Source organism: Carcharodon carcharias, chromosome 2 (assembly GCF_017639515.1).
Source record: "Carcharodon carcharias isolate sCarCar2 chromosome 2, sCarCar2.pri, whole genome shotgun sequence".
NCBI lineage: Eukaryota > Metazoa > Chordata > Chondrichthyes > Lamniformes > Lamnidae > Carcharodon > Carcharodon carcharias.
In genome coordinates, this window is record NC_054468.1 from 195,110,978 (window position 1) to 195,318,516 (window position 207,539).

Genomic DNA, 207,539 nt, shown 5'->3' on the forward strand with positions numbered 1-207,539 from the left:
CAGGTCTGGCAGCATCGACGGAGAAGAAAAGAGTTGACGTTTCGAGTCCTCATGACCCTTCAACAGAACTAGGTGAATTCAAGGAGAGGGGTGAAATATAAGCTGGTTTAAGGTGGGGGGGTTGGAGAGAGAGAGAGAGAGAGAGAGAGAGAGAGAGAGAAGTGGAGGGGGTGGTGTGGTTGTAGGGACAAGCAAGCAGTGATAGGAGCAGATCATCAAAAGATGTCACAGACAAAAGAACAAAAGAACACAGGTGTTGAAGTTGGTGATATTATCTAAACGAATGTGCTAATTAAGAATGGATGGTAGGGCACTCAAGGTATAGCTCTAGTGGGAGTGGGGGGGGCATAAATGATTTAAAAATAATGGAAATAGGTGGGAAAAGTAAAATCTATATAAATTATTGGAAAAAACAAAAGGGGGAAGAAACAGAAAGGGGGTGGGGATGGAGGAGGGAGTTCAAGACTTAAAGTTGTTGAATTCAATATTCAGTTCGGAAGGCTGTAAAGTGCCTAGTCGGAAGATGAGGTGTTGTTCCTCCAGTTTGCGTTGGGTTTCACTGGAACAATGCAGCAAGCCAAGGACAGACATGTGGGCAAAAGAGCAGGGTGGAGTGTTAAAATGGCAAGCGACAGGGAGGTTTGGGTCATTCTTGCGGACAGACCGCAGGTGTTCTGCAAAGCGGTCGCTCAGTTTACGTTTGGTCTCTCCAATGTAGAGGAGACCGCATTGGGAGCAACGAACTCCCAACAGCTACATACCTGCCTACCGACTCCCACAGCTACCTCGACTACAGCTCCTCACACCCCTCTTCCTGTAAGGACTCCATCTCATTCTCTCAGTTCCTTCGCCTCCGTCGCATCTGTTCTGATGACGCTACCTTCAAAAACATGTCCTCCTTCTTCCTTAACTGAGGTTTTCCACACATGGTCGTTGACAGGGCCCTCAACCGTGTCCGGCCCATCTCCCGCGCATCCGCCCTCATGCCTTCTCCTCACTTATCACCTCACCAGCCTCCGCATTCAAAGGATCATCCTCCGCCATTTCCGCCAACTCCAGCATGATGCCACCACCAAACACATCTTCCCTTCACCCCCCGTCGGCATTCCGTAGGGATCATTCACTCCGGGACACCCTGGTCCACTCCTCCATCACCCCTACTCCTCAACCCCCACCTATGGCACCTCCCCATGCCCATGCAAAAGATGTAACACCTGCCCCTTCACTTCCTCTCTCCTCACCGTCCAAGGGCCCAAACACTCCTTTCAAGTGAAGCAGCATTTCAATTGCATTTCCCCCAACTTAGTCTACTGTATTCGTTGCTCCCAATGCGGTCTTCTCTACATTGGAGAGACCAAACGTAAACTGGGCGACCTCTTTGCAGAACACCTGCGGTCTGTCCGCAAGAATGACCCAAACCTCCCTGTCGCTTGCCATTTTAACACTCCACCCTGCTCTCTTGCCCACATGTCTGTCCTTGGCTTGCTGCATTGTTCCAGTGAAGCCCAACGCAAACTGGAGGAACAGCACCTCATCTTCTGACTAGGCACTTTACAGCCTTCCGGACTAAATATTGAATTCAACAACTTTAAGTCTTGAACTCCCGCCTCCATCCCCACCCCCTTTCTGTTTCTTCCCCCTTCCTTTTGTTTTTTCCAATAATTTATATAGATTTTTCTTTTCCCACCTATTTCTATTATTTTTAAATCTTTTATGCCCCCCCCCCACTCCCACTAGAGCTATACCTTGAGTGCCCTACCATCCATTCTTAATTAGCACATTCATTTAGATAATATCACCAACTTCAACACCTCTGTGTTCTTTTGTTCTTTTGTCTGTGACATCTTTTGATGATCTGCTCCTATCACTGCCTGCTTGTCCCTACAACCACACCACCTCCTCCACTTCTCTCCCCCCTCCCAACCCCCCACCCCCACCTTAAACCAGCTTATATTTCACCCCTCTCCTTGGATTCACCTAGTTCTGAAGTGTCATGAGGACTCGAAACGTCAACTCTTTTCTTCTCCGCCGACGCTGCCAGACCTGCTGAGTTTTTCCAGGTAATTCTGTTTTTGTTATCCACAGAGACAAGCCTATTAAGTGAAGCAATCTCAGGTCAAATGCTTTGCAGTTCAAATATTCTTCACTTTAAATCTGGCATTCTCTAACTACTTTAGATAAGGTTGAGTTCTGCCTCATACAATGTAACATACACTGTATTTCAAAACAAAACTTCAGATACAACATTTAGGAGTCAACAGATGTGGAATGAGGAAAGCTTAAACAGGGGAGAAGGTTTTAATTTATCACTGCGTTACTTGTCATCATTTTGTTTCCATTAACTGGATACAATTTTTCATAGTAGAAACTCTGAATGTGTAAATTACAGTTATTTGGAGAAATAGTTTGTTATAGAGTTGATTTTCCAGGCAACTTTTCTTGGTGGAAACATTCAACTTTATTTAAAAGAAAGCAGCAGGAGCTACATGCGTACATCTAACTCAAAAACTGAAGAACTCTCACCTAGAGGGTCCCTGCTTTGCTAATTCATTGGTTTACACAGAGCATGTGATCTTACAACACAGGATTATTCTTAAAGCTACAGTCCTACGTTTATCAAAGCTATAATTCCTACAATCCTCCCCTTTTAACCTTTCTGTACATTTTGTATTTACAAGGATATTTATCTCATGACATTACAACATTTACACAGGTCATGAAATTACAAGTTCAGTCTTTCAGGTGGTTTCCTGATCTGCGTGGAACGTCATAGCTCCATGACTTCCGGTTCTTTGACAGAAACCACATTAGGCACAGGAAGCTCAGTGTCATCCACTGAGACAGAGACATTGGGCATGTCTGTCCTTGGTTGAGCAACTTCAACAGGAACCACAGATTCTACAATGGTTACAGGTGGAAAATCATTTTGTTGGGGTATCTTCCTTCTTCTTAAATGATCCACATGCTTACGGGTGATCTGGCCCTCCACTTCTACGTGGTACAACAATGGTCCGGTCAAAGAGCTTACTTTACCAGGTAACCGCTTCAGTCCTCTACCAAAATTCCTGACATATACTGCTTCTCCAACAGTAAATTGTCGCTCACGGCTATGTAAATCATGAGTCACTTTTTGGTTTCCTTGACTCTTCTCAACCTTCCCCCCCAAATTGGGAAGTATCAGACTTAATCTTGTTCAAAGATGGCACCTCATCAGCAGCTCTGCTTTCTCTTCCTTCTACCAGAGTTTAGCCTCGGCCTTCTTTTTGACTTCACTGTCGGCCAGACTTCTCTCAGGTGAAGTCTCAACTTGTCTTAGTTCAGTAGTTGAGCTATCCATGATTTCATTATCTACTCGCATCTTGGAAAGTTCTACAACTTTTGCTTTCAAGGTCTCTTTAGCTTCATTCAGCTGATTCTTCAGCTCTTCTGTCTCCTTCTTGTATCTGTTGGCTTCCTCCTGGAAGCTCGAACATTGCTGAGTCTTCTCTGCCAACTGGTTCTTCAGTTTGTTCAGAGTGATGTTAAATTCTTCCCGTTTCTCTTAGCGATTTTTCAGAGGCACAAACTTTGACCCAAGGGATCCTTGGGTGTGTGAAGGCCATTCAACAGGTTTTCCTTTTCTTTGCAAAGCTCACTCGCTTCATCTTGAATTCTGTAATTCAGCAGAGTCTCCTTGTGTTTCTTCTGCTGTTTTCCCACGCAGTTGTGTAAGACAGGCAATCTTCATTTCTTCAGGCTGCTGAATGCTTACACACTCCCTTTTCTTCCTGTTGAGGACCTTGGACTCTCCAGGCTCTTTCTGAAGTGTTTTGCCTTTCTTGCCTTGTTCCTTTTTCAGCTCAGGAACTCTTCAAGCTTCCTTTTGTAATCTCACTGGCCAATCAAGGTTAATTTCCTTCAACCAATTTCAACCTAGAAGACTTGATCATCACTGGTAGCTGGTGTTGGTATTTATAATGAACAGTTACTCTGGTGGTACCTTTTACCTTTGCCAGTGTACATTTTCAACTTGGCACATGTTTGTTCCAAATTTAATTGTTGACCACCTTTATTTAAATATCTGAAAGTGTATTCTCCTGTTGCAGTGGTAGAAGCACCCGTGTCGACTTCCATTTTTAAGGATTTACCATTCACTTGCAATGTGACAGTAACTGGCTCTGTCTTCCCAACTTTCATGTTGAATAAAGATTAAATGTCAGAATTGGTTGTTTCTGGCTCTTCCACACTATATACTTCACTGGACTTCGTTTGTTACCTCAAAGCCTGTTTTAATCTTGCTTTGTGATTTTTAGGAGTGTCATTGTTTCCATGTCGATAAAAAGTATTTTTCGAATTTGATATGGAGCTGTTTCCTCTAAATTTTTGATTAGTGGGGGCTGTTTCCCACTTTGCGGCGGAGTCCCAGCTTTTTGCACCACTTCCAGTCGACTGTTCCCACCCAACTAGGAAAATGGCACTATTTTGTGCACCTTGAATCACTTGTGAATCCCTTACGGTGCTTTTCATTGGAAGCGCTATTTCTAATACTTTCTTAAAATCAAGATCCACTTCGTTGAATAGTATCCTCTTGCATGCCACAGACCAAACGATTCCTTAGCATATCATTTGAGGGTTTCACCGAAATCACAATATTCCGTTAGTTGTTTTAATTTTGGCACGTAGGTAGCAATGGGCTCCCCAGGGCGCTATTCCGTGAATTGGTCCTGAACCTCTGCATTGTGACTGAGAGCTTGTGTTGAAATGTCCCTTAACCAGGTCTATTAATTCACTGAAGGTCTTTGAATCAGGGGCAATGGGGGCTGTCAAGCTTTGAGTTAAACTGTAGGTCTTGCTCCCAAAAATACTTAGGAGAATTACTCTCCTCTTCCACCACCACCACCCCGCTCCCTGTGATTTTGTTGGCTTGAAAGTGGAATGCAAGACATTCTATATATTGAGAGCAGTCATCTGTGTGGTTGGCTCAAAGGGATCGATTCTGCCAAACTGTGGAATATCAGATGAGTATATCTTCCTTTCTTTCTAATTATCTCAGATACTCAAAGTCGCTGGGCGAGGGACAGCACTGGATCTGATCTACCCTCGTCAGTAGTTTGTTATACAGTTGATCTTCCAGGCAACTTTGCTTGATGGAAACATTGAACATTATTTACAAGACAGCAGTAGCAGCTACATGGGTGCATCTAATCTATAACCAAAGAAGAGCTCTCTCCCATTGGTTCCCTGCACTGCTAACTCATTGGCTTACACAGATCATGTGATCTTACAACGCAGAATTATTCTTAAACTTACAGCCCTACCTTTATCAAAGCTATAATTACTATACAATTTAACCATTGCAATTGGGATTTCCCTGTTCATGTAATATATTATTTTTGTTCTTAAAAAAAAATACGATTTTGCAACATACCATCAGGTGAGCATTCGAAGAATGCACTATACGTGATAAGTAGCTAAACAATGTAAGTGAATGATCATGTGAAATGATCCAGTCTTATTCCATCAATTTATTGCACCCCAAAACTCAATTATTCAAGAGCTGCTGAAAGTTGAGCAGCATCACTAGTCGCACACTATACAATGCTAGACTTTATTTTTTTAAAGAGTTTGAGATGCAGCGAAAAAAAAGTTGTACTTTGCATGAGTTTGAACAGTTGAGCCTGTCCCACACCAGCAATCACCCCCCGTAAAACCCGATAGTAACTGATTTGGGATCTGCCGCAAACAGAAAACGAGCTCCCCGGAACATGCCTTCTCCCTCGCTGCAATAAATATTGGTGCATTTTATCTCCTTGCACTCCAAGACTGCAACGTGCATTGTCCTCTAATTCGACGTAAGTCGACGGAAAGTTAACACATTTTAAAATGACCCAGGCCTATTGCGAGCACACCGCCCTTTTAACGAAAGAATGTCATTCAAGTGGGACGGTGGCGTGTATACTTGATTAAACAGTTCCCCGGGTGCTGTTCGGTCTGAGCACAGACCCTGACGTCCCCTGGCTGTGCACAATGCAGAGACGGACAATACAGAGCATTCACAGCGCACGAGAAAGGAGCGTCCCCGCTGATCACGAATTCTGCTGCCAGCTTCTTTCTGGCAATGACATAACTCCGAGCACTCGCGTGCGCGCTGCAGGCCTGCACAGACCTACAGTATTCCAAAACACAAAACGTATGAAAGAAAAAAAAAATCACTTAGGCACTGCTGCCCACCCTTCTGCAGGATCCTTCCTCCAAGGGCGCCAAAGTAACCGACGTGACCCAAAAGCAAAATAATGCATGCACCAAAAACAAAACCACCCCCACAATCCAATCATTTAGTTTTAAAACAAAGTGCTGAACACTTCTTACCTTGCAGTTTTCACACACTGACGTCACTGGGAGAACATACGGTATGCAACTGCACCCATAATCCTGCAATGCTTTTGACACATTAAAGGCAGACTGCCCCGGAACGTCGAAATGTGTGATACTGAATCACGTAATTCACTGAACATGGTCACACAATACTTGCTCGTAGTTTCAGAACCGCTACCGCGGGGTCGAGAGCGGGTCCACGATTAAACTCTGTTAATTACTGTCCATGGAGAGAAATTACGACCACGTTTTGTCAATTAGGAACTCATGCACAAGATCATTATTAGCTGTGGGTACAAATGCAGGCGCTATTAATTATTTCTATTCCAATTTGTATCCTGTTGAAGTTTTAAAAAAATCAACTTCTAATTAATGTTTTGGAAGAGGATGAATTATGGCACAGTTTATAAATCTGCCTATATTTCCTTTTGAGCTATGCATAGACAATAAAGGTTCTGATTTGTGTGCAGATAACTCAATGTTACGGAGTGGAATTACAACTGGGGAGTACCAAATAAAAGTGGACAATGACAAAGATCAGGAACTGGGGATTGGAGTAGGCCATTCAAGCCCCTCGAGTCTTGAGTCGCCCATCAATAAGATCATGGTTGAACTACTTTGTTGCTCCATCCACCTGTCGAAGTTCCAGATCCTTCTACATCTTTGGTTAGTAAAACAAAATATCAAGCTCAGATTGAAAATTGTTAATTCGGCCACTATTTATTGCTTTTTGTTGGTGAGAATCCCACACTTACACCACCCTCGGTGTGAAGAAGTGTTTTCTAACTGAATGACCTGGTTTTGATTTTATGGTTGTCTCCTTGTCTTAGACTCTCAGCAGAAGAAAATGTTTCTCTCTATCTACACTGTCAATTCCTAAAAGCTTCAATCCAATCACCTTTAACCTTCTATAGTCCAGGGAATACAAGTCTAGATTATGTAAATTTTCTTCATAATCTAAACCTGAGAGCTGTGGTAACATTCTGGTGAATCTTCAATGCATTCTTTCCAAAGCCAATATTTTTTTTACATGGTATGATGCCCAGAAATTGTACAGCACTCCCAATGTGCTCAAGCAGGGCTTTGCATAGCAGTAGCAATACTCGCTTTACATTCCAGCCTTCTAGTTTTAAAGGCTAATATATTTTTAATTTTTTTTGTACCTGGCCACTACATTTTAGTGATCTGTGGAAATGGACCCTTAAATCTCTTTGGGTCTCCACTGTTCCAATATTTTCACAATTTAAATAATACTTAGATCTATCCATTTTTGGTTCAAAATATTTATTGGCATCCTTCTTGGGAGCTGATGGACTGTGCCCGGGGGCATGTCACTACTCTACTGAACATCATCTGTTATGGCTGTAGAGCCTGATTCATGAGTGGCACTCCCTTCCACATTTGGCACAGATGAATAGCGTTGGCCTGAGGCTGACAGATGTTTTTTCCTTTCAGTGGGCTCTCTTCTCCACCGTTGGTCATTTCTTTTATCTTCTGCTTTTTCCATGCCATTCCTGACTGCTTTTCTCCAGGTACTCCGATCAACAGCGATGACTATCCATATATTCAAAATAGATGACCATACATTTACCTGCATTGAAATTTATCTGCCAAAGTTTTGCCCCTCACTTAATCAATGTTTCTTTGTAATTTTTTGTTTCCCTCTACACTACTACCTATATCACCAATCTTTGTCTCTTTGTCAAACGTGTATGCATTGTTCTTTGTTGATTTTGCTGAGTAATTAATGAATATTGTGAGTATTTGAGGCACCAGTGCAGATCCTTGAGGGCTACCACTCGTCACTTCCTTCCAGTTCAGCCATTAATTTCTCCAGTCCTTTTCTTTTACTAATATTGATCATTTTAGGTTCCTCACTCTCATGAGACAATTTTTCACAATATTCATTATGGTCTTTGTGTTTTCTGGTGTGAAAACTAACATAAAATATACGTTTGGCATCTTTGACTTTTTTTAATGCCCATTATAATTTCTCCTGTCTCTGCCTATAAAGGACCCACTTAGATAATTGTAAAAACTCTTACAATCTATTTTTTATATTTCATGGCAGTTTACTCTTGTATTCTATTTCTCCCTCTTCATCATTTTCTTGGTCATCCTTTGTTGACTTTAAAACCTTCTCCATCCTGAGGTTCACAATCCTTTCTAGCAATTTTGGAAGCCTCTTCTTTTCATCTAATACTATCTTTAACTTCTCTAGTTAGCTATGGTTGTACAGCTTTTCCAGTGGAGCTTTTATTGCTCAAGGGAACACATATTCATTGGGAATATGAATTATTTCAACACCAACAACAACTTGTATTTATATAGCATCTTTAATGTAATAAACCATCCCAAAGCATGTCACAGGCGGGTTATAAAGCAAAATTTGACACCAAGAAACACAAGGAGGTATTAGGACAGATGTCCAAAAGCTTGGTCAAAGAGGTAAGTTTTACAAATAGCCTTAAGGAAGAAAGAGAGATTGAGAGGTAAAGAGCATTACCCTTTGTTACATGCTCCTCCAGTCTCTTGATTTATACTCTGTCTAACACTATGATTACAGTTAGGGTGATTAGAAACTACTCCTACCCATGTTTTCTCATTATTTCTTAGCTCCACCCATACATGCTGATTTTCCAAGATCCTTTTCCACTACAGTCTTTATCTTTTATTATTGCGGTTACTCCTCCTCCTGTCTCATTTTGCCTACTTTTTCCAAAAGCCACATGCCCTGGAATATTTAGTTCCCAACTTTGGTCACCCTGCAAATACATTTCCGTTGGTGTTATGAATGCCTTGTGAATTCAGATATAGCACCTTTAATTTTAACTTTTCACTATTTTTCCATGATGCAGCCTTAAGCTCTTATGCCCTATTGCCACTATTAAACTCTCTCTCTCTTCAGGATACAATCTAATTGATTTTATCCAAACTGCTACTCTGCTTTACAGCCATGACTTTGTTCTTCAAAGTGGAGTCCATCCCAAAGGGTTAGCTTCTTCTGATTCCAATACTTGTGCCAGTGCCCATGAATTGAAATACCTGCCTCCCACACCACTCATTCAGCTACATATTTAAATCTCTAATCTGTTTGTCCCTCTGCTAATTTGAGTGTGCCTCAGGCAGAGAGTTTATGGGTGCCTTAGAAGCGGGCTGCCAAAAAAAGACTCTTTCCTCCTCTCTGCCCCACCTTTGTGTTCAACTTTCCTCAGAAACATCTCATCAGGATAAATCATCTGTTTAATTTTGAGAGTTCACAAAGTTGTGTTAAGTAAGAGTTATCAAGGACAGTTTGACAAAAAATCCATTTGAAGTAACTTCCAGACCAATTGTGACCAGAACTCTATCGAGACAGCATCGAGATCTCTTTAAATTTTATCCTATTAAACAAAATGTTTCCATCCTCCAGCCTCTGCCGAGGACAGTATTTGTTTTGTCCTGTTTTGTTTCTGTGTGTGAGTGTATGTGGGTTTGAATATCTTTTTTTTTCCAAAGAAAGGGAAAATCGTTACACTTCTAAACTACAACCTGCATGTTAACCAATTTATTAACTTGTTTTAAAAGTAGTTTGTTTTATAATAAATTAATTTTTTTGTGTTTACTGAAAGAAGCCTGTTTAGAGTTTTTTAATGCTGGGAATTACAGTATCAAAGAGTAACAATTGGCCAGTTTTGTGAGTGAATTAAACATTTAAACTATTGTTCCAACCTGTGCAGAAGTGGGGCTAGAATTAACGGTGCATTCCTTCCATTACAGTCCGTAACATTATGTCATTGCTTCAGACTTGGAACACAACAACTGGATCCTTCATCAAGTTCTTCTCCAGCTGAGAAGAGATGTTGTTAACCCTGCCTGGGCAGGCCATAAGGCCTTTAGGACTCCCAGTTGCAGAGAACAGTATCTAACACTTGACTATACTATCCTCTTCCACCTCTGCATTTCTTTCCACTCTCCAACTTGTGTGTTATCTGTACCATGATGCCACAGTTCATTAGTCCATCCTCCCTACAGTCCTGGTTCTCATTGACATTGGTACCTTGTACCTGTTGAACATGACAAAGGCTAAGACTCCTCCAACACTGCTTCTGCTGTCCCCTTACCCGCCAGAGTCACAGTAACAGTAACATTCCGCTGTCTTTGACCACAAACCAAATTCCAAACACTGCCAGACATAAGAAATGTGACTGCATCCTGGATTAAAATGTCCAGCTAAAACGTCCTCTCCCTATCTCTGATGCATCGCAGTATCTGCACCTTGGACTCCAGTTCAAAAAGTTTGAGCAAATCCCCTTGAGTTGCAGAGACTCACTGCCAATGTGGTTGCCTGGGATCATGCTGCTCTCCACAAACTCCCACATGTGCAGATGTGGCACACCTCTTGAAAAACCACCATAATCTAACTTTGTTTGATATCTTTAATTAATTCAAGTTTTATGTTATTATTTCACTTGATCTACTTTTATTCCTTTAAAAAAGCAATTTAAACAGTATAAATACCAGCTCTAAATACTAACTGCTTCAAGCTGATAAAACCACTACTCATATTAAAAGGCACAAAAGAGCACCTCTTTCCCTCTCTGTACTGAATCCTTAATCTCAACAAATTCTCAACTTTCTACTTTGTTTATCATGCACTCCATTACAGTGGTAATCTGTTGTTAAAGTTGACACCCTTGCCACTTTTGAAACACAAGTAAGAGACTCCCCAGTTAAACACATCTTCATTCTGTTTCAAAAGCCCTTACCACCACAGGGAACAATCTCTTTATAATTTTACACACCCTCCATATGACCTTCAGCCATATTAGTTTGAGGTAAGTACCCAGTGCACACAAATGTACTACACCAGAAATAGCCTTTCCTGACACTTGATCTATCCCTGAACTTAAGTCCTTATAACACAGTTGTTGGGTGATGTCCAAACTCTATCAGCAAGAGTTTACAAAAACACCTGGACCATGAAGCATGAATCTTATTAACTAGAAATGCTTTTAGGGAGGATTTGGTCACTTAAATCCTCTTACTGTAACAGTTTCCTTTTTAGAAGCGACACATATTCTTTTAACCACACACAATCATCTCCAGAAACCTCTCTTAGGCACCCTCACCACCAGGGTTAAGAATACATAGGTGCAGCGGGCAAATTTACCCTCAAAAGCCCCCAAAAAGCCCTGGGAAATTCAAACACGGGGACGACTAATGAGAGAAAATTGAGGAAATGCTTCTCAAATCACAGGCTGTTTCTCTCCTGTTCTTGCTGCTGATAGCCTCAACTGCATCTGACTGGTGAGCCGATCAGCAACAAAAGCAGGAGGAAATAGCCTGTGATTGGAGGAGAAGCAGCAAAGTGAATGGCGGTGCAGGCAGGCTGAAAAACAGCAGCTCAGATCCTGACCACAGGGAACCTGGCCAGGGAGGCAGTAACCAGGAACTCTCACCCCCGGTACACCCACAGTGAACCCAGAGCCGCTGCTACCGGACAGACAGAGGGAGGGAAGACAGGCATCTATGATGCTGGGGACCACAGGAGGAGGCCGAGATGGGTCATCCACTTGGCACTGCTGGCTGAAAATTGTAGCAAATGCTTAAGTCTTATCTTTTGCACTGATGTGCTGGGCTCCCCCATCGTTGAGCATGGGGATATTTGTGAAACCTCCTCCTCCAGTGAGTTGTTTAATTGTCCACCACCATTCATACTGGATGTGGCAGGGCTGCATAGCTTAGATCTAATTTGTTGGTGGTGGGATCGCTTAGCTGTTGGGCATGCATGTAGTTCAATGTTGTAGCTTCGCCTCATTTTTAGGTATGCCTGGTTCTGCTCCTGGCATGACCTCCTGCACTCTTCATTGAACTGGGGTTGATGCCCTAGCTGGATGGTAATTTTAGAGTGGGGGATATACTGGGCCATGAGGTTACAGATTGTGTTTGAGTACAATTCTGCTGATGGCCCACAGCGCTTCATGGATGCCCAATCTTGAGTTGCTGGATCTGTTCAAATCTATCCGATTTAGCATGGCGGCAGTGCCACACAACACAAAGGAGGGTGTCCCCAATGTGAAGGCAGAACTTTGTCTACACAAGGACTGTGCAGTGGTCACTCTGACCAATATGTCATGGACAGTTGCATCTGCGATAGGTGATTGGTGAGGATGAGGTCAAGTAGGTTTTCCCCTCTTGTTGCTTTCCTCACCACCTGCCGCAGACCCAGTCTAGCAGGTGTGTCCTTTAGGTTGCTAGTGGTGTGACTGACCCAGTCTTGGTGATGAACATTGAAGTCTGCCATCCAGAGAATGCTGCAGAATGTACGTGAAGAGGCGGGCAGGGGCGGGGGCCAGTTGTCTGCCAGGTTCAATGTCGACCCAGCGGCCGGTTCAAAAACAGCGCAGGCAGCCCCAGGGAAGCTGCTGGCATTGGAGTTGCTGCAACAACATGGCTGCAAATGAAGATGTAGATACCTGGTGGGAGGTGAGGTCAGCTGGGCACTCAGCCCCCTGTTTTCCTGATGAGTGCCTCGCCACCCTCCTGGAGGAGGTGGCTGCCAGAAGGGACACCCTTGTCTCCAGAGATAGGAGGAGGGGGCCACCGCACCTCACAAAGAGGGCATGGGAGGAGGTGGCAGCCCAGGTGAGCAGCCACAACGTGGTGCGACACACCTGGGTGCAGTACCAGAAGAGGTTAAATGACCTGGTGCTCAGGAAGAGTGAATACCGTGTTGGTATGAGTCAGTGTGTTGAAGTGTTTTGGGCTGGCCATCTCCCCGTAGAGTTCAGGGGTGTTAGAGTCTGAATGCCAACTGACAATGATGCTGGAGCAGGAAAAGGGGATGAGCCCTGGCTGCTTTGACTGAGTGCCTTGAGCCTCGAGGGCCATGTCCCGCACGTGCCCTGCAAGATGCTCCTCAGATGGGGTTGGCCAGGCCGCAATGGCGCTGCAGGTAGAGAGTGGACTAATCAATGCTCCCCTGTCCTTTGAGGAGAAGATATCCCTTAACAATATTTAAAGGTTGTGGACTGATGGAGGACCCCTGCACCTCCTCATCATCTCCAGATACGAGCAGGAGGCCTCGGAGCTCGAGACGTGCTATGCACCTTGGTCAACTGGCCACAGTGGGTGTCTGATGAAGGTAAGAGTGCAGTGCACTGAGCTGAGAGTTTCAGATGGTGCAAACAATCTTGTGCAGTTCAGCATTGATGGCAACCTCCAGACTGGATTCCTCATTGATCATTGAAAGACAATGGCACCATGATGCAGATCTCCATTGTCTCACCAGGGTGCCTGGCATGCACAGTGACAGTGTGATGACTTAAGCTAATGACATGTCCTTCTTCTCCCTTGGATCTGCCACCAAGCAGCCAATATCAGGACCTCCAGGAGCTACTCCTGACACCGGAGGACCACCATGCTCCAGAAGCACCTGCGCCACACCCACTCTCTGAAGCAGGCACCAGCGCAGATACCAGCATCTCAGTGGGCATTAATTCGGTGGCTAATATCTCAGTGCACATTGGTGAGGGCACTTCACACTCGCTTGAGGTGCAGATGGAGGCAGAGAGTGTCCAGGGTGCCGACAGTTAGAGGACTGCTGGAGACCAGTATAATGCTCAGTTAAAGGCTGATGATGGGCCTCTGGAGTTGTCCATGAGGCAGCAGATGCTGGATGTTCAGCAGGATGTGCAGGAGGATCTGGCAGAGATACATGAGGGAATGCGTGCCTGTTGTGGAGGAGTCCCTGTGAAACATCAGCATTGCGTTAACTCTCATGGCCGACCGCACTGCCTCCTCCATGGAGAGAGTGGCAACTCTCATGGAGAGGCAACTCCAGGAACATGAGCTGGCGCATGAGCTGCTTGTCTCTGCGGGCTCCTCTCAGGGTGCTCTGGATGACGGCAGCAGCTCCTCCGCCCCTCTGCCAGTGACTATGGCATCTGATGAGGCTGCGGTGACTGGGGAGATATCAGCCGTGGCACTAGCCAGAGGATGACCGCCAAAGTTATCAAGGCCAACAAGACAGCAGAGTGAGTAGGCTGTCTCCAATGCTGGTGCTAGTGAGAGGGGAAGCACCTAGACGTAGCACTGTAAACACAAGTTTAAAGCACCTTAAGCACAAAAGGGACTGGTCACGGGTGATCTTTTGTTCACCCATTTTTTTTAATGCAGTGACCATCAACACCTGATATTGTTCTGTTCGTAATCTGTGAGTGCCAACATTATATTACATTTGCTTTAGTGTTATTGGCTTGAGTGTGCTTCATCTGTTTTGTAGGTGCAGGGTACACCAGTATGTAATGCTGGACATGGTTGGCTCGAAACTTTATTACACAGGCACTGAATGTATCTTGGGGGAAAAGGAAAGGGTCATTTCTGAGATCCAGGATATTTGCGGCAGCCCTGGCATTAGGTGGTCGCACTTATTTGGCAGCCTATCTGAAGGAGTGTTGGACCAAAATTTCCCTGCCTCCCTGGAGGTTACAGAAGTCTGCCTCCACATCCTCAGTTTTCTCCTCACCGTACTCCTCTTCTGACTAACTACTGGATTCATCATTTTTGGCCTGTGGAGCTGCGTCAAGATCTTCTTCCTCCAGTGGGCCCCTCCTTGCCAGTGCCAGATTGTGGAGAGCACAACATGCCACCACTCTCAGTAACACCGGTTCTGGGGGGTATTGCATTGCATCCCCTGGCTGGTCCAAACATCAGAAGCGCATCTTGGGAAGACCAATGGTTCTCTCTACCACCGTCCTTTTGGAGGCATGGCTCATGTTCTACTGCTGCTCTGCCTCTGTTCTTGGGTGGTGTAGAGGCATCATGAGCCACCTTTTCAATGGATAGCCCTTGTCATCCAACAGCCATCCATCCAGTTAGGCTGGAACACTGAAGAGCCTCGACACCTGGGAGTGTCTCAGGATGTACGCGCCATGGGTGCTGCCAAGGTACCTTGCACGGACTTGCAGACTCTGCATCCTGTGGTCACACACTATCTGCATGTTCATGGGGTGGAAGCCCTTCCTGTTGACGAAGGCACCCGGCTGACCCACTAGCACCTTGATGGCCATATGCAGTCAATGACACTTTAGATGTGGGGGAGCCCAGTAATCACTTCAAAGCTTCTGGCTTGCTCAGCCTGGCTGGCCTCGTCCATACGGAAATGAAGGAAAGTCAATACCTGCCAAAACAGATCTTCTGTCACCAGCTTGATGCAACTGTGGACAGCTGTCCGGAAGACTCCACACAGATTCCCCACTGAACCCTGGAAAGAGCCGGAGGCATAGAAGTTGAGGGCCACTGTGACCTTCAGAGCCACTGGCATGGGGTGTCCACCCACACAGTCGGAGCTGATCTCAGACCCGATCATCTGACAAATGGAGGTCACTGTCTCCATTCAGAGGCGGAGTCTCCTTCGGCATTGCACCTCAGATATATTGAGATAGCTGCATCGCCGCCTGTAAACCCTGGCAGCAGGATAGTATCGTCTTCTGTGGCCCCTTCTGCCTTGGGTCCTGCGCCTCTTGTGTCTGCGCCTCTCCTCCCACAGGTCTCTCCCCTGGAAGCTGCATTGGGACACCTGGCCTCCTCTCCCTTCTGCCCTTCTCTTCCTCCTCAGAGGAGGTGCCTCCAGCAGAGACCACATTCCCAATTACCAGGGTAAGGGAAAGCCATCTGATATCTGGAAGGTTCCACATTGTTCAAATCCTCAGGGGGCCTTGGAGACAGCCGTGAGTCCTGAAATGATGCTTGGAAATGGTAAGAATGAAGCTCTGAACAGAGATGAAGCTGTCAAGTACCGAGAAGCAACCAGCAGCAAACTATCTACCAAGCTCCTCACTACTTACACGGGCAATGCTGCTGACCCTTTTTATCCAGCCCGTGGATGAGGTTTTGCAAATTGTGGGCTGCCCGCCTGCGTGTTTTGCTCGTGCACAAGAGAAAAATCTCATGGGCAACGTTAAATCGGTGTCAGTTGAGTTGTCAAGGACTTTAACTAGCCTCTTAATTAATGGGGGGTGCAGTTCCAACTCCCATGTACGCCTGCCGACCGAAACATTGCGCGAGTGCGCAATGACGTCAGGATGCTCACCTGATGTCATCATGTGTCATTTTATGTTTGCTCAGGTCGGGCGTACACTCATCTGATGAGGGAAAAATTCTGCCCCAGGTCTTGCTATATTTGGACATGGACTGCTTCAGTATCTGAGGAGTCACGAATGGTGCTAAACATTGTGCAATCATCAGCGAACATCCCCACTTCTGACCTTATGATGGAAGGAAGGTCATTGATGAAGCAGTTGAAGATGGTTGGGCCGAGGACACTACTCTGAGGAACTCCTGCAATGATGTCCTGGAACTGAGATAATTGACCTCCAACGACCACAGCCATCTTCCTTTGTGCTAGGTATGGCTCCAATCAGCAGAGAGATTTCCCCCTGCTTCCCATTGACTCCAGTTTTGCTAGGACACCTTAATGCCACACTTGGTCAAATGCAGCCTTGATGTTTGGGCAATCACTCTCACCCCACCTCGGGAGGTCAGCTCTTTTGTCCATGTTTGAACCAAGGCTGTAATGAGGTCACATGCTGAGTGGCCCTGGCGGAACCCAAACTAAGCGTCAGTGAGCAGGTTATTGCTAAGCAAGTGCCGCTTGATGGCACTGTTGATGACCCCTACCATCACTTCACTGATGATTGAGAGTAGACACACACACACACACACACACACACACTCCAAGGTGGCAGGAGAAACTCCAAGAGAGTGAGAGAAACTGCAAAGCGTGGTAGCTTGTGTCTTCACTCTGCTCCTGATGAATCAATCTTTTAGGTTTTTGTCTCTTTTGAAAGCCGATGTTATGTTATATTGGCTCAGTGAATTGACATCCCCCTTATAACTTTTCAAAATGATTCCTAACCACTTCACTTAAGCTCGGTGATAATGGAATGCAAATCCTCAGCATGGTCATTGCCGGTTTGAACTCTGAGGTTGAGCACGTCACTGTAGAACAGTGCCCCACCTAGTGGTCTGATTCAGAATTGGGCTTTATGCCTGGAAATGTAACAATTTCATGTTTCGAGTCTGATATGACTTCATCAGAACTCTTCATCAGTTTCAACAGCACTTTCTGTTTTTATCTCATATTTCTGGCATTTGCAGTATTTTGCTTTTAATTTAACAAGTTACGTTTTGGACCGCAGGAACAGGAGTAAACGATTTAGCCTCCAGAGGCAACCTCCACCTATCACTGGCCCTCTATCCAGCTTTACCTGTCCCACCCCCTCTTAAACCAGCTTATATTTCACCTCTTTTTTCTATTTTTCCTTAGTTCTGTTGAAGAGTTATACGGACTCGAAAAGTTAACTGTGTTCCTCTCCGCAGATGCTGCCAGACCTGCTGAGTTTTTCCAGGTATTTTTGTTTTGTTTTCGATTTCCAGCATCTGCAGTTTTTTGCTTTTATCTTAGCCTTCAGAGTCTATTGTTCTATTCAGTGGGATCATGGTTGATCTGTGTCCTAACTCCATAAAGCTGTCTTTGCCCCATTTCACTTAATCTTTGGTTAACAGAAATCTATTAATCGCACATTTAAAATTAATCATCAATTGCCTTTTGCTAGAGTTCAAAACTTCCAATGCCCTTTGCATGAAAAAGTGTTTACGAACTCCTGAAAGGGCTGAGTCTGACCTTTAAGCTATGATCCCTAGTCCTAGATTCCCAAAGCATCAGAAATTGTTCCTCTCTATCAGTTCCCCTTTATATTTTGAAAACTGAAATCAAATCGCTCCTTAATCTTCGAATTTCCAAAAATCATAATCCTAGTTCATGTAACCCCTTTTCATAATTTAATGCTTGGAGTCTAGGTATTATTCCAGTAAATCTACAATGCACATTCTAATGAGGTCAATATATTTTTCCTAAGGTCTGGTCCTCAGTACTCAAGTGTGGTTTAACCAGGGTTTTGTACAGGTGTAGTGTGACTTCTAAAACTCCTTCCTGTATTCTGGTTCCTTAGATATTAAGGCCAGAATACTGTTAGCCTTTTTTTTTAACCTGTGCATGGCATTTTAATGATATTTTCTATTAGACCCCTAAGTCTTATACAAGCATACAAATTAGGAGCAGGAGTAGGCCAGATCTGATTTTTAAAAATTCATTCATGGGATGTAGGCATTGCTGGCTAGGCCAGCATTTATTGCCCATCCCTAATTGCCCTTGAGAAGGTGATGATGAGCTGCCTTCTTGAACTGTTGCAGTCCCTGTGGTGTAGGTACAGCCACAGTGCTGTCAGGAAGGGAGTTCCAGGATTTGAAGGGGAACTTCCAGGTGGCGATGTTCCCATGTGTCTCCTGCCCTTGTTCTTCTAGATGGTAACGCTCATGGGTTTGCAAGGTGCTGCCTAAGGAGACTTGGTGAGTTTCTGCAGTGCACCTTGTACACTATACGCACTGCTGCCACTGTTCATCGGGGTGGTGGAGGGAGTACATGTTTGTGGAACGGGCGCCAATCAAACAGGCTCCTTTGTCCTGAATGGGATGGTACTGAGCTTCTTGAGTGTTGTTGGAGTTGCTTTCACCCAGGCAATTGGGGAGTATTCCATCACACTCCTAACTTGTACTTGTAGATGGTAGACAGGCTTTGGAGAGTCAGGAGGTGAGTTACTCGCTGCAGAATTCCTAGCCTCTGACCTGCTCTAGTAACCACAGTATTTATATGGCTATCCCAGTTCAGTTTATGGTCAATGGTAACTCCCAGGATGTTGATAGTGCGGGATTCAGCGATGGTAAATCCATTGAATGTCAAGGGAAGATGGTTAGATTCTCTTCTGTTGGAGATAGTCATTGCCTAGCACTTATGTGGCGCGAATGTTCCTTGCCACTTGTCAGCTCAAGCCTGGATGTTGTCGAGGTCTTGCTGCATTTGGACACGGACTGCTTCAATATCTGAGGAGTCGTGAGTAGTGCTGAACATTGGGCAATCATCAGTGAACATTCCCACTTCTGACCTTATGATGGAAGGGAGGTCATTGATTGGTTGAAGATGGTTGGGCCGATTGTGGCCTCAACTCCACTTTTCTGCCAATCCCCTAAAAACTTTGACTCTCTTGTTAGTCAAGAATCTATCTAATTCTGCCTCAAAAATATTCATTGACCCTGCCTCCACCCTTCATTTGGGGCCTGCACTGCTTCGAGATCCAAAGTGGATTGCCTCACACTTGCCTATAGTGAAATCAATTTATTGTCCATTCACTTAATCTAGTCACATCTCTTTATTTTTTTCATGCTTCCATGTACACTGCTTAAAAGGCCACCGATCTTTGTGTTATTGGCAAACATGGATAAGTGGCCTTCTATCTTGTCATCTAAGTCATTAATAAATGCAGTGAATAGTTGAGGCCCCAAATAGTTGTCACTTGTCATACCCTGCCAATTAGAATATCTGTTAATTATCCCTAATCTCTGTTTGCTGCTGCTCAGCGTATCCCCTAACCAGGTCAATAGATTGGCCTAAATTCCATGAAGTTCAACTTTCCTAACAGTCTCTCATTAGGGTGTCATGCCTAGTAAAGGCATGGCATATTCATAACTCTGAAAATATGAACTTTACGCCATGTGGAATCTTTTGGAACTGCCTTTTCTTTTAAAATGGACAAAAGGTGCTGTAAAAAATGGCCAACGAGGGTCATCTGACCTGGTCTGTAAATTCAAAAACTGCCACACTGTCTCACAAGGACAAAGGGATATATTCCAGATTAAGAGGTGCCAACTACCCATCTTTTGAGACCATCCAAAAGACATTTCCTGATTTGAATGGGTTTTTCTGAAACAAAGACAATGATTGCCTCAACTCTACTACTCTAAATGTCTTCAAACAATAACCCTGATTGTAGCCAAGCAACCTAAGACCAAAACCATGTTTGGAAAAGGGAACTGTGAGAAGCCACATGGGAGGGCAGCCATGTTGGTCTTCCTTAGTCTTTAAGTGCTGTCTGCAGAAAGACACAACAGCAGCAGAAATGTCAGTAACATCTTTGCCTTAAGAACTGGAGACTGTAACACCGTAAGGTCTCCATAAACCTGTTCCTTTTTGAGTCCACCAATGCAGCAAATTGACCTCCTGGTAATGAGACCAGAAGTAACTAACTTTGTGTCCTTCAGAAGATATCTCTTCAAGAGAATCCTGAGACGACTTTGGAATATGACTTGGGCTATTGAATTCACCTAAACTGCACTTCAGGGACAAAGATGTCTTCTTCATCAGGCCTGCAACATGTGTTTTCCAGAATGAACCAATCATGTGAATTACGATCGATTCCTTTTGTTTGTAACTTGTAAAAGCGCACTATTCTTTAATCATATTCCTTGAGTGTATTTGTGTGTGAGACTGTGTGAATGAGTGCCATAGCGTTAGATTTTCAGGGTGAGTGCATGAATAAACAATTCTCTTTATTTAAACCCACAGAAATCTTTCTGCTGGTTATTCCAATTGTCCACACACTCAGAGCTTAAAAAAACACATCTTCTTCTCAAAAATTTACTGATTATGGACAGCAGGGAAGGGAATAGGGATTGCAGGAGTTCTCTCTCACATTTCCATAACAAGGAATTTTGCATTCTCGTTTGTATGCTTTTCCTTTCAGTTTCAAGTTGTCGTTTACCTCTTTATTCATGAACAGCTTACATACAAGTCAAACCATACAATTAGTGCTCTTGCCCCTAGGGGTATAAACCAGTTCTGTCCCACATTAAATTAATTTTTGAACACCTATCACAGATCATCTGCCCTTTTACTCATTAACTGATTTGCACAATTTATTGTAGACAGTCCAAGTTTCATCTCATTGAAGTCAACCTTACCTAAATCTAAATTCTTAGGACTGAATTTTCAAGGCTCTGCCAATGTGGGGAATGGAGACAGACATGGACTGCAGATTACGAGGCTGCTAGCCTGCTGGCTTCCTGACCCTATTCCCAATGTTAGCCATTTTGGCTGACATAAATTCAGTGAAGGCCACTCACGCTCATGTGGCAGACAGCCATTTAGGTTCATTGTTAAAGGTAGTTAATGGAGGCCAATTCGATTTTTGGCCTCCAGTTTTCCAATATGATAGGGGGATGTGGGGATGGGGAGGTGGGTGGGTGGGAGGGGCAGATCAACTGCCCGGAGACAGGCACTTAGCAGCAAGCTAGAGTGCCAACCCTCCTGGCAGGCCATCAGGCCTTCCATGCCTACCTGGGTAGGAATACAGCCATTGGCTGCCCTGTGGAAGGGATTTCCCTCAACAATGATGACCTGGCTGCTTGCTGCTTTCTGTATTTTTTAATTACAGTTTTTAAAAAGTGGCTAAGAAGGCACCTGCTTGTTCAAACACCCTCCCAGTTACTTAGCTTGTACCTCCCTGAAGCTGGAAGGCTCCTGATTGGCTTTACAACTTTGAGATCCGACCTGCTGTGCTTAATTGAACAAGGAACCTTTGTCCATGCCAATTAAGGGCTCTCCCACGTGAACGTTTTGACTTTAATCAGTTTCCCACAGGAGGCAGGTTCGGAACCTGAAAACAGTCCTGACTTATGTTTCCCACCCATGGGGAAAATTCAGTCCTTTGTAGCCATTTCACTTTTCTCCCTCTCGAACACAACGGCTGGAAATTTACGGCCCCTTTGTGGTGGGGATGGGGCCGTAAAATGTGCTGAGTCATTCTAAACTCCATTGACTTTGGCAGAAACGTGAAATCCCCCAGCCATAAAATTCTGCCCAACATTCAACTCAGTCGTTTTATGTTCAGTATGAGATACATGTTCAAACAATGTTAGGCTGCAAACTAAAACTGTCTCAATGCCCATTAATTATCTAATATTGTCTGCTCCCTTCTTGATTCTTGGACACATTGTTCAGAAAGCTATTCTGAACACACAAAAATTACTACTTTTCTGACATGGCTCATCTGCTTCTCCCAATGTATGTGGAAGTCAAAATCCCCCAGTAAAACTAGCTTGTCTAATTTCTTGCTTTAATACAATCCAACTTTGATCTTGGAAACTATGTACATAGGTACAGTAATTATTCCTTTTATTAATAACAAGAAGCTTGTTTCTAAGCTCAGTCTTGTTCAGTGGATTTCAGACTTAAATTATAAAATACAAGGTATCTTGGGCACCTCAGCAATTTCTATTCTGGCCCAGCCATGTTTCGATGCAGGTGAGGGCCTTATGACAGTGGTAAGTTTAGGAATGTAGATATTGCACGAGTTCCTCGTTGGCTCATTCCCCATTCCTCATTGATTATTTCTAAGTTTGATTGTTGCCAGCTTTATGAGTGTATCTTCTCTGACGAATAAATAAAATCACATTAGGTTGCTACCTTATTATCATTCCTTTCATGATAAAAATAATTACGGGAATTACTTGTATGAAACTATTTGCATCAAAACATTATGTCAAAAGAGGGCAGTACATTCATAGGGATCTAAGTTGCAACAGGCAGTATTTTTTTTTCATTCATTCACAGGATGTGGGCTTTGCTGACTGGGCCAGCATTTATTGCCCATCCCTAATTGCCCTTGAGAAGGTGGTGGTGAGCTGCCTTCTTGAACCGCTGCAGTACACCCACAGTGCTGTTTGGAAGGGAGTTCCAGGATTTTGACCCAGCGACAGTGAAGGAATGGCCCTCCTGCACTCTTCATTGAACCAGGGATGATCCCCCAGCTTAATGGTAATGGTAAAGTGGGGGATATGCCGGGCCATGGGGTTACAGATTGTGTTCGGGTACAGTTCTGCTGCTGTTAATGGACCACAGCACCTCAAGGATGCCCAGTCTTGGGGTGCTAGATCTGTTCAAAATCTATTCCATTTAGCATGGTGGTAGTGCTACACAACACGATGGAGGGTATCCTCAATGTGAAGGCAGGACTTCATCTTCACAATGACTGCAGTGGTCACTCCTACCGATACTGTTATGGACAGATGCATCCGCGGCAGGCAGGTTGGTGAGGATGAGGTCAAGTATGTTTTCCCTCTTGTTGGTTCCCTCACCACCTGCCACAGACCCAGTCTAGCAGCTATGTCATTTAGGACTTGGCCAGCTCGGTCAGTAGTGGTGCTACCGAGCCACTATTGGTGATGGACATTAAAGTCCCCCGCCCAGAGAACATTCTGCACCCTTCCCACCCTCAGTGCTTCTTCCATGTGATGTTCAACATGGAGGCACACTGATTCATCCACAGAGGGAGGGCGGTACGTGGTAATCAGCAGGAGGTTTCCTTTCCCATGTTTGACCTGATGCCATGAGCCCTCATGGTGTCCAGAGTCAATGTTGAGGACTCCCAGGGCAACTCCCTCCCGACTGTATACCACTGTACCACCACCTTTGTTGGGCTTGTCCTGCCGATGGGACAGGACATATCCAGGGATGGTGATGGTGGAGTCAGGTGTGATTCCGTGAGGATGATTATGTCAAGCTGTTGCTTGACTAGTCTGTGAGACAGCTCTCCCAATTTTGGCACTAGCTCCCAGATGTTAGTAAGGAGGACTTTGCAGAGTCAAGAGGGCTGCAATTGCCATTGTTGTTTCCGGTGCCTAGGTTGATGCCGGGTGGTGCATCCAGTTTCATTCCTTTCTTGTGTCTTTGTAGCGGTTTGTTACAACTGAGTGGCTTGCTAGGCCATTTCAGGGGGCATTTAAGAATCAACCACGTTGTGGGTCTGGAGTCACATGTAGGCCAGATCAGGTGAAGACGACAGATTTCCTTCCCTAAAGGACATTAGAGAACCAGGTGGGTTTTTACAACAATTGACAATGGTTTCATGGCATCATTGGACTTTTAATTCCAAATTATTTTTATTGAATTCAAATTCCACTATCTGCCATGTTGATGCGTTTGAACCTGGGTCCCCAGAGCATTACCCTGGGTCTCTGGAGTACTAGTCCAGTGGCAATATCATTACGCCATCACCTCCCCCAAAATAAGTTGCAAAAACTCCTGTTGGTAAATATTTCTCGCATCAGAACTGTGATGGAAGGTCATCATTATGAAATATTTGTTTGGTTTCTCTCTCCACAGATGTTTCCAAATCTGAGAACCAACATTTTCTGTTCTTGTTTCTGATTTCCAGCATCCACAGTATTTTGCTTTGGTTGCCCGTTTATAAGGTAGAAGAGGAAACTCAATTCCAGTTTGGCATCAACACCAATTTTGACTGGCCACCAAGATTTGTGCAGCAGCTGCCTGATTTTCATGTCTGTTCTCTGCTTGTATCTATATTTTTTCGCCCGTGACCCTGCAACACTTCTGCTGTACATTCCGGATAAGCTAATTGATCTGTTTCTTGAAAATTTGGAATGTGGAAGAAAGAGAGTTAGATTTAGTTTTCAGTGTTGATTGGTGTTGATGCCAGACTGGAATTGAGTTTCTTCTCCTACCTTATGATCAGGCAATCAAAGCAAAATACTGTGGATGCTGGAAATCAGAAACAAAAACAGAAAATGTTGGTACTCAGATTTGGAAACATCTATGGAGAGAGACACCAAACAAATATTTCACAATGATGACCTTCCATCACAGTTCTGATGTGAGAAATATTTACCAACTGGAGTTTTTGCAACTTATTTTAGGGGAGGTGATGGTGTAATGATATTGTTCAGAGGCAATAAGAAGCTGAGAGAGTATGAAATGATAATAGGTTATTTGGTCTATAAGCCTGATTCTATCACTGTTCTATCATGGACTCCACCATAATCATTTAACTCCTTGAGCAATGTTCTGAAGAAAGCAAGTGTTTTAAAAATTTCTCATATTGTGTCTTTCCTCCACTGAAGACCTTGGGTGAAAAATTTGTCCACTCCTGTTTTCGGGCTGATTTAGGATCATCCATGTCTGGTACTGTTGAGGCAGGAGGCATGCAAACTTGGATGCGTTGTTGGATAAAGTTGATCTGGAAAGGTTTTTGTTGTTGGCTTTTATTGCAGGTTTTGCTCACAAGGATGATGTGATGGAACAGAGCAGACAGATGGGAAGGTGGGGATTGTGGAGCAATGTTGGCGAAGGGCTGATGTCCTAAAGGAACCAGAATCTCAGTAGGTGCACACAGACAGCTCATCTGGAGCGAAGGTACCATGGATGCCTCCTCCTTGCCTCTTCCTCCTCCTCCCAAGGTAGCTTCTTTATGCCTGTGGCAGTGGCTGCACCATCTTAATAACAAGGTTGTGGAGGATGCAGAAGACCAATACAAGCTTGGAGAATATTTTAGGGCTCCTCTTGAGTGGTCCAGATAGCAGCGTAGTTGCTTGAGAACATCGAAGGTCTGCTTTATGATATTTATGGTGGCAGCATGTCTCTCATTATAGGCCCTTTGTCCTCATGTGGTCAGGTGGCAGAAGGAAGTCACTATTCATGTATATCACTTGTCTCCAGGCAGCCGACCTCTGGTTCTGTGTGGTGATCTGCTGACAATGGGAAAGGCAGATGGCCTCAGGATGAAAGGGTCAAGGCTGCTGCAGGTTAGTAGGCATTCACCAACATGACGGTTTGCCCATGTACATGTACCAACTGCATTTTAATGGAGTGTAACACCATGCGGTTCCTCTATCTCTACCCGTTTACACGTGTAGTTCACAGAGCTACTTATATGTAGCCGATGGCTCCCTGCACCATTGGGAATCCCACTACTCTGGCAAATCCCACATCTCTGCTCATCCTGGTTAGAGAGAAAATGATGAACTCTCCTCCCTCTGCATCTGGGGTCTCTATCACCTCTTGGATGCAGCAATGGACAGCAAATTGGGATATGTTTACAAATTTGCCTGCTTCTCCTTGGAAGGATCCAGTCACACAAAAGTTGGGCGCAACAATGACCTTGACAACCACTGACAGCACCACCCTCACCCCACTATGCAGTTGCAGTTTCTGTTGAAGGAGGGGATACAGTTCTGTGACCACCTGGTTGGTGAATCTCAGACCACCTCAGGCATTGTTCCTGGTTGAGGTAGAGGGAGGAGAAGTACTCCTTTAAAATGCTTGGTGAATAAGCTCTTCAGTGGAACATGCTCTTCCTCCTCCCAGCACAGACCTTCCCCTCCATTTCCCTGTCATGTTGTAGACTCAGGAGCATTGCGATGACAGCCCTGCTCTGTTTTTGCGAACAGCCAAGAAAACTCGTTTTGCCCTCCCTGTCAGGATGCAGCAACACTCCCTTCCTAATCCAGCAATTCACTGGAACACCTCCAAAAGCACACCGGGGTATTTTCATAAACATTGCAGTAGTAATAGTAAATCAGAAGCCCTTCACCCACAAGTTGGATCATTGAATCTTAAAAGAGCACTCGTGGTGAGTCCCTCTCAAAATGTTCATTGGACCTGTCATTATCCAAGTTTGCAAGTCAGCCTGAGAGGCTGTTTGGCATCACAATCTACCCACTGCAAAAATCTTCTAGCACAGATATGGCACACCTATGCGAACATCCTTTCCATTGTTGAAGGCAGCACAGATGACACTGGAAGTGTCCAGGGTCACTGCACCTGTGATTTTGAAGGCCTCCGGCTTGCGTAGCATGGCTTCAGTGGTGCCACAGAGCGGAACTCTGCACCACTGACTCTTCAGAAGCAGTGATAGCCTTGAGGTTTGCTTTGAGACCCCAGAATTTTACAACTAAATACTACCTGTTTAATCAAGTACGGATCTGCACACATATCATCAGGAAAAGGCATGTTAGCAATAAGTAATATAAAAATAGTTGTCTAAATGATTAGCAGTAGACATCATAGACCACATGTCAAAAGATTATAAAGTTCCTGAAACACCATTGTTACTTCAGTTTCTGAAACCTCTTAAACGAACATTTCATATTTTAGCTGTGCAAACTCTTCTATAAAATCTGAGTAATCAATTGGTGCTTACACTTTGTGAAAGCTGAGTTTCACCCTCTTCTCCCACCTCAGTCATGGCTGTGAGTGGGTTGGTGAGAAGACAAGCCCTTTGGGCACAGAACCCACCCCTCGGGCTTGCCAGATGCTTCCTTGGACTTGGTGGAACTTCCCCCCATCACCTTGGGCCTGCTGGACCACTCCCTCAGGACTGTCGGATCTCTGCCCAAAACCTGGACCTGCCAGAACCCCAGACTCCACCCCATCACCTCCCCACCACCCACTGACTAGGGCCGGCTGGAAGTCCGGAGATCCTGGAATCCAGACCCTGCGCCCCCCCGCAACCCCGCCCCCCCCCCCCGCAACACCTCACACTCGGGCCTGTCTACTGCTGGATGGCCTCAAACCCCAAGTAAGCCTTGGCCTGTGCTGTTATTCCCCTGAACGAGCCTTGGGCCTGAGCCCCTGATAGAGCCTCAGTTCTGATCCCGAAGCAAGCCTAGGGCTGTACCATTACTCCCGCCTACCCAGATTGGGGCTGCCGGGTCCAGTCCCCCCTTATCCTAGATACTCTTGCAAGTAAATATTCTGTGAGTCTACTCAGGCTGCACTCCAGTGCGCCTCCCCCATGGTCCTTGCTCCTTCTATGCTCCAGTCCAACTCCAAGCAGACATGGACTGACGCCACAGCAGCGCATGCACCGTAAGCACCGAAGATATAAGAAGTACACGAATACCAGAATTAGGGGACAATGGCATCCCAGAAGGAAACACTACAGGACGTGGGACAATTAGATAAAAACAAGAGATTCCATTTTTGCACTTTTTCCAATGCTTTATTGTCGCTTCTGTATGTTCCCAATGTAGTTTCTCAATGTGTTTGGTGCCTTCCCAAATGAACCTTCTCCATTTTAGTCAGTCACAAGCCAGGGACTCATAAGAGTTGGCAGGGATATTTGACATCTTCAGAGATAATTTAAGGACACCCTGATGGCATTTCTGCTGCCCTCCTGGGAATTTCCACCATAACAGAGTTCTGAAAAGAGCAGTTGCTCCGCGAGTCTGGTGTCAGGTATACAAATGACATGTTCTGCCCAGCGGAGCTGGTTTTGAGTAATTAATGCCTCAATGCTGGGCATGTTGGCTGAGGAGATGACACTTTTGTTACATCGTCTTTTTGTCACCAGATTTGGAGGATCTTGCAAAGGCGCCACTGGTGGTATTTCTCCAATGCTTTGAGGTGCCTGCAGTAGGTTGTCCAAGTCTCCGAAGCATATAGGAGCACAGGGTTCACTGCTGCCCAGTAAACTATGACCTTAGGCTTGTGGTTGTGATCCTGGTCCTCAAATATTATTTTTCCTCAGTTGGTTGAAGGCTGAGCTGACACATTTGAGGCAATGATGACCTTTGTCTGCCTTTGTCAAGGGGAGGCTCCCAAGATATGGAAAATGATCCACATTTTCCAGGATCTCGCCATTGATCTCAATCAATGAGTGGAGGTGTTGTGCTGTGGGAGTTGGTTGGAAGAGGACCTTAGTTTTCCGGTTGTTTAATGAAAGGCCATTTTCTCATATTATTTGGAGAAAGATTTGACAGTGACCTGGAGCTCAATTTCTGAGTGAGCTCACACGCAAGTGTCATCTGCGTACTGAAGGTCTATCACTGAAGTTGCAGTGATATTTGTTTTGGGTTTAAGGCAGTGTAGATTGAACAATTTCCTGTGTGTTCTGTAAATTATCTCCACACCTGTGGATAACTTGCTAGAGGTGAGATGCAATATTGCAGTGAGGAAGATGGGGAAGAGGGTTAGCATGATGACACTGCCCTGTTTGACCCCAGTCCTCACTGAGACAGGGTCTGTAATGGTTCTGTTAGTGAGGATCATGGCTGGCATGTCATCATGGAGTAGGTAGAGATGGTGACTCCTTCATGGTTGACAGAGTCAAAGTCTTTCGTGAGTTTGGAAAAGGCCATGATGGTGCTGTTCCTTGCATGCTCTTGGATTTGCTGACAGTGTAGATCATGTCTGTGGTTTCGCTTGATGGGCAAAAACCTTACTGTGACCTGGAAGGAGCTCTTTGGCCACTGGGTAGAGCAGATTGAGGAGGATTCTTGCAATGATTTTCCCTGTTGTAGACAGCAGGTAGACTCCTTTGCATTTACCACAATCAGATTTGTCTCCCTACTTGAATATATTCATGATCGCAGCATTCCTGAGATTTCCCTGGTATGCACTCCTTTTCCTGTTTGAAGGGTATGAGGTTGTGCAGCTGTGCCAGGACTGTATCCCTGTTGTGTTTCAGAATTTCAGCAGCATTTCCATCTGCTCCAGAGGCTTTGTTGTTTTCCGGGTGTCAAATCGCTTTTTCAACTTTTCTCTGGAGCAGAGTTGTGCCGAGTCTGAGCCAGACAGGGTATTGAGAAATGGAGTTGAGGGTGTTCTAGTTGAAGACAGAGGGCAGGATTTTTGGGATGGTAGGGTTTCCCTCCCAGAAGGAAAAAACAGTTCGGATCAGTAGTCTTATTTCCCAGTTTTTACTGTTTTTTCTGGCTTCCTACAGTCCGAGGAGTTAATACTGGCTGCCTCGCAGCCATTTAATGTTTCAATGAGCATTAATTGACCGAAAATGGGACTTTGCCTCTCATTTGGTAGGAAGTCCTGTCTCAGAGAGCAGCCGGACAATCTGATTGCCTGGCAGCTCTCTAGTCCCAGCAGTGCCAGAAGCTGCAGTGGACAGGACTGTCCCAGAGTCAAAGTCCCGGGAGCCCAGCACCAAACAAATGTGGGGGTTGGAGGGGAGGTGAGGCCTGGGGGGATTGGTCAGAGGGATGTGGGGTTGTTGGTTGGGAGGCCAGGTGAGGAGGAAGCACTGGCAGGGGCCAGATTTTTTGTGGGGGCATCTCCATCAACAGCCTCCTTTCAGCATTGAGAGCCCTCTACCTTCCTGTCCAAGGTGTGAGCGGAGTCGCTTTTCAGCCTTCCTCCCCTGCCCCTGAACACCTCCCACCAACCTGAAAACTGAGGCTGGGTAGGAAACAACCCTTAAGTGGTCATTAATTTATAACTTAAGGGCTTCAATTAGGGAAAAGTTCGGATGAGCTGTCTTAGGCCTTGCCCATTCCATTGTAAAATTGCAGAGAATTTGGGGTGGCTGGGAGGTCGGTGGGAAGGCCATGCAAAGAATGTTAGATATGCCCCCACCCGCAACCCCCTGCCCCCACCACCCCGCCCCCAGGCCTACAAAGCTGCTGGCAGGGGAAGGTAAAATTCTGCCCAGAATCTCAGCTGAGGAGTTCTTCAAAATATTCTCTCCAGAGAGCACTGACTGTCTCCCTTGATGAGCTTCCCTCCATGCTTGGTTCTCAATGGTTAAACCCTTGAGTGCTTGGACAACCAATTGTCTTGATAGTGCTGAAGAAACCATGCATACCGTTGATATCTGTGACATGCTGGATCTCTTGCACTCTTTCTACTCACCACTTGTTCTTTATGTCGCGGGTTTTGCCTTCAGACACTTGTAGGACTGTGCTTTTCTCTTGACTTGTGATGAGGTTTCAAGTCTGCGATAACTTTGCGCTATGCTCAATTAGGTATCGCTTAGTTATTTTTGTGAAACCTGTCATGATGTTTATGAGTAGAGAAGCTGAGGACATCTTTGCAGGTGTTTGTTGTGGTGGACTTTAGGGTTGAGCAGGCACTGTGGCCACACTGTGACGCCTGATGGCTGGAGGTTGAGAGCTTGGCAGTGAGTTGCTGACTGACAAGGGCTGCCTTGGTGGGATCTTTGAGGCCCTCGATGTTAATTTTCTTGTGGCATTGTTTCTGTTGTTTCCATTGTTTGGGATCCAGATTGATGGAGATGGCAGATCATAGAAGGCGGTGATCAGTCAATACTGATTGAGGTCGGCAATTAGCAACTACCAGGAATCAAGCAAGGGGCTTTGGGGATCATATGATCAAAGTGCTAATATTTAGTAAAGGTGCTGTCTTTATCCACCATGGGGGTAGATCTCCAAATAGAAATCAAATAAAACAGACTGTGGACCCTGGAACACCATGTGTAGTAGTGGGTGGGTGGAGTATCTACCATGTGGATTTTCTCACTGCAAGAACTTCCAGGAAGTGGATCTTCGCACTACAGGCAGTTGGCTGTATGAAGTTCTGTTGGGCGGTGATGGTCTGTGCTGGGTGGGGTGGAATTAGACGGGGAGGAGATGAATGAAGAGGTGGGGTGGGTATGGAGGCCGAGAGAGGGGTGGGGGAGGTTGGAGGTGGTAGGGGAATTGGAAAAATAATGTGGGGATCATGGAATGGGTGAGGTGGTTTATGGAGCAGGAGGGTGTGAAGAGATGTGGTGGGGTGTGGGCAGGGGGCAGTTGAAAGTGTGAACATGCATGGGGGGGTATGGAGCTGTGAACAGGCATCCCTTCTTTCATGGGACATGGGCATCACAGGCCAGCATTTGTCACCCATCCCTAATTGCCCTTGAATTGAGTAGCTTGCTAGGCCATTTCAGAGTCAACCACATTGTTCTGGATCTGGAGTCAGATAGGCCGGACCAGGTGAGGATAGTAGATGCCCTGAAGGGCATTAGTGAACCAGATGGGTTTTTACAACAATTGATGACAGTTATCATGGTCACCATTACTTAGACTAGTTTTATACTCCAGATTTATTAATTAAATTTAAATGAGATTTGAACCTATGTCCCCAGTGCATTAGCCCGGGCCTCCAGATTACTAGTCCAGTGATACTATCATTACGCCACCATCTCCCATGGGGGTTGTGTATGTGTGAACGGGCAAAGGGGCGTGTGCAGGTGTGAACAGGCATTGGTGGGGAGAGGGTAAGGGGTTCAGAGGGAGGAGGATGTGGTGTCAACTGATGAGTCCTGGGGAGCATACTGAGGAATTGTTGATATGAAGGGTGAAGGTTAAAGCGGGCAGTAGGGTGGGAGGGTGATGGAACTGAAAGGAACCCCAGCATATAGTACTCACAATTCTGGCATTTCAACCCATGAAGGGCAAAGGCTCAACGTGCATGGGAGGCTTATTTCACACTGCTCACAAGGACCCTGCAAAGATCTTTGCCTCCCTGCACATGCAATGAAGGGTGAAGGGATGCTGAGGGTTGTTGGAGTGGACGCAGAAGTAAAACTGGATTCTGGGGGTCAGCAAGATGAGAGGGAGCATGTCTATTGTTATGGAGGTGGGCTCCTGTGGAAGGTAGGGGATGTGACATTTACCTGCATGGGGCAGAGGGTTATGGGGGAGGGTTGTATGGTGATTGTGGGGAGATCTAAGGTCACACTAGGCGAGCCAATGGTTATTGGTTGGAGTGTGTGGGTCACAGGGAGAGGTTGGAAGGCATTGGACTCTACCTGAAAATTCACACGCATTATGACCACTTGCAACTATCCAGAGCCTCGAGTTAGAGATCTTGAGATGCTGCATGGGAGTTGGGTCATTGGGGGTGGGTGGAGCAGCAGGTCAGCTCAACTGGACAACTGAAAGGAACCTCAGCATATAGTACTGACAATGCTGGCATTTCAACACATGAAGGACAAAGGCTCAATGTGCGTGGGAGGCTTCTTTCACACGGCTCACAAGGACCCTGCAAAGATCTTTGCCTCCCTGCACATGCATGATTTTGGGGGCATAGACCCAGCCTAGGGTGTCCCACTGAAGATAGGGGATGAGGGGCCCATAGGTTTAATGACCACAAATCACAATTAAACCACATCAGACCTCATTAAGTGCAAATATAGTCTATTTAAAAAATGGTAAAAACATTAACAATTATACAGCACCTGCGCAACTACATGTGAAACCATAACTTCTTAATCTTTTGTTCCTTTCTACTTCTTCTAGGTGCTTCCTGATATCTGCAGCAGGGGTGCAGGCAGCCTGCTGACCAGTTTGCCCTTTTGGCTTGGATGACCTTGGCAGGTGTCCTCTGGGCACCCGAGGCCTCAAGGGCCCAAATTTATTTTGGCTGCCCTGTTGTGGGGCAGCTGCTCCCTCTGCAGTCACAGAGGATGAAGCTGAAGGGGTCACAGGCAAAGGGGATTCCGAAGGGCTGGACACCCTCAGAGAGTCCTGAGTGGAGGTCCCAGGGGTGTCCAATAGCTGCTCCTCCTCCCTTTGGGTGTCCGAGGGCCCCTTGAGAAAAGGGGCACCCGGAGGGAGGCTGAGGTGCCCTGTCCCCATCTCGGATAGCCACAGCAAGGTCTCACCTATGACTACAGCGATAGAGTGCAGGTCTGCGCACATCTCCGTCAGAAACTGGACAAGGTTCTCCATGGCATTTTCCATCCACCCCTTGGAGGCCTCCATGCCCATACAGGTCAGAACGACTTCATCAGAGAGCAGGCAGGTGGACTCCACCGCCTCATGTGCCACTTTGTTGAGGGCTTCCGCTACCTGTGCCTGATGCTCCCTGGCCTCTTGCTGCCTCTCCAGCATCTTGTGCAGGGCTGATCCCAGAGGCTCGTCATGCAACTCAGGTGTCATAGATGCCTCTTCCCCAGCAGAGTTCCGAGTGCCATTGAGCTTGGGTGACGCTGCTTCCTTCTGCTGCGGACATGTGTCAGTGCGGTGACCACCAGAATGTGAGACCCTGCCTAAACTAGATCTAGTACCCACCGAAGTGGGTACTCTGGGCTGGCGGATAGTGCAGATGACTGCTGTTACGGCTGTACAGGTGCACTTTGTTCCTCCTACCCAATGTCCTTGGTCCTCTGTGGGCTGGAGGTACTGCTGGATAGGGCTTCTTCTTCTGGCCTTCCCCTCTTCCTGCTGGCACTTGTAAGTGAGAGAGGAGAGAGTGAGCTGCCGCCAACATGGAGGAACACATGGCCCTTCAGTTTCTATGTGACTACATTATACACAGACCCTTACTGGATGGAGGCCACTCGTTGACCTTTTCATCTGTACAGGCTCAGTCCGGTTCCATCCCCTGCCAGCTAAGCTGCCCAATCCTTGAACTTTTTAAGGTTCCTGAGTTCAGCTGGGCTCCCTCCCATCTCTCTCCTTCTCTCTCCTGTTGTGCCGTAACTTCTCCGCAAAGAGAGAGGATGGGGTTGAGAGCAATTGGGTTTCAGGTATCTTTCTCAGTTTTCCAGTCTTACAAATAACCCACTGGTTTGTGTGGCGTGGGTTTGATGCACCGCAGGTTGTCCACAAGGATTCTGGGTCAGCACACTAAAGAGTGGTGAGCCCATGCAGATAGATGGATAAGGCTCACAGAGGCATATCATTAGCAATGCTTACTGGTGCCCTCAATGCCTAACCCCTTTCCCCCCCCCCTCACCCCCCAGACAGCATCTGTGGTCAGGGACCTGCAATGGTCTCTCCACCTGCAGACTAGATGGACTGCAGTTGGGTTATGTGGCATCACCTTATCACGTTGAGTAGCTCTTTTATGCATGGGCTGCACGGATGATGTCCTTGCCACTGAGGCCTACGTCCCCTCTATCATTCAGTGAGGTGAGTGTGAGCATTTGAGGGTTCGCTTTACCCTGGTGGCGAGAATGAGGTAATTCATCCATTTCCAGCACTGCAGGGCAGTCCTCTGGTGGAGGCCATGGGCACTGACCACCCTGGAGACTTCCTCCCGTGCAGGGTTGGTCACATGGCTCGTTCTCCTTCTTCCATGCTCGGGATATAGGACGCCCTCCTGGCCTTCACCGTATTGTGCAGGACATCAAGGGAAGCATTGCTGAATCTGGGGGCTGGGATCGCTGGGCCATCTCCTCCTTCCACAATGGGTTTGCGACAAAGAAGTTGATGTCCGGGCGCCTTTTAAATCTGGCCCCTGGATATGATGGCGGGGTGCCCGTGTCATCCAGCATGCCCCGCCACACAATATATCAGGAAACCCATGAATGCATAATTAATAGCCTAATATTGCGCGATTTGGCATGAATCCCCATAGTGCTCTGCAGTGGGAAACACTCCTGGTTCCTGCCCCCGCTATGGGACTTAGGCCTGGAATGGAAAATTGCAGCCACAGAGTCCAGTAACCTTTCTTCCCACCAATGCATCAAAATATTTTACAAGGCACTGAGTTTCATTCAGTATTTGAATTGTGCCCTCAGCAGTGACCTGTGTAAGGTTAGAACAGCTTGCTTCAAATTACAGTCAAATATCCTTATAATTGTAAATATACTTTCAGTGGCAATCACAAAAGGTTAAAATAACTTGTTTCGATTTACAATCAAATGGTCTTGAGATGCATCCTACTGTCCCATTGGCCATATTGACAATAGTTCCGGAATGATTAGAAATTTCATTGTACAAATGAAAAGGGGATTCATCGTTGAATTATACAACACAGAAGGAGGCCATTTGGCTCATCATGTTTGTTCCAGCTCTTTAAAAGAGCTATTCAATCAGTCCCACTGTCTTGTCATTTTATAGTCCTGAATTTTCTCCCTTCAAGGGTTTATCTAATTCTCTCATGCAAGTTACCACTGAACCTGCTTCCACCATCATTTCCGGCCATGCATTCCAGGTATAATAACTCGCAATATCTTTTTAAAAATCCCTCTGGCTTTTTTTTGGCAATTACCTTAAACTTGTCTCCTCTGCTTATTGATTCTACTGCCACTGAAAACAGTTTCTCCTTATTCATTCGATACAAACCATTTGTGATTTTGAACACCTCATCTTCTCCGCTCTAAGGAAAACAATCAGAACTTCTCTACTTTCTCCACATGACTGAAGCCCTTGATCCCTGGTACCATTACAGCAAATTTCTTCTGTACCCTCTCCAAGGCCTTGATGTTCTTCCTCAAGCGTGCTGCCCAGAATTAGACACACTACTCCAGCTGAGGTCTAACCAGTGGTTTATAACGGTTTAACATAATGTTGTTGCTGTTGCATTCTGTGCTTTTACTTTTTAAACCAAGGTGATATTTTAACAGCCTTATCAACTTGTCCTGTTACATTAAAAGATTTTTGTACATAAACCCCAGGTTTCTCTTTTCCTGTATGCACTATAAAATTCTACATTTAGTTTTTATGGCCTCTCCTCATTCTTCCGACCAAAACGTATGAGTTTACCATTCTTTATGTCAAACTTTTTTTGACAATGTGGCTGCCTATTTCACCAGACTCTCTGGCCTTGATTTTCAGCTGCCGGTGAGGGGGCAGGAATGGCTTGTCTATAAATAAGGGCTTGTTAAACTCTTTGAGGAGCTTGTTAGTGGGCCAAGGAGGGCAAGAAGGCAATTTTCAAATTATATATCGCCAAACCTGGACATACTTGTGCATGTTACATAAGGGGCAGGCGGGCGAGATTGGCAGGTCTGGGATTGGCCAGGGAATGGACCGCCAACCACGATCAGCCCCCGACTGTGATTTCATGCTGGCTGGCCAATTAATGGCCAGCCAGTGTGAAGCACACGCTGAGAAGCTCAGTGCTGCCAGGGTGGGGGCTGGAAGAGGGCGGGCACTAATGCCAGCGTGGGCAAGCGTTGACAGAAAGCTCCCTGAAGGAAGAGCGCTGCCTCAGGGAGCTGAAGACCTGAAAAGCATTAAATAAAGCTTTTAAAATCAGGAAAAAAATGTGCAAGCATCACAACCAGTCACCCGAACATATACATGATAAAAATGTTGTCCACAGATTTTTATTTTTATTTTATTTCACCATGGAAACCTCATTCCACCAGAATTGGACGAGGTTTCATGAAAAATGTAAAGGCTGCCTGGCTGATCTGCCCATCTGAGAACCGTAAGGCTGGACGGGCACGTAAAATTAAAGACAATTGCACTATTGATGACTTTAATAGGCCTCGGATATGTGCCCGTCAACTGAAATACCACGCAAGGGCGGGATGACGTCGGGACTCTTGCCTGATATCATCTCACACAATTTCGCATCCAATTGGGTCAGGTGTGTGCCTGCATGCCGAGTTAAAATTTCTGCCCGAGAACACAAGAAATAGACCACACGGCCTATCAAGCCTGCTCCGCCGTTCAATACTATTGTGGCTGATCTTGGGCTTCAACTCCACTTTCCTGCCCACTCCCCGATTCCCTTAATTCTTTGAGAGACCAAAGACCTGTCTATCCCAGTCTTAAATGTACTCAATGATGGAAAATCCACAACCCTCTGCGGTAGAGAATTCTAAAGATTCACAACCCTTTAAATGAAGTAATTTCTCCTCATCTCCGGCCTAAATGATCAGCCCCCTTTCCTGAGACTGTGGCCCCGTGTTTTACATTCCCCGACTAGTTGAAACAAGCTCTCAAAGCCCTTCAGAATTTTGTAGGTTTCAAGGAGATCACCTCTCATTCTTTTAAATTCCAGATAATATAAGACCAATTTACTCAGCCTCCCATCATAGTACAACCTCCTCATCCCAGGGACCAATTGAGTGAACCTTCACTGTACCGTCTCCGATGTAAGTATATCCGTTTTTAAATGTGGGACCAAAACTGCACACACTACTTCAGATGTGGTCTCACCAAAACCCTGTGCCCATCTGTCAGATTCAAAGTAGGCAGAAGTGAAAGGCATTGTTTTCAAGCTGAGAAATTTTGGGTTCTGGGGGATTTTGCGCTGAGTTGAGCACATTACCTCTCATGTTGGTCATTTGGCCACTTTTGTATGTGTTGAGGCTGCTGGCCCAGGTACCGGTGCCTTCTTCCTTCTGCAAGGCAACAGCATGCTCCATCATCTTCCATCCTGGCTGCCACCTGCCTTTTCCACATGATCTGCAGGAAGCTCCTGCATTCTGGTCATGCTCAGTGCCAGTACTTGGGTGTCAAGCTCACCTCTAGCCCAATTAGGCCTTTATGTTTCTGAATCTTGTCTGACAATGCAGGGGGAGAGGGTGGTATAGTGGTATTGTTGCTGGGCTAGTAATCCAGAGAAGCACGTAATGCTCTGGGGACTTGAGTTCAAAACCTGCCATGAATTTGAATTAAATAAAATTCTGGAATTAAAAGTCTAATGATGGCCATGAAACCATTCTTGTAAAAGATAGATTATTCTCTATCTGCCATCCTTACCTGGTCTGGCCTACATGAGTTTGGGAAGGAGGGGAATGAAGTTGTTGGGAAGGGGGATACAAGGAACCTAGATGTAGAGCAGGCTTGTGTTCACAATCTGGTGGTCACTGCACAAACACATGTCCACAGCAGGAGGGGGCAGGTTCAGCAGAGCTTCCTGGCACTCAGAAGACTACTGGGCAAGGGGTTTCTGTGATGTTTGAGTCAGATGATGAGCCTATGGATTCAGCCTCCCAACTCATCAAAGAGAGTCAGCAGAAGGTGACACACTGAACTGTTGGAAGTCCTCAACAGAGTGGCACATGAATCAGAGAAGTGCATCTGCCTGCACTTTGATGAAATGGTGTATGCATGGAGGTCTCCATGGGGTGGATGGTGGGCACCATTGGAGATTGCATTCCAGCAGAACACAGAGATGTGTGCAGAGCTGCACTCCATAGTGGTAGCAGCCATGGATGAATTCCTGCAGTGGCAACAGGAGAGGGAAATGGAGCACCTCAACATCCCTCCAGGTGCTCCTTCCCCTCAAGGAATCAGGCTGGCACCCAAAGGGAGGAGCAGCAGCTGGACGCCCCTGGGTCATCCACTCAGGAGTCTCAGAGGCTGTCCATTCCCTCTAAGTCCCCTTTGTCTGTGACCCCCTCAACCTCATCCTCTGTCATCGGAGAAGGAGCAGCTTGCCCATAGGAAGATAGCCAAAGCAAGCTGCGGCCCTCAAGGCCTGGCTCTCCAGAGGACATACACTGAAGTAGTCAGAGGCAACAGGGCCAACTGTTACATAGGCTGTCTCCACCCCTGCTGCGGCTGTCAGCAAAGCGCCTAGAAAAGTTAAGAAATTGTGATCACAAGTGAAGATATTTTGTCAATTTATAATTTGAAAATATATTCACTTTCATTGAATAATGTGTAATGATGTCTTCGGCTTCATTGACAGACTTCGCGAGTCCTCCCACTGCATCCCCTCTGCCTCTCCATCCAACTAGCAGTTCAGCTGCACGCAGCTGGACCATGAGTAATTCTGAAGGGAGAAGCGTGTGCAGCAGGGCCTGTCGGAACCTTGTGCAAGCAGTTTCTCACACCTGTGAAGCCTTCATTCATCACACTCCTCTTACTGCCCAGAGGATTTTCAGTGCTGCCTGCTGGAGTTCTCTTTCAGTTGTCCAACTGAGCTGACCTGCATCTCCAACCACCCGCTAACTGCACTCCCATGCAGCATCTGTGCCCGTCCAAAATAAGGCTCCACTCACTTTTGATTTCTGCAAAAGGGTAGTTGTCAAGCTTATCGTCAGCTCTCCAGTCTTTTCCCCTCCCCCAGTCACCCAGATATTTTCCCTCATCACTGTCTACCCCCTTGGCATTCCTTCCACCTCGCCACCATCACCTACCAATCCAAACCATTGTCTTTCCAGGATGTCCAGGTGAACATACAGCTGCCGACGCCTAGCTTCCTGAGGATCCCACCCCCAACCACATTGACCTCCCCAACCTCTCCGTCCCACCCTGGGTCCGTGTCTGCCTCCAAGTCCCCACCAACCACTCTCACAGTCCCTACCGCTACTAATGCACCCTCACCCTCACACCTTTCTGGCTTCCTGTGCTCCCTCTCATACTCAGCATTCCCTCCAACCACAACCACCTTCAGTTTGCTCCCCAGGAGGCAGTTGTTGACTCCATAGACCCCTCCCTTGCACGTTCACCTGGACATTCTCCACCCCCCCCCACCCGATTTACTCCCACCTCCACCTTACTCCTTCCTCCATCCTTACTCCTTCCTCTCCCCCCCCCCCCCCCCCCCCCCCCCCCCGGCCATCTTACCCACTCCGAACTCCCTTCTCCTCCTGGACACTTTCCACCCCCAGACACCTTCCCCCCTCCGAAGTGTCTCCTCCCTCCATTCACCTTCCTCCCCCCAGACACCTTTCTCCTTCGAACTCCCTCCCCCCCTGACCCCCGGACAACTCCCCTCTCCAAGTCCCTTCCCTAATACTTTCCTCCCCCCTTATATCTACCTCCCCACTTGCCGCATTTTTCCCATTACACCCTCCACCCCCATATTTCCTCCTCCCCCCTCCCAACATCACCCCCGACACCTTCATTCTCCCCTCCCAACCTCACTCCCCTGACAACTTCATTCTCCCCCCTCACCACCACACCCCACCCTCCCCACTGTCCTCTCCTGGTGAGACCCAGACATTCCTCTCTCACCAATGATTATTTATAAAATCTATATTATCGATGCCTTACTGAGGTGATATATCCAGGATTTTCAGGAGCCAATTCCTGTTCTTCAGGAACTACCTTGTATTAGGGATTGAGAACAATATATGCCACAGGATGTTGGTGTCCTTAAGCACACAAGTATGCCCATGCATGTTTATGAACTTCTTTTACTCTTTCAAGCAGATGAACCCTGCTTTTAATTTCCTAATCCCTTCATAAGAAAATAACTCCTTTGCTCTTATAACTCCTTATTATAGCTGGATTCCTTCACACATCCTCTTGACCAACATAAGTGCGAGCAGCAAGGTCAGGTGGTCTCAGCTTACTGATGTCCGGATGCAAGACATTCAACAAAGTGCCAATACCTATCACATGATGTCTTAACGGTATAATAAACAATTTCAATACCGCAAGATGTACAATAGTCTAAAATGCGCTAGCCCTGTGCTCCTCTAAATCACCCCAAGGATCAAAGAAATCTTTGAACAATGGTGGGTTGGATGAAATGTTGTCTGTCTGAAGCAGGCAGATGAATCAAGGTGATGTCTCAACATTTGATGAACTGACTGAAGCTTGACATGCTGAGTCCCTAACAGCACTGGGAGTGTACCTACACCACATGGACTGTAGCAGATCAAGAAGGCAGCTCACCACCACTTCCTCAAGGGCAATTAGGGATGGGCAATAAATGCTGGCCTAGCCAGCAATACCCACATCCCATGAATGAATGAAGAAAAAAGAGTCAATCATTGAATGCAGTCGATAAGGTGAAAGATTCAGATGAGGTACAGTGGAGGAAATTGAGTCTCGAGCGCTCATTGTTAGGTGTACAAAAGGCCTGTCAATGCTGTGATTAGGTGGCATTCTCAAATTCAAAGAAATCTATATTATCAAAAGAAAAAAAACTCTGCAAAAGGTAATGGCTCTGCATTTAATCACTGGAGGAAAATTATTACTTAATAATCAAAATGAAGATCACAATCCCAACCACAGCAAGTACAGGAATGAGTATGAGAAGACACCAAAAGTGCCTCCAAATGCTCCTGAGACAGTATTAGTGATTCATTCAATTGAAGGTTTATTAACAGAAGCTAACCCTGGCATTGCCTCAATATCACTTTGACCTTTATCCTGAAGCCAAGCTGGAGCCTGCCAAATATTATTTAATTCAATTTGCAACAGCAAGTGTTGGCCCTTCCCACAGTATCCTCAATGGAGTAATTGGTAAAGGTAAGAATCAGTTCCATGCCCTGTAACTTGATAAGAACTGTTCTAAGCTTGCTAAGTTTAATAGGGGTACATACAGTAAGAGGGGTATTGAAATTTCTGGACCTAGAGGATTTAATATATTGGATAGCTGTGCACAACAAGTGACATCTTTAGAAAGTGATATCATCCATGTACCTATGCCCAGGCCACAGTTGGAACATCTGAAAGCCGTAATGACCACATAGGATCCATTCCGCAAAGAGAAATGTCACCAGTAATCTAGTCTAGTTGGTGTAGAGGTGACAGAGTAGTTTGCCTTATCGGAGCCAGTTCCACACTGCTTCAATTTCTCTCATTTATAACAGATAAGGAATCATGATCAGTGCATTCCTCCGCTTGAAGAAAACTATATTTCATGGCAGTAGAACTGTAAGTGGAATTATGCTCCAAGCGTGGATAAGCCATCTAATCATATGGATGCCAGACTGCTACCAGGGCCCTGAATGACCCCAATGTCTTAATGAGACCTAAATTAAGGCTCTTCCATTACTTGTAATAGAGTTCTGTTTGTTTTATCAATGGGACTATAAGGAGAATATTCAGTCTCCATTTTATAGAATTAGCTAACCAAACAATATCTCTGAGTATGGTTCTCTCGGTAAGAAGGAAAATAATATTGTGAAGCATGGCATGAGATGTGAGTTTAACAAAACTTTTTCTCCTATGGTATTGAGTCCAAGATCATTGAGGAACGAATCTCTATACCATGACCAAGGAACCTGATTAGACTGGAGCTTTAAAAGGGACATGTGTATAGATGTCATAAGGCTATTGATTCTAATGCTGTGGAGAGGAGTTCTTTGTGGATTGTTCAAAGACCAGCGATAATAAACAATTTCAGAAGCTTAATAAAATCTCCAAGCTTTTTGAGGCTGTGATCTTGTTCTCTGTTCCATTGATCCAACATGAGTATCGATTCTGCAAGCAGCAGAGAAGACTGTTGGAGCAAGCGGGTGTTTATTAATGTAAAACATTTTTTGTGAAGTTGGGAAGAATCACACGATCTGAAGTCCATAAAAAATTGATTCAAAATATTGTTGAATTGTAAGGAAACCCACCATCACCAGGAAATAAAATCATTGGTTTATTATGGTGCCAAAGACAGAACGATGGCACTGAATCAGGTGCATATTACCAAATTGGGGAAGTGGATCCAAATATGTCTGATTCTTGGGATGATTCATAAGACCATTAGATGTAAGAGCAGAAGTAGGCCATTTGGCCCATCGAGTCTGCTCTGCCATTCAATGAGATCATGGCCGATCTGATAATCCTCAACTCCACTTCCTGCCTTTTCCCCATAACCCTTGATTTCCTTACTGATTAAAAATCTGTCTACCTCAGCCTTGAATATGCTTAAAGACCCAGCCTATAGAACCCTCTGTGGTAAACAATTCCACACATTGGCTAACCTCTGACAGAAGAAATTCCTCCTCATCTCTGTCTTAAATGGGCGACCCCTCACCCTAAGATTATGCCTTCTGGTCATAGGCTCATCCACAAGGGGCAACAACCTCTCAGCATCTACACTGTCAAGCCCCCTAAGAATCTTATATGTTTCAATAAGGTCACCTCTCATTTTTCTAAGCTCCAATGTGTACAGGCCCGAATTGCTCAACCTCTCCTCATAAGAAAATCCCTCCATTTCCAGAATCAACCTGTTCACAGTATTCTATATGTGGTCTAACTGGTGCCTTGTATAGTTTTAGCAAGACTTCCCTATTTTTAAGCTCCATTCCCTTTGAAATAAAGGCTAACATTCCATTTGCCTTCCTTATTAGCTGCTGAACTTGTATGCTAGCTTTTTGTGATTCATGCACGAGGACCCCCAAATCCCTCTGTGCTGCAGCTTTCTGCAGTCTTTCTCCATTTAAATAATATTCAGCTCCTCTATTCTTCCTGCCAAAGTGCATAACCTCAAGCTTTCTCACATTATATTCCATCTGCCAAGTTTTTGCCCACCTGTCTATATCCCTCTGTAGACTTTTTGTATCATCCTCACCACTTGCCTTCCCACCTATTTTTGTGTCATCTGCAAACTTGGCAATAATACATTTGCTTCCCTCATATAAGTCATTAATATATTTTGTAAATAATTGTGGCCCCAGCATTGATCCTTGTGGCACTCCAGTAGTTACAGGTTGCCATCCTGAAAATGCTCCCCTTATCCCAACTTTCTGTCTTCTATTAGCCAATCTTCTATCCATGCTAAAATACTACCCACAACACCGTGGGCTCTTATCTTATTAAGTAGCCTTATGTGCGGTGCCTTATCAAATGCCTTTTGGAAATCCAAATATATATCATCTACTGGTTCCCCTTTAACTGTCCTGCTTGATACCTCCTCAAAGAATTCTAATAAATTTGTCAGGCATGATTTCCCCTTCATGAAGCCATGCTGACTCTTCTTGATTATATTATGCATTTCTAAATGCTCTGCTATTACATCCTTTGTAACAGCCTCTAACATTTTCCCAATGACAGCTGTTAAGCTAACTGGCCTATATTTACCTGTTTCCACATCGTGTCCTTATACGAATATATCCGTGTTGGTGAAGGTGTGGTGGTGGGAAGGTCAGTGGTTGGGAATGCAGATTGGGGATGTTTTCCAATCCCATCAGTGTGAGGGTAATTTTTCTGCTTACCCAAATCAATAAAGTCGCAGTGCCCCATGTGCTCAATGCATTGCTCATGATGTTCTGTCTTTTCATCAGGATCCCCAGCTGATCTCTGGAAAGCTGGGTTTACTTTTTGATTGTCACTCATATTTGCAGTAAATCTTGCAATTAGTTCATTTTCCTTTTGACCTGATTTAATTTTAAGACTCTTGGCTAAGACTGTGATGTCAAACTCAACTTGTGTAGGCTGATAAGTAGAGCCCTGTGATAACACAAGTGGTTGAGGCTGAGGTACTGAAATGATACCAAAATGTTGTGGTACCTTAGTAAGGAAAGGTGTATCGTTATGAGTTGTTGGAGAACACTTTCTAGGAAAAATTTCTAATCTATGGTAGAATTTGAATGGCTGTAATTGGAAGTCTGGAAACACATCACAGTGGATGGAAACCTCAGTTAGGTAAAAAGGAAGACATGTCAGAAGTGCTGCTTTGGAAAGTGGCTTCATTGGAACAGATGCAAAAGAACTGAGAGAATGGGATGGAAGCAGGGTGTGAGGAGCTGTAGTTGAGGTAGCTTATCTTATCATTTGAAGGTGTTGCCTTAGATGTGTGGCCTTTCAGCCTTGATGGCAGGTTTCCAACTTGTCAAGATTGTTTAGAATCCAATTGTTCATTTATAAAAACAAAAAACTGTGGATGCTGGAAATCCAAAACAAAACCAGAGTTGAGTTTGGATATAAGCACCATATTTAAAAATAGTCCACAGGATAGTAATCAATGTAACAAGTAGAAGGATAATTAAGGCTGAAGTAAAACAGTAGCATCTTATTTCTTTCTTTGTTTGTCAGCTCATCCCATCATCAAGAGACTTTGATGCTCATCTTTTTTTGTAGTATTACCTTCCTTCATTGTTGTGACTCATTTGTCACTGGTTGTATCAATTGTGGTTTCTTGTGACACCATTGTTTGAGGCGTTGCAAATACTGCGTGGTGGAGGAGGAGTTGGTGATCCTGTCGTCAGGAGCTCAATTACCTCCACTTCCAATTTTGTGTTCCAGGCTGGGTCTCAGAAGACAGTGTACGACTGCACCTTGTACAGTTCCTCCATTCTTGTATCCTTCAGGATACCTCTTCAGATTGTCTATGGAGACAAGTTTAAGAGTTTGCTCGCCATTCGGCTGATTATTTGGCTGAATATGTTTCCACTTGGATCTTAAACCAATTTTGCATTGAAACCTCCCTTCTTGAACCCATTCCCCTGCTAAGAGTTGCCATGCTTTGCTGGATAGCTACTTTTGCCCAATCGCCTTCCTTATCAAGAAGCGACAGGAAGGACTGGGTCATACTGTGGACAGACGGAAGGTATTCAGGAAAGCGGTCACACAGCCTGCGTTTGGTCTCCCTGATGTACAGGAGACCGCATTGGGAGCAGCGAACGCAGTAGGCCAAATTGAAAGAGCTGCAAGTGAAGCACTGCTTCACCTGAAAGGAGTGTTTGGGCCCTTGGATGGTGAGGAGGGAGGGAAGGAGAAGATAAAGGGGCAGGTGTTGCAACTTCTGCAACTGCATGGGAAGGTGCTGTGGGAAGGGGATGAGGCATTGGGAGTGATGGAGGAGTGGACCAGGGTATCCTGGAGGTAACAGTCCCTATGGAATGCTGATGGCGGAGGGGGTGGGGTGGGGATGAGGGGAAGATGTGTTGGTGGTGGCATCATGCTGGAGTTGGCGGAAATCAGAGTATGATCCTTTGAATGCAGAGGCTGGTGGGGTGAAAAGTGAGGACAAGGGAGATCCTATCATGATTCTGGGAGGGAGGGGAAGGTGTGAGGGCAGAGGCACGGTTGAGGGCCCTGTCAACCACAGTGGATGGAAACCTCGGTTACGTAAAAAGGAAGACATGTCAGAAGTGCCGCTTTGGAAAGTGGCTTCATTGGAACAGATGCAAAAGAACTGAGAGAATGGGATGGAGTCCTTACAGGAAGCAGGGTGTGAACAGCTGTAGTCGAGGTAGCTTATCTTATCATTTGAAGGAGTTGCCTTGGATGTGTGGCCTTTCAGCCTTGATGGCAGGTTTCCAACTTATTAAGATTGTTTAGAATCCAATTGTTCTTTTATAAAAACAAAAAAACTGCGGATGCTGGAAATCCAAAACAAAACCAGAAACAGAAATACCTGGAAAAACTCAGCAGGTCTGGCAGCAACGGCGGAGAAGAGCACAGTTGACGTTTTGAGTCCTCATGACCCTTCAACAGAGCTAAGTAAAAATAGGAAAGGGGTGAAATATAGCTGGTTTAAGGTGGGGGGAGCAGTGGAGTGGAGGGGGGGGGGTCCGGTTGTTAGGACAAGCAGCCAGTGATAGGAGGAGATAACTAAAAAATGTCACAGACAAAAGAACAAAGAGGTGTTGAAGGTGGTGATATTATCTAAAGGAATGTGCTAATTAAGAGTGGAGAGCAGGACAAGCAAGGTACAGAAAGCTCTAGTGGGGGTGGGGTGAAATAAGACTAAAAGGGCATAAAAGGTATAGATAAACTCAGGCCAATTCTGACAGGATTTGCCATTTTGTCAGGACCTAATCTAAGTTAGGATTTAAACTGAACTTCATAAGAAATTTCTAAACCTCAATGCTAAACTGAGGAAGTTCTAATCTAAATTCTACAAGGCTGGATCAGGGACTTAGTCTGGTGAATATTAGTGCACAGCTGTTAGGTTCAAAGAATGCAGAAGTGAAAGATTTTTTTTTAAGCTGAGAAAATATGGGGTCTGGGGAGATCTTGCACTGAACTGAGCATATTAACTCTCATGTTGGCTGTTTGGCCACTTTTGTATGCATTGAGGATGCTTTTCTGCAAGGCAGCACCAGGCCCCATGATCCCTCATCCTGGCTGATGTCAGCCTTTTCCACATGCTCTTCAGGCAGCTCCCACCTCCTGGTAATGCTCAATGAGGGTAGTTGGGTGCCGAGCTCGCCTCTTGCCCAATTAGACATTTACATTTCAGAATCTTGTTGTCTGGCAACGTAGATGTGGCCACGACATATCTAGGTCAGGACCAGGAAATTATCCCCAGGCGTCAGTGTAGTGGATTATAAATCTAGCCCCTTTTTGGGACTATTTTAGATCAGATGATCACTATCACTTAAAGTTGAGAAAGATAGACCTCATAGACATTTGAATAAGTCTAAGGATCTGATGGTAAATCTCCCTGAAGGAAAAGGACCAGCAGAGAATGTTACTGTCCTCCAGATAGCTTTATTAAGAAGTTTTAGCCAAATTGTAACAACCTGGATATTATAAGGGTCTAAGCATCTCTACTCAATAACATACTTCCCCACAGAAGAGTGTAAAGATGGGTTCTCTAGTTTGGATGCAGAAGACTATATGAGACAATATATTTGCTAAATTATATAAAGGTTTATTAAAGGACCAAACATGCAACTCACATTTGATGGGAAAGTCAATCGCAACATTAGTAGTTTGAGGAAAAGAAATATAATCTTGTTTCTAATAGAGAATCCAATTTTTAAGTCTAAATATTTGATTTAATAAAATATTTATGATATTCATCAACATTTAAAACAGCATTTACCTTAAATCCCCGAGCAGAAAGCGACAGTTTAGTGAAATACCTCTATCCCAATTAAGGGAAGAATTATCATTGCTGCACTACACTAGCAGTGCCTTTACCCTGAGGAATGCTGAACTGAATCCAGCGAATCTAAAAATCCACTGTATGGTTCCAAAATTTATACTAAGCTGCATAATTTTTTATGTATGGGGGTGTTACTTCTTGACAAGTAGGTTTGTTCCCTTCTATTTCCCAAATAAGACTGTCCATTTCCAGTTTAAAATCCAAATTATTTAATTCATAAGGAAAGGCTGACCCAGCAAGCAACTGCAAACACACGTGCTTGTCAACGAAGCTATCAGGATGTTGAGAGGTGCAAATGCTGGTAACTTCCTAGCCACACAATTGTGTTTTAAGATTAGAACTCTGTTTCCCAGATTCAGTTGACAAGTGATTCAGGAGCATATGTAGAAAACAAAATTATCTATTGTTAGATTGTGGTAACTTACAATGATTATTTACAAAATCTGTATTATTAATGCCTTACTGAGGTCATGTATCCAGGATTTTCAGGAGCCAATTCCTGTTTTTCAGAAACTGCCTTGTGTTCGGGGATGAGATCAATGTGCCGCAGGATGTTGGTGTCCTTGTGCACCCAAGTATACCCAGTCATGCTTAAGAATTTCTTTTACTCTATCAGGCAGATAAACCCTGCTTTTAATTATTTAATCCCTACTTCATAGGTAAATAACTCTTTTAATCTTATAACTCCTTATTATAGCTGGATTCTCCCACATTGGGTTCCTGATCCTGAATTGAAAATCAGGCCCTCTGTGTTCCCTTGCAGCCTGTTACTATCTCCTCACTGTCTTTAAGCTTACTGTAATGGGTGTTCTTCTGTGAAATCTTTCTTTTAAAATGTGACCTGACAGTTCTCAGTGTTAGACAACTTTAGATGGAAAGGCAGTAGGGACACTATGATTAATTCCAGTGTTCTTGGACTTGGGGGAAGAAAAAATGCCAGAGTTCCACTGATGATTCTTACCTTATGAGCCCTGCTGGAAAGAGATGAGAGAAGTGATGCTCCCTTGTGAAATAGCCTGTTAACAATCGTTGTCTTGGCATTTATGTGAAGAAGAAACTGCAGAATTTTGTTTATGTAATATTATGGTTAATAAAGAGCATTTTTCTTTCATTTTATCTTGCCATTTTTTCCCTTTCCGTGCCCACCTCTGTCCATTGCTTCAAGATCATCCTGGAGGGCAAGGACAACCCCAATAAATTCCTTCCATAGCAGACCAATTATAACCTTCAGCTTTGCTCAATTTTTTTTATTGCATTGAATGTGGGCATCACTTGCAAGGTCAGCCTTTATTGTCCATCCCTAATTGCCCTTGAGATGTTGGTGGTGAGCTACCTTTTTGAATACAAGTGAATGCCTTGCTAGGTAAGTTAAGTTAATGAGATGGCTGTGGGTCTGGAGTCATGTACAGGCCAGACCAGGTAAGGATGGTAAATTTCCTTCCCCTGAAGGACATGAGTGAACCAGGTGGATTTTTATTCAAGGCTAAGTTGGTTAGATTTTTGGGAGACAAGGGAGTCCAGGGTTATGGGGTGCAGACATAAAAGTGGAGTTGAGCTCACGGTCAGATCAGGCGTGGTCTTATTGAACGGCAGAGCAGACTTGATGGGTCAAATGGCCTAATCTGCTCCTAAGTCCTCGGTTCCCATATTTTATGACAATCTAGCAGTTTCACGGTCATTCCTGATACAAGGTTTTATTCGAAATCTGAGAAACAACTTCAGCTTTGGAAGTTTGGATAAAGCAGTGTCTCATATGTTTCACTTGATGTATCGCATCTGGTTTGTAGCTTATACAACAACAGGTATCGCAACTGAAGTTGGCTCTACCTACCCGACTCACACACAGCACTTGCAGCAGGGATTGTTGGGTAACCATCAGGAAGAGGCAAAATGGCCATCTTTTTGCTTTACCAACCCAAGAGCACTGAGGTTAAAATCAGCTAACACAGCATAAATTGAGGATTTGGTTTATGTTTTGATATTTCAGAATAGTCCCCACAAGAACGTGCAAATCTTATGCAGGAACAAATGAACATTAAGAAAGGTGTGATCTATTAGAAAAACAAGTCTGATCAAGACAAGCAGAACATGCTGAAATTACTCAGCCGTCAGCATCTGTGGAGATAAAAACAAAAACAAAAAACTGCGGATGCTGGAAATCCAAAACAAAAACAGAATTACCTGGAAAAACTCAGCAGGCCTGGCAGCATCGGCGGAGAAGAAAAGAGTTGACGTTTCGAGTCCTCATGACCCTTCAGCAGAACTCTTTTATTCTCCGCCGATGCTGCCAGGCCTGCTGAGTTTTTCCAGGTAATTCTGTTTTTGTGTAGCATCTGTGGAGAGATGTTCAGGTCGCTGCGAGCATTTTCTGCTTTTATATCAGATTTCCAGCATATTGCAGTATTTTGCTTTTGTGTTCTGATCAAGATAATGATTTTTTTGGGGGGGAGGGCGGTCTAAATTTAATAAGAAATAAATTGGTCAACAAGTGAATTCTTTTGGCAGTTGAAAAGTTGGCAAAAACACTGGAATAACAATGGTCTTGTCTTAACTTCGTACCCTGGTTATTGGTCTGACAATGGAAGAGTATGATTGGCTGAGAGCCGTGCCCCAGTCGAGCGGATGTTTGGCCTTGGTGACGATCATTTCCGCTTTCGGACCTGCTCCCGTTTCTTAGGCCCAGAAATCCAAGATGGCGGCTACTGAGTCGGAAGAGGTTCCGTCCATCCCGAAGTTTTTAATGGACTGTTCGGCGAAAGACATCGCCTTGGTACGAAATATAATAGACCTTGTGTTCATTTTCCTCTCGCTAATACGGTGGAGAACCGGTGTTCACTTTGATTTCTCCCCCCCCCCCCTCCTCCCCGTATAAAGCAGCAGTTGTGTTTCTCAGACAGAGAGAAGGTTGCTATGTAAAGATCTCTCTCTCTCTAGGCCTGCGGCGCTGTCCTCGGATTTGCTGAGACATGGTGTCCGCTGGTCAGGTGAAAGGCTGGTCAAAGGACCAGCAGCGCTTCAAGCTCTTATTGGGATCCCCAAGAGACTCGGGGATGATTGTTTTTTTTTGCATGACTTGTTTTAACATCTGAAGATCCATTCGTGTTGTTAACTTACCGGACTCAGTACTTGCTGCTGTTGACGTGAAGCGACAACCTCATCAGAAACAAATTATTTGACATCCACTCGAATGATATGTAACTAGTATTTAAATATCCCGAATCCGGAACGCGAGGAGCAGGTTGACTGAAGAAAACGAGCTTCAGGAGTTAAAATATGAAAAAATACCAGCTGTTATTATCTGTTAATTGGCCACGCTCCAAATGTCTTAGTTACAGAAATTTGGTGGTGAACAAGTTGAATCTATTACCACCTCATAAATATGCACTTGAGTTTTGAAGTAGAGTTGATTTTTGAGGTAAAATTTATTAGCCTTTGAAACCTTGGCAAGCGTGCCAAGAAATTAGATCTGCATATTGAATAAAAGATGGTTCACGGGGTGTCATTTTCCCAAAAAGAAACAAGGAAAATGAAGTGTTTCATAAATGGAGACCTTTAAGTGCTTGATAGTTATCTTGGTGTCCAGTCGTTGTAAGATAAGCAAAAATAGCAAATTTGGTGGGGTTGACTGCAGGATAAATGTTGGCTAGGAATTGGGATTAATACCCCATATGTGAAATATGCCATCTGAAAGAGAGAAGTTTGCTTTTTTATGTGTCAGGATGTCAAAGCACATGGCAGCCATTTAAGTACTGTCACTGTTGTAATGTAGGAAAATGTGGCTGTCAGTTTGCGCACAGCAGAGAAACCTGTAACTAGATGTACTGTTTTAATGTTGATGTTGAGCCATTAATATTAGCCAGTAGTTAGGGAGAACTCCACTGCTTTCTGAATCGTGCCTTTGGATCTTTTACAGCACCTGAGGGGTCATACAAGACCTAGTTTAAACTTGTTTAAAGTCTCATCTGAAAGACAGCATCTCCGACATTACAGTAAAGCCCTGCCTTTCACGACTTCCTTGTTCGCGTTTTCACTTAGCCGTGCTTTGTACACCGCATCGCCCATCGCATGAGCGATATTCGCTTATCCGCATTTTCTTCTCGCTCTCTCTTTTCCTGGGGAGATGACAGCCATGACGGAGCAGAGACTGGAATGGTTGCAGCTGAAGTGCGGCCCGAATGGAGGGATTAACCTGAAAATGTCTGAAAATCTCGGTCTAGAGCTGCAATAATGGCTCTATTCAATTTTGAAATCTTCACTGATGCATTGCTTAGAGGCTCCCCTGTTTGTCATATACAGATACTGTACTGCAATTTGCTGTAGAGTAACTGCCCAAACCAGTGCTGCCCTTGCTTTGTTGGAACCTGTCCAATTGAGTCCCATTGAAAAGCATTTTCCTCATTCACCATTTCATTGCGAGGTTTATGTAATCCCTGCGAGTGCCCTAATTTTCATGTACATTACCCCCTCAGTACTGAAATGCTCAACTCTCTGGAGTGGGACTTGAACTTGCAACCTTTTGACTTCTAGGCAAGAATGCCACCACCGAACCAAAGTGGAAGACTTAAGTTTAACTTCTCGAAATGATAGCATCTCTGACAATCAGTCGTGTTCCCTCAGTACAACACAGAAATATCAGCCTAGATCAAGTGTGCCTATGTATCATCCACGTAAGAGTTTAATTTCGCCTGTTATATGCTGGGCTTTAGGTTGCCAAGATTGATGGAATAGGAAGTGAATCTCCATGGCACTGCTCCTAGTCTGTGACTCCTTTCCTGGAAAATGGGAGATTGGAGCACCGAGGGGTGGGAGGGAGGTGTGCTGTTGAGATTTGATTCAGATGCAGGGAATAATCCACTAACAGTTTGGTATTCCCAAGACAGGAAGGGTCGATCAGGAGCTTGGGACTTGAGGGTGGCAGTGGTTCTGGAGAGTGCAACTCCCTGGATAGGACGGGATTCATTTGGAAGATTAGAACTTCTGGGGAATGGTGGGAGGTGGATACAGGGAATTTTAGGAGGTTGCGGCTCCAAGAATTGGGGTATCATAGATTTTTTTTATTCTTTCACAGGATATGGGCATCGCTGGCTAGGTAAGCATTTACTGCCCATCCCCAATTACCCTTGAGAAGGTGGTGGTGAGTTGCCACCTTGAACTGCTGTGGCCCATCTGGGGCAGGTACACTCGAAGTGCTGTTAGGGAGGGAATCCATCTGGTTTCTTTCATTCGTAGTGGTTTGATACAGCCAAGTGGCTTGCTTGGTCATTTCAAAGGGCATTTTAAGAGTCAACCGTATTGTTGTGGGCCTGGAGTCAGACCAGGAAAGGACGGCAGATTTCCTTCCCTAAAGGATATGAGTAAATGACAAATTTTACTACAATCAAGAATGGTTTCATGATCATTATTACCAAGTCTAGCTTTTAATTCCAGATTTATTAATTGAATTCATTGAGTTTAAATTCTACTAGTCATTGATTTGGGATTTTGAACCCTGGGTTGTTAGCCTGGCGACATAACCATTATGCCACCGCCTCCCCTTGTCTTAGGCAGTGAGAAGGGATGGGGAGATGGGCTGAAGCAGCAGTAACCACGTAGTGGAATCGATGCTGAGAGTGATGGGTAAGTCCAACCCTGGAGGCTTTTATTTTTATTTATTTGTTCAAGTGATATAGGCATTGCTGGCTAGGCCAGCATTTATTGCCTGTCCCTAATTACCCTTGAGAAGGTGATGGTGAGCTGGCTTCTTAACCGCTGCAATCCATGTGGTGCAGGTATTCCCACAGTGCCATTAGGAAGGAAGTTCCAGGATTTTGACCCAGTGACAGTGAAGAAACGGCATTATAGTTCCAAGTCAGGATGGTGAGTGGCTTGTAGTGGAACTTGCAGGTGGTGGTGTTTTCATGCAGCGTCTGTCTTTGTCCTTCTAAATGATATTGGTCGTGGGTTTGAAATATGCTGTTGAAAGAGCTTTGGTGAGTTACTACAGTGGATCTTGTAGATGATGTACACTGCTGCTACCATGCGTCAGCAATGGAAGAAGTGAACCTCTAAGGTGCTGCATGGGATGCCAATCAAGCAGGCTGCTTTGTCCTGGATGGCATCATACTTCTTGACTGTTGTTGGAGTAGCACTTATTCAGGCAAGTTGAGAGTATTCCACCACACTCTTGACTTGTGCCTTGTGGACAGGTTTTGGGGAGTCAGGAGGTGAGTTACTTGCTGCAGAATTCTCAGCCTTTGACCTGTTCTTGTAGTCACAGTATTTATATGTTTGGCTTAGTTCAGTTTCTGGTCAATGGTAACTCTCAAGATGTTTAGAGTGGGAGATTCGGCAATGGTAATGCATTGAATGTCAAGGGGAGATAGTTGGATTCTCTTTTGTTGGAGATGGGTCATTGTCCGGCATTTGTATGGTGCGAATGTTACTCTGGGCAAAGAGTGAAAGATTGTTTCCAGGAATGGATGAATGGGGAACAAAGGGATAAACTCTTGGGATTCTTGCTGCATATTGCAAGCTGCAACTGCCACCAGTCATGGTGAGTTTGAAGAGGAAGGAAAGAGGAGGGATGCCCTCTGTTTCTTGGCTCCTTTCTTGACAGCAAACCCTGAATCTGACTTTCCCCATCTTGCGTGTTAGTTCTTTGTGTGAGATTTCACAGAGTACGTATCTGAATCTGACTTCAAGCAGCAGCAAGGAGAACAGCTGAACAATGAGATTTGAAACTGGCTGTCCTGGCTGTGAGGATTATTTTTTGAAATTATTTTTGAATGGCATATTTATAATCATAGTTCGAAGAGCTTCTTGATCATCCATGTATTCTTTTGATTTTAGCAATTTGGAACGTTAGCAAGGGTGGACTGATTGTCTTTTTTGAAAAAAGACAATGTGAGTGGATTTGTTTTTGTTTTAATCTCCTGCGAATGTTAATTCTGCATAACCTACTTGGAAAGCGAAATTAGCTTTGGTTCTGTGTAGTGTGGTGGAGTAGTGACACACTGCACTCATAGGCACTAACCTATGTTAGTTTTTGTTTGATGTGGAAGATGAATACGTTAAGGAAAAGGTGAGTTTTAAATTAAACTGATCCAGAAAAGACTGGAGCTAAAGTAACTTGGATCTAGAGGCTTTTAAGCCTGCTCCTTGATACAGAATCCAGAGTGAGGGACGGAAGCAGAAACTCAACAGATACACAAAATGCTGAAGTTGCACTCTGTCGCTTGAAAGAAAAATGCTAGTTTATTCACGATTTTGCTTAGACTATGCAATGTTATGATTTCATAAGTGTGGCTTAGTGCCTGACAAAAGGGTATAGTTGAAAAATGGGGTTGAACTGGGCGATTGTTCTGTTGGCTAGGATTTTCATGTCTCAAGTCCATAAATCTTAGAGAGGCAGATGTGTCTATGCCTAAACCTATGATTTGTTTTTATTTCCATCTATTACTTTATGAATGGTGATGACAAATCTGGTAATTCAATGTTTTAATTTAAAAATGGAAGTGCAGCAGATTCATTGAGGAAAAACAACAGCCAGCTCTGGTGCATTTCACACAAAAGAAAATCCAACCTTTCAAAAAATCAGAAATAAGTGTGGTTTAAGTTCTGACAATTGTCTTTACTATAATTTTTGTACTCCTCCTCTTAAACTGTGCAAACAGTAACTCAGAGTGCAGTTGGTGCCATTTAGGTAAATTAGGTGAATTATGAAATGAATCTCATATCTTCGTGGATGTGAATGGAAAGCCATTATGCTTGATTTCGTCATAGTGTTAAAATAGAATATTCTCAAATACTGAAGCAAACCATATTTTGAAAAATGCGAAGTGCATAGGAAAGTTAGATAAATTTTATGATTTAGCACCCTCATTTAAAAGCAGCAATATCTGCTAATATTTGCTATGTTTGCTGTTAACATGCAGGTGTGATTACCCATGAAATAGGTATCTCATTAAAACCATTTTGCGGGAGAACTTTTGAAGAACTGCATGTTAAAATCTGTTTAAAAAAAAATATAGTCGGGTGGAAATTCAAATGCATGTCAGAAGTTGGTGCCTGAGGCACATCTGCAATTCATGCCTCGGGCCTCATTTTAATAAGATATCGTTCCTCCAGAGGCACCTTGCCCTATTTTGGGGATCAAATTCGGGCCCACTTTAGTCCTGTAACTTATAAAACACAAGAGTTCTAAGGGCAGGATGGCAATGGCCCACAGTCATGGAAAAGCTTGAGTCAGAGCTTGCAGGGTTCAATTTTTGAAGAATTCTGCAGACAGGCTCTGAAACAGGTGTTAGACTCTTATTGACATTAAATTACTGATTTCGTGAGACCACCAGGAATGCTTCAAAACAATGAGGACCAATATGGCAATGGGTTCTCAGGGCCCTGAAGCTACTATATGTTCCAGTTTTATACTCAAAAAGTGGATGAAATGCATACTAAAGTCTGCCCCAGTGTGTTGAATATGGCCCATGCTAAGTGCCAGATGTCTCATCAGGCCCACTGTATAAAATATGCATGTCATTCTCAGCCTAAATTATGTTCTCAAATTGTGGAGAAGAGCTCGGAATTGTAATTTTCTTGAATCAGATGAGTGCTACCTATGAGCCAAGTGATATTTATGCTGCAAATGTTGCCTCACTTTGCACTGATATTTATAAGTTCTAATGTCAATCTTGAGTCAGAGCCTGGCTTGACTTCAGAAAAAGTTGAGAGTCAAGGGAGTATTTCTGAACGTTGTTATGCCTGTTATCAGAAGTCTCTTGAGATCATTGAAGGATTTATGTCACCCACTGTCATGCTAATCTTTCTCCTATTTGAATTCCTCCAGTCCAGCTTTTATCAGCCCACAGCACTGAATCAACTCAACAACATTGTTTTATGTTACCATGATGTTTTCTTTCCTTTTGCCCTTATTGACCTGTCCAAGACATTGACACAGTTGGCCATATGGTCCTCCATGACCTTTATGATGCAGCTTACATAAACAGAATTCTTTTTAATTAGTTTGACTCCCTCATTTTAAGCGATGGCTTCTATTCCTGATGCTGTACAGCTGCCTCAGCACTGGTGTACTTCAGTGTTCAATGTTCTTTTATTTTCCTCATTTGTTTGGGACTCCTTAGTAACATTATCTATTGCAAGGGACCAGGTTTCCACCTGCAGGCTAAAGATATGTGGATTTACCTCTTAACCATCTCCATGTTGCCAGATTGCTTTTCTGGAATCAGATTAAAATCAAAAGCTAGAAATTTGTCAAATTGAACTTCAGGCTGACAAAAGCTGTCAATTTGGATATGCCAAAGGGCTCCTAAATTGATTTCTTTCCCTGGTTTCTTGCTCAGATTAAACCAGAAATTTTGGATATTTCTATTCAGCCCTGAGCTGATCTGCAAACTGCACATATTGTTCATGACTAAAATTGCCTACTTTCATCTCTTTGAGATCACATGTTGGCACCTTTCACCTCACTCCGTCACCTCTGATAAAAATAACCACACTCCTGCCTCAAGACTGCATTTCTACAACATCTGCCACTATCTTTCTGAGCTCCATGCTACAGCAACTTCAGCTTATCACCTGAATACCTGTCCTGCATGTTTATTATTTCTGCCCTTACTGACTTCTTTGGCTTCCTGTTGTTAAAATCATCAATTGACCTCAAATTTCAATTAAGCAGCATAAATGGCACAGCAAAAAGGCATGTACTGGTTAAAACAAAATGAAAAGATAACTTATTTATACAAAATGCATTAATCTACTTGGCATTGTGCCTGACTTTGGAAGGATAACGGTGCAGAAAGGGTAGAAGAAGATATGGGTAGAGATAAGTGGAAAAGACAGGGAAGAAGGGATAGGGGAGAGGAGGGGGAAAAAAAAGGATGGAAATTGGCAGTGAAGATGGGAGAGCGAGTAATGGTGATGATTGGCAGTTGCCTTGCATTCTCCTGACTGCCGAGCAATCTAATTGGTAATGGTAGGGTGGTGAGATAGATGAGGAGGAGTGGTGGTGACCTGGCATTCTTCTGGGTGTTGAAGCAATCAATCTCAGCAAGAGCTGGAGCAGGGGTGGGGGTGCTGGGATGGGACTCTGGAGATCATTGATTATAAATGATAGGATAACTGCCATTACCAAGGCAGTAACAAATGTCATCACTTGGTCTAATTTCTTTTCCGTTCTTGTGGCTGGGGGGTGTAAGTGATGTGTTCGATATTCTTGAAGTAGGGAAAACTATCCCAGGATGGATCAGTTTGCTTCAAAGACATAAAACCTGGAAGGGTATCTGCTCATGCCCGTAAGCATCATATCAGAGTGAGGTGAACCAAGTTTGGCTTGTTTTAAACGTGGAGCAAATGTTGACTTGTCTTCAAGGTGTAGCATGGCAGATGCATCAGGGCATCACTTTTTTTTGTTCTTTGCTCATAAAGGGTTGAAGGTGATTGACAAAAAGCCAGATTTTTGCAGGGCTAGATTGGCTTTTTAAAGTTTTTGAAAAGTACTGGGCTGTTCTTTTTGCATAGGTCAAAATCCTGGAACTCCATTCCTAACATCACTGTGTTTATACTGACACCACATGGACTGGAGCAGTTTAAGAAGTGGCTCACCACCACCACCTTAAGGCCAATTAGGGGTGGGCAATAAATGCTGGACTAGCCAGGGATGCCCACACCCTACGAAACAACAAACATAAAAAAAAACATCCAATTGCTTGGAACTACTCTGTCCTTATTATTGAGGAACCAAAAACTGAATGTTATTCACAGGGTTGGTAAGATTGTAGATTTGAAATTTGTAAGGAAGAATCAATGCCCACAAACTCAGCAAGTAAGTGATCCTTACTGGAAAGTGTGTATCTGCGAAGGAAACTGATTTAGATGTGATGGCAACGTTGCCAGATTGACAACCAACACTCCATATCCAAGCTTATATGGAAGTGGTTCTAGAGGGTTTTTATTGCCATTATAAATTCTGTGAGGGGGTGAATGAAGAAAATGTAAAATAAATATTGGAACAGAGGGGACATGGGATTTTAGGTTGCAGGGGTTGAAGTATAGATCAAGGTGAACAGATATTATAGAACACTTTGTAGTTGGAGTATTATTGGAATGGAATAATGGGCATGTTGTGTGTGGACTAGTGGTTCTCAAACTGGGGTCTGAGGAGAATTTCTGGGTGGGGGAATCCATGAAATAATCTGAAAGTGCTTGTAAAGCAGAGCCCACCTTATGGGTGAACAATGGCTCAGGTTATTGTGGTCAGGGCTGAGATCTCAACTTGTTGCAACACAGCTACTCAGTACTGCCAGCTGCTGTGTAAGATGCTCAACTTCATGGTTAAAAGCCCCATGCAGTGTGATGAGATAAATAAAGTTTGCAGCCTCTTGCCTTGGTACATTGTCATTCTAGTAGATGCAGAAAGCTGTCATACTGGTCTCAGACCATCCTTTGCAGGGTCACTGATTTACCAGACAGTAAAATAGATTTTGTATTTTTTAATTTTATGTGATTTTTTTTGCAAGTGTTTTGTGGGGCTGCATTCTGAAATTCCAACCACTTTTCCCTGAAAATCAAGAAACATTGTTTTTTATATAGAATGATTTTTAAGTGCTGTTGTCAAACATCACACCAAGGATAGAGATTCAATGAAAAGCAGACACACCCATTTAAATTATGTCTGTAAGTAAATACTTGATTTCTTAAAAGCATTATTGAAGCACTCTTTACATGTAGCAGTTTCATAATATGAGTATTATATAACACAATGTAGCTCAATTTAGGTGGGGTGGTGATTTGTGATTTACCAATCCATTTGAAAAGTCTTCAACTATAAAAGTGTGAGACCCACTGGGGTAGAAGACAAATGGAGATAATTAAATTCCCTTTACTGTACTGTTGGATAATTTCTTTGTTCTTCACTTAAGTTTGATCAGGAAACACTATTAATGAAAAAACAAAAACAGAATTACCTGGAAAAACTCAGCAGGTCTGGCAGCATCGGCGGAGAAGAAAAGAGTTGACGTTTCGAGTCCTCATGACCCTTCGACAGAACTTGATGAAGGTATATAGGCATTGGCGCCAGAAAAAACTCCTTGCACTTGTTTGAATTTTTTATGGGACCTTTTACATCCACCTGAACTAGCGGACAGGATGTGAGCTTAATGCCTCAGAGAAAAACAAAAATGGTTTGTTTTTCTCTGAGGCATTAAGCTCACATGCTGTCCGCTAGTTCAGGTGGATGTAAAAGGTCCCATAAAAAATTCAAACAAGTGCAAGGAGTTTTTTCTGGCGCCAATGCCTATATACCTTCATCAGCACTCCCAGAAGAGATTAAATGAACATTTATATATTTAAATTTTTTCATTCTTTCATAGGACATGGTCATTGCTGGCAAGGCCAACACTTATTGCTTATCTGTGCATTCAGCCATTTCTTGATATCACATGGAATGAATCGAATTAGTTGAAGATTTGCATTTGTGATGCTGGGGGCCTTATGGGATCTTGCTGTGTGTAAATTGGTTGCTATATTTGCCTACAAAATAACAACATCTTTATGGTGCATCCCCACAAGTACCTCTTTGGCTCTTAGAAGGCTCAAGAACATAAAGACCAATGTAATCCTTATTTTTTTACCCTCTCTGTCACCCTGTAAATGTTTGCATTTCCATTGAGTGGCATTTTGGATGAAGGGTGCTCTTGCCCACATTTCTTGTGCTGCAATTTAGGAATTTCTGCATTTCCCTATTCATGACCCTTAATTATTGTATTAGAATTTATTGCAAATCTTTTTCAGAACACTTGCAAAATCACTTTCTAGTCATTTCTGTTATACATTTAGACTCATCATAATGCTATTTTGTTGTTCAGATGAAGCGCAAACAAACAGCAGCCATAATGATAGACATTAGCAGTGTATTATCTTCAGAGCATGTTTATCTTTTCAATATTACAGTACTGAGGTTTGTATGATTGAGAATCATTCTTGTTTATCATCTAACTCTTCAAATATGTTATTGTTTGTAATTCAGTCTCATTATTCAATTTTCTGCAGTCATTTTCATTCATCTGTACTACTTATTCTAAATCTGTCATTTTCACCCCATCATTGTGTGTGCAGCAAAAAAAAAATCATGCAAATGACCACTATTTTTTGACTTAATGCATTTATTCAATGGGATATTTGAGTCTATCAGTAACCTAAATGGGTATAGAACAATCCAAGAAGAGCACTAGAATTCCATGTAAGCTGGACTGGCTAGAGCTGGCAGTTTTCTTTCTGCAAAGGACGTAAGTGAGCCCATTGGCTTTTTCCTGGTTATTTTTCTGACACCCGTCAAATAAATGAACACATTTATTAAATTTATTATCAGCAGCAACTGCATTTGGAGCTAATTAACCCTTTTCTGTTATATGCAGGTTTATATGTTGGACAAGGGAGTGAGATCCACTGAAATGCTGATACATGGTGTTTGTGCCTCTGTTTGTTTGGTTTAATTGTTCATTGGTTGTGTTTTTGCTGAATCTCTTTTGTATTCTCTCCCTGAACCTTAGTCTTGTGTTGTTTCACCAGCTCGAGCTCTTGAAGTTGTCCTAACAAAGTGCATTAAATATCTTTAATTAAAAAAAGTGAATAAACTGCAGCAACACAAAAGCAACGTACTACGGGCGCTGGAAACCTTTGATTAAGGGTATGATGAGCACCACAGCAAGAGCAGGAAGCAGTAAGAGCTCATTTTTTAAGATTCCTTTAGGATCATGCTATTCTTTAACCGGAACTGATCTTTTGACCAAATTAATGAATTTTTAAAAAAACTGCTCAGCAACACAGCATAATTTTTTAAAAAGGTAACTTATCTAATTGTCAATTACCAAGACCTGTGGCTTATTCAGTTTTTAAAAATAAAAGTATGTATATTGCACTTTGTTACTGATCAAGTTGAAGAGCTTGAGATTGTTGATAAATTAAACTTGTCAGTTGAGATTTTGAAAGAATGATAAGTAATAATTAGGACTGTAGTTCTCCAGAGTTTTAGGATATCATATTTGATGAGTTTCAGGCAGCTTCCAGGTTAGAGTAAATTAAAATGTGCTGGTACTGACCATGTAGTCACAAAATGTTGACGTTCTTGAATATTGTGGATTGGGAAACTTTATAAGAACTGCTCTTAGGGTTGCTGTCCTATTGGATAACCAACTTGCTCTCTCAGGCCCGCACTAAACCTACAAGAATAAAGGGTCACAAATTGCTTTGATTAGAAAATTGATCTGCAAACTCAGTGGCTTTTGTCTTGGAGGAAAATTTCTGGTCTTCTGGTCTTCAAGCCCAGCATTTTGAGTATTTTTGAAGTATGGTCACTCTGGTAACAGAGGCAACACAGTAGCTAATTGTGATGCTTTATCTTAAGTGATAGTTAAAGCTTAAGTGATGGTAATAGTTGCTAGCAAAAAATTGTTGCGATATCTCCTTTTATAACATGAACTATGGATTAAAATCGTAGATTTTTTTTACAGCAGTTTTATTGTACTTTTACCATTTGCCGGGGGTGATGTCGAGAAAAAGCCAGTTAGCCTATTAAGCCTGCTTCTTCCGCATACAATCTGTTTATTTATGGATTCTATCTGTATGAATTACCACCCAAGTGAAAATTTGGCAACATTTCTCTGGTTATGGAAAATGAACATTTTACTATGTGCCTTGATTATTTTAAGTTGGCCAGCTTTTTTTTAAACAGGTCTTGACATTGAAGTATATAAAACCTTGGGTGTGATGTCATTTTCCTCTGTGTGCCTTATAACCATTCTTCCTACTCTGAATTTTTTGGTACCTTTTATTTTTGAAGGAGTTAATTGATGACAGTACAAACTACTTTTGCCAGTAATTTGATGCAGTTTGAACTGTTACAGTATGAGTGTGCAAATTTGACTAGAAGAATGCTTTTTTAATTCTTTCATGGGGTGTGGGCATTGCTGGCTCAGCCAGCACTATTGCCCATCCCTAATTGTCCTTAAGAAGGTGGTGATGAGCTGCTGCCTTCAACAGCTGCAATTTATGTGGTGTAGGTACACCCAGTGCTGTTAGAGAGGGAGTTCCAGGATTTTGATTCAGTGACAGTGAAAGAATGGCAATATAGTTCCAAGTCAGGATGGTGAGTAGCTTGGAGGGGAGCTTGCAAGTGGTAGTATTCCCAAGTATCTGCTTCCCTTGTCCTTCTTGGCGGTAGACGTCGTGGGTTTGGAAGGTGTTGTCTAAGGAGCACTCTAAGTGAGTTGTTGCAGTGAATTTTGATGCTCGACACTGCTGCCACTGTGTGTTGGTGGTGGAGACAGTGAATGTTCATGGTGGTGGGTGGGGTGCTAATCAAGCAGGCTGCTTTGTCCTGGATGGTGTTGGGCTTCTTGAGTGTTGTTGGGGCTGCCCTCATTCAGACAAGTGGAGAGTATTCCATCACACTCCAGACATGTAGATAGTGTGCAGGATTGGTGGAGTCAGGAGGTGAATTACTCTCTGCAGAATTCCCAGCTTCTGTCCTGCCCTTGTAGCCACAGTATTTATATGGCTGGTCCAGTTCAGTTTCTGGCCAGTGGTAGCCCACAAGATGTTGATGATGGGGGTTTCCGAGTTGGTAATGCAATTGAATGTCAGGGGTAGATGGTTGGATTCTCTCTTGTGGCACGAGTGTTTGAGAATAATTTTACTTTCATGCTGTAATAGATATGTAATTTTTGCCAGTTACCCCTTCATCTTTTCTGAATTCTGACTTGTGCTGGAATGTGCAATGGGGCCATTGACTTTCTTTGTGCAAAGCTCAAAAATGCTGTGGTGTTGGTATGTCTTGAGATATGATTATAATATGCCGCACAAAAAAGTCAAAATCTGTAAACATTTTTAGAATAATTGAAAGCAAATTCTATTTACTAATTAGAATAATAGGATTATGGTAGAAAAGACTTTCCAGACTCTGGCAGATAACAAATTAATAACTCTCAGCTGTTCCCTGCCTCAAATATTTATCTAATTCTCATGTAACTTTTTCTATACAGTTCGTCTCTTGCATCTCTCTGGGTAGCCCATTCTACGCATTCACCATTTTCTGTTTAAATCAGTTAACTCTCAACTCTTTGTAGCTTTCCTCTTCTAAGCTTGAGTGTTTCACAAACTCGAATGCCTGGACACCTTTTCTACAATACAGCAGATGAACCTGTGTGTGTGTATTATATATATATATATATATATCTATGTTTTTCTGCTATAATGCAGTCCGCTATAACATGCTACTCTTTATAATTGTGTAAATTTATCATTTCAGTGTGTATTTCAGAACATTGTTCATGTGTAAATGCCCCACGGATGATTTAGAGCCTTGTGACTAGTTAAGGTACCTGTTTTCTCTGTATAAATACTGCTCAAATTTGCAATGATATCCATACACCAATCATCCCTGAAGCACGGAAGAGAAAATGAAAATCATCACCTAGATCAAGGAAAGCGATGGGCAGGCATCCATTTCGCAAAGAATAAGTCTCACTGAATCATCACTTCATGTGTGGGTAAAAAAAATGAAGAGAAGTTGAGAAGGGTGTCGATGGAGATAGATGAAAATGACCAAACAAGAAAAAGAGCCCAAAAGTGCCAACAACACACCTCTTGACAAGAATGTATACGTGCGGTTCACTCAGCAGAGAGCTGAGGGTGAATCTGTATCTACCCATGGAATTCAAGTAATCTGGCCCTGTTATTCAAGTTCAGGTTTACAAGTTTTGCCACCAAATGAATGGAAACACTAAAGTCCCTGCAGAATTTGGAGCCAGCAAAGGATGGTTCGCAAGATTGAAGAACTGGCACGGCATTTAGCAAATTACTATAAGAGGAGAACAGTGCATGGACGAGCCAGCTACAACATAATTTTCTGCTGAATCGATGATTTTGGGCGAAGGAGATACACAGAAGAACAAGTCCATAACTGCAATGAGATGACTCTGTATTACAAAATGTTAGCAGAAAAGGCACTAGCAACAAGAAATGGCACCAACAAAACACCTGGATTTAAATAGAAAAAGTGAAGGTTGACAGTCGTTCGCTAAAGCTTCTAAAATGCTATGCCAGTTCTTCAATCTTGCTATCCATCCTTTTGTTTGGCAAATATGGAGCCATCAATGCTTCCATTGTCTAAACCTAAGCTACCATGCCAATACTGAAGGTGGCACCCAAATCCTTGATGACTTCATCAATGTTCACAGATTGGTTGCACTCATGAATTTGTGCCAAATGTCGGAAAACATCTCAGACAGAACAAGCTACTGAAAAAGGCCATCTTGTTGCTTGATAAGAACCTTGCATGACCAACCCCAGAGAACCTTATAAAGTGAGATGGGATGAGCAAATATGTCTGTCTAATGAAAAAAAAGTGTTCAAAAATTCAGCCCCTTGATCAAAGTATCATATTGACCTTCAAACAGCAAATACATGGAAGGCAAATGCAAATTATTACAAGGGGATGGGCTATATAAGTAAGGAAGTGTTACAACATCTGGACCACACCTGGAGTGTTGTGTACACTTTTGGTTTCCTTATTTAAGGAAGGATATACTTGTATTGGAGGCAGTTCAGAGAAGATTCATTAGGCTGATTCCTGGGATAAAGTGGTTGTCCTATGAGGAAACGTTGAGCAGGTTGGGCCCCTTCTCTTCGGAGTTTAGAAGAATGAGAGGTAATGATCATGAAACATAAGATTCTGAGGGGCTTGACAATGTAGGTGCTGAGAAGATGTTTCCCCTCGTGGGGAACCTAGAACTAGGGTCAGAGTTTAAAGATAAGTGGTCTCCCATTTTAGATAGCCATGAGGAGGAATTTATTTTCTGAGGGTTGTTAATCTTTTTTGAATTCTCTTCAGAGAGCACTGGTGGCTGGGTCATTGAATACATTCAAGGCCGAGTTGACTGGATTTTTGATCTACAGGGGAACGTGGGTTATGGGACCTGGCAAGAAAGTGGAGTTAAGGCTGTGATCGGGTCAGCCACGATCTTATTAATGGCAGAGCAAGATTAATGGGCTGAATGGCCCACTTTATTTCATATATTCTTACGATCTTAAATGTAACCACAGAAGGGAACTGATCAGGAGAATTGTCGACAGTAAGGAAAATGTGATGACTTCCCTGAAGAAATTCGAAACGAAAGAGGGCATCTACATACGTGGCTATGTCTGGCAAGAAGTGATAATCAACTGTATCCAAAACTCCTGGAGGTATGCCCTGGGTGCTGCATTCAAGACAGAATAGAACAGTGACAACATGGAGGATTTGAAGGCTTGACTGAAGAAATACTTGAAAGTGAAAAGAGTTGTAGGCTTCGATGCCTATGTTCTCAATGGTACTGGGTCCATACCAGGAGTTGAATTAGATACTGCAGACAATGCATGGCTGAACATTGGTGCCCAAAAGTGACCAGTGAGACAAGGAAATGATTAAATATGGCCAGTATAGCAGATCCTAACCGTCAAACTGAAGATGATGATGTTGACGCTTAAACTGAGCCACAGCCATCATCCCACAAAGTCATCCACTACTTAGAAGAATTGTTGAGATGGTTGGAAGCTAAAGACAAGTCAGGTGCCACAAGTGTAATGCAACTTCAGAACATTCTACATCTGGCAAAGGCAGAGACAAGGAGTAAGTGAACAGTTAAGAATTACTGATTTCTTCAACACATGTCCATCTGTTCACTAATGAATGAATGTACATGTCTATTCAAACTTCTTTTACTAGAAGAATGAACATTTAATTTATTTTAATTGATTGTCTTCACTTTATTTTTATTATTCTGGTTACTAGCTTGGCGTTTTTGAAAGAATGTCATTACAATACAGTGTCGCCTACAAAGCAGTCTTAAGGTGGGGACCCTGTGGACTGCATTATAATGGTCCCAGTGTAAGACTCCAGGTAATTTCATAACCCTGCTTTGTATTGGCATGGGTCAGTGGTAGACTCTTGTGCCTCAATTAAAAATCATTGGTTCAAATCCTGTTCCTGGAACTTAAGCAGATAATCTGGACTGACACTAAGTATATCGCTGAGGAGGTGCTATATTGTTGGATTTGGCTTTCAGATGAAACATGGGACGTAAAATAACTCGTACTGCTATTTAAGTGTTTGTGGAGTTCATTGCGCATGCTGGCCAGTGTTTACCTTTTCATCATGATCAAAGCAGATGAATTGGTAGCTATTTCTGGGAATTTGCTTTTTGAAAATTGATACTTAGTAGTGACATACCTGGATGTTGTGAGAACAAGAAATACGGGATGTAAATATAAGTTTGTTCCTTGTCCATTTGTTATCAGTTTTGTGGACTGTATCCTCTGGATGTGCAAGACTAACAGCTTGTAGTAGGGCTTTTGAGTGGTCTCCGGTAGCTTGATTTGGGCATTGAAGAGATATACTAAAATGGTTCAAATAATGAGGGATGACTGTTAAATGGATAGACTGGAGAAGATTAGGGGTTATTCTCTTCGAGAGCAAAGAAGGCTAACAGTAGGTATGATAGGGGTGTTTAAAATTATGAAAGGTTTAGCTAGGTTAAGTAGAAAAAAAATGTTTCTTATGGCTGAAGGGCCATAACCAGAGGGGACAGATTTAAGATGATTGACAAAATAACTAGAGGTGATGTGAAAGCTTTTTATGCAGGCTGGTTTGGGTTTGGAATGTACTAGAAGATAAAATATTGAATACAAATTCAATACTTGCTTTCAGAAGATAAGATAAATGCTTGAAGAAAAAATTTGCAGTAACATGAGAAAAGAACAGCGGAAAGAGACAAATTCTATTCCTCTTCGAAAGAGTCAGGTTAGACTGGGGCCAAGTGACCGCCACCTGTGCTGTACGATTGTATGATTCACATTGTACCTTCAGTTTAGAAGCATGCCTTGAGGTGCTTTGCAGAGGTCTCATAAGGCAAATACATTCTAAGACCCAGTTACCTTTTAATATTTGGGGCGATGGAGGGATAGTGGTGAAGTCACTGAATTAGTCATGCTCTGGCTAATGGTCTGGGTACATGGGTTCAAACCCCATCAAAGTAGCTGGTGGAATTTGAGTTCAATTAATAAATCTGCAATTTCGAGCTCATCTCAGTAACGGTGACCATGACAACGATTATAGATTGTTGTAAAGACCTATCTGGTTCATTCATGTTCTTTAGGGAACAAAACTGCCATTCTTACTTGGTCTGACTCAGACCCACAGAAATGTGATTGACTCTGAAACGGCTGAGCAAGCCACTCAGTTCAAGGGCAATTATGGATGGGTGACAGATGTTGGCCTTGAAAGCGATGCTCACATCCCATGAAAGAATAAAAAAATTATTGCAGCCCTGCACTTTGCTTTTGGTTTCCTTTAAGTATCCACCACAGCAGAACTCTCATCCATTGCACTTGAAAATTGGTTGGTTGGCTGTGAAAAGTACAGCTCATGTAAAATTTATAAGAATTATTTGTTCTTCACCCTGATACTGCTACTTTTATGCATTTTTAATAAAATTGTTGAGGTTAGGTTTGACAAATTAGCTTTATTTTGATTGTGAAGTGTATTTTAAATACCTCCTGTAAGAATCTTAACCATTATGTGTGGCACTATCTTTTTTTTAGAACTGGCTTCAAGCAGCAGATTTGACCAGGGATGTGTACCAGCACCTTGCCTATTATGTACCAAAGATTTACTGCAGAGGTTCTAATCCTAATCCACTTAATGAAGAAATGTTAGCACAGCACATTCTGTTGGGGCCAATGGAATGGTACCTGTGTGGAGAGGATCCTGCTGTAGGAACAACTAAACTTGAAAAGGCAAACAAGTCATCTCAGCTCTGTGGGCGTGTTTTCAAAATTGGAGAGCCTACCTACTCTTGCAGGTACAGAAATCTTAGCAAGTTACATACTGTTTTCATGTGTTTATATTTGCTATTGTGACAAGTTTGATAATGACCAAAGTTTTTGAATTATACCGCAAGTGTTGTTTAATTTTGGCTTGGTCAGAATATTGGTGGCAGCCAACCATTAAGGAAAGGCGCTAACTGTTGACAATGCTGACAGTTTCTCAGAGATTTTATAGGCTTTTGAACGGAGACTTCTGTCCATGGTTGTCTGCTCCAGTGCAGCATCCTCTACAGGGGATCTGTGGCGTGTGTGAGCAGGGCAATGAAATGGCAAGGCTCTTTAACCAATCGGATTGAAGAATGCTCACTGAAGCATGGAGATCTTGAATAAGGAACTATAAACCAGGAATTAGATTATAATTGAATTAGATACAAATCATGTACCAAAAGCAAAATGAAGATTGGGTGAGAAAGATGGTGTTAAGACAGTGAGAGAGCTATAAAAGAGACAGACAAGAAGACTCCAGCCCCACTGTTTAATAAGTTATTTTAATTTTTAAAAATCTCCAATACTCATTCAGTTATGAAGGAGTGAGATTACACACTTGTAAACTTAAATTTTCAGAGCCAGAGAGGTTGTTAGGCAGGGTGTATGACTCCTCCATCCCTACACCCTCTGAGGGATCTGTGCATTCCTCTAATTCTGGCTTCTTGAGAATTCTAGATTTTTAACTGCAACACCATTGGGCGGCTGTGCCTTTAGCTGCCAAGGCACCAAACTCTGGAACTCTCACTCTAAACTTCCCTTTCTTTAAAGCTCTCTACCTCTCTGCTTCTCTTACCCCCTTTAAAACACCTTGAAAGCTACTCCTTGACCAAGCTTTTGGTCACCTCTAATATCTCCTTGTGTGACTTGATGTTAAGTTTTCTTTGCTTATGTTCCTGTGAAATATCTTGGGTTGTTGCACTATGTTAAAGACATTATATTGATACAAAATGTTGTTAACATGATGAACAATGGAGTGATTTGAAAACAAGGTAGAGAATTCTAAAATCAGGAGTAAAGCTGGTGAATGTCATGGTCAAATGCTTAGATGAGATATATGCATCCAAAGACATGTAGTATATTTTAACTTGTACATCAGCACAATTTGCATTTATGTAGCACCTTTAATGAAATAAAATGTCCCAGGGTGCTTCACAGGAGCATTGTAAAGCAAAATATGATATTGAGCCGCTGCCTTCTTAAGGTGCCATGCTGTAAGAGGCATTGGCGACCACAGACTTTGATTGGATTAATCCATGATTATGCTTGGCAAATGGTTTCCTGTTGCTTCCTGCAGTGTGGCTGACCAGGAAACGCTCGCACTCTTACTGCCTGCCATCAGGTATATTGGAAGGATTTACAGGTTGATAATTTGTTTGGCCACGTTATGAACGCCCCTTCCATGACCATCAAGTCCTCAAGTGGGACTTGAACCCGGAACTTCTGGCCCTGAGGTAGGGATGCCACAAGACTTCCTGACAATGAGCCACATAAGTACATTTTAGGGAAGGTGACCAAAAGCTGGGTGAGGGAGGTATGTTTAAGGAAGTAGAGAGATGGAGAAGCTTAGGGATGGAATTTAGCACTTTGGACCCAGAAAGCTGAAATCATGGACACCAATGGTGGAGTGATTAAAAATCGGGGATGCTTGAGGCCGGAGGAGCACAGATATTTTGGAATGTTGTAGGGCTGGAGGAGATGAAAGCACTGGGGAGCAAGGAGGCCAAGGGGGGATTTGTAAATAAGGATAACAGTTCCAAAATTGAAGCGTTGCTTAACTGTCAGCCAATGTAGGTCAGCGAGCACAGGGGCAATGGGTGAACAGGACTTGGTGCGAGTTAGGACAGTGGCAGCAGAGTTCTGGATGACATCAAATTTCCAGCGGTAAGAATGTAGTTGGCCGGCCAGGAACACATTAGAATAGTTGACTCTAGTGTATGGTGTTTGTGTCAGTAGTCCTTAATTACAGTTTATGATGCTGTAGCTTTTGACTTGCATGTATCACAAGAAAAGAAAAGAAAATCACTGTTAATATGTTGAATGAGTTGCATGGTGGCTATTCCCAGATTGCTTTGCTAGTAGGCCTGATTGTGCTGCTGTTCCCTCAGCATGATGATCATAGAAATGAGCATTTGAAAATGTCAAGTTCAAGCCAAGAATTTAAATAAAAGTATAGCAAGACTGCTTCCAAAGTGAACAATTAAAATACCCGAAAAATAAAGCTGCTCCTCACTGGTCTCTGAAGAGGAAAAAATGCCCATGTCCCCAAACACTCCTTTCAAGTGAAGCAGCGTTTTACTCGCACTTCCCTCAATTTAGTCTACTGCATTCGCTGCTCCCAATGCGGTTTCCTCTCCATTGGAGAGACCAAATGCAGACTGGGTGACCGCTTTGCGGAACACCTTCGGTCTGTTCGCAAGCATGACCCAGACCTCCCTGTCGCTTGCCATTTCAACACTCCACCCTGCTCTCATGCCCACATGTCCGTCCTTGGCCTGCTGCAATGGTCCAGTGAAGCTCAATGCAAACTGGAGGAACAGCACCTCATCTTCCGACTAGGCACTTTACAGCCTTCCGGACGGAATATTGAGTTCAACAACTTTAGATCATGAACTCTCTCCTCCATCCCCACCCTCTTTCTGATCCCACTTTTTTTTCAATAATTTATAAATATTTTTCTTTTCCCACCTATTTCCATTATTTTTAAATGTATTTCCATCCATTGTTTTATCTCTACCTTTTGGCCTATTTTGATCCCTTCCCCCCACCCCACCCCCACTAGGGCTATCTGGATCTCCTCCAGGGATCTTCCTCCCACAGCTTCCAACCTGATAGTCGCCCAACTTCGGACGGCCCACTTCTACCTCTTACCCAAAATCCACAAACAGAAGTGTCCCGGTAGACCGATCGTGTCAGCTTGCTCCTGCCCCACAGAACTCATTTCTCGTTACCTTGACTCCCTTCTCTCCCCTTGTCCAGTCCCTTCCCACCTACATCCGTGATTCCTCTGACACTTTACGTCACATCAACAATTTCCAGTTCCCTGGCCCCAACCGCTTCCTCTTCACCATGGACGTCCAATCCCTCTACACCTCCATCCCCCACCAGGATGGTCTGAGGGCCCTTAGCTTCTTCCTCGAACAGAGGCCCAAACAATCCCCATCCACCACTACTCTCCTCCGTCTGGCTGAACTTGTTCTCACATTGAACAATTTCTCCTTCAGCTCCTCTCACTTCCTCCAAATAAAAGGTGTGGCTATGGGTACCCGCATGGGCCCCAGCTATGCCTGTCTCCTTATGGGGTATGTGGAACATTCCTTGTTCCAGTCCTATTCCGGCCCCCTTCCAAAACTCTTTCTCCGGTACATCGATGATTACTTCGGTGCTGCTTCATGTTCTCGTCGGGACTTGGAAAAATTTATTAATTTTGCTTCCAATCTCCACCCTTCCATCATTTTCACGTGGTCCGTCTCTGACACTTCCCTTCCCTTCCTTGACCTCTCTGTCTCAATCTTTGGTGATAGACTGTCCACCAATATCCATTACAAGCCTACCGACTCCCACAGCTACCTCGACTACAGCTCCCCACACCCCGCTTGCTGTAAGGACTCCATCCCATTCCCTCAGTTCCTTCGCCTCCGTCGCATCTGTTCCGATGATGCTACCTTCAAAAACAGTTCCCCTGACGTGTCCTCCTTCTTCCTTAATCGAGGTTTTCCACCCACGGTCGTTGACAGGGCCCTCAACCGTGTCCGGCCCATTTCCCGTGCATCCGCCCTCACGCCTTCTCCTCCCTCCCAGAAACATGATAGGGTCCCCCTTGTCCTCACTTATCACCCCACCAGCCTCCGCATTCAAAGGATCATCCTCCGCCATTTCCGCCAACTCCAGCATGATGCCACCACCAAACACATCTTCCCTTCACCCCCCCTGTCGGCATTCCGTAGGGATCGTTCCCTCTGGGACACCCTGGTCACCGGGACACCTCTATCACCCCCTACTCCTCAAACCCCACCTATGGCACCTCCCCATGTCCACGCAAAAGATGTAACACCTGCCCCTTTGCTTCCTCTCTCTTCACCGTCCAAGGGCCCAAACACTCCTTTCAAGTGAAGCAGCATTTCACTTGCATTTCCCCCAACTTAGTCTACTGTATTCGTTGCTCCCAATGCGGTCTCCTCTACATTGGAGAGACCAAACGTAAACTGGGCGACCGCTTTGCAGAACAACTGCGGTCTGTCCGCAAGAATGACCCAAACCTCCCTGTCGCTTGCCATTTTAACACTCCACCCTGCTCTCTTGCCCACATGTCTGTCCTTGGCTTGCTGCCTTGTTCCAGTGAGATCCAACGCAAAGTGGAGGAACAACACCTCATCTTCCGACTAGGCACTTTACAGCCTTCCGGACTAAATATTGAATTCAACAACTTTAAGTCTTGAACTCCCTCCTCCATCCCCACCCCCTTTCTGTTTCTTCCCCCTTCCTTTCGTTTTTTCCAATAAATTATATAGATTTTTCTTTTCCCACCAATTTCCATTATTTTTAAATATTTTAAAATCTTTTATGCTCCCCCCACCCCCACTAGAGCTATACCTTGAGTGCCCTACCATCCATTCTTAATTAGCACATTCATTTAGATAATATCACTAACTTCAACACCTATGTGTTCTTTTGTTCTTTTGTCTGTGACATCTTTTGATGATCTGCTCCTATCACTGCTTGCTTGTCCCTACAACCACACCACCCCCCTCCACTTCTCCCTCCAACCCAAAACCACCCCCCCCCCCCCCCAACCATACACACACACACACACACAAACACACCTTAAACCAGCTTATATTTCACTCCTTCCTTGGATTCACCTAGTTCTGTTGAAGGGTCATGAGGACTCGAAACGTCAACTCTTTTCTTCTCCGCTGATGCTGTTTTTCCAGGTAATTCTGTTTTTGTTTAGGGCTATCTGTACCTTTATTATCACATTCTCTAGATAATATCAGCAGCTTCAACACCTCTTAGCCCTTTTGTCTATGACATCTTTTGGTTATCTCCACCTATCACTGGCCCTCTATCCAGCACTACTTGTCCCACCCCCCCCCCCCCTTCAAACAGCTTATATTTCACCTCTTTTCTATTTTTCCTTAGTTCTGTTGCAGAGTCATACGGACTCAAAACGTTAACTGTGTTCCTCTCCACAGATGCTGTCAGACCTGTGTTTTTCCAGATACTTTTGTTTTTGTTTCTGATTTGCCTTCTGGGCAGAAATCCCATTATTCAAGTCTGTTCCTAAAGCCAAACTTGAGCAGTTTGTACTTCCATCTTATTGAAGGCTAAGCTAATTGCGTCATTTTAGACATTTCTTAGAATTTACTGCTACTGATGTGATATAATTTTCAGGGATTTTAATGAGCTGTTCGCTTTGGCAACAGTCTTGTGCTTTTTGAAACTCTTGGCTTGGACTTGACATTTTTGACCGGAGATGTGGCGCTCTCCGTTGAATTTGGAATCTGCATATGGAATACGCAATTACCTGAGTGCCAGTAAGCTGGATTGAGATATTTTTTCATTCAATTTATGTGTAATTTATTCAAATTATTTAAAAGAAAAACAAGTAGACGAATGTCAGAAGCTTTACTCGGAAATTCATAGCATTATTTATTTTAAAAATGCAGTTAGAACCTTTATTTTGTGTTTCATCTGTAGAAATAGAAGGGTGTGCATGGAAGGCAGACTGACAAGGTGTGAGAGAGGGCAAACAGAATTTTCTAGATTTTTTTCCTCTTGAATTGATTAGTTTTCATCCCATTTTTTGTCTGTCCCAGGAAATTACGTAACTCTGGGTGGGAAGTTGTATGTATTGTGATATAGGAGAGAGAGCAGGAGTGAGAAGCATCACAATTTTATGGGGCACATTGGCTAACCAGTAGGTCTTTGTCTGTAATTTTTCACTTGTTTGGAAAGGCATACACCAAAAGCGCAGGAACCAGGTTGCATTTGAGTGACACAATACCAGACACTGGTCAAGAGGCTCTCACTGTCTTCACTGTGGTGTCTAGCAGATTGTAGATTCAAGAAAATTGTTTTTTTTTACTGCCAATGCTGTAGATGAGCTTGTGCTGCCTTTGTGTCCGATGTCTTGAATTTCTGATTAATTATTGGAGAATTCTGGCCAAGCTCAAGTGTGATCTGATATGATTTTCTTGGGTAGCTTGCACAAAGATAATTTACAGTAGACTCTTGTGCTCTGGGAACTTGCACCCACCTGGAGCAGTGCAGGTTCAGCTTCCTGTGTTTTATTTTTCTGCCTTAGTTTTGATGCCACACCAGCTGGTTTTGTAACATTAAGCTCAAGTACCTCCTGCAGTGCAAGTTCTTTGTGACTACTCAAGCTTTTTAAAAAATGGATTAGTAGATCAATTGCTGCTGCTTCAATCCAATTTTTTTTTGATGAGCAGCTGGTCTTAGTCTTCACTTCACACATGATTCCAGTAACATTGAATGTATGACCCAGGAGTCGCCTTGTCATTGTTGGCAGCACTTCAATCTTTGAGTCAGAAGATTGTAGACTTCCACATCGGGAGTTTCAGATAATTTTCTCTTGTTGAGTACTGTGAGACTACTGCATTGTAAATGTGTGCGCCTGATGAGATGTTTAATGTAGGACTTGTTCCAGTAGCCTACGTTGATAATGCATTGGAATCTATAACAGGTGGAAAGCAACAACAGCTCCTTGTATCCTGGGCAACATTGCTTCCTTACAAAATGTGATACAAAGCATAATAACTTGTCATTCGACTTATTTTTGTTTGTTTCGGAATCTTGCTAAGTTTGCCTATGTAACTCAGTGTACTTGAATTATTCACTGTATGTGAGGTGCTTTAAAGTATTTTTAGAAAGATGTGATGAGATGCTTGCATAATTGCAAGTCTTTTTTTTGCTTGGATGCAGGAAGGCAAATTTGGCAGGCAAATGAACCTGTGCAACTTTTAATGTCCTCTGAATCTTGAGAATAGATTGTTGCTCACATTGGTTGGGGAATTGTAATGTGCAACAGGAAACCAAAAACAAACTTGAAAAGAAATTAAAAAGCAGTTGTTGAGGTAACCTTCTGCAACTTGTGAACAAAATATTGATTTTTGTATTAAATTCTTATAGTGTACTGTTTGTGTATGGGACTTAAATAGCCATGAAATAATAATTGTCACACACATCTACATTATAACATTGCTGATCTATGGAGTTAACTGCAGTTAATTCTTGCTTAACAAATCTCTCTGTGGAACATGTTTGCGAACATATTCAAAAGCCAACCTACTGTGAGGAATTGAAGAACACATTCTTAATGCCTTGATGCTTCTGAATATTCTTTAATTAGTATGAAAGATTAAAAGACAAACATTAAGACTGCAATTTGGTTTTAGTCCTGTCTGCTCTGTTTATCATGATACAGGGTTTCTTCTGTAGCACAGCGGCATTAATTAGTGTAAAACTGACCCATATGGACCAGAAGGTGTCAGGGTTCTTGCCACTTGCTGCCTGGTGTCTCTTTTTGCAAGTGCATGTGGGGACAAGGCACAGGAAAATGTTTATGCTGAAGTGTGATGACCTTCTGCCTGTTTAAAGTTGTATATAAAGAATGGTCGCTCGTGAAAACTGCATGGCTGCTGATAACTGCGGAACTGTAGAACAATACCACTCAGTAGCTTTGTGGGGGAGCAAACATGAAGATGCCGAATGTCATTAGTGATTGGATGATATGAATATTGCGAGGTTCCCTCTCTTTTGTTCTCAAAGATTCCTGTTATTGCTGTTCACCTCTATTTGCTCAATTTGGCATCATTCTTAGCCCAAAGGACTCAACCATGTAACATGTTCCTTCCTTGTTAAAGAAATTGCAAAGAGGTATGCAAAAAAATTATAGTCCAATTACTCTTATGTTGGTTACAGGTAAATCTATAGGACCATACATAATATGGTTGAAATTAGATAAGATTTAGAAAGGGGTGGACTAGTCCATGCTGTTTAATACGTAGAAGTATAATAGTGTTGGTAATGGTTCTGAATTAGCACCCCAGGAATTGAGAATTCAGATCCCACAATGTGAAACTGAATTCAACAAACCTGGTAATAATGGCTCAGCAGCATTCAAAATAACCATTAAGACTGTTGAATTGTCATTTTAAAAAGAACTCAGCTTGTTGATAAATGTTACTCAGTGAAGGAACCCATTATCTTTACCTGGTGGAACCAAAATGCAACTATAAATTCACAATACATGGTTGATTCTTAATGCCTTCTGAAGTGACCAAGTCATACTATGACCAGATCAGGTAAGGATGGCAGACTTCCTTCTCTAAAGCGCATTAGTGATCCAGATAGGTGATTAACAGGTGTGAATATCTTGTGTCATGCCCAGTAAAGGCATGTCCTGCTCATAACTTTCAAACATGAACTGTAACCTTTGTGGAATCTTTTGGATCTGACTTTTTATTTTTAAAAAAGACATTAAAATGCTGCAAAAGATGGCTGTCTTGAGTCACTTGACTCCATCTGTGGATTCAAACTACCACACTGTCTCAAATAGGCATGTTCTAGACTCTGTAGTGTGTAGTAATTGTAGCTTTAAGGAATGTAGTGACTGGAGCTTTAAGACTTATTCTGTTGTATAGTATCATGTGGCAATGTGAATGAATCGGCTCTGAGCACCAGGAACCTTAGAGAGGGAGTTGTTGTCCTTGTTGCGCAGCTTGATGGAAGTATGTAACTGCTGCTGCTGCAGCCGGTAAATAAAGTTCGATGTTCCTGATGAGAAACCTGCCTGGAAAATCAAGCCCATAACAAACTGGCGATGAGGAAAAATCAGGTCTGACGTTATCCCTTGCCCATCTTTGAATTTGTGCAGAAGCTATGGGAGGGATAGCCTTTTCTTCACCGAACAGACCCAAGAGCGGTTTGCGGCTTGACACTAATTGTAAAGTGTCGGCCATGTAAATATTGATGGAATTTTTTAACTGAAAATAAATGATCCATCTTCCTTGATTTGTGAGTACCCTTTCTCAAATGTGAAAAAGGTCCTGGCCTTTTAAATCCCTCAGACAGAACCATCTACACTCTCACCCATAGACACACTTTACAACAAACCAGAAAAATATTATGAGAACTATTGTACTTTTGTAACACACACGTCGTCTAAAGGATTAGCTGAGAGAGCAATGCAGACTTTTAAAGCTGAGATGAAAAAATTATCAGGAGGATCATTGGAAACTAAATTTTCATATTTCCTGTTTCACTGTAGAACACCCCTCCCCCGACACACACACGCACGCACACACACACACACACAACTACAGGTTCAACACCTTCAGAGTTATTTATGAAGCAACGCCTTCAAACAAGATTAAGCCTGGTACTTCCCAATTTGGAGGGGAAGGTGGAAAAAAGTCAAGGGAGTCAAAAAGTGACTCCTGATTTGCATAGTCGTAAGCGAGAATTTACTGTTGGTGAAGCAGTATACGTACGAAACTCCGGTGGTGGATCAAGTTGGTTTCCTGGTGTAATAGTTTCTGTCACCAGACCCCTGTCGTACCACATAGATGTGGAGGGCCAGATCACCAGCAAGACATGTGGATCATTTGAGAAGAAGGGAGAAACCCCAAGAAAATAATGTTCCACCTGTAACCATTTGTAGAATCCATGGTCCCCATTATGATTGATCAACCAAGGATAGACATATCAGATGTCTCTATCGGAGTGCATAACACTGAACTGCCTGTGCCTAAAGAGGTAGCTGATGTTGCTATGGTTCCAGATAATGTGGACTCTGTAAGAGGTTCGACAGTTGTGGAGCTACGATGTTCTACCCGGATCAGGAAACCACCTGAGAGACAGCTTTATAATTTCATAGTCCGTGTATATATTTATAATGTCATGATGATGGTAGATATCCTTGTAAATACAAACTACAAAAAAGTTTAAAGGGGGAGGAATGTAGTAATTGTAACTTTAAGACTTGTGTTGTATAGTATCACGTGACAATGTGAACGAATCGGCTCTAAGCGTGGGGAACGTTAGAGTAGGAGTTCTTCTAGTTATGGAGCTTGATGAAAGCATGTAACTGCTGTTGAAGTCTGTAACTAAAGTTTGATGTTTCTAATGAGAAACCTGTCTAGAAAGTCAAGCCCATAACAAAGTGTCACTACTCATTTCCTGAAATCATTCAAAAGGTGTTTTCTGACTTGAATCAGAAAGGCCTCAAACTGTATTTAAAAGTTAACTTGCTGAACAATTAACACCCCTACCTCCCCACACCTATTAGAAAAGCTGGAATGCACCCAAGAGCCCCAAATAAGCAGTTTGACTTACTAGCAGCTGTGCATTTTTAAACAAATTTAAATGCTGGAATGCATCCAAGAGCCCAAAAATTCACCAAAGGGACAATTTAACTTCAGAAATGTTAATCTCAGCAGCTGTCTAAAATGAAGACATACAAAAGCAATTGGAAGTGTTTAAAAGATTTAGAACTTGTTACTTACCTTAGAGGGCCACACTTATTGTAAAATGTACTTTAGCATTTATTTCATTTTAAGCACTCTGCTTCCTAAAATTAATTTCAAGACTTTTCCATGTTTACTGACATAATATTAAAGGTTATAAAAACTCATTAAAACAATTAAAAGCCTTTGAAAGATTAAAAATAGTTTTAAACCAATGCTTCAGAACTTCAAAAAACTCACCATAACACTGGAGGCTTGCTAGACTTCAAGAGTGCTGCTGAGATCAAATGGGGCATGGCCTCCATGCCTTTGCATCTCACCAGTATCCCTCATGGCTGTTTTTGAGGATGGCTGTGTCCTGCAGCTAGGACAAGAAGCCCCTAAAGCTCCAACCCAAAAAAGGTAAGACCGCAGTTTAAATCACGGTCAGTGGCAGGTGCCTTGGCCTCATTGCTGACTGGAAGATCTGAGCTAGCAACATGAGTTGAGCAAAATATATACATGAGAAAATGAATGGCAAATTAAATTTCACTTAAGCTGGTATAAAATGTAAAATACCCACCATCCGTGGTTAACTAAAGTTAAAGATAATATCAAACTTAAAGAAAAGGCATATAATTGTGCAAAGCTGGGAGGCAGGTCAGAAGATTAGTTGATATAAAAAACTGCAAAGAATGATTAACAGATTGATAAGGAAGGAAAAGTTATAGTATGAGAGAAATCTAACAAAAAATATAAACTCAGGCACTAAGAGTTTCTATAGCTAAAGAAGAGTTAACATAGTGAGCATTGATCCTATAGAAAATGAGTCTGGAGAAATAATAATGGAAAATAAGGAGATGGCAGATGAATTGAACAGGTATTTTGCATCAGTTTTCACTATAGAAGATATAAGCAACATCCCAGAAATAGCTGTAAATCAGGAAATGGAAGGGAGGAACTCAAGAAAACTAGAAACACCAGGGAAGTGGTGAAGCAAATTGTTGGAGCTGTGGGCTGACAAGTCCCCGGGCCCTAACGGGCTTCATCCTAGGGTCTTAAAAGAAGCGGCTAGTGAGATATCGGTGTGTTGGCTTGATTTTCCGGAATTCACTAGATTTGGGGAATGTTCCAATAGATTGGAAATTCGCAAATTTAACTCAATTGATTCAAAAAGTGAGGGAGCAGAAAACAGGAAACTTCAGACCAGTTAGCTTAACATGTGTCATAGGAAAAATATTTGAAGCTAATATTAAAGAGATTATAGCAGGGCAGTTGGAAAAATTCAAGGTCATCAGGCAGAATCAACATGGTTTTGTGGAAGGGAAATCAATTTTATCCACTTTATCCAGTTTAACCACTTTATTGGAGTTCTTTCAAGAAGTAGCATATGCTGTGGATAAGGGGGAACCGGTGGATGTACTGTACTTAGATTTCCAGAAGGCATTTGGTAAGGTGCCACATCAAGGGTTATTACGGAAAATAAAAACTCAGAGTGTAGTGGGTAACATATTGACATGGAAAGAAGATTGGCTAGCTCATAGCAAACAGAGGGTAGGCATAAAAGGATCTTTTTCTGGTTGTGAGTATGTAAATATATAAGTGACTTGGATGAAGGGACTGAAGGTATGGTTGCTAAATTTGCTGATGATACAAAGATAGGTGGGAAAGTAAGATGTGAGGAGGGCATAAGAAGGCAACAAAGGGATATAGATAGGTTAAGTGAGTGAGCAAATACCTGGCAAATGGAGTATAATGTGGGAAAATGTGAAATTGTCCATTTTGGCAGGGAAAGGAAAAGAAACATTATTATCTAATTGGTGAGAGATGCAGATCTCTAAGACGCAGAAGGTTCTAGGTGTCCTCGTGCATGAATCGCAAAAGGTTAGTTTGCAGGTACAGTAATTAGGAAAGCTAATAGAATATTATCATTTATTGCGAGGGGAATTGAGCGTAGGGAGGTTGTGCTTCAGTTATATAGGGCATTGGTGAGACCACATCTGGAGTACTGTGTACAGTATTGTTCTCCTTATTTAAGGAAGGATGTAAATGCATTGTAAGCATTTCAGAAAAGGTATCCTAGACTAGGAATTCTTATCCAGGAATGGGTGAGTTGTCTTACGAGGAAAGGTTAGACAGGCTAGGCTTGTATCCATTGGAGTTTGGAAGAGTAGGAGGCAACCTGATTGAAACATAGAAGATCCTGAGGGGTCTTGACAAGCTGGATGTGAAGAGGATGTTTCCACTTGTGGGAGAATCTACAACTAGGGATACTGTTTAAAAATGAGGGTTTGCCCATTTAAGATAGAGATGAGAATTTTTTCCTGAGGGCTGTGAACTCTCTTCCTCAAAAGGCGGTGGAAGCAGAGCCAGAGGTAGATAGATTCTTGATGAGCAAGGGGGTGAAAGGTTGTAGGGGTAGATGGGAATGTGGAATTGAGGTTACGAACAGATCAGCCATTATCTTATTAAATGGCAGAGCAGGGGCCAAGTGGCCTACTGCTCCTAATTTGTATGTTCGTAAGAAAAAAAATTGGAGAAAAGGGGTGTCAAGGTCTGTATGTAAACTGTGGTCACTTGGGCAAAATACCACAGGATGACTGGTGTCCTTGGAACTGTACTCCAGTATGGTGTTGTTACTTTAATTCTTCCTCTGGAGAGTTTTATCAGAAATTTATATTTATTGGTAATTTCTATCTGGTAGGAGTGCAGGAAAAGGATTCTTAATGTTGTTACACTATAACATCTTATTTGACATTTTATTTTAAAAAGGAAGAAAATCCCCAATTATCGATGCCTTCCACTAACTTGTCCACTGGGAGCCTGGAACGCTCGATACTGTGTGATCTATGAATGAATTTCTAGAGGTTATGTTTAAATAATACAAAGAGATTTTTTAATATTTCTCCCATAAGCTCAGCTAAGGTTCATTCTGAGGGGGAGAAAAATCTCATTTTATACAAAAAGCACATGATATCCAAGCATAATATGAACCTTTTTGCTTCTTTATTAAAGGGATTGTGCAGTAGATCCAACCTGTGTGCTTTGCATGGAATGCTTCTTGGCCAGTGTACACAGAGCGCATCGATATAGGGTAGGTTGTTTTAATTACTATTACTCTTGCTTTGTTTTTGTTTGCATCTTGTTGGGTCAGCAAACACACATTGAGCATAAACGTTCCATTGTCTCAACATAAAAACAGAAATTTAATTTTTCCTTGATGGCTTAGTAACTAACTGTATTATATGGATGGGTACTATGGCATCCTTTGATTGCCGACTTGTGCTGATGTGCCTAAATGACAGATCCAATGAAATGGAAATTATAATGGCTTGTATGTTCTTGTTGCTGGAGGAGGGAGGAAGATGCCAGGGTTCCTGCCCTTCATTGCTGCCCATAGATCATACAGCGGAATGACCTGGAAACATGCAAAAGAATGGGCTTTTGCTACAAAGTACTAGCAGGGTGTCAGTGTATTTCAGCATAAATTGATGCTTTCACACAAAAAATTAAGGAAGTATCATGATTACCTGCCCAAATCCTTTTAAAATCTTATATGTACCATATTGCTCTTGCTTGATAATGAAAATAAGTGGAATTCCTTCATAGCCAATATTGAAATAAAATGTACCATATATATCCATGTAAAAGTTGGCGTCTTAAGCCCAAATTTGAGGCAAAAAGTTAGGGGGTTGACTTATACACAAGTAATGTTTTCAAGGGGTTAAATCCATACATGTTCTTGAGTATGATTATGCACTTGAGGGCTTTCACTTTTCTGTTTATTTTGCACCGGGGCCAAAGGAGTGTTGCTGACCAAATCGGTGCCATTTTGTAGCATTCTGTTCCACTCCCTGAGACTGTCTTCCACTTGTAGCTCCTTTCTCTCGCCTCCTCCCTTTCTCCGTCCCTCTCCTGAACTCTCGCTCACAGTGAGGGTTTGGGTGAGAAAGCAGCGAGCGGCAGGGTCAGGAGAGAAAGTTCCTGCAGGAGATAAGTAGAATGAGTTAGCATTTTTTGGCTGAAAGCTGAGGGTTGACTTTTACATGAGATTGACTAATACTCGAGTATACATGCTAATTTTGTTTCTTGATATTATAAATTGTGGACTCCTGCCATTTGGCATTTCTGTATACCCATTTGTACATCACCTCCACTCTGCTGCTGCCGTTGTCAGCTTTTCCAATGCATTTTTGCACGTCTCACAACTCTACGTAATTTTCAACAAATCCAGAGTTCTGCAAATCTGCATCCTACTCCACAAATTTCCAAATGGTTCCAAATGTCTTACCAGAATACTTAGCCAGGGAAAGTGAGAATTAAAACCACTTCGAACTCATCGGTAACTATAGTACTGCCCTAACTCTCCATGGGACTCCCACCCTCCCGACTGGCCACCTGACCCCTGCCACTGGCTACTCAACCCCTCCAAAAGGGGGCATGGCTTCCTTACCCTTGACTCTCCAGCCTTGACACAAGATCTCAAGAATGTGCTGCACTCGACACTTCTCAACAGGCCTGAGCTGGAAGGTCAAGCAAGAAAAGAGCAGCTGGATTTCCAGATAAGAAACTAGGAGCAGAGTGGCAATCCAGCTCTGTCACTCCTAGGAAATTTAGACTACTTAGTTGGAGGTACTGACTAAATATTTGTTTTAATTTACATTGAATAAAATTATGTTTTGTTGCATTTGGCAGAAGGGGCTTATATGATTCGTGAGCAAAGCTGTTCACATTTTGACACCTCAAATAATACAACATTTTAAATGTTGATAACTAAGTCCAAAATATGTGAATGTGACCAGCTTGTTTGCAATTGCATAACAACATTCTTCAGGCATAACACATTTTCTCCTTTGAATTGCATCCCTAATCTGCTGTAATTGGGATTTGTATTTTAATATGACACTGCTTGTTTTTAATCCAGATGACTACTTCAGGTGGAGGGGGTTTCTGTGATTGTGGAGACACAGAAGCTTGGAAACAAGGCCCATATTGTCTGAAACATAAACCTACTGTCTCAGGAGCAATGGAGGAGGTATATTTTCTTGATCAGTTATTTAAAATTACATTGCTAATTGTATCTTTTGTAGTTTTTTTAATATTCATTCTTGGGATGTGGGCATTACTGGAAAAGCCAGAATTATTGGCCTTTACCCATTATCTTGCTGGACCATTTCTGAGGTTAATTAAGAGTTAACCATGTTGGCGTGGGCCAAATCGGGTAAGGATGGCAAATTTCTTACCTGAAAGTTCAACAGCGAACCAATTGAGCTTTTAAGATGATCCAACAGCTTTATGATCACATCTACTGATATCAGCTTTACATTTCCAGATTTTTTTTTTAGCAGAATTCAAATTCTCAAACCACCTGGGTAAAATTTGTTTTTGTAGTAGATTATTAGTCCTGGCCTCTGGATTACTAGTCTAGTGATATAGACTCTATGCTGTTATATCTACTGTTATCATAGTATTTCCTCATATGTTCTAGATGTTACTTTGAGAACGTCCTTTGGAATTAAATTTATGCCACATGGTTCTGTTTCTGAAATTTACTCTGATGTTTCACTGCCCTCACAGTTTGTACTGTAATCCCTTTAAGGTTGCAGTAATTTTTTCTCAGATTAAGCAACTAATTGGAAAAAGGAAAAAAGCGCATTTTCAAAAAAGATTTACTTATACATCCTTAAGTTGTAAACACAGTACATAATAGTCGAATGGACTAGAGTGTAATGTATGTATTATACGGAAGATTATACAGTTCAGTAAATAACGGGACAGAATCAGCCTCATGAATTGCGCAGGCACTAATTCTCATATTGCTATTTTATTTCTTTAAATTTTCTAATCTTTTTATTTCATTTATTAAATTTCCTTTAAAATTTTGTTGCACTCTGTCTCAGTAGCTGTTTGGTTCTCATCACCCTCTTTGTGTAACAATTTCTTCTGTTTCCCCTTCAATTTTGCAATAAAAATTGAGTCTTTCTCCTCATTAATATTTATTCAAACACCTATAGAAACAATATTGTACTGCTGGCTCCAAAACCTTTCATAATTTTGACAACTTCTGTTAGGCCCTCAATTTTCTTAATTCTTGCCAAGACCCCAGTTTTTCATTCCCTTCATTTCTGGTGAAATTCTCATGAATTTTAGCTGTTTGCTTTCCATGTCGCTCATTGTATTTCTGTATTTCAGTCAATTGTGGCTGAACCAGTGTCTTATCCAACAGAGTTTTGGTAAGAATCTTAACATGAGGCTTTAATTTCTATTACTGCATTTCCTAAAATATGTTAATTCACATTTCTCTGCATTGAACTGCATCTGGTATCTATCTGTTCACTCATTAACCTATTTATGTCATTGTGCAGTCTTAGGAATACTTGTTGCAGATTGCCCTACTTTGGCATCAACAATTTTTGACATTTCTTATGTGCCTCTGTCTAAGTTACTTATATATATTGAAAATGAGAAATTCCAACTCAGATCTCTGGGGCACTGAATAAGCCACATCCCTCCAAGAAGCTAAAGACTAATTTATCACCACTCTTAATTCTCTTTCCCCAAGCCATCTCCATCGATATGGCTTACTTCTCTCTCAAACTATCTACCTTAATATTTGTAGCATGAGTCTTGTAAGGCATCTTGTCTTTTGTAAACCTATATATATGTCCACTTATGTCCCTTTATTTACATATTGTGTTTTTAGCAAAAAAAGTCAATTGCCATGTAGTCAAACATGACCTACCTGTTACAGATCCTAACTGATTTTGCCTGATTAGCCCATACCTTTCCACTTCTTCACAAATTTCATTCCATATTATAGATTCTTGAAGATTGACATACAACCATGGTGAGAGTAAATGGCCTAACATTTCATGGTATTTCCCCTTCAATTTCTTGAACAGGGGTGTAAATATTACACTGTGCAGCACAGTTTCCAAAATGAAGATCTGGTTATTTCTTTAGCGTGGAGGCAGAGTCTTTGAGTATTTTGAAGGCAGAGCTAGATAGATTCTTGATAAGGGGATGAAAGATTATCGGGGGTAAGCAGGAATGTGGAGTACAGGTTAAAATCAGATCAGTCGTGATCTTATTGAATGGCGCAGCAGGCTCAAGGAGCCCAGTGGCCTACTCCTGGTCCTATTTGGTATGTTTATATCTATTTCTCGCACTCGTTATTGACCAGTACTTGGATGGTGTAAGCCTCTGGTCAGCCCAACACTTGTGCTTGTCTTGCTATAGGTGACATAGATGCTTCTGTTTTGAAGTTGTAATGAATGGGTATTAAATTATAGGATATTCAAACGAATGGCCTCACTCCTGACTTATTAAGGCAATTGGTGAAACTGTCGAGACGGTTTCCTCCTTGCCCTCTGAAAGGACTGAGTAAGTGCTCTGGTGCTGGGAGGAGCTCCACTTTATAACCTGATTGGAAACCAACCACACCTGTCATTTATTTGATAGATTAAAGTAGCCACATCTGAGATACAAATCAGTTGTGAGTAAATTGTTTCTGTTGCTTAGTTGCAGATCCCTGCATGTTATAGTTCATCGAGTCATAGAGTTTTACAGCACAGAAAGAGGCCCTTCGGCCTATCGTGCCTGGGCCAGTCATCAAGCCCCTATCTACTCTGATCCCATTTCCCAGCACTTGGCCCCTAGCCTTGTATGCTAAGGCATTTCAAGTGTTATTCTAAATACTACTAAATTTTGAGGGTTCCTGCCTCTACCACCCTTTCAGGCAATGAGTTCCAGATACCCCCCCAGCTTCTGGGTGAAAAATGTTTCCTCAAATTCCCTCCAAACCTCCTGCCCATTAGCTTAATGTATGTCCCCTGGTTATTGACCCCTCCACAAGGGGAAAAGCTTCTTCCTATTTATGCCCCTCATAATTTTGTGCACCTCAATCAGGCCCCCCCTCAGCCTTCCCTGCTCTAAGGAAAACAACATCAGCCTATCTAGTCTCTCTTCATAGTTGAAACGCTCCAGCCCAGGCAAAATCCTGGTGAATCTGCCCTGCACCCTCTCAAGTGCAATCACATCCTTCCTATAGTGTGGCAACCAAAACGGCACACACTACTCCAGATGTGGCCTAACTAACGTTTTGTACAGCTCCATCGTAACCTCCCTGCTCTTGTAGTTGTTATACTGCTGTTTAGTTCACTTTCGTGTAGATTGCTTGTCATTGGGCTTTCTTCTGTTGTGGTTGTGTTGTGATTGTGTTGAGCCTTAATTCGCTGTTATTTTCCTAGGATCCACTGGCACATTTATCTGAGGATATGGTTGGACGTGCCTATAACATTTTTGCAATTGCATTCAAATATGCTGTAGATATGCTGACGTGGGTGGAGGAAGATAGACTACCTTCTGGTTTAGAACCTCCGTAAGTATGAATAATGAATGTTACAATGGATAATTATGGAGACAAGTGGTTGTAAATTGATGCAGATTTCCTTAAAAAAACTCGGTTGAAAATTTTTGCCTTTTTTTTGTCTCTTCTGCATTTTCTTCCTCTGTACCACCACAATTCCCCTATTTTGTTTGTTTCTGGTATAACCTGTAGAAATTTCCATTTTGCTGGTTGATGTGTCCTTAAAGTTCTGAAAGAAAACATGTCCCCCACACCCCCACACTGCATCCTCCACCTTACAAGTTGTTTTTTTCTTTCTTGTAAGACACCAAGGCTGAGAGGAATTATATTTTGTATTAATGGCTGTTTAAAATTCAATTTCAGGTTGCATGGGGCTTAGTGTTGCACTTTAAAATAATTGACATTTTCATTAGCTTGTGTTGAAGGGTCTAATTTGGAGAGCCCTGTGTGCTAGCAGAATAAGTGCAGAATGTAAAGGAAGTCATTATTTTCAGTTTTTTTTTTTCTTTAACCTACCTTTCATGAGAATTCCAAGGCTTGGTTCCTGAAAACATGGTCAGTTTTTATATATATGCCAATGATCACCCAGTTTTATCCCACTACCACCTCCCTTGACTTTTCCACTGTTAAGTTATCTGCCTGCTTGTCTGAAATTGAGTTACTGGATAAACAGAAATTTCCTCCAATGAACATTGAGAAGACCGAAACTGTTGTCTTCAATCCTGCTGAAAATCCTTCCCCTCAGCTCCTGGTTCCACCCCTTTCCCTGGTAACTGACTGAGGCTGAGCCAAACTGTTCGCAGTTTTTGTTTGACCACTTCCATGCTGTCATAAAAACTGCTGATTTCCATCACCATTACATTGTCTGACACCACCTTGCCTCAGTTCATCTACTGCTGAAGTCCTCATCCTTTGTTATGTCTAAAATTGACTATTCCAACAGACTCCTGGCTGGCTCCCACATTATACCCTCCATAAACTAGGTCACCCAAAATTCTGCTGGCCATGCCCTTACTCACAACCATCACCCTTGAGCCTGCGTTAGCTCCCAGATAGGCAATGCCTTGATTTTAAAGTTCTCGTCCTTTTTTTGGATCCCTCCCTAACTTTGCTCCTTCCTATCTCTGTGCTCTCCTCCAACCTCTCTATTTGCGCTCCTCCAACCCCTCCATTTGCGCTCCTCCAACCCTGGCCCCTTTAGCGTCTTTGATTTTAATCGCTCCACCAATGGTGTTTCTGCTTCAACAGCCTCAGCCTTAAGTTCTGGAGCTCCCCCATTAAACCTTTTCTGTTCTCTAACTCTCTTTGACCTTTTAAGATGCTCCTTAAAACCTACCTCTTTGAACAAGCTTTTGGCCATCTGCCCTAATATTGCTTGATGTAATTCTCTGTCGAACTTAGTTTCTAAAGCTTCTTTGAAGCTTCTTGGAATATTTTGTTGCATTATATAAATACCAGTTGTTATTATTGCTGCCAACACCTTACCCAAATATCTTTCCATATGTCAGCTGAGCTAACTTTGGTGTGCTTTTCCCTTTGGATGACATTGCACCCTAGCCTAATTATTTCTTCACTTAATAGTTATCAGATTTTTTCAAAGAAAACGCTGGATAGCAGTGGGAACATGCCACCCCGCCACCAATCCCTTCCCTCTGCCACAATCTAGATCAATATATAGTACTTTTCCCTTCTCTGTTTGCACTCGAACTACTACCTCAAGCTATTGTATCGCCTGGATGTAAGGCCCCGAAGGCAGCATCAGCACCTTCTGGTCACATAAGTGCCAAGTGGATGATCCATCTCAGCTTCTTCCTGTTCCCCATCATCATAAATGTCAGGTTTCAGTCAATTAAGTTCACTCTACGTCATATCAAGAAAAACCTGAAGACACTGATTGCAACAAAGTCTTATGGGCTCATAACATTCCAGCAGTACTGAAGATTTGTGCTGCATACCTATCAGCATCCTTAGCTAAGCTGTTCCAGCATAGCTACAACACTGGCATCTGCCAAGCAATGTGGAAAATTGCCCAGCTATGCCCTGTCCACAAAAAGCAGAACAAATCCAATTCAGCCAATTGCCACCCTGAACTACTCGTGATCATTAGCAAAGTGATGGAAGGTGTCGATGTCAGTGACCCACTCACAAATGCTCAGTTTGGATTCCGACATGCTACTTGGCTCCAGATCTCATGACAACCTTGGTCCAAACATGAACAAAAGGGCTGAACTCAAGACATGAGGTGAGAGTGAATGCCCTTGACATCAAGACAGCGTTTGATGAAGTGGGCATCAAGAAGCATGGTAATCAGGGAAAACTCTTCACTGGTTGGAGTCTGCTTTGCACAAAGGAAGATGATTGTGGTAGCTGGAGACCAGTCATCTCAGCCCTGGAACATCGCTGCAGGATTTCTCCTGGGTAGTGCAGACCCAACTATTTTCACTGCCCCATTAATGACCTTCCCTCCATCATAAGGTCAGAAGTGGGAACGTTCACTGGTCATTGCTCAGTGCCATTGGCAACCCCTCAGAAACTGAAGAGGTCCGTGTCCATAATACACTAAGACCTAAACTACATTCATGCTTGAGCTGACAGTTGGCAAGTAGCATTTGTGCCACATAACTGCCAAGCAATGACCATCTCCAACAAGAGAGAATCTAACCCTCCTCCCTTGACGTTCAACTGCGCTGCCATTGCTGAACCCCCCACCCTCAACATCCTTGGCGGTTACCATTGTTTAACTGAACTCGACCAGCCATATAAATACTGTGGCTGCAAGACCAGGTCAGAGGCTGGGTAACCTGTGATGAGTAACTCTCATCCTGATTTCCAGAAGCCTTTCCGCCATCCATAAGGCACAAGTCAGGAATGTGATGGAATACTCTCCATTTTCCTGGATGAATGCAGCTCCAACAACACTCATGAAGCTCGACACCATTCAGGACAAAGCAGCCTGCTTGTTTAGCAGCCCATTCATCACCATTACTTCCTTAACCACCAATGCATAGTAATAGCAGTGTGCATCATATTCAAGATACAGTGCAGCAAATTGTCAAGGTTCCTTCACAGCACCTTCCAAACTCGCAACCTCTATCACCTCGAAGGGCAAGGACAACAGATGCGTGGGAGCATCACCACCTGCAAGTTCCTCGCCAAGCCACACGCCATCCTGATTTGAACTATTATTCACTCTTGCTGGGTCAGAATCCTGGAACTTTCTTCCTAACAGTGGCATGGGTAACCCTAGTCCAGATGGACTGCAGCGGCTCAAGAAAGCAGCCCCACTGCCACTTTCTTGAGGGCAATTAGGGGTGGGCATCAATGCTGGTCTTGTGAATGATGCCCGCATCCCATGAAAGAATAGAACAAAACTCATGAAATAATCTGTCTACTTAGGTGCCTGATTAGTAAATGTTCTTGGGCTCTTCTACTGTGAGCCTCATGAGAGTGGAGCTTGAACTTCTCTACAAATGTACTGAATTTCAGCAGACATTTTCTAGATGGCAGACAAGAGGTGAGATCCTCATTGTGTTTTTATAATTAAGCTCAAGAACGATCTCCATTCTTCTTTTCACATGGGGAGCTGAAAGGCCTCTGAGCTGTACTTCTCCCCAAGTGAGATGCATTTGACATTGGAAAGATCCTACATAAAATACACCTTGGGGCCTATGATTTTATCACCAAAAGCTGTTCCTCCATCATGATTCATGTGCAATTCAAATATTGCAGATATAACAGTTTCCTTGATGGAAAAATTATTTTTGCTTGGTGTGTGTGGTGTAGGTTTAGGAGACCAGTTTTGTGTTCTGTTTTCATTAAAACCACTTGGGTATTTTGGTGCCCCTTCTAAACTTAGAGATGTGGCTTTCATAGAATCATGAAATGGTTACAGCCATAGAATCTGGCCCTTCATCCCATTGTGTCTGTGCTGGCTCCCTGTAAGAACTAGCTAGTCCCAGTCCTATGTCTTTTCCCTGTAGCTCTGCACATTTTTTCCCTCTTCAGATATTATTCAATTTCATTTAGAAGATAATGATTGAGTCTTCCTCCTCCACACTCTCAGGCAGTGCATTCCAGATCCGAACTACTCGCTGTGCAAAAATATTTTCCTCATGTCACCATTGCTTCTTTTGCCAATCAGTTTAATTTTGGAGTACTTGTGTTTTGATCAACAAAGACCATGAAGGAAATATTAAGTACCTGATTGTCTTCTCTTTAGGGAAAAGGAAGATACTTACTATTGTATGTTATTTAATGATGAAGTCCATACTTACGAACAAGTGATTTACACCTTGCAGAAGGCTGTGAACTGTACACAGAAGGAAGCTGTCAGCTTTGCGACCACTGTGGATAGAGATGTGAGTTATTTTTGTAATATTTTCCACTTGTTACACATATACTCTAAGTTAACCAAAAACAGTTATGATTTGGAAAAAAAATTGACAGAAGTAATGTTTAAAAGTGCTTGTCTGCAATCCTGTACACGTGGTTCAGTTACATGGAAGTGAGAAGAACTCAGTCATAACTGGATATACTTGAAACTTCTAATTTCTAAATTCTCTATAGAATTTATACATTGAAGATCTACATTATTGTACTGTTTATGTGTATATGTTAATTTTGCTATGATGCATCAACTGGAAGCATAACTTGTCATGTTTCCAAAATTTGACAGAACGAGTGCATAAAAAACCCTGTTTTTTGTTTAATTTCATTTTAGTGGTTCGGTTTAGCTGATTAGTTTTGATTCAGTAATGAATGGGCCTATAGATATATTTTCTATACTTTTTCTTTTTGTCACGTACAGTCCTTACTTATTCAGTCAAACTGTTCTTGGGCTGTTGAGAGTTTCTGGAATAGGTAATAGAAAGTGCTTGAAAAAGCTGAAGTTATGATTTTTTCTTTCTCTCTCTCATATGTTGAGCTTCATTTATTATACTGATAATCTCTCTTGATCTAGAGTTTCTTTTGAAGTTCAAGTTGTGAAAGTTTTTGTTTGTAAAGTACTTTGAATTTTCTGATATTTTCAGGGTCGTAGATCAGTGCGATATGGTGACTTCCAGTTTTGTGAGCAGGCAAAAACAGTAATAGTGGTGAGAATTTTCCTCTCAATTTAAAATTAAATGTACACGGGTGTTAATGAAAACAATTAACGGTTGCTGTGTTTGTCCTCTGCCCTTCAGTAACTTGAAAATGTATTTTTTCAATGTTTGATTTGTTCTAGAGGAATACTAGTCGACAAACAAAGCCGCTAAAAGTTCAAGTAATGCATTCATCTGTCGTTGCACATCAGAACTTTGCCATAAAACTATTAATTTGGCTGAGTCAAGTGATTGGTTACTCAGGTAAGCATTATTTAAAAAATAATTCCCAGTTGACCTTGTGATGTGTAGCATTGGCCACTACTTAAAAAGCAGTTCACTTGGTTAGTTGAAAATTGATGGTTTAGTTTTTTTAAGTGGACTGTGAACCCTATTTTTGGGAGATGTTACAATCTTTGTAGAGGCCTATAATTTTTAAAAAGATATTAGAATTTCCAGCGAACCCCCTAAACATTAAGAGGTTCGCGATGCACAATTTGAGAGCCACTATTCTAGAAGAATTTAGGAACAAAATTCCAGTAGCTATTAGGTCTCATTTGGACGACTGCAAAGAGTTAAAATAAGGATATCTGCACTTTTAGCCAGTAGTTATAATATCCCACATAGACAGCGAGGGAGCATTCAATCTTCATTTATGAACCCACAAGGAAGTTGGAGGAATCAGAAATTTGGAAAAGATTATGGCTTTCAGGCGAAGGCTGAGGCTGTTATGGTTAATAAGGATGAAGAGATGTAAAGAAATCCATATGTTTTCACTGCGGTAAGTTAGGGCATGTAAAATCAAATTGTTGGAAGTTTAAAGGAATATCAGTTGCATTTGTAGGAATGTCTAAGGTGTCTCTAGAAAAGACTATCAGTGAAATAAATTAGTAATAGAAGTATAGCAATAGTACGGTTGCAAAGTGTTCCTTCAGAACCAACTATAATGTTGGATGTAGTTTCTCAGAATAGTTAGCGAAATTCTTCCTGATGTACTGATGAAGTGAGTCAGGTTACTGAAGGCTGTAAAGGTTTTGTTTCCAGGGGAGAAGTATTCCCTCACTTCTCTAAATCAGCAAATAAATTAATATTTTGAGAGATACTGGATCAGTTCAGTCATTGATGGTGGCTGATGATACATGGCATCTGTCTTCCAGATAGTCTGGTGAAAGATAAGGTACTGTTAGAGGCTATTTATGGGAGCTATGAACCTGTTCCCTTATATAAAGTTAGGTTACAAATTGTCTTAGTATGGAGAGTTGTTACTGTAGGATTTGTTCCTAGTTTGCCAATTGAAGGGGTAGATTTTTATTGGCAAATGTTTTGCCAGGTGATATGATATTGTTATCTCCGAAAGAGCCAGGTGAAGTGAGAGAAAATGAGATTTTGCAGGAGGGATATCCTTGGTTGTTTCCAGATTGCACAGTAATGAGGTCTCAGGCTTAAATCTGCCAAAAGGGGGGATGATTCAGGCATTCGTTTGGCAGGACTTTTTTTTAGGAGTTTGGATGAGGATAAAAATCTTGACAAGAAAGAGGCTGCCTGATTTCATTGATATTATTTAATTGAAACCCAGCTGGCCAACACTGGTTTGTGGTGATTATCTCAGACAGTTTATTCTGAGGAAGAATCCGAAAAGGTTCCTGAATGTTATTAACTGAAAAATGATATATTAATGAGCAAATTGAGAGCTCTTCAAAGATGAAGGGATGTGTAATGGAGCATAGTCCATCAAATTGTTGCCCAGCCTAGTTATCACAGGGAAATTTTAATGATTACACATGCGATTCTGATGGCAGCTCATTTAGGAATAAAACTCAAGTGAAAACAATGAAACATTTTTGCTGCATAGGGCCATGGTTGAATTTTGCAAGACATGTCATGCATTTCAAATGCTTGGAAGAGCCCAGCCGTCATTTAAACCAGATCCATTGATCCCAATATCTCAATGAATCGTTCAGTAGGGTTATAGTGGATTGTGTTGGACCTTTACCTAAAGCCAAAATGAGGTTTCATTATCTTTAACCATCATGAATTTGTCCACAAGGTTTTCGGAGGCCATTTCCTGGAGAAAGATTACAGCAAAGATGGTAATTCAGTAAATTCACTTTATGCGAATTGCCCAGAGAGGTTCAGTCTGACCAAGGGTCAGATTTTATGTCATTGGTATGCCAGGAAACTGTGTGCAGTTTAGGAACAAAACAACTTAAATCAACTGCATATCATCCACAGTCGCAAGGAGCATTGGAAATATGCCATCAAACCTTAGACTTTTGCCTTGAATATCCAGGGGACTGGGATAGAGGAGTTTCATTTTTATTGTTTGCAATTAGGGTTGCATTAATCAGTCATTGGGTTTCAATCCCTTTGAGTTAGTCAATGGGAACAAAGTAAGAGGATCCCTTAAACTTAGTGAAGAGAAGTTTATGGATCAAGAAGAGGAAATTATTCTCTTAGATTATGCATCCAAATTCTGAGACAGACTGCCAAAATCATGTGTAGTTGTTTGAGGGCATCTTGAAGGTTTCTCAACAGGTGATGAGAAAACAAACAGGTAAGATAGCTGAAGAACGCACTCTTCAACCTGTAGATAACGTACTGGTCCTGTTAGCTGTATAGGGTGAACAACTGAAGGCTGGAGTTTGTGGGACGCATTCAGTTAAAAAGAAACCTAATGAGAGAAACTGTGTTACTTGTATGCGAGCTAGAAGGAGAACTCAACAAATAGGTCACATAAATATGCTGCAACTGTATTATGACAGGGAGGATAATCAACCAATGAGTGTACTTTGATTAGCAAAGAAGGGAAAGAATGATATGGTTATATCTGAGCTTTCAGATAGTGAGACAGAGATGGAAAGTTTTCAAATTGTACCCCCCAGCGGCTAATCAGACTAGCTAATACAGAGGTGTTAAAGACTTGGATAAAATATTACACTACTTTCGAGCAGAGTCTCGGGGTGATATGGTCAAGTTGCTAAAAGAATATGAGTCACTGTGTCGAGAGAAACCAGGACAAACTTCTTTCGTTGTGCATGATGTTGATGTGGCCATTAAACAAAATCTTTATCATCTGACCCCTGAGAAATTGGCTCAAGTCAGAGAAAAGCTCACTTTCATGTTGGATAATAATGATGTAATTGAACTGAGTCAAAGCAGTTGGAGCTCTCTAGTTGTATTGGTACCAAAACCTGATGGAACTCAAAGATTTTATTTTGATTATTGAATGATGTAACTAAAACTGATTCTTATCCTATACTACCAATTGAAGATTGCATCAACTGGGGAGGTAGTGGCTTAGTGGTATTGTCACTAGACTGGTAATTTAGAGACCCAGGGTAATGCTTTGGGGACCTGAGTTCGAATCCCATGGCGGATTTGAATTTTAAAAAAATCTGGAATTAAAAGTCTAATGATGACCATGAAACCATTGCTGATTGTCATAAAAACCCATCTGGTTCATTAATGTCCTTTAGGGAAGGAAATTTGCTGTCCTTACCTGGCCTGGCTTACATGTAACTCCAGACCCGCAGCAATGTCGTTGACTCTTAAAATGCCCTCTGAACAAGGGCAATTGGGGATGGGTAATAAATGCTGGCCTAGCCAGCGAAACATTCCATGGATGAATAAAAAAAAAATAGAGTTGGAAATTTGGGGTTTATCAAAGAGATTGACTTAAGAATGTTGGAATCCTAAGGATCAAGCCAATGAAATATCTGCTTTTGTAGCCCCAGACAGCCAATATAAAGTGATGCCCTTTGCAATGAAGAATGCACCAATAAAGAAAAGCTAACAAATCAAGTTATTCACAGACTATTGAACTGTGTTGTCTGTGCCGGTGATTATTAGTCTACAGCAACACTTGGGAAAACTATATGAAACACCTCCATGCACTCTTCCAGAGATGACAGAAAGCTGACAATAATAAATTTGGCGAAAAGTTAATTTGCCAAAGCTAAGGTCACTTATTTGGACATGTCGTTGGGCAAGTTCAAGTGTTGCTTAGAAAAGCTAAAGTTGTGATTATGGACTTGCCTGTTCCTAAAACCATTGGATGTACTTCTGATACAGTTTCTGTGGATTTTACAGGAAGTTTGCCCCAAGTTTCAGCATAGTAACCAGTACATTAACAAACTTATTGAAGAACGAAGTCAAATATGTCTGGGCAGAGTCTTGTCAGACTGCCCTTTAGAAATTAAAGTCTGTCTTAACAACTGAACTTGTGTTGGCTGCTCCAAATTTCAACCACCCATTCAAGATCAATTAATGCCAGTGATAAGGGCATGGGTGTTGTATTTTAACAAGGTAATGATGTAACACAGAGCGTTCAGTCAGTTATCTTTTGAGAAAACGTAATCCTTATAAACAAAGGTACTCCACAATTGAAAAGGAAGTGTTACATCTTGTTGGGTCTTCAACAATTTGAAATATATGCTTCTATAAAATGCTGGAGAGACTGTGATTTGCATGATCCCATAATCCACTAGTGTTTTTGGAGAAATTCCAGACCAAGTGTCTGTTTGATTCGCTGGGGTTTGATTTTGCAACATTTTACTTGAAAAATTGTTCATGTTGCAGGAAGGAACAACATAATTGCAGACACTTTATCCTGAGATTAACTATTTGTTTAAGTAGCTCATAGCTGTATAGAGGAGACTATAAGCTTTTTATATCTGCCAAAAGTTTTGGACATAATCTCTCCACCTGCTTAAACCAGGCTTGTCCAACCTTTTCGCACGAGGGGCCACATTTCGATGGTTATCACACTCAAGGGGCCGATGACCAAATTCTGGAAATATATGGTTTGGCTCAACATTAAACATGAATTTCAAAAAAAAAAATCAATGCCAAAACAATAAATTGATAGTTGTGGGAAAAGAAGGTAATGAGTAAAATTGATTACTTACTTAAAAAGTGTCAAGCAACAGAGCTAACATTTAAACCTTTTTCCCTGTTTTTTTTAAGAAGCAGAGCTGGAGAGAAAGACTTGGCTCCAAGCCTAGGTCACCAGGCAAGGGGTGTGGAGTGGGGCTGAACTATGATGTTGGGTTTAACTAACACTGACCTTGCGTTCGCTTCTGGTGGCACACACTAAGGTGGCCTTGGCAGGATTCAGACATAAATGGGGGTTAGAAGTGGGTTGCCTTTTGGCCCAGGGTTTTCCTTCTCATGTGGCCTGCTTTGTGGATAGCGTTTTTGGGGAGGTGGGAGGAGGAGGGGAAGGGTGGGTTTGTGTAACCGACTCACTCCCAGCCTCAGGATTCTTGCTGTCACCCAGTAACTCTCACAGACTCGCACAAACATTCAAACAGACTCATCCACATACACTTCTCAGACTCACTCTCAGGGCCTCTCACACGCAGCCTCTTACACACACATCACAGCACACTCACTCCACCTGGCCGTGCAAGGTTTGGATACTTTACCTCAGGAGGTAGTAGGCCTTCCCAATCTCCACCTGGTCCATGGGCCTTCTCAACCTCCTTCCAACTGCCAAATGCTTGTTGCTTCCTGTTTGCCACCCTTCTCACGACCCATCTCCTGAGCCATTGCTTGCTTCCCTTGTTTGGGAAGACCAGTGGAGCAATCAACAGTATCAGGAAGCTGCATGATTTCATTTAATGTTCTCAGCCAGCTCTGTGTACATTTGTTTGCAGATTTGAAATTTTATTTCAGTTTTTTTTAAAAACGGCAATACTCTGGTAAAGAAAGTAAGCAAGCAACAAACAGAAGTACAGCCAAAAGGGCATATTCAGGTAAGGCTCTGGATTAGCTGTTGTGTCGTGATAGTTTGCCTAAAGTGAACCAGACCTAAACAACTGCCCTTGATTGAAAATGCAATGGCTGTGATGGTGCCAAGCTGTGCTTTCCCACCCTGCCCTGTTGGAGACTCCAGCTGTCCAAGGCGGGCGGGGGGCTGGGCAATGCTGTTGCTGCTTTTCCTTGTGGTCTCCTCGGCCCAGTAGACCATCTTGATATCTGTGCTCCTTTTGGGTGCCTCCTGCATGTGAGGTCAAGAGAGAGCGCACGCTGTGAAACAGAAGTGAGGCCACTGACCTTCAAACTGCTTGCTGCTCCTCCAGTCAGAGACTAATTCTCTCCGAAATTTACTGCTGATAGGCTCACTGGTGAACCGATCATCAGCAAACATGGGAGAGAAATGGATTGTGATTGGAGGAGCAGCTCCTTGCAGATTTTTAATTGAACTTGCCCATAATTTGAAGTGAGCCCTTGTGCCAGATAGAGAGGCTTCGAAGGCTGGGTTGAGAACAAGTCTGGTTTAAATGCTGTCATCTTTTGATAAGGATCTGAAGTCGTAAGTTGTTGGACATTTGAATTTTGATTGAACTTTGGGGAGGCGATTGTTATGCTTTTTGTATAAAATGAGATAGTTGCTAAACTGTTTGTAATGTTAGTGTGTAGTATTGTAAAGGGTTGAGATCAGTCCTTACTTTAGTAAGGCCTTTTTCTTTTGAGAAGGCATGTGAGAGCCCACTAGAGGAGAAAAACAATGTTTTTTTATTTGTTGTGGTCAATGTCCCTTTAATTTTTTCTGAAAAAAGATTTCTTGTAAAAAGCAGTTGGTTGATAAAAAGTAGAAAAGCAAGGGGCAACCAGAAGTTAATTATAGGAATGTGTACGTCCCTTGGTGTGGCTCTGTTGTAAACAGGTTTTTTGGAGTTTAGAACAATCTGGCTGCCGAGTGCAGAATACCACTTTTAGCAGAATTCAGTTGAAATTTTATGTGCTGGCTAAAAGAGGTTAAGCCTCTTGTTAACTGAAGGACCCCTTATAGTGAGTTGGGACTCCTGGGAGAGCCATGCTGAGAAGAAGGAGAGAATTTTCAATGCAAAGCTCCACAGAGTTGAGGATTATTGAGGATTCAAACAACATGTGTTCTGATCCAAAGTGGTTATGCTTAGGGTGCAAATGACACCTGTGTTGAATGGGGAGTCGACAACCGTGGGACAGGAAGGAGATTGGAAGGAAAAACCTTGATGGAAGCAAGTGGAAGGCCCAAGAAATCTCAACCCTCAGGCAAATCTTTGAAACAGTATGCAGACCAAGTGATTAACCTTCCAATAGTCTGATAATTATCTGACTTGAGTTATCGGGGATGTAAGTCAAATGAGCGTTGAAGGAAAGTTGTGATAAGTTCAGTTTAAAGTATAAACATCCATGTACTTTTATACCTTCAACATAACTGACTATTTAAGATAGAATGTAGTTAGTAGAATTCATGTTTGATTTTTATGTAGTAAGATTCTTTTGACTTAAACCATGAACCTTGTGGTTTCATTATTTTAGTAAATACCTGGGTTTTTGGATTTCCAAACAATAAAATAAATAAACAGGATACTAGTTGCTATCAAGAACATAATTGGTTGTGGAATTTTTCAGGCACAACTAAAACCCGTGACGCCTTGGTCTCACCTTCAGAAAAAAAATTGAACTACTCAGAATTGTGCCTATTGTGAGGTCTCGAACTCCACTGGTTTACTAATTTCTGAAAGCTTAAGTAAAGCCGAATTCCCAACATGGCTTATTGGGTAAATATATTGCTTTGTGGGATATGAAGCAGTCACCTAGAAAATACAGGACATAGGAGGAAGTTTAGATTTGGTTCAGTTGTGTTATTCTCCACACTGAAATAAGCAGCTGGCATTTAATATTTCAACTCATTCAAGAACTTGTCGTTGGGGTGAGAACCAGAGAGTTGGTGGACCTATGAAACAGTATTCGGACCTGAATTTACACCTTTGGGAGAGGAAGGGAGATAAATTTGCCAGGGAAGAAAATTGGTTTTATAAGGCATCTGAGAGTGACCTTTTATCTTTGAATGCTGAGTAGCTTTAATTGAAGAGCCTGACACTTCTTTTCAGTGCAATAATTATCGTGTATTTACAAGCCGAAATTAAAACTGAAGGAGAGCGTTGCAGTATCAGCTGAACTTGAACATTTAAGCTAAAGTGTCATCGTTGCTGTGTGAAAATTCCGGAACTCCCCAACCTAATATCACTGTGAAAGCATCAGTGGTTCAATAAGTTGACTGTCATTCTGATCACATGTCTTTTACCAGTAGTTTCATCTGGGCTTTACCTTAAAAGTTTACATTTTTATGGTGCGACTGATATGTAAAACTAGTTCAGAACTTGACCTCTTCTTGCATTTAGACTTCAGATGTAGAACCTGTGCCTTGCACTTGAAAGGCAAAAATTCTCCAAGGGGAAATATTTTCAAGGCAGCTCGTGCAAAGCAGCTAGTAGGCTGTGTGTGTTGGGCACTACTGTATCAGATAGCAGCATGACCTCTTCACCTTGTATTCGAATTAACAGCTGGAATTTATTAAAACTTTTTTTTTGCCTAATAAAGGTGGATTGAGGCGAATATTGTGTGAAGTAGGATTACAACAAAGAACAGATGAAGACAGTTCTTCCCTTATTGATAAATTGATGCTCTGTGACTCGAAACTATGGAAAGGTAATGTTTTATTTCATAAATTTTAGGCATGTATGAATTGAACTCTTGGAAACATGTTGTATCCGCAGTACTTCGTTATTTGTCATCCCTTTGGAGTTTGCCTTAATTAAATTTAAAGCCTTGGTTTGTGACTCTTCATTCTTCTCGTCAAACCTAATATTAAATTCACTAATAATGTAGATTTTGCAAGGTGTTTCCTTACGGTCAGATTGTTAATTAGCTCTTGCTTGTTCCTCATCAACAAATCTAATATGGCATGTTCTCTTATTGGTTCTAAAACATACTGGTTTAGAAGATTCTTGAATGCATTCTACAAATTCATTATTTTTAATACTTGAGCTTTTCTGCCCTTTTCTGAATGTTGAAATTAAAATCTCCCATTACAACTAAGTTTCTGTTGCCTACTTCCCTGAGGTCCATATTTATACATTCCAGCACTACATCACTAATGTTATGTTTAAAGACAAGTACCACAAGAGTCTTGCATCCTTTGTTGTCCCCTAGTTCAACTTGTGTTTTCACTGTCTGAACCTTTCTTGAAATCCTTTCTACTGCTCGACTTTTAGCTGTTATTTGTGTTTCTAATTCCTCTTTTCCAATTCCCTGTCCTTAAAATATTTAACTCCCAGTTATGTCCAGCTTATAGCCAAGTCTCTAAATAGCTATGACAGCATGCTCTTTAACAAAAACAACTTGTAATTATATGGTACCTTAACATAATAAAACTTCCCAAGGTCCTTCACAGGAGCATTATAAAACAAAACATGACACCTAGCCACATAAGATGATGATAGATCAAAAATGTAGATTTTAAGCAGTATCTTAAAGGAGGAAAGAGAGGTGGAGACAGGTAGGAGGGAACTTCACAGCTAAGGACCAAGGCAACTGGAGACATGGCCATCAATGTTGTAGCAATTAAAATCAAAGATGCTCAAGAGGCCAGAACTGGATGAGAACAGAAATCTCTGAAGTTTGCAGAGCTGGAGGAGATTATAGTAAAAGGGAGGGGTGAGGCAGTGGAGGAACTTGAAATCAAAGATGATAATTCTAAAAGACATTGCTTAACCAGGCTAAAAGTTGAAATATTGACCAAACGGTGGACAACCGAAGAACCATGGCGGCTGGCTCCAAGAATCCTCTGCTTGGCATTAATGGTTTGTGATTGCCCATGGCAGCTTGGGGGAATCACTGTATCCCCCTACCCTTCAGGACATCAAATCAGTTGGGGATGGCAGTGGCTATTTTTAAGTGTTTTTTTTTGGTGGGGAGTTCGGGGGGGGCGGTGTTTGGGGAAGGGGCCCCTTCCTCCAGCACTCCAGTAACCTGGGGAGCTGCTCACCCCGCGACATGGGACCAGCTGGCCTCGTGTGGCTGAGTAGAGGCCTCACTTATTAACCAAAGGGTGCATGTTTTTTGGACTTGTTTTACCACCAAATGAGGGGCTAATTATAGGTCATTACTTCGTCTTAGGGTGGGGGGTGGATTTTGCTGCTGTTTTAGGGAGATGTGTGCTGTGGTGAAGGTAGTACCACCATGAGGGCCTGTTGGTGGGAGCGGGGTGGGATTACTAATGTTGTGGGTCCTTTTTGGTGGATTTTAGTACTGTGATGGGTGTTTACTGAGATAGTTTAGTATTGAGGTATGGATTTTGCTCAGGGCATTAAATTGCTGAGGTGGTAGGCTAGGAAGGGGGTTTAATTTAACTTGATTTAATTTGCAGAGGTGAGGACTGTATCGAGGGGGATGATGAAGTGAGACTGGATTTTGCTGGCAGGCGCTTGAGGCAGCTGTGAGAAGGGCCAGGGAATGTTGGAGGACAAGATCACACCTATGCCTGCGGTGACCTGAGCCTTGCCAGTCATTGCTTTTCAACATTTAACAGTGACAGCATCAAGAGTTAATGGCTAAGGGACTAAAGTTGACACACAACCTGGAGTGGAGTTGCAGTTGGCATTTCCCTCAAGTTCGCACCTTCTGGCAACTCGTGCATCTGACTGGGCCCCAGATATATAGGCATTTGTCTTTCCCCAAGCTATCAGCCATGAGGTCGAGAGGGGGATGCGGATGTGAGGCAAGTCTGCACTTCTTAAAACTATATACCTAGGCTACGCATCAAGCAAAGGTAACCTTTCAGCTTGCAAGCTGGAATGTGAGGACGTGTGCCTTGGTATGAACAATGACCCACATTCCACAGCAAGTGTACACAAGACTGCCCTGATTTACCATGAGCTACACAAGTTTGGTGTCAGCATTGCTTGCCTGCAACAAACCAGATTAGCTGGCCCAGGTTCAATTCGTGAGGCTACTTACACTTCTACTGGCATGAAAAGAGCACAAGACCGCTGTGAGAATGATATAGACTTCACAGTGAGCAACCAGCTGACACAGTTAATGGAGTTAGCAGGAGCAACCTCAGAGTGCTTCATCTCCCTGGTCTGTCATGCGATGGAGGTTCAGTTAAAATCCTATGTGCCTATGCACCAACAACTCTTGTGATGACTTTATGAGGAACATTCAAAATGGCAAGAGGCTAGTTAGCCTTGATGACTTCGGTGCACATGTTGGGGCAGACAGTGATTCATGGCCAACATGTCTTGATCATCATGGGGTGGGCAAGATCAACGATAGCAGTGCCTTCTTGAGTTTTGTACCCTGAATGAATCCTGCATCACCAATGCCAAGACAGCTGTGCAAAAGATAGGGAGATACTAAGCAAATAAACACTGGATCAATTTACGTCAAGAAATCCTAATTACCTCTAACAATGGAAATCTATGAGCTGTGTATGAAGAGATCAAGAGGGTGCTTGGTCTGACCATCACCAAAGTTGCCCCCTTGAACAGATGATGAAGCCTTCACCAACAAAAGTAAACTGATATTCTGCTGTGCTCAATCCTATTGTGAGATATACTCCTGGCAGATGTCTCCCAGTGGTGTTTTCTTTTTCTTGTGCTGACTAATGAACATCAAGGTGCCAACTACGATTAAGGGATTGATTAGCTCTCAAATATGTAGGTTCATTTAAAGAGTTCAAGAGTTGGTACCAGCATTACAAAGTGGGAGTACTTGTATGCAAATCTGATCAGTTGCCCCTCACAGCCCCTCACATGACTTGAGCCCGAGTCATGTGATACATCATTTGACCTCTAGCAATGTACACAAAATATAGCCACACTTATTTAAAGATGCACCGCAACAACACTCCAGCTTCCTGTCATGGATAAATTAGATGAAGTTCCTTCACTTGAGTTCGCGAAGGCCTTATATTACTTAGCAAGTGGAAGGACAGCCTGCAGCATTGAAATCCCAGCCGAACTGCTCAAACACAGAAAGCCCCATCTATTGCCATGCCTTTCTGTCCTTCTCCTTCTCTGCTAAAATGTAGGCTCCATTCCATAGGAGGTGTGTAATGCAGAAATCATCACACCCAACAAAAAAAAAGGCATCAAAGTAGGCTGCAGCAACTACAAAGGCATCTCATTCCTTAGCAACACAAGGAAGGCCTTTGCCACCGTCATGTGTAGAGGACTTCATCTGTTTGCTGACTATGTATGCGCAATCGTTTCCGTACTGGCAAATCTACCTTACATAATATTCTCCATTATCCAGCTGCAAGAGAAGTGTCAGGAACAGGTTTTCACTCTTGACCTTGTGTAGATCTTACTAAGACATTCGCCATGGTCAGCAGAGCAGGACAACAAGACTTGAGGGAAAATTGCCTGTCATCAAAGCTCCTCAGCCTTACCTGCTCCATGGCAATATACACTGCACTGTACAGTTTGAAGGCTCTACTTGCGACAGTTTCAGAGTGAAGAATTGACTGAAACAGGACTGTGTCCTAGCCCCCACTCTGTTTACCACCTTCCTCTCCATTATCCTGACCCTTGCCTTCCCTGCAGATCTGGGTATTGTGTACTAAGCCAGATGGCAAGCTCTACAATCTATCATGAATGAAAGCGAAGACGAGGACACACTGCATCCTGATCAGGGACTCCACTATGCAGTTGAGCTGCTAGTTGCTCACAGAGAAACCCAGCTACAAAGACTCTCACCCTATTCTGCTGGTAGACTTCCATTTTAAATTCCTTCATTTCGTTTATTTGTTGCTTCACTGTGTTGATGTGTGTGCCAACTGGAGACATCTCACCAAGTTTATTTACAGTGTTACCTGGAAAAACTCAGCAGGTCTGGCAGCATCGGCGGAGAAGAAAAGAGTTGACGTTTCGAGTCCTCATGACCCTTCGACAGAACTTGAGTGAATCCAAGAAAGGGGTGAAATATAAGCTGGTTTAAGCTGTGTGTGTGTGGGGGGGGGGGGCGTGTTTGGGTGGGGGGAGAGAAGTGGAGGGGGTTGGTGTGGTTGTAGGGACAGACAAGCAGTGATAGAAGCAGATCATCAAAAGATGTCACAGACATCTGATGTCTGTGACATCTTTTGATGATCTTCTTCTATCACTGCTTGTCTGTCCCTACAACCACACCAACCCCCTCCACTTCTCTCCCCGCACCCAAACACCACCCCCCCCCCCCACACACACACACACACACACACACACACACACACACACACACACACAGCTTAAACCAGCTTATATTTCACCCCTTTCTTGGATTCACTCAAGTTCTGTCGAAGGTTCATGAGGACTCGAAACGTCAACTCTTCTTCTCCGCCGATGCTGCCAGACCTGCTGAGTTTTTCCAGGTAATTCTGTTTTTGTTTTGGATTTCCAGCATTCGCAGTTTTTTTGTTTTTAATTAGTGTTATCCAGCCAGTCAAACATTGCTTGCAATGAATCTTGGTATTGCACAGCTGCCTGCATGACTTCCTCCAGTTTGTCCATCTGCTCCTTCCATGCTTTGTTCAGGTTATCCCAAGTATAATTGAGCTCATCTATGCTCCTCTGCTCCTGATCACATTAAATAACACCCTGCTGGAAGTGGTTAGCAAATTCTGCAACCTAGGATCCACGGTGGCAGTCTGTCCCCGGAGGCAAAGTTTGTTACACTAATAGGAAAAGCAGCTACCACTTTTGGTTGACTCATGAAATGCACATTGAATAACATCAAGCTGACCCTTTGGACCAATCTAATGGTTTATAAGGCCTGTCTTCTCAACACCTTGTTGTATGGCTGAGAAACATGAATGATTTACATCTATCAAGAAAAGGAGCTCAACAATTTCAATCTTTGCTGTCTGCAGTGCATTATGGTATATCCTGGCAGGACAAAATTACAAATGTGGCAGTCTTCTCGAAACCAGAGTTCCTAAGTTTGTTAGCACTTATCAAATAGAGGCAGCTTGATTGTCTCAGTCACTTCTGGAGAATGGAAGACCGTCATATACCCAAGAACTTGTGTATGGTGAAGTAATCGGTGTCAGATGCCTGAAGCTCCGCTTCAAGGGTGCTTGCAAATGTGACGTGAAAGCCTTAGTCATCAATTATTGCACCTGGGAGTCACAAGTTGATGACACAAGAAAATGGTGACACCTTCTCTGGGCTGGCATGTACCACCGTGATGACCAATGGCTGCAGCAGCTCAGCAACAGAAAGCAACACCGAAAACACAAATGCCCAAAGACACTTGTTTGTTTTGTGTGTGCCGCTTGTGGCAGAACTTGCCTGTCAAGGATTGACCTCTTCAGCCATCAGCAAAAGTGCACCATATGAAAATACCCCATCTGAAATGGATTTTTTAGTTGTATGTCTATCATCTTTTGTAGATGGAATGATGTTGGAACTGCTTAACTGGGAGCCAATGTAGGCCAGCAAGCACAGGATTGATTGGTGAACAGGACTTGGTGCGATTAAGGACACGGGCAGCATTGTTTTGGATGACCTCGAGCTTATGATGGTTAGAATGTGGGAGACCTGCAGTAGTTTATTGAAATAGTCGAGTCTAAAGGTAACAAAGGCATGAACGATGGTTTTCAGCAGCTAACGAGCAGAGGCGGGGTGAAGTTGGGTGATGTTACAGAGATGGAGATGGGCAGTCTCAGTGATGGCATGAATATGCAGTCAAAATCTCATTTTGGGATTAAATGCAACACCAAGTTTACGAACAGACCGGTTTAATCCCAGAGAGTTGCCAGGGAGAAGGATGGAGTCAAAAGTAAGGGAATAAAGTTTGAAGTGGGGACCAAAGACAGTGACTTCAATCTTCTCAATATTTAATTGGAGAAAATTTCTTCTCTTCTGGCACTGTAAGTTGGATAAGCAGGCTGATAATTTAGCAGCCGTGGTGGAGTTGAGTGGTGGTGATGAGTTAGAGTTAGGGGTCATCAGCATACATGAGAAAATAACACACTGCTTTTGGATAATACCAAAGGGAAGCATTTCATGAGAAATAAGAGGGGCTCAGATCATTGGAATACACCAGATGTAAGAGGATGAAAGACATTGCAAGTGCTACTCTGGTTATGAATAGATGGATAAGAATGGAACCAGGTGAGAGCAGATAAATGGAGAGGCATTGAAAGAAGATGGCATAGTCAACTGTGTCAGAGGCTAAAGGCAAGATTGAGAAGGATGATGAGGGATAGCTTACCTTTGTCACAATTACATAGGATGTCATTTGTGACTTTGAGAGTTATTTTTCTCATGACTTTTGTTTACTTTTCCAATTACTTTAACTTTGTTCCCTCTCATTCTTGATTCTTTCATGAGTGGGAACAGTTTCTCCCTATCAATTCTGTCCACACCCCTCATGATTTTGATTACTTCTATCAAGTCCCCTCTCAGCTTCTACAAGGAAAACAATCCTAACTTCTCCAATCTGTCATCAAAACTGAAGTTCCTCATCCCTGGAACCACTCTTGTGAATCCTTTCTGCACCCATTGGTGGGAATTGAGCACAAGGACGAGGCTTACTAGTTCTTTTAAGGAACTCTTAACGTAACAATTGCTCTTGGCAGTTTAAAGTTTACATGCTTTTTTGTTTTGGTGTTGTGGCAGGGCAGAAACCTGATTGGAGGGATTCATTCTTGGAGTTGTGGGAAAGATGGGCATGAATTTGGGAGGTGACAATGTGTTCAAAGACTTAGGGAAGGAAAATTGGAGATGAGGTGGGAGGCTGCAAGGATAGTAGGTTTTTTTTGGAGAGAGGGGTGATAGCGGCAGATTTAAGGAGAATGAAGGAGAAAGGCACAACACATGATAGAAATCTGTTAATAATATCAGCAAACGTGGAGGCCAGACGGGGAACTGGGCAGTCAGCAATTTAATGGTAAAAGGTCAAGGGAGTTGGAGGTGGGTCTTATAGACAAGGTGCTCGGAGAGGGCATGAGGGAAGATTGGAGAGAAGCTAGAGAAAGATAAGAATTCAGGCCTAAGGGCAGGTAGGAGGGAAGTTTAGGAGGATATTTGGCCCAGTGGGTTAGTGGAAGGAAGGGTACGGCAGAGGCAGCTGATGGATAGTCTCGATCTTAGAAACAAAGTCATCTGTGAGCTTGTTGCACTTAGTGTCGGATGTGAGGGTAGAGAAGATGGAAAGGGATTTAAAAAGACTGTGATCGAAAAAAGAAGCCAGAAATGATCGTTGCATTCTAGGATGATCCTGGAATAGTGAGCAATTTTAGCAGACAGAGCAGGATCCAATAGTGCTTTATGTGGTCCAGCTAAATTTTGCTGTCAATGTTAAACTTTTTTACAATTTATGTAAATGACTTGGATGAAGGAACCAAATGTATGGCTGCTAAATTTGCTAATGACTCAAAGATAGGTAGTAAAGTAAGTTGTGAAGAGGACATAAGGAGGCTACAAAGGGACATAGGTTAAGTTAGTGGGCAAATATCTGGTAACTGGAGTATAATGTGGACAAATGTGAAATTGTCCATTTTGGCAGGAAGAATAAAAAAGCATATCTAAATGGTAAGAGTTTGCAGAGCTGAGATTGAGGGATCTGGGTGTCCTCTTGCACGAATCACAAAAGGTTAGAATGGAGGTACAGCAAGTAATTAGGAAAGCTAATAGAATGTTACCGTTTATTATGAGGGGAATTGAATCCAGAAGTAGGGAGATTATGCTTCAATTGTACAGGGCATTGGTAAGACCACGTCTGTAGGACTGCATACAGTATTAGTCTCCTTATTTAAGGAAAGATGTAAATGCGTTGGAAGCAGTTCAGAGAAGGTTTATTAGACTAAAACCAGGAATGGGCAGTTTTTCTTAAGAGGAAAGTTTGGACAGGCTTGGATCATATCCACTGGAGTTTGGAAGAGTTCATTGAAAACTTTTAAGATCCTGAGGGGCCTTGGTAGGGTGGATGTGAAGAGGATGGTTCTTGTGGGAGAATCTAGAACTAGTGGTTGCTGTTTAAAAATAAGGGGTTGCCCATTTAAGACAGATGAGAATTTTTTTTCTCTGAGGGTCATGAGTCTTTGGAACACACTTCCTCAAAAGGCAGTTGAAGCAGAGTCTTTGAGTATTATTAAGGCAGAGTGAGATAGATTCTTGATAAGCAAGGTTGTGAAAGGTTATCGGAGGTAGGTGGAAATGTGGATTTGAGGTTACATTCAGATCAGCCATGATCTTATTGAATGGCTAAGCAGGCTCAAGGAGCCAAGTGGCCTACTTCCCCTAATTCCTGTGTTTGTATGTTAGACCAGTTATGAGCCATATCCTTTCAAGTCTGCATTACTTGGACTTAAGGAATCAGAGATAAGGGCCATGCAGGGGGAATGACCAGTGCGAGAGAATGAATTTATGGGGGCTTGGGCATCAAAGGTGGAGCTGAGGGTGTAGCTGAACAAAGCAGTAGCTACAGAAATGTTTTGGCAAATGGAAAACCAAAGACTAAACAGTTGGGATTTTGAAAGTGCAGTTGTAAGTGAATTACAGGATAGTTTCTTTGCAGTAGCAGATAGAGGAGGAAGGAAATTTGAGCCATGGCAAGGGCATGTTGGTGGAAAATGATACAAGGAAGTGATCAGAGTTGACCTTATCTATCATAAATATGGTGGGACCAGCAAGAGCAGATGAGATGGGAAGGTCAGTGAGCTGGCTGTGTATATGAGTTAGGGAGGTCACTTGAGGGAGGATAAAAGGGCAGTGTACTCAGAGGAGAGAGAGCACGATGACTTAAATCATCAAGAGTGTGAAGTTGTGCAGTTCAGAAAGAAAGCAATGGACCTACCTGAGAAAATATTTATGTACTTGGGAGGATGGTGGAGAACAGATATTTTGAACGAGATATGCGGGGAGTGGAATAAGGCAAGATGCTCATTGACTGAGAACGTGCCAGAGAATTAGGGGCCCAGGCCATGGTGTGATTTGATGGAGTACCACACAACCACTAGCAATCTTGATGGGATAAGCAGTGAAGGTATAACCAGATGGAGCAGCTACATTAAGGGGAAAGGTGTCACCACTCCTCAGCTAGGGTTTCTCTTATGGCTAAATTGTTGATGCATCAGCCATAGTTGGTTCATGGCTGCCAAAGGCCTTGCTTATAAGTGAATGGACATTCTGAAGGGAAATGCATAGGTGAGACCCTCTTCCACTGGCAGGGCCCATGCACAGGATCAGCAATTCAACAAGATGATTTCAAGATTCACCCTCAGCAGATTGGCTGGGCACGAAGTCTTGAATTAATGCTTCAAGCTCATCTCTTATTTCTTATGCTGCATGCATTTGTGTATGGAACTCTTGTTGTTAACATTGCCAGTATGCTCTGATGGCATTTTGCTCTCACTGTTTGACTTAAGTGTTTCTTTTGCTGATGACCTTTACATTGTTATTCAAGCAATTTAATATTTTCTTATTTTTCATCAGTACTCTAGTCATTGCAAGCATTTTTTGTGCAATGTATTCCAATGACCTTTTCTGTTTCTTGATTATTAATGTTGTCTTTATCTTACTCTGGCTTTTTCTCTTAGCCCCTCTTGATTTTATATTTAGGTCACTATTATTTTCATCACCTCCTCACTGACTGGTTTAAAATCCTGTCTACAGTCCTCTTTCTCCTTTATCCTTTGTTCCTGCCCAGTTCAGCTAGAGTCTGCCTACTGGTACAGCTGTTTGCTGTTTGAGATGCCACTGTCATATGAAACTGAATAACTGCTTTCCAGCTGTGAATTTACTTTTCCTGACCTGTTTATCTCTGTCAGTTAGAAAGTGGCTCGTGTAGTAATCTGGAAGTTACCATCCTTGAGGCCCTGCTTAATTTTGCCCTTGGCTGTTGATGCTCCCTTAGAAGAATTTACTCTCTGGTCTTTACTGCATCATTGGTTCCATGGATCATAACAACTGTTTTTCTTCTCTCCCCCCATTTCCCTTTCCAAACTCTTTCAACAATGTTTGAGCATAAAATGCATATAAATAGACTACGCACAAATTTCCTCAGGAACAACCAGCACAGTGCTGCTCTTAGTCTGAAACATTCCATATACTGTACACTAACTCATCCATGCAGATTAGACAGGTCTGGATTTGATTCCCATTCTACCCTGGTTTTGTCCAATTTCAACCAGAGTGAAGTTGGCTTTGGTGCCTCCAGGTTCCTGAGAGGAAAAATTGGGCAGAGTTCACAGCTCTGATCTTCATCCAGTGAACCGTTTTCTGCTGAGTCCAGGAGTGCCAAGTATCTGGTATTCTGGATAAATATTTCTCATTATTAAAGTACTATTATGTTTCATGTTTTTCTTCTTGCTCCCAGAAGAATGATTATACCTCTTTATTAAATAGGAGCGCGAAACATCTATCACCAGCTGTTTATGAGCAGCCTCCTGATGGATCTGAAAAGCAAAAAGCTATTTGCAGTTCGATTTGCAAAAGTAAGTTCAGTTTTGAATTACGTTGCGTAGGAATGAAACATTCCACATACTGTACACTAACTCATCCATGCAGATGAGTTTAATCCATTAACTGAAAAACCTATTTATTATTTGTCTTTACGTTGTTTATCTGACTTTAGCTTGCTCAATCTTTCCTTAGCTTTATTGTTAATTTGTGGCATTAACTGTTTCGATGTTGCTAACTGGTTTTTTTTAATGCTGAAATAGCAACCTGCTCAACCTTTCCTCGTAAGATAGCCCCTTCATCCCGAGAATTAGTCGAGTGAAACTTTTCTGAACTGCTAATGCAATTATACCCTTAAGTAAGAAGACTAGAACTGTACACAGCACTCCAAGTGCTGTCTCACTAAGGCCAAGAAATGTGGCGAGGAAAATAAACTATGTACCTTTTTTGATGGCAATAAATACCTAACCAGATGTTTTCACGGTTGCTTTCCTATATATAATAAATACTTCAAAGCAATAATTCAACTTCAGGATAAGTCTGCATAGAAACAAATGATAAAAAAATGTTTAAAACTTTATTTATCTATGATTAATTTTCTTGCACATCAGCTGACTAAATCAGGTTGCAATTATTATGTTTGTGTTTTCAATTTAATAATTGTTAATAATTGTGGTAGCATTGTTTCATTTATTATATTCTTCTGTAATTGATTTTTGTTTAAAAATTATAGCCTTAAACACAAAGGAATTAAATTAGTTTTCCAGTTAGAAATAGCTACTCTTCAGCTGAAATGTGTCGGGAATTTCAGGTGTCGCATCCTGTCCTTTCATCTCTTGGACCTGAATTTGAGTCCAGCTAGATTGATAGAATGAAAGATCACTGTCTTCTGGCTGATTGGCTTTTGTAGTCCTGCATGAGATGATTGATAATCTAGTTTCTCAAGGGTTCAGCACAAAGCTCCTGACTATTCTGGGGCCAGGTTGGCAGTCTCAGATCACAAACTTCATTAGCATGGGGAAGTACAGTGGGGTCAGGAGAAAGAAATCTCATGAGTGTTGTTATGTTTCATGTGGCACCTAAACTATGTAAATCTGACTTGTAACTGCTTGATGCCGACTCTTGCTGACAATAGTTGATTAAATATATTGTCTCCCAGCAGTGACATTCCCAGATAAACTTTACCATGACACATGCAAAAGTCACCCTATGCCCTCACACCCACCCAAAAAACATGTCCTCTAATGGCTGCATATCTGTTAAATTGGTAAATATTATTAAGTTTAAAATTGAGACTCATGACAAGTGGTGCAAGATGCAGAACTGATGCAAGTGACACACTTCCTTAAATTTCATGAGTTTGGACCAAGTAAATTTGTTCGTGGGCATGGACGAAAGTTACTCTTTTTGCTCACTTCTAATGAAATCTGTACCCAAGTATGTTTGCCTTCCACCTTTTTAGGAAACTTAATAGTTAGAAATAGAATCAGTCTTTAATTATGAGGTCAGTCTGGACATGACCTGGAGGTGAATTTATCTTGTTGTTTAGAATTACCCGCAGTTGCAGAGAGATTTTATGGAGGATGATCACGAGCGGGTAGTGTCAGTGACTGCTCTGTCTGTCCAGCTCTTCACTGTCCCAACTTTGGTGAGTACAATGTGTTTCATTCAATTCATTTGTCCACCTCCTTGCTTCTCTGCCTTTTCATTAGAACTATGAGAGGTTGCAGACTGACTATGTGAATGATGACCACGACAGAGAGTTCTCGGTTACCGACCTTTCAGTGCAAATTTTCACAGTACCTTCCTTGGTGAGTAGCAATTTGAATTTGACCAAGGACAGTAAAATGTTTTGGTGGTATTACAATGTGAAAATTGGTTTTCTAGGGTGCTTCTCAGTGGATCAGCAGGTTAAGGAGAGTTCTGAGCCATAGATATCAGGAAGGTTCAGGGTTTGCAGTTCGTCTGTAGTGTTTGAGCTGCTCTCGGCTGGTGTGGCAGATCAAACTCAAGATTTCTTAATTGTGGGGAAGTTTGAAAAGAAAATCCAGTATCGATTGTTACTCAGTGGCCCCTTAAGTGTAATACATTGGGTGAGGGTAGGATCAGTTTCATTTCTCATAACCCCCAGCCACTAGGCTCACGCTTGAGGAATATGCACTCAGAAAGGTACAGGAGGGCACTGTTTGCACATGGAAGTAAACTCCAGTAATGATACAACACCTCGAAGAGGGAGAACTATGAAAGAGAAAAATGAGTTGGCATTCTGATTATTGTTAGCCTAATCTCAACACCTAAGTTTCATTGTTAAGCATTTCCTCTCCACCTTCTTAAAAATCTTTTGGAAATATATCTGTTGCACCAACTATTTGGTTCTCTCTCCCAAACCTACTGGACAGCCTTGGCACCCAATCTTTTTTTCCGTGAAGCACATTGAGACATCTTTTCCCCTTTGAAGGCATGATTTCAGTGCAATTCATTGCTGTATTTTCTGCTGCACAAGAACACAGGAATTTTAGGAGTAGGAGTAGGTCATTCAGGCCCTTGAGCCTGCTCCGCCATTCAGTAAGATCATGGCTAATCTGATGGTGGCCTCAACTCCCCTTTTCTGTCTGCCTCCTGTAACAATTGGCTTCCTTGTCGATCAAAAATCTGTCTAATTCAGCTTTGAATATATTCAATGACCCATCCTCCACTGCTCTCCAGGGAATGGAATTGCACAGACATATAACCTCCGAGAGAAGAAATTCCTCCTCATCTCAGTGTTAAATGGAAGACCCTTAGTTTTTAAACTGTGCCCCCAAATTTGAGACTCCCCCAAGAGAGGAAACGTCCTCTCAACATCTCTCAATTGTCAAGTTCCCCAAGGATCTTATGTTCCAATGAGATCACCTCATTCTTGTTAACTCCAATGCGCTTAGACCCAACCTGCTCAACCTTTCCTCATAAGATAGCCCCTTCATCCCGAGAATTAGTCGAGTGAAACTTTTCTGAACTGCTAATGCAATTATACCCTTAACTAAGGAGACTAGAACTGTACACAGCACTCCAAATGCTGTCTCACTAAGGCCTGTACAGCTAGAGAAACACTTCCCTCCTTTTATACTTGATTCCTCTTGCAATAAATGCCAACACTCCATTTGCCTTTCCAATCACTTGCTGCATCTGCATATTCACTTGTTGTGATATTCACACCAGGGTACCGAGATTGACCTGTATGGTAGAGTTCTATAGTTTCTCTACATTTAAATAATATGCTGCTGTTTTTATTCTTCCTGCCAAAGCAGACACGTTTGCATTTTCCTACATTACTATCTGCAAAATTTTTGCCCACTCACTTTGCCTATCTAATTCCCTTTGTAGACTCTTTATGCCCTCTTGACAACTTATTTTCCTACCTATTTTTGTGGTGTTCACAGATTTAGCTAACATACATTCGATCATCAGTCCTCTAAGCACTGTAAAACTAAAACTGGCCCAGCTCGTAGTTTTTTGATTGATCTGTCTCTAGACTGGTAAAAGAAATAAACTCCTACATTCCTTTGCTCAGTAAGCAGAACATGGGTATTCATTTGCAACATGCTCAAGGAGCTGAATGGGCTATTCCTGTTCCTCTGCTGTGGAATGCATTTTACCAATTGGAGCTTTGTAATGCCTAGTTCAGATATAAAATTAAGTACAATGAGAGGGCTATTGATGCACTCATGCTCTTAAACAGCCTGTGCTCACTGTTTCTCTACTCATCTACTCTCCTGAGGGTGTTGTGCCAAGTTTCTTCTTGTCTCATTCAGCACAGGTGATTGTGCAACTCTTGAAATGTAATTTTGCATCATTTACCCATGACTATTTTGTGTGTGACAGAAGAGGAAAAGGCAGTTTTTTTGTGGAGCCCCAGAAGATTGGAAAATTGAGAGTCTTTCTGATGCAGAATAGCTGGAGAAGATGATGTAGCAAGTCTGAATGGCATATTGGGTCATTTAACTGGCCTCTTCCCACTGGATGTTGTAGCAGTGGGTTACTTGGAATGTGGGTTTTAAATCCAGCAGATCAATGGGATGGCAATCTCTATTGCCTGTGAATGCACTTTGTGATTAAAATTTCATTAGCTTTACTTGAGCACCCTATTTTTGGGACAAATTACTGAACATTCTTGCATGGGGATGTGGTTGAGCGTTTTCTGGTCACATTGGGATTAAGATTTAATGCAGGAACATGTTAGTTTTTCTTGTTCTTCATCGGTTTTGAATATTTGATTATGTACAAAAATGGGTATAAAAATGTTATTCCCCATTACTAGCATTTGTGCAATGTTCCAAGCATTGTTTAACTCTTGCCTTTATAGGGCAATCATCTGTTACAGCCACTTTTAACAGTCTCTAATTACTTCTAGTGGAAGTAAATGGAAAATTTCCTCTCTAAAATATATATATTTTAATGTATTCTTTTTGAGTTTCCGGCCCAAAGGCAGGTCTCTGGTGATTATTTGCCAAACCAGTGTCATGATTTTATTCTATGGGTAGGGCAGGCAAACCCTGAGTCTGTTTTAGCTGGAATGGAGATTGAACCCTGTGCTGCTGGTGTTAATCTAACCCACACACTAGCCACCTAGTTAACTGGCACCCCATAAATTTTATATTACAGCTACTTAATTCAGCTAATATGTTTGTCATACTTGTGTAGTTTCTTTGTATTTCATAGCAGAATCACTAAAGAGCACTATAGAGCAGGTATGAATCTGGTGAAATAATCCTGGATAGAGTGTGCCACCTGGCTATTAGACCAATTAAGCAGGTCCTGTAGGTGATTGTTTTGGGTGTATTGTACTCTACATGACCTGTACTTACTCCAGAGGTTTAATGGTATTGTATATTAATCTGGTGGTTTGGCAGTTAACCTGAAACATTGCTGGCTAACAGTAGTGGAAGCAATATGTATGGCTTTCCATTGAAGAGCTTTTAAAAGATAATTCGCTTATGGAATTTAAATGCTTTCTATTCTACTTAGTAAAATTTGATACTTGCAGTTTTAATTGAAACTTCTAGAAAATTATCTGAAGTATATTGTTAAGTACATTCACATTATTCTACCATCTGGTTTGTAAAAGTCTACCAATGTTTCCAACACACACGTATCTTTCTGTTCCCATACCAGAAGGTGCCTGTTGTGCTGCGAGTCAGCCATGAGACTTGTTCCCTGAGCTGGGTTAAATAAGAATCTTACTCCTCATAAAATGTTAATTTCTTGTCACTTCCTCCTATTTCCAATCATCTATAAGGACATAAAATTTAAAAGGAATGGGTCAGGTTGTTGCATCAGCCTGCTAAACTTTTTTTTATATAGAAGTCTGCTCATATTTGTTTTCTAAAGTTAAACATATTACATTAAATTTGGCAAAATGAAAATAGGGATAGGCTGTGTTCCGCACAAAACTAGCCTTTGTTGCATTGGGCCAAGCAAGAGCACTTCAAATTCAGAATGGCACATTGAAAGAAGTATGTGATGCAGAAGTTGCCATTTAGCTCATGACTGTGCCAGTCCTTTGCAAAGCTGCCGCTGTTACCCTGCATTCTGTCCATGACCCTACGCCTTGTTGGCTTCAAGAAATTTGTGCATGCTTCCATTTCTGTCAAGAAAATAAAATTGTATCTTGTCTGTGAAACTGAAACAAATTCTGTCCTCAAAAAATGTATTTTATTTCATCAAGTAGCAAGTGCCTTCCTGATTAGAGCAATAGCTATCTTTGGGATTGGGCATACTCAAATTGTTCTGCTGTTATCTTGTCAGGTGCTCATGTGAAATGCAAATAAATATGATTGATAGTGTTCAGAGAACATTTGTAGTATTGAGAAGGTTGAATAAGTTTTCACCAAATTTAAGAAGCAATTTGTTCTTTGGGTACTTGATAGAAAATCTCAATATGATGACAATAGCCATAGTTATAACAATAACAGTAACCATTTGGTAACAAGAGGCAAAGGGTTCTTAACTTTGTGCTAAGAAACTTATACTCCTTTGGAGTGTCAGACTTTGCCTCCAAACTAAGTGAACAGATGGGGAATCTGCTCCACTGTTAGAGCATAAGTGAGTGTTGAGTTTGCAACTGAGAAATATACAAAAGTAGTGAAGGATGGTCTGCCCTTTTGATTTTCAACTTGTGTGGGGTGAGGGGAGGGGGAGTGTGGGGGGCAGGTGAGGTGGGGGGGTGTGGTGGGGGGGCCGCTGAGGGAGGGGGGGATGTGGGAGGCGGGTGAGGGTGGCGATGTGGGGAGGCGGGTGAGGGAGGGGGGCAAAACCTCTGCATGTTTCTTTGCCCATAAATTTCAAAAATGTGTGTTTGTGTAACTGTAAGAATGTGAAATCCTAACAATCTGTAATGGTGCCTTAGAAATGCACTATCGAATCAGACCATTGATATTGTATTTTTCTCCTCCATTTACATCATTTATTGAGGATTTTGGTTTATTGCTTTCTGCTACAAAAACTGCTTTGAACAAAGCAAAGGTTAACATTGTTGATCAAAGCATTTCTGTGTCTAATTGTTAAGTTTCCCATCACATTTTAGCTTAGTTTCCAATATTTTACAATGGTATTTTGCCAAATAGTTTTTGCTTAGGATTGGGAAGAGGGGATTTTCAATGTTGTTTCTTTAGCTCATAAGCACATGGGGAGACATCACTCCAGTATTATGATTAATATGTTTGCATTTCAGGCTCGCATGCTGATAACTGAAGAAAACCTCATGACAACCATAATTCAAACTTTCATGGATCATCTGATGAGACAGCGGGATTCTCATGGCAGGTTTCAGTTTGAAAGGTATACAGGCACACAGGCCGCCAAATTCCGGAGGGTGCAAAGCCTCATTGGTGATCTAAAGTAAGTGTGTAAATTTAACTTGGTTCAAAGTTGTACTTCTGTAAAAATGCCTGAAGAGCACTAACTGAATGCCTCCATCTATCTGTTCATCACCAACTTTAGTGATTGTATACAAAGGTATCTAAGAAAAAGCCAACAAAATGAAAAATAATTCATGTTTTCAGTTTGACAGCAACATTGCTGTAGATCATTTTTAGAAGTGTCACAGCAGAATTAGCGGCTCTCGTAGCTCTACAGATATATGCCTATCGATGTTGCAGTGGGCATTAACTTTTAATGAGAGATACGTCTCATCTTTTTGAGTGACTTTGTAGAAATCTGGTGACTCATAACTTAAATATTTTAGTAATAAACTGCTAACTGTATAATCTATAATCTGTATTTTAGTTATATACTGTGTTCTGTTAAGATGTTGTGGGCGAATGTCTCATCTTATTCACTAGATGTGTTCAAGCTAATGTTTTATTTGTATTTATATGAAAAGGAGGCTGATTTCTGGTCAGAAGTCCTCTCTTGATCTGTAGCTCCTCACTTCAAGTCACATCCACCCTTTCTCGTGGTGAACCATTATAATCTACCTCACAGTGGAGGGACAGATGTTGGAAGGGCGCAAAAAAGTTCATTGTGGCTTGGAAGGCAACACCTACAAGTATTTGGTACTTTCAGCAGATAAGGCACAATGGTAACGCAGTGTAGACTGTGGCAAAAAGCAAAAGCAGAGAAACACCTGTACCAACCATCCACTGCAGATGCCAAGCTACCTGGATGTCTTGGATCCTCCTTGCTTCTGGAATTGTGCAAAAGCAGCCAAGAGAGTAGGGGCAACAGCACACGTCCTTCCTTTCTCCACTGGACTCAAATTCCTTAGCTTAGGTTTAGCCATAAAGTGTGACCTGCAGACATGCAATCAAATTCTCCAGTGATGGGAAGTGGGCGAAGTGACACTTGCATTCACACAGGAAGTCATATGTTAGGATGGGTTAGTTGTATAATTGATACTATTAATGGTACAAAGTTTGCAGTGAAATCGATATGTTTGGTCTTTGGAGTATTCTTGAAACTTAAACATCAGTTTCTTGCAGAAAGATATTGCTTTTAGTTGACTCTGTTTTCTTCCTGGTTCATATTTTTTGTCGATGTATCTAACTTGGTGCAATTATATAATGTTAGGAATATTAAAACCAAAGTTTTACATTAATCAATCGCTACATGTCAGTTTACCACATCTTTATAATATTTAGCCCGAGAAGGTGTCCTTACTTGCCCCATTGTCCTTTATCTGTATTTCTCAATTGAAAATAAGGGAGTAAAATTTGTTATTAACAGAAGAGTGACTGATGGCTGCAGTGAGTGGTTGGTTTAGGGGTGTGGCGACTGCAGAGTGACATGGTACTAGATGCTTTGGTGTGCATTGATATTGCATTGGAGTAGTAAGTTATGCAAAGTAACACCTTCAGGAGAGAATTGATGGCATATTGAGTTTTATTTGAGGAAAATGTTTAAAATGAGAATAATACATTGGAAAAAATGCTTTCAATTTAAAGTATCTTTCAAAATGAATTTCTTCACTTACCTGAGAGGACAGATTTGACATTTTCTGAGTATGAAAGCAAATGGGTTATCAAAGTAAAGTATACAGGTGATGTAGGCCTCTCTGGGTGACTGGTGACCCAACATGCCAACAATGTTGAGGCATATCTGATTATTATTGATAAGACAATAAGTAGGAACAAGTTAATTTTTGATAAAGCCCACACTTCATGATGTGATTCACAGATTTATAAGAATGTGTGCCTCAGCTTGGCTCAGTGGAAAAATGCCCTGTCTTTAAGTGGTTTTCCAGGATTTGAGCATATGATTTAGGCTGGCAATTCAGTGTAGCACTGAGGGAGCAGATCGCTGGAGTTGCAGTGTTTTTGATATGAAGTCAAACTGAGGTGATTCACATTGAGAGAACAATAGCATCCTCCTGGTATCCTGGCCAGTATTCTTCGCTCATTAAAAAAATTGAACTTATCATGCATTTTATTTTATCATGCACCTGCTTTGTGTACCTTTATATGCAGGTGGCTTGAGTGTTTGCTGAGAGATCTCAGGATGATGTGATCAAGTACTATATAAATGCAAGATTTTCTGTGCAGTTCTGCACAAATATAACCTTCTCTACATTATTGTGCTCAATATACATGAGCTGGTGATTTTCTCCCATTTTCCTAACGTCTCTTTGATTATTGGGGTGGCACAAATCAATTTGCTCTCTGATTTTTCTTTGTTTTGTTAAATAGCTCTTTGAGGATCAAGTTGAACTTTATATGTTTGGAATCTGATTTAATACTTTCCGATAAAATTAGTGGAAGTATCTTAATTTTTTTAACTCATAAACATTCAGCAAATTCCATCAATAAATTCAATACATATACTGTTCTAGCTTTACCGATTGCTGCATTTGTAATTTGTGCAGTCTTTTTGCTAGAGTTTATACCCACTCTCAGTTGATAGTGTTAAAACTGGAATAATTTGTTCATGTTTTCAGCATTGGCATTGAGTAGAGGTTCCTGTTCTCAATAATCAGAATAACGTTATAGAATTTCTTTGTCTAACATAGTGCTCTTTTCTTCACAGGTATGTATTGGTTAGCAAACCCTCAGAGTGGACAGACAAACTAAGGGAGAAATTTCTGGAGGGCTTTGAGGTCTTCTTGCAGTTATTAAAACGCATGCAGGTTGGTTCAGAATTTTCATTTCTTAAAAAAGCCAGGACAATAAACAGGTGATTCATTTCAAAAAGAAACAATTTCAAATTGATGTAAATGATCTTTGATATGAATTACTATTGCCATTAAATTTCATAATCACATTTAATATTTTTATGCTAAGATAAAAACACAAAATTGTTTTTTTATTAAAGTGTCTTTCCTTGGCTTGCATAGCTTAAGCAAATCTAGCTAAACAAGACCACAGAATAACTTGTCAGGTGCATGTAGATATTTGAGTTTTGAACAAATTATTTTCAGAGGTCAACAATATAAGGGTAAAGCCAATTTGTCTTCATTGTTATTGCATATGAAAATGCCAAATTATCTACATTTTTGAGGCACTTCTACTTAATTCCAGTGCCAAAAATAGAAACACTAGTTCCATTAATTATTCCAATTTAAAGATTATCAATTGAGTGTGGGCATAAACTCTAGCAAAAAGACTGCACAAATTACAAATGCAGCAATTGATAAAACTAAAACTGTATATGTATTGAATTTATTGATGGAATTTACTGAATGTTTGTGTTTAAAAAATTAAGACACTTCCACTAATGTTATCAAAGTATTGAATCAGATTCCAAACGTATAATGTTCAGCTAGATTCTCAAGGAGTTACTGAACGAAACGAAGAAAAATTAGAAAGCAAATTGATTTGTGCCACTCCGATAATCTAAGTGATGTTGGGAAACTGGGACAAAATCACCAACTCATCTACATTGAACACAATATGTAGAGAAGATTGTCTTTGTGCAGAACTTTCATTTATATAGTACTTGATCACATCATCCTGAGATCTCTCGGCAAACACACAAGCCAGCTGTGTATAAAGGTACACGAAGCAGCAAATAAATTGGATAACAAAATATCCAAGTGCCTTGGAAGGAGAGAGTGTATGGGAGACGAGGGAGGACTTGTACTAAAAACTGAAAGTCCTACCTTGGAGGATGTGCACAATAAAAACAATAATTTGTTAATAATCCAAGTGGAAAAACTGGATATGTTTCAAATGTGTGAGATGTTTTTTAACAGGTTTGAGTGGGACCCCATAAAACATAATAGAAAGGAATGTAAACAGAGGACTGTACATCATGTAGCTTTAAGTTACATTTATGATGCTAAGGGACTGTTCATTTAAAAGTAATTTTGAAACAAGAAGTCTTTGTGAGACTTGTGTTAAAGAAAATGATTTTATACCATGAGCTACATTGCTCATGTTATGAGACGTCTTCTGAAAAAAGTGATTTTTTTTTCCAGTCAGCTTTCCTTGCCTGCCATGGTGTTTGAGCACATATGGCTTTGGAGTCTTCAGAACTGGGACCTTCTGTATATGATCCAACACCCCCTAATATCAATTGCTTGTCTTTTCATCCATCCTGGAGTTATACAGAATGTCCTCCTGAGATGACTTGAGTGGAAGGAGTATGATTAGAGGGAACACAGATGATCACTGGATGATCATATCATTATTTTGGGTGATTATATGGAGAAAAAAAAGCTTGCATTTATGTAAAAACAAAATACTGCGGATGCTGGAAATCTAGAACAAAAACAAAAATACCTGGAAAAACTCAGCAGGTCTGACAGCATCTGCAGAGAGGGATACAGTTAACGTTTTGAGTCCGTATGACCCTTCATCAGAACTAAGACATATAGAAATGAGATGAAATATAAGCTGGCAGAAGGGAGTGGAGCAGGAGAGCTCAATATAGGGTCAGTGATAGGTGAAGGCCAAGAAGAGACTGCCAAAGATGTTATAGACAAAAGGACAAAGGGGTGTTGACAGTGGTGATATTACCTAAAGGATGTGTTAATGGGGACATTAAGGGAAGCAAGCTAGTGGCAGATGGCCCTAGTGTGGGTGGGGTGGGGGGAAGGGATCGAAATGAGCTAAAAAGTGGAGATGAAACAATAGATCGAAATAAATTTAAAAATAGGGAAAAGAAAAAATATATAGTTGTAAAAAAGTTATAAATGATTGTGAAAAGGGGGATCAGAAAGGGGGTGGGGATGGAGGAGAGAGTTCATGATCTGAAATTGTTGAACTCAATATTAAGTCCAGAAGGCTGCAAAGTGCCTAGTCGGAAGATGAGATGCTATTCCTCCAGTTTGGTTCACCGCAACATTGCAGCAGGCTAAGGACGGATATGTGGGCTTGAGAGCAGGGTGAAGTGTTGAAATGGCGAGCGACAGGGAGGTCTGGGTCATGCTTGCGGACAGACCGAAGGTGTTCCGCAAAACAGTCACCCAGTCTGCGTTTGGTATCTCCAATGTAGAGGAAACCGCATTGGGAGCAGCGAATGCAGTAGACTAAATTGAGGGAAGTGCAAATGAAGTGCTGCTTCATTTGAAAGGAGTGTTTGGGTCCTTGGACGGTGAGGAGGGGGGAAGTAAAGGGGCATGTGTTGCAACTGCTGCGGTTACATGGGAAGGTGCCATGGAAGGGGGTTGAGGTGTAGGGGGTGATGGAGGAGTGGACCAGGGTGTCCCAGACGGAATGCTCCCTGCGGAAAGCTGCCAGGGTGGGGGGTGGGGGGCGAAGGGAAGAAGTGTTTGGTAGTGGCGTGGTGCTGGATTTGGCGGAAATGGCGGAGGATGATCCTTTGAACGTGGAGGCTGGTGAGTTGATAATTGAGGACAAGGGGGACCCTATCATGGCTCTGGGGGGAAGAGGAAGGTGTGAGGCAGGATGCGCGGGAGATGGTCTGGACACAGTTGAGGGCCCTGTCAACCACCGTGGGTGGAAAACCTCGGTTAAGGAAGAAGGAAGACATGTCAGAGGAACTGTTTTGGCAAGTGGCATCATCAGAACAGATGCGACGGAGGCAAAGGAACTGAGAGAATGGGATGGAGTCCTTACAGGAAGCGGGGTGTGAGGAGCTGTAGTCGAGGTAGCTGTGGGAGTCGGTAGGCTTATAATGATTATTGGTGGACAGTCTATCACCAGAAATTGAGACTGAGAGGTCAAGGAAGGGAAGGAAAGTAAGGAAAGTATCAGTGATGGACCACATGAAAATGATGGAGGGGTGGAAATTGGAAGCAAAATTAATAAATTTTTCCAGATCCAGACAAGAGCATGAAGCGGCACCGAATGAATATTGGTGGACAGTCTATCACCAGAAGTTGAGATTGAGAGGTCAAGGAAGGGAGGGAAGTGTCAGTGATGGACCATGTAAAAACGATGGAGGGGTGGAAATTGGAAGCAAAATTAATAAATTTTTCCAGATCCAGCCTTTCATGTTCTCAGGACATCCCAAAGCACTTGACGGCCAACTAAGCACTTTTGAAGTGTAGTCAGCATTGTAATTCAGGAATAATGAACCAAACAATCTCTCCTAGTGACTTTTTAAAAAATTATTGACCAGGGCACCCAGGTGAAATCTCCTTGCTGCAATCGAAATAATGCTTCCTGATCTTATATGTGCACTTGAGGGGGCAGAACGGTCCTTGGTTTAATTTATCGTCCAAAAGCCGGCACATCTGACGATGAAGCACTCGCTCAATATTGCACCAGAGTGTCAGTCTGGATTTTGTGCTCAAATTTCTGGAGTGAGACTTGAGCCCCACAATCTTATGTGTCTGAGACAAGAGTGTTACCAAACAGCAGATTAAATAGGTATGTGCCACTGAGTTAAATTCAGATTCATTTGGCCCTGCTTTCTTGGGTGGAATGGCAATTTCTGCTCCTAGCTATAGTCAACTTCCATTTGACTGCCAGGCTAATGGTAGAGTGTTACAGTTTAAGCAGTGTTTCTTCTACATTAAGGTCTCTACAGTGCAGAATTGGGCGTACTTGTATTTTTGTCCGAGATTGTGTGATAAGAGATTGGAAGAGGAGTACCTTCATTTCCTTAGCTATGCCTTGAATTCCAATCCCATAAACCCTCACTGATGGACAATTCAATGACCTTCTGATAATGCAATATTTGCTGTTTTAGAATTTTGAAATGTGAGTTTGGAGGCATTGCATTCTTATGAGATAACATTGCTTATCATGGGAAAACTAACTCCTTGGACCAGTTTTGGACATGTTGAGAACTTTTGTGAATTTAACATCGGATAATGGCAAAAAAAAAACTTTTGATGTTTCTGGTTAGGATTTGCTTGGTTTGTGGTCAATTTTTGAATGTGGTGGTCTCTTCAGTGAAAAGGACAGCCACACTCCTCTTGGCTTAGTACTGCACGAAAATTCTTGTTTATGTAGTGTGTTGCAATGAAGATGGAAAATGGAATTGCCTTCCTTATAAAGTTAACTAGGTTTTATGAATAGAAATATTCTTTCCATACATATGTTACAGACATGAACTTAGTCCACAGATTTGAGAATTTCCTGCATTTTCTGTTTTATTTTATATAGCATGCATTCATTTAACTAGCTGAAGCCTATTCATTTTAAAACAATGGTTTCATTATATGTTTCTGCACATAATTGATGCTGAAGAGGGCCTCCATTTTCCACTGCCACTCATGTTGAAAACCCTCCTTTTAAGAGATGTTTCTGTTAGGATTTCCTTGGTTGCATTGGTCTGTTCTAATGCTGTATGGAAGGTGAAAGAATGAAGAAGACTTAACTGGCTTGCTTCAACAGAGTTGTAAAAATTCACACTTAAATTGATGGAATTTTTTTTGACATGGAAATCTATTGCTGAAAAATAGTTGCAGAAGTGAAGTGCCATTATCTGTTGCAGTAATTTTTTGAATTTTCTGGTAGTGAGAGGTGAAGGAATACAGCAGATCCCAGCATAGCTTAATGAAAGCTCAAGCTTAATGAAATTTTGCAAACAGAATATAGAGACTGATCTGTGAAGATCCAAATTTCTTAAATTAGCTCTTAGACCAGAAGTAGTTACATTGTCCCTGTGAAAGCCTGAGTCTGAATCTCACATGGAACCCCTGTATTTCTTATCTGTTTCTTGGTGTTCGATACACCTAATTTTGGTCACATATTCACAGCAGTGAAAAAAATTGAAAGGCTGATTGTTTCATTTATAAGTTTTTAATAAAAACTTTTGTTTATTTCAAAATGATACCTTATGTTTTTGTATATTTAAGACTGAGAGACAGATTTTTGGTTTCTCAGGGAATCTAGCTTTTTGGGGAGCAGGCAGGAAAGTGGAGTTGAGACAGAATATCAGCCATGATTACATTGAAGGGTGGAGCAGGCTTGCAGGACTTCTATGGTCATCTACTGGCCCCATTTCTTATGTTCCTGTGAATTGTTTTCTTTAAATCGTCCTATCTGATGTGCCCCGCCACAAACTCTTTCTTAGTCACGAACTCTATTCCACTCCCTAGCAACTTCCTGAGGCTGAGTTGGAATGTTAGCAACCTTGGTGTCATATTTGACTTGAGGTGAGTTTCTGACCACATATCTGTGTGACCACTGAGACCACTTATTTCCATCTCCATAACATCTGACTCTGCTCCACCTCAGCTTATCTGGTGCTGAGACCATCATGTATCCTTTTATTGGCTGTAGACTCGACTATTCTAACTCACTTTTAACTTACTTCTGACAATTCTGCTCTCTGAAAGCTTGGGGTCATCCAAGATTCCATTGCCCTTATCCTTAAACACCTCAGGTTCCACTTACCCACTGTCCTGTGCTCGTTAACCTAGGTTGGCTCCAGTTGAGCAGCACATTGATTTTAAAATTCTTATCTTTATTTTCAAATCCTTGCATGGCTTTGCTGCACCCCCCCCCACCATCTCCGTAATCTCGCCCAACCCTCTGTGACACCTAATTCCAGCCTCTTGAGCATCTCCAATTTTAATTGTTCCTCTGTTGGTGGCCATGCTTTCAGCTGCCTCGGCCCTTAATTCTGAAATTTCCTTCCTAAACTGCTTCACCTCTCTACCTTTTTCCTCTTTTTTGATGCTTCTTAAAACCTATCTCTTTAACCAAGCTTTTGGCCACCTGACCTAGTATCACCGAATGTGCTCAGTGTCATATTTTGTTTTATAAGGCTCCTGTGAAACACCTTAGGATATTTTATTACGTTATAGGTACTGTGTCAACCCAGGTTGTTATTGTTGTCTAACTTATGATGCATTTTACTTAACTATTTCTTTAAATAACTTTATAAATTCAATAATTTTGTTAAATTTTTAAACAGACTTCAAAACATGAACATTTGTGGCTAACATAAATTACTTCATGTTCTCTTTTGCAGGGAATGGATCCAGTAACAAGACAAGTAGGTCAGCACATAGAGATGGAACCAGAGTGGGAGGCAGCATTTACCTTACAGATGAAGCTCACACATATAATTTCAATGATCCAAGAATGGTGTGCTTCAGATGTAAGTTCCAGTTCAGTATCGTACTTCATCTTCTGTAATGTTTCCCATGCACAAATTTTTTTTAAAATCTTTTATTAAGAAGGTCTAAATAACTGACATCTCATGGGATCATAATAGGAGCAGTAGGCCATTTGGCCCATTGAGCCTGTTCCACCATTCAGTGAGACCATGACTGATCTGGTTGTGGTCTCAGTTTTAATTTCCTGTTTGCCCCCCATAACCCTTGACTCCTTTGTCATAACAAAAATCTGTCTTAGTCTGCCTTGAATAAATTCAAAGACCCAGCCTCCACTGCTTTCTGGGGAAGAGAATTCCACACACCAATGACCCTTTGGGAGAAAAAGTTTCCCCTAATCTCTAACTTAAATTTGAATTCCTTGCCAATTCAGGAAACGAGGCATAATGTTGCCCAGGCCTTCAACATTGTGTTTACAGGAGTCGAACATTCTATTACAACCTTTCAATAATTATTTCAACTTGGTTAAACTTTCAGTTGATATGGTGGTGCGATTGTTGACTCCTGCAATTAGGACTGTAATCTCTGATCTGATTCATTCCTGCAAATAGCTTGGCTGATAGCATATTGCTAGGACAAACCACACTGGTATCCTTCATTCAGGCAGTTGTATATAAAGAGAGGTGTTTCCATTTGAACCATAATTTATATGACATAGATTGGATGAATTTTTCAACCAAGTCAAACTTCTGCTTTGTTCATTTCTGTAGGAAAACTAGTCTGCTCAAATACACAACTTAATCTCCTAAATTTAGATTTTTTCGTCAGATTTTAGTCTTAATCAGTACTGTCCAAATTTTACAAAACGAACATAAGTCAACTGTTACTGAGACTTATTTTTCTTTATATGGAATACTTGATTAAAGACTGAAGCATTCCATGTGATTTGAGGTAAGCTAACAGGTACTTAATGCTCTTTGTATTGCTTAGAAATTATATCTTGGAATCAGGCCTTTCAACCCAACCAATCTCTGTCCATCTGATTGATAATCATAATTCCTTGTGCCTGTCTTGTTCCTGTGTCCCTTCATTTCTTTTTCCTTTATCTTATCTATCCTGTTGTTAAACTTTGACATGGTTCTTGATTCAATTATTAGTGCATTCCATAGTGCCGCAATCCTCTGTATAAGCATTTGTTGCTCACCATCCTAAATCTTTTACACCTAATCTTCTATCCATGCTCTCTCATTCTTGATCCCTGAATCACTTGAAACAGGCCATCAGTACTGCTTATGGTATTTTTATAAGGTTCTTGCTGCACCAGCTACTTGAACCTTATGTTTACGTGAAGCACATTTAATTTATTTTTATGCACGAAACAAGTTTTGCCTTTGTCTGCCTACATGTAAAATTTGGCCAATACCTTGACCCTTCAAAGCTGCAGCAAACCTATCTGAATTATTTTTTGAAGGTGCTTCTCTTTCCTGCGTTCTTCCAATTACCATTTATGGTGTATTCATCCAGTTGACATAGCCTTGACAAAAACATATTTTTTTCTGTTCTCACCAACCATTTCCAGTATTTAGTACTTCAAGCTTTTATATATTGCAGATGTAATTCCATTTTGAGAAGTTTATAAATAAGTAAATAAATAAATGCATATAGTTTTTGCACCATTGAGAAAGTTTTGGTAGTTTATATTGAGGCTATATATTTTTTAAAGATCTTGCACAGCGTGTATTAAGTTTCTGTCTTGAATCATTTAATTTTGTGCTTCGATATTGATCAGTTGCTGTTGGATCATGGTTATTAACCTTCTCAATGTTGATAATAATCGGACGCTTCACTGAAGCGTGTACTCCAAAAATTATGGTGATTTTATTTTGCAGCGAAATGTTAGAGGAAACCATTTTTGTCATTAGCAAGTACACTTACTTCCTGTATCGTTAGCTGTAAAATAGGAGATATCTGAAGAAGTTGCAATGTGCGCAATACTATTTTCACTTTCTCAACACTGACGTGTAGAACATTTGCCCTGTTTTTTGGTTGCAGATTCAAAGCGTGTTCTTCTTCAGCCAATTCTGATTTTACAAATTTTTCTTCCTTATCACTACTGAAATTAATTTTTGGGACTTTGTAATCCTTGCCAAACTCCTCATACAGGCATTGCTTCTAAGAGTTAGACACTGTTTAAATGAAACTGAAGTCTTCACTGTTCCGTTCATCAGTATATCTGTGTTTCATATTTCACTAAAACGAATCTTGTTTTATTTCCTTTTTACTCCAGGAAAGGGTTCTAATTGAAGCCTACAGGAAGTGTTTGATTGTTTTATTGCAGTGTCATAGTGGGCCATGTGATGGAGAGCACCCTATCACTTTGAGCATGTGTGGACATACATTGGAAAGTGTACAGTATCGCGTATCTCAGCATCAAGTTAGCATCCATTTGCCAGTTTCACGTTTGTTTTCAGGTAATGATGCACACACTTTTAAAAAGAGCTTAAAAATAAAATATAAGAAACTGCTGGAAACATTCAGCAGGTCTCTCCGAATCTTTGGAGAATGATGCAGAGTTAACCTTTCAGACCATTGATCTTGCATTTTGCACACATATTTGAAAAAGCTCAGACCTGGGTGAAGCCTTCTTTAAATGCTCAGACACAGATCCAGCAAGTAATGAATTCTGTAGCATGTTTAAAAAGTGAGCTATTTTATTCAGTAACGCTCCAGTTGCTGGTGTGTGATCAAATTAAATAAATAAATGGCACACGGACAAATGGGTTTAGAAAACTATGAACTGAAAAGATGTTTGGTCTGTTCCTTTACAAGAAATACTTAATCATGATGCACAACAGCCATGATTGGAAGGATGTTATCCAGGGAATCGTTAGGTGATCAGTTTTAGAATGGGCAAGTTTCATCTTTCTAGTTGCTAAGTTTGCATTTGGTCAGAATTAATAGCTTAGCAATAACAAAATGGCGGACCCAGGGCAGTTGAAATTCCAAGCAATGTTTTTAAAAAACAGCCCATGTTATTTGGAGTTGAGCCAGCCAAACTCCCCCCAAGAGAGCAGCTGAGATATTGCACGAACATGTCAGTCTCTTGCATCATTTTGGATTGTTTTCTGATTGATTTCAGAAATGGCAAAATTGAGAGCCTGGGCAAAGACCTGTTGTCCACCAGTGGCCTGTATCCAATATCATTCAGTGCCAAGATTTTTCCATGCCTTATTTGGCTAACTCTCTTATGAAGCGCTTGAAAGTGCAGAACATCAGTTTTCAATCTTGGTCATTAATAGGACCAATGTCTTTAAGCCATGGTTCATCTATGTAGCAGTCTTCAGAATTGTTTGTAGCCCATCCAATGGGTGGCTCCTCTGCTGTCCGCTCGTTTTATCCTCTTAGTTCAGGAATATGTTATGATCTGGTTCAGGATCGTTGGCATTTAAAAAGAAACCTGAATGCTTCGTTTTGATCAATAGAACTAGGCCACAAGATTTCATTTTTTTTTAACGAAACAAGCTTTATTGTATATAAAGGAATGAAATAAAACGAGCAGTATTAACTTAATACAGAGTTATAAACCGTATTATTATGCACTCAGGTTTACTTCTTTCTTCCCCAAGAATTCTCTTATAAGACACATCAATCTTAAAGCTATTTACTTCCGTAGGAACCACACACAAGTATGTCACACTCCTCTTAAAATCTCCTCAGCTCCAGCTATTCTGAGAGGTAAAACTTTAATTTGCTGTCTCTCGAGTGGGGGTGTCCCTTGTTCTGGTTACTTTTCAATACTTCCAAGCTAACCTGTTGGTTGCTTTCTTTGGCACAAGTCTCTGTGATGGACCAGTGTAGATTCTTCCACTAGTTTAAAACTAGGCAGTCATCAAATCAATCCCTCACAAAATTCAAACCAAGATTAAGCCTAACCTGCATTCCATGCGGTTAATGATGAAGTTAGTTTGTTACTCTGCTTATAGCAAAGACCTAGCTAATCATCATTTACTTTGGCAATACTTAGTGAGCTGCAAACCACAGGAGGTCCAAACTGCAACTAAATCTCTGAGCAGCACCCAGATAAATTGAAACCACAGAACCTTCCTCAGCTCTACCCATCTCCATGATGACATAGCCTGCTCTGGACTGCCCTCAAACTGACCTTTAAGTTACTTATCCCTCATTTATAATTTATTTTTTAATCTGATGAAGCAAATAGGTTTTTACCATCTTATAGGGTTTACAGAATGCCTTTAAACTAATTTAGCTCTACCTCCCAAAACAAAAACATCTCTATGGACTGCACTTCTTGGCAAGCATTTCAGATATCATGCCTTTAGCTCTTTGGCTAAGTAAGCCAACCTGCTGTTTTATGATCTTGCTTTTGTAGTTGTTAACCCCTTAAGGCAACATGGCCCAACCTTTTAAGTGTACTCTGCTTTAATTGCATTCATCCCATTTTTTTACAGTTAACTTTTGGTTTTAGGAATTGAAGTTTATACTCTAAAACAAAAAGCTATATTCTAAAACACACGAACCATGAACTAGATACTCACAACAAATTAATATACAAATTCCACCTCATAAGCATGGGTCCCTATGGATCATGTACAGCAAGTTAGCACAGCCTCTCCAAAAAGTCTAACTTGTTCATGCAGAGTTTCTTCATCTTCCAAGGCCATACTGGAAAATCCTCAGCATAGTTGATCGTTATCCTTTTCCTTTGTCATGGCAGGAGTTTGCTGCCCCTTCAGAATATTTGCTTGACTCCTTCCTGTGGGTTTCGGTGACAGACAGTGCTGATTTACTGTTATTTATGTATCTCCCACTCACTGGTTTAGTCACTTGGTAAATTCATTGTAATTGGATATTTGTCACGTCTACACAATCTAAAATGAGTTCTATTTTGTTATATTTTAATTTATTTCTGACACAAACCCTTTAGTGTAGCAAATTGGAGATTTATTTGTGACACTGGTATAATGAGACAGTTCTACGATACCTGTGATAGCAAATTTTATTGCAAAATTAGTTTGGTAATCAAAACTGGAACAGTGTTTCCAAAGCACTTGTTCAACTTTGAATCACTTGGTTTCATTTCAAGTAAAGCTAAAGATTCAGAGAGATAACTGTGGCTGAAGAACAGTAATCCAGGATTATTTCACTTATTCATTTCAGGTCTACATGTACTTTTAAGCAAAACTGAAGTGGCTTACAGGTTTCCAGAGTTATTGCCCCTGGTGAGTATGATGCGTATTTTGATATTTATTAGAGTAAACTTCATTTTTAAGCAAACTGTAAGTATAACGCATCAAAACTAATTCTTCACCTGAAACATTAATCGATGATAGAATCATAGAATAGTTAAGAGTTACAACACAGAAGAAGGCCATTCATGTCTGTGCTGTATCTCTGAAGAAGTAATTCACCTCGAGCCACACCCCTGCCTTTTCCCGGTTGTCCTGCACATTCTTCCTTTTCAGCTAATAACTCAGTGCTCTCTTGAATGCCTCGATTAAACCTGTCTCTAGCACGTCCTTAGGCAGTGCATTCCAGACCCTAACCACAGAAGAAGTTTTTCCTTGTGTCGCCATTGTTTCTTGTGTCAAATAGTTTAAATCTGTGCCCTCTCTTTCCTGTTCCTTCCACCAATAGAAACAGTTTCTGCCTATCTACTCTGTCCAAACCCCTCATGATTTTGAATAGGTCTATCAAGTCTCCTTTCAACCTTCTCTTCTACAAGGAGGACAGTCCCAACTTCTCCAATCTATCTCGGTTACTGAAGTTCCTCATTCCTTGAGCCATTCTCATCAATCTTTTCTGCACCCTTTCAAATGTTTTCACACCCCTCTTAAAATGTGGTGTCCTGAACTGGATGCAGTGCTCCAGTTAAGGCAGAACCAGTGTTTTATACAGGTTTAACAAAACTGCCTCCTTTTTGTACTCTATACCCCAGTTGGTTAAGCCCAGCAAGCCGTATGCTTTATTTAACCATACTCTCAACCTGTCCTGCCACCTTCGATGATTGATGTACGTATACACCCAGGTTCCTCTGCTCCTAAATGTTCTTTCTAATTCTACCCTTTATTTTATATTGCCTCTCTGCATTGTTCCTACCAAAATGAATCACTTCACACTTCTCAGCATTAAATTTTATCTGCCGCTTGTCTGTCATTCTGCCAAGCTGTATGTCATTTTGAAATTCTACACTATCCTCCTCACAGTTCATGATACTTCCAAGTTTTGTATTGTCTGCAGCAGGATTCCCGACATCAACCTCTGCGGAACTCCGCTACAAACTTTCGTCCAGCCTGATAATCATCCATTGACCACTACTCTGTTCCCTGTCACTCAGCAAATTTCATATCCATGTTCCTAATGTGCCTTTTATTCCATGAGCTATAACTTTGCTCACAAGTCTGTTGTGTGGCACTTTATCAGTTGCCTTTTGGAAATCCATGTACAACACATCAACAGCTTTCACCTCATTAATCCTCTTACCTCATCAAAAGCTCAACTAAGTTAGTTAGACACGATTTGCCCTTGAACAAATCCGTGCTTTCCTTAATTGACTCTCATTTGTCCATCTTACCTACGAATTTCATCCTGAATTGTTGTTTTTAGAAGCTTCCCCAAACTTTAAACTTTTTCCCTGGGTTAAACTAAAATAAGTAATAATCTTTGACTTTACAAATAAGTTTGTGCATTTGCAATAACTTAAATTTTAATTCATGCAACGCTGCCTATCTGGATCTTCTGATATGTTATTTAAGTTTTTTTTGAGTGATTTTTAAAAAAATTAATTCATGATGAATGTTCAATCTATGCTTTTCTGATGAGCAGTGCACCAAGTGTTCACTGTATAAAACTCACTGAGAAAATTGCTGGCTAGCAAAGAGGAGCAGAAACCCTTGCCAAAAGATCTTTTCCTTTTCCCCTTCCTTCCATCTCAAATACAAGGATATGAATACCAATTATAATGTCTTGCTGCTGCTGAGTTTAATTATTTTGGTACAAACTGAGTTTCACATTGTGAATCTTCTCAGCGGGTATGCATTAACTACTCAGAGGCAACCACCCAGGGTCTTAGGGAGTTGTCATGATTCTTTTAGTTCTTATTTTCATATATACATGACAGAATTTTGTCTCTGAATCAGCTACACAAAAATGGCAATGCAAACTCTCAGGGTTGTAATTCTAGTTTGAAATTAATTTAACACAGTTTTGAAATGCATTCTGGCTATTTGGCAACTTGGCAGAGTGTTCCAGGTGTGGTCTCATCAAATCTCCGTACAAATGGAGTAAGACTTGCTTATTCGTGAACTCCAATCCCCTTGCAATAAAGGCCAACATGCCATTTGCTTTCCTAATTGCTTGCTCTACATGCATGATAACTTTTTATGTTCCTTGTATGAGATACACTCAATTTAGATTAAAATCTAAATTAATGCAAATGCACAAACTTATTTGAAAGTCAAAGAATATTATTTATGTTAGTTTAACCCAGGGAAAAGTTTAAACAAGAGTGGGAAGCAATCAGTTTAAAAGGATTAAAAAGATCAAGTTGCAAATGCTGGAAACAGACAGTATGTCCAACAGATCTGAAATTATGCATACATAAGGGAATTCAAAATCAAGTAAGAGAAACAAAGGTAGAGTATGAGAAGAAACTGGAGGTTAATATAAAAGAGAATCCAAAAGCCCTCTACTAATTTTAGGCTGCTAGTGGTTAAGCATAAAACCGTATGACAGCTATTGCAATATGTGTGGGACTCCAGTTAATATTTGAGCTTCGCTGTCCATAATTGGCTATGAACTGCTTGGCACAAAGTTGTAAAATGTATTCCACCTCAATGGAGATGGGAAAAAAAGACTGGGAATTGTACTGTCCTGCAGATATCTTGTCCAATTAACCAGTTTAGCAAAACAATGGAAGCTGGTGAGGGGTAAGTTCTCCGCTCAAATTCTCCCACTTTCCCAGAAGATGCCATGAGTGTAATGACTATTTAGAGCCTCAACAAACATAATGCACGCCTACATGAACGTATGAAGGAATATTGTCTTTTTGTTTTGTCTTGTAATGAGACTTAGTACTAAAATGTAGAAAATATTTACCCACAGTTCTTAAAAATATCCTTGGATTTTCTGCACTAATTGTCTCTGAAAACATGACTAATGTTACAGGTCTCAGTACATGTAATTACATGTACAAATAATTACACACTTACTTGAGGCTATAAAGGGATGTGAATGACACACAAAATTTAGTTTTTTGATGTAAGTTTAGCGCAGTTCCCTCGGACAAGTTCAACACCAAAGCTGATTTTCCTGTATAGACGAAATAAAAAGTAATGAAGTTGGATTCTCTTTTTTCTGCTAATGCCTATTGTAATGCATTTGTTTTACTCTAATCAGCAGAAATGTGTAAAGGCTTATCCTTCAGATGTCATTTAGTACTTGATCATTTATTTCTGCTTCAGTCACTGACCTTTTTTAACCAATTGTCTACAGAGTGAATTGAGCCCACCATTGTTAATAGAGCATCCTCTTCACTGCATGGTGCTGTGTGCCCAAGTCCATGCTGGAATGTGGAGGAGAAATGGATTTTCCTTAGTTAATCAGGTAAGTGTCGATGATACCATGATTTAGATTGTAAAATATTCTATATATGAAACTACCAAACACAATTAGACCATGCAATGACTACTTACATTTTAATTGCACAGTATTTGGCATGTTTCAACTTTTAAACTTAGCTGATATAAATATAGTTGTGCTAAGGCAAATGCACTTGCCATATCAGCCTTTATCGCATAATAGCTACAATTTTTTAAAAAGTGCCTTGGCTGCTTTCCAAGAATAGAGAAGCAGAATATTTTTTAAAAGTCATGAAACTTGTAATGTTGAATGTCAGCAAGACTTGGATGTACCCCACACAAGGAACATAAAAAGTTAGCATGCAGGTAGAGCAAGCAATTAGGAAAGCAAATGGCATGTTGGCCTTTATTGCAAAGCGGTTGGAGTTCACAAATAAGCAAGTCTTGCTCCATTTGTACAGAGATTTAGTGAGACCACACCTGGAACACTGCAATTTTGGTCTCCAAATTTATGAAGGATAGACTTGCATTGGAGGCAGTATAGTGAAGGTTCACTGGATTGACCCCTGGGATAAGAGGGTTGTCCGGTGATGCAAGACTGAGTAAATTGGGTCTATTACCCTCAGGAGTTTAGAAGAATGACAGATGATCTCATTGAAATATTTTGAATTATGAAGGGGCTTGACAGGGTAGATAGATGTTGTTTCCCCTGCTGGTTAATCTAGAACAAGGGGGCACAATTTAAGGATAACGGGCCGATCATTTAGGACTGAGATGAGGAGAAATTTCTTCGCCCAAAGAGTTGTGAATCTTTGTAATTCTCCATTCCAGAGGGTTCTTGGTGCTCCATCATTGAATAGTTTTGAGGCTGAGGTCGACAAATTTTTGGTCTTTCAGAGAATCAGAGGGTTTGGGGAGCAGGTGGGAAAGTGGAGTTGAAGCTCAAGATCAGCCATGATCATATTGAATGACGGAGCAGGCTTCATGGGCTGTATGGTCTTCTGCTTATATTTCTGTTGCGTTCTAGGATAGTTACACCAACAAACTTTCCTTGGATCTCTGAACAAAGAAATGTTTTTACTTGAGAAATAAGACTTGTTACAAAATCTATTCATGTTTAAATGTTGCATAATCTTTTTTAACACTTCAAGATTGGCAAATATGCTGCATCATAGTTGTACTTGATTGTTTTCAATCCTAAACTTATTCTCCCTGCAAATTTTGGAACTAAAAGCACCTCAGTAGCCTATATTGATGCATTATTGCCACAAACTTATGAGGTATAACACTACTGCACATAAATTTGTTTCTGTTGCAGAAATAAAATATCCATTATGAAATATTACTTTGGAAGTTACTTTGATATGGGTGAGACCGCAAAGCTGGCTCAGCATTATTACAGATTAATTAATAATCCTTCCCTGAGCATTGAATAATAATCAGCTGAAAGTTTTTGATCCCGGAACACGGAAGTTGCTGGAAATGCTGGCATTTTATTGCCCATTCCTATAAGACGTAGGAGCAGAAGTAGGCCATTCGGCCCATCGCGTCTGCTCCATCATTTAATGAGATCATGGCTGATCTAATAATCCTCAACCCTGCTTTCCTGCCTTTCCCCCATAACCCTTGATTCCATTACTGATTAAAAATCTGTCTAACTCAGCCTTGAATATATTTAATGACCCAGCCTCTGCGATAAAGAATTCCACACATTGACTGCCCTCTGAAGGAAGAAATTCCTCCTCATCTCTGTTTTAAATGGGCGCCCCCTTACTCTGAGATTATGCCCTCTGGTCCTAGACTGTCCCACAAGGGGGAAACAACCTCTCAGCATCTACCCTGTCAAGCTCCTGAAGAATCTTTTATGCGAATATCTGGATCATATGAGAATATAATTTTTAGTTTTAGAAATTAAAGTTTTAACAGTAGAAAATGGGGCTAGCTGATTGAGAAACTGGTAAAAGCAACCCTGAAGTCAGTGCAATTCAAACAAGCTTGGAGTTTATTACATTTAAAAGGTTGGGGTCATGTTGACTTAAGAGGTTAACAGCTAGAAAGGTGAGTCCATACACAGCAGATGGACTTGTTTAGAAGAAGAACTTGAGACATCATGTTTGCAGTTATCCTAGTAAAGGGAAAGTTTTATGGTTTCCCAGAATTAAGGAAAGCTCGTAACTCCTTGGAAGTCGAGAAATAAAGCCTGACCTACACCTGAAGCAGAGTAAATGCTGGGTCTAATGTCTGTAACACTTGGGAGCTGGTATTCAGCATAAGACCAAATTGAAAATGGGAAAAACAATGGCAAGATTTGTTTGGCTGGACGTTAAAGGAAGAAATCTACTGTAATCCTCAGTAAAAGACAGTTAACCTTGTTGCAGTTTGATTTCTCTTAAGTAATCAGCTTGGTTGCAGTTAGAAACCATTGCGACGGGCTATTGGAAACCAAGGATGTTTTCTGATGTTTTCACCCACTGTGTGGGCGTCGCAGGGAGGCCCATGCTTGAGCTGTGGAATCCAAGGGTGTGAGGTTGGGAAAGAAGTTTGAGGGTCGCTTAGCCAAAAGCTAATTGAAAGACCTTCATGAAATCTTGTACTTTGGCAAATAGCTAGAACACTGAAGAGAAATCAGAGTGAATTCTTGGGAGCTTTTCAGGAAAACTGAATGAACCCAGAAGATTTTTTAAGATAGGGAAACTCTTGGGAGGAATTAAAAAGTAGAACTGAGCTCATAAGTCTTTATAAGCTATGTTATTAAGTTAATGGTGCTTAATTTGTTTAATTCTTTATGATATGCAGTAACATTTCATTTTGTTAAAAAACGTGAAATCTTGTGCTGTTTTATCAGTTAATTGCTGGGTATTCTGATTTTTCCTTGAAACATTAATGGCCCCTAAGAGGATGGCAATAATGTTTTTTATCACTGAGCATACAAATACTTTATTTCTAAGAGGCTAAGTTTTCCAGCTGGTGATGTAATTTTGTGTGCAACCATGACTTACTGGACAGATGAGGGCTGATCAGTTTCTTTGCGTGTTGTAAATTCACATTTTTGGCATCACTAATTTATTCACTTCAATTCATTGCAAAATTTGGTTCAGATAAGAGAAGATTATCAGCACGAGAGCTTCTTGGAAACCTCATTATTTTTGAATGTCCCTTTCAAGAAATAAGTAGTAAGGTACCAAATTATGAAATGAGATGCGATTCTTACGGTAACCTTTCTCCTGTGGCATAGAAACAATAATTGTCCTTGAAATAGAACCATAGAACTGTTATGGTGCAGAAAGAGGCCATTCAGCCCATCATGTCTGTGCTGGCCAAAAAGAGAATAAAGAAACTAGCTGCTCATTTTAATCTCACTTTCCAGCACCTGGTGCATAGCCTTGCAGATTACAGCACTTCAGATGCAGAAATGAGTTGAGCGTTTCAGCCTCAACCACTAACTTAGGCAGTGAATTCCAGATACCTACCACCCTCTGGGTGAAAAAGGTTTTCTTCATGTCCCCTCTAATCCTTCTACAAATCATCTTAAATCTATGCCCCCTGGTAATTGCCCCCTCAGGCAGGGGAAACAAGCCTTTCCTGTCTAGCCTATCTAGGCTCCTCATAACTTTGTATACTTCAATTAGGTCACCCCTTAACCTCCCCTGTTCTAAGGAAAAAGCCCTAGCCTATCCAATCTTTCCTCAATCTTTCAAGCCCTGGCAACATTCTTGTAAATCTCCTCTGCACTCTTCAGAGCATTTATTTCCTTCCTGTAATGTGGCGACCAGAACTGTACACAAAATTCCAGCTGTGGCCTAACCAGCGTTTTATACAGTTCCATCATTACACCCCTGCTTTTGTATTGAATACCTCACCCAATAAAGGAAAGAATTCCATATGCTTTCTTGACCACCTTGTCCACCTGTCCAGCCACCTTCAAGGACTTGTGGACATGCACTCCAAGCTCTCTCACTTCCTCAGCCCCTCTTAGCTTCCCGTTTATTGAGCATTCCCTTGCTTTGTTTGCCCTCCCCAAATGCATTACCTCACATTTTTCCAGATTGAATTCCATTTGCCACTTCTCTACCCACTCAAGCAAAACATTGACCTCTTTCTAGAGTTGACAGCTATCCTCTTCACTATCTTCTACACAGCCAACTTTTGTGTCTTCTGCAAATTTCCCAATCATGCTGCCCACATTTAAGTCTAAATCATTAATATATGCAACAAACAATCAACACTGAATATGACAACGGTGACTGACTTCTACAATGCAATGAAAGATTTTGATTACTTTATAGATATGAACATGAAAAAGAAATTATGTATTTCCTAAATAAAGACCCAAATCTGTTTGATTTTAGTGCAGATATGGAAATGTTGCCTTAGCCGTCAAACCAGAAAACCGTCAAATGTTTTATTTTTTCTTTGCTGTCTCCTCCAGATCTATTATTACCACAATGTGAAATGCAGAGTTGAAATGTATGATAAAGACTTAATAATGCTCCAGGTAAGAAACTTCATCCTAGCTAAAATATACACAAAGATGGAAGGATTGAAGTTTCAAACAGTTATGCTTTGAGATTAAATGTTTGATTTTTGTATAGTTGCTTGGAAAGAATTTAGGTTTCCTTTGTAGCTTGAAATGGAATGTACTTGTTTTAAATGTAATTCATGACTTTGTAGTTGGTGGCACTAATTTTTTGAATTACTGGGATGGTTTGTACCAACTAGCAATGTTAAACCACTGGTGGCCAAATAATCTGATCACGCCTCTACTTCAAATGCAAAGGTAGACCCTGTTTATTGCGCTGCTGCCAGATACATCTTCCCAAACCATTTCTGTGCCTAATATACCTAACCCCGGGCAGCGGTGTCACTTTTTCATCTCCTGTACTAATTTGTTGACCGCAGTCAGAATGCAACATTAGTTCCTATTTATTCTATGGTACTGTTACATATTAATGCATTTGATTTACACTGCACATGGAGTTTGAGAACAATATGAAGGGATGTTATAAAAGTATCAAAAATGCTACGGTGCATTTTGTATTTTTCAGGCGGGAGCTTCAATGATGGATCCAAACCATTTTCTCATGATTATGCTTTGTCGATTCGAGTTGTACCACATATTTAATAGCCCTGACTATGGCAAGCGGTTTAATTCTGAACACACCAACAAGGTGAAGTAGGAAACAGTTGTTTTCCAAATGAATTATGTCATCAATGTATTTCTTTTTGTCTTATATATTTGTTCAAAATGTAAAAGTAGGAATAAGACTGTTTGACTAAGGAATTTGCAATGTTAACAGTGGAAGTTTATAGATGAGGCTATTAATTGTTCTGTATTCCCTATAAACTTTACATCTCCAGGATGTTCTACAACAAAACAATACTCTAATAGAGGAAATGCTTCACCTGATCATGATGGTCGTTGGTAAGACACAGCCTTTTTTAAATCACTGTTGTAAATCTTTTCTCAAATTTGGCATTACTTCTTACTCTGTTCAATCAGCCTGACACTAATGATAGAAGGGATAATCTGAAGATAATCACAGGCCACACCTGCATATCTTCTGTTAGATGAGATTTGTGGAGGTTGAGTAGATTGCTTATATGTTTACTTTGTTAGGGAACAGAATCTGATGTGAAATAGCTAAAAAGGGTTTTGGTGGACAAAAAATTAGTTTAACACCTAGCATTGAAGTATATGTGTTTCTCATTACAATTTTGGCCATTTCAACTTGTATTGTTTTACCTTTGGGCTCAGGAGAGAGATATACTGCTGGAGTGGGTCATGTATCTGCTGAAGATGAACTCAAACGTGAAATTGTTCATCAGCTATGTATAAGACCAATGGCACACAGTGAGCTGGTTAAAGCATTGCCTGAAGATGTGAGTATAATGAGCACAGTGGTAGGTAATATTAAGCATTAATGCAATCTAACATTCTTGTTTCTTTTTGGAATAACATTGAGAAGAGTGAAAAAAGAGTACTATTATCTTGTTGCTTAACAATGGCACAAGCACCATCTCATAAACAACTCTTGTCTTAGGCTTTTGATTTTTTTTTCTACCAATTTTCCTTCCAAAGTCTTCCCATTTGCCTCCTTTACGCTATAGCATAAAATTCTGCATATTCAACTGTAGAGGCAACAGCAAATCAGCAACGTCCAGTTGTTAACTGGTATTCCACAAATAAACATATTTAGCATGGCCATTGTGTATCACTGGGGAATGGGAGCCCAGGTCTGTTGCCCCTGTTCTGATGCTGAAGTCACTGATACCAGGTGTTTCATCCTACCACTATCTTGCCATCATGCCACACCATTTGTTCTATAGGCTATCCATTTAGCATATAGAATCATAGCATTTAGCATAGAAATCTTTCCAAAATATGTAGATAACCAAAGGTAACAGAATTTGAGGCATGGACTTGGCCTATTTTTATGGTACCAAGTGAAGCTTTGCAGATTAAGCTATTAAATATTTAAAACATGTTTGCCTATTACCCTTGTTTTTATTTATTCTCTGATGGAGTGATCAGATCTACAAATGGCACATATCCTGCTGATTCTTTTTCCCCTTAGGAGAACAAAGAGACTGGAATGGAAAAGGTTATTGAATCTGTAGCTTCTTTCAAGTAAGTATGGAACTTAATGTGAAATACTGCATTAGTTGGATAGACCTTACATGTCTGCTAGCATGTTAATTCCTTTATTTTTCTATCACAGGAAACCAGGTTTAACAGGAAGAGGGCTTTATGAACTAAAACCTGAATGCATCAAGGAATTTAATGTTTTCTTCTACCATTATTCTAGGGCTGATCAATCGAAGGTAAGCTATAGTTAAACAAAAATTAAGTTTAGACATAGAGTATGCATGCATCTATACTTGACTATTATGCACTAATTGATGGTATTAAGTTGTGTAAGCTAAGTATTGTCTTAAATGTTGAATCCAAAGCAGGAATATGAAGCTGGGAAAATACAAGAAACACCAAAACCTTTAGTTCTCAGCACAAGATATTCCCTTCTTCTAACTCATGAACCCTGTGCACCTCTCAGACTCGAAGAACGTTATTTTCTGCCATTAACTTAATTAACTTTGTAACTTAATTTTTTATCAAATGTCTCTTTCTCTGAAAATGCAGCATTTTTGGGTATCATCGGTGACAAGATTCAGCTGGTCAGTTATAAACACGCATCTTTTCAGATCTTGGATATCACCGGCTGAAACAGAGTTCTGCTTCTCAAATATCTCAGGAAGTAAAAGGATATAAATCTGCAGTGCCCCCTTTGAAACTGTTTGCTGACATCTCCTGTCAGTTATTTTTGCTGACTATTTATCTAGCGAACTCTGGGGACCAAGAGGAAATAGGCATAAATTTTAAAATGTGTAGTGTCAGAAGAAAAGTTGGCAAGAGTTGCTTAACATAAATAATGTATTTTCCTTTTATGTCCTTGCGCCTTGCTACCCATCCCATCATGATGTGCTTCCTACACTCTTGCCCTTCCAACCCTGTCTAGTTATCCCATCGCTTTCTAAGCTGTGTGACTTGAATAATGAACTTATTGACTTCTTACGTGTGGTGCCACGACAGTTTGATTAAGATTCCTGAATTTGTCCCTCAAAGCTACTCGTGAGATTCCTTATCAAACAAATTCTTGAAATCCATATGCATTACATTTACTGCATTTCTTTTATTCAAGTTTTCAAATTTTCTTTTAAGTTATCAGGACGTATTTTGTGAGGCTTCAAAAAGCTTTTTGAACTATATTCTTTTTTGCTAACCAAAGTAATAACTTAAAATCACTTCATCTTAATGTGTTTTAATTTTATTCAGGCTGAAGAAGCCCAAAGAAAGTTAAGGAAGCAGAATGGAGAAGACACCGGTATGTTAGAGGTTCTTCATTTTTTGTCTCATTTTGAAGCTAATGTTATTTTATTTCATTTCTAATTCAGAGGTCGTCTCCTCTCATATCATTGTCAACTCAGAGGTTAATCTGGCTCCATGAGCCCTTTATTTTTGTTTTTCTTTGGTTGTGCCTTGCTTTAATTCAATACCTTCTATATTGGACAATTCAGAATTGTTAAGATGTCAAATTAGATGCACTACCAGCTTGAGTATTCCACATTCTTTGCAATGGATCCGATTAGAATTAAGAGAGATGTATATTGGCATATTTAGTTTGTTTCAGATTAATTTATCATTTTGCAAGTTATGCAGCTAAACTGCAGTTTGAGTTGCAGGCATAACTTACAGGGCATAACGATCTTCAGTAATGTGTACAGACATTTACTTGCACAGCATTATTATTCACTTCAGTCAAGACAGTGAAGTAATTTTGATAAATGCTTTCTGGCTATGATATTGTCAATTAGAAGGAAAGATAGAGAATAAACTGTTTATCCTACAGTTGTATGAACAGGGATAGTCAATACAACACAGATTTGCTGAATAGTGTCTTCAGACATTGATGTTCCCATGGCTTTGTGCAGTGTTAGGTGTGGTGGCTCAGTTAGATGGTCGTTTTGTTTCTTTGGAAGTCTGGACACAGTTAAAAAAAACACTCCATTCACATTCCTATTTGATTAAAGAAGTAGAGTTTGCTGAGGAATTATTTATGTTCTAAGTCCTTGTGATCCTTTGTTCAGGATTCAGTGGGTGTGTTCCTTCTGTTCAAACTGAGAAACACACTGGCCGCTGATAGCCTCCGATTTAGCCGAGTCAATATGGATGCTGAAATTGTGAATCATGTTCAACGATGGATAATTGAATTTGAATATTTTTATATGTTAAACACAGTAGAAATTTGAGTCATTATGTAGTGATGATATTCATGAAATTATTCTTTGTTTTAGCTCTTCCACCCCCTGTCCTTCCACATTTTTGCCCACTGTTTGCCAGCCTGGTAAACATCCTTCAGTCAGATGTTTATGTGTATATCTTGAGAACAGTGTTGCAGTGGGTTGTGGAACCAAATGGACATGCTTGGACTGAGAGTATGTTACAAAGGGTAAGCTTTGCCAATTTCTTTACATTCTGCAGTCAAACATGTTCACTGTTTAGAAGTTATCTTGTGATCTCTTTAACACAGCTGAAAATAAGCTCTTAGATAGTTTGGCCTTTCTGTTTTGAGGTTACAAAATGGAGGGAAATCATTTGCGTTTTCTACTTCTCCACTTAAATGGTTAGTCTTCCAGCATTAAAACATCAGGTAAAGTGTTGGAGTTGATACAGTTACACAGCTAAAAGAGCTGAACAATGTGATCAGAATAGAGGGAAGAGTCAGGAACTTTTCCAAAAACATAGTCACCATAAAGAAAATTGGCTTTAGAAAGATTTTTATGTTAATTACTTTGTCTTTTGCACTTTCTTCTCATCTGTTGGAGTTTGTTACCCTCTCATCCAAATTGGAAGTCCCTTTTAACCTGCTGCCCCTGATATTTAGCATCGTTGTCATTAAATATAAGAACTATAAGATCATAGGCATCATCTTTTTTTCTTGGCATCTTAACTTTTCAAGGGTGCAGTTGCCTGCCAGTTTGACATTGATGCGAAGTTATTTTCACTTTGTACCATCAGAAAATTATTGAAATTTTTCAGACTTCGATGAATAGAAAAGGCAGGTAAATGGAGTTGAATGAGCCATAATGAAACAAGTTTGAGGGGCTGATTAGCCTGCTTTTGTTCCTGGGTTTCTCCTGATACTTCAGTGTCATGTACATGCTAATATTAATTTAAATTTAGTATGAAAATCCCAGTTTAAGAATATCACTTTATACGTAAGCTGGTGATTCTTTTGTTAGGAATAGGCTGTAAAGGTGGAGTCAGGGCCCAATTTGAATCCAAAGCAAGTTGTGCTGAAATTAGTTGGAGAAGTTGTACTTGGTGTTCCTGTTACCTCTAAAACCTATTTAATGGAGTCCCAGTTTTTGGTGAAGATGTTTGGAGTGTGTCCCATTTCACCCACACAGGCTTAAATTGTGTTTGGAAGTGGGGTTAGCCTGTTTAATACATGGACTGTTGTTGCATGTTCATGTAGTGAGAGTTCTGAGGGACTACGTCTGCAGAACACTGTCAAAGTCAGGTGACATGGTTGATTTCACAGAAAAGAACCAGCCGAATTGGATTGGGGACATAATCTTACAATTCGAACTAGGCCAGCCGAGAGTCAAGTTATATTTTGTGAATGAGAGTGAAGAAATATTTTGCACAAAGTAATGGAAATCTGCAGTGCTGTCTCAAAAAAAAAAGCTGTGGATGGTGAGTTATTGAAATTTTTAAGACTTGGATTCTTAGAAAAGGCAGGTAAATGGAGTTGAGTGAGCCATAATAGAACAAATTTGAGCGACTGGTTAGCCTGCGTCTGTTCCTAATACTTCTGTGTCCCGCTGATAGTACTATAAATTTGCTACGAAAATTCCCATTTAAGAATAACACTTCGTACCTGGTGAATCTTTTGTTAGGAATAGGCTTCTGGGATGTACTTCGATGTCAAGTCACCAGTTGTTTGTATAAAAATAATCTGTAGGATTGTTTGATGTAATGACATTAAGAAAGCTTCATAAGTTTATCTTTGTTTGCTTACCGTTAGATAAATTCACAGATCAGTTCATTCATATGAAATTATATCAATGCCAGCAGCTATAGGCTGTTGGGAGGTGGCCTGAAGCACATTGCTTTCTTCTTTCCTTTTAGATAAGTGTTAGATTTTGCTTGGTGCCTTCTATGAATTCACCACTGAGATTGAGAAACCTGGGAGAGTCATGTGCATGGGACCAATCTTACCAATTTGACAAAGGCAAAATACTGCGGAAATCTGAAACAAAAGCAAAAAATGCTGAAAAACACAGCACGTCTGACAGCATCTGTGGAGAGAAAGATACAGTTAACATTTCGAGTCAGTATGACTCTTCAGAGCTAAAGGGAAGTAGAAATGTGGTGAAGTGTATACTGTTAAGCTGGATAGAAAGCCGGCGATAGGTGGAGGCAAAGGAGAGATTGCGAAAGATGTCATAAACCAAAGGTCAAAGGGTTGTTGCTAAGATAAAGGCAAAATACTGTGGATGCTGGAAACTAGCCTCGTCAATATTTTTTCCTACCACCGTCCCCTCCCCCCACCCCACTCCCACTATGGCCATCTGTCACTTTCCACTGTGCTTAACTGGTTCTGCCATTATCACATTCTGCTTCCCACTCTTTGTCACCATTAGCACCCACTTTAGCCAGTATCACCACTATTGACAACCCTTTGACCTTTTGTTTATGACACCTTTCACAATCTCTCCTTTGCCTCCACCTATCGCTGGCCTTCTATCCAGCTTAACAGCATATATTTCACTGCATTTCTACTTCCCCTTATCCCTGAAGAAGAGTCAAACAGACTCAAGATGTTAACTCTGTCTTTCTGTCCGCAGATGCTGTCAGACCTGCTGAGTTTTTCAACATTTTTTGTTTTTGTTACCAATTTGGCATATTGATCCTTTACGTCTTGGCAGTGAATACTGTTTCCTTCATAAATGTTCAAGTTTGATTATTTTAGTTTATATAGACCTGTGTAAAGATGGGTTTTCATTATATCATCATCCTGTTCATCTAGGTTTTGCACTTGATCGGAATGGCTTTACAAGAAGAGAAACAGCAAATAGAAAGTGCAAGTGCAGACAGTGATTTTACTTTTAACTTCACATCAAAAATTTCACGTATGTATTAGTTTTGTCAAAAATTCTGTAGATTGGTAAATAAAGAAATGCAGAAATGAGACAGGTGTCATTCATTTGCTTTGAGCTGTCGTTCAAGATTTTTTCTCTTCCTACCCCAGATTCTCATCTCTCCACTTCTTGCTTTTGAAAATGAATACAGTTTCTTGTTCAATCTGGCTGCTGAATCAGTATTTGCTTTTGTAAGCTGATCAGTCTTTGGATGTAACTGTTATTCTTTTGCTTCATTTTACATTGCAGCATCTTCAATTAATAATCTGATTTGCTTTTACATGGTATTTCTGTGGATTTGCCTTTATCAATTGAAAAGCTTGGATTAAATTCTTTCCAACTTGTGATCAGAATATATTTTCCTCCTCAGTGTCCATTTCAGTTGGGACCTTAGAAGTCCTGATTTTTTTCCCCCCCACCCCCTTGATCTTTTCTATTTTTATATTGCTTTTCAAGAACATGAGCTACTTGTAATCTGCAAAAGCTAGAAAAGAGTTCATCTAGCCTCGATTTGAGGAATGCTTCTGATTATTATTCTGATAATAAAATTTGCAGATTAATTCTTAGGTGCTGACAAGAAAGAGAGGCCTTAAGTGACAGGCCTCTCTTTCTTGTCAGCACCTAAGAATTAATCTGCAAATTTTATTATCAGAATAATTTAATAATTTTATTAAAATGTACTTCATCAGGTGAAGTTATGCAAATTCTTGTGTTATTTGCATATTGTCATTGTAATTTACATTGGAACCATTTGACAGGTCCTGGCGAGGCTCCAGAAAACACGCCTAGTATTTTGGCAATGCTAGAAACCTTGCAAAATTCTCCCCATTTGGAAGTTTATAAAGACATGATCAAATGGATACTTAAGGTATGTAGCAGTGGTGCTAATCAGTTAAATTTATTTTCTGCAGTTGATCTTATTCAATGTTATTAGAATACAGACTTGCACAGAAGTAGATATGTCTTGGAGGAGTCAGGTTGGGGGAGGCAGTGACACAGTGGTATTGTCACTGGACTAGTAATCCAGAGACCCAGGGTAATGCTCTGGGGACCCGGGTTCAAACCCACCACCCAGTTGGTGGAATTTGAATTTAATAAAAACCTGGAATTAAAAGTCTAGTGGTGACCATGAAACCATTGTCGATTGTCATAAAAACCTATCTGATTCACTAATGTCCTTAAGAGAAAGAAATCTGCTGACCTTACCACGGTCTGGCCAAATGTGACTCCAGACCCACAGCAATGTAAGTGCCCTCTGAAATGGCCTAGCAAGCCACTCAGTTGTATTAAACGGTAAAAAGGTCTATAAGGAATGTCACTGGACAGACCACTTGGCATCGACTTAGGCAACAACATCAAACTCAGCCCTGTCGACTGGGGGCTTGTTCTAGAATTGGGAGAGCTGTCTCACCGACTAGTCAAGCAACAGCCTGACATAGTCATACTCTCAGAATCATACCTTCCAGAGAATGTCCCAGATACCACCAACACCATCCCTGGATATGTCCTGTCTCACTGGCAGAATAGACCAGCGGGGTGGCACATTGGTATACAGTCAGGAGGGTGTTGCCCTGAAAGTTCTCAACATTGATTCCGGTCATTGACCAGAAACTGAACTGGGCAAGCCAAATAAATACTGTGGCTCCAGGAGCAGGCCAGAGAGTAGGAATTCTACGGCGAGAAATTTGCCTCTCAACTCTCCAAAGCCTATCCACCATCTGCAAGACAGAAGTCAGGTGTGTGATGGAAAACTCTCCACTTACCTGGATGAGAAAAGCTCCAGCAACACTCAAGAAGCTCGACATCACCCAGGACAAGGCAGTTCGCTTGATTGGCACCCCATTCACAAATAAAATTAATTCCCTCCGCCACCAACACACAGTGGCAGCAGTGTGTACCATCTACAAGATGCAATGCGGCAACTCACCAAGGCTGCTTAGACATATTCACGACCACTTGAAGGACAAGGGCAGCAGATGAATGGGAACACCAGCACTTGGAAATTCCCCTCCAAGCCATTCACCATCCTGACATGGAAATATATTGCTGTTTCTTCACTGTCACTGGCTCAAAGTCCTGGATCTCCCTCCTGAACAGCACTGTGGATGTACCTGCACTATATGGACTGCAGCACTTCAAGAAGGCAGCTCACTTCCACCTTAATGGCAGTTAGGAATGGACAATAAATGCTGGCCTAGCTAGCTACATCACATCCCATGAATGAATTGTTATGACTCAGTTGGTAAAGGCTGAGTTGTTTAAATCCCAGAGGGAAACCTGAACAACTGTCATAACCTATATTTTCAATCGGTATGTTCGAGATACAGCTCTGAATTCAGGAATAAAACCACCAAGCCTCAAGAGGTTTTTTATATAAAACTAAACATTTATTAGTTTAACAACAAATTAAACACACACACATGCCTACAAATTACCACCATAATAACTTTTAAACAAATCCCCAAATTAACCACTCCCAGGTAAATCTTCAAGGCAGCAATAACCCATAGACTTAAAGCAGACACTAGGCAAAGCACCTTTGACCATACAAATTCAAAATGCGGTTCCTTGCAATTTGGCCCCTTTGCAGACACAGTTGTCGGCTTACAGGCTGGTTAGCGCTTAAGTGCCCCTGACTTATACACACAAACTCCTTTCTGTTTATACCAAATTTCCCCTTTGAATGTAAATTTTCCACTCTATTACTAGGTCTTTTTTAATTTTACCTCTCCTAACAAACCTTTCATTTCACCAATTTTATTAGTGATATAAACACATTACTTGGTGTCTCCCATCTAGGTGCAAGATTTTACCCATTCTTTTGAATGGTTTATTTTAAAAATGCAAATACTTTTAACTTAAGCTTATCTGATTAACATCTCAAAACTACTATATATCAAAGCAGCCAGATAGCTGGCTTTAATCCAATTAAGCCATGCAGACACACACAGACCCTACTACAAGCCCAAATAATTTCCAATAATATTATAGACATTAATATCTCTCCAATACAGAATTAAAAAAAGTAAGCATTGACTCTTATTGACTCGTATTCCTAATATGCAATCACCTCTCTTTCTGCTTCTGTCTCTATCTTTTTGAGTGTGCGTGAAATTGTATTTTCTTTTTCTTTCATTCATTTGTGATTGATAGTGCTGCTGGCAAGGCCAACATTTATTATCTACCCTCAATTGCAACTTGTATTACGTAGTCATAGACTGTAGTTATGTACCTCATCTGCACCAGTAAGAAACTTTAGTCAAGCACAAACTAATGCAAAACTGGCAATGTAATGTTAGAGATGGGTCCAAATCTGACTGGAATGCCATTAAGCCAAGAAATATGAGAAAGTTTGCTGGTGTAGTCTTGCACTGCTTGGGCTTCATACTATGTGAGTATAACACCAGTATATGGGTGTAACATCAGACAAGTATGAAGTTGTATTTCAAGTAAAGCTGCCAGTGGATGAACCAGCGGGCAGTCATGTTTGGTGTTTAGATTCAGTTCAGATTCAGCGCAGAATAATTGCATGAAAGTTTGTTCTGTTTCCTGGCTGGAAGGGTCTGGCACCAAGTGATTTTGTAAAATCTCATTCCAGTTCCTAGTCTGATGGGCCCCAGAATAAACTGTTTCAGGATAGCTGGTGTGAGGAAATTAGAAAAAAAAATGTTACTCTCCTCGGCAAGGTGCATTGTTGGAACAGACTTAAAAATAACTTCAATCTGTTCTGGCTGTGCACTGTTGCTTCACACTTTATCTGGATTGCTTGATGCTTTTGTTGTTTACAGCAGCAATTTTGAGGAAAAACCATCACTTGCAGCTTCCCCTTTTAGTTATGCATGATTCAGATGGACATATACTGCCAGTTCTCCATTGTTGCTACTTGCTACTGCTATGGGGTCACCATCAGCGCAAGGACTGTCACGAAAACTCACCATCACCTTCTCAGAGTAATTGTGGGCTGGGCAATAAATGCAGCTTTTCCCAAACCCTGAGAACAAATGAAAGGAAAACTTGGTATTTTTGATGGGAAGATTTCTATCCTTGAGCACTAAACTCTACCACCTTTGATTAGTGGGTTGTGAAACTTTAGAATTCTCTACCCCGAGGGCTATGAATGCTCTTAAACCCCGGGGAAGGCCTGAGTCTGGCCAGTGAAGTGCCTAATGGGCTTCCCGAAGGGAAGCAATGTGGGGCTCCCGCCAGTTCTCCGGTAGGTGAGTGGGACACTGTAGCAAACATGAAATTCCATTCTTTGTGTAAGGCAGAGTTCAAAGTTTAGAAATATATTAATAGTAAAACTTCTAATTGATTCTTTATATTGATTTTGGCAATTTGCAATTCCTCAGTAGTAGTGATTTCTGTGGCTGTTATATAGACTAAGGAACTTGTGCATTAAATGACGTAAACACCTGCAAATTGTAGTATGTTTCCCACCTAATGTATTCAAAGATGTCTTGCAAACTTTTGGAAAAAGATGCCCTATTTTGTTATGCTATTAGTCCAAGTCTTATCAAGTCCCATATAAAAATGGAATAACTCAGCAGGTCTGGCAGCATCTGTGGAGAGAGAAATGGAATTAATGTTTTGAGTCCAATGTGAGTTCCGAAGAAGAAAAACATTAACAGATGTTGCCAGACCTGCTGTGTTTTTTCCAGCACTTTCTGTTGTTATTTCAGATTTCCAGCATCTGCAATATTTATAAAAATGGAATAGCATTTTTAAAAAAAATGTTTTTGACCCATTGGAAGAGAAAATCTTGATTACTTACATCACCTAATCAGAAAGTAATTATCAAATGTGCCGTACACACTGCTGCTTGCTGATGGTGTGTCAACTTTGTACAAAGATGCAATGTGTATTCTGAGTGATGTAACGAATTGCAACAATATTTTAATTTTTGGTGCACTCTGGAATTGATGCATGGGCCAACAGTAAAAATTGGTACTAAATTAGAATGTTTTACACACACCATAAATCAAAGTAAGAGAATAGCAATTGGGATTTTCTGCTGCAGCAGTGGCCAAACGTATTGTAAGGCACGGAGCTTTGTTGTATCTGGAGTCACTTGGTGCTAACTAAAGTAGGAGGAAAATGTATTACTTTCATTAGACACCTTTAGTTCAAAAAGTCCAAAAATTCTCAATGCAGAGCCAAAACTAAGAAAGAATTATACACGCCCAAGTTTCCTTTAATACCGTACTTTTTTCTTCAGCTGCTTATTTTGGTATCTGCCCCCCCTCACCTAAATACACTTTATGTACCAATTTCACTGGCCAACTCATGACATTGGTATGAAAAGATGAGATTTAATTCTGAAAGGGTATTTTGAAAAACTAATTTCAATTAATTTTTAACCAAATTAAGTGACCCGTGTAACTGAAAGGCCTCTGAATATGACCACCAATGTTCTTTATCTGTGATTGCATAATTTTATGAAACCTGGAAGACAAGAATTTATGAAAATGTGTATTCTGAGTGATGTAACGAATTGCAACAATATTTTAATTTTTGGTGCACTCTGGAATTGATCCATAGACCAACAGTAAAAATTGTTATTAAATTTATGAAATGAAATGTAACACTGATAAAATCGATTGTTCATTTATATTCAACTCTTAAAAGACTGATTTTTTGTTTTCAAGCTTTTTGGAGTTGTTAAAAAGCTGAGAGAACGGAGTAATTCGGCCCCTACTGTAGAAACAGAAGGCCATGGCGTGGAGGAGGTAAGATAATAGAATGAATGCAAGATCATTTAAAACATTTTCTGTTCCTGAAAGAGAAAGCATGGTTTCATATAGCTTTATATTTAAATTTTAAGATGGCTAATAGATGTTTTTCAAAACGTGTGCCGAAGTACAAAAATATTGTAGTACTTCAAAACGATTTCATAAAAATATTTGCGATTTTAGGTGGTCTAAGACACACTATCTGTAATGTATTTTATGAAGAATGGGTGGAATTTTCTGAGCCAATTGGCGGGCATGATAGGTGGCATGCGTGGAAAATATGGCGGGACCCACTTCATGACAGCGTGAAGCTAGGTCGCGATCTTCTGCTCAGCCTGCCGACAGTGGCCTGCATTACCTGCCATCGGTTGGCAGGGAGCTAATTGTAATACATTAGCATATATTTAAAAGGACATCCCACCAGGCTCTTGGAACCCCACTGTATTGTCCGTCCACGTTGGTGGGAAGGCATGCTGATGTGTTTCACAACACACAGGCGATGTGCACTTGGCGGCCTTCACTTTGGGGGAACTAAGCTGAGTAAGCAGCAGCATTCTCCACAGCTCGCCCGTTGTTTACAGGCCTCCGGGGCGGTGGGGGGGGAGAAACTGATGCCTGACCCCACAGGCAACTGCTGAGGGGTGGGGAGTGTCTGGGGGCAAGTTCTGGCCAGCCTTGGAAGTGACTGCTGAGGGGAGAGGTTCTCTTGCTGTAAGTGCTGGCCAGCCTTGGAGGCGGCTGCTGAGGGGCGGGGAGGGGGGTTGTCAGGTGCTGCCCTGTTGCTACATCCTACGCACAGGCAATCAAGGTGGGGGGCAGGGTAAGTGAGGGGAGTAGCCATGCCTTAGGGACACCTGTATAAACTGACCATGCCTCTACAACTAAGACAGATCAGGCACAGCCACAGTGATATGATTGCGGTCAGACTCCTAGCCCGCCTGCCTGCCCATGCGAGCAACACAGAAGCACCAAAGAGCTGCCAAGCACTCCAAAACTTAACCACCCTGCCACCCCCCACACCCCCAGCACAGACTTAGAGTCCACCATCACTTTATTAGACTGCAGAGCAATTAGACTGCAGATGTTGTACAATCTCCTCGCTAACACTGGCCATGTAGCAGTCACTGCTGGAGGCGCTCACAGCCCTTTGCAGTCTCAACATCCTGGTTTGGACCAGTGTCCCCTATGTTGCAGGTTGACAGGGCAGCCATGCAGTGCACTCGGCTCTGGCCATCGGGGATGACCAGCACTCTCCAGGAAGCATTAAGGGGCGGTCACATAGGGCCAGGAAAGGTGCTAAGCACAGCCATGATAATCACGTCTCTCTCTCTCTCATGCTCCACGTTAGGATCATGGATGCTTGTAACCTAGCTATATGTTGATGGCCTACAGAGACCGAAAGATTGAGGAGAGAGCGACTGGCTATGTAAAGGCAGGAGCAGCAACCTCATGATGAAGGGGCAGCAGGGGCACCTGCACACGCTGCCCAGGAGTGACAGTGAGCCGAGGCTGGTCAGTGCAAAGTGACACTCAGGGTCTGTTGATGCCGCCTGCCATTCCTACAGATGACTGAGAACCAGTGTCGCCAACGACTGTGCATGTCTGGAGACCTGGTGGCTCACATCTGCCACTTACTGCAGGACTTGGCGCCAAGGGAACATGGAGGGCATTCACTGCCAGTGGCTGTGAAAGTGAGCACGGTGCTCAATTTCTATGCCAGTGGTTCCTTTCAGGGCTCCACAGGTGACCCCTGTGTGATTACACAATCTGCCACCCACAAATGCATCCATGAGGTCATGGAAGCCATCTTCTCCATGGCACGCAAGCTTGTTCATTTCACCCGGGGCCAGGATGCAAAGGCCATTGGATTTGCCCTGATCTCGGAATTCCCACAGGTGCAGGCTGCAATTGATTGCACTTAAATCTCCATCGCTACACTCAGTGGACTGCATCGACCGCAAGGGCTTCCACTCACTGAATGTGCAGCTGGTATGCGACCACCAGAAATGCATCCTGCAGATATGCACCCGGTTTCCAGGGAATATCTACGATGCCTATATCCTGAGTCGCTTGCAGTTCCCTATAGTCTTCCAGGGTCCACAGAAGCTGCAGGGTTGGCTCCTTGAATAAGGGCAGCCCACAGAGGCCGTGGCTGATGATACCCCAAGCGGCGGCCTCAGACTGCAGCAGAGCTGCGCTTTCATGAGGCTCATGCAGTAGCTTCCAACTTGGTGGAGCAGACCATCGGGATGCTGAAGATGAGGTTCCAGTGCCTGAGCCAGTCTGGTGGAGCCCTGCAATACAGTCCACAGAGGGTGTATTGCATCATCTTCGTCTACTGCACCCTTTGCAACCTGGCGCTGCAACGGGGTGAGGAGCTGGCTGAGGAGGAGTTGGAGGAGCTGCACGTAGTCCCCAATGAGGAGGACGCCGATGGGGATGAGGGTGAGGGGCTCCTCGGTGGTGATGATGATGGGGATAGGCTCTTGTACTGACTAGAAGTGGCAGGTGCACTCGGGAGGCCCTCATATCTGCCAGATTTGTGGAGGATGATGATGACATGCAGTGAGGTGTCCCCGTAGATCCTCACATCGCAGTTGTGAATGTTTGACTCCAGTCTGGCTTATGGCAGCATCAATACCCTCTGAGAATGCTTCTGTCATGGAGATGTAGTGGGAGGCCCTAATAGTCACTCAATCACAGGAGGATGACGACACATGCAGTGAGTACACTCCATAGATCTTCACATAGCCTCTGAGAATGTCTGACTCCTGTCTGCCTGAGGGCATCTCGCTTGCGCTCCATGATCATGGCCATCTCCGAGACGCAGCCATGTAACTTTAGATGCATCTGATGCTGTGTCCGCCTTCAGCATCTCAGTCCCTGAGGAGCTGGTGCATAGCATCACTGGTCGCAGATGTTGGTATGATGGGGGCCAGCCCCACCTTAAAAGTGCTGAGAGCGCACAGAAAGTATGAGAGAACTCTGTGGCACCTGCCCACCACATTCTGGCAGCAATGACCAGCACTGCTGAGGTGCAGGCATCAGTAATGTTTCCAGGGAGTGTGAGGCTGGACCATCACTGTGGTTTGAAGCTGCACAGGGAAGAAGCCCTGGACTGAGACACCACCCTTTTACTTATGCAGAAAGGTTTCACATCTGAGTGACAAGAACACTGCTGATCAGAACAAGGAACCATAGGCAGGGAGACATGCTTAGTAGTTTATTGACAACAGTGAACAGTACGTACAAGTGATCAACACCCATGGCCAGGCCGTGCAACTACTTTTACCTAACTTTGCTAACTCTGTTGCTACGTCTTGGTGCTCCCTGGACAAATACAACAGAGGTGGAGGCAGCCTGCTGACTGTGATGTCCTGTCTGTGATGACTTTGGTGGGTGTCCTCTAGAGGCTTGGAGGGCCCCGCCCTGCTTTCAGGGTCCTGCTATGTGGCAGTGGCACTCTCCGTGGCCTGTGGAGCTGAGCTGTGGAGGTCACAGGAAGAGGGCAGTCAGATGGGTTAGTCACTCCGAGTCACCTAGGTAGATGGCCCCAGAGCGTGCACCTGCTGATCGTCTTCCTTATGGGTGCCTGAGGACCCCTAGCTCACTCCATGAGCGGAAGGGGTAGCTGGAGTGAGATCGAGCTGCCCAGCACCCCTCTCGCGCACACACTGTTGGAGGCCAACTATGGATTCAGCAATGGAGTTCAGCACGCACAGCAGTGCAGCAGTGACGTCCAGGACCAAGGTCTCCATGGTGGCTGCCATCCTGCCAAAGTTGACCTCGGTGCATTGCAATGCTAGTGCTATCACCTCAGCCTGAAGACAGCTGAACTCCTCCATTGTGCCTTGCCATCTGAGGAGTACAGCGGACGTCCCTTCCTGATGTTCCCTAGCATGCCTTTGCAGCTCCAGCAATTGTAACATGACCGAGCCCAGAAGCTTGTCATCTGACTCAGACTTGGCAATGTCCTGGCCTCCAGCAATCCTCCCAAGTGCCAGGGACCTGGGAATTCCCTGTCTCTACCTGCTGTGGATCAGAAAGTATGATGTGCTCACCAGATTGTGATTCTGAGGCTACTCTAAAGCTTAGGTCCCACCAAGGTGTGTGTCTCTGCACTGGTAGAGGGTATGGGTGAACACTGTGATTGGACTTCAGGGAGGGTGCCTTCAGATTCCTCTTCAGAGGTTTCGTCAGGGCTTGGTTGGAGGCCCTGGGTCATGGACTGTCTCGGCTGTTTGGCAGATATGCCTGTGAAAGCATGGGGAGGTAATTAGTGCATGGCAATGGCCTGTGAAAGAGGACACATCACTTATAGCATGGTTGTCTGATGGATGTTGCACTGCTGGATCCTCACTTGGTAGAGCAGTGCCAATCTCACCATCAGCACCATCACCCTCAGCATCAGTCCTGGTCATCGCTGGCCAGCTGGGTGGCTCTGTTTTCAAATTCTGTCAGAACTTTGATTCCCTCCACCTGTCTGCGACCTTTCTCTCCTGTCCTGAGCCAGTTTGTCCTACGTGGATAGAGATGGGGAGAGTGTATCAGGATTCCTGGCGGGCCAGATGATAAGTATGCCTGGCCTGTGTGGGTGGTAAGTGGTCCCATGGACAGGATGAGGACAATGATGGTGTGTGTGAAAGAGTGAATGGTGATGTCGCTTGCAATGGCAGCGAGTGAGGGCCCTGTGGATGTGTGATGGGTTTGAGAGTGAGAGTTGGGAGTAATGAGAAGATGGAGATCATTCATCCTTATGCCGCACTGGGTGGCTGTCTTCCTTTGCAGGGTATTCATGATGACCATCGCTACCACCCCCTCCCTAGCTGGGTTGGTGACATTGTACCTCATCCTGCGACCTGAGCGGGGTGTAGAGCACATCTCGGCGGGCCTCCACGGTATCCAGCCGTTGCTCGAGGGACCCAATGTTGAAGCAGGGAGCTGCAGTCTTTTTCCCTTTGCTGGCCATGTCTCCCAGGCAGTGGTGATGAGCTGGTGGTGATGAGTGAACAAAGAAAAGTACAGTACAGGAACAGGCCCTTCGGCTCTCCAAGCCTGCGCCGAACACATTGCCAATCAATTAAAACATTTACTTCCGGAGTCCATATCCCTCTATTCCCATCCTATTCATGTATTTGTCAAGCTGCCTCTTAAACACCACTATCGTGCCTGCTTCCACCACCACCTCTGGCAGCGAATTCCAGACACTCACTACCCTCTGCGTAAAAAAACTTGTCCCGCACATCTCTATAGTTTTCTCCTCTCACCTTAAATCTATGTCGCCTAGTAATTAACCCTTCCACCCTGGGAAAAAGCTTCTATCTACTTTGTCCATGCCACTCATAATTTTGTAAACTCCTATCAAGTCACCCCTCAATCTCCGTCGCTCTAGTGAGAACAATCCAAGTTTCTCCAACCTCTCCTCATAGCTAATAACCTCCAGACCAGGCAGCATCCTGGTAAACGCCCTCTGCACCCTCTCCAATGCCTCTGTATCCTTCTGGTAATGTGGCAACCAGAATTGCATGCAATATTCTAAGTGTGACCTAACCAGGGTTCTATACAGAGCTGCAGGATGACTTCCCAGCTTTTATACTCAACACCCCTGCCAATGAAGGCAAGCATGCCATATGCTGACGGCTGCCTTCTAAAGGTGGCAGCCAGCGTGATTTAACAATGGGGTGGTGGCAAGTGGGTGAATGAGAGCCCGCCCGCCTCGGAAACGACATGTTTCGCGGGAGTGAATATATAATGAGGTGGGCTCGGGAAGACACGCCATGAAAACCCGCCATTTTCATTGGCTGGTGGACTCCGTTTTCCCTGCCTGCTACTGCACTTCGTGCAATTCTGGGAAAATTCTGCCCAATGCAATGTACTGTAAATTTAACCTACAAGTTATGTCTTTCCCTCAAATATTAAATTAAAGTTTTTAATTTTTGTTTTAAATGATTTTTTTTCTCTCCTCTGCTTTTCTACTCTGCCGAAGGCGTTGGCTCCTTCTTGTGAGGGGTTTCTACCATTGACAACCATTACTGTTCCACTTAAATATCCGTTTATTTGCATGTGTGCTTTGATTGTGCGTGGCATTATTGCGGCACACCTCATAGCTACATAATTGCCAACAGAACAGTATTCATTGGATAGCAGTCAGGAGCAGGACCCCTGACGGTTTTTCCTCAGTAACCCGAGACTGTGTAACCAATGGTAACATCCTACTACTGACATCAGTTAACTGAGCAAAAACCATAAGTGAGTTTGAGATCTTCCAGGTATTCTTGCTTAATCTATTCCTCAATAAGTTAGCTGAACCCATTGAAGGTAGAGTGATTTAAAGTATTAATTGATAAAATTGCTTGATTGTAAGTTTATTTGAATTTGTAATATTGTATAATTGCTTTTAAATTGGTTAAATTGCAATTTGTGCACTTAATGCAAACAGTGAAAGCATACTGAATTAATTGGCTTAAAAATAACGAGCTGCTTTACTATCTAACCGAGCCATTTAAAAAATATTCGAAGTATGTTTAACATGCTTGCTGTGAGCCTTTATTTTCTTCCCCCCACCCATTTTCCTTGGAGACTTAAATAATTAAATTATAGAACATGTTTTGTATTAAGTCGTAATGTTAACTATCCCTTTTGTAGTGCCTACGAGATAAAGATAAAGCAGATCGGAAACGGAAAGCTGAAATTGCCCGGCTGCGAAGAGAGAAGATATTGGCCCAGATGTCTGAAATGCAGAGGCATTTTATAGATGAAAATAGGGAGTTATTTCAGCAGACATTAGAAGAACTAGAAGCATCATCTTCCACAGCACCTGACAACAGGTAAGACGAAAAGATCCTCAGTATGTATAGCTGCTATACATCAGGCATCTTAGTAAATTTGAAAGGAAAACTGTATTTTTGCCTATATTCTGTCACATTGCATTTTATGACATATCGTTATCACCCTAATTGAGAGCTCCAAATCTCAACTGTTACATTCGGCAAATTGAGATAAGAAAAGAGGTAAGGAAAATAAGAAAAAAAACCGATCTTTGGAGAGAGAAACAGAGTCCTCGGTTCTGAAGAATTCATATTGGATTTGAAGTGTTAACTCTTTCTCTTTCTACAGATGCTGTCAGGCCTGCTGAGTTTTTCCAGCATTTTCTATTTTTATTTCAAAATTTTAGCACCTGCTGTATTTTGCTTTTAAGGAAAATAAAATGCTGTTACTTTGGGAACTCTTGTGCATCTCCACCTGGCATTTTCGGAGTACTATTGACAGAGATCTGTGAGTCAACTGCCTGCTATCCTTTACCAGAGAGCAGTGTAGTTTGAAACCAAGAATTGTTGGAATATGAGTGATTGAATGTCATTCTGAAAGATAGCTTTTCTTAATTTGTCCAACTTTCACTTGCAGCTGTAGCATGTTATTATACTGAAGCAAATAATACACATTGAATTGTCTGTTTAAGCCTGTGCCATACATGAGCCAAGTTAATTTTCCTCGGTGGAAAAATTATTCATCCAGTATAACATTGTTCCTTTTCTTCTGATGTCAGTGTACTCAGACTTTCCTGTCTACCAATTCACAATGACATTTCTGCAGCTCAACATTCACCTTTGCCCTTGTTCCATGAAACCATTCCACACTCAGCCTGGTTGGGCTCCCAGTGTCATCCTCATTTTACTCCCTGACGTCCAAGAGATGGAGATTTAGAGGTTTATGGAGGAATGCTGATTTATGAATTCATCACCAGAGCTGATGTAAAGCACTGTTGGATGCTACTCTTCTCTCTCCAAACTGTTCACTGTTCCATAATTATACTGAAAATCAAAGGGAACCCTGAGCTTTGTTACTCCATGACAACTATCTTCTTAAACCCCTCTCCCCTGCCGCCTCCACTCGAGACCATCAGCAAATGTGAGGAGCTCATGGACTTCTTTGTTACTAACATTGAGCCATCCATTCAGCTGCCTCTGTTGTTTCCCTTAGCCAAGCATCCCTTAGATTTCTCCTGCCCTAGCTCACTTTTCTCTAGACTATCTGCTGTTTCACAACATCATGTCTCTTAAAAAAATCGTACCCATGCGATTCACCTCCTGCCCCCTTGACCCGATTCCTGTTAAGCTGCTGGACACCTAACTTCCCCTCCTGGCCCCCATATTACCTGATATTGTTAGTGGTTCACCAGCTCTGATACTGTCAACCTCTTCAAATCTGTCATCGTCACAGCCCTTCCAAAAAAATTATCCACCCTAGCCCCTCTGCCTTTGCAAATTGCCTAGCTGCAATCTCCCTTTCTCTCCAAACTCCTTGACCGTCTTGTCATGTCCCAGATCTGTGCCCATCTTTCTTGATATGGCCCCATTCTCTTCCAACGTCTCTCCTCCGTTGTCCAGCAGGGACTGCTGTTTCTTGCCTGGTTCTAACTTGATATCTGGCTAAAAGTACGTTAAATGTCCAAATAGTATTTCAAATACTATGTTTTATGCTGGGATTACTGACGTACCATCTGTAGACTATAATTCGTCATAATTGAATAGGATTGGTTGGATTTGTAGTTATTGTATATTAGGAACAAATTAAATTTATCTTTTTGGATACCCCTTTCTCGCTTATGACGTTTTGTGTACCCTAAAATCAACTTGCAACAAAATCACTCAGTGGACACTTGCATTTTTGATATACCCATCATTTTGATGAGAGATGATGTTGAAAGCCAAGGATGTGCATAGAAGAAAATGGTGGTTCTACAGTCTACAGCTTATGGAAAAGAAAAGTAAAACGCGATCACAGAAGAATTTGCTATCATTTCTCACTCAGAAATAATTAGCATATCCAAACCTAAGTGTTGGAACAGAGACCTACAATTGAAATGGTGTCCAGCATTCTACCCACCTGAGTTGGATAGGTCATACTGAATTCCTAATGGCTAATATCATTGGCTGCCTCCTAGCAACAAAGGTAGTTGATGTCCCAATAATGGGGCATTCAAGACTTCAAGGCACAAAGAAATAAATGGGTATCTGAAATAAAAACATCGAAGTACTAGACAGAATGCGAGTCGTAGGACATTTACTGCTGGCATATGCTGTCCGATGATTTCGTGCTTTTCTGGAGAGGTATATGCAAGTGGAAAGGTATCATAGAATTATTTGCTTTGTATTTAAATAGCAGTGAAAAGCTTGTCCCATCATCATTGGGTAATTCAAACCAGTGTTTCAACTTGTGTAACAGTTTCCTATGCGTTATGATATGATCAAGAACTCCTCTTCAGTTCTGATGAAGAGTCATACGTACTCAAACGTTAACTCTGTCTTCTTCTCCACAGATGCTGTCAGACCTGCTGAGTTTTTCCAGCTATTTTTGTTTTTGTTTCAGATTTCCAGCATCCACAGTATTTTGCTTTTAACTTCACTGTGGCCTGATTGAAGTATGTGGGAATAATTAATACAGAAGAGCATTCAATAGACAACCCATCTTCATGAAATGTTTGGCCTAGGTAGCAAAAATCTACCTTTTTTACCACCCAGTCCTACATCAAAACTTTAGTCGTATGATATGGACATGTTCAATAATTTTCATTTTAAGTATCTCATCGGTTTCCATAAGTGCTATGTGATAACTTTCAGTGCAATGCCTGAGTTGCAGTTGGACTTCAGGGCACTAGTGATATGTTTGATGCTTAATCTTGTTATTCCACAGACCATCAGCAGCTGCTGGTCCGATATGACCATCAGCCAATATAACAATGGGTTGAACATCAGGCAAAGGAGATCAGCTGTTGATGTAACCTTGAACACCTCTCATAGTGCATAAGTGAGTCGCTTAGTGGATCTGCTGAAGTGAATTTTGTGGTATATTTAACGCCTGATGGATGACCAGTTGATCAGTGAGGTGTGACTCTGAGACTGGCAAGTCAAGTCAGCATATGTGATGGCATAGGAGAACAATGAAAACAATTTCCCAGTGATCAAGCTGGTAATAACTAAAGTAGCACAGGACAACTGAGAGACCTTGCCACGTAGCAGGATGAAGTCTAATGGCAGTGTATTTCATGAATTACAACCACTGTTAACCAGAAGGCTTGTGTTGACTAACAAGTCATGGAAAAAAATAAATGGAAAATGTGCATCAAATTTTTTCTCATTTCTTGACTGTTTGGCCCTTGGGTATTTTGATGTTTGTGTTTGTCAAGTGTCAGTCACAGGTTATCTGCATATCAGGTGCTTTTAGGTGTAATCCAGCAATGATGACTGGGTCACTGGAGCAACTCTCTTTCGAGTTGGATGATTTGAGCAGGGGCTGCTCTGTTATCTCTGAGTTAAGTCCTCAAGTGATCTTGGAGGCCTCAATTGCAGCTTTGCCAGGATGTGAATTTTAAGAAGCCTGATTCCAGACAGAAGATGGCTTCCTTGACCACCTAAAGGTATTAAAGTCGAGACCAATCTCAAGCACTTTGCCTGATGATATATTCAATGTGCTAGAACAAGACAAAAAAAATTGTTCTTAAGTTTTAAATGGATGTATCTAATTTTCAAGTTATCTCAAAAAATGTACTTTTATATCACACCTTTCACAACCTCAATGGCCCAAAGCACCTCCTAGGCAATTGAGTATTCTTTGAAGTGTAATCACTGTTGTAATATAGTACAATTGCTTTACCTAGATGATTACTCCTCATCAATATGAATATGCTACATAATATGCTAATGTGTTGCTAATTTTGTCTTCCTTTATCTCCAGGCCTGTAATTCCTGATGCAGCATTGATTGCTTTAGGTCCCAAACAAACAAGAGTTTTTGAGAAGAAGCAAGTTGTTATGTGCATTTTGTGCCAGGAGGAACAGGAGATTAGAATGAACAACAAAGCAATGGTCTTGGCATCATTTGTTCAAAGGTCAACAGTTTTGTCCAAAAACAGAACACGAACCATTCAGGATCCAGGTGACTTTTCATGTTGGTGTTTATGATATTGGTCATTTTCATTGTAGGAAATAAATGCTAAGTAAATTAATTAAATTGCCGTATGCAATTGCTGTGAAGTTGGACTTCAGTAATTTTCTTTTATATTTTTCCTCACTTGATAAGGCTGGAAGAATTGACAGATTTTAGTTTTGTTGGCCCATGAAAAAAAAAATATATATACACCAAACCACTATTCATGCTGATCTGCAAATACATATTTTAGTACTATAGCATAATATGGTAAGTGGCATATTATTGCCTGTTGCCTAAAGGGAATACAAACATGTATTCTCCTGTTATACAAACAGGTGAAATTGAGCAACAATGTTTAGAAATCATTTGTACTGGAAAATATTCTTTCTAAACTTTGAATTGAATAAATGTTTAAATAGTTTTTTTTTTACTCAGTATGGCTTCTCTTCTCCTCATCAGAAAACTATGACCCATTGTTCATGCAACCAGATTTGGCCTGTGGCACTCATATAGGTAGCTGTGGACATATCATGCACGCCCACTGTTGGCAGAGGTTAGTAATAACAAATATAGATCCCTTTACCAGTGTATAAGCTGCTGATATTGTCTGTTCTAATTACCTTTCTGTAAAGATTTGGAAACAAATGACAAGATATGAGCAGTCAGCTGCCACACTCAATTCTTTAATTGGCAATTACTTATTGTGCTTTTTTATAAGGATTATTCTTGGGAAGCTAGGTAAACTAATCGATTGCAACTATAAAATTATTGTCGGAACAAACCGCACATAACCAGCTGTTGCCGTATAATCGCGCAACAATGGACAATAAGATTTAGCATGCTTTGCCCTCTTACTTTGACTTACTCGGAGTTTCTTGAGCAATTATAAACCATATTATTATGGTCATAGAATGGTTACAGCACAAAAGGAGGCCATTTGGTCTATCAAGAGCAATCCATCTAGTGCCACTCAACACAAGAATTTGGAGCAGAAGTAGGCCATTCGGCCCCTGAATCCTGCTCTGCCAATCAATAAGATCATGGCTGATCTGATTGTGGCCTCAACTCCACTTTCCTATCTACCTCCATAACTCTTGATTCCCTTGTCGGTCAAAAATTTATCTAACTCAGCCCTGAATATATTTAATGACCCAGCCTTTGCTGCTCTCTGGAGAAGAGAATTCTACAGACCAACAAACCCTGAGAGAAAAAAATTCTCTTCATCTCAGTATTAGATTGGAGTCCCCTAATTTTTAAACTGTGTCCCTTAGTTCCAGACCCACCAGTCAGGGGCACAGAGTTCAACTATGTTGTTCCTAATCAATAATGATGTTTAAATATGCAGAGCCTAATGCAGAATGTATGGACACATTTAGTAGCATCCTGTTGCAGTGGCATGTTTCTGCCCTTGCATGTACCATGTAGGCTTTCAACTGCAAAAGTATGGACAGTTTGCTATTTTTCAACAGTTCTATCAGACATTATCCTGACATTCTCTCGAAATTATGGACCTGTGGAACTGTACTGAAAATTTATTTTTCATACAAGCTGTTCTCAAAATGTTCATGTTCAGAGTTCAAATTCAAGAGATCACCTAATTTCTCTCAAATTATATGCAGTGTGTGAGACATGAACTGTTTGTATTTGTATGAAGAATTGTCAGATTACACATTGTTCTTCTTATCTGCCAGTTACTTTGATGCAGTTCAAGCAAAAGAGCAGCGGAGGCAGCAAAGATTAAGGGTGCACACAAGCTATGATGTGGAGAATGGAGAATTTCTTTGTCCGCTATGTGAATGTTTGAGCAACACTGTTATTCCTTTACTTCCTTCACCTAGGAGTCCACTGAACAGGTTAGATTATTGAATTATCAATAGCCTCCTCCAATCGTATATTCCTGATACAGCTAGTGTTAGCACTTGATCAAACTTTCTTAATTTACTATCTTCACTATTCAAACTACAATTAATTTGCCTGCTTCTGCTCCACCTGTTATCTCCCACATTTCTCCTATACAAAAGCCACAGCACTACACTAGGATCATCCTGAAATGCAAAAATTACTCGCGAGTCCTTTTCTATAATATCAACTATTTCCTTAAACTTCACTGCTCAACCCTGCCCCTGTTGCCTCTCACCTCTCACTGTCCTTTGTTTCTTTGTCGCCAATATACTGATTTCCCAATCAAATTTCATTGCTTTTCCTTGTTCCTCTTGTTCACCAAAGCTTCTCACACACTGAACTCCAACTCTTTTTCTCTAGTTTCTCTACCGTCAGTCCTTCATGCTCCTCTCAGACATGGAACTACCCCCTCCACCAGTGAACCCAATCCCATCAGCCTCCTGACCACTCACTTCCTCTCCTGGCCCCTAGATGGCAGGAAGTGTATGGTTTCACCAGGCACTATCCTCCTGTGTTTCAAATTTGCCATGGTCCCTCGCCTTCTAAGCCATTACCTAATTTTGTATGCTTGGTTTTCCAGCCAGCGCACCATCTCCAATACCTCTTTACTTTCCAGAGCACTCAGATGTGTTGCCTTCCAAATCTGTGGCCATCTGTCCTGCAATTTAATTTAAATCCCTCCAATTACCAGCCTGCTGCTCCCACAACATCAAAACAGCTATAACCTATGTCACAAATGTCATTCTCCATGTGCAGGGACTGAATGCTCAATTGGAGAAACTTTTATTTCATTGATGACTTAACTAAAATTTCCTGTCTAGGGTTAAGGTGGCCGAGGGAAGTAGAGATGTGGAGCTGAGTCTCAAAAATATACATTTAGAAAATATCAAGGATGGATTGTTGAGGATACCCAAGGTGATCCTGCTGAGCAAGTGGAAAAATCACTGTTGAAATATTGCTGGCTATGTTGAGACAAATTGGAATGGAACCATAGAGCAGGACATTTGCATTGTCAGCTGTGTTGAAGGGTGCTAAGCAAGGAAAGGTAATACACTGTGGTTGCAGTGATGAAGGAAATAGTTGGAGACTACAAATAGCTGCCGCTGTACTAAAGGGATTTGTACAAGAGCTTACAGGAGAGTTGTGAACAGGACAGGTGAGTGGTGCCAAGTTGAATGATCTTGGAGAGTAAGCAAGGTTAGAGAAGGGAAATAGTTGGATAGGTTGGATGAGACAAGGGAACATAAAGGTGGCCAGCATAACACAAGCTGCTGGAATAACTCTTTTCTGTACTGGAGGCATCTATACATCATTCAGATAGTGAGGAAACTCAGATTTGGGATGATAGCCATTAAAAGTTACGATGTGAAGACTGAGTATGAGAAAGCACAATCATGCATCCAGGGCTTTTGGAATACCCTGAAACTGATCATTAAATATTGCACTTGGGGCACCCATCACTCTTTCCCCCTAGTTAGCCCGTTGTTCAACTAGACTTGTTTATAGAGATTTAGAATGCAATAAAGTGTAATGGAGAAAAAAACCGCACCCTAAATGTGTTGAATTTATTTTATTACACTAGAAGACAAAAAAGGTGCGGATGATCTCAAGGTGAATCTTCCAGCAGCGCGTTCCCATGTGCAAAAAGGAGCTCCACGGTATTTTCAGAATATTGGCACATAGTGATCATGCATTTATTGTAATGTTTCACAATGAGCATAATTTTCTTTCTTCCAACTTCTTAAAAAAAACATATTTTTGTTGGACTTCCTTCAGTATACTTAGCGTCTGTAACATTGCTGGATCAAAACCTTTCTTCTCTCTGGAAATCTGATTAGTTGCCTTTTACACTCATTTATAGTTGAACTCTTCATAATAATTATTAGTTTGGACCAACTTTGTTGTTTTCCCTTTATAATACTGAAATTTTAATAGTCCCCAAAATGATCTTTTCTGAAGAAGGTAATCCCAATTTCCTGCATCTTTTCTGATTCTTTGAATACCTTAGTTTCTCACCCACTTAATTGCAGTAGTATGATTTGAAGACAAGCGTGTGTTATGTAAGATTACATAGGATATATGGTGCAGAAGCAGACTATTCAACCCAGCCAGCCCCTGCCAGCATTTATGTTCCACCTCAAGCCTCCTATCATCCCTTCTCATCTAAATGAATCATCAGAACTGTCTGTTCTATTCTCCCTCATATGTTTGTCCACCTTCTCCCAAATGCACCTGTACTATTCACTTCAACCACTCCATGTGTTAGTGAGTTCCACATTCTTGTCACTCTTTGGGTAAAGGTATAAACTGCTCCAAAAAAGATCAAACCAATGCTTCATACATGAATTTTTTTAAACTCTGTCTGCAAATGATATTCTGTAGTTTTTGTTTTATTTACCTGCAGCTGATCTGTGGCTGCTGGCTTGATACATCTATCCATCCTAATCCCTAGATTATATTACCACTACTTCACTCCTGTATTGTAGTGATTTGGTCACAAGCTAATTACTGTCATCCATGTTAAATTTGATCTTTTCTTCAATGGCCTTGCCACCTAAATAAGACACATTTCATCTGAATTTTGCTGCATTGTTCTTCATTTTTTTCCCTCCTATTTTGACATCATCCAGAAGTTTAAAGATTTTGCTTATTGTTCTCCAAGCGAGATGTCTATCAACTGTCTTTTTGTCATCTTCTAATGTAATAAAATAAATTTGATACATTTAGGGTGCAGATTTTCTTCAGTTTGTCGCACTATAAATCTCTATAAACAAGTCTAAAGAATCATAGAACCTACTAAAACCCATCTCTTTAATTATGTCGACCTTGAAGATGGTTGAAGATGCAAGTTCATGTTTGTAAAGGACAGGTAAGAGAGTTACATGTATGCACAAAGAAGGATGGTTGCATCTATAGCTTTTAGTTTATAATAAAATTGTGCATGAAGATTAATATTTTCACTTCTAATCACAGAAACTGACACAGGTTGAAAGGGGTAGGCAACTGCATATTTTTGTTCTGATCACTTGAGAATCAACTGTCATTGTTCCTAGAGCAGGCTTGGTTATATCCAATTGTAATTGATAAAAACATCATTAGCTAGTCAAAAACTACTTACTTATATCTCTGGGTAGAAATGTTAAACATTTTCCAATTTATTTCACTTGAGTCGTGCATCCTTGCCTTTTTTCCACAATCCTGTACAGTAGCTGTCCCTTTAGAGCAATATAATCCAAGTCCAACACTCCTTGCTGGTTCCTTCTCTCCCACACCTTCCAATTTCTATTTTCTCCATCACTTCCAATTCTTCTATCAGATTTTCTATATTTGGTTTATAATAAAAACACAGTTTGTCTTATTCAGGCACATAATGTATTATTAGCCATGGTTCAGAAACATTTTATGTTACATGGGATAACGCTCCTAGTATGTTATGAAAGTAGACTTGTGGTTTCCTACCTATGTGACTTTTGGGTGGTTCTTTGTAAGTATCTTAATAAATGTCAACAGTAGGCAGTTTAATCCTGAGTTTGTTTATAGAGAACTTCTGGAAGTAAAGCATAATATTGTGTACTCACCACTAATGAGAGAGATCCTCAGGATTTATATTTCTAAACTGAACACTTTGTTTTTTTAAGTGATTGTTGATCTAGAGATATTGATGAATGGATTTTTTTAAATGCACTGTTGTTGGATTTTATTTTTCAATCAGTTAAGGAAATAATACTGGAGCAGAACATTAGTAGTTTTTGTTCTAAGAGGAAACGGGCAAGGCTTAGGTAACATTTTCAGTAAACATGAATACCTGTGTTTTTCTTTTTAGTGACAATTCAAAAAACTATACAGGCTCTCCTACTTTATCCCATTGGCTGAAGTATACATTGCAGCAGTTAAATGTCCTGAAGAAAATCCAGGAAAAGCAAACTGTACCTGGTAAGTATGAGAAAAAAAATCAGTTTTATACATAACCATTGTTCGTTGTCTGTTGTTATGCAAATAATATGACAGTAGAAGTGAAAAATGCTTTGCTCTTGAATGCTGTATTACTATTATGATTAGGAAAATCTTCCATAGTGAAGCTGATTTATAACTGTCTGATACTGAATTGAGCAGGAAAAAGGTCACCCATCCATAACAGACATTCCTATAGACCTTTCAAGATGATATTGTTATTGGAGAAGTAGAGTATAAGTCAAGTTAATTTCAAGATGTCTCCTAATTGCTTCCTCATGCTCATCATAAGACAGCTTTCATAAACATGTTTACGCCTCTTACAAACCCTAACTTAATCGTGTGTGTGTAGTGAATGTGACCTAGCATACCTCAGGACTAACAATGTATCCTTGTAATGCTGGCTTATACTCAAGTCATATTGGATGCTTACTGTATACTCCTTAACTCTGATAGGGTGCCATTCAGGCTAAACTACATTTTTTTTATTGGAAAGAAAATGGGTTTAATTATCACCTATACATTAGAATGCTTTAATTTGAACAGTGTGTCTTAAAATCCTGTGCTCTTTGAAGCAATTTGAAGTAACGTGTGAAGACAGGGGAATCTTGTTAATAATCTGAAAAACTTCATTACTCACGTCACAACTACAGTCATTGAGCACTGTGTTGTGTGTTGTCAAGAACAGATTAACTAATGTAACATAAAAGCAAAATACTGCAGGTCCTGGAAATATATAACAAAAAATCTGGAAATACTCAACAGGTCAGGCAGCACCTGTGGAGAGAAAAGAAGGGCTAACATTTTAGGTCGAACTCACTACTCAGAACTCAGACTAACCATTGTAATACTATCTTTTATATATAAATTTTAAAATTCTAATCATTTTCAAAACTTCAGTTTTAGTATACACATTGATTTTTATTTATACTATCCAGTTCTGTTTTAAAAATCTTCCCCTACATATATTAACCTGTAATAAAAACAAAATTCTGGAAACACTCAATGAGTCAGGAAAATATTGAACTCTCATGATTAACTTGAGAGGCTCTAACTTCAGTGACTTCTGTAATGACGTTGCATAAGTTTTTATATGCTGGGGCTCTGCTAAAGTTAACTCTTTTTATAAAGGGAATATAAGTTTCAAGTTTGGCTTATAGTTTGAAATTTTATTTTGGCACCTTTCCTTGGTTTGAGTTTTCAGATTTTATTTCAAATGTGCTATATTGTATGAGCAAGTGGCTGGTTTATAAATTTACTAGACGAAATAGTTTCACAACACAAATTGAAATACTAATCTCTGATAACATTTTAGTTTCTTGGTTTGACCTTTTGTAGGTAGTTTTGTGCCATCTTGTATCCAATTAGAGTGTGGAATGGCTTGGCCAAAATTTGCCCATGGCTAGCACTGGTGGTCCACGATCAGACAACATTGAGGGAAGCCAGTTAACTTAAGCTTTCTGCCCCTTTGACATGAAAGATTTGGCCATCTTAACGGTAAACATTGGACTCCAATCCCCTGGATGATTGGCAAGTGTCTAAATGCTGAAGCAAATGTGCCCATCAGTGCAAGTGCTTAAGCCATGTTGTTTAACTTCAGAAATAAATGTGAAAACGTAATTTAAAACTATTCATTCATTCATGTGTGCTTGGCCCAAAGGTAGGTCCATGGCTCATTGTCTGCTGATGCTAATTTTAAGATACGCATTTTATAAAAGCAAAAGGGCTATTGTAAAAGCGATTTTCTTAATTCTTATCTTCAATTTTACTCCAAATTTCTGTTACGTTGAATGTTGTACCTATAGTGCTAGTGATTTTCTATACTGCATTCATTGGTAACTACTTTTATGTTTAAAATGAGGTTTTTTTTAAACATCTTAAAGATCAACCACATTAATCAAAGTTCATCCACATTCTGTTTTTTTTCCAGATAACCTCTCCAATGCTAATCTAGAAGGAATGGAAGTCCCTGAGGGATTTCAACCTGATGTAAAACCAAAGTGTGTATTTTGATCATTAAACAATTTGAAAAGCTTCAATGTTGCCTTAGCTTTCTTTGCCATTTGTTATGAAAATGATAAATTAAAAAAGCTCCAATTTTCATTTCAAACACAATATTCTGTTATGGAGAATGAAAATACAAATTAAAGTTTATACAAGTTTTTTTGTCTTTGGCAAACGTTGTTGGATTATGTGTATGGAGCACCAAGTTTGAGTTGCCCCTTAATTATCATCATATGGGAGGGTATTTCTTTTAGATCATTTGCATCTGATGTGAGCTCTAAGACCATGAGTGAGTTATTCAATAGAAAATTCCACCTATTAGCATCCTTTGCAGCCATAGATTCCTCTTGGTATCTCTAACATCATAACAGAGATGTTGGACAATTGATTTTTTTTATTCATTCAGGGGATGTGGGCTTCGCTGGCTGGGGTTGCTGAGCAAACATATTCACTGTATGTTGGATACAGCAGTTCTGTTTAATTCACCTATTTAATATCATGTTAATTATTAAGCGTCTTACTCATTAAAGGCCAGATACAAAGCTTTGCCAATTGTTCCAAAGAACTATTTTCTCACTTTATATTGTCTGGTGCTGTGCTGTTGGTTGTGCAAAAAATTGTTGCTTGGATGTTTCTTGCAATGGTGCTTTATTTCTTTTGTCAGGAATCCTTACTCCGATAGCATCAAGGAGATGCTTACAACCTTGGCTACAGCAACATACAAAGTGGGTCTCAAGGTTCATCCCAATGAGCAGGACCCACGGGTGCCTATAATGTGCCGGGGGAGCTGTGCATACACAATACAAGCAATAGGTAAGTCACAGTGAATGCAGTGCTGTATAGACTATCAGGATGTTTACTTAAGTGCCAGACTAACAAAATTATGTAAAATGACTTTTTAAAAGCCAGTATGTTTCTTAAGTAAACCGTTGTCTAAATGATAGCTTCAAAACCTAGTTGACTTCATTCTCCAAAATTAACATTAATGAAGAGCTTTACATTATGTTAAATTTGACCACATGGAGCACCATATTATATAAACATCTGAAATTTATCAATGTTGAACAAGACTACAGTAAGCTTTTAGAACTGTTTTATATTTACCTTTCCAGAACGTTTCCTGGCAGATGAAGAAAAGCCACTGTTTGGTCACCTGCCATGCAGGCAGGTAGGAATGACTAATATGTGTAAACATTGCATATAATTTTAAAGATTGTTACAAAGACACAAACCAAAATCTGAAAATAGAATAATGGGATTGTAATGGAAAACTTAAGCAGCTACTGAAATATATCCTGGAAGAATGCTCTCTAAAAGCAGCGAAGACTAATATGTTGACTACTCTACAGGACAAGCTTTATTATATGGAATGTGTATATAACTTGGCCTCGGCCTCTAAATTACTTTGCTTATGAACTTTTAAAAAATTGATATTTGTAATTCGGGTTGGTGTAAAGAATTAAGATATTTAAATGTTGGAAAATATTGCAAAATTTAATTAAACAAGTTGTTCCAGAAATTATGCAAGTTACTATTGTAATTCTAATGCTCCTACCACTGGTGTCATATATTGGCTGTGAAACACTTTAGGATGTCCGGAGGTCATGAAAGGTGCTATGTAAATGCAAATTATTTCACTCTTTCTTTATAAGCTATGTTTTCAGTTGTTTTCTGCAGCTATAATTTTGTCTTGCAGGATGATTGTCTAAAGGCATTAACCCGATTTGCTGCGTCACAGTGGACTGTGAGTTCTCTGTCTGTGGTTCAGAAACAGTATGCTCGACTTTTATCAGGTTTGTATGTTGTGTAGCTTGAGTACCTGATTATAATTTTATGCGACTATAATTATAACTGCAAAAGCCCTCCTTATAAGTCTGTTTGCCAACTTTGATATTAAATGGCCTTGTAAAATGGAACACAGTTTTGTATATCTTTTCCCTTTCTCAGTTCTGATACCTGATGATGATAAAACTCAGATTCCTCCATCCATTCTTGATGTTGACATGTTCCATTTATTGGTAGGTGATCAATCTATTTGACTTTTTTTTTTAAACGATCTCTCGTTTTTGTGATGACTTTCAAATTGTATAATAAGACCAGGCTTGTTTAGTAAGCAATTTTGAGCTAGCTTCTTGGATGTATTATAAAAGTGTGTACAAGTGACATTTTCATACTCTTTTTCATGTTCCTATGGTAATTTATAGTTTCTTTAAAAGTTAAACTATATTGAAAGTGACTACATCTAATTTCGAGTAACATTTAATATTGGAACATCAATCACTTCAGTTTGTAACATTTGTTTCAGAAAACAAAACAGGGTTTTTCTATTATGGGAAGTCAAGATAATGTTAAGGGTTTCATAAGATATCACCTCAGTGTTGAAATACAAGTTCAACTTCAAATTATTCGTGGCACATCTATGTTCCCACAAGTACAATTCCCTTAACAAAATTTATAATCTCAAAGGTTTATACTCCTGTTGCTTTTTCCTTTTTTTCTCACAATCTCGTTCCACTGACAGATCTTTAGTTGAATTAGTCATCTTGCTTTGTCTATTTAGCCCATGTTAAGAACATCTGAAGTGAGAGAAAGCAGTGTAATTTTGACAGTAAACATGTATGAGAATTGTGTACTTCAATTGATTTTAAAGATTCCCATTGAAATGCTTGAGCTGGCTGTTTTTTTTATATCTATAATCCACTTAATGAGCCATTGTATTCTTTCTTGTTTGGTAGGGCCAAATAGAGTCACGGACAACAGCAGGAGGCCATTTGTCCCATCAAATCCATGCCAGCTTCCTGTAGCCTAGAGCAACCCAGTCAGTCTCATTCCCTGCTCTATTCCCATAAAACTCCAAGTTTATTTCCCTCAAGTGCCTATCCAATTTCCTTTTGAATTCATTGATCCTCTCTGCTTCCATCACCCTCTGTTGGCAATGAATTCCAGGTCATTACCACTCACTACTTAAAAAAGAAAGCTCTTCCTCACCTCTCCCCTACATTGCTTGCCAAAACCTTAAATCTGTGTTCCCTAGTCCTTGTACCATTATTTTGGAGTCATGTTCATATTTTGGCAGCTTCCCATTGTACAACCAACTTGCCTCTAGATGTTTGTGTAGGATGTCATGTTTAATTTTATTGTTAAAAATTCTATCTCATTTTTTAACCTTTCCATATCAAATAAAATGTTTCTGTAGTATTTTTCATAACTAGCTCATGCAATTTGACGAACCTGTTATTCTCCCTACAGGTGAGCCTCGTGCTTTCTATCCCAGCTCTGCATTGTCATGATTTCACTGGGGTTAGTTTAGCTGTTGGACACTTTCATCTCTTCCAGCTGGTTACCATGGCACACATTGTACAAATATTGCTTACGTCTTCAACTGGTAATTTATGAAGCATTCTAACTTTAAAAGAATTAATACTGATTTAGGTTAATGAAGAGGCATATCAGGCTGCTTCATGGGCTTACCCAGACTTGGCCAAGTTGCAGATATAAGTTTTAAAAGTGTTCACAGTAAAAGAAAAACTAGAATGAATATGACCTTATAGCCAGTCCAGGAAGTTGATGAATGGTCTTTGAGTTATACTGTAATAAACTGATAGCTTGACCTCCAGGTCAAGTTATGCAGAATGCTAGGCACTCAAATGAAATGTCAGGATAGGTAAACAAGTTAATGTTTTGGAACATTGTTTGTGCTAATGGGCAGGCCATTCCGTGATTATTTTACCAATTCCTGCAGAGGTGATGAACAGGTTATTCCGTGTTAATGTTGTAAACTCATTTGTAATTGAGGGCGTAACAACTAGACATACAACCTAAGAACGTTGAGCTAATGATGAGTTATTCCAAAGACAGTATATATAACCGACAGAAATTGTTTAACTTCGAATTGCCTTTTAGAGCATTCTAAAAGTGCATTTCCCACGTGTGCACACTTGGTACTAAATAAAGAATTGTCGCTGAATCTACCTACAGCCGACTCTGTGTAGAGTGTCTTTTAGATACTCCACAGCAGTTAACAATAAATAAGATCGGGAAAATCTGTATGATTGTAACATTCAACAATAATAAACAATGCGGCAAGTACTATTTAGGTAAGAAAGAAGAAATAGGAGCAGCCAGCTGTGCCATTCAATACAGTCACGGCTCACGGCTGATCTACCCCAAATTCACCTTTCCGCACTATCCCCATATCCCTTAATTCCTGTAGTATTAAAAAATCTTTCGATATCTGTCTTGAATATGTTCAAAAGCTGTGCATCCACAGCTCTCAGATTGAGAATTCCAAAAACCCGCAACCCTTCGAGTGAAGAAATCTCTTGTCTTGTCAGAGACTCTGAATCCAAGTTCTATACTGCTCAATCAGGGGAGACATTCAGCACATCTACTCTATTAAACTACTTTAGAATTTTATGTTTCAATGAGATTACCTCTCATTCTTCTAAATTCCAGGGAATATAGTCCCAGTCTACCCATCTCTTTTAATAAGACATCCCCTCATCCAAGGGATTAGTCTCGTGAACCTTCATCACACTCCCTCCTAGGCGACTATATTCTTCCTTAAGTAAGGAGACAAGAACTATACACTGCCCCAGGTGTTGCCTCACCAAGGCCCTATATAATTGCGGTAAGGCTTATTCACTTGTATGCTCTAATCCCTTTGTAAAATTGCTGACATACCATTTGCTTTCCTAATTGCTTGTTATACCTGCAAGTTAATTTCTCGTGATTCATACACGAGAACACCTTGTCCCTCTGAGTATCAACATTTTCCAGTCTCTCTCCATTTAAAACATATTCTCCTTTCCGTTTTCCTCCCCAAGTGAATAACTTCATATTTCCCCACTTTATATTCCATCTATCGTGCTCTTTTCCACACTCTTAGCCTACCTGTATCTTCCTTTTGCAGGCTTTTTGCATCTTCCTCACAGGTTACGTTCACATCTGACTTTGTATTGTCAGCAAACTTGGACACATATACTCGGTCTCCATAATAAGTCATTGATATATATCGTAAGTAGCTGAGACCCAAGCACTGAAACTTGTGGTACCCTGCTAGTTACAGCCTACCAAACCTGAAATGACCTGATTATTCCTACTCTGTTTTCTGTCCATTAACCAATCCTCAATGCATGGTAATGTATTATATCCAATCTGTACTATTACATATTTGGGGGAGAAGAATAAACCTAGTTCAATTAAATTGTTAGCTATGAAATTAAATTAGATATACTAGCAAGACTTCACTTTTGCATGTTTAAATGAGTGTTTTGACTCGTGGTTTGCTGCTTCTAGAGGAAAATAGTATGGACCAGGAGAGTGCTGATGGGGCTGAAGAGGCTGCTGCCTTAACAGTGTACGACAAACTCAGGCAATACTCAGGAAGGTAAGATGCAAATCAAGTAATATATGGCTTTTGCAGGTTTAAAAAAAAAATGGGAATTCTGCCATTTGAAATGGGGAAGCTTACTTCAACTTAGTTCCTCCAATCCAGTGCAGGAGAATGGGCAGCAAGACTCTGGTCCATCGCTCCTTTTTTTTTGCTGTCAGATGGTGTGTTGTTCTTGAAGGGTCGCCTTTGACCAGCCCCATCACCTTTTTCCATCTGGTGATATCCTTTCTACTGCCACTCTGGCTGGGCCTACATCTGGGAGATGAATTACATGTTCCGCCAGTCTCGGTGGTCTCTCCTTCACAATCTCCCACAAGTGCTTCTGACCAGTTCTCTGTAGTACTTCCTCATTGGTGATATTGTCTCCCCATGTGATGCCTAGGATCTTACGTGGACAACACTGGTGAAAGACGTCCAATATATATGACAGTTTTGGTGTTCTCTTCCATGTCTCGCTGGCATAGATTGCAGTTGGTACTACTATGGACATGTCAAGTCGCAGCTTCATGGCCTTTTGGATGGTGTTGGATGCCCAGACCATGTGGAACCATTGGAAGACTGATGCTGCTTTACCATTTCTGGTGTGGACATTGATTTCTACATTGCCCTCCCTGGAGATATTTCTCCCTAGTTAGGGGAAGTGGTTGACATCCTTGGTGTCTGTTGCCCTATGGTGATGGGAGGGGCCTTGTTGCCATGCAACAAGGTCTTGGTTTTCTTGCAACTGATGTGTAGACCAACCTTGGCGCTGCTACTCTCAAGACTGGTAGTCATGTCTTGCAGGACACGTGATTCTTCGGCCAGCAAGGTGTTGTCATCTGCGAAATCCAGGTACGTCAACTGGTGGTGTTGCCACGGGATGCCGAAGTCTGAACCCACCATTGCCACTACCTTGATGAAATCAATAAATAAGAAGAAAAGGAATGGGGGAAGCCTTGTTGTTCCTCTGTGATATTGAAGGAATCCATGGTGCCCTTGATGTTCTTGACGCAGCAGCTGGACTTACGGTTTAAAGCTTTGACGATGTTAATATACCGCTCTGAGATGCTGTCCTGTCTTGCGATGTACAAGAATGACTGCTGATGGATGTTATTGAAAGCCTTCTTGAAATCAGTGATGTTGACAACAAGTGGCTTCTGATACTCTAGGCTGTGCTCTATGATGTTCCTAAGCGTAAAGATCTGCTCGCAGCAAGACCTGCCATCGATGAAATCTGCCTGTTCTTCATGAAGAGTAATGTCTGCTTCTGCTTTCAATCTTTCAGCACCTTACTGAAGACCTTGCCAGGTACTGAAACAAAACTGAAAATGCACTGCAGATTTAATTGCCTTCTTTGATGCTATGTAAACACAAGTTGTTGTAGATCAGAAAGAAAACAGACGTTTTGGGTGGGACCTTCATCAAGGACCTTTGTCTTCCTGAGCAGCTCTTCGTATATATATATTTTTTTAACTTTGTTGTCTTTTGCTTAGATGATAGTCAAGAGAACATGAGTTCAAACCCCACAATGGCAGCTTGAAGATTTGAATTCAGTTTTAAAAGCCAATAATTTATAACATAAAAGGTTGTCACCAATAAAAGTGATCAAGAAGCTGTTGGACTGTTGTAAAAGTCCAACTGGTTTAAAAAGGTCTTTAAGGGATGGGAACCTGCTGTCATTACCTGTGGTCCGTGGGTGACTTTAGTTCCACGCCAACATGGGTGACTTTTAACTGCCTAGCAAGCCACTCAGTTCTATCAAACTACTGGAAAGGAACAAAACTGGACTAAACCATGCAGTACTGCAATCTGAGCCTCATGGTCCAACATATTCATCATCAGCCAGCCAGATGACCATTGCTGGTTGAATGAAGAATGTAGAAGAGCATGCCATGAACAGTGCCAGGTGTACTTGAAAACGAATAGCGAAGCCACATACATACTAAGCAGTGAAAGCAGCGTGTTATAGACAGCAGATCATGTCAAAGCTTGGGAGTCGTGCCACATCAGGATGATGATGAACACTGAAGCACCTAACAGGAGGCAGGGACTATTTGAACATCTTCATCCTTAATTATGATGGAATCCAGCATGTGACTGAAAAGTAGAGGCTGAAATTTTTACAACCGTCTTTACAACTAGGTTAACTGGCCTGTAGTTTCCTGCTTTCTCTCTCCTTCCTTTCTTGAACAGAGGTGTCCCATTTGGTTTTTAATCCGCTGGGACTTTTCTAGAATCTAGGGAATTTTGGAAGATCCCCACAGCCGCTTATTTTCAAACCGTAGGATGCAGGCCATCAAGTTCTAGGGGACTTGGCAGCCTTAAGCTCCATTAGTATTCCCATTACTTTTTCTCTAGTGATAGTGATTTTTTCGAAGTTCCTCCCTCCCTTTTGCCTCTTGATATTCAACTGTTCTTGAGATAGTTTTGTGTCTTCTACTGTGAATTTGGATGCAAAATATTTGTTCAAAGTCCCTGTTATTTCCTCATTTCCCCTTATTAATTCTCCAGTCTCACCCTCTAAGGGGACCAATGTTCACATTTGCTACTCTTTTTCTTTTCATATGCTTGTAGAAGCTTTTACTGTCTGTTTTTATATTTCTTGTTAGTTTTCTGTCATACTCCAGTTTCTATGTCTTCATTTTTTTTAGTCATCCTCTGCTGGTTTCTAAAACTTTCCTAATCTTCTGGCCTACCACTAATCTTCTTGTCATTATAGGCCTTTTCTTTCAATTTGAACTGCCCTTAACATCCTTAGTTAGCCATGGTTGGCGCATTCTTCTGGTGAAGTCTTTCTTCAATAGAATTGATCTTTGAAAAGAGTTATGAACCATCTCCTCAAATGTCTGCCACTGCTCTACCATCTTACCTTTTAACTTATTTTCCCTGTTCACTTTAGTCAGCTCTGTCTTCATACCCTTATAATAGCCTTTATTTAAGTTTAAGATACTAGTTATGGACCTACTATATATAGTTTGTTGCTATGTGTACTCTTCCAAGTGTTGGAATCGACAATTTGAATCAGGAGGTTTGGTTGCTTATGGCTTGTTTACAGAGGCATGGAGCTTTTTGACCTGGTGACGTGCTCCATCTAGTGGTTTAGACAAGAAAAGAAGTAAAATTCACTTTATTTGGGAGGGTTAAGTGAAGGGATTCCCTGGCACTGAGTCCTGGTTGGGAGGTAGGTTTTTTTTCTACCGGTCTGCAAAATTTGAAATATACTGTTTTAAAAAACTATTTTAAGAACATGAATTATGATATTTCCTGTGTTACTTAATTAGATTTAGTGAAAACTTATTGTCATCTAGTTTATCGTGTGTATTTGTCCTGTAATTTAACATGGCTGATAGCTGGTCGTCATTCATCCTTCAGTTATTTAATGACAAATAAGATAACAATTTAAGGGAATGCTCATAATAGCTCAATGGTATGAGTGCTGTGTGTAATTAACTTGGTCAAGGTGGAGGCCCTACAGTTGCCCTTAAGCTTTTCTGGGCTTTGGAGTGGGAAACCACCCTTGATTTCTGCATCTGTTCACTATCCAGTGACCATTTTTGGAAGTGTATATTTGGCTTATTGAGATAGCCTACCATCCCAGCATCATCACAATATTCTACCATCGCTTCCTACCCAGACTAGTAGAAGGAAAGATCATTATTTGGGCTAGATTTTGAAGGGGCTGTATTAGATGTGTAACATGAAATCTGTCAGTTGCATAAGCTATTTGATGCAAATTCAATTGGTTAATAAGCAATACTTTCCTATTTTTGGTTTGAGCCATTGTTGACTTTTGAGCACATTTTGCGAGGCAGGTGTTCTTTAAAACAGGTTTCAATATAATTTGAACTAAGAAAAGGCCGTCTGATAAATTGAAACTATATTGGGTCATTGCAACAGATATGGCTGTCGGTAGACTAACCTTGGATTAAGATTTGAGTGCAGTGTGCTTTTTTGGACCTTCATGAAGTATTACATAGTACTAAATTACTCTTCAGCCAAAGTGCATTTCTTGGAGTTCAGAAAGAATTGACTCTTTTATGATTTATCTCCTGTAGTGCCTTGAATTCAATGTCTTCAGGGTGGCACCTGTGGCAATATATCAAGACTGGAATAATGCCCTATCTACGATGCTCTGCTTTGTTCTTTCACTATCTCAATAGTGTACCAGTACCAATTGAACTACAAGGTAATTTATTTCTCAATACAAAATTAAATCTTGACGTAATTTGCTTCAACTTTTTCACTTTGAGACCTAGCCTTTCATCCACATATTAAAACGTGGTTTTCCACCTTTTCTAGGATAAGCACTGCAAAATTATTTTACAAATAAAACCCAAAACAACCCATTTTCTCAAAGCTTTTTATTCTTTACCGTAAAAGCAAAACATACTGCTAAATCACAGGCAGAAGAACTTCAATCCTCTATTGTAATTTGTACAGTTTGGTTACTTGTGCCAAAACCATTTTTGTATGTTGCATTTATTCCAAATACTTGGCTAAAACTGCTAAAGGTGTAGCTTTTTGTAGAATATGTGAAGCTTTTATGATACTGTGATGCTAGTGGAGCATATATTTTGACTATTTCTCCAGTGTTTTATATATGTAGGTTTAGAAGATTTTGATAATGATCCTGTTTCTATTCATTTTCAGAAAATGGAGCATGCCACTTTGAACTGTTGTGCCGCTATCTTCACCTACCAGAGAACCTAATGAGTCTTTTCCAAACTGAAAACGATACAATTGAGCCATTGATGCAAAGGTGAAAATCATGCACAAGAAATGCTTGCTTATATATCCCATAAACAATATGGCTCTTGATGCTGAAAGAACTATTACTTAATTGTGTTTTAGTTAAAGAAAAACCATTCACCATGCTGAAACTTGAATTTATGTGCTTGCTTATGTAAATATGCTATTTTACAAGAATACGTGAAAAATCCTTCTTCCAAAAATTTACGTGCTTTCTATTTTGAAAGTGAGTTAGCTGTTTTTCAGCATCAAAAATAATCAAATTTAACTGTTTATTCAAATTTTAAAATCCAGATTATACTGTTGCAATGATTCTTTGCATATATTAATACTGTGATTGCAAACTAACATACATGTACAAAAACTTGAAATTATAGATGGTGTGGAAGTGCAGAAGTGCAGAGCTTTGTGAAGGGGGAGAGAACAGCTATTAGGTAGGCTTATAACTTGTGGTTTTGTGATCGTTTATTTGCCAAATTGATTATATCTGTTCTTCTGATTTGAGTTTCTTTTTCCTTCTCTATATCCCTGTTCTAGCTATCCGAGGGAGTCAAACAAATTGATAGAACTTCCTGATGATTACAGTTGCCTCATAAACCGGGCATCTTGTTTTACGTGAGTACACAAAAAATCTTGCAAATTTCATCTCTTTAGATTTAACAGTGATCTGTTGTAAATTGAATCATGAAATGCTGAACTTGGTTTTATTAAATTTTAAAATCATGCAACATTATTATAGTGATGTTTATGAGTAAGGTTAAAGGGCAGTAGTTGTGTGTATGTATATATTTTGACTTTTGAATCACAAAATCAGGGAGATTTGCTTCTGGCTGCATGTATCATCGCAAGTCTATTTTAAGCCTCAATTTGCTCATCTCTATCTAATGTACTAATGTTGAAGAGCATGCCAGGAACAGCATCGGATGTACCTAAATAAGAGGTGTTAACCTGGTCAAACTACAACACAGGACTCCTTGCATGCTAAACAGCAAGATCAAAGCTTTACAATTCTGCCACATCCAGTCATGAATGGTGATGGACAACTAAACAAATAACAGCACGATGAGATTCCATGAAACTTCCCAACATCAATGATGGCAGAGCCCATCACGTGAGTGCAAAGACTCAAGCCTAAGTATTTTCACCCATCTTCAGCCAGAAGTAACAAATGGATGATCTATCTCAGTCTCCTCCCGAAGGTCCCCACCATCACAGAAGACAGTCTACGGCCAATTCGATTAGCTCCACATGATATCAATGAACAGTTGACCTTTCTGGATATATCAAAGGCTATGGACTCCCAAGAACATCTGGTTGTGTTGCGCAAGACTAGTACTCCAGAACTCGCCATGCCTCTAGCCAAATTATTCCAGTTCAGCTACAACGTTCATATCTACCTGACAGCCTGGAAAATTGCTCACATATGGGCTCAATTTTCCCAGAATTGCACTAAGTTCGGTAGCGGGCGGGTAAAATAGAGTCCTACCTGCTGATGAAAATGGTGGGTTTTCATGCCGTATCTTCCCGAGCCCACCTCATTATGTATTCACTCCTGCCAAATACACTGTTTCTGTGGTGAGTGGGCTCTCATTCGCCCGCTCGCCATCACCCCGTTGTTGCATCACACCGGCTGCCATCTTTAAAAGGCAGCAGCCAGCAAAGTGCTCATCATCACAGCTGCCTGGGAGACATGGCCAGCAAAGGCAAAAAAAAGACTGCAGCCCCCCGCTTCAACGATGAGTCCCTCAAGTGACTGCTGGATGACGTGGAGACCCACCGGGATGTGCTGTAACCCCCACTCTGGCCGCAGGATGGGTAGCAATGTCACCAACCCGGCTTGGGAGGCGGTGGTCGGCGCCAATGCCCTTCAGAAGAGGATAGCCACCCAGTGCCGCAAAAGGATGAATGATGCCCTCTGTTCCGCCAGGGTAAGTCACTCTTTTCATCACTCCCAACTTTCTCACTCACAAACCCATCACACACCCACAGGGCCCTCAGTCACTGCCAGCGCAAGGGACATCACCATTCACTTTTTCACACACACAATCATTGTCCTCGTCCCATCCATGGGACCACTCACCAGCCACACAGGCCAGACATATTTATCAACTGGCCTGGAAGGCGTCCTGATACACTCTCCCCATCTCTATCCGTGCAGGACAAACTAGCTCACAACAAGAAGGAAAGGTCGCAGACAGGTGGAGGGATGCTAAAATTCAAAGTCTCTCAATTTGAAAACACAGCCATCCCGCTGGCCAGCACTGACTGGGACTAGTCCTGTGCTGACCGTGAGGTCGTTGCTGCTCTACCCAGTGAGGATCCAGTAGTGCAACGTCCATCAGATAACCATGCTGTGCGTGATGTGTTGTCTTTCACAGGCCACTGCCATGCACTAATTATCTCCCCGTGCTTTTGCAGGCACATCTGCCAAACAGCCGACAGAGTCCATGACCCAGAGCCTCCAATCAAGCCCCGAAGAAACCTCTGAAGAGGAATCTGAAGGCACCCTCCCTGAAGTCCTGTCACCCTCCACCAAAGCAGAGACATACACCTCAGTGGGACCTAGCTTTACAGTAGCATTGGGACCACAACCTGCTGAGCACATCGCACTTTCTGTTCCACAGCAGGCGGAGGCAGGGACTTCCCAGGTCCCGGCACTTGGAGGAGTACTGGAGGCCAGAACGTTGCTGAGTCAGATGACGAGCCTCTGGACTCGGTCATGGCACAGTTGCTGGAGCTGTAATGGCAAGCTCGGGAACATAATCAGGAATGGATGGCTGCTGCACTCCTCAAATTGCAAGGCACGATGGAAGAGTCCCTCCGTCATCAGGCTGAGGTGATAGCGTCTGCATTGCAATGCACTGAGGTCAACACTGGCAGGATGGCGGCCGCCATGGTGACCATGGTGCTGGATGTCACTCCTGCACTGCTGCATGTGCTTAACTCCCATCGCTGATGCTATAGTTGCCCTCAACAGTGTGTACGCGCGAGGGGTGCTGGGCAACTCAATCTCACTCCAGCTGCCCCTCCTGCTCACAGAATCAGCCAGGGGCTCTCGGGCACCCATAGGGAGGAGAATCAGCAGGTGCACACTCCGGGGCAATCCACCCAGGTGACTCTGAGAGTGGCCAGCCCATCTGATTCCTCTCTTCCTGTGACCTTCACAGATCCAGTTTCACAGGTCAAAAAGGGTGCCAATGCATGCAGCAGGACATCGGAAGCAGGCTGGGGCCCACCAAGTCTCGGCCCTCTAGAGGGCGCCTGCCAAAGTCATCACAGACAGGGTGTCATAGTCAGCAGGCTACCTCCACCTCCGCTGTGGAGGTCCGGGAAGCACCAAGACATAGTGGCAGGGTTAGGATAGTTAAGGAGAATTATTTGCACAGCATGGGCACGGGTGTTAATCACATACATAATGCTCACTATTGTCTTTAAACTCCCAAGAATGTCTCCCTGCCTATGGCTCCTTGTTCTGATGAACAGCATTCTTGTCACTCAGATGTGAAACCTTTCTGCACAAGGTAAAAGGCAGATGTCTCAGTCCAGGGCCTCTTCCCTATGCTCTGTGCGGCCTTCAGACCACAGTGATGGTCCAGCCTCACACTCCCTGGAAACATTACTGATGCCTGGACCTTGGCAGTGCTGGTCATTGCTGCCAGAATGTAGTGGGCACACACCAAAAAATTCTCTCATACTTTGTGTGTCCTCTCAGCACTTTTAAGGTGGGGCTGGCCCCCATCTCACCAGCATCTGCGCCCAGCGATTCTGTGCACCAGCTGCTGAAGGGCTGAGGTGCTGAAGGTGGACACAACATCAGATGCATCTAAGGTTTCATGGCTGCTTCTCTGAGATGGCCCTGATTATGGACCGCAAGCGAGCTGCCCTCAGCCAGACAGGAGTCAGACATTCTCAGAGGCCATGTGAAGATTTATGCAGTGTCCTCACTGCATCTCCATGACAGGAGCATTTTCTCAGAGGGTATTGGCGGTGAGATAAGCCAGATCGGAGTCAAACGTTCACAACTGCAATGTGAGGATCTGCAGGGACACCTCACTGCATGTCGTCGTCATCCTCTACAAATCTGGCAGTTAGAGGGCCTCCCAAGTGCGCCTGCCTGATTTAGCCAGTGTGAGAGCCTCAACCCCGTCGGTGTCCTCCTCATCGGAAGAGACATGCAACTTCTCCACCTCCTCCTCAACCAGCTCCTCACCCCCATTGCAGCGCCAGATTGTACAGGGTGCAGCAGACGATAATGATGCATGACACCCTCTGTGGACTGTATTGCAGGGCTCCACCAGACTGGTCCAGGCACCGAAACCTAACCAATAGTCTGCTCTACCAAGTTGCGAGCTGCTGCATAAGCCTCATTATAATGTTGCTGTGCTGTAGTCTGAGGCCGTTGCACAGGTGTCATCAGCCTTGGACCCCAAGTAGCCAACCCTGCAGCCTCTGTGGACCCTGGAAGACTGCAGAGATCTGCGAGCAACTCAGGATGTAGGCATCGTGCACACTCCCTGGAAACCATGTGCACACCTGGATGCATTTCTGGTGGTTGCATACCAGCTGCACGTTCAGTGAGTGGAAGCCCTTGCGGTTGATGAAGTCCACTGAGTGTACCGACGGAGACCTGAGCATCACATGGGTGCAGTCAATCATACCCTGCACCTGTGGGAATCCCGAGATCTGGGCGAATCCAATTGCTCTTGCATCCCAGCTATCCTGGTCCCGGGTGAAATACACAAAGTTGTGAGCCATGGAGAAAATGGATCCGTGACCTCATGGATGCATTTGTGGGTGATGGCTTGTGAAATCCCACATAGGTTGCCCATGGAGCCATGAAAAGAGCCACTGGCATAGAAATTGAGAGCCATGGTCACTTTCACAGCCGCTGGCATTGGATGCCCTCAATGTCCCCTTGGTGCCAAGTTCTGCAGTAAGTGGCAGATGTGAGCCACCAGGTCCCTAGACATGTGCAGTCATTGGCAACACCTGTTCTCAGTCATCTGCAGGAATGGCAGGCGGCGTCTATAGACCCTTGGTGTCGCTAGGCACCGGCCAGCCACGGATCGCTATCGCTCCTGTGCAGCGTGTGTGGGAGCCCCTGCTGCCTCTTTATGAGGTTGCTGCTCCTGCCTTTGCGCAGCCAGGATCCTCAGTCGCTCTCTCCTCAGCCTTCTATGGTCTCTGTCGGCCATCAGGCATGCAGCTAGGTCACCAGGATCCATGATCCTAACATGGCCCTCCTGCAGCATGAAAGAGAGACAGAGACGTTATCATGGCTGTACGTGGCATCTTTCCTGGCCCTCTGTGACCACCCCTTAACGCATCCCAGAGAGTGCTGGTCACCCCGAGGATGGCCAAAGATGAGTGCGCTGCATGGCTGACCTGTCAGCCTGCGACATGGGGAAACAGGTCCCAACTGGGATGCTAATTTTGCAAGGGGCTGTGAGTGCCTCCAGCAGTGACTGCTGCATGGCCAATGTTGGCGAGGAGATTGTACAACGTGTGCAGTCCAACTGCTCCGCAGTCCAATAAAGTGGTGGTGGACTCAAAGCCTGTGCTGGGCGGGAGGGTTAAGGTATAGAGCACTCGGCCGTTTGGTGCTTCTGCCTTGCTTGCATGGGTGGGCAGGCTAGTAGCCGAACCCCAATCATATCACTGTGGGTGTGCTTGATCTGTCTCAGTTGCAGAGTCATGGTCAGTTTACGCAGGTGTCCCTACTGCGTGGCCACTTCCCTCGCTTATCCTAATCCCCACCTCAATTGTCTGTGCGCATGATGCAGTGCCAGGGCAGCGCTTGATCACCCTCCCCCCACCAGCTGACGATGGTCTCCTTCGAGCTGGCCAGCGGTCTCTCTCTCTCTCTCTCTCTCTCTCTCTCTCCTCCCCCCCCCCCCCCCCCGCCAGTGGATGGACGATAGCACCGAGTTCCAAGAGTCTGGCGGGCTGGCCATGTAGTTATATGCATTACAATTAGCTCCCTGCCGAATGATGGTGGCAAGCGCAGCCCACCATCGGCGGGCTGAGCAGATGATCGCAGCCTGCCGTCATGAAGATCCCGCTCCAAGGCTTCTTTGACAGTACCTCCCAAACCCAAGACCTGTGCCACCTAACATGAAAAGGCAGCAGAGAACACCACCACGTACAAGTTCCTATACAAGTCTCACTCCATCCTGACTTGGAAATAAATTGCTGTTCCTTCATTGTTGCTGGGGAAAAATCCTAGAGCTGCCTACCTACCTTTATGGGAATAACTTCACTGCCTGAACTGCAGTGGTTCAGATTGCTGCTCACAACTGCCTTCTTGAGGGCAAATAGGGATGTGCAATAAATTCTGGTGACGTTGGTGATGCCCACACTTCATGAATGAATTTCTAATAAAAATTGTCCTTTTAATTTCTTGTTATGGATTCGAATTTTGTATAGCACCAATGATGTGGGAATTCGAGGTGATGTAGATTGCGTGTTTTGTTGCAAAAGATAGAAAAATAAGGTGTCAGTTTGTGAAACCATGCATTACAGGCACATTCTGTGCAACTGTCCTAAGCAATCTTTCTCCCACTGAAATTAGGGTTTGCCAATATATAAGACATGAGACATCTGACCAACAAATTTCTCCTTGACTGATGGGATACATCCATTTAAAAAATTTGTTGTTAGCTTTAGCTTATATCATCAAACTTTTTTTGTAACTGAGATTCTCATTTAGTTAGTAATGACTTGGTTGTCAGCTGTATGTATATTCTATTAAATGTGGTACAACTGTTGTTCTATTTTTGATTAAGTTTAATCTCAATGCTAAGAAGCGGATATAGAAATGCTATTGAAATAGATAACCTGCCCAAAATAGGCATTGGCCATAAAATAGCATACATAATAAAAGTCCCAATAGCAATGAGTTTGAAAATAGTTCATTTTTTTTAATAAGAAAGGAAAGGTTGGAGTGAGGAAGAATGTAATATTCCAGGAGAAAGCAAGGGAATTGACTTTAAGAAAAATCTGTTAAAAATGCAATTATTACAGTCCACACCCCTTACATAATTCAAGTTGATTAAAGGCAACCATATATATATCAGTCATTAAACATTTGCTAATGCTATAGAAGTCAATTATGAAAGTGCTGCTTCTAACATGTTAAGTGTTCCAGCAATATTAGGCAATTCAATAAGTGTACAGAATAACAGAATTTTAACAGCACAGAAGGAGGCCATTCGGCCTATCGTGTCTGCACCGACTCTCCAAATGAGTTCTTTCCATCTTATTGTCATATTTGTACTTAAAAACGTCCATAGATTTTTTTGTGCCTGTTAATCACTGGTCCTGAACTAAATCCCCACCTATTGCTCATCTGTTAGAATCTGCTGCCAAGATTTAAGAAATTTTGTCCCTTCTGCATTTTACCAGCTCCTGATTTTTCAATTGGTGACTTAGGAACATTGGAAAACCCTTGGTTTAAATCCCAAGCAATCTGTTAACTTTTGTTCACAATAACCATGGGAGCAGATTTGGATCTAGTCAGCCAATTTCTTTCTTCCTCCTTCCTTCCTTTTTCTCAGTGTCTCTAAAAGGTAATACACTGTCCAAATCAGTTTGTTACCATATCAGGGAATCATAAAATGACATTGAAAAGCAGACAGTTCCCTTCATAAGGGGAAAAATACATTTCACACTCCTCCTCATCAAAATTGCAATAAGTGAATGTCGTCTTTTGTGATTGATAAATTTTACTTTTATCTTTCTAATTTGAAATAGATGTCCAAAATCAGGTGGGGATAAAAGTCGAGCACCAACTCTCTGCTTGGTGTGTGGGGGCATGCTGTGTTCTCAGAGCTACTGCTGTCAGGCAGAGCTGGAAGGAGAAGACGTTGGGGCTTGCACTGCTCATACCTATACTTGTGGGTGTGGAGTTGGAATTTTCCTGCGGTGAGTTAAAACCTTAATCTCATTGCTGTAACCCTTTAGAGCTACTTCCACCTTAGCTAGGTCCACAAATAAGAATCATGTTATGAATCATTGTAATCATGACAGAAGTTAACTCAGAATTGAGCATGTCTGGTAATTGTAGGGAGTGGAGCATTGAAATCCTTTGCTTTAGGATGGCACTTTAATCCTAGCTGACTTCTGACACTCGTATCTCAAATGGTAGCATTTCGCTAATTCTTGGTCAGTCGGCTAAATTATAAGAACACCTGATGATTTGCTTTTCTGTTATGAGGGAGAGGGGAGAGAAATTGATCCCTTAACTCAGTGCTTTGTAAATTAAGAATGCAAATATACATAGCTATGGTTGTGCATTTTCAGAGTTCGAGAAAGTCAGGTGTTGTTCCTGGCTGGAAAGACAAAAGGATGCTTTTATCCACCACCCTACCTTGATGATTATGGAGAGACAGATCAGGGACTGAGGTAAAAAGTTAAAATATTTTATTTTATAAATATGGACTGTGCATTTCCGTGAAAGAACATGCACAAGTTGAGATTTTATATTAATTGTTCCAAGGATTCCCTGCAAACATTTTTGATTTGATTGTATGTTATTCCCTCTGCTTTATTTTGTTTAGCCTACCTGTTTTCTGATCATACTGCCAGATAGAAGTATTTTCTCTCTTAACATATGTCCCTCTTTGTGTGGATTGCAATGGTCTTGCAAGATAGCTCTATTGATTGGTGGAAGTTCTTGCCCGTTGAGAAGTTAGTTTTAGTGGTATTTAACATGGTACACAGTGCTGGAATAATATTTTATTGAATAGTTATTAACTTATGGATTTTTCCCCACATCAGCTTTAATGCAATGAATTTGCTAATTCTGTACTTTAAATCCTAATTGCTCTTGATTATAGCTGCTCATCCCTTGGTCATTATATTTGTCTTTTTTTCTTATTGTGAAGAAGGTTGACGTATGAAGATAAATACTTAACAATGGTAATCTTATTTGAATTGCATTTTTCAGACGAGGGAACCCCCTTCATCTCTGCAAAGAACGATACAGGAAGCTGCAGAAACTGTGGCAACAACATAGCATCACAGAAGAGATTGGCCATGCGCAAGAAGCAAATCAGACGCTAGTTGGCATCGACTGGCAGCACTTGTGATTAATTTCTCATAGAACTGTAGACATTCACCTCATCCTGAAGCAAAAAATATCCTCTTGAGAGAAGTCAGAGGATCAGGTTAAATGAAATACACCTCAGGCTACCTATTTTGGAACACTTGCTCCTGAATTACAGTAATTTAAAAAGAAAGGTTACACAACTGTTCACCTGTCATTAAGAAAATGTGGATTGCATGTGAAGTGCATATTTTAAAGAGATGTTATTCACTTTATTTGCACTTGAAATCTTCTCCACTAAGATGGAACATTTTGGGATAATAAAGCCCACATCTTCAAAGTAGCTGATCTTTTTTTGAATCAGAATTATTTATCAGGTGTTGGACAAATACAATATGGACATCCAAAGTGTGTTTCTGTGCTCTATAGTTAGTGATGTCTAATGAACAAGTTTGGGTCAAATATGTAAAAGATTGCTGGTCTTTGGTTGGAAAAACATTTTTTTTTTAAAATCTTGCTTTCCCCCTCTTTCTGTCTTGCTTCCTTTCATAGTTTAACTCACTTTACACCGATTTGTGAATGTGTTTTCTTAAGGTGTGCATCTGGTTTCAGTCAACTAATCAGAAATTGAGTAGAGGTCATTAAGACATGAAAAATTTCCCTCGAGTAAAGAAGCAGTTTGTCACTGTTCTATTTGTGTTAAAAATCTTACTATTTGTGCTTTATAAGAAAATATATTGTAAAATGCATTTAAAGGATATATAAAGCTATTTTATATCTTGCAGTTTATTATAAAGTTATTTTTTAAAAAACAGCCATATGATGCAAACAGGCTGTAATCAGGGCAGTTAAATTGGTGACTTTTTTTAACAGCAAGAATTGACGAGAAGTTTCTTCTTGAAATATATTGATAATAGGAATGATGGTAGGCGAAGAGGAAATACTTCTAGTTTTCATTTTCTTATATTCGCTTATCTGAAGCATTCTATTATTAACTTAAAAATTGAGTTCTGACTTCCAAGTCAGAACCTGTTTGTTAACATCTACCATGCAAAACTCAATGATTCCGTTGTTCTTTGGCTGGAGTTGATCCTGGATTGTTTTAGGCATTGTTTTATAGAAGCTAGCAAAGAAAAATCTCTGAAACAATATAAAAATGAGTGGTATGATTGAATTCATATTTTTGGGAAAATAGTCTGCACAGCACCCTTGAGCATTTTGCCCATAACTATCAATAATCCATGATATTTTTTATTTTAGTTGAGAATATAGTAAAATGAGCCTACAGAGTGAGTTAATAACTTTCAACAACTATGTTTGGTCTTCACAGAATGTGGCTAAATATGGGTTCAATTCAGTTCTTGCCTGTATGTTGTGAATGCCTACGTGGTACTAAAGTAGATTAATATCAGTGGACAGACTCATCTGTCTTGAAACTAAATTTGCATAAGAACAGGAGAAAATACATCTCGGGACTACCTTTGCTAAACATCAGTGGGGTCTTCTGATTCTGTTAAGCAGCTGCAGTACAGGGTCTTAATATACAAATATGTCACGTAACACTTTCAACAAAGTTCTTAACTGTAAAGCTTGATATTCCAAAGGTGAGCAAAATGATCAGAAAGAGGAGGACCTTCAAATATATTACTACTTTGGATTATGTGGGAAAGTTGAGGATTCTGACTAACATCCTTCTGGTCCAAGATGACAATGGAGCAGGCATTTTGAGATTGCTTGACTTGTGCTACAATGATCTTTTTCTTAATTTTTGTGATTGAAGTGAAAACCTTGAGATGTGGTGAACTTAAATAAAGGGGAAAAATGTAATACTGTTTTGTATTGCTGAAAAAAGAGACATGCTGTTGAAGCTTTTCGTCTTGCACTCATCAGGACGGATGCAGGAATGCCAAGTTTCAGTGGGAGCAACAATTTATAATTCAGGAGAAAAGGGTGCTGTTTGGTTGGCAAGTCGATTTTGCTTGAGGCATTGCCATGGAGAATACAGCAGAGAACTATTGTCCAGCATGCTTCTGTTTAATTCAAAAAAGATGCAATGCTTGGACATGCATATGAATATATGTAGCTTCTAGCAAGTGTAAGTGAGCCACATTGCGAACCTGACTGTTAATCTTAAATTGATTGTCAGTGTAATTCTTAGCATACTCAAGATTGTTCAGAAAACGCTGTTTAGTCGTAGAATCACACCTAACGTTAGACATTATGTTCTGAGTTTTACAAGCAGGGGCTGGTTGAGTATGATCAGTACTCTGCCAATTGCAAACAGCTGAAGGGACATGCTGTTTGATACGATGCACCAGTTGGGATGTACAGCCTACATACCTGGCATTGCACTGGCACTGAAATGCATATGCCACATTACTCATTTGTGTGGTAGGCAGAAGGTGTCGGCCTGTGCTTGTAAAACTCAGAACATAACGTCGAATGTTAGATGTGACTCCACGATTGGACAGCACTTGCTGAGCAATCCCAAATATGCTAAGAATTACTGTAACTACCAATTTAAGATTAACCGTTGAGTTCACAATGTGACTCACGCTTGCTAGAAGCTGTATATATTCTAATACAGAGAACTATCCTCTGGAAACAGAAGGAATATGTCCAGGCGTTACGCTTTTTTTGAATTAAGTAAAAGCATTGGGGACAATAGTCTGTGGTTCATTCTCCATGGCAATACCTTGACCAATCAGAGTCAACTTGCCAACCAAACAGCACCCTCTTCTTGTGCAGTATAAATTGTTGCCCCTTTTGAAATTTAGCATTCTTGAGTGTTTCCTGATGAGTGTAAGACGAAAAGCTTTGACAGCATGTTTCCTTTTTCAGCAATACTGAAGTTCTGTACTACCAAGCAAGTGTTAATACTCATTCATTTAAAAGGGAACTGCTGATCTTCATGGCATGATGGAATTTTTCAGCACAAAACATATTGTGAATGATTTTCAACAATTCTGTTTATAAATGTCCAAAATTAAATAAGGGAAAAAAATAACAATTCTGGACTTGTAACATTGAGCATAATGTAATAATTGGATCTTGTGTTAGTGAATAAAGAGAGAAAAAAATACAAAAAATTATTTTACTGAATTTTAACTAACTTCGGTGATAGATTTACCAAAACTTAGAAAAGTTAATCCTGAAGGAACATAGCTTTCCAACATGTCTGACAAGGAAGTTTTTATTTCTTTAATATTGTTGTCAGTTATATTCAATGCTGATACCATGTTTTTGAAGCTACAATACTAGTTCCAGTTCTTCTTAATCCTGATTATGTTCATTTCAGAAGATAGATACAGATGAAGAAAGCCATTCAGCATCCGGAAAGATCCTACTGTTCTAACATCACAGCATCCAATTGTTTCTCAAATGAGTTTAATATTTTTGCATCCTCTACCCTAACCAGCAGTCCATTCAATAATGGTAGTTGCTCTATGGGCTTCCTGATACTGAATTTGCTTCTTATCACTTTGAGCCTATGCCCTAATTCCAACTGTCATGACTTAGTTTGAAATTGTGTTCTGGAGTTATCTTTTCAAAATCAATTATTCAATATTCCCTCTTAATTAATTTCTTCCATTCTTGAAAAGCCCAGCCTTTGCTTATAACTCAGTCTGCTGAAACTTAGAACCACTCTTCTCTGCATTGTCTTGAGGCTTAAATGGCCCCTTACGTCTTAGTGGTTAAAAATGAGTAGAAGGACATCTCTACTTCACTTCTTTAATGGCCTCTGTTGGTGAGAATGAGAGAATCAACTCTGGATCCTCCAGTAATTTGCTTTGTTGCAAATAGCACTGCAACTTTTTGGTTTGTTCTATGATGATTTTAGAAAGTAGCCATTTTTATTTGTCCTGATATTGTGGATAACTTGAAGTGTGCATTGCTTATCAGTCTAAATTTTTATGCACATATTAGTGAAATTGGAATATTTTACAATGCTTGGAATCGAGCAGTGTATTAAAATGTTAAACTCATCTTGGTGATGTACCATGCAAATTTAACACACCTTTGATGTTTTTACTAAATTAGGTTAAGCTTGAGGATATTTATGCCATTTCGTGTTCTTGCAGCATTTCTGTTCCACCTACACCTAAACCATATTGTTCTTCAACTAATGCTACTTACAATATACTCTTTTGTTGGAAAAGATTTTTCATGCTACTTGTACCCCACTGTTGCTTTGTTAATGCTTTATTGAGATTAGCAAACAAAACTTAATTTTATTTCCATGTAAAGAATAGCAGCCTACAAAAGAATTTGGTGTTGAACCGAGCCTCTGTCATTGGCATTTGAAGTATATTAACTAGATTTGTGTATTGGTACAAGTAGTAGACACAATCCCATGTGCAGTACTGCACCTTTTGAAAATGGAACATCCATTTTTGGAGATATTTCTATTTTGCAGTGTCAAGGAAGAATTTTTTTAATGCTTGAAATATGAAAATTCACAGGTGCTGCAATTTGAATATAACATTAGGTTACGCTTGGTCTTCCAGATAATTTTGATTTCAGTTAAATACAGTTTGTTGTGAAAGTGAGGCTGTTCTGTTTTCCCACTGTTGGCTGACCCTGTTACAGATATAAATGAAAAGCCTGACAAGGCTGAGTAAACTCATAATCCTTAGTTTTAAACTAATGTACATATTGCTGAAATGGAGAGCACACCCACTTCTTTTCCTTTTACTTGTCCTGTTAATACCTTGAATTAACCACATTCTCTTGTGTTGTGCAATCTCCTCTCATGAAACCATTTAGCATGTATTTACATTCACTGTAGAAATGTTTATAAAACAGGAATACTTTCGGTATTTGGGAGAATACTTGTAATAAATGGGCTGTTAATATATGTTGAATTCATGTATAATTGGTACTATGTACTATATGTAAAAAAAAAGGCTCAAGATTCAAAATAAATGCTTTCAGTGTTGAAAGGTTTTTGTTCCTCCTTCATAATGTATGTCATGCCAAATGAGTATTTGTTGCAAAAGATTTTTGATCTTTCTGGAGATCATTTTAACCTATAGAGTAGAGACATTTTTTAGATTATTCAGGTGAGATTAATTTTCTCTGCATTATTTAGGCTGGTAAGTGAAGAAAAATCAGGCCAGGGATCCCATTCCTGATCACCAGCCGATGGGTCCTGTTTAAACTACTGGCACATTAAACGTGTGCAAATTGCTTGAGAATTAGCCCTGATTGTGATACCCCATGTTCAGTTGGTTGGCCATGGTTATTCAAACCAGGTACTGCAGGGTTTGCTTTTGTGGTAGAGTAAGGGTTTACACCTGCAGCTCCTAGCTTAGTAATTTTTCGGGAGTGTAGCTGAGGAGAGACTGGATTGTTTGCCACAGGGATATTTAGAAAATCAGATGGCAGGTCATCCTGGCTCCCTTTCCATCACACGGCAGGTTTGCCTACTCTTGTTTGACATAAGATAAAAGCAAAATACTGTGGATGCTGGAAATATGAAATAAAAACAGAAAATGCTGGAAAAACTCAGCAGGTCTGACAGCATCTGTGGAGAGAGAAACAGAGTTCATGTTTCAAGCCTGTATGACCCTTCTTCAGAGCTCTGAAGAAGGGTCATACAGACTCGAAACATTAACTTTTTTTCTTTCTCCATGGATGCTGTCAGACTTGCTGAGTTTTTCCAGCAATTTCTGTTTTATTTCTTGTTTGACATAAGCCTGGAGATTTGATCATGTGACATTTAATTACATGACATCTGATCACGTGACACTTGGTCATTTGTTATTGTAAAAATTAGATGAGCTTATGGCTTTACACCTGTTATCGGACATGAGTAGGTCATTCAACTCAAGTCTGTTCAGATATTCAATTAGTTTACGACTGATCTGAATCTTAGTTCCAATTACCTGCCTTTGTTCCAAAATCCTTGATATCTTTACCCAACAATTCTGACCCAGATTTCCACTAGCCTTTCTGTGGAAAAAATACTTCTGGATTTTATTCCCAAATGGCCTAGCTCTAATTTTAAGATTATTTCCTTGTTCAAGATTTCCTCACCAAAGGCAATAAATTCTTATCTACTAGATTGAATCCTTTAATCATTTTAAATCCTTGATGAACTCACCTCAGACTTTCTAAACTCAAAGCAATACAAGCCAAGTTTACACGTGATTTGATAATTTAATCCTTTAACACCACTATTCTGTTGAATCTGTGCTGCATTTTCTGCAAGGCCAATATTTTTTTTACCAGAAGCCTGACACCCAAAACAGAATGGAGTACTCCAGATAAGCCATTGGAGAATGAGAATCAGAAGCTGCCAGTGAGTAAGCAAAGAAATAAAAACTAACAGCTTGAAATGCTCAGCTGGTCTGGCAGCATCTGTGAAGAGAGAAAGAGTTAATGTTTCAAGTTGAGTATTTTTCTTCAACAGAGAGCAAGCAAAGAAAGTGCAGACTTGTAGCTCCAAAATAAAGAGGTTCTGAGAAAGAATTAGTGACAGACATGGAGACAAATCTTGCTTTCAGCACTAGAAGGAAATGAATGTACATGTCTCTGGAATTCAGAAGGAACAAGAAAGTTGACACGACCAACCAATATTGACCTAATCAGAGGAGTGGATGCAATTGAAAATGGGAGGGCAGAGATGTTGGTTCAAGTCAAGGAGTGTGTCAGATATTGGCATTGTTCAAATCGGGAAGTGTCAGGTGGGAAAAGAATTGGTATGAACTGATATACTGTGTTAAGATGAGCGTGGAGAACTTCAGTGCCATAGGTAACATTTGTGATGTGACAGTGGTGATTTGAATTTTGGAGCGTTTGAAGTTTGTCATTGGGCAAGGCAAGTCTTGGAAGTAATATCACTCCCTTGATTTCAGTCAGAGAAGTTTGATTGTGTTATCTACAAGTAGTGCTTCTTCCCACAGCCAAATGCACTCTCCGTCACTAGTGCACTTTATGATAATAAAAATATCCAGGCTGTAGTGGTGCTGCTGGTTGCCCATGATGCCAAGCACTGCTGGATTTCTCTCAAGATGATAAAAGCATGGATGATAATTTCACTAACAGGCGAGTGATGATCAGGAGAAAATAGATGGTCTTTATGATGAGCTTATTGGGTTGGAACCTCAACTCTGGATTGAGTAGTATGCCAAGATTCTGGATAATCTGGTTCAATATTTAACTGTGGCTGAGGACAAAATCTTTGGTCTTCCCAATGTTTTGCTGGAGGAAATTTTGACTTGCCCGAGTCTGAAAAAGCAAATTGGAATGCTGAGACAGTGGATGAGTCGACAAAGGTGGTGGGGAGTTGGAGCTGGGTGTGTTAGCATATATGTGGAAGTTAACTCCCATCTTTTTGGATGTTACTAAGGGGCAGCATGTAGGTAAGAAAAGCCAAAGATAAATCCTTGGAGGCTTGAGAGGTAAAGTTGCAGGATGGGAAGAGAAGCCATTGCTGCTACAATTGATGATGTCATTGTGAAACCAATGAAAGGTAGACCCACAGAGATGGACAGCAGAAGCATTGAAGGAGTATGTTGTTAAATGTGTCAAAGCCCGGAGGGGAGACCAGTGGTGAAAATGTTGTTTATGGCTACGGTTAGAGCTGTTGCAGTGCTGTGGGAAGGAGACAAACCTTACTGGAAAGCCTGTGGAAAGGATGGGTATGGATTTGAGAATTACATTAGAGAATTTTGGAGAAAAAAGGATAGGATCTAAGGATTATGAGTCATTTACAATGTCAGCTAGCATGGGCCAAGGAAGGAAGTTGGTTGAACAGCGTATTTATTGGAAATGGGGCCACGCAGCAGGTGCTGGGTCTCGGGGACAAGACGAGTTTAGACAGACTGAGGGAGATAGAGAAGCAAAAGGATATGGGATAATGCCTGTGGGGAGCTTTTGCTCGGGGAAAGGGAGAGGCAGCAGAAACAGTTGAATTGATTATTTTAATTTTAATGGCTAAGGTATTGTCATGAAGCTATTAACGTATATAATATTTTGGAAAATATTTTTCTTTCAAACTAGAGCTTTAGTCTGTGGGTATGTAGCCAGCTAGACTGGATGCTTTGATGTACTAATTGGAGATGTAAACAGAGAAATAGCACGTATTCGCATTTTTTGAACAGAACATTCGAGAAGTGGGGTAAAAACTTGACGCCTTTCTAACAGATACCAAGCCATTTTTTATATTACTAATAAAATTAGTAAAATGAAAGAGGTTTCATTATTAAAAGGTAAAGTTCAAAGCGACTGGTGATACAATGAGAATTTGAATTCAATCAGCGGTGGTAGGTATAACTTCAGTAGTTATCAGGTGTACAGGGCAGAGGCAATGTGAGATCAAAAGGCAGCTGCAAGCCTCCAACTAGGCCGCAGAAAGAACCTCATTTTGAATTCATAAGGTGAAAATTCTTTGCCTGGTGTTTTGGTTAAGTCTATGGGTGGTTGTTGCCTTAATGGAGGTTAGTTTGGGAACTTGTTAAAAGTTATGATAGAAGTAATTTGTAGCCATGTGTATATATTTTACCCTGTGTAATTAATAAAATGTTTCATTTAGTTTAATGTAAAGCCACGAGAACTAGTGGCCTGATTCCTGAGTTTGGAGTCACATCTCAAACATAACACTTTAAACAACTGTCATAATCAATAATTTTAAGTTTCCCTCTGGGATTTTTAAATAACTCCACTTTACCATCTGCATTGGTCATAACAGGCGCTTATGAGGCCCTCACATTTGTTGGGGAGGAGGTTAAAGGAACAGAGGAGAGGGGTTAAGGAGACATTTGATAGTGAAAAAGTTTTTACCTTTGCTTTCCAAGGAGTTGCTGGAGAAATGGATAATTTTCACAGAGGAGGGTGAGGCTTGATGTGATCTGCTAGATCAGGCAATGGATGGCTAAATCAGTTGTACATTATGTATGCTCCAGCATGCATCTTTTGGACTTGGGGGAGCAACAATATAGGTCATACCTTGGGAACAGCCAGGATGGAAGGAAGTAAACGTTTTAACTGCTGTTAAGGACATCAGATATGGAGGTGAGTTATAATTAATGGCTTTTGTGGTTCCATTAGGAGGAAAGGAATTTAAGTACATTTGTTTAATGGTGAAAAAACATTAGAAACGTGATTGGGGGTTTCTGAAGCCCAGCATTGGGGAAATGAATGTAGTTAGTAGGCAGGAATCACTTGAGGGAAATAGTTTACCTCTTGTGGAATGATTGACCCATTAACACTAAACTGAATCCCTAAATCATTTTCTTGTAAAACCTACTTTTCCTTAAGCTAAATTCAGATTCATTCAAATGAAGGGGAGCCTGTAAATGCCAATAAAATAGCAAATTTTCGATGAATGCTCTTGAGTAATTATTGCTTCAAATATATTTTGTGATTGAAATCTCTCAATTGTTTAACTATTCAGTATTTTTCATTAGAATGGGGAGTTTATTCAACTTCCTAATAGTTTCACATATTACTTTATCTCTGTCTACAAAAATGTATTCACGATCTACAGTTCATTAAAACTAAACATATAGCCATTTTTCAAAATTCCCACACCCCTACATCTATTTTATATTCCTTTGCTTTTATCTGAAGGTGGTGACTCATACTGAGGGACATTTCCATTGATTGTGGGCAGTGTTGACTTTGGAAGGCAGAGAACCTGAGCCTGATCAGCTGAAACCCATGCTGGATAGCTCTGAAGAGCCGGAACATTGGCTCCTAGTTCCCCCTTTCCATTACAGGGTCACTGAGGCCAAAATAGAGAACACATACATTTGTAAAGCTAATTTAACACAGAATAGGGATCAAAATTAACTTTTCAGATAGGATATGCATTTATCTCCTCTGTCATTCAGAGAATCTTAGACTTATCCAACAAAGCAGCTCCCCAAAGCTGCTGTAGTACTCCATTTTTAAAAGTAGCTATTTAATCAGAGAAACCATTTTTAGATTAATTTTAGAGAAAAGTATAATTAACTTTTTTTTGAAAAACGATGTAGTGGTGTGGAGACATTTCTGTTCTGTGACCTGTGCAAAAAAAAACTTAGATCATTTGAAGCTTTGTTCACAGCACAGAAAGAGACCATTTGGCCCATCCTGTGCCAGTTCTATGAAAGTGATATTCAATTAGTCTGCCCACTGTACTTTTTACCATTGCACTGCAAGTTTTTCCTTTTAAAGTACGTATCCAATTACACTTTGAAAGTTACTGTTGAATCTCCATTTTTGCACTCATTGTGTAAAAAATCTCCTCATCTCATCCCCCGCCAGTTCTATTGCCAACTATCATAAATTAGTATGTTCTGGTCACTCTCCCACCAGTAGAAACAGTTCCCCCTTATTTACTCAATCAAATTTTTGAGCACCTCTATTAGATCTCCCCTTAACCTTCCCTACTGTAAGGAGAACAACCTCAGTATCTCTCATTGTTCCACATAATTGAGGTCCTTCGTCCTTTAGCGGCCCAGATCTGTCAAATTGTCAATAGTGAGCTTAATGTATTTCTGTAATTCTTGCATAGCTTGCAGCTGCAGTTTTTAATGATATCCTGAAATTTAAGATGATTATCTTATTAGTCTTTAATCCTATTTACTCCACCTTGAAGTAACATTTGAAGACATCACAAGTACAGTATAGAAATAAATGAAAATGCTGTGGCATTAATAAAATACCTGACCTGTATATTTCTAATAACTTGAAGACTGCTTCAAATTGGATTGTAATATATGGTGGTATTTTGTTAATAAAAGGTTCAGTAAGTAGGAAAATTATATTACCTAGTTTTAAAAAATGGTTCACCACTTCATCCTGTGGATTAACTTTCACTAGTATTTAATGATTGCATTATTGAATTCATGTTTTCAGTATTTGGAGGCATTGACCTTGTCCTTTCCAAATATTTTCCTCAATTGGATACAAAAATTTGCAATTCTGACAGTAAGAAGCACTACAATTTTTTCCACTTTGGTGTTTAATGTAAATGTAGTTTGAGTTGTCTGATCAAATGTAATTTTGAACAGTGCCTCCAATAAAATATATTGTATGGGGTACTGAGATTTTCATGCTAAAACATTTTAGTTTTGTTTCCCAGGGTGCCCTGAGTTTAGTTTCTCAACTGCAACAGAACAAGAGCTCTGCAGTTATCCTCAATTTCTTGAGCTCCAAAGCAAAAGCTAATCAGGCTGTTGTCATGTGATCATTCTCTATGAACCTCTGCTGGAAGTATATGTGGATGCTAGTGAGGATAGGGTAAGGTTTGGTTGTGATAGTGACAATGATAAAATAACCCACTAAGATTCAGGTTCTCTCACACAAAAATGGCCATTCAGACCAAGTATAGAGGGCTATTGCTCCCATCGAGTTCCTTAGCCTGAGTTCTCTTTAGGAGAGGAAAAATTGAAGCAATGTTATTTTTATTTTAAAAAGCAACTTAGAGGAGGCAGGAACTTGAGAACTTACAAAGCTTCCCTGTTTAGCCTTTATATTTTCATCGGTGTTCCCTTTATGAGATGAAATAACCACAGCAGTTTTTGTTAAATTTGTGGTATATGTTCTATTCACTTATAGCACAGTACTTCTATGCATCAGGGTCTGGCTAGTATTTTCGTAACAGAGATACAGAAAAGTGGAAAAGAGAGCTATTGTGTAAAGATTAGTGGTGTTTTTGTTAAATTAAGCAAAATACATGAAGGATATTGAATAGATGTCAGTATTAACTAGTTATTGATCAAAAGGATTGGTCATTGCAAAAAAGACTAACTGTGGACAGATCCTTTATAATCTTGCAAAAACTGCACAATTCCATCTTGGGCTGTAGTATACGTGAAAAAAATGTTATTTCAGTAACTTAGAATTCTTCCTTTATCTTACAGTAAAAATAGATCAAGGTATTCTCTAAATTTGTTGGATGAAATTGCAGAGGCAGATCATATTGATGCTTTATATTCCCACTGAAAGCATTACAGCATGAGTTTATTTCTCTTCCATGAAAAGGAAACCTGTTAGAGTTGCCTTTATATTGCCATGAATAAGCCTGGTTACATTAATCATTCACGAGCCATAACCAGACTCCCAGGTGGAAGTAAAAACATACAAAACCAATGATTTGTTTCTAACATTCTTAGGTGTTTCCATTCACACCCACCCCCCTCTTGTCCCCCTCCCTCCCCAACCCCACCACTCACGCGCTCTCTCTCTCTCTCTCTGCTGTTTAACGATATTCACTGCTCTACAGTCATATAGAAATGTTTTATTTTATGAATTTGCGCCAGGATAAATGTTAAGAACAGCTCTTTTTTTTTAAGGAAAACATGAACACCACAAAAATCACCTATATTCTGTTGACAAAATGCTATTTAGAAAAATTGATTTGACAATTTAACTGTTAACCTTGGTTAAGTGCAGATTATTCTAGCCAATTGCAAGAAAAAGAAGTTTTCAAATACTGAGTGTTTACCGCTTGCAAATTATATGGATTATTTTTTGTTCTTGCGTTTTTAAAATGAATTACATTTGGAAAATCTAGAGGTAGAATAAATTAATCTGTTTTTTCTCCATATATTTCCTGAATTTCTCATCTTAATTTCTTACCATTCTGCCTCCATTTTAGAAGCAAAACTCTGCCTCAGTTCTCAGTTAGAACTCACCTGAGGAAGTTGATCTTCAGTCTGGGCCAAACAGGACAAGTCCATAAAATGTCATTACCTCTTAAATCTCTGCAAGTGAAGCCAGGTGCATATTTAATATTCATGGTAGGGCCTCTCAACATTTAACTCATTCTACCTATTTAGTCTAAAGTTTATTTCTTAGACTGTTGGTATGGAGGACATGTTTGTTCATGCACTAGCAATCACTGTATTTTAAAAAAAATCCATGTGTTAAGCATTTTGAGTGTTTTGACAACACAGGTCCTACAATAATATATCTGTACAAATCTTTAGGTACCAGTGTTCAAATACAAATCTGCAGCTATCCTGCCTTCTATTCATACTCCCTTATTCAATGATGCTTACCTGTCCTTGCACATACAGACCCCTCTCATGTAATGTGATGGGAAAGCACTTATGCAACACAAATGTAATGAGAATTAGCCATTTATTTTCGAATAAAGGGTTTGTAAGTTGAATGAACAGGAACAAGTGCCTCTGCTGAAAGCTTAAGTTCATCTAGCTCATTAGAACAGCCTCTGTTTATGGCTCTTGAGTATCAGTCTTTCACAAAATGTGAATTTGTAGTCATGTGCAGACGTCAACAAATATTAGGGAAGTAATTTTCAAATCGAAGTATTATAATAATTTGTATATGTTTATTTTTTCTGAGAAGGATTGTGTTTGAACACTGAGCTTTTCAGCCCTCTCAAATATGTCCCTGCCTCCAAATTAACATTTTAATAAAAATACAACACTGTTCACTATTATCAGTATTCAGTGAAGGATTGAACATTATGAAACAAACTGAGAAAAGCGTAAAAGCAATACTAAAACTTTTCACTCTCATCCAGGATATCTAAGATAAATGTTTATAGCTGGCATCAATCAACATTTGCACTGGAGGCTCACCATAAGAATGAGTTCCTTGCTTTTGCAAGGAATATCTGGAGAAGTGAGGAGGAACATTCACAGTGGCCAATCTGTGCCTATTGTTAGATTGATTGAGGAGTAACAACAATTGTAATTATAAAGATATTCATGCCCTGGACTCTCCCAATCTTTTAATTGAGGGTATGTCAGTCCATCACTAAGATTGAGTACTTTCTTTTGCTGAAACTCCCTTCCATGCTTTTGTTGCCTCACAGCTCAATTTTCCTCAACAGCAACCAAAGAACATCACTACATAAACTGAGTTGTGCAAAATTCTAAAGGCCACAGTAAGTCTGCTTGACTATCATCGCTATCGAGATGACTTCCAATGGTTTCCTGATGCAGTGAATTTGAAATCCAGTGTGTTTAGTGTAGAGCACAGGCTGGAAGACTTTTTAGAAGTAATGTAGGGCAAGGCCACGAAGGCATTGGTAAATCCATACCAGGATTTTAAATTCAGTGCTTCAGGAAACAGGAGCCATTGGAATTTGGAGAGGAGAACAGTGGTAGTTGAGCAGACTTAGTGTGCAAAATTCTAATCTCAAGTTAGGGTTTGTGCAGTGATGAGCTTTGGACGCTAGTGAAGACAGTTGAGCCACGGGGCAATAAAAGTATGGATAAGGTTTCAGCAGGGAGAAGTACTCAGTGATGGATGGGCATATTCTCAATTAGAAGATTGGGAGACTTTGACTCTGACCTGTTGTGTATCCTCCTCCTCCTAACATCCCACAATTCATGCAGAACTTCCAGACATACAGGTGCCAATGAGAAGTCACTCACTAAACTCCTTTTGCTTTACTATACTGTTTTGCTCTTTGCCTCTGAAAGTTTGCTCAGAATGTATCCTTTTCACTGTGTTGATTCTGTTCCATCTGTTTCTTTGTGAAGTGTCCTGAGATATTTCATTTCTTTCTGGATACTCTGCCAGTGCAAGTAATTGTTGCTAATTTAGGATGGAGTTATGGGAACGTTTTGGAACAGTGGCCAAATGGTTATGTTACTGGGCTGGTAATCCAGAGACCAAGGCTAATGATCTGGGGACATGAGTTCCAATCTCAACACTGCAGATGGAGAATTGAAATTCAGTTACTGAAATAAATCTGGAATTAAAGGTTAATATCAGTAATGGTGACTGTGTAACTACCAATTGTCATTAAAAACTCTTCCTGTACTCTAATGTATTTTAAGGAAGGAAATCTGTCCTTAGCAGTCTGGCCTGTATGATATTCCAGACCAATGTGGTTGAATCTTGGTTGGCTCTCTAAAATGGCCTAGCAACCCATTTAGTTATCAAGAAGCTGGCTCACCACCATCTTGTCCAGGGAAATTATAATAGGGATATTCAAGAAATGCATATGTTACCAGTAATGCATCCCATGAATGAATACATTTCATGTCAACTTTCTATAGACTATTTTGAGAATTGTATGTGGCAGCATATGGGACACTGTTTATCCTTTCTCCTCATATTTATCACACATTTGTGTGTGTATTTAGATGCCATGATGAATTAGTTGTCTTTCCTTTGAAAAGAATTACAAAAGTTAATCCTATAAACTGTGTTAAGCATACTTAGCACTTTTATCCTTGAAGCTGCAGTCGACAGTTGCATCTCAAACTGCTAACACAGAGAAACGTTTCTAATAATCAAGAAGGACTTTGGTTTGAGACTTCTTTCGAAACTGTTCCAAATTCCATTACATCTTCAAAATTATTTCGGACTGCCTGAATTGAAATGCTGCACAGAATGTTTTCAGCTAGTATCTTGTAGACAATTCAGATACATTGATAGTCTATCCTAAATACAACTAAAATTTTGGCAGCGACAGCAAAACTATTTATAAATATCACATTTAATGAGCAAACCATACCATGGTTTAGTTTCAATTGGATGTAATACAAGTAATTGCTGTACAAAATCATGAAAAATTACTCTTGCCTGTACACGTGAGTGTTTGTTGTGTTTTTGTTAACTGCACCTCCTATCCAACTGATTAGCTGCAAACAAATGTTGTTAGACTTAACTATAGGTCAGACAGGGATTTCTTCATATATATGAAGCTGATTTCAGAAAGTAATGAGAAAACACCATATTGACAAAGTT

The 207,539-nt window shown here is 41.3% G+C and overlaps 1 protein-coding gene and 1 long non-coding RNA gene across 3 annotated transcripts; both read left to right on the plus strand.

The window, feature by feature from the left end:
* Window positions 1-6,554: 6,554 nt before the first annotated feature.
* Window positions 6,555-20,544, plus strand: LOC121291512. Its single transcript, XR_005946016.1, has 3 exons — window positions 6,555-6,643; window positions 6,825-7,020; window positions 20,494-20,544. It is a non-coding gene; the product is annotated as an uncharacterized LOC121291512 (long non-coding RNA).
* A 30,063-nt stretch (window positions 20,545-50,607) lies between these two features.
* Window positions 50,608-192,216, plus strand: ubr2 (ubiquitin protein ligase E3 component n-recognin 2). Of its 2 annotated transcripts, none has more exons than XM_041215180.1 (47): window positions 50,608-50,738; window positions 68,597-68,856; window positions 82,351-82,429; window positions 84,260-84,370; window positions 87,585-87,715; window positions 91,923-92,061; window positions 92,734-92,796; window positions 92,928-93,048; window positions 101,158-101,265; window positions 111,948-112,036; window positions 113,551-113,649; window positions 118,711-118,877; window positions 121,500-121,599; window positions 127,806-127,934; window positions 130,178-130,361; window positions 133,069-133,130; window positions 136,402-136,512; window positions 140,917-140,982; window positions 141,533-141,655; window positions 141,846-141,909; window positions 142,243-142,367; window positions 143,063-143,115; window positions 143,207-143,309; window positions 144,319-144,367; window positions 145,338-145,492; window positions 148,079-148,181; window positions 148,949-149,058; window positions 153,836-153,916; window positions 160,565-160,746; window positions 164,654-164,853; window positions 165,307-165,400; window positions 166,539-166,700; window positions 170,573-170,682; window positions 172,631-172,700; window positions 173,369-173,517; window positions 173,817-173,872; window positions 174,401-174,497; window positions 174,652-174,722; window positions 175,954-176,089; window positions 178,003-178,093; window positions 182,134-182,264; window positions 182,729-182,837; window positions 183,205-183,261; window positions 183,365-183,442; window positions 190,580-190,750; window positions 191,129-191,230; window positions 191,775-192,216. In XM_041215180.1, the coding sequence occupies exons 1-47, from the start codon at window positions 50,661-50,663 to the stop codon at window positions 191,914-191,916; spliced, it is 5,271 nt and encodes a 1,756-aa protein (XP_041071114.1). In that variant the 5' UTR covers window positions 50,608-50,660; the 3' UTR covers window positions 191,917-192,216. The 2 variants fall into 2 exon arrangements, with proteins under 2 accessions (XP_041071114.1, XP_041071122.1); XM_041215188.1 differs by lacking the exon at window positions 113,551-113,649 and adding an exon at window positions 113,714-113,812.
* Window positions 192,217-207,539: the final 15,323 nt, after the last annotated feature.

What these genes read in the sequence shown, in the direction of transcription:
- ubr2 (XM_041215180.1), top strand. Translation starts at nt 50,661, where the DNA reads ATGGCGGCTACTGAGTCGGAAGAGGTTCCGTCCATCCCGAAGTTTTTA. An exon ending in AAGAATGGTGTGCTTCAGAT is followed by an intron (nt 127,935 to 130,177) that starts GTAAGTTCCAGT and finishes TTTTTACTCCAG; the next exon opens with GAAAGGGTTCTAATTGAAGC. An exon ending in TTCCAGAGTTATTGCCCCTG is followed by an intron (nt 133,131 to 136,401) that starts GTGAGTATGATG and finishes AATTGTCTACAG; the next exon opens with AGTGAATTGAGCCCACCATT.